This window comes from Corvus moneduloides, chromosome 15 (assembly GCF_009650955.1).
Source record: "Corvus moneduloides isolate bCorMon1 chromosome 15, bCorMon1.pri, whole genome shotgun sequence".
Taxonomy (NCBI): domain Eukaryota; kingdom Metazoa; phylum Chordata; class Aves; order Passeriformes; family Corvidae; genus Corvus; species Corvus moneduloides.
In genome coordinates, this window is record NC_045490.1 from 7,355,969 (window position 1) to 7,638,100 (window position 282,132).

Consider the following 282,132-nt stretch of genomic DNA (forward strand, 5'->3'; position numbering starts at 1 on the left):
CAGAAATGCTCGTATTTTAGTACATACATATTCAGTAGCAAGTAATGTTTGAATAATCACTTAGAGGGAAGGGGTGAAGGAGTATTTGAAACTCTCTAGGAAGAGATTCCTCTTCCATGTGGACAAGGATTTGTCTTGATTTGTTTACCAATTGTGCTCCAGCTGCATTTTCCCTTTTGCTCTTGATATAACTTATTTCATAATTGGTATAATTTACAGTCAGAGCTATGTCTTCTTGAGAGATCCTACATACATTTTAGCACTCTATATTTATATGAGAAACCCCATGATTACCATCATGATAAATTATTAATTTAACTACTGCCAGTTGACATACCTACGACATTTCTATAGAATATTTCAAGCATATTTCTAAGAGATGATGCAATTCAGAAGAATATATGGCTCTTGTTAAAATATTTAACTGGAGTCACTTTTAGAACGATGTCTGATGTCTGCTCCTTAGTTTGTGCATCTGTATTTGTGTGTACACAGCCACAGGGAAGAGAGGTTTTACAAAGGAAAGGTACAGAGATTAAAAACTGATTAGTTTTAAGAATCTCCCCCAGAATCATGCACATCAGTACATATATATTGTACAGGACATGTACTTCTTGCAAAACCTGCCAGGCACAGAATGAAATTCCTTTTATGAGGACAGCTGGAGAGTTATGCAACTTCAGGAGGATTATGCAGATGTGTATAGGCCATGAAGTTGTCTGATGGATTATGAGCCTGTGTAGGTTTGATTTAAAAAGAAAAACAACTTAATTCTCTTCCGTAGTGAATGGAATGTTTCCAGAGAGGGCCAGAAGCCTGGAATCTTCAGAACTTAGAGTCTGATGAATGCACAGGCCTATACTGGTGTCTTCAGTCTGACCAGCAATGAGAATTGACCAAGTTTAGGCAGGACCTGTGTTATTCTGTACAACCTATAATGGAAATTATGTTCTCAGTCTCTACAGAACGTGCCCAAAGCTCAGTGTAGAAAGGCTATTTGTAAATTAGTCCTGTTGAAATCCTTTTGTAATATGCCACCTAATGAAGATGGATATTTTACGCAGTTGTATTAAACTGTAAAACATTAAGCAGACATGCTCTATCAAGAATTGCATCAGTTGTAATTAGGAGGCAGATGTCATTTTACCTACTCTTTCACTGTAAGAGTTTGATCCTGTTTGTACTCAGGCATTGCCCTGGCAAAACTGAGTGCCACAATCTTCCACATTTGCAAATAGGAATGCTGGAAGCAAATATGCAGAGTGAAAGGCACAGCTATTTCTGGTGGCTGAGGGCTCTGTCCACTCAACCACAACACGCCTTTGAGCTGGAGAAAGCTGCAGGGAGTCCTGCAGGTCCATCATGCTGTTTCCACAAATGCTTTGGAGAAATGCACTCATGAACAGAGATCAGAAACTAGAGTTGTTCTTGCTTTTAAAGAATTCATCTTTGACATAGACAAGATGCACAGACCACTTTTGAAGTTCAGTAATTCATGTACAGCAGTGCCTAAAAAAGACAGAATCCAGAAGTTATTTCAGGTGGAAAAAGTTGTCAGAGAATGCAAAGCACGTTCACTTTTATCATTGATACAGTATCCCTTATGTAGTATCACATCATTATTGTGAGCATAAAAACAGATCGATAAAATACTCCACTGCAGTTGGTTAACTATTCTGAAACTAAAGCAGCCCAAAACCCCCTAAACTGGCCTATGAATGCCTGAGGAAATAAATTCTAGGGGATCATGTTTAGTAGATATACTTCATGTTTATCACCTGCTTCTGTGTTTAGGGATTCTTTGCTGCCTGGCTATGAAATGCACCTTAAATAATTGCCCAAAACTACAAGTTAGAGGCAGAGATGCTGTAAGCACAGCAGGCTGAAATGATTCAAAACCATGTTGTCAATAGGTGATCCTGATTGTATTAACATCCATTTCAGATGAGGGTCACAGCTCTTAGTTCACTGAATTCACTCTTGATTTATATGTCTATAAAGGACAGGAACAATCATAAGATACTCCCTGTGATACTCTGAAATCAATACAAAGGACCAAAGAACAAGGAAGGCTGCTAACAAGCTTTCACGTCATGGACTGAGCGCTGCAGTCTACTTGTCAACCATTGGTTGAAAGTGGAGCAAAAACCAGTTATAAATTTGCTAAACATTAGATATCCGTTTGAAAGTGATTTTATTACATTTGTGAAATAAAGAAGGTCATTAGAAACATCAAGATTTTCCCTTTGTTGCCTTGGGGCACTGAAATGCCTAATGTGTGATTTGCACTTAACTGCTCTAAGCCAGCTTTCTGCAGCTTTGAATTTTCAGGTGATAATTATTTCTTATTATGCTTTCTGAATGTGTTTCCTTAAATTTCCGTTTCTGTGAGCTTGCTCTATTATTTCCACTAAACTGGACTTTCTGAAGCTGCAACAATTCTTTTTGTGTAACATAGAGCAGGCTTACCCAAGTTAAAGCTCTTCCTATTAGGCTAGACCCTGACATGTCATTTGAAGAATAAGCTGAAGAACAGCCAGAAACATTTGGTTGTTTTACTGCATGTGTTTCAATAATAGCCCTGGGCTTACTAGAGATTTTCCATGCAATTTTCCTTTGATGCTGGTGTGACACCATTTCTAGTTCACTCTAGGAGTGGCAGCTCACACTCAAGTAAGTTCTGATTGGGGATTAAAAAGAAGGCAGTGATGGGATCCAATTTCTGCATGATAAAGGTGAATACAAATTATTCTATTCTTAGTCCTTGTCTCAAATTTTTCTTAGTGAAAAATTATGCAAGTGGCTTGCTTTTAAATGCTCCTAAAGAATTCCTGCCCTCATTTCCTCATGTGAATGAGTGAAGGATTAGGCAGAGCTTCCATGTGCAGTGCCACATCATTTGGCAGGCTTGGAGACTGGAGCTAGAGGAAATGCAAAATTCACAATCTTAACATAACTCTCTTGTAAGAAAATGCACATTCCCAAAAGTTTCCCATTTCCCAACTGTCTGAGAATTGTTTTCCTTTATCCTTCAGGCACTGTGATTGTGACCTTCCCCCTGAGCTGGCAGTTCTCCCTAAGTCAAATTCCATGAACCTTCTGAGCTTGTTTGACTTGAGGCTGCAGATATTCCATATTGGATAAGATCCCAGTAATCTGCTGTGCTTTTCCTTCTGTGTTACTTATATACTGAAACAGCAGCTACAGAAATTCTATCATTTCTGTGACTGATGAAAAACCTCTTAAAATATGGGGTCCTGGGTAGTAGTAAGTTTTCCTTATCCTAATTTGTAAGGCCTTCTCTGATGAAGCGTGGTGGAGCATATGAATTCAGTATTTCTGCCACTGCTTAAAGCTTAAACTCATCTCTGAAGATGCAATTATTTACGGTTTTCTCCCTTTCAGCTTTATGGCTCCCAGCAAGCATGATTAAGGGGAAAAAAATAAAAAGGCTAAGTTGCAAACGCACAGCATCTCTCGAGGAGATGGAGTAGGCGGTGTGAAGGGAATTAGCTTAAGACTTCTGTTGTTAAAGGATAAAATTATTCAGATAAATTGTTTGTAAATGTAAAGAATAAATACTATTTGAAAAGTGTGCCTACGTGTAATAGATAAGGACTGCAGAGATGATTTTTTAAAGTATTATCCAACCTGTTAGGATTTTGGGATGGAAATCTTTATTTTTGTACTTGTTTCACTGAACTGTTATATTGAATTTTGTACTTAGGGAGGTCACTTTCTTCAGTGTCTTACTAACTCAATAGACCTCAGTCTCAGCTGAGCCTTCTAGGCATTACTTCAATACAAATATACAAATAATGATTCTGAAACTGGAAAATCTCCCTGTCTATTTTAAATGGGTATTTGTTTTTAGTGAAGATATAAATTACTAAGATGTCCTATTATCAGAGTGCAGCTGTGAAACAGGCAACGGGAAAGTAAAATTTGTTTTATTTGAAGAGAGAATTGAATCTGGAGATCTTGGTAAGTCTTAATTTTCAAAAATTATCTGTTTTGGGAATAATCTTGCTTTTTGGTTGTACTCAGATTTATTAATAAGTGTTAAAGAGGTATTTGCCACTAGTTGTTAGGAATATTTTTGCTTTGTTTCTTAATATATACTCTTTATGTGTATATACTGACTATATATATCACTAAAACAATGCTTAAACTGAACAAATGACCGATTAATATCAGCAGTGGGTGAATCAGTGAAAATGAGTGGTGTGGTTTTTCTGGAGAGTGAAGAAATCTGCATGGCTGAAATGCTTCTGAAATGATTTCTTTCTAGCAGAACAATTTGTAAGTATGGTTGGTTGAAACTGCTCCGTCAAAAATGTTTCTCAACAATAAATTAGTATGTTGACTGGAAACATGTTTTCCCTCCAGAAATGTTTCTTCTGGAAGAAGTTGAACCTTCTCTTTTTAAAAAGTCATGATGCACAAGGCTAATATATTTCAGCCAAACTTGCTAAATGTTTTCCTGGGAAAATTATGTATGGTTAGATTTGCACTGGGAAAAAATCCCAAACCCTTTTTTGGGTCCTAAACTTCCTTTATAGGTAAAGGTGACAGGGAAAGTGATTTCCCTGAGAGTGGCAGATCTGAGTGCCATCAGACTTTTGTTATATTTCCCAGATCTTGCGCAAATCTGAACTTAGTGACTTGTCCCAGTCTGTGGCATAATAAGATGTTAAATAAGGATTGTCTTTCTGCAAGGTTGGAAGAATGTTGATAGGCAGGATGGGAGTGCTTTATTGTCACTGCCTGTGTACTTGATGTTTTTGAGATTTCTGACCTAGGAGAGTTATTTTGGTATCAGATTGACATGAGCAATATGAAGAAGGGTAGAACAGTACTGAAAAATTGTTTGGTTCATTCATTGACTCTATTCTCTCCCCTCAAAATAGGTCTCTCTTATACTGGAAAGGAACTGGTTAGTAGCAAATGAGAATTCTTCAAGAGGAAAATCAAATGTCCCAGTACTAATTAGTTGAAATTAAGATCATTCAAATATTTATATAGAGAAGGCAAGTATTCCAGGAACATGCTGGGATAAATCACATGGCTGGAATATTAATAGTGAGGCAATAAATCTGAACAGAAAGAATCAAGGTGAAAACATAGGGGAGGGATTGCACTATTTATCAAAAGACAATTACACTAGCTGGTAAATACAGACGGTTAGTGGAAGAAGTGGTAACAATGAAATTTTGCATTTTCTCTGTCAGCATAATACATAAAGGGGAATTAAGATGGGACATCTATTATGGGCCACAAAGTCAGGACAAAGTGACCGAACCAAATACTGAAGCTGCTGAAGGAAGCTTGAATCCACCCCTGCTTTTCTGTTACTTCCTTCTCTGGACCTGAGTGCAAACTTGTGTGTGCTGACAATTCAGGTGCAAGGCTGTGGTCAGGCAGGAGCTCTGGGCCAGCACAGAAGGAAACTGAACCTGTGTTATCAATGAGCACAGACCAGAGAAGGTACCCACAGCTGGTCCCTGTGTGAGCAGCACCTTGCAGATTAATCTCTTGGCCTGAGTAAATTGCAGGCAGCATGGCCTTTTAACTGTCCCAGGCTGCAGGTGTACCAGCAGGTAGGGTTGGGAAGAATGCCTGCTACTCTGTTCTGTCTTGGAAGAGTGGACACTTGAGTCTTAGACAGCCAAAATGAGAGTTAAGTCCCATCATCCAACAGTGAAAGGCTTCTGTCTGCCTAAGTTTTTCTGAGCAAAGTTCCTAAATCCTCTGAAATTCTGGGATGTGTCCCATGCTGCTCCTGGCTCAGCGGAATCACCAAGTCTCTTGAGGAGCCTGGGCACACTGAGCATGTCTGGGAAGGGCATAGGAGCTGATTCTCAGAAATCTCAGGATGAACAGGCAGAGGGGATGCCCTTCTTTTACACCTTCAGTCAGTAGTTTTCTGTTGCAGGCAGGATTTTATTAGTCAAAGATGTTAATATCTTTTGTAATATTACCTGATTTCTTACTTCAGGAACCTAAGGGACTAGCCTGGGTATTACTGCTTTAATTTAGTTAATTTTCACTTTACTTATCTTAGAATATTTCTTTGGCACTTTCTTAAAAAAGAAGTGGAAGTGAAATTATTAGCAAGAGCTGAATAATTTGATAATTTATTAATAGTTCAATTGGTCTATTTTTTGTGTGATGCATTGTTTTGTTACTGTGCTAAACTAAAGGGGGGGAAGGTAGGACTGTTCCAATTTTAATTACTGCTCTTTAGCTTGCACTGCTTCAAAATCAGCATTAAATACATGCTTTTTTTTGGAGGTAGTATGTCATAGTGCCACATAATGGCAAAAGGGTTCAAACAATATGAAGCCTGGAAATGTCAAGTGTGAAGGAAGAGAACTGGCACACTATTTTAATTTTTCTTCCTTTTTATTAAACTTTATAACATTGCATAGCCACAAAATGTGCACGGCAGTCAAGGGTGAGAGCAAAGACAATCATCTGCATGAGAAACACAGGCAACACACAGTCCTTGTGCAGACAGGTACCATCTTCCTCATCAGGAGGTCAGGAATGAGAATTCCCCTTTTGGGGAACCTCTTACCTGAGAGCTTGGACTGCTTTGGGCTATAAGCGGACTCAAAGTTACCTGCTTAGGTGATGGTGTGCCCTTTGCAGAAGGCAAAATGCTGCAGTCCAGCGTCTCCCCTCACAGCCCCACTAACATAAGCAAAAGAGTGATTTTCCCTTGGAAACAGCAAGAGATCTTAGAAATTTCAGATACAGTAAATTTCTCATTGCAATGTGCAGTTATATGTGTTTTAAACATCTTCAGAGCAGTATTGGTGATTAAGCTTAGGATCTTTTCATTTTCCTAAGCAAAATTAAATGTTGTGAGAACGTCTCCAAGGGAAGGTCTGGCTGCAGTTTATGCAGATGTACCCTAGCTGGAACAGGAACAGATAGCACAAACTTGGTGTGGATTAGAAGATCTGTCAATCCAATAAATACTCCAGTCTGTGCTGAGCTCCATATCGGTTCAGTTACAGGACTGTTCATACCTCTGCTGACTTGTTTAAAGCTACTTCAGGTATTTCAGCTGCTAGAACACCTTTCCTTCCGCCTGGGCATTCATTCAGGACAAACAGAGCATCATTTTCTCCTTTCTATATGCCTGTATCTGGTGAAGGCAAACATCTATGTGAACAGTCATGGTTGGCAGCAGCACAGCCATGCTCTCAGATCGAAGTAGCCAAGCACAGTTGCAGTATCTAGTCCTTCTCCCTTCATTCCAGTAAAATAAATATGATGTGACTTCATTCACACCAATTAATTTAGAGGTTTGTGGACTATAATTAGTGCAGCAGTCCATACATTCCACACTGAGTTTTTCTAGTTGTTCTAAAAAGTATAGAAGCATCATACTGGAGAGAGCCATGGCAATGCTCCACTAAGGAAATCCAGGCCACAACCTCATCTGTCTGTGACAAGAATCCCAGTTCAGGAAATGGAGAACTAGTTTTGAGGAGGGTATTTCCCTGAATTTCTCTGCTACAGTGCTGTAAGTGATGTAAGAACTTCTCTTCTTGAATTTCAGTCCTCTGGGCTCTGTGGTGGTTGGCATGCTTTGGGCCACCTTCTCAAACATGGATCCATTTTTCCTGTGGAAGGATAAGGGGCCATGTGGCACATCCTCAGTTGGTCTAAATCGCACTGAGAACCTATTGCAGAAAATCTTGGCTCTGCTGAAGTCAGTGGCAAAACTCTCACTGACTTCAGCGGGGATCAGGATTTATTCCAGCAAGTGCAGTGGAAGCAGAGCTTTTACCAACTGCAGCTCTGGCTCCATTGTTTGACACTTGTTCTCAGTTTGGTTTTGTTTAAAATTTTAAAGGAGTTTGTAAAACAGTCCCCCCCAAGCCCTGGAGCCCATGGAGCTTTTGTCTCCATGTGATAAGGTAACAACATGTGCACATAGAACTGGATTTCTGTATAGAAATAAACTGCATGAAGGCAGTTACTGATTCTTTTTGTTTATATCATTACTCTGCAGTACAGCTGTTATCCATATTAAAGCATATTTTCTAACCTCCAGTATTTTTAAGAGTAAAAAATCCATCTAAATTAGTATAACTATTGGCTGGGTTGTTTTGTGTTTTATAATCAATTCTGTCTCCTTTTTTCTTTTTTTTGACGAGTCATATACAAATAAGAACTTTGATTTCAAATGTAGAGGGCCAACCCCTCTCCATTTCAAGTTTTTGTGCAGAAGTTATTTCAATTTGAGCAGGATGGGATGGATGAAACATAAAAAAGCCACATCATCAGCTTAAAATACAAGTCCAATAAAAATGAAGTTGGAACTTTACCAGCTGTGTACTGATGAAAGCATATGAGATTTTAAGTAAGAGAAGCTGCTCAATATGGACTCAAAACCAAACCAAAACAAAAAAAAAATGAGCCAACAGAAACCAAAAGGAAGAACTGGGAGAGGCCTGGTGCAGACAGCAATTCCAAATAGGGGTAGTTTGAAAAGATAAGAAAAGGGAAGTTTTAATGCAATGTACAAGTTGATCTACCTCATAATTCAGGATAATCTTTCCCTTTTTATCCTTAACCTAAAAAATGTGAAAGCCAAACCAGAACATCAAACAGAAATCATATACTGCCATAACTGATCAGGGCTGGGGTCCATAAAACCTCACCGTGGGCACAGAGCAGGACTGGCTTGCTGTTATTTTTCTTCTATACCCTTCATTTATATCCATAATACAGGGGTGGAAGGTAATAGCTGGACCCTTAGTCATAAAGGAGCAAGAATAGTCAAGGATACCCAGGAAAATTCCTTGGCAGAAGACCAGCTTCCTGCAGGAAGCCATTGCCTGCAGCTTTCCAGAGAGGTCTAACACATGCAGATACAGTGAAAATCAGCCTGGGGTAGGTAAGGCCGTGGGCTGGCAGGGCCAGAGGAAGCACAAGAAGGGCTAATAAGATTCTGCAAGGTTAAAGAGTAAAGTGGTGAAAACAGCAGATGATCCCAGGAATGTAAAAGCCGAGTAAATATATACATTATCTGAAGGGAGTAAGTGGTATGGCATTAATCCTGGCCATATGGAAACAAATATAACTTGTTTTTTACCATAAAGGCCACTCTTGATTATTTAATTATTTTAAAATCCTTCTTCTATATTGTATTTATAGTATTCCTAAAGACTTCCAGGGTCCATCTCTCCAATTGCAGATATTTAATATAAGATTGCAGGAAGCAATTTCAGTCTTATTAGCAAATAGTCCAAAGAATTTTTCCTGTGAAATGGCTGCTTAGAGTAATTTACTGGATCAGATGAAGACCTCTGATAGTGATTTGCCTCTGCTGGTGGCACTTTTTCCATTTGGGTCCCTGCTGTCAGCTGGAAACCAAGACTCCAACACAGCTCATGCCGAGGTGCCTTAAGTTTCCCTCGTCTGTCTCTGGTGTTCCTTGACTACCCGTTTCCATATGGATGCACAGCCGGGACGGCGCAGCCCGCGGACCTCGGTGGCGGGACGCTGCCCCAGCGCCTGGGGGTTCCCGAGCGCGGCGCGGGGCGTTCCTTTTCGCCTCCGCACGCGTTCTGCCAACTCCCGTCCCCGCCGGCGGGCCCGTCCCGGAGCGGGGCGCGGCGCGGGGCGGGCGCTGCCGGCCGGGGCTGCCCGGAGCGCGGCGGGGGCGGCGCGGGGGCTGCCCGGCGGGGCGGGCGGTCCCGTCCCCGCTGCCCGCGGCCCGTCCCCGCTCCCCGCGGCCCGGCTGCGCCTTGTGGCAGCGCCTCTGTCAATCAGCCTGACTTCACTCCGCACGCCCTGTGCTTCCAGTACTATACCCCCGCCGCCTCCTGGTGTCTCTGCTTCGCTGCGAGCCGGGAGCGCGGCCGCCACTGCCGCTGCGGCTGCGGCTGGGCGAATGCGCGGGCGGCGGGGCGCGGGGCAGCGCTGAGCGGCGCGGAGCAGCGCGGAGCGGGGCTGCCGCCTGGCCCGCCCCGGCTGCGGGCAGCCCGGGCGCCGGCCCCCGCGTCGGGCCGGGGCCGCCGCGATGGACCCTCCCGCGGGCATCGCCTGTGTCCTGCTCTGCTGCGCGCTCGCCCTGCCCGCCGGCGCCCAGCGGCGCCCCGGGGACAGAGGTAGGTCTCCGCCGGGACGCCTTCGGGGCGGCTCGCCCTGCCCCGCCGCCGCCGGCCGGTGCCCGCAGCCCGCCCGTCCCAAGTCGAGGCTCGTCGCTCCGCGGCTTTCGGCTCCCCTTGAACTTCTTCTGCGGCTACTTTTGCCGGGTTTCCAGTTGTTTCCTGCAAGCGGCAGGCGGGGACGGGGACCGGGGCAGCCGCGCCGCCGGTGGGGAAGGGACGCGGGAGCGCCCGGCAGTGACAGCGCTGCGCCGGTGCCCGCAGCCCCGCGCCGCCCGCCGCCTGCCCCGCGGAGCGGGCGAGCCCCGGCGGGCAGGGAGCGGTGCCTGGGGTTCCCCGTGCGGGATGAAACACATGGCAGCTCCTCTGCCTCCTCCTCCTCGTCCTGCCCGGGCTATCGCCTCCGTCCAAAACTCTCGGGGTTCCCGCCCGCCGAGACCGCTCCCGATCGCTGCCCGTGGCGTCCCCATCACCGCTCGACTCAAACCCGCCGCACCGGGGGTAGTTTGAGGGACGTGCCTTTGCCTTGCAGGCTTGCCACCTGCAAACCCAGCCTCTACCCCTGCCCCTGCGAGCAGTCCCGAAGTGAATCAACACTGGCCACCCGGGAACCCCCAAAGTCCCCGAGGCGACCCGGTCACTGACTGGGTGTGCAGGCATGCGGGGTCCCGGCTGGATGGGCAAAAGGGAGCGGGACCCCGCTGCAGGGGCAGGAGTGCGGGGTCCTGATGGGGTGGGGAGGCTCACGCTGCCGTTTGGTATTCTGGGGAGGAAAAGGCAAGTTTGAGTGAACTCTGCACGCTTCATGCAGGTGAACCAAGTGCCTGCACAGAGTGCTGTGTCCATCTGCCTTATGTAAGTGTCTGCTGTGCTAATGAATAATGGAATAAAAATCCCGCGGCATCAGGATGTGTTTAGTTCTAGTATCTCTGTCCTCTCTTGCTTTCTCCCTGTATAGATTCAATTCTGAGGAATATAGAGGAGTACAGCCTTGTCATCCCCACCAGCACTGATTCAGAGGGCAGGTTCCTATCCCACTTGGTGTCTGGACCGCCAAAAGCACGCTTTAGGAGAGCTGTGGAGGACTTGCAACATGAAGCAGCAAATGAGCAAATATTTTACAATGTCACTGTTTTTGGAAGAGAGTTTCACTTCAGGTTGCGGCCAAACTCCAGGCTCGTGGCCCCTGGAGCAACAGTTGAGTGGCAGGAGGACTCTGAGGAGACTCATATTGAACCTCTCTATGGGAATTGCCTCTATGTTGGGGATATCACTGATCTGCCAAATGCTTCAGTTGCTATCAGCAATTGCGATGGACTGGTAAGTTACTTTTGTTATTATATCAAAGATAATTATATTAATTTCCTGCAGTCTTTAAATATAAAATGTGTGGACTGTCAGAAACTCACACCTCATATGGTAACTGTGAATGCAAATTAACTAATGTTCCCTTGTGTGGGAATAGCTGCGCTGCACCAGGCACTGCTTTACAGACAGTGGCACTAGAAGTTTGAGCACATGCTCTGAGGTAGCTACTCTGGAACAGAACAGCTGAAACCAGCATTTATGTTGATTTGTAGTAAAGTGACTTGAGGGGTCTGATGCTCTAAACCAGAGGGTTAAGTGGCAAATTCTCAGCATCCTCTTCCACTTCTCACTTCCAGCCTGCAAGGGTAAATGTTAGAAAGAGTTAACCCCAAATAATGGGCTGGGCTACCCTGAAAACAAATTTGATAGGTAAAATACAGTTTTGTCCTGGAAAATTTTAATTTATTTGGAGTCTGTTTTCTTGGATATTTCACTTGGTGAGTTTCATTGCCTAATCAAGTGATTGATGAAAAGTTGCAGAAGACTTTGTGTTTTATGAGCAAAACAGCCCCCTGTGTTACATTTTTCAAAGCTGTGTGTTTTAAAACTGGCTGCAGCTTTCTGTTCTGGAGTGCATGTTCAGCACCCAGATTATCTCTGTTTGTCCCTGACAACTGTTACACTGTCATTTGAGCTGTGATTACTGCACAGCAATTTGTTTAGTGAGAAAAGGGCTATATTTTTTTTTATAATGACCAGTTTATCCAGCCTGTATTTCCTTGCTATAACCTTTAGAGTTTGTAATTTTGAGATTGCTTAAATGTAATGCATTCTGCCTCTGCATAAAGAGCCAGTAGGAGTCATTTGTATTTCTATTTATTTAGTCATAGGAAGTTGTTCGTTTGCTGTGCCAAGAAGATGACATGTATGGAGATAGTATGGTTGGCTATCTGAGAATGGAAGGGAATCAAATACTTTTCCCCTTAGTCTTTCCTTTCCTGTGGTTTCTCCTAGCCATGTGCATTCCTGTTTTGAGAAGCAAGTTTTAATGTTGCAGTTGTTTGATGTGGACAGCTGGCTGAGGGTAAGAGAAGCACCAGGACTGAGCAAGAAGAGCCATTCAGACAGCAGAGTGTGAGCCTGCAGTTCTGCCTCGGGGGGGGAAGCAAAAGTTCTGTGCTCTCCCTATATCTAGCACAGATCATTTTGTGAAAGGCAAATTTACTTGCTCAAAATTTACTTGCTCTTTACTTTTAGAATGGGGGCAGAGCCAAAGCTCGTCTTCCTTGTTCGTCTGTGCTGAAAGGTGGAGGAAGATTCTGTTGATGGCTACTCCTTGCCTTGTGCTCTTCTCCTCAGCACAGGTGTTGACTGTAGGGGCAGGGTGGGAGCTTGTTCCTGCTTTCTTCCAGTGTTTGCCTGAGTGTGGCCTCCTTATATTTAGACAAAAGAGTTATAAAATAGAACAGTAGTTAAAGCCAAAGTATGGATGAGACTCTAAAGGTCCAAGGCCTCATGTTGCGTGTAAAAATGACAAAGAATGAGAATGGTTTATAAAATGAAGTGAAAATATAAATGAAAAGGCTTTATGAATTACTGCTCTTTTTGCATTTGTAACTTCTCAAATGCAAAGGAGTGAAGCCAGGCCTCAATTCAATGGCACTCTTAAATGACTGGAATCCAGAAAGCTACCAGAGGAATTGTAGTTTTCAATCTGGATGCCCAACCCATGCACCTGCCTTTTCCAGTGTTCTTGTTTTCATTAGAAGAAGCTGGAGAGTTGGTCTGGGTTGGGAGGTGCCACATTCTAATCTGGATGATTTTTACGTGGAATTACAACTTCTGTGGTTCTGCTAATACATTTGGAAATGGATTACTGCTTCCTCCAGGGTGCATCTATACGGTAGATGTTGCAAGGCAGAGACGTATTTTTTTTTGCCCAAGTCACTGAAGCCTTCCTGCAGGAAGCATTGCCTCAATACCTTTAGGCTGTAAAGATTTCCCTGAGATTGTGCAGTAAATCTGTTTTGGAACAACAAATTGAACTCCAGTCCCTTGGGTAGCATGTTCCATCTCTACCCTTTCCCTCCATTTCAGTTTCTTTCTTTCTTGCAGGGTGAGAGTATAAAACAGATTATCAATAGAATTATACAAACTCCAAGAAATTATACCAGTGTTTCTCCAAAAGCCACTGCTCCCTGGACAGAAATAATAAGCAAGTAACCACAGAAGTTAATACTGCATGTATGTCTCTCCCTTTACCTTTTTATTTCTTGTTTTTGCAAGGAGTATCGAAGAGTCCTGGGAGCAATGTGTTGCCAGCAAGACATACTTAGAGACCACTGAGCTGTATGCTTTTCTTGGGTTTATTGACATTTTGGAGGTGAATAAAGACATGGACAAGGCTATTCTCAACTGTTTTTCTATGCTCATTTTTTACTTCACACCTAGTTTTCTTCAGTGGGCCCAAGTATTTCCACCACCTTTTCTAGGTTATTCTGGAGATACAGATGGTGGGGCTCCCTTACAACTGAGATGTCAAGTGACAAGTGCTAGAATTTTATGTTACAAAATTGATTAATTTAATTCCTAGTATTTATTTTTGAAGTGCTTGCTTTTGAAGATGTTTTCACATCTGTCTATGCTTCTCGTGGTCTTCCACTTTGCAGCAGCCATCAGGGCTGAAACAATACTGGTGTTGAAATGTCCTGCTTTGATCTTTACATTGCAAACTTTTCTTGACTGAATCTGGTTTAAGTCAGCAAATGCATCTACCACCTTGCCAACTTCTGATGTTATTTCCTTTGAACATCCCTTTTGGTTTGCACTGTACTGCCAACTATGTCCTTTTTTCCAGTTATTGTCTGAGAAGAGTCTGGCCGATGGAATTGGTATTGCCAGATGAGAAGTTGTTGGAAGGGATTTGCATGAAAATAGTAGATCTGTGAAGGCACTTTTGAACTGTACTATAAATGATGATCTGCTGCCCTGACTGAGGAGATACTCATTAGTTTGGGTACTCACGGTTTTCTGTATCAGAAGTCAATGACAAAATGTGTTGAGCTAAAAATCAAATCTGAGGTAGATGAAGAGAACTTCTGAAGTATGCAATCTAGGTGTGTTGTCAGAACTGAAGTGGGTCATTAAAAATCATGATTGAAGAATCAAAGTTGAAGCTAATCAATATATTTTTTACAGCTTTCTAAATTATGAATGTGATTTTTACCATATTAAAAAAAAAGTACTGTGAAAGCTTTCCCACTCAAGATAAAAACACTCTGGACAACTTTTTATCATCTTGGTTGTCCTGATAGCATTCAAATTAATTCTCCACTGAGTGGGCAGAACAAGCATGGTCAGCTCTCCATGGCCTGCAGGCTGTGGTGGAAGGTCTCGTGCTTTGAGTATGTTCTTGGTCCTTGGCCAGATTATTACTTGTGGATGCAGTTGGAGGATGAGGGAGCTGGCTGTCCTCTCCAAGGGTTGTGAAGGAGAAGTGGTTGCAGGCTGCAAAAAATGCTATAAACCAAGAAAAAGTTAGGATTATGCTAATGCTTTCAGATTATTGCTGGAACTATGGGAACTCCCTTTCTTCACTTTAGCAGATGAACTCTATATTCATTTTTAGAATATTGTAGAAGAACTGTTTTTGAATCTGGATTTCTGATTTTTGATAGATACTTCTGCAGTGCTTGAGGCAGATATGCCAAAAATATCTTCTTCAGGTTGACAGGAAGGCACTATTTGGTTGTGGAAATTCAGAGGCATAAACTCCCTCCCAGTCTCCTCATGACATTTGTAGTTTGTGAGCTAGAATGTGTACTTAGACAGGAGAAACCCAGTATCAACACCACATCTGAAGTGGATAATGAGCACATGATTAACTTAGGCTGCAGTGCAGAGTCAGATGTACTGACAGGACTGAGAAGACTGAGAATCACAACTTCATAATGAACAATCAATGTGATCTGATTGTACCCACTGAAGCAAAGGAGGGAACATCAGTTTCAGTAACACATCATGATGTCCTAGTTTGGCTCCATTAGTATAATCCTCTTCCTTTTTAAAAGTTAGAAGATCAGCTGTTCAAAAATTTCACAGTATTGTCATTAAAATGGAAAGTTATTAGACAAACATATATAGAAACAGCTTTTGAAGACATCTATGGTTGTTTGTTTTCTTAATGAGCTGTAAGCATTCCATGGCTGGGGGTACCAAGACACAGACACCTTACAAGTGCAGTGGACTTGTTTCTTCTTGTGATGAACCCGGCAGGGTTTTCTCTACAACATTTCAGTCTTTCCTGTGCTCTGTGCTAACCCTCCCAAACTGTTTGTGAGCCGCCTGCTGGCTGGCTGGCTGCTTGCCCAGACGCTATTTCTTCTAGAAATGCTTGGGACACCAGCAGTGCTTTTTCGACTCATGCCCAATGCTACAGTATCTGTAGCCCTGGGCTGACCTGGGTGGGCTTGTGGTGATCTGTTTCCCTTTCCTAACCAGTCATGGATCCTCAGGAACTGGCTGGTGCTTTGGCTGCTGTCAAAAGAAGTGCACATCTGTCAGTTGTCCCAAGACTTTGTTATGTATTATTTATATTATGAGTATTTTCTTTCCTGTTTTAAATCAGAGAACAAAACCTTTTCCCTCAGTTTTTATTTTACAGGGTTGTATGCTATAATCTAATTTCTAAGTTGTAAATGTAGACACTCAGGTTCAGATCCAGACAATGGTGTTTCCTAAGAGCAATTCCAGATACCCATGTGAAATGCCCACCTTTCTCCCCTTCCTCCTGCCACCTTCCCTGCATTCCTAAAGACATTTAGACACCTTGTGAAGCCTAGCCTTGTTTAATATAGTTCTTCTTCCCTTTAAGCATGAGCTTGAACTCTTTAAAGTTACTGAAATTTTAAGGTTATTTTCTTATATACTGTCCTGACAGAGGTGCTTTCTTGGAACTGCCCACAGAGTTGAAGGTGAATCTAACTCACCTTAGATGGAACATGTAATTTACCTGGGTAAGAGGGTGAAGGAGCTGCTCACAATGAATATACCAGGAGAAGGCAGACATGCTTATATAACCGTGTTATTTTTCCTTTTAGATATCCATCTCCTGCTTTCATATGGATTTACAATTTAGTTGTGGTTCTTTTTGATCTGGTTTTTGGATTACACTGGTTTGTGATGTAGCAAAAAAGCAGAGCTCAAGGTAGCACAATATTATCTTCAAAGTCTGGTCAGGTCTAGTGCCTGACAGTTAAAACAGATGCCTGCTACAAATAATTCCAGTAATTCCTTTTCTGTATGCTAAATTCTTAGCATTTACATTATGGTGGGGTTGCATACATTTTAAGGAGATCAAAATTGGGCATATATAATCTTTTCATTTGGGAGCATTTTCTCATTAAATTAAACCAGAATCAAACCAAAGTCGCCATCTGTGGTTTTTTTTCTTTTCTTTCCCCATTTTTTTATGTAATGACAAAACTCACTGTGGGCTTTTTGCTTTTTTGAAAAGTAGAACTGTAATACAGTGGCAGAAGAAGTGAAAATAATTTCTGTGACACAGTATAGAACAAAATGTAAAAGGCATTCTCATTAAGGAAGCAGCAGCCCTTCCTCTGCAGATGATCAGTGGAATCACCATTAACCCTTTTTCAAGGGCATTTTGAATTCAGCTGGAGTCTCCACATGGGTAAGCCAAGCATGTATGTGAATTCTAGCACAATCAGAGCCTGACTGCACATCCCCATCTACACATATAATTTAAAAGACCTGTGTTGCCTGGCAAAGCAATGGAACTGTTTTGATGCCTAACCCTCCAGCATGTCCATGTTTTCACAGGACAGAGACTTTGCTTTGAAACCCATTCTCTGGGTTTCTGCTGTTGATTTTCCTGGCCAGCAAGAGCCTCGTTGGACAGTCCCTTCTGCTGTGTAAATTGCACAGGCTTTCCCTTTTAAAAGTTATGGTGTGAAACACAAAGAGTGTAAACATTATGATTCAGCCTCTGACTGGAGTAAATTATCCTCTGCTGTCCTTAAAAGAGACTCTGTCATCAGTAAATACTATTTTTTTTTTCTTTGCATCTTCTGTGCATGGATCATCTCACCTACATTTTATCTGAGAGCAGAGCAAGTAATTTCCTACATTATACAGGTGGACACCATCTGGACAGAGTATCCTCAGGCAGTCAAAACTGGCATCTTTGTGGTATGTTGTAGGCCTTTGGATAAAATATAAGTATTTCTTTATGTCCTATTTGACCTTGTGTTGCATGTCCTCATTGTAGTAGTGTCTCAGCTGTACTATACTCTTTGACCACACAAGAACTAATTTTCCAACCAGAATATTAAACTCTGTACATCCAAGGAAAGGTGCCTAGTGGCTCCTTCTGCTCTCCATCTTGAAAGACCCAAATATAGGAACTAATTTTGATAAGGTCATAATTAATTTCTGGGGTAAGCAGAACGTCTATTTTGAGAAGTCTGTCCCTCCTCAGCTTCCAAAGGTGTGTCCCTCAAAAAGTGCTGTTAGTTCACTTTCCTGCCAGCTCGCTGCTTCCTTGTGGTGTGGCGAGGGTGCTCCCTGAGAATTCAAGACTCCTGCAAATGGCAAGGCATTACCACATTTCAAGTTAGTTACATGTTTACTTTTTGCTACAGAAGGTTAAAAAATACATTTTTTGGATCAACCAGAATCCCAGCTGTTGCATGGAGCAGGACCTTTTCTCCAGAGATCATGCTACTGTTTTATTCGACCTACTTCTAAGTACTTTTTATTTATGGTGACTGTTGCTTTGTAAGCAGGTCATGCCATTACTTAATGGCACACTAGGACATTTCTCATACTGGGTCTGATTAAAACAGAACCAGGGAGCAGGTCTTGAGTGTCTTGTAGGGGGTTGCACAACCTTGCTCTGATGTACACACCCTCCTTTTTGGATCACTGTGTCCCTTTATTGCTTTCTTTCTTCCAAAGTTTCAGTAAGTTCTCTAACACATTACATCTGGTTCCTTTAGCCCCTTTATCTGAGTGTGTTTTAAATTCATCTTTGTTTGCAGAGTCTTGACACAGCGGCTTCCCAGTTTTAATAGTCTGCAAATGAAAGGCCCACATTTCACACGCTATTTTCAGCACTGTTCTATTAAATTGTAACATTGAAAAGAAGAGTGTCCTCTTCAAGTGCAGAAGAGCACATTGCTTCCCCCTATCTAAATCACAGCTTCTGTTATAGATCTTCTGAGTTATTCCCAGGTCTCAAAATGTCTGGTACTTTCTTCAGATCCGGAGTTCTTGGAGTTGTAGGCGTGAATCTCAGCATTGATGTTTCTGCTTTTTCTTCTAAGTAACTGTTTTCTGTTTAAAGGAAGTGTTTTAAAGTAAGAATTTCCCTCAAGGAAAAGACAGAGATGCCAGTTCTCTTTGTTGAAGTCTCAAAAATCATCACGCCAATGAAAAGTGTCCCAAGTATGTTGTTTTGAAGGTGTCATATTACAGTACAGATGAGTTTCTCTTTACACCTTGTGTGTTTTGTCTTGTGTGTACTTCTGAGAGGCTTTGAGCACTGGTGTGGGTTCCGTGGGCTGGCTGCCCTCCAAGAGGGGGAGGTTCATTTACTGAACATGGTAACTTCAGTATCATTTTATCCTCTCTAATCCCACAGAGAGAACCTGCCCTCACCACTGATTTATATCCTTGCTTCCCCCCCCCCCCCCAGGACTGTATCTGTTTGTTTTCCAATCTTTGCCTTGCTGGCATGGAAGTCCCATTTGTACAACTCGCTGTTACTTTTTGGTCCAGCATCCTAACTGTGTCCAAATTTTTCAGTGTTATCTTCATGTTTATATTTTTTTCTTCCTTTTAAATTGGTTTATGTAAAATTTAATGCTTTACCCCGTTATTGCTGCATTTGTGACCTGTATCTTCAAAACAAAGACATAATTAATTCTTCACTTATGCATCTCTCTGTGGAGAATTCAGAGGCTGGAATTGCCCAGTGTCCCTGGTACTGTCTGACTCTTCCACCTGCAAAGTACAATGTTACCACTTTTCTTTTGATGTGGTGAGCTATAAATACAGCTGCTTTAACTTCTTTCCTACTGTCATTCCCTTTAACTTTTCCTGTAGTTGCCACCTCTGTGTCTGAATTTCATTATATGGCCAGACTGCATTTTCCCAGCATTTAACCTCTAGCCTGGTGGACCTCAGGGAACAAATTACAATCTATTTTCCACTGAAATTAAGTGTGAAGCCTACTAATCCTGTAATGAGAAAGTCAGTGGACATCGTTGGTATCTGTGGATAAGAAGAGCTCCTTCTCCCTGTAACCAGATACAGCTAATTCATGCATTGAAGTTACTTCTCTTCACCAAGTGTGCTGACTATAGCTTGCTGTTATTGCCCTCTAATGAAGGTGAATGATTTCTACAGATTTTTGATGCAAGAAAACTGGTAGAAAATACCTGGCATATGGTGGCCATTTAAACTGTTTTTTGAAAAACATAAAATCAAATTATCTACCTGAGGTTTAGGGTAGCACAGAGCCACACCTTGATGTAGGCCCTGAGTCTTTAAGCCTTTATTAATGTGTTTTCTGATTTACTATCACTGTAAGAATAATGAAGTGGACGTGTGGAGAAGAACCTGCATGGCTAATGAGTAGGCTGGCTAATTAGCAGGCTGGCCAGCAGCTCTTTTCTTTTACCCCATCACTTACAATACTGACAAGAAGCAGTCCATGAAAGGGCAGGGGGGATTGAATTTTGTGAATGATACAGCAAATTTCTACAGGAGCCCTGATTGCAGCTCTCTCAGCCTGCTGCTGTACCTGCTTCCCAAGGTTGCAGGCAGTTCCTCTTTCACACCTGCCTGCTCCCTCTGTGCCCTGGGGGCTGCTGGGCTGCAGCAGCAGCTTCCAGCATGTCCGGTGGAGCTCTGGGCATGGATCAGCCCCCTCAGGCAAACCCATCCAAAGGCACTCTAACATCATGCACCCAGGATGGGCACTGCAGACTCAGGGCTACTATTGCACAGTTTGGTCTATGGGAGGGATTTCTCTTTCAAGATTTCTCTTTCTGAACATGTGCTTTTTTGGCATGATTTAATGAGTATTGTAGAGTATAGAATAGAGAAAGTCAAAATAATATGTTGAGCCCAACAGGAAAGGAACGCTTTCTGTCTTGGGAGTAAAACTATTTCAAGAGCTAAACACAGTAATAAACCATTTACATTTTAATTCAAATACAGTAAAATGATACCATTTAGAAAGGAAGAGGGGAAAGCACAGATTTTACTCCAAGCACTTGCTAAATTTTTGGGTTAGATATTAGGAAAAACTTCTTCACCAAAAGGGCTGTCACTCCTTGGAACAGGCTGCTCAGGGAAGTACAGATGTGGCACCCGGGGATGTGGTTTAGTGGTGGGCTTGACAGTGCTGTGTTAACAGTTGGACTTAAAGATCTTCCAAATCTTTTCCAACCTAAATGATTCTGTAGTTCTGCGATTCTAATTTCTCTGCTCTGTCCCCCATATGCAGAAGGCAGAACTAACATCCAGTACCTGCCCTAAGCAGCTGCATCTTGCATTTCTCCCATGGTGAAGTGTGTGACTCCCAAGGCTGGTATCAGGGCTGGTGCCCATGGCCATTACATCACCTGTAGGGCAAACCTGTTCCCAGGACAGAGCACATGATTTGGAAAAAGAGCCTGCAGAAAATGCAGAGATTAACCAAGGGTAGGTGGCAGCACAGGCTGTGGTTACTGTTTTAATAGTTGGTTTATTTGTTTTAAATCATGGCTTTTGGGTAAATCATGTTCATCCAACTCATATGCAGAAGAATATACTTCTTCATTCTTCAGAGTTAAAATTGTGAGGCTTTTCTCTTTCTCTAAGCAGAGGAGCTGTGGAAGGAATGTGAGAGATGTTGTTTGGAAAGCATTCTGCAAACCAGAATGTATTTAAGAAACAGTCTTTGAGAAATAAATCACTACCTGATGATGAAGACAGCTGAACTGGGCCAAGAGTCTTTCACGTGCCAACACTCTCTCTCTCACGTGACAGGAGTTATATTGGAAGCTGACAGGCTTTGAAGCTTGTAAGGGTGAAAATGTCTAAAAATGTTTGTAAACCTAAAGCAATAGCTGGATAAAATGGTGCCTTTCAGACTTCAAAACACTCTCCCTAGAACACCATGAACCTACATAAGGTCACAATCTTTTACCTATTGGGAACAACAACAAAAAAGCAACCCCAAAACCCAGAAGCAGAAACTTTATGCCACTTCTGTTCAATACCACTAAGGACTTCAGGGATAAAGAAATTTTAGAGATGAATTTGGATTGATTTCAGATTTATAACTAAGCTTGAAATCAGAGTTTTCTAATAGTTTTAGGTTTCATTGTAAAAATGGCAAATCCACCATTCATCAGTAAACCAAAATATTTAATTCCCAAATAAATGCTAAGAGGTATCTGTCAATATTAAATTTGTTTGCAAAGTTACAGCACATTAAGCCTGACATAAGCAGCAAGTGTAAAAATGGGATTAATCAAAGGATGATTTAGTACTCTGAAAGAAGAATATGAAACTCAGTCTGGATCAGTAATAGACAAGCAAAGAAAGACAAGACAAATTACAAGATGTTTTGTATTAATTTAAATTCCTCAGTAGGAGAATGTAATGAATTTCTGTGAAAATAAAGTGCTTAGTTCACTGCAGTCAAATTAAGGCCAACAATAATTGTACGCATCTTATAAAATAGAATAGAAATGCTGGACCTATGAAAATACAGTGTAATCTTGCATTTATCTAAACAGAAAATCACACAGGAAAAAAACCATATCTGTCAATGTTTGTGTCATGATCCAGCATCATTTTGCATAAGGGTCAGGGAGGTCCCATGGCAAGTAGCTGATTTTTGGTTCTGTTCCAAAGCTGCAGAAGTGAATGTGTTGGTTTCACTGTGTCCATTTGGCTTTGTGTGGACAGGTTGATTAGCAGAGTATTTGGGACCAAAACCAGGCCATGGAGTATTCCACATCATAACCTTGTCTTTCACCTTGTTCTCCGTCCCCTGGTGCAGTGGTGGTGGGGAGGGAGGTGAGGACGAGAGGCTCAAGTGCAGCTTTTCCCATGGCTGTTTATATCCCGTGTGCTGGATGGAACAGGACAGAACTGTGTGCCTCCAAACCTGAAATAGCTCTGCTAAACCTTCTTCCCCTTCTGCCTCACACCACATCCCCACCACAGAAGAGGTGATGCATTAAGTAAGGAGGAAGGATCAGGAGAAACCCTCCAGTCCGTGCCAGGAGGATGAGGCAATTCCAGCTGCCTTGAATTTGCAGGCTCATTCTGACAGCTTTTCTGTCTCCATCTTCCTATGAAGATGAGGCCAGAAAGGAGACAGATTTTCCTGCTTTCTGAGACTGCCCTTCTTTGCTTCTGCACTGCTGGAGGCGTGGTGGTGGGACGAGCTTTCTCTGCCTAAGATGTTAGCTTTGACCTCAATAAAACTAGCATCACTTGCAAAAAAGCCTCACCCAAATGCCAAATACAACCCCCCCAATAAAAACACCCAACTCATGAGAGAGAACAACATGAGAAAAACTCTAATTGCACATCTGTTCAACAGACTTTTGTGATAACTCAGCAACAGCTAATTGAAACTCCCGGATCTTAAATATGCTTTCAGCCAAACTGAAATTTACTTTCCCTGATGCTATCTCGTTTCAACTCCCCATTGCACTCTGAGGTTCTGGTGGTCAGGATTCCAACAATCTGTCACTAGATAGGAAAATTAGAAGTTGGGTCCATTCAACTATAATGAGCCAAACCTCTGTTAATCTGCATCATTGTGTCTCCATGGGTTTCTGGGGGTTTTGTCACTTTGCATTAGCTGAGGACCTGGCCTTATGTAATTAGATGTTTTCACACTCTTGTGGTGATATGCCCTCCTCCGACAGTCTGGATTACAGGCTTCCATGGTTTGAAAAGAGATACACTCCTTCTTGGGAGGCAGCAGGACACACAAGATCTGTGAATGTGTATATGCTTTCATGAGATTTCACTAGGTAACATATTCAGGATTTGTTTACATACTTGGAAATGGCAAAGTGCATTGGAAAGGGAGACCAGGAATCCCAGGATCTTTGAAGGGTCCTTGGTCTTGAATGGGCAGATGGGTTAAATACACAGCTCTGGGCACTGCTTCTTGTCACATAAAGCATAGCTCACTGAGGGCCTCGTGGCTCCCTGCCTCTGGATTGTCATTCTGACGTAATTTTTGTGACATTTTCATGTTATTATGCAAGCCTGTAGAAATCATGACAAGACTAGGAAAACTGTTGAATAAATGTGATGTTAGTAATGTGAAATTCATCTGTGATGGATATACTGAGGTCTTTGAAGGATTTAGCTGCTTCTGGCAATTTTGTGTTCCTTTTGGGTGATTCAAAGAGGTGTTTGCTTTGACTTGTGGGTTTAAGAAATATTTGTGCCTAGGTAATGTTTTTATAGTGCACTTCCAGAATGAACTCCATGCAGTCTTTAACCCAAGGTATAATTTTGGAGTATTGAATCACTGCTTGCAAGTTCTACAGTAGATTCTAGCCATCCCACTGTGGGACAGAATAGGTTTTTTTTCTCTTTTTATTTTATATTTGTTTATATTAAGACTGCTTTTCACTGACGTCAGAGACCTATCAGGTCAAATCTAATCCTCTATATCTCATGGTGTGCTGGCTAGATTAGCCCTAATACGTGTGTTTTCTAGTCAGTGTGGAGGCAGCTTTCACCTTGTAATGATGTCCTTCCTGAAGCTGGTTCTAGGGGATGGTTGAGCCTGTAGGTTCTCACTCCTCACCTTCACAGAGCCAGGGACCTTGTCAGCATCCCTCCTTTGCCGAGGAATGTGGAGCAAAAGGCCATGTTTGAAATTGCTGCCAAGAGGTAGTGAATTCTCTCCACCACAGTGAAGGCGTTTGAATTCCAAAGCTGCACAGATTATTTGGAAGTCTACCTCCCTCCCCACTGGCTGCTGCTGGGCTGCTGGGCAGTTCTGCTCTCCTTTTCACGATCTGGAAAGACTTTCTTCACTGGGGAAAAATGCACTGTGGTTCCTGTGGAGAAGTGTAGTGCTCAGAGCAGCAAGCTGACTATCTGTGTGGGATTTGGGGGAGAGGAAGGGATGTGTCAGAAAAAAAGCCCAAAAGAAAGAGCAGTTGGAGACATCTGAGCAGCGTCAGCAGGGCAAGATGCTGAGCACTGGTGCTGGAGTGCTGAGGTGGTGAGAATAGCTTGTGAATAACCCATACAGCAGGAAGGAGCAGAAAACACTGTATTTCCTGGCAATTCACAATAGAATCCTTGCTCGGTGAATATTCTCCTTTAATGAGTAGCTCTAGAAGGGAGAATGAAGCAAGAAGTGATGTCCCCATTTATCCTCAGTGCAGGTTTGCAGGGCAGGGCTGGAATCTGACTCCATGGGAGAGCAAGAGGACGTTCCACCTCCCAGCCCAGTGCACATGTCAGTACAAGGTGAGTCAGGGCTGCCCAGAGGCACTGGGCAGATGGGAGCAGGGGGCTGGAGACACGTGCACACATCACCAACATGTCCTGGTGTGCTGCAGGACAGTCCCCTCCAGAGCTGCTGTGATTGATTGCCTGGGAAGGGTCATGGCTCCAGCCCAGAAGGGACTGAAGCACTTCTCACACTCGCCCTGAATTTTCTTCTTTCTCTATTAACATTCTGCCAAAGTTGTTTTCAAAGAAAGTTGTCCCCCAGCCTATTGTGCTGCCAGGTTGGAGTAGTGTGAAATGAAAAAAAAACATTGAAACCAACAGCACAAGTTTGGTTTTTTGTTTGGGCTTTTGAGAATTTAAAAAATGGATTCTGTGGCTCTGCTACTGAGTCAGCACTGGTTGGATGTGATTTCTGAACGTGATTTCTGTGGTCAAACTTGACACAGAACTTTGATGTTTAATGTGCCAGTCAATTAAAACATGCTGCTGTGCGAGAAATGATGTGGTGGCTTTGTGTGGCGTGCTTGGTATTGCCAAAATGGGTCAAAAGTATCAGGAGAAGGTTTAATCTCCCTGTTTACATAGTGTCATTTTGCTTGCTTTGTGGTTCATTGCTTTCTGCAGTGACTGGGGTATAGTCTAAGAGCAGGAAGCCTCCTCTCTCCTCTGTGTGACAAAAATAGCTGGTGCTCTCTCCTGCTGATTTGATTAAAGTGGTTATGGAAGTTCAGCTGTGCTGCACTAGAACTGACTGCTCTGCTGAACAGAGCTCTCCTCAGCTGGGCCCTGGCTGTCCTGATCCCACCTGGTCAGGTGTGGGTGTCTCTGGCCTACCAGCCTTAGCTGGTGAACCACATTGGTGAAGTTTTCTGCAGAGCAGCCCAACAGACCCAGTGTTGGCACAACTGTGGGGGTGCCAGAGAAAGAACAAGTGTTTGGGGCAGGACCTTTCGAACAGTTCTGTTGCCAGGTCTGTCCTCCCACGGTGAACCCTCATGTTCTGGCGCAGCACAGGAGCCCCAGGAAAAGCTTCAGGAAGGCGTCACCCTCTGCCGTGGGAAGGTTTCTCACAGTGAAGCTCTGCATACATTTAGATGCCTTCTGACACTTTAATCCGACTGGCAAAAAAAGAGCTGTCCAGCTGTTTTTATAAGATGTTCAATAATGAGATTTACTTTAAAACGGGTAAAAACCTTAGGAAGTTTTTAAGATTGTACTCTAAAGTGTAAGATTGGTATATCTGTTCTTTTCCTAGGGGTATTTTATTTGATTCTGGTATTAAACCAGGAGTTGGTCCAAAGCCCGTTAACATAAATGAAAAGAGTTTTATTGACTTTGATGGGATTTGGATCATGCTGCACTAATTAAATAGCAAAGTATCCATTAGTAGTGAAGAAAACAGAAGAGAGGAGAGCCAAATACTGTTGTGATGAACCCTGTGAAGTTGAGTGAACTGCAGCCAAAGTCTCAGCATCTTTACAGATGAGCTTTTCCATATTTCTCTGCCTCAGTCCTTCTGACACAGATACATTGTGGATTTTTAAGAGAGCTGAATTTATAAAGATCCTTACATTTATCCTGCCTATTTACAAGTTTTCATGGACTTTATTCAATAAATATTACTTTATTCAAGGTAATAATAAGAAAAAAATGGGAAGTGAGGTGTGATGGAAGAAAAAATTATGCTTGAAACAACATTGAAATCAGGAACTAATAATTTGTACTTACTTTGCCTGAATATTCTTGTAAGACTCTTAAGGAACAAAGATTTTCTAGATTCCAAGAACAGAAAAACAGCTTTTCACTGTTACTGATGTTGTAAGTAGAAGGTAAAGGAAATGTTAATATCTTATGTGTCTAGAAGATCTGCATAAAAAGTGGGTTGCATTTTAAAAAATAAAATTTAAAAAAGCTGTTCTGGAACTGGCCAAAACCCAGTCATGTACAGACAGCTTAAAAATACAGTAATAAATGAATTTATATGGGCTGCTGGATGGATGTTAGAAGGATCTGGCATTTAAAACTCTGAAATGCTGGTCCTCCTTCCTCTTGCTGGGACCCACTTTGCCTGGGTGGCAGCAGTGGCCCTTGAATTCAGTAGCCTGCAGCCCTGCTGAGACAGGAGGTCAGCACTCACACAAAGCATTTACGGGAATTTCCCTACGACAGTGGGATGGTTGGAAAACACCCCTCATTTTAAACAAGCTGGATGTGTTGGGATTCAACTGTAACCATGTAAGCTGAGGTTTTGAGGACATGAGGAGCCCATCTGTGTTTGGCTGTCAGTTCTTCCTAGGCGTCTTTGACAACACAACCCTAAATGAGATGTTTTCTAAAAACAACTTGCTGACATTGTTTGCCTGCTGCTGCATTTACTGAAGGACAGTGCTCTCAAGCCAGTTCACAAGGTTTTTTCAATTTCAGATCTTGTCATCAGGTTTCCTAGCACCCTCTCTCTCAAACTTAACAAAAATGAGGTTTTCCCACCTTCACTGCTCAGGTATTTATGAAGAAATGAAGTCTGCAATTTGATTCAGATTTTTGCTAAAGTTATCAAGCAAAAATGTTGATCGTGCCATGATGACACCATGACCCTATCTTCTGTGTTTATAAGCATATCTTGAACTTCTACTTGCAGAAACCATGAGGTCTTGTCAGCTGCAGCTGCAGACTGGAGAATAATTTGAGTTTAATTGTAGATTAGTAGATTTGTCACTTCTGTGATGACCCAAACTCCCAAACAAATAAATGTTCTAGTAGACTGAAATTTTCTAGAATACTCAAAATAGGAAAAGATGAAAGAATCAGTCTTAGGCCCAGCAGTTCAAATGTTCTTCTGTGCTTCCAAAAATAGTGTCAGAAATAGAACCCCATGTCCCCTTTTTATAAATCTTCTCTTTCAAATCCAGTGGATAACTAATAGAAAGTTTTCAGAAGAAAAGATAAGGACTTTATGTTTTATGTAAGAAAGATTAAGTGGAGAGGGTTTTTTTTCCCTTGAGTAGATGGGTGTGTAGGAATTGTGTTTTAGAATCAGGCTTTTCATGAGGCCTGCAGAATAAAACTGTTGTTTGGGGAATTCGAAATTGTTCTTGTGCTTGTTGGGAGGGCAGGGAATGAAGCAGAAGAGATTGGCATTGAAAAATGCCACTGCACAACAATACCCCAGAAGGGCAGGTGTCACCTTGCAACGGTAACAGGTTATAAAACAGGGCTTAGGAAGCATCTGAGAGCTGCCAGACTGCCCAAGGATGCAATTCTGCTCTTTTCTGATCAGTTCTACTCCTATATTAGTTGTATTGGCCAATGTGTATACACAGTTAAGTAAGGTTATAGAAGAGTTAAAGGTTGAACCCTTCAAAGAACATAACCATTCATTAAAGTGATTTCATTAATTATAAAAAGAAAATTAGATGGAGACTCCAGTACATGGGGATATAGAGATGGATTTGCTGTATATGAGCTTCAAAAGAAAGTCTTTCAATATAAAATTACTTTTTGCTCTGAGACAAGGGAAATAATCCAAAATATAATGCAAATGCTTTCATTATTTTTCTAAACAAAAATATTTCTGTCTGAGAACAAAAGACAAACTAATTTTTCCCCATCCTAAGTCTAATTTGGCAACCAGCTAATTTGTTGGTCCAAGGTTGTTTTTTTTTTTAAATTCTTAATGTAAAATGTTGCCTTATGTTCCAGGCAATACTGCATGTGTTTCCATAGCAACCTCTTCTCATGTCTTGAACTTGTCAGCATCAACATATGACATTTTAAACTATAAAGCATTTGCATGTACTGCTGCCTCTTTGGACATGAGTGAGATTTGCCAAAACTGGGTTCTTGCAGGCAGTTGAAGTGAGGGAAAGGTAATGGAGTCAGATGTTCTTTGTACCTCCTACTTGTTTACAAAGAATAAGGAAATTCTTTGAGTTCTCACTGAATTCAGGCAACGGGACACAGATTCCTGCTCCCAGCTCCAAGTTCAACAACTAACTCAAAGTCTAGTTTTTCCCCTAGGACTGTTTGTCAGTGAGTTCTGTGTCTGATTCTCTGCACTGTGTGTTTTTGGGCTGTCTGGCTTTGCTCAGGTGCACCTGCTTCTCTGTACTGTGTTCAGCAGAGTTGTTCTTGACCCTGGACACGCACAGGCTTTGGACAGTGACGTACACCAGACCTCTCTCTGTTGCTCTGATACTTTTTGTTTTAAACCCAGGGAATGGTGAACGCTTTTCAGGTTAAGTGCAGCCTAATCCAACTGACAGTGTATTTGCAAAACATTTGTGAAATAAAAGAACTGAAGAAGGGGACCAGAAAAGCCCTAGTCAACTTGGAGGAAATAGAAGAGGTGCTGTTCCAGTGAGCAGTAAAGAGAAATTGGTTTGACTAGCCAGACATAATTGTAAAATATTCTTTAGGAGGGAGCACTAATATAATTGTATGATATGTGCTTTTACTGCTTTCCTTTTTCTGTCTGTAGCACGGGTTGGCTGTTGATTTGATCTTCTAAAATATGTATTTGCAGATAGGGACACGCTGCCAAAAATGTGACTAATAAAAATGCCTATTGATCTCTTTTTAAAGGCTGCATTAACACTGCTCTCTGCAAGATAGTAATCACTTCTCAATCTTTGTAGTATTTATACAGACACCCTCCTAAAGGATAGCTCTACTTTTCCAAACAGAGAGGGATACCTCTATCAGGTTTGCAAGGCAAGGTTTTGATACTGTGTGTGTGGGGACTACAGGGGTGGCCTCTGTGAGCAGCTTCTAAAATCTTCCCCTGTTCCCCACTGCCACTGGCTCCAAGATGGGCTCGCTGCTGGCCAAGGCTGAGCCCATCAGTGATGGTGGTTGTGGCTGTGGGATAACATATTTTAGAAGAAGGGGGAAAGAACTTGCAGCTGTGGTGAGAGGAGTGAGGATATGTGAGAGCAGCAGCTCTGCAGACCCCAAGGTCAGTGTGTAGAAGAAAGGGAGGAGGTTCTCCAGGTGCGGGAGCAGAGATTCCCCATGGTGAGGCAAGACGTCCCCATGCAGCCCATGGAGGAACACGGGGGAGCAGAGATCCACCTGCAGCCCAAGGAGGACCTCACACTGGGACTGGACAAGAGTGTGAGGAGTCCTCTCCCTGAGGAGGAAGGAGCAGCAGAGAAAATGTGTGATGAACTGACCACAACCCCCATTCCCCATCCCACTGCACCATTGTGAGGAAGGAGGCAGAGAATTCAGGAGTGAAGTTGAGCTCAGGAAGAACAGAGGGATGAGGTGGAAGGTGTTTTTAAGATTTGGTTATATTTCTCATTATTGTACTGTGATTTCATTGGTAATAAATTAAATTAATTTTCCCCAAGTCGAGTTTTGCCTGTGACAGTAATTGGGGAGTGATCTCTCCCTGTCCTTATCTCAGCCTAGAGTATTTTGTTATATTTTATCTCCTCTGTCCATCCGAGGAGGGGAGTGATGGACTGGCTTTGGTGGGCATCTGGCTTCCAGCCCATGGCCCCCCACCACAGTACCCCTCTCCTGTTTTGGCTCTCAGTGTGTATTTGGATTTATCTTTCACACGATTATGTAGGAGAGACCTGATTTATGCAGCAGGACTTGTCATGGCCTTAAACCCTCACTGCAGTGGTGCATCTCCACATAAGAACAAAAACAGGTCAATGGTTTGTTTTCCCTTGATTTATGACTTTATGACTTGGAGCAGGAGACTCCTTTTATTGATGACTCTGTGCATTCAGATGATGTGGGTGTAGATTCTTTCCTCTGTCTTCACTGAAAATAGATATCACAGTGATGTTTAACTCTTAGGAATTGTGCTGAAGCCTCCCCCCATGCACTGCTCCTTACAGGGTGTCCCTGTGCCATTCATTGGCCCAGAGACACCCATGTCCTGTGGGAGTTGTGGCCCTCTGGTACTCATTAGAGGTGATGGTTTTTCCAGGTATGGAATAAACCCTTCTCTGTGAGACCTGGGAAGGGAAGTGATGGTGGAATGAACTTTAGTGATTTGTCTAGGACTGGGCATGAAGTCTGCTCCCAAAGCAGAGCAGATACTCTTTGTGCTGAGGTAATAACTGCAACAAAAAACAGGTATAAAACTATCTGGGCACGTATCTGTCAGTATAGTGCATGAAGAGCCCATGTTTATATTCTGGGGTGATAACTTTATCAGGAGAGATGAGAGGTAGATGCTTGAATTTCTTGTGGACTTTCTTCATAACTAATCTGATACAGTATGTTCTTGGGCCAGTGCTTTGATCCAGCTGGGATATAGCCAGAGGGAAAACAATTTCATACTTTTAGTTTGCTAATCAGGAAATGAGATAATTCATATAAAAAAATCTCTTTTTGAAAAAAGAATGGAAGCGTTCTAGTCACTTTGCAGGCATTAATTTTCAGATAAAGAATTTCTATTTTGCTTCTGAACCAACCAAATCTTTAATACAAATAATATAAAGCTTGGTGTTTTCTGTGTTCCTTAAATCCAGTTTCAGAGAAGAAAGTGGCCTTTCCTTCCTTTCAAAATACAGCTGCTCCTCTTGAAATTCTCGCTGTGTAAATGCACTTGTTGCTCTCTTCTGTTAGTTTTCTGCATCTTTTGCTCACTGGAGTGTAAAACAATAAATGGCATTATCACATCCTCTTTGGAAGACTGGGAAAGTTCTGTTCTGTTGCTGCTGAGGGAATTACTGAGTTTCAGTATTGCTTTTTATTTCCCCTGGTTTGTAAGGAATGCTACCATTTTCCAGAGTTGTTCTTACATGAACAACTCTAAAGTGTTCGTCCCTTCCTTGATTCACTGTCTGATTTCATTCTCTTCTGCATGTTGAGGCCCAGACTAAATATAACATCACCCACTGAGATAAGGAAATTTGGGGCTTCAGTGTTCTAACATTAGTGTCTGTTGCTCTTTTCCCTTGCTGGAACTGTCACTCTGAGCTGCTGATGAGCTGCAGTTCCCCAGGTTCCTTCTGCCTGGCAGCTCCTTGAAAGATGCTGGTTCAGCATCCCTGCATAAGGAGAGGGTAAAGTTGGGGGTATGGGAGAGACAATTTTTGGATCATAAAGAGAAAGTGGTCCATCTGTGGCATATGCAGCCTCCTCCCTCAGTGACTGTTATCTCCCTCTTTTAATCTTCTCCAGGCAATAGACATAAGCTGTGTGAGGAAGAGGTAGTAAAGCATCCCTCTCTTTCCCATTTGTAGGAAATCAGTGGAAGTGGTAATGCTGTGGTGGCTCGAAAGAGGTCAGCTCGACTGAGTCCAGCAATAAGTGACTGTAGTGTTACTTTACCTTCAAAATCTAGTGGTTGCACTGTCATGGGTTAGCAAAGCATAGTCTCAGAAGTGATGTTCTTGCAAAGAGGTTCTTACAGCTCCTCTGTGACCTGACAGAACCTATCAGCTGGCCAGTTTGAATATGGACAATTCATTGAGCCACTTAAAATTGTGACCGCCTCTGTGGTCCACACTTAAGAATAGACAAACCCCGGGCAGAGGCTCTGTCTCGTTTCCAGCGCTGGCACAGGTGGCTGCGGGTCCCCGTGTGGGGGTCGGTGGGCCCGGCCCAGGCCCTGCTCGGGCCAGGCCGGGCCACGGCCATCCTGGAGCCAATGGGCCCTGTTCCACCCACGGAACCCCCCCATAGCCCTGCTGTGGGCAGCCAGAGCGGCCCAGCTCCCCCTCTCCAGTGCGGCCAAGATTCAGCCGAAAGCTGCACCGCTGTCCAGCAAAGATCATGTGAGCAACAGCGATAAGCAAAATTCCAGCTGCAAGGCCTGGGTGAGATTAACCCTTTTAGTGCTGTGAAGAGCTGAAAACCTGAGGGAAGAGAAAGAGGAGATGCTTAAAGCTGAAATTCTGTTGTAAAGCTATGATGTATCAGAGTACCCGTTGTAATCTCATGAAGGCATGGGGGGGGTGGAGCGTTCAACTTGTACTTGTGAGCAAAAGCACCTGCGCTGAGATAGGCAGATGCTGAAGCAGCTGTAATTTGATGAGAAGTTTGAACAGGGAGAGATGGAAACGATGAGGACTCTTAGTCCACATGGAAAGGGGAAGACCTCTGTTCCTAGAGATGCTCCCAGAGATAGTCCTAGAGACAAAGATGAGGAGGACCCTTTGCTCCCAGGGAAGGAGGAGGGCCTCTGTTCTTAGAGATGAAATGCTCCCAGAGATGGGTGAAGAGAACTTTTGTTTCCGAACGGCTCAACCTTAAAACTGTACCCCAGTAATTCAAGAGTGGACCCTCGAAAGCAGTTGTGGGAAAAACTACAAGTTGGGGGAAGGGACTCACATGCGAGCAGAGAACCAACCCGGGCGGCTGTCTCATTGTGATAATGTTTTCATAGCATGGGCAAGAGAGACTCCTCTTCCTAAATGGACTGAACAAGGTTGTTATGGAAGTGATAAACAGACTGAACATCTCAAGGGTTGTCTTTTTACATTGTCAGTGGGAGAAGGGAGGAAGGTGGGGAGAGGAGTTCTGAAGGTGTGGTATGATTTTATTTTTTTTCTTTTCCCTCTTTTAGGTCTGTTAATGAATGTCTTTATATTCTTTCAAGTTTGGTGCCTGCTTTGCATTTCTCCTAATTCTTATCTCACAGAAGGTAAACAGTAATGAGTATTTTAGACCAAACCACTACATGCACCAATTCCGAAATTGAGAATAATTCAGTTATTTGGGACAGTACAATTAAAAGCCAACAGATGAAAGTTAATTTAACAATAATTTTCTTTTTATCAGGCATCAAGGTCATGTTTTTCTTTTTATACATCCTATATTTTAATCTTCTGCATAGACCTTACCAAGTACATATTGCTCTTTCCTTTAGAAAAAAAAGTCTTTCCAGTTTCTGGGTTAAGATTTATGGAAAATACTGAAAAAGGGAGGTTTATTGGAGTAGTCTGTGCATATCATTATATTTCTCTGTGCTTGAAACATTATATTGTATGCTGGTCCAGGTACCACCTTTTGCAAAAGACAATTGATTCTTTTTGTGGAACTCACAGAAAATGAACATAAAATATTGATGAAACAAAATTTGGGCTGAATAGTTTAGACTATTGTACATTCACAATCCCTTAAATACTTATAAAATGGAATAGATTGGCAAATGATACTAGTACACCTCTAGAACATATGGGAAAAATGGGTAAAATAAGTAAATCTCTGTTACTTTCAGAACTTACAGGGAGCATAATGTCATTAAGAAAGAAAAATGCAAAACATGTGACAGCACATGCCAGACAAACCACAGTGCTCCAGCTCTCACAAGAAGCCCCCTTTTCAAGCTGTATGTGGCCCTGGCCAAAGCATTTTTTTTTTGGACTGAGAGTTTTTCATTCCTGGTTTTAAGCCAAAGGTAAGCTCTCCTCTGTGTGGAAACTTTGAATAAAACCAATTCAATAATTTTTTGGATTCTCCCTCTCATCTGGGTACCTGCCCCTTTCTCATTGCTGTGCCAATGCTGCAGCAGCTGTGAGGGCTCTGCCTTAGCTTCTTCTGGAGTGCTTTTGCACATGTTCACAAAAATATTGTTATGGTCCTTTGCCTTTTGTTTCTAATATCCACAAAAATGTTTATGATGCTGCTGATTGATCTCTTGTACAACACAAACCACAAAATCTCCTGAAGTCGTGCTGAAGCCAGCCTAAGAAAGTAGCTGAGAAATCTAGCTACCAAATCAACCCTCTCAGAAAAGTAAGAGTTTGAAACTTCCACTGATGTCAAAGGTTATGGTGGATTTTCTGAGTCTTTGTAGAGTTATGTAGGGAACTAAAAAAGATGCGTGGTACCCAGGGAAGCTTCCGCATTCACCTGAACTATGGTCTTAATTAACGATGGCAATGGGTTTAACTATCTCATTCACTGGGGCTTTGCAGATCCCACCTGCCTCTTTGGTAGGTGAATACCTTTGGATATCTTGTTATGATCCGGTTTAAACCCAGGAAAGCAAAGAAAGCTAAGTCTCTGTGTATAAACCGGAAAGAACTTAGAAGGTTCAAAATATTCCCAGAAATGAGATTAAAACCAAATGAGGTTAGATGTTGATGCCAAAAAATTGATGTATTTTATTTAATAGTAGAGAGACAGAAGGAAAGAGAAAAGAAAGAAAGAAAGAAAGAAAGAAAGAAAGAAAGAAAGAAAGAAAGAAAGTGTGCGTGGGGGGTGGGGGCACAGGGAGAAGTGACAGGGGTTAGATGGAAGCATATCACCCATCTGAGGGTCCCAATGGTGTCTCGTTGCTCCCCTCCATCTAGTCTGCTGGTGGTGAGGGTCCCCTGTCGCCATCGTGGCTGCGCCACTGCATGCCACCACATGCCACCACATGCTGCCGCACACCAGCACACGCCAAAGAGTACAGAATCCCGTGGATTAATATGCACTTTGGGCCAGGTGGGAACACCCATGTGCCTCCGCTTGCAGGGGCTAGCTTGACACACTGTCCCTTGCAGCACTGAGGGTCTGTTGCATCATCTCTGGTGCAGGGTCTGGGGACCCCTTTGAGGGGGGTCCCTGTGATGGGCCATGTCACCCCTTCTGCTGTGGATAAGCTTTCCCCTCCCTGGGTGAGGACCTCTCAGCTGGGCTCCTCTGCACAGTGGAGGATGGGCAGTCACTGCGCCTCTGACCAGAGGCCTTTCCAACACACACCCAAAGCCTCTCCTCCCTCCACCCTCTGGTGCAGGGGGTCTGTGTGAGCCTGGCAGCTGATAGCCCTGGGCCTGTGGTCTCCACCTTGGAGGTGCTAAACTTGTGCTTTGTGAATGTCCCCAGCCCTGAGTTGTTACTTTATCTTATCTTCATCACCGAGTGGTGTAAGGCCTCACTCAGGGCCCCATTCAGGGTGCAGAAGTCTTCTCTGCAGCTTTTGTAATACAGTTTTAAAAGTCCTTTAAGAAAATGTTTAAGTCATAAACTATAACATTTCAGTTTCTGACATATCTAACCCCACAAAGCTGAGTTTCTGAACAGTTGGCTTTTGTTGGATCTCCTTCATAGGCTCCTGAGGAAGTGAAGTCATGGCTGAGCTTCACTGTCCTCTTCTGAATTTGGCCCCAACTCCTTTCAAAATGGTTTGTTTAGGGGTTGTTTTAATGCTTAAAAAAAAATTACTTGTATCTGTCCTCTGCAATAGCAGTGGTGAGAATTACTGTACTAGCAAAGAAGGAAGAGTGGAACCAAGGACTTTGAAGTTGCTAGAGCTCTTCAATGAGGCAATGTGAACAGGTCAGGCAAGACAAAGAGGAGCTAAAGCACATTTCTTCTGTTATTTGAAGGTAATTTTCAGTTTCATTTGGACTGCCTGGTTGAAAGACATTCACTTGTGAACTTGCTTGATTTTAGAGACTTCAGATCTCTTTTCATTTGAATGAGTTTATACCTTGGTGTCATCATTCTGTTATATGAACCTGCCCCTGCTCACTTCTGGCTTCATGCACCTGGATTTTTCTAATCAGGCAAGAATGGTGGATGCAGAATGGGTCAGTTTGGGATCCTTGGTAGGTTTAAGTGTGTATGAAGCTGAATCTAAATAACCAATTACTTGCTGTGGCTTATTTAATTTCACTCAGTTTTTTTTCCCCTGATGGGTTATAAAGTATTCATACCACATTTTCCCTAGTTGACTTAAGTTACTTCTTCCTTTTCCAAAAGGAAATATGCCAAACTAAAAGGTTTCAAATGAAGACTGACATCACATTGTAATTTTTTCGTCATCTTGACGACAACATTTAGTAGTGGAAAAAACTGCTGATAAAATTACGTGATAGAGTGCTATCAGACACTTAAGGAAAACAAAAGTCAAATGGAACTGTTAGGAGACAAATCTGGCCACTACAGCAGTTATATCTCATGCAAGTCTCAGCTCTAATCTGGTTTTCCATTCATTGAATAGCAGATAAAGAATAATCTCTTCTTAATGTGATAATGTGGGCATTTGTGTTTTTTTGAGAATTCAGACTTATGTTCTGAAGAAACAAATGCTTTATTTCAATTTGGCAGGATATTTCAAAGCTTTTAATTAAGAAAAAAAAGAGCCTTTTAATCTAAAGAAATAAATGTTGAGTTTCTACTTGAATGCAGAGAGAGAGAAACTTACTGTTGCTTTTACTTTGTTTGTTTAGTTTAGGTTAAGGGTTTGTCTTTTTTTTTTTGAGTGCTTGTGCGTCAAAGGCTGTAATTGGCTCTGGAGAAGGCCTTTTGCTTGTGTTTCCCAGTCATGGATGTCTGCACTTATCTCATTCTTGGCATCCTCCCATTTCAAAGTAAGACGTGGCAGTAAAGTATTCTGAGGCAGTGCCAAAGAGCAGATTGTTATACGGAAAAAAGTGTTCCTTATATGTTATGCTGAACTCCAAAGCTTTTAAGGAATTGAACTTACCCATTTTCCCTATAACATTACAGGAGAGGTTAATTGCCACCCAAATGACAAGTTGCTCACTGGTGCTTTTGTGTACAGCTCATATGTTTGGGTGAGGAATAACTTTAGTCTGTTCCTCTTTACCTGTTCCACTCCTGGAACGTGGCTTGGTCGCTGTTGTTGGAAGCAGTTGCTGTGGGAAGCAGGGAGGTGTACGGCATCACCCATGTGTGGTCTGCTCTGCTTAGACTCCAAGGCAGCTGCTGGGGTGACGAAGGTGGTCACGATGTAAGAAACCCCGTGCAAGTCAGATTTGCTTTGTTTTTATTAATCTGATATTTTTGGGGTTTCTGCAAGTGATTTTTATGAGGTGGAAGTGAAAATGAATGAGGGTTAAAAAGGAGGAAAAGCTGCTGATTTTAAACATGTGGTAGGTGTAGATCAGCCTTCCTTATAGCAGGGTTTTGCAGAAAATAAATCCTCTGCTAGTTTCCTATGGGATGGATTAAGGCATTAATTAATGATTTTGGATCTAACTCTATTCCAAAGTAGTTCGTATACCTGAGAATATGGAGTGTGGTTACAGAAAGGGAGGAACTTCTCTCATTAAACCTTCTATGTTTTGATTCATAAATCCATGTGTATTAATCTGTGGGAATCTACTTTGGAAATGGAAGGGATCACACCATATTTTGGTAAAGTATTAAATCTGCGTTGGAACAGGAGAAAGTGGTGGAAAGTCTGTAGCTGGGAAGAGGAGATTTTTTTGCATCAGTGTCATGTGGACCGTCAGCAGTGCTGGGTGAAATGGTGCAAGAGGGCAAAGTGGGACCGTCTACAAAGAATTAAAACAGGAGATGAAGGAGAACAGTATTTTTAATCGTGTTTCATCTGAGGCACATGTTCATTGTCTCAAGACAGATTTTGAGATTTTGTCCATATTTGAACTGGAACAAGAGAACAGTTTTTCTCCAGTTTTGCATCTGACTTGCATCCAAAGCAGATTTGGATGCGTGCCCCACCTGAATTGTTAAGGATTTGGAAGAAATCTTTCAGTCTTGGCCTATTTCTGGTTAAAATACATTCTTCTGCAATGGAGCAAAAGTATTTTTTTAAATAAATGAAACAGACAGGAGGCGGATGTAATCTCAAAGAGATAAGGTTAAGATTTCAAAAATCTTTTAAACTGATCTATTTTTGATAGGCAGATTACTAAGACTTGACTGTTGGGCAGGTTTATTTAAACTCTCAGTGGTGTGTGGTATTGAGAAAACTGCACCATCAATGCAGGGAAATGTGAGTTTGGGCACAGCATTTGCCTTATTTACTTGAAAAACCTCACAGTGCACCCAGTACACAAAGCAGTTCTCCCGCTCATTATGTGTTTCCTGTTCTGTTAATTAGGATGTCACTGCTCTTCCATATCTCATTTCTTAAAGTAATTTCTTAATGAGTCGGTGGAAGTTTTTTGGGCATGGGAAATCTGGTGAACTGGCTAACATTTTCCTCTGATACCTGTTTTGATATCAATTATGCTTCAGCTTCCAATTAAGGAGGTCAAGGTGCGTTAGCAAGTCTCCAGTTCATGGCAAAATACTGCATAGAGAGATGGCATAAGAATAAATTCAAGATTATCCGAAGTAATTGGGACAGAAAATTATTTAGTTTGCCTTGCTGAAATTAGTCTGACTTATTGTTGAAATTCTGCCCGCCTTAGTTCAGTTCTCTCTGTAGTTCCAGGCAGAAGAAAGCCATTTGCAGCAGACTGTAATCTTTAATAAGGTTGTATTATGCAACTGAGTAAACCAGGGTGAGGAAAGACTGGAGCTGAACTCCCTGAAAAACAATGGACTGAAAAAGCAAAAGAGATGAACTTGAAATTAAAAGGCCAAAATTACACATGATCTGTTGGAAAATAGGCTCTGATATTAAAGAATGGTGACTAAGAATATAATTTGGGGGAAGAAAAATAGACGAGTCCTGTACCATTGAGTTGTTCACATTCATGTTTTTTACCTTCTTTTCTAAATATTTCTAATAGCATCATAGGCAGTGCTCATCCTTGTCATATTGACTTGCAGGACAAGTGAAAACGATATCTGCTAAGCTTTATTAGAATATGTTAATTTGGCCAGGCTGTGTAGGATGTGCTTGGAATGTAGCAATTTGTACGCTAAGGAAAATGAGAATTTTTTCAAATTAAGTGATAAAATTTGGCAGCATTTCTTAACACAAAAATGTATGTTGAGTTGTATCTAGAATGAAATAATGACTTTTAATTTGAAAAAATTGCTTTGCGGTTATCAGAGATTCTTCATACAGCTGGTCATGATCTGAAATGATCAAGGAAAAAAGTCTAAAAAGAAGTATATACTTATACTGTAAAGTTCCAGAGTCTCCACTCTTTATTTTTTTTTTTTTTACTTATTTCTTGTGATGACTAGAATTCTGCAGGATCAATCAAGTGCATTAGTATAACTCTTAATAATAGTATATATCTTTGGCTTAGGCTCTTCCAAGGTGAGAGAGCTCTTCCCCCTCCTCCCATATGAAAAATGAAATTTAGATCTATGTATCTGAAAGACTGCTCTTATGTAACGTTCCTGTTTTTCTCTCACTATAGTGCAGCTCTTCAGACCTCGATCACTGATGTTGAGTGAGGCATTCCACAGTTGTCTCCAGGCTATGGACTGGATCCAAGAATAAGACAGTGAATTTTTTAACTGCTTATATAGAAGTTTTATATGTACTGATACCTTTTTTTGTGTGTTTCTGAAGCCTGCCTTTTAAAACCTTATTATGCCTTATTATGCCCTAGGAAATCACTGGATGCTGTTCTACCAGATGTGCATGAACCAATTTCTTCTCTTTAGGATTCTGCTTTCCTGCACATCTGACAAAAAAATCTCTGGACCACAGCTGTCATTTAGCACTTTGAAATCGAACCGTCTTTCATTACAGTTGGTATTTCTGACCTTCAAGACTGAAATTCTGAACATGCCCCCTTGTTGGCATTGGGTTTTATGCTGTGCTCTAGGCAGTAATTTGCTGAACCACTCCTGTGCCTTCCAAAAGCCATTTTGTAATTAAAAAAGTCTTCAACAGAGATAGCTGCAAGGAAAGTAGAGTATACAACAGACTCGTAAGGCTTCTGGCTTTTTTCTGTATTAGGGGGAAAGGTTTTGGAAAAACTTTGATTCCTAAAGGCTTAAACAACAGCAATAAAAAGTGAGATACAATTTGATGAAAAACTGATACAACTCATGAGAGCTGAGGCGTTATCCTCAATAAAGGAAATATTTCCTATAGATAGCACAACTTGATGCTCTGTGTAAAGTGCTGGTTACGTTACATAAATGTCACAGCACTGCTTAATTTTCTTAAATGATGATGGGATAGACTCTTCCATGTATTCCTACTTAGCAGATACTCTCATGCATGGCATACTGATAACTGGTTTTGCTTGGTGTATCTTTTCTGTGTGAGATGGGGTGGTGTTATTTTACTCGGAGATAAAGTACCTAGGGTGTTCTTAACCCCTTCTTTAATTGTCTTTGAATTAGAAGTGCTGCTTCAGGTGTAACATCAGGGCTGTAGTTTCCTTGGGCTGGTGATACAGGCAGTTGCAGTCAGTATTATGGCTAATCCAGCTCCACAATTTAAATGGAAGAAAGGAAGTTGAATGTTTAAAATTAGGTCATTTTTAAGTGCTCAGATACGTATTTGAAGAGCCAAACTTACACACACAGCTCAGTGTTCCAGTTTTAGTTTAACTAGTGGTGATGGTGTTTGTTTTGTTTTGTTTTGCTCACAAGATGCAAGAGGATTTTAAATTACTGCTACTTTTGTGAAGAGAGCAAAAAGGGGTGCTCAGGACAGCAGCATGCAGGCAGAAAAGAGAGCAGGAATGTTTACAAGAGTAAAAGTTGTTGTTCTTTTCTTTAAGGATGGGCCATTCTGAACTTAAAAACTTCTTTTTATTTCTTAAGGCAAACCTTTGCTCAGATGGCAGTGTTAAATTTCTTGTGCTAATCTAAATCTTCTATGTGGTCTCCTTGCCATGGAATTTTTATGGCGCTCTAAGTAAAAAGAGAAATTAAAAAGCATCTACTTGTTTACTCTGGTCCTGTCAGCTGAAATAAATGTCCCAATTTATCCCAAGCCCTGCTTACACTAAGGAAGTTCAGTTAGCTGATGGTAAATGAACCTGGGTCATTGTTCATTAGTCTCTGTAGCTGGACAGAGTGTTCTGCGTTCTGCTCTACCTTTTCCCATCTTACTTTTATACTTAAATGCTCTTACTTGTTCAGGATGGGTGTTTTTACTCTGTCCCCTGAGGCCCCTTATGAAAATGAGATGATGCATCTTAGCCTATTCTGTTAAGCAAAACTGTCTGAATAAAATACAGATCCATGTCTTATGATAACAGCTGACTGCCATGGTGGGGAACACAGGCCCCTCAGGACTCACACGCTCCTTTACCTTCTCCTTTGAATTTGATGAAACAGATGAAAGCTTCCTTTTATTTTTAATTACCTTTCCCTTCCTCTGCTGTAGTTTGAAAGGAGATTTCAGAACGGCTTTAAATAAAGGGTATTAAAAAGACCACTGTGAGGCACTGCCAAATCCCTGTGTCCCTCCCATTGCTGGGGCCATGTGGAGCATCTGTGCCAGGAGCAGAAGGAGCTGGAGAATCCCAGCTCTGAGACCTGCATGGAGGCTCTGGCAGCAGAGCATTGCTGGAGATTGGTGCTAGAATTTCTTCTCCTCTCTCCTCTTGGCATATTTTGCTGTTTGGCTCCCAGAGGCAAGGTCTACCTCTTCTGTGAGGTAGATGGTGCTTCCTGTTATGTTAAGACTAATTTACGGCGAGGGCGAGGAGTTGTGGTAGCAGGCTTAGGCAGTGGGCTTGCTGTCCCAGCTAATGCATTTGTGCCTAGAGCTGTTTTGATATATTCCCTTGCCTCCATCATGATTACAAATTCTCCATCTCTCTTTTCACTGCTCCCAGGCTACAGTTTAAGAGAAATTCTGCCTGAAACTTAGGAGAAGATGATGAAAGAGGGAGGGATTCTTTTCTCTCCAGTTATCCATTTGTTTCTTGGCTTTGTGTGAGGTTTTTCTTCTTTCTTTCTATCTTTCCTGTTGTACTTCAATTTGCAGGCAGTTTCTCATCCCAGTCCTCCTCCTTTGATCCTCCTCCAAAACAGAAAAATAATGACCCCCCTTCCTCCCAAACACATGCTTTTTTAATGCTTATTTGTAATCCAGTCATAAGAACTTAATCTATTAGTAAGAATCATGAACTGAGATTTCACAACCTATTTTATTTATCTATTTTATTGTACCTGACAAGACTTTAATCTCAAGATACTTTCCTTTGCTCCTGAATTTTGAAATAACTACTCTCATGGCCAAATCACATATCCCAGTGCTGACATCCGCTCTGTCCAGATTACTTGCCCTGCACAGAATGTACTCTTGTGTTTGGTGTCACGCTCCAGTGTGACATTGCTCTGTGCAATGGAAGTTTCCTTGCGAACTGCAGCAGCTTTTGGAACTGGATCAACCAAAGATGAAGATGAGCCTGGCTTTTGTAGGAGAGCATCTGAAGGATAGTATTTACCACTTTCTTTAATTTGTAACTTCTCTGTGTAGCTCAGCTTTCTGCAATGGAACTTCACTGGAAGCTACTTATTTTGGGAAAGGCTTGTGAATGGGTTGGAAGTGGTGCTTGGACTAATGATAGGCTGCAGGTATAGATAGATCCATCTTGGATATGGGGTTTTATTTGTTTTTAGAAATTAAGGTACAGTTTATTTTGTATGCCATCACTTTTCCACTGCAATAGAACACATCTTTTATTGGTCTGCTTTGAATAAGATAAATTTGGATAAAGTAGTAAGAACATTGGTCAGATTATATTCTCAGTATTTCCAAAAATTGTTTCCCTGCCCTTTATGCCCCACAGGGAATTGATGCAATGTGCCCTATGAAAAGAGCCTCAATTATTTAAGGAACTCAAAGAACTTTATGTAAATTAAGGATTTTTAAGACCATGGAGTGGAAGAAACCTCCTGAGCTGCCATGGGCTTTCTGTTGCTGGTGCGGGTGCCGCACACGTGCGAGGTTGTCCCTTTCTCATCTCCATTTCACAAACCAGCAATCTGTGGCAATTACACAGATGGGTCAGTGGCAGGGCTAGCACAAAGCCAGGGTTTTGTCTTGCAGTTACACTACACTGCCCTCTAAACAGAGTATTTACCAAGTGTAGAAGTCTCCATAGCAGTTCTGCCAGTTTCTATGATCACTGTGTGTTATGACTGTGAAGATTACAAGGAATGTGGGATAATGCCAATAATTTTTCTTACTGTAGATTTCTGAAGGAAATGGAATAATTCAACTGAAGTTCATTTTGTGATACATGTATGAACCAATTTTATTCTGAAAACGGTCTTCAGCGTTTTGCGATGGAGATATTGGAAGGTACAGCTCTCTGCGGTGCACTGATGGAAACGGGCACTAACTCCGTTGTGGTCAGTGAAATTGTTACATGAATACAAAGAGCCTAAGGGCCCATTTTATGATCTAGTGTCTGTTTAGGAAGCTGGTTGAGCTGGAGGATAGAGTTCTGTCTCATAGACGTGTAGCCACAAGTCATTATGAGCTTCCTGCTAATTCAGAAACTGCAGAAACCAAATCACGCTGCTCCCAGTGCTGTGTTGATTTTGCAGCCTCTGTGCATTGCAGGAGTCTAAGAGAAAGAGAAGTTTCCCTACATGTAGCTCATTGTTAGCAAAATAGCAAGGCATAAATATCCAAAGGCAAAGGAATCATAGAAAGTTGCAGATAATGAAAGTGAACATGCAGTAGTAGTTACTGGCTGGTGGCCTTTCCAGCTAAGAGTGTACTTCTTAGTTAGGAGGCTATCTCATGGGCTGGGGATAATTAGCAAGTTTAAGTGCAGAAGAAGGAGGAGATGAGAATCTTTTGTTCATTACTAGAGCTTCGGAAAACAGCTGAAAATGGTAATAAATTTTTGCAAAGGATTTAGTAAGTAGTTTTTCTGATCAACTTCTTTTTTCACCTAGTTTACCAGCATGCAAATGCTCTTTTAACAGCAAACCAAATTATTAGAGTTCCTGAAGGGTTCTCACCCTAATTTGTGGCTTCAAGGAGATTGCTAACCTCTCAGCACAACACTTGAGTAGCACAGATCAGGCCAGAGGAATTTCCTTGGTCTCTAAAGGTATGAATGTTGACACTGGATCTGATTTTAGGAAATGTGAAGCACTCCAAAATCTCAAGGATGTTAATAGAAAAAATATGGAACAAAATTCTCTTTCTGCTAGAGGTGTGTGGAGCTGATTGGCAGTGGAACTGGGAAGCAGAGGGCAGGATTTTCAGTTCAGATCTTAAAATACCTTTGAATAAGATGGAAGTGGTACTGAGGAATGAAAATATTTGGTGTAGTCAGCAGGTTGAGAGGTACAAGGAGAATTAAAAACTCTGCAGGGTGTCTGCCCTTTTCTTTGTGGAAGGGTTATGCAGCTAATTTTACAGAGTGGTTTGAAACTGTTGTGGTTTCATTAATCTGTACTAGAGATGATATGGGGAAAAGGAGTCAAGATTGTTGGCCCTAAAAACGAGGGAAAAAATGTCTTCTCAACATAAAGATGTTTATTAATATAAAAGTGTTTGTGAAGTGCATGTGTCAGAATCATACTGTGTAGTGTAACTGTTAATGCATACATATAAATACTGTAGTGAGCAAGTGGCATTATAAATTCTAGGGCACATAACAATGAATTATCCCAGTGACCTAAATAATTTTCTGTCAGAATGTTTTTTCCTTTTTACATTTTCAAATTGTCTGTAGTAAATCTTCCATGTGTTTCACTGAGATTTATTTTTAAACCCTCACACTATTTACCCCTTAAGGTTCAAAGCTTGAACTTAAGATAAGCAGCTGTAGAAAAATGCATGTTTCCCTTCCAGACAAGCAAACTACTTCTAACACTTACCTGACTTTATGGGGAAGGATGTGGGAGACATGAGGCTTTGCCATTTAGGCTCCATTAAACATATATACTTAGTGCTATAAACAGGATATTTAATGTTGTTCTCACTGCTTGCAGTTGTTGTGACTTGGCAGGTGTATTTGTACACCTTGTCACCAAGCATGTGTGAAAAATAACTGATTGAAATTGCAACACAAATAGGTATTGTGAAATAAGCTCATTGTGGTATGCTGGAATTACTGGCCTATAATTAAATATTCTATTAAAATATGCACTTTACATGGGGTAGCAGGGGTCACAGACAGGGACAAATTTCATGTGCATAAAATATTCCATTACTCAAGCAGAGCATAAAGGAGTAAGAACTATTCTTAAACAGTCATTATTTGGTTGCAAAACAAAGGGGAATATTAAGATTTATCTACTTTTCTGGCAAGCGCGAAATTCAGTCATTGCTTTGAAGAACTCGAAAACCTGCCATATTATTGCCTTGTGAGCACAGTTTGTAGATAGCATTACTGCTAGCAGTTATTTTACAGAGAATTTGGGCAGAACCTGCTCTAGGAGAAGTCCTACATGTCAAAGTACAAATGCTTATGTGGCTTTATGATTTCTTCTATAACCTTTGATCCAGACAGCTCCTGGGCTGAACACCAAGGCTTCTGCTCTCATTTGCTGGGTTTAAATCCTCCTGGGGATGTATTGCAGTAAAGATAATTTAAAGTATTCTGTCTCAGTCCTGCTGTTCCACCCCCAAGTACAGAATAATGTAAAAAAAATAATAGAAAAGATTTTTTTTAGTTACTCACATTCTCTTTTTGTTTCTTGATGCTGAGAATACCTTTTTGGTTGCACTAAGTTGTTGTTTACAAGTTGTGACTGCTTTATTAAAATTTTTTTTAAAAGCCCACTGTGTGATAATGAACATATAAGTTTAAAGACAGGAACAGAAACTTGATCCTGTGGGGCTTTGGATAAAACCAGGACATAAAATTTACAGTTGCTTACAATTAAAAAGACAATAGATTTCAAAAACTTCAAGAATTGATTTTAGGTCTGTGAGTCTATTAGATTCCTTCTGTACCATATCCTGGTGCTGCTGGGAACTGGAGGAGCAAGCACTCTGGTTGATACTCAGTTCCTCAAAGTGCTGCTGTAATTTGAATAATCAGTAAGGGCTGTAGAAGTTCCTTCAGTGTGATCTCCAGGGTCAGCTCCCACCATGGCTCCGTGCTCGACCCTGCAGGCAGAATCCTTCCAGTGGGAGTTTTTTCCTGACACAGTGATCAGTCAAATGTCCCAGAGCTGTGTTTTTTAAGAGCCCATCGATGGATAGTGGCACTTCTCAGCCTGCTAGCAAATATTTAGGATGTGTCATGATTTTTCCCTGAGTTCTCATTTGTTTGCTGTGGATGGACAATGCACAAAACATCCCACCACCATACGTGGTTTAAATATTTAATGAGGTAGAGAAACCCATCTGCTTTTGAGTAAGTGCTTCAGTTCCCGTTGTGAGCTCAAGGTGAGAATCCAGTCTGACAGGATTTTGGTTGCCTTCAAAACCTGGAGTATGGGGATCTGTGATTCTGATCTGTCCTGTTTTAAGCCTAAGATTTCCTTGTAAAATTTTGAGAAATAGTGGTGTGTTAACCAGCAAAACCTGACTTAATAGTGGGAGAGTGGAATGGCTTCATGCTTGGATATATCCCATAAAAGACCACGAAGTTAGGCTCTGTGTCTAGGATTGTGTGGTTTTGTGAATGCACTGGAAGTGTCTTTTTCTCTCTGCAGTCCATCATCCATTGGGATCTGTGATACATTTTGAAGAGGGTCACAGTAGCACTAAACCCACCAAATCTATAAGCAGGAAGATAATTTCTGTATCATCTGAGGCCCTGTTTCCCTGGAAATTGTTAGATGTATGCATTGGAAAATGTATTGATAATAATGATGAAACAAAAATTAATAACCACCTCAGCCTTCACCAAATACTAAAATAAGTATTCTGTGCTTTCCACAGTCCTTTGCTCATTGGAATTGATTTTCTGCTGGAGCGTGCCTGCTGTGCAGCACTGGAATGAATTCCTGTAGTTTTACAAATTGGCTAGATTAGAAGGTCCGGCTTTACATGTCAGGAGTGGTTGTCAGATTCTCCAGATAAATGGGGTACTGCTTGTCTCAGGATTCTGGCTGGTTCTTAAGGCATGAGTGTATGGGAGTTTGGGACTTCTTTATTTCTTTCTTTTACTTTCAGACTTCCATGGAAATGACTAGAACCTGTCAGGGATCACAAGTCATAGCTGCCCACTCAGAGGCCTGAACTGCTTTGGCTGCAGCTTGTGCAGCTACTAAGAGCTTCCAGGTGATGAGATGGTGAGACTTTAACCAAAGCAGGAACTCATAGGAGTGTCAGTGCTGACATTTCTGGAAGATGAATGGGAGAACTCTTCCTCTTGTACCATCAGAAGGGCACATCAGAAGGTCTTCAGGAAGCAATATTCCCGTCCTTATCCTCTCCTACCCAGTAACCCCATGAATATGACATTCTCCTTCAGAAGGACCAGACAAGCTTAAAAGTCGTAAAATTGTGGAGTAGACTTCCCTTTCCAAATACCAATTTCCCCTTGGCATCCCATGGAAACACTTCCATGTGAACTCTGGGCTCTGGGAATGGATGGAGAGAGATGGTTGTAGCCTGTGGTTTCCTCATGGATTTCTGGTCAGCTGCCTGGTCATTGAGAGGGCACTGATGTGTGTTCAAACACACAATGTTTAAAGTGAAGGAGAAAATAAAGCACCTTTGTTTTCAGTGGAACATATAGAATGTAAAAGCCTGATGTGAGAATAGGAGCCAGGCAGAGTTGTCTTCTGCCAATTCAGTGTAGCTACTAAGGGGAGACAACTGAAATAAGCCATGTGGGAGCAATGTAACATGGTCTGTATTAAAAAATAAAAAGGAGAAAACAAAATAAATAATTTACCATCTCACAGCTGAAGTATTTCCTCGGAGAGCTACCTGGAAAATTCTGAGGGGATTTCCCAGTAGTGTTTGGGGATGTGTTCAGACATGGTTGGAAACCAGAGGCTTGAATGTAGGGCAGAGGGAAGCACGTTAGTGCTTGTGGAAGTATGGACAGGCTCATAGCCAAGGCCACAAAGAAATTAAGGGGGATGGGTAGGATCAGGTCCCAGAGCTGGGCACAAAATGTAGCTAGTGAGCCTCCACTGATTGTGTCTAGAACAATTGTAGAACAGTTTTACAACGTTCAATGTTTGAAGCTATCTTCAAACTCCCCATTTTTTTCATTTGCTGTAAATAGGTTTTGTACATGCCAAGATTGTCAGATAAATGCCTGCTTGTTTCAGTCAAACTTGAATTTAGCTGACTTCTAAGCCATTTTGTTCAAATGAGGGCAAATTCATGGAATGAATCATAGAAGGGTTTGGGTTGGAAAGGACCTTAAAGATCATCTAGTTCCACCCCCCTGCCATGGCAAGGACAATTGCCATTTATATTTATACTTACAAACATTGCCATTTATGTTCTCAAATTGAGAAGATGATTGTGAAATCTGACTCAAATTTAACTCAGTCCATGATTAAGTTTTCAGGACAGAGAATGTTCTTCATATTGTGTGTAAAATGATCTGTATGTTTTCAGTGTTGTATAAAAGCTGCTAATAATAATTCAGAGAAGCTTCTGAAAAGAAGTTCTGAATCAAGTGTAAACAAACTGTAAGTGAGTACCAATTTCCTGGAGCAGCTGTTACCATTTTTAGGTTCCCGTCTTACGTAAAGACTCAAAATATGCAACGATTTCATATAAACAGACATAAATACATGGAAGTTGGATACAAACTGCAACATGAATTTCGAGTATGTGAGTATTATTTTGTAACTTAGTGTGATGTGCAGAATGAAAAAGATGTTTCAGTTGTACTCTGAACTGTGGAAAGCAGCAGAGTGAAGCTATGAGCAGCTAAATCCAACCTGGAGTCCTTCTGCACTCAATTTAGGTCTATGGCCCTTAGATCAAAGGTGTGTTTGCAGCTTGTGTAGACCACTTGCAGTAGCTTTAGCTGAATTGAATATTGGTCATAGTATTGCTGAGACATCAAGAGCTTGAAGGAGAGGCTACAACCCCTCCAAAAAACCCTGTAACTGCAGCCTCCCTCATCCTGGAAAGAGTGATGAGCCTGAGCTGAACTTTGTGGTCAAATGAATACCCAAGGAACCTGCTTTAAACTTGCATGAGCTTGTAGGCATGACGCTAGGAAACAGATGGATAATCCATAGAGGGTACAGGGGGGTTCATGTGCTAAATCCAATTGCTCAGAAAATGAGATTTGGTGAAAAATCCTCAGATTTTTTGTTTAATTTCTCATCATGTTTGGGTTTATATCTGCTGCCTCCCCTGAGCTTTTAAGATTGTGTTAAAGTTCAAATGTTTCTTTGCAACCACAACAGCTCGAACTGTTTTGTTTTAAATGCAGGGAGAGAATTGCAGGGAATTATGCTCCTGCCAGAGCAGGCTTTAAAAGAAACCCCTGCTGCTATCATAACAACAGTGATAAAATTGTGAAATGAGTTCTTTCCTCTGAGCATGAATTGCTTGAACTTTACAGTGGTAGAAAACAGACTTCACTGAGATAGTAGAAGCTGTGGTTGTGTAAGGATAAACCACTAATTTTGCTGTCTGTCACTTTTCATCAACAATAGTGTTCTGTCATCTTGAATTATAACTTGCAAATCTTATATTCAGATTGGAGCTTAACCTTGAATTGAGACTGAACATTTAGATGGGATCTCTGTGGCAAGTTTGCAGGAGGTATGATGTGTAATACCAAAGTAATATAAAACGAAGCTATGGAATGTGGCACTATTACAGAACGGAGGATGTAGGGAAGAACAGCCAGTGAATTGCAGTGGTAATATGTAGCATTTCCCCAAAACTTCCTCATCTGAGTCTCTGGAAGACCAGACTGTTTGTATGGCAGTGTGGAAATGAAATGAAACTGTTCTTGGGCTCTGAGAGTGGAATGGGGACTGTGACGAACCTGTCTCCAAGGGCAGTTTAAAGAGTGCTGCAGAGGACAGAACAATTCCAGGAGAGGGGAGATGGGAAGCGATACCGAGATACCAAGAACTATAAAATCATGAGTGATCAGGAGAAGTGCCATGTCTCTTCCTATGGGACAACTAAGAGACATCAAGTAAAACTTACAGAAAGCAGTTTCAGACAAGCACAATGAAGCCAGGTCAGCACAATAAAGCCGTGGGACTACTTGCTGAGTGATACTGTGAATGGTAAAGTGCTGCAAAAGTTCAAAAAGTCATCAGAGATTCACAGAAGGAAAATTGATTAAAGGCTGGGAAGTATCCATTCACCAGCACTGCTGCCGGAAATCCCAGACTAGCGCTTTGCTGGAAGTAGGAGGTATATTCTGGAGAATATCACTGCTTTCTTGCCTTAGTCTTACATAGTTTCTTAGGAAGCAGTTACAGGACGCCTTTGGAAACAGGATATTGAACTTTTATTTGGGAGTCTCAAAGTACTGAGAATATTTGTTCTTATTGCAGCTGGGGAACCTTGGGGCTTCACAGGCAATCAGTAGGCTCACGAACTCTGCTCTCATCTCTTTCTCTATCATCCTCTATTTATTTATTTATTTATTTAGACAGAAAAACTCTGTGTCTGTCTTGGCCTGGTGAGAACAGACATTTGGTCTTATGCATCATATATTATGGAAAAAAACCCCATATTTCTCCACAATCCCGTCAGCACATCTCATTAGTGTCGTTACGAGTGGCTTGGAGCTTTGCTGTTAATGCAGTTCTCATAGCTTTCCTATATTATATTGTCCAAATATCCCATCACTCTCCATGTATTAAATTCTCAGTTTCTTATTATGATACTTCTCCCATCTTCTGTTAGTTGGCATCAAAGCTTTTCAGACACTGGAGAAAATGTTTTCTTTGTCTAACTCACCATTTTCTTTAGCAGTATGGGGTTTGTGTTCGTTGTGATATTTTAAAGATATTTTCTTGGCATAATGACTGATTTGCAAGAAGTTGCAAAGACACAAAAAAGCCCAAGATGGGAAGTTAAATTAGATTTAATTTCTTGGCAATGTGAAAATTCATTTCCCCGGTCTCTCCACTTACAGGGCAAAATTTCAGCCTATTCCCAAGCTATCAACATTCTTGGGTCTTTCAGTGGCTGAAAATGCGTTTCTCACGATCCATGTCATTGGGACAGGGCAAAAAGTGACCATGTAGGCTGCTCCATCCCATGCTTTTCTTGCTGCTCTGACTAACGGATGTTCAGAGACCCCTTGCTAATGGGATGTTTTGCTTATTCATAAAATTTCATCAATGCCAATTTCTGAAGAAATGTCGTAGTCTACATGCAGCATTGAACCCAGAGGCAGGAATTTGGCAGGCCTCATAATAAGTCTGAGTATTGAGAATTGTTATGTCTTCCTCACCAATACGTCTAAATAATGGTTCATAATTAACTGGCAATCTCTCCTGTCCAAGCAAAATTCATCATTTTGTAATTCTCTGGGGCTTCTGCCAGCTTTCCCACAAGCAGTGTCTGGACTGTGTGTGAAGAGGTTGCAAGGCCAGCTGAAACAGGCAGCAGACGATTCTTTCAATTAGCGTGGAGTGAGTGTGATGCCTGTCCTTGCTGGGAGCGTGCCTTTCCCACCCTGGCAGTGGGGCAATCATCGGTCCCTCTTTGTAGTAGATAGCACTTGGTCTCGGTGGAAAATGAAGCCATCAGACTTTGCAGATCTTGTTTTTTGTTGCATACATGAGGCTTGAAAATGCAGTGGAGGTGGATTTGAATATTTCCCTTGAGGAAGACAGATGCAATTCCCAACATGGTAAGAATTTGCTTTCCATCTTTCTTACCATCTTGTGGTCACCATGTAGACTATTTGATATCTGTAGAGGACTTTTATTCTGACCCTTGTGCTAGGAATGAAGTGGGTAAGATCACTCACCATTCTGCAGGAGATATACCAGGACACTGGCCTTAGACTGAGAACATATTAAGTGTTTCTTCGAATGGCTCACAATAGTCATGTACGTCCATCTGGTCTGCATTTTTACCAGGCTTGCCCCTGCAAAACAAAGTTACCACATGTCTTTAGAAGGATGGACTGAGAAAAAGATCTTAGAGTTTCTATCTCTGTTCCCAGAAATCACCATTACAGGAGAATGCCAGACTCAAGTGTTGACTCGGGATGGAAAATCCTATGTGTGCTTGGGCCATATGCAAAGGATTTGTGAGTCACATGGAATTTACACGTCACTTGCTGAACTCAAAGTTTGGATAAGACTAATCTTCTTTTAATTTATGTAAACAGGAAGCTGTGTTTGGCCATTCAGATGTTCTTAAGCTGCACACTTTACCCTATTTAATCACTAGATTTCCCTAGAGAATAACAATGTCCTGTCAGCATGCCAGTCCTGCTTTGTATTTCATACCTGTACATTGACTCTGCCTGCATGCCTAATTCCCCTGCCTAGGTTTGCATTATTTTATCTTTCAGTTGGAAAACTATGTACATCTGTAAAAACAGAGTGTAATATATGGCAGTGGTCTGCTACTGTATTAATTTGAATTAATGTCCCTTAAAGTGCAAAGGCTGCAGAATTCATGCACTGAGGGATGGCAGAGCTCTGTGCATTTTAAGACAACAAATTCTGTTTTTATAAAGGCAAATTTATAACTTGTTCCAGGTTCATTTAATTTTGGTTATGCAACAAGAAGAAAAGTGGTGGCAAAAACTTCGATTATCTGAATTCACATACCGTACAATCCTGGTTTTGTTGCCTCTCTGCCAATGGGAATTCTCCGTGTTCACATTCTTGATCCTTCTCTTCTTCCTTGAGGAAACACAGCTGTGGAGCAGGAGCCGTGACTGTATTGCACTTCTGAGGAGGGCAGGGGGAATTGGGTTGCACTGGATGTAAATGTGTTTGTGTTGTTTCTGCCTGTCAAGAATAAGTGTTTTATCATATCACTTACCATCTGTTTTCCCATTAATCAGGTTTTTCTGCCTTGAAAATGGCCAGAGCCAAAGGTCCCAGCTACAGGTACATGAAGATTAATAGCAGGTGTAAAGTCATCCCACTCTGAAGCTGAGTGGTTGCTTTTTTTTCCCTGAAATAGGAAGATTTATTTACTCCATGTAGTAGCCTTAAGATTTCTTTAACAATACTTGAGGATGGTTTGTTTGAAAACACAAAAAGTTGGTCAAAACTCCCTAAAACTGTGAAGTGGATGGGACATAGCTAGAGCATCTCAAGCCTCTGCCAGAATGGTCTTGTCTGGCAGTGAAGTGAGTGTAGTTGCTGAATGTTCATCTGGGTAGGATTAAGTTATGACAAATCTTTCAGATGAGCATAATACCCAGCACTTAGTGAGCTTTAATTTATGTGCATCAACTTTGTGGAACTAGTTGATTCATTTACTTCTGCTTATTCTGCTCATCCTTCTAGCTTGGGATCGTAATGCTTCTTTATCTAGTAGGAAGCATTCAAAGTTAGGATTTGTTTTCAAACTGCCTGAAGCACCTCAAACATTTCTCAAATGCAGGTCTCATCATCCAAATTTTCCCCTTTCATATATTTTGAGATCTGCTTTCCTGGCTGGTGCCCACAGCCTTGTTTCTAAATCAGTTGCAGCAACATCTACATGGTGCAGTGGAGTGTCCTCTTTCTAAATAATCTGGTTAACAAAAAATGCTGACACAGATGTGGCTGATGGCTGTGAATGGGGTCACCTTAGCCCCTCACCTCTCTCCTTGATCACAAGTGAGAGGCTCCTCTGGGTTCAAAGCCTTCCCCACCTGCTCCTTCAGGTAGTGCAGAACTCATTGCCAGAGAGGAGACCAGAACTTCATCTCTGATCTGTCAAGCTCCCCATGGAAACTCATTTTGCATTAATGATGTAAGTTGACTGCTACTTAGAGATGGTCTTTCCCTTTATCTCTACACAAACAAATAGGCCAAAGAGTGTGTTAATGTGCAGAGCAGCTGTGTGCTAGAGAGAGAACAGTGACAGTGGAGAGTATTGACACCAAGTTCTGAGTTACAGGGCTGATACCACCATGAGCAGAAGTATGTGATACACATATGGGACCCAGTACGTGGTTTCCATTTACATGGTAATTTTCTTTCTTTTAGATCTATGTTTTTCTCCCCTCCTTTTGCTTTCTATCCCTATCTTTTAAAGTTCTTGGAAGAAGGAAGAAAAACCATTTTATTTGGAGCCAACAGCAACACCATGGGGTTTTTTTTTGGTTTTGGCAGTCTGCTAGCACTTTGGATTTCGATTTCCTTTACCTACTAGATATGTTTAAATACGCAGACATTAAAAGAGCACAAAAAGAATTTTGTCTGTTTCTGCTCATCTTTAAAACAATGTGCAGCTGTTGAACTGCACATGAGTGTTCCCTTGCTGTGGGTCATTCCTGATGGATGTGTTGTATTGCAGTGCCAGGCAGCGATCTCTGAGAACAGTGAGATGGGCTTGGTCTCTCTCCTTTAAAGACATAAGAATAATAAGAAATAATTCCAGGTATGTATGTGGTGAGAAAGAAACTTTGAATTTTGTTCTTGGCATGATCACTTTTCATCACCTTATATTTCCTGTGACAAGAATTTCTCGTTTCTAAAAATTCACTGGTGGAAGCTGCGTAACAAACCACTCACGACATTTCAGTTGAAACCCTGTTCTCCTACTCACCACTCCATCCTTTTCTGTTGGACCTTTATGCCCTTTACTTCAGGTTCTGCTTTCTCTCCCATTCTACCCTTGCCATATCTTTCTCTTTTCTTTTTTCCCTTTGGTATTTTCAGTTGTGGATCATTCCGTTCCATCTTTTTTCCTGCTAACAGCAAATAGAGGATTTATCCTAAGTGGTTTTTATCTGGAGGTCATCTGACACTCCAAGGAAAATGTTTTCTGGGGTTTTAGGCTGGTACAGAGTACACATGAGAGGTCACTGTCCAGCATTTTGAGTCATCAGATTACTCCTCCTGCTCGTTAGTCATGTTTCTTGGATGCAAACAGGAGGCTGTGGCTGTGTAGGGTCAGGGTAGTGACATAGCAGACGGAACACAGCTGTGGATCCATTAGGGTTAGCTGGAAGTCTTTAGTCAGTTTTTCCTCTGAAAAGAACACTTTCCCTCACCTTCCCAAGCCCTAAATTTGCTCAGAAATATCTATGTAAGATTTAGATTTTCCTTCAAAGATGAGAAGCAGAAACTTCACTGGGATTTGCAGAGAACTCAGACACTGAAAATGAGAACAGAGAATTTGAGAACAGAGTTAGTTTATTTAATGCTGATATTTTTCTCAGGAAGGGAATGGGGGGACGCCCTTTCTAGTCTTTCAGAGATACACACTAGCTCTGCTGTCCTCTGTTTCTCTATCCTCTGTGCATAGCAGCACCAAGCACAGAGATGCCACAAGTCCCTCCTCAGTGAGCACAGGCTTCCCCCTCACGGTAACCTGGAGGGACAGAAGTTGTTCTGAGGTGCATCACTACCTGTCCTGGCCCCTCTTGTTTATTGTCCTGTAATGCAGAATTGTGTTTCTTTTCCTGCTTTTGCATACTTCCATTTTTACTTGAGCTGCCAACAAACCATTGAAAATCTGGCTAAGATTCTGGGAAAGATTGTAAATATTAGATTTGCATTGTGAGTCTCTTTCCTTCAGTGCTGCCTGGCATTTGGGATCCTGGTGTGCCCGGAGCAGCACGTGCTCAGCTTCCCAGCAGAGCAGAGGCCTCTGTAGATGCGTGGTCCTATCCTCTGATGTGGTGCTGCATTTTGTTCTCAGGGGTGGGACTACAGCAATGCTCTGTAATGTGCTGATTTGCAATTCCCTGACGTATGCTGGTTACAATGATACATCAGGTTTCAGGAAAACAGCCCTCCTAATATACATGAGAGATAACACACCAGATGACTGTTATGGGAGAGATCTGAGACATCTCATTTAACGTAATAGCAAACCAAATGGAGAAACCTTGCAGCAATGACTGCCAGATTATCCTCTGTGGACCACAGCCTGGCTATTTGGCTGATGATAAAACTGCATATTTTTGTATTTACTATTAGGAGAGAAGTGAACTCTCCATGGTGAGTAATGCAGACAGCAGCAGCTCCAGTTCCTCTTCATTCGTCACTACACTGCATTCCCCAAGCAAAAGTCAATGAGTGTGTTTAGTTTGCTGACCTCTGTTGTAGGATTTAAGTTCCTGAGTCACTAAAGGGTCTGGGATTGCATCCTGGCAGTGTGGACCAAAAGAATTGCTATTTCAGGAGTCCTGCTCTTGGACAGACCCAAGTGATGATTTAGTGCAAGGTGAAGGTCAGTATGTGGAAAGTTTACTCCCTTAGCCTGTGACTCACCTTACCTTAAGCATGTTCTTTCACATGGCAAGGGAAAAGGTCTGTGATTGAGGCTTCATCCTGAGTTTTTTGACATCCAACCACTGTCAGATGAGAGGCAACATCTTCCAAATCTGCTAGTGACTGTCTAGGAAGTAGGTCACTAGGTCATGCCCACTTATCTTTAGTTTCTTTTTAAGGATAGCACTTGTAATCCAGGTGTTGATGTGTCTTTTAAACTGCCGATAAGAGAACACATTCTGCATTTGTGTAAAACAGGAATTTCAGATGCAGAACAGTTGGTTGTAATGACCAATCCGTGTGTGCTTTCCTTCAGGGTTCAGTTCAGTTTATTTTAATGAATATGGTATTGAGCTTTTCACAGTAGGGTTTAGTGAACAGATTGGAAAATCTGAAAAAGATATTAGAACTGGGTGAATAATTCATAAAGAGTAATTTATTTTATGAATGTCACCTCTTTCTATTTTGAATTGCCTGGGAATAAAGCATGACTTACTTGAATTCAGTTGTTAATTAAAATTATACACCAAATAATTTCTGTCAGCAATCCTTACTTTGTGGCTCATTTACAGGAGATTTGTTGTGAGCAGTTGATGTTTAGAAGCTCATGTGTTACACTGGACACAGAAGTTTCAGGATTTATTTTTCTTTTTTTTTTATTAGATTATCATAACTTGCTAAGTTTTTCTTTGTTGAAAGAATTGACTAAGATTCCAGAGTATTCTGATTCATAAGTTTATGGGAATATTGTAATATTTGCCAGAATTCCATGTTTCGGCCAGCTGTTCTGCCAAAAAATTATTTCATGATAAGGCAGATGAAGCAATTGCATCATTAAAAATAGATTGTCACATTTGTTCCTGTCTTCTACATACTTTGAGACTGAACTTCTGATTTTTTGGAGTAACCAATACAAAGGACATGTCCATCATGGCAGCATTATCAGACTCTAGTGTTGACTTTTTCAGGCCTAAGCTTGAAGAAGGAAGAAGAGTTCTGACTTTTTTGTGTGTTATTCTGCTCCTAATAATGGCTCAGAACAAGTCCATGTCAGGCTGAGAAAGTATAAAATCTTCTGTAAGTAGATTGGTTTGTGAGTTGTTTTTAATTTTTTGGTTTGTTTTTATTATTATTATTATTATTATTATTTATTTTTGTTTTAAAAACATGGACTCAGTTGCACAGTAGCAAGAATTAGTTCCCTTCAACTATCTTCCCTGTAATTTTCACAAATTGTGTCAGGTAATGAAAACTATGTATCTTTACACTTTTTCTAAACTGGGAGCTAATGTAACACTGATGCGCAGAAATTGCTCCAAATTTTCTTGTGCCCATTATGATGGGCTTTATCAATGCACCAGATTGCAATATACAAAATTAAAGGCATTAGACATGTACACTGCTGCTTATTTGACAAGGTGCTGTGTGTTCCCTGTGCCAGGTTTGCTGGCTGCAGTGGCTCGGGCTGTACTTTATTGCATGGGCTGGGCTGGGCTGGGAAGCAAAGTTGACCTTGTCAAACACCCTGCTTTGCTGCCTCTCAATGCAATTCAAAATCCCGTAAGAACTTGAAGAAATGTGTGTAATTTACCCCAACTGTCTGTTGCTAGAGGAGTCCTGAAAGTGCAACTTCAGGAAAGCACAGGCTGGCAGCCCATGCTCCTGGAGTCAGCTGCTCCCCTGCCAGGTAGACACTTCTTGAAATAGTATTGCCTACAGGGATTGTTTGTTGCATTTGAATTGATAACTCTGGCAATCTGTTGTAACCTGTGTTGCTTTTTCATCATTTCTTGCATGGTTTTATGCCCTCAGCCTGACATGTGCCTCCCATATGGAGTCAGCCCCTGGCGCTCTGTGCTTTGGATCGCGCATGTTACGGTTGATGATCTTAAAGGTCTTCTCCAGCCTAGATGATTCTATGATTTCATGTGCAAACAGCAGCTCTGCACTTGGCTTGGGCAAACCCAAGCTCTCCAGCTGCTGTGTATTGGCAGATTGTAATTCTTTCTGATTACCTGGTGTTTACCCCACTCCTGGTTTGTTTTTTGTATCTAATCCTTGTGTGCAGGGCTGTAGTTTGATTATCAGCAATTTGTGGGTTGTATATTTACACAATGCCTTTTTACTCCTGAGCTGCTTCAGCTGAAATAAATGGTAATACTGCATGTTCAATATTTGTTCTCCCTTTTCCACAGAGTCAGAGCTATATAATAGTATCTGTTTAGCTTTTCTTCATTTGCTTTGCAGAATTCTTCCTTCTTTTTCTCTTGATTCTGTAGGTGTCTACTATTGCTCTTAGCTGTAGATTGTACTGCGTAGGTTTTCACAGAGTAAACATATACTCAAATCTGTACAGAAGATTCTTGGTTAATAATAGATGAGATGAACATAACCTGTTTAGATTTGACATTATACATCCCTAAAAGGGTTGTGTAGGGGAGGCACAATGTGCTGTTTGAAATGCCCACAAAGACAAACTCCCTGAATATTTATGTATCTTTTTCAGTGTGCAGTTCCTTATACTTGGTCAAAGAAAAGAGGAAAAACAAGTTCCAGTAAACTTATGTGTATCACTAATGAGCATTAACTCACTCAGGAGGACCTAGGTCTTATCTGTAGCGCTTAACTAAAAAGATGCAGAACAGACCAGTGGAGAACAAATGGGAAAAAAATCAGCCCATTAACTCACCTGTTGTCTTCTATAGAGCAGGAGAATGAGACCAGATCCCCATAGGTATGCACTGCATGGAGGGATGTGCTTTTTTAAGCACAGTGTCCAAGGTCTTTGCTACAGCCATGGATACTGATATTAAGAGTGGCAACTATTCTGAGTCAGGCCTTTCCAGGGAGAATTGAGAATATGGTTAATCCTTTCCTTGCTGAGAAGAGTTGCAGGCTTAGCATGACTAGTGAGTGGAGGGAAAGGTGACAGATGGGGGAGCTTCTTTAGAGGCTTCTCTATCCATGTTTTCCGTATGAATCCAACGCTTTTGAAGAACGTTGTAGTCACATTAGACAATGCAATCACATGGTCTGTGCTGATCTCTAGGGGTATATGCACTGCTTGGCCTGTGGTACTTACATTTAATGTAATAATTTTTTTCCCCATAGAATTCCCAGAGGCCTCCCAGTATCAGGCCCTGGCTATTGTTCTAGACATACATGTCAGGTAGCTGGCTGATCTTAGCCTGTGTACTTCACTGAAGAAAGATTAGGTTCAGGTTTGAAAAGCAAGTGACCTTTTCATGCATACAAATATTTGATTGTATTTCAGCTCTTTTTCAATGAAGTGTAGTTAAGAATACCTGCATGTTAATTTTAGCCCTCCATAAAATTTGTACAAGTACTGATCAAAAATGTACAAATGCCCAAGTTTGCCTTGGCTGAGAGCAAAAAAGGAATTTGAAAGTAAGTGGGTCTTTCAGCAATTTCTCCCCTATGAATCACTTGTAAAATAGGAAACCTCTCTGTTTGCCTACACCTTTCATGTGTGCCAAGTGTCTTGGTTGCTACAGAGTCACGTGCAAGTCTTGGAGAAGAACAGAGTTCCAAAGCCCAGTTTCTGCTACCTGAATTCTGTAGTTTTTGAAGTTTTGCTTTTATAGCCCCAGGACTGCTCAGGCACAGGAGCTGATCACAGAGAGCTTTGGCCATAGTGAGTGACTTTACTTTTTGAAAGGAGACGTTCAGGACAATTTTTAAGGTGTGATTTAGTTTACCCCATGAGACAGAAGCAATAAAAAAAGATGGTGGAGAAGTTGTATTAATGTTTGGTTTTTAATTGATTTCTTTCCAAGGAAGTTGAAAAGGAAGGAAATTTGAAGAGCTGCTGAAAGGAGAGTTCTGTTATCTACTTCTGTAACTCGAACTTTCCAAGGTTTGGCCAGTATTTATACATCTCTCTGCTGAGCTGTATTTTTGGCACTAAAATATTAGTTGTGGTTTGCATAATCACATGTTTCACTTCACTAGCTGCCTGCCAGAAAGCTAGAGTTATTCTTATTTTAAAAATGCAATTAATTTTAAAGAATTATGCTAATTTTTGAAAAATCTCTACAAGATGTGGAAAAAAGCAAACTTTTGTTCACTCTTGAGGGATACATAAATAGGCTTGGAGAGAGTCAAATAAAAAATAAGTAGTTTTCAGTTCCTCTGAGACCAAACTAAAATGACTTTTTTCTTTTCTTCCAATAAACTTTAAAAAAATCGGCATAAACTCTGTAAGAAAACCCTTGAAATCTTACAGAAAAATGTTGGCCTTTTCTGCTCTGCTCTTCTTCCTACCTCCTCTTTGCCCAAGGTAGGAGGTAGATCCCGAAGACTGTTTCTGTCAGAGCTATTGTTAAGTGTCATTACCTTTAGTGACCAGTTACAAATACAACACATTTGTGAATGAGTGTAGGTGTTACTGAGTGGATGAAAAAGTTGGTTCATGCTAAGATAATTTGGTTCCCATGAACACAGTGATGCGTTTATAACCAAGGATGTGTTAATATGTTTAAAGTTTTGTCCGTATTAATATTGGCTGATAAAGCAAAGAGATCCCAAATGTAATGTTGTGAGGATCACGAGTCCGGTGTAAATCCAGGAGGAGTCTGAGCTCTGGGAACACAAAGGTGTTTTAAAAATCCCTTTCTTCTACACAAGTTTCTTTCCCAAAGCAAGACCTCAGGGCTCATTAACCTTCCTTATACTTCCTCTCTTCCTCCTCTGGGATTATCTCCATGGGTTGAAAAATGACATCTCTTTCTCCATGTTAATTTATCATGTTTCTAATGGGTATTAGCCCAAATGGAAATCAAAAATGTGTATCTGAAAATTCCTTACTGAATTGAGGTGGCCTGAAGTATTTTCCTACAGTCACTCTGAAATGGGATGGTGAGTTTGTGGAGGAGGAAGAGGAAAGGCTCCTTCAAACACACCTCTGGTTGCTGATGTGATCAGGTGGAAGTGTGAACTCATCATCTTCTTTCTTTTGAGGCACTTGTGCCCAGAAGAAATCTGGACTGCTAACTGAGGAATAACCCAGAGTTGCCACTGTGGGCAGTCTGTGTCTGTGCTTTGTGGGCACATGAGAGCCCACCTGAGGAACTGAGTGGGTCCTGTCTATAAGCAATGATGTGACCTGGCCACAGCAGGATATTTAAAGACTGTTTCATCCATCACTAGTCACAACTTTCAGGGATGGCTTGCTCCAGGTGTCTGCCACCACAGCAGAGCTTTTGGCAGGCCAGGGGTTAATTGTCACTGCTTGTGCTCTCTTCAGAAGCTGTGTGATCCCAGTCTTCTTTCATGAGGCTATCTGGCCTCTGGCTTTCCAAGATGGAACAGGTTCCTTCCACAAACTGTAATTCTGACTGATGGGAGACTGCTTAAGAAGTTGAAATATGGCTAAAAATGACAGTACTTATCCCCAGGCTCTTCTGGGAGTGTCAGCATTCTTGTTCTTTTGTTCTTCTAGTTCTCCCTACCTTCCCTTGCACTTTATGCTTTCCCAAGGTTTGTTATTCTTGAGGACCTGGGAAGAAGATGCCTATTGGTGTTTGATCCTTGTGCTGCCACCTGGGAGATGCCATGTCTGTGCCCATTCATGCTGCCCATGGGCCAGTTTGGCTCCAGGGGATCTGGAGAGTGTCTGGTCCTGTCCCACTGCCAGCTGATGGCCACAGCATTTCTGTCCTTGGCTTGCAGAGGTACAACTCACCAAGCAGCTGTGAGCGGAGCAGAACAAAGTGATCACATTTGTCCATTTACTAAAGCAAATCTGAGCATTGTGCCATCTGTTCTGCAGTGACATGAAACCCAGAGATCTCTTTGGAAAAGGCAGAGAATACGTTCAGGATCTGTGGAAAAGATGGATGTGAAAGTAAGATGCTGAGGTTTGTTAGGAGTGTGGATAACACCAGAACAGACCAAATACAACAAAATAAACACTTGAAGTAGCAAACACAAGAAAGAAAACTGCCTTCAAGTAGGGGAAAACACAACATTCATTGAATTTTTCTCTTGCATCTTCCCCACTGCCTTTCATACATGGTGCCATTTTTTCCCAGTGATTCTACTCAGGAGAGCAGTTCTGGAGGGTATTTCACAGCTCAGAAATGCTGTGACAGTGCAGGAGCCCACAATGCCTCACCCTTCCATGCCAGTGAGGGGGACTGGACCCTCCTGGCTGATGAGAAGCCCCAGACATCTCAGGGTGACACTGGCTACCCCAGCCTAGCATTGGGCCTCCTCTACCTGCTGCCAGAAGTCACAGCTGTGATCCGAAGCACAGCTGTGTGTCGTTTTTCAAAAGCCAGGAAGGAGAATTGCAGACTGTGTGAAAAATGATAAAATCTGGAAAACTTTTTAAAACAACCTTTATAACTTTGTGAGATTCCTGCTTCCTGAGAGTTCAGATGAATCCCATGAAAGTCGAATTGTGTTAAGCTTCTTGTTGAAGTGCAATGGCTGGACAGGGCTGGTGGCCATGCTGGTGGCTGTGCTGGTGGTGAACAGTTGGCAGAGAGGGTTAACCAACTCCTTGTAGCAGAGTAGAACACGGACAGCGTGTAATGAGGTATCCCACACCTCTTCTGCTTTGTAAACTGAGAATCACTGTCTGGTTGGAAGTGACTCTCATGCTGAGAGCTGCCTGGAGCATGAGGTTTTTCTGGTAGGAGTGAAAAGGGCACCATTTGGATCATGCTCTGGACTTGGTCTCCAGGACATTTGGTTTCCCATCTCTGCCACAGAGTTCCTACATGTCCTTGGCCAAGTCATCCAGTTTACCCTCATCTCATTTCCCCAGTGAGGAATGGGGGACTGCTTTCCTCCAGCACGGCGCTGTGAGGCTCCGAGGAGCTGGCAGTTACCATAGAGATGAGAGACTTAAATAGAATTTGAAACCTGTTGAAGGAGAGCTGGAAACCTGACAGTGTTACCAAAAGAGCAGCTTGGCTTTGGCTGTGTTGCGTGGGGCAGCTACAACAGGTTGTAAAGCTGTCACAGTAGGTGTAAGTCCTGTGAAACCCAGGTCAGCTGGAAGACTGACTTGTAAAAACAAAAAGCTACTAGCACAAACTCAACCCGTAAATATGAAGCAATATCACTAGTTAAATAAATAAACTAAAAGAGATTTTCCCTTTAGGATCCTCTGGGCATTTTCATTTAATGAAGTCTTTTGGTCTGGCAGGAGTCCAAGACCAAGAAGTCCAGACCTGCTTCTGTTCTTTCTGGGGCACCCTGGAGCTTCTGAGGCTCCTCACTGTTTGTATTAAAGGTCTTTAATTTGCTGTAAGATGTCAGCTGGAGAATAAAAACTGTAGAGTTACTCTGTGATTTGTTTTAGGCAGGGGGAGGCAGGGGAAAGCATATTTAATCTAATTGATGCTCTCTTTATTGTGAAATGAAGAGATGACTTTCAGGTAGTCCTTATTACACCATTAATTGTCCTTCTCTGTCCTTCTCATTCATGTTAAAACAAATATTTAACGTTTTCAGTCTCCCTGCTGAAATGAAGATGGTTTTGAGATCCTGGTCACTCCCATTCAACTTCTTTGGAAATATTTCAGTTTGGTTGTATTTGCAGGCATCCTGCATCCAGTGTTTTCAGTGCAGCTATAGCACTGACTTGTGTAACAACAAAACAATGCCATCTGTCTTGTCTTTTTTTATCCCATATTTAAATATACTTTTAAAATTTTTTCTGTTTTGGTGCTGACTTTGTAGAGTGAGAGTGAAGGGAAATCTTTCTTGAACTTGCTGCAATAGTTGTCCATCCCTCACCTGAGTTGGAAGTAGCTAATTTAGGGCTTAGTAAGATGCATAGGTGGTTAAATGTTTCTAACAAAGCATTTCAGTTTTTTGTCAGCGTTATCTTTCATTTGACAGGTTCCTGTGCATTCCTTCCCTGATTTTTCACAGTTCTCTCTCTTGGGCTCTTGGTAGTGCTATCTCTAATCTAAATTGTGTAGCTAGCTAGCAGCAAATTCAAAGTGGAAATGGGAGGATTATGTTGACCTCCTTTGTAATTTTTCAAAAACATTTGGAAATTCATTGTGAAACTCAGTGGCTCACTGGTGGCGTGGCCGCAACTCACCGCCAGTGTGTAAGTTCACCTGTCTGTGGGATAAGCATGAGTTGGTTGGAACCTCTGTTTTCTGGATGAGGCATGTTTCCTGTCAGGCCCTGGATGCCTCCATGTCACTGCTGGTTGTCCTCAGTAGCACCCTTGGTGCCCTCAGCTGTTTTGTCCTGTGCTGGATATTTGGTCCTCCTCTAGACAGGACTTAGAGAGACGATTGGAATAACTGACTTCAGTTTGAGTGGTGGAGTAGGTACATATTATCTGATAACTTTTTTGTGAAAACTAACGATTTTTGCATTTATAGACGTAGATAACTGGCACCCTTACTAGAATATTTCCTCTGACCCAGATTCCTGGCTTTTAGTTCTTGTAACTGTACTTCGACCATTGACTTTGAAAAGTTTTTAAGCATTGTTGTTGGCTCAAGAACTACAAACGCTTTTGTTTTGTTTTGTTTTGTTTTTTTCTCTCTGCCTAGTAATCTGAGTAATATCTTTTTAGTTATAAAACAATCCCATGAGATTTTAAAGGCAACTTCAAATAAGAAATCCACATCATTTTATAGCAGACATGTAAATTATAGAAACCACGCCACCTCTTGAAGAACTTCCTTAATATCTTCTATAATAATAGTATTGTCCAAATAAACACACACCAGTTGTAAACTTACCAGAATGTGTGGTGGTGCTAACCCAGCTCTACTGGTGTGAATACATTAGCCCACTGACATATGGTGTGTAATTTGATTTCTAGTAGTTCTGAAAGATTTACAGGCTGACTTATGCTTCTTGCTTTGCCTTTATTTTCCATACTCTTTTATGCTCCTTTACAGGCTCCATTTGACTCAATGTATGTTGTGTCAAACTTCCAACTACCTGTGTGCTGCTGTGTATTAATTTCTATTTATTTTGGGAAAACAGACACTTTTCTTTAAACTTTTGCCGTAGACTATAGGTGCTTTTCCAAAATGAAACATTACTACCAGTCTACTTTCTACTGCAACACTCACGATTTTTTCAGGTTTCTACCGTTATTATCGAACTGTGGTTTTGTCCTTCAGAGTTTTGTCTGTGTAATTTAAATCCTTTTGTGCTTCTTGGAGTATGGTGAAAAGTTTATGGTTACTGGAGCCATAGTCTAAGAAACAGAGGGAACATTCTTATTCTTAAATTCACACAATATTAAATTGTTTTATTAGTAGCTGCAACCTTGGAAAGAGGAGAAAAATATCTGGAAAAACACAAACAGCAAAAACCATAAAAAAATGGAGGTGATCAAAATGAGGGAAAGAAAATCCCACGAGCCACACTGTGTTTGATTAGATGTCCATGTGAGGCCTTATCTTGTCTTCAAAACCAACCAGTAGTGAGTGATTATCTTTGTGTCTTAACCTAGCTCATGTTTGACACTGTTTTTCCAAGGACATAGATCAGCAACTACTGACGAGCTCCCTGAGCCTGTTTTGGACTCAGCTGATGTTCTGTACTTTTTCCTCTGCAGAAGTCTGCTAAAGTGTCTTTGTTATTGTACGATGCCTAAACCTTGGTCCTTGGACTGTAGGTACTAGTGCAGTGTAAACAATAAGGTTTGGTAATTTAAAGATGTTTGAGGACAAGTTTTGAGCTGGTTTTGCATAAGACTGCCTATAACATTGCTGGCTAAAATTTTTTGTCAGAGTATCTTTTTTTGTTTGTTTCCTGGTATGTCCAAGCTTTTCTCATCAGCAATTCTTACTCTTTCTATGCTTTCAGATCTTGGAGAGTTATCATATGCCTCCCTTCGTCTTTGTCATCCAGACAAATAGTGCACATTAATTCTTTGATTTAATCCTTCTTAATAAGCCTGTTCCTCCAGGGATTAATTATTTTAGTTTCTGTACTGTATCTTGCACTTTGTTGACATCTTGTACTGGGAGCCTACGACTGAGTGCAGTATAAAATTGAAAGCTCATCTCTCATTAGGTTTTCGTGCTCTCATTTGAAAAACTGTTTTCCAAGTTCATTTCTCCAGTACAGGGTAAGAGAAAGAAGGTCAAAATAAGCCTGGCTATAGGATGTGAAAAGACAAAAAGCCCCAGCTGCAGCAATCTTTTGTTACTTTTGTTTTCCTGTACTCTTACGGGCATCCTGTTAGAGTAAAGCTTGCATTTAGCAGAGAAGGACCCTGTCTGATTTCCAAGCCACGAATCCAGACCTGTGGCTGGATTTGGGTTATGAGCTGTTGCATGGAACAGTGCAAAGTGTGTGTGAGATGCTCTCGCCCAGGTGGGAGTTTTCACCTGCTGGGGGTCTTGCTTTCCCTGTGGTAGCAAATGTCAGAGGCTGCAGATCAGGGGCACTGGGTTCTGCCAAGGGCACAACTTCCTAGGGTGGGGGTTTTGGGGTGAGCTCCCTGAACCTGCCCACAGTGTGGCTGTGTGGGCACTGGGGCTGCTGTCCCAGGGTGGGGTGGCACTGGGAGGAGCAGGAGATGGGAATGGCCCCGGCCAGGGCTGGCTCCTGCTGCCCTGCAGCTTGTGCTCTGTAGTTCACACACTCCTCTGGAATGTGAAATGCTGCTGCACAACATCTTCCTAAGGGAATAATCAGGGTTTTTATAAGATAATTTGAAATTACTCTAAATGCTGAGTTTCCACTCAGATGAATTTAGTATATTAAGCTTTTTTTTAGTATAGTAAACATTTTTCTGCAGTTTTCTGTGGTCTGGATTTTTTTATCTGTTTACCATAGCAAAGACCTGGACTCTGTTTCCTACCCATTAATGGATCTGCAGAGTGTTTTTGGGAGGCTGCAATGGCGCTTTGGTAAAAAGTCTTTGGCCTGTCTTATATAGAGCATCAGACTAAACTGCTTTAGTACTTATGAATCCATTTATAAATTCTGGCCTTGAGATTTATGAATGTGACACCCATTGACTTAAGTGGGTGGTGATTTGTGCCTTAAGCAAATATATTTTTGAAAAGAAACTTGTGTAGCAACTGTCCCATTTTGTGAGAGTTTAGCTGAAGAGCTTTCCAGTTGGACTTGTTTTGTTTTCTTGCAGAATGTCAATTAAGTTTTATTGCTGAGGGTAGGGCTCAACTATGTGTTTTGTCAAAGTGTCCTCAGAAATGCTTTATTTCAAATGGTTCTGTGTGTCAAAATCGGGAAATTTAATATTTTCGGATCTTGCTGTTAGCAAATTCATGGATTTGATGTTCCTGCTTTTCCTTTGGAAAGATTAAAGTTGAGAAACTCTGTTTCAGGGCACTGCAATTACTATTCCCTGCTTGCAACAACAGCAATCAAGTTTACAATCCCCTGAGTCTGCAAGATCTGCCACATTTATCATTTTCATTCTTAACAGCTATTTAATAACTCACCTCTTTCCCACTTGGAATTACACATACCTGTGGACATTAAGCCTAGAGAATTTCCAAAATGTTCTTGCTTATGCATTATTTTAGCTAAAGGAGCTTCTTGTCTCTATTTGAAAAGCTACACAACTGTAACACTTTTGCATCTGGGCTCATTGGAGATGAAGTTCCTACTGGTGGTTGTGGAGGTGTCCCAAAGGCGGAAGCCAACCTGGCAAAGGTGCCAAGCTATTTCCTGCATAGCAGCTGCAGGCAGATCTGCTCTGAGTTTGCCTGCTTCAGAGCCTCTGCTGTACTTTTGCAGGCTGTGCTCTGCAAAAGGAGTATCTGTGTCAAATACAGAAAGTTGTGGGTTTCTATATTACCTAAACTTGTTGAAAATGAGATTTATCTCTTGGAATCTTTGAGGATTTCTAGGTGAGAGGCTGCTGGGATGAGGCAGGTTGTGGGGGACAGAGGTAGGAGATTTACTGGAAGGAATTGCTTGGGGCTACGCTCTGGTCTGCTGCTGCTGCTGGCCCTGGGCAGGCGCTGAGTGGCAGAGGTGAGAATTTGGTAATTTTCTTGTAAAGGCAGAGAAGCTGAGAGCAATGTTTTTAGCATTGCTCACTGGTGAAAGCCAGGCACTTTTGGTTGGGACCCTTGTCTTGAAATCTGTTGGCATTGCTTTATGAAATCACTTTAATTGTGTCTGTTTTCTCGATGGTTCACTGCGAATGAGACACAGTCTGTCTCACTATTGTGTCTCTTAAAAACCACAGAAAACCCTTTTGAGTTTCTAACATGAATTATGCCATACAACTGCAAGATTTGGGTCCAGATTCCCATCTGCTATAAACTAATGCAGCTCTCTTAACTTCAGGTTATATTGGCTCAGATTTGTCCCCCTGCTGTTATCAATCACACCTGCAATTGTGTAGTGACTAAGCTGGGCTCCGGGGACAAAATTTTATTTTTGGTAGCAGTGGAAATTTGTAGATGCATGAATGGATGGATGCCCATCCTCCCTTGAGCAACAAGGAGTGTGGAAAGCAGCTTGCCATGAAAGAGCTCCTAGCAGCAATAGCTCCTGTATGGTGCTATTCATTAGTAGTTCTCAAAGTGCAGTAAAAATGTGACCTTATCCCCATGCAGAGGGTAAATGGGGGCCCTGAGGAACACACAGCCTCCATAGGGTGACCCAGAAGGCTCTGCCTCTCTGTCAGTCTGGCTGTGTAACACCTATGTGTCTCCATAATTATTCACCCCCTTAATTTTTTTGAGGATATGTGTAAATAACATGACTTAACTGCAAACAAACTTGAAAAAAAAGCTGAAAAATACTAACAGTAACATAAAATATATATGATCAGTTGAAAACTTTCTTCCCCATCCAGCCTGGGCCTGAATAGATCAGTGTAGATTGAGAGCAGCAGCAGAATCCAGCACAATAAATGCCAGTATGTTCCAAATATTTGCCACAATTTCTTCAGTACCTCCTTTCACTTTAAAGGAATTTGCAGCACTGCACAATTCTTCCTCTGCAATGCTTCAGTTGTTGGAGGCATGTTCTCAAAGAATCAAATGCAAATATGACATAAGAAGGTTTTGGGGGTTTTTTTGCATTGTTGTCTACATGAATTAAGCTGAATGGAAGTAAAATTCCAAATGCATCTGTTCCTGAATCAAGGTACTGTGTGATTGAGAATGAACACATTTCAGGAGGGAAAATGTTGAGAGATCCCACTTGGGCAGGGATGAGTTTGGAAGGTCTGTGTCATGCCCTTAGCTCTGCCACAGACTTCCTGGGTAAACTTATTCCAGTCATTGGAGCTCCTGGTGCATCAGGTCCATTCCAATGTAATTGAGCAGAGAGTATTTTTGTATTTGGCTTTCGTGTTGGGAGGACACATCTGTTGTTGTTTGGATAAAGCATATTCCTGTGGCTCTAAGACCTAGAGAAGGATCATGAAAGTAACATGTGGGATTTGCTTGCAAATTCTCTGCTCTGCTGGTGTCCCTTCGGTCAAATGTAGAGCAGTTGTGTATTTAGGATACAGACATGTTGATATAGACATGGAATAAGACTTTATCCAATATCTTGTCCTAAAAATACAAATGTTTTCCCTTTCAAGTCATCTACAGAGTATTTTTGGCAGCTCTACATTTAAATGCAAGTCTCTCTCAGATTCTCTGTGAATTGGTTGTTGGGAGAATCCCATATTGCCAGTTCCCGTCTGGAGTATTCACTGGCATTGCAGGGAGTGCAAGCTCACAACCCAGACACTGAGGATAAATATCAGATAGTTTGTACCTCATGTTTCTCTCAAGAAAATAGTCTGTATTTCAACACTGTATTCAGGATTTGTTCATGCACAGGTATGTAATTTGGCTAGTTACCTCTTTCAGAATCAAATACTAAAAAAAATTAGAGCTTTCTCTCTTGACAGAAATGCTGTTTCTAAGAGTTTCTGAAATACTGTTTTTGTAGGTTACTGATTTAATTAATTAACCAGACAGTGGATTTTTTAAAATATTAATTTCAGGTCTGTCCACATTTAATTTTATCTTCCTATCTGTATCATGTGCTTGGACACTGGGACATAAATCTGCCTTTATATGGCAATGAGAAAGTTTGTAAAGCTGTACTGATGAGGAAGAGAATGAACATTAATTAAACTTGTGTTTGCAGGATGGGCTGAGGCTCTGGAGTCCTGAAGCAGCCGCTGGATGGGTTACTTCATTACAGCCCAGAACAGGGAGCTGTGATGTGAATGGCAATGAGGAGACAATTAAGTCGCTCACCAAGTGCAGAGCCAGAGAGACATTTAATTATCCACAGGAGTGAACGCTCCCAAACCTGGAGTTTTCTGTAGATCTAAATATGCCAGGCAGTTTTTCTGTCAAATTAGGCTTCTGAAGAATGTCTTTAGAAGTGCAAGAGGGGCAGCGGATGTCGAGATGGGAGAAGAAGCCTGCTGTTCAGCTGAGCTCTGTGATGTGGTGGCAAAGCGCTGGCAGATCTCCTGGACTGGAGAGGAGATCTCCATCATGTGGGATGGGATTAGTGTCACTAACCTGGGCAGAAAGCCCATGTGGCTGCGGCCATTGCCAGTCTGTGTAGATCCTGTGGTCCTTGAAAGCCTTGGGAGGTGGTCTCCAGGGATGCACAGAAGCCCTGTTACCCTCAAAAGAGATTAGTGGAATTCTAGACCCCAACTCCGTGTGATGCAATGGACTCATTTGTGGCTTATCAGCATAATTCGTGTCATAGTTGGACAGGACAGTCACTCTCAGTCTTCCTTGTGCATTTTCTTCTGTGTGGTTTTCACTTCTAAATAACCCTCTTGCTAACCTTAGCAGAGGTTTTGATTCTCTGATCTGCCGATTCCTTTTGATTAAGTGTTTTCTGCTCTAGTCTTTAATGCATATTAATGAGTGCCAAGAAGTGCTTGACTTGAGTAATTTGCAGCTGGGATCTAAAAGCCCTTGGAAGGAAGGCCTGGGGATGTCCTGCTTTGGGAAATAGTGGGATATTGTAGGCTCTTTGCTACAATTTGGTGCATTTCGAAGGCAAATACTTTTTCTATTAATTTATATTTTCATTAGTCACAGGGCACAGTTGCTGCTGCCATTATCAATATTCCCATATTCAGCTTAGTTTAAAGTTAAAAGTCCGAGAAGAAGAGGGGAAGAGATAAGAGCTTAGTGGTTTTTTCCAAAATTGGACTTCCTTTCCACGGAGATGCCCAGTTCCATTCCTGATTCTGAATTGCACAGTGTGAATGTGGCTGCAAGGTGGTAGTGCAGGGTGAGCACTTCTAATCCATAATGCCAGGGGGTACAACATTCCTGGGATGGGTGGCAAGCAGTATAGGATAGAAAAACACTGCTGCTAGCAGGTACTTTTAAGCTCTTAGTTTGTGGAAGCACCTTCTGGGATTCTGTTCAGAACTTTTGGGGAAACTGGTAGCTGAAAGACTGATAGCCTGTTTTCACATCTTGTGGAGCAAATGTCCAGATGATGACGGTCCAAGAATTTTCTGAAGCCTTTGCAGTCCAAGGGAAGGCACAGGTGTGCTCAAACAGTACAGCATTTCTGTTTGTCATCCAGAGGCATTCTCCAGGAAACTGCAGCAACTTTAATGCTCTCTGTTGTCATCACAAACTTGGTGGTTGTCTGACAGTTGTCTTGGCATGATGGGCTGGCACAGGAGTGATGGCAGCTGTGGATAAGAACAGGACTGATGAATGGTGAAGATGAAGGATGTGAACTAACCTCTGCTGCCTTGTTTGCTGCCCTATTGCTTGCTTGGCTGTGCACAACACTGGTGTTGAGTTGATGACTAAAAGCAATCTCCCTTTCATGGGGGCTTTTTGAGGGTGTTCTGAGTAGTATCAGAAAAAATGCATTAGGCAATTCATCTTGAGCTTTTCATGTTCAAAGTATTTGACCAAAAGGACCCCCAAATCTGGCCTTGTAATTATCCTGCAAGACTGTTGTTATGCTGGTTCAGAGGTGGAGAAATGGAAGTAAAGAGGTTAAATGTCTTGCTCAAAGCAGTAAGGAAATGTGTGGTGGAGACTTTCAGGAGCCCCACGTATTTCTTAATGAATCATTTATAGCTGTGGTTATATTATGAGGCAGATGACTTGAACTGTGGATTGCTGTAGGAACTCTGCCTTGCCATCTAAATGAATTTTCTTCTTAAAGTCTGAAACAGCCATTCTTTCTTATTTTATTTTATTTCATGACAATATGTTGGCTTATTCAAAGACTGTGCAGGAAATGCAATATATAAAAGTATAAAATTTTTTACGGTTCAAACATACATTCTTTCCTAATAATTCTGAACAAAAATAATTGATGTGTTTCTCAGCACTAAAGGAAAAGAGAAATTCCAGTATAGTCCAGGATTAAAATGAGAAAAGGAATATGCAGCCATGCAGGGCCAGGAGTTGGGCTTTGATGGTCCTTGGGGGCCCTTTCAGATGAGGAGATTCCATGATTCTCTGTTTGAAGGTCCAATTCCTTCCTTTCTGCACCCAACAGAATTAGGGGGGATGCTGCCATGGGGATTTACAGAGTGGTGTCATGTCCATCCAAGAAGCAGAGTGTGGAATGAGAGCACCTGATGATGTCCTGCTCTTTTGCAGCTTCCAGTGCCACATGAATTGCCCTGCACGCAAAAGGGCCAGTACCAGGCACAATGATCTACAGGAAATGTCAGTATTTAAGCACTGTTTTATGTCTTGGGATCCAGCATTCAAATATCTCTTTCAGTTGCCACCTTCATCTTCTCAGGGAGGAGAATTCACTCTGACCAACTGTTTTCATTTCCAAAAGGCCACCATGCCTTGGAAGCTAAAGTTCACCTATAACAGTTCTTCTGTCGAATCTGTTCAACTACTGATTGCAGAAGTTGCTTATCTGTTAATTTTCTTAGAACATCTAAATTCCTCCAAACTCATACTCCCTGCTGCACAAAGTGTACAGCAGCGTTTCCCCCTGTATCCTGAATTATGATCTACATTCCAAACTAAGGTCTGGCATTAGCTGCTTAGTTAATATTAGGCTTAATGAATCCAAAAATACATAGGAACATGTGCACAACCATGGCTTTTTTTTTGACTTGCAGAAGCCAAAATCACATATTTTTCACATCACAGTCAAGCTCCCAGTATATTTCTCCTGGGTGTGCATATGGCGTGTGCATTGTAACCTGTGCTGTTGAACTTGCAAATGCTTGTTCCTTCTTGATATTTAGTTGTGCACTTATCATAAAAAGATTTCCAAATTTTTTGATATAATATTTAATATCCAGAAGAAGTATGCGTGTAGTGCAATTGGAATAACATTAAAAGGAGAGCAACATCAAGTCTGAATTTTTCATGTATGCCACTTTACAGTAAAAGATCAGTTGCTGTCTCTTTGGGTTCAGCACATATTTTCTTGGTTGTCTTGGCTTCCTTGAGCTGCTGAGCCTGTCTCACCTTTTCTGTGTCTGATGTAGAATCTAAATTAGATAAGAAGAAACAGGACATGATTTCAAATTCAGTTTCCTCTACACAGGCAGGATGGCATCAGCTTAAATTGCTTCAATATAATTTTGCTTCTTTAATCCTTCCTCTTCAATCTGTTTCTGTATACATTATATATATGAATTCTGGGACTGGAAATCTTGCCTAATGTAAGTTAAGACATGACAAATGAACCTGACATTTTTCCAAGGAGGGAACCAGTGAACATACTGTATTTATAGCAGTAGGAATGTAGTTTGCTGCTTGTAGAAGAAAATTATATGTTGTATGAGAACTTTAGTGCTGGAATATGATAAGTGTGTTTAGATGTACTTGTTTCAAGAGAGGGTACTGGGTTCAAAGGAGCCAAACTGGTTCCTCTGGGAGCTTGAGGTAGGGCTTCACTGAACAGGGGATTTAGGTTCCCAGAAGTTCAGATAGCAGGATGGAGAGTGTCACAGGGCCAAGTTTGAAACTGCAGTGTCTCCAGGATCATCACTGAGCAGAGCGGGAAAGAACTGGATGAAGGAGCTTATGAAGTTGGATCTGGAACAATTTCATTTGTGTTAATAGTAAGACTTTCTGTCTGCAAGCTGAGAGTTCACTAGCTGAAGTTCTCAAACACAGATGTACCAACATGCAGAAAAAATTGATTCAAGCCAACCATCTCTGCAAGCAGCTCTTGGCTGCTGTGACCTCCTGCAGTTGGGCAGGACTGCAAGACGAGACAAGCCCAGGTGATCCAGGTGCCAAGTTGTTTCACCTGAATAAAGATGATGAAAAGTCCTTTTATTTTTTAAAGTTTTCAGTCTTTATGAGGGTTTCCCCTGAACACAATGAGAATTGCTTGGATGAGGTTCCTTTGAGGTGCTCTGTAAAAGTGCAAATTTCTTTTTTCATACCAGGGTATCTGGTCTGGTCTGAATAAGTTTGGGGTTTTTTTAGCAATGCACAACTGACACTCAAACTAGTTGTGGCTAATTCTTGAAAGATTATTTTGTTGGCTGAACACTTTGTGTCAAGGGGGAAATAATCACAAAGCTTAGGTGCCTGAATGTAAGATGTAGTGTTTTTCTATCTTGCTTCTAAACAGAAAGGCTGACTCTACATCTTTTGACTGTTGAGCTGCACATTAGGACCAGCTTATGGCATTGATCTGATCCTTGATTCAACAGAAATAGTAAACACTGGAGTGGTCTGGGCCTGATGGATAGCTAAGGTCATAGTAACTCTCACTTTAGCTGTTTTTTTAATCAAGAGGGTTATTTCCTAGACAGATTCTTAGACCTATAGTTGGCTCACGTGGCTCAAGGAGAAGTCCTTTTGGTTCAGGGTTGTACCTTTTGTCCTTTCTTGTCAAGTTGGGAAAATGATGCTTCGTTTTGCTCGAATAAAGAATTCACCTGGTTTCCTCTCTGCATCCTAATTGCTCTCTAGAGAGCACTAAAGTGTGCTTAAGCATATTGTAACTGTTTACTCCCAGCCTCTGCTGTATGTGCAGTAATGCAAAGTGTTCAATCTCTGCCCTGTCGCTGCAGGCTGGCATGATTCGCACGGACAAGGACGAGTTCTTCATCGAACCCCTGGAGAAGGGGGCCCAGGAGGAGGAAGAGGGAGGAGGCAGAACACACGTGGTCTATCGCAGAGCAGCTGCCAAGAAGCAGCTTCCTATTGAGAACGTGGATACCGTGTACAGAGGTAAGGCAGGCTGTGGGATAGTGTAGCTGAAGGCATGTAGCCAATGTGTTCTGCTACCTCTGGCTTTTTTATCCTTCAAAGTGGAAATGTGTTCTCCCTCCAAGGAGGGAAAGGTATGGAAGGGGTTGAACGTTTTGGATGGGCTAAGCAAACATCACAGCAGCCAAAACCGTCTCCGGGATGGTGGCCCTGGAGTTTCCTTGGCTCCAGAGATGGCCAACATAAAGTTGTGTGTCTCCCCGAGCCCTGGGTCAGAGCAGAGGAAGGAGAGGGTGGGTGACACAGCAGTGCAGAGGTGGCTGTGCCTGCTGGGACAGGTGGCAGTGCTGGCTTTGCAAAGGCTGTGTTGGAAGGTTGCAACAAGGATGCCAAGTACATGGTACATGGGCTTCATTGACAGTGTCTTCACTGGGCCGGATTAGTCCCAAAAGGAAAATAATGGTATCTTCAGTATGAACACAAACTTTCTTGATTTATTTATGTGTTGCCAAGTGTGGAATTTAATGTACTAAGTATGTGATAGACAGTGATGGAATAACAAGAATTAAACATAAACACCCATTCTGTGTAGTGTTTTCTATTCCTCTGATAACTGCTTGGTTATTGCACCTTTTTTTCTGAATAAATAAGGGATGCAAATCTGCTAAGTGGATGTTTTGACAGCTGATGTTAACACTGAAATTAACTGGGTCATCTGAGTGGAAACAACAAAATAGCTACATTTTTGTTCCAAATGTGTGTACCAAACTGCAGAGTTATTTGTCACTCATACCCTAGTATTATCCTATTTCAGTATAATGGGGTTTCAAATATAGGAAGGAAGGAACAGAGAGCCACAGGGGTGAGGCACTGAAATTAGGGCCACATGAACGATATAAATTTCTCAGTGTTCAGGTTGGAACAAGGATTAAAAAGAAAGCAAACAATAGCATTCAACCAACTTTTTTCCTCCACTTCAGAAATGACCCATGAATTTTGTGACTGACACAGTGCTTTGCTGGGTTCTTCTGGTTGCCTTTGTACTCACTGTGGAGCAGAGCTGCGTATTGCAGGAGTCTGAGTGTCACAATCCCAGAAGGATTGGATGATAGGTATGATGGAAGTTGCTCTATTAGTAGATGTTTATAAAATTATTGCATGTTGGGAAAATACCCTCTGCTCACTGTGTTTCCTCTTAAACAAAAGAGACTTGATGTTGTTCACACCTTATGGCAGTATTTTTGGTTTTGGATGGTAAATATTCCTCAGGAGTAGGAGTCTGGTACACAGAAAAGCACAAACTGTACATCAGCTTCAGTTACTGGCACCTGGTACCTGCTTGAGGAGGCTCAGCAGCGTCTGAGGTGCAGCCTGTCCCTGGCAGCAGAGCCACATGCCGTGTCTGATGCCACCAGACTCGGTGTCTGTCACCTCCCCTGTGTCAGGGCTGGAGTTTGTAAACTCTGGTAAAAAGGCACAAAGTAATCACAGCCACCAGCCAGCACTGTGGGATTGAAAAGCAAAAGGGAGGCTGAACTCGTGCAGGCTGGGCTGAGATGCAGCAGTGACCTTGTCTGGAGCAGCAGGTGTTAGGCATAGGTAGGAATAGTTGTGATATTTCAAACTTTTAAACTAAGGGAAAAATGCTAAGGGTAGTAATCTTCCCTTCCACCTCCTCACCTTTTGATTTGTAAACTTGATTAAAGATTAGTTTTTATTTTAAAAAAACCCCACTGTTACCAAAAATCAGTAAAAATAAAGGCAGTACTGTAAAGGGGATTTTTGCCATGAAATTGTCTTTGCCTTTAACAAAAAAATTGAACAACCACTCGAAAATGGTTTGTTCTCTACTTTTTATTAAACCTGGCTTCCCACCTCTGATTGCTGTAGGCAAAAGGCATGGGCAGGATGTGCTTTCAGAAATTGTAATTTTATTTTCCACTTGTTCTTTTTCCAGAATGCATCCAGTTTTGGTTAACAAACACCAAAATATTTGGTGATTTGGCATTCATAAGCACACTCAGCTGTGTGTTTCCATAGTGCTCTAAACTGATCGATGGGCTGAGTTAGGAAATACTTAGTAGGGCACTTTCAGCATGCTGTATCTATTAAAAAAAAAAAAGAAAAGGTTAACCAAGAACACTCCCCCTCTTTCCAACATCCCTGGAGACAACTGCATTGTTGCCAAATCCCATAAATTTACATGTGATGAATTGTAACACTTGGACTATTTTTAAAGGTCCAGCCTCCAGGAATCTTATGAATATGTGATGATTTTTTTCCCCTAGGTGAGCTTCTGGTTCTTTTAACTGCTGATAAAAATTTGTAGTTTCTGGCTGTGTAAATATTTTAAGGTAATGCGTGACACAAAGTTTATGTATTCCATACTTTTTAAAACAGCATCTTTCAAAATCCCATGATATGTTAATTTAATCCCATGATTTGGGAGGGGATTGTGAGTCATGATTTTTGAATGTTTTGGTTTGGATAGATATATACAAATTCCTTATAAATATTCCTATCTCTGGCACTCTTTTCACAAGAAATAGGACAAGCTGTTCTCTCCTCAGCAAAACAGGAGATGAAGGAATTGAAAACTCCATGAACTTGGAGTTGAGAGGGTCAGTCACCATTTCAAGGTCTTGGGCCTGCAGTGGGCAGTGGGCAGTGGCTGGACCTCACATGGGACAAGGGTTTGGGATTTATTACTAAATGCAGTTATTTTGGAGGGTGGCTTGTTGAAGAACTCGATGCCCCAAGTCAATGTGCATCCCTCATGGCTGCCCAGGCAGAGAACTCCAACATGGGGCTGCAAGAAAGGGGCACAGAGGTCCCTGAGGCTGGTGGGCAGCTGAACTCCCCAAGAGATAGCCAGGACTAATGGAAGATCCATTGACTGCTTGGGAGTGTGGATTCAAAAAAAAAAAACCAAAAAAACCAAACCAACCAAAAAACCAAAAAATTGCATTTTCTGCACCATGGAAATTCTAGATTATGTCAACAGATGTGGGGAGATGGACCTGACAGCAGGGTTTTTCTAGCATTTTCCATGCACCGTTGTCTATCTTTCATACTACAATAAGAAAAATTGAGATTTTATTCCATCTGTCTAAAAATTATAAACAAACAAACAAACCCCACAACCTCCTAAACCCTGGTGTGCACCTTGTGTTATGAAGGCTCTGCTGATGTGCTGGGTTTTGAGAAGTGGAATGCGCTGGGAGAGATCTGCCCTGCCCTGATTTCAGACTGTGCCAGGTTTGCTTCTGCATTTACGTAAAACCTTATCAGAAGATAGGGAAATGTAACTACTTGTTTTGGCAACCTGACTCATTTGTTTTGACTGGTGTGGGATTATCTGGCATTTGGGGGAATCACAGAGTATGGAGTGTAATATTTCTGCCTGATCTTCCCCTCTCAAACAATGCTATTTGTTAATGTACTGGAAAAACATAAGCATCACATTTTAGGCAAGTAATAATCTTCAGCAGAGTAGTACTGTGAAAGTCTGTGTGAGCTCAGTACAAATTAGGCTAATTGTTTCAGAAAGAGAGATATTTTCATGTAGTGGCTGAAATATTGCAGGTGTGGTGAGAATAAATCGTATTTTCTCTGGCAACTGCTTTTACTGCTTGCATACATATAATAATTTATCTTCCTCTAGATAAAAATAAGCAGCATGTTGAACATATTTTAATATTTCCAGTTGAATTCCTTCTTAAAAACAGGAGAAATGTTCCTTTATAGCAGTAAAACTACCTACATAGTAGAACTGGAATTAAATAGATAAACTAGAGTGGATTGTTTTTTCTTGAAATTGCTGGGTTTTTGCTTAAATGTTCTTTGGATGTTAACTGAAGAGATGGTAAGTATTTAATTAATGGTTACGATGAGGCCTGGAAAGCCAGCTTGATTTTTGCCTCTAAAGGCAATCTGATTATCAGGCTTGTAAGATTTAATATCACGTTTCCCCAGCTAAATTACTGTGTCTGTTATGTTGATCAGCTGAGAGGAAATGATTATATTAAAACTTCCTTAAGGTTTGCCTTTTCTCTAAAAACCATTGTTTAAATACAATGCTCTGAGTTTTATTGTATTACTTGATTGATGAGAAACAGAAACTCAGCTTTAGTGACAGTTTTATTTACTGTGCAGATGAAAGATGACCTTAGCCAAGAACAGTTTATTACTGTTGAAGACAGTAAGGTAACTCCCCAAATGTGTTTAAACCAGAAAGTTGTTGTTTCTGTGAGTGCCAATTAAATCCCTTGGAATGGCCAAATGCAGTCTGACACAAGTCCCATCATGAATAGCTCCAGGCTGACAGGGTGGACAAACCCACAGCCTCTACTGCAGACTTGTGAGCCCTTCCCATGGCAATACTTGGGATTGCTGGAGGTCAGACCTGCAGAGGGGTTGTGCCTTGGTGCTGAATGATGTGATCATTTAATGTGACCCCGTGACGTGCTTCCTGGGGCAGACCCCATACTTTTTTTTTTTTTTTTTGGTGAATTTTTCAACTGTTTCCTTTTTTTACATTCAGGGGTTCTAAAATCCGCCTGGCATAAGCACATGCCAATCAGGTAAAAAGACAGAAATAATTTGCTGCTTCTACTCAATAGTGGTAGCCAGCCTCTTCCTGACAGACCCAAACCTCATCAGAGCAGAGCTGGTCCTCAGTCCTGTCACTGGCATCCCCTGGCCCTCCACGATGCAAAAGGACAACACTCTTTGACTTTTAGGAACCCTGAAAAGTTAGGGGCCAATTCAGCAGGAGAGAAACCCATGTAAATTTAAGCTGAACAACCCCACTCTAGAAGTTTTTTGAAAAGATGAAAGTTAAAAATATGATAAAGTTGTAACAACTCGCCAGAGCTTTGCAGGTTTTGGAGATGATATTTCAGAGGAAGACTCCTCCATCATAGTCCATCAAACTGTCAATGCCATTGATTTACTAATGTATTTAAATTACTCTTTAGAAACCAACATGCATCTGGTGTATATTTTTCTGGATTGCCTGAAACGACTCAGATTGGCTGCTGGCTGGCCGGTTGCCATTCTAATTTACACAAACTTTCCTGGTTACCTTTGCAGGGGAACAGTTTCTTCAGGAAACTGAAGTTTCTCCAAATCCAATCAATATTTCCTCTGAGCCTGCACTCTTGCTGATTAATTACTGTTCCCTTATTTTGCAGTCAGTAAGACTCTGATGACAATATTTTTTGTCTCCTTCCTACATGATCTGTGCATGATAATTACATCTGTCTTTCTCTCCTGTCTTGGGTTTTCTCTGAATTCCACATTTCAGGTTCATGGGGATTTCTGGTAAGAGGAAGATTGAGAATTCAGTTGCAAATCAGTTTTTGATTCAAAAGCAAGGTTATACACTCACAGAAAAAACAAGGCTCCAGAGAGTGAGTGGTCTTAGGCCAGGGGATGTCACCCTTCCCAGCCATCTGCATTACAGCTGATGAGGCAGTTTTTTGCTAGCATAGGCAAATGAGATCCTTGCAGTAATTTTGGGGAAAATGTTAAAAGTTTCTACTTTTATAACAGTGGAGTAAATCATGTGGGATGATTAGGTGAAGGCTAATGAACAATGCTCTTAAATGTACTTGATGGGAAATGCAAGGAATAACTTATTTTTCTCCAGAGCTGATGGAGTTTTCTGCCATGGACTTCCTCAGTGGGTGGCCTTAGCTGGGCCACAGAACAGTGTCAGTCAACCTGCCCAGTGCTTCTGGGGTAGTCTGTTTCATTTTGCCTGGAAATAAAATTATTATGAAGTTAATTGAATTTCTTTTTTCTTATTATCAGTAATTTTGCTCAGTTTTTTTGATGGGGGACGTGCTCATGTAACTAAAGATGCGTGGTGAGGCATATGCATATCAGGACCACAGCAAAGCTGTGTGGGCTACCTTTGCAGTGGGCTTTTTTGAATTTCGGAGTGCTTTGGGAAGTATATTGCATCTTCAAATGATTTTTCTTTTAATTAAACATCTCCTTTTTCCAGGTGCTCTAAATCGCTTCCAGAATGATTGAACGTTCATTGAATTGTTTCACATTATTATATCTTCATGATATCAAATCTGTAGCTGCTGCAGCATCATTTTGTTTCACCAGGAACAAGAATCCTCTTGTACAGAGGTAAAAATTGGTGGGGTGGCCTGGAGCTGGAGCAAAGCTGCCACCTGATCCAGCTCCACTATGGGTTCCTGGCAGTGAGCTGTCATCTCCCTCTCCCACACACCCCACTAAACTGTAATAAACTGTTGCAAAACTATTATTATCTTCCTGGAATACAGGGACGTAATAATAGTATGTGAAGCAGCTCAGTTTCTGCATTTGTCCCTGCCTTTCTCATTAGGCAGCTTGGGATCCACGTAGACTTTGAGGAAACACTTCAGTGCAGGCACAGCTTTGAGCAGGTACTTAAATTGATTTCAGTGGGATTCAGATATGTGCCTTAGGCTAAATGGTTTTTTTATTCTGAATAAAATTTCTGATGTGTTATTGTGTTTCTGTTGTGGTTATGAGGCAAGTTACTGGAGCGAGTTACTTCCATTCAGATATGCATTGATTAAGGGTGAACTACTTAATTATTTGTACTTGTTTAAATATCACTGATTTGCCTGTATCAACAGCTAATGTAAAAATAAAATTCATTTATTTCTCAAATGATGAGTTCATTTTAGCTCCTCTGCTAAATTCAAACTCTATAAGGCTCTCCAAAATGATTGCTGTGAACAGCTTACAGCTGGAGTTGAATATTACCAAATGTTGCTAAATATAACAAAATGATAATAAAGCTGTTATTGGTCTATAAAAAAAGTTTCCAGTTCTCATATGAATAGTCCTGCAAAATTTTTGTGATCAGCTCTGATGAAAGTATGGAGAAAGCACTCATTTTACTCTTCACATCCTTCTATCAATTAATTCAGCTTTGGGGCTGTGTGAAACTTAGGTTGATTAATCACTTGTTTGTGTTTACATTTAGTCAACACTTGTTTATAAAGACAAAACAATTTCAGCAGATTTCATTAAAGTTCATTTTTATTCTTCCTTCTAATATCCATTGATCTCACAATCCTTAATGGATTTAGCCTCTCAATCTCCTGGGAGGAAAGAGAAAAGAAAATATTTGCCTTTTGGACAAGGGTAACATAAACCTTGTTTTCACTGCAAGCTGACCCTGTGTCTTGCTGGTAAGAGCCCCGTGGAAGGGCAGAGTTCACTGGAGCAGCAGTTGGGAAGTCAGACTTTGCCTCCAGAGCCCCAGCAAGAGCTTTCATGTGTGAGGGTGTGCAGCAGCCCACAGGCATGTGGGGAGGTTTGGCTTATGAAAATGTATGTGCACACCCACAAGGTTTTGCAATTTCACATTTACTGGTGTGTTTTTCTGTGAAGTGTCATCTTGCTGGGGTTTGTTTATTTACAAGCTGTGTTCGTGTTGTCCAAACTGCTGAGAAAAACAGAGGATGGCAAGGATCCAGCGGGTCCTGCCAGGCTCAAAGAGGGAGAAACTTGTTCACAGGAAGACCTTAATATTCTGTCCTGACAAATTGAAAGTGTTCTGCAACCTGTATCTCTGTTTAGGAAATGGATTCTGAAAGTGAGAATTCAAAAATATGGGTAGCATGTAGTGTTTGCCATTTTGTACCACGGGCTTCAAACTCTGTGTTTAATAACAATACACAAAATAGCATCTGGTAGGCATCACTAAAATAAGCTCTAGTAGAAAATGCCGATAAGCATTTTCAGTTTAAAATGTTTTCTAACAAAAAGTGGCATAAATTTTGTCAGCTGTCCCAGATAATGATGGTGCAGTGGTTTGATGAGGTTGAAAGACATCATCAAGTGAAAGCGATGGGCAAGCCCAAAGCTGCAAGAGAGATGGATATCCTTCAAACATCTACATTTCTATCATTTCTCACAACAGGAGAACCACATGTGAGGCCTTGTGAAGTGGTCCAAGGTTCAAAAATGTATTCCAGCTGGTTCTGACTGTTCTTAGCTGTGTGCTCCTTGTGGGCTGGCCAGAGCAGCAGTGCTGTGCGGGGCTGGTATCTTGGTGCTTGCAAAAAGGGCACTGGAAGGATCTCCGTGTTTATGGCGTGTGAGCCCAGCTGGAGAACGAGAAACAAATGGCTTGGTCTTTCTCTGCACAAATTTCCCTCTTTGCCACCAAGCACATCCCTACAGGCCTGTGTTGTTTATGAGCTCAGTGTTGGTTTAAAGGAGAACATTTCAGTGCCCCACAGCCGGTGCTGCAGTCGTCATTGGGCACCTTCAAAGAACAATCCACTGCCTGAGCTAAAGGGCTGTTTCTTTAGGTGACTGTGTATACAGTGAGTTATGCATGATACAGTGTGTTTAATCGCTGTGTTATGCAGTGTTCCCTTTAAAAGCTGTTCTTCCCCCTGCCCTAAATCCATAGCCAGGACTCCTGCTTGTCCTGCCTTCCCCTTGCAGCCACAAGTCTTGTGTGGGTCAGTGAGACACAGAAGTGCTGAGGGAGCTTAGCAGGGCAGGCACTGCTGCTCACCAGCACTGCTGCTGGGTGAACTGGCAGGATGGAGGACACAGAGCATTTCTCCTGCCTTTTGTAGAGAGGGTGAGAGGAGGATGAAGCTTTCTGGCCCAGATTCTGCCTCTGGTGTGTGTCAGTGCAGGGATGAGCAGGGAAGCTCATGCTCCTTGGATGTTTATGCTTTAGCCAAGCATGTGTTACACTCTGCAGGAGGTGGGCAGTACACCTGTGGTAACCCGGTGGTTGGTATGAAGTAGGTGCCTGGTCTGCCCAGCCTTGATTTATAGCTAAAGCCTGTAATAACTTTAATAATAATAACTGTAATAATAAGGGTAATAACTTTCCATAACCATGTTGTGACTCTTCCTTTTTTTTTTTTTTTTTTTTGGTGCTTTCTGTGTTTTGAGTTCCCTAAGCAGTGCTTGGGGCTGTTTGGACTTTTTAGGTAAAAATAACTTTCATTTGAAAACAAGCAACAGCAGTGTTAACTTTCTTTTCCACTAGCGCAAGGCTCCTTTCCCCTGTGCTTTCCTGAAATTCTAAAAGGCAAGAGTGTCTTAGCCCAGGAGAAAAACAGCAACATTTTTGATTAGAGTTGCTTTGAATCTGCAGTTTGGTAACAGTAGTGAACGAATTTCGTCTTGAAAATTTGTGCTTTTCCATAGAGCAGAAACACTGTTTTGAAACAGTGAGATAAGTGGGATAAAGCAGTAACAGAAACTGTTACTGCGAACTGTGAGTGCAAACTCTGATTTTTCTAAATGATTGTCTTACAAATGTTTTATAATTATTTTTCTAAATATTTTGTCCCAAACTGTGTAGATCACAAAGTCCCACATACATGCTTGCTGGTAATAGTTTGAATTTAAATGTCTTTGCTCCTTTGAATATAAACCTCGGGAGTTATTTTACTTAACATTTGCATATTAGATTACAAATGGTCTGTCAGCAGGACTGGCTAGGACCATGACGTGTTTTCAAGCCAAACAATGGCTATTTGTTAATATAGAAGTGTTTTCTTGATCCCTGCAACACTGCCTGCACACACCTGCACACACCTGCATCCTGATACTCCATCACTGAAACTTTACCATTGTAATACAAGCAAAGGCATGGGCTGGTAATTGGTTTAAACCAGTGTAACACCATGCTAAGGACAGACCAGTCCTCTCTCTCACTGGCCACAGTCTCTTGACAGCTGTTGCTATCTGAGCCTCATTGCTGGAAGGGATGCAGCCACCAGCTGGAAGGTGTTGGATGCTCCAACAGAGCCAAAGCAGGCAATTGAATCGCCACACTGCTTTCCTTGATGCCTATGGAGACCCTGTGCTCCACTGGCTGCATGTCTTGAAAGAGACCCTCAGAGATTGGCACCTGGTTCTGGTGTCCACTTGTCCCATCCCCATGCAGAAGGTGAAGTCTCCCGCAGACCAACAGGTTCTTAATTTTCTATGTAATATTGTTGCTCAGCTCATGGAACTGCAGTGCTTGTTACTGGGTTAAATACTGTGTATTTCATTTTTCAGCAGGTTCTTTGATTAAAAGCCTGAGATGCATCTCTGCTCTTCCTTTTATCTCTTTTTGTGCAGTCGCTTCCTTGTTCCAGCTCTCTGTGTGTGCTCGGACCATCTGGCACGGCTCGGCTGCCCGTCAATGTGTGCTGCTTTCAAGGGGAAAAATTATTAATCACAATCTGGATGGTGAGGGGGTTAGGGATAGGTTTTATTTCCACTTCAGAGCTGACAGTTCCACAGGTAGGCAGTCCTTCAGGGAAGGTTTCTCAGCAGCCTTTTGCAACGTTGCCTGATGGGTGTGTGAGGAAAGGCAGCCAGAAATCCTGCAGGACCAGGTGCAAGGGAGGAGCTGGGAGCAGCGGTCCTTGGCAGCTCAGCTCCACAGTCCCTTGCTGCTGTCCTGCTGCAGGAGCCTTGCAGTGCTGAGGATCACCTTCTTTAGTACTGCTGGGCTCCAGACAGTTGTCCTTGGAACAAAACTCATTTCCCTCGGCTCTGCTCCACTTTGCAGGGTTTGGTCATTACAGACTGTCAGTTTTAAGAGACATGGTTATTTATTTTTTCCTGGTAACACTAATATTTTAGCACTGCTTCAACAATCACAGCTTTGTAAACATTGGAGTGATTATTTACAGAACATTTGAGGAAGGATTCTTTTACCCAAAGAGCGAGTTGCACATAAGACATGCTCAGTCCTAAAAGTAACCTGAAAAGACAAGCCTAATGGTGGTTTCTATGAACTGCCACCAGTGGGAATTTTTAAAACTTGTGATCTTGTCAGGTATCTGTGCACTCTGTGACCATGTCTGTTTGCCTGTCAAGGAGATCTTTTTTCCTGTGGTACATGTGGAGGCATATTGCAGTTGTTGAAGGTGCTTGCAGATTGTGAATGGTGAGAGACACTGAGAAATGTTTTGTGCCTGAAGCAGCTGCCTCCAAAACGCCCCTCCCTGCACCTCTTTCAAAAACCACTTTGTATGGTTAGCATGGAAAGTTTACCTTGCTGCTGTAGGGCTTTTTTGTAACTTTTAAATAAACACGAACCATTTTTTTTCTTTTCTCTGTCTCTTTTCTTTTTTTTTTTAATGAAATATTTTAGGAATAAATGGGTGGTGTGGTTTTAAGTGATGCGGGTTTTTGAATGGGTCTTTGGATGTGGGAACTCATGACATTTTGGAAACGCCATTGTTCCACAGATCAGCAAGCTCAGGTCACTTCATGGGAAAGCAACTGGTGTGACTGCTAGCAACAGTACCTAAATAGTGACATGAGAAACTGCCCTTGCCTGACTATTACAATATATGAAATTATCAGACACTGAGAATTACATCTTATGAGCTGTGTTTTGTTGTTGCTGAGTGGGCAGCAATCCTGTTTGTCTAATTGAGCTTTGCTAGATCATAGTGTTCAGAGTACATTCATCTACTGGGTTTCTTTCTTTCTAGGGTTTTCCATTTTTAGAGAGACCCTGTTATATATAGTAATGAACAAATTGCAGTTGTGCATGCCTTTTTCCCTGTGGAGCAGGGCAGAAGTTCGGATCTCATTTTACAGAGCTTTCATTTACATTTTATTCACAATGAACCTGGGGATGCCAAACCCTAGATATTTGGGGCTTGTATCTATTTGTTATGCGGCTTTTAAAGCAGATTTTTTCTTCAATGCATCAAAAAATATATTTCTTGAGGTTGGGAAATCAGATCTTTCAGGGGGCTGAGCTTAAAATGATATATTGTCTAAAGCTATAGATTAAATCTCTGCTTGAGTCCTTGTTCACAGACTTGCTGGCTGTTCTTTCTGCCAGTTCAATGTAGCCTTTTCTCAGTCCCTCTTAAGAAAGTGTTGACTAAAGAACAGGCTGAAAATCATACATGTTAACTTTATATTCTGCTTGCAAGCTGAAGTATTTTTTGCTTTGTTTTTCTTTTAGCAGAGCCTCTGGAGACTTGTTAAACTATGAAATGGTTACAAAAAAGTAGCCCAAAGGTTCTAGCTAAGAGTATTAAATGTCCTAGGAAGCTCAAAAGTGCTGCTCCAACTTCAATGGAGTAAACTATAAGAAAAGGGGAAAATCTGATTTTGAGTCACTGTAAGGTGACTTGAATATAATTACAAAATTTCCAGGTATTTTTCTAGGATATCCCAATTAAATGTGTGAAGAGAAATGGATGGTATTGACATTTCCATGGCAACCTGTTGTAGAATTTAAGGTATTAACCTGCAGGTCATATATTACTGAAGCAGAATATTTTTGGAAGACTGGCAAAATCTATCAGTCTACTGCAAAATGTGCAGGCAACAGCATAGCAACAAGATGCAGATGAGAAAACACAGGCTTTGGAATAAAATCGAGGCTTGAAAGTTAAGTGGAAGTTTTGTCCAAGACTCCACTGGTGGTGAGTAACATCAAGTGCCAGCCCCAAGGGGTTAATTTCTGCTGTTTTATTGCTGTGGATCTGGTTTGTATTTGTGGCTGAGTGTGGAATAGAGGTGGGATGATTGCAAAAATGTTGTAGGAACTCTTATAATGCTTTAATTCCAGGTGCTAACAGACTCTGGGGAGCCTGAGGTGGCCCTTTGTGCTCCTGTTCCACTGGTCACTGATGATGGTGGTGGGATTTGGGTGGGAGGGGCACTCAGCCTGAATTAGTTAAGCCTAAGATCTCTGTAGAAGTCTTTACTGGTCTGTAATGATGGATTGCTCGCTGTTCCACATGGGAGCCTCTCACCAGACATCCTGAAGAGAATTAGATGTCCTTTTGTGCTGCTGAAACCCTGGAGAAAAGAGCTGACAAAGGGCAGAGCGTTCCCTGCGAGGAAACTGGTGCATCTCAGCTCTGGAGGTTTGCAGCAGATCAGATTGATTGCACTGGTAGGATTTACGGAGCTTGTGGGTCTCAGGTCAGACAGCTGGAAAGCCTGATTGTCTCTGAAGTGATGGTGGAGGCATTTCCAAGAATCTTTGGAAGAAAGAATCCTCTTAGCTAGGAGGCCACATTTCTTTCTTAAGATTATTTCAGTTTTTTAAAGTTTTTTAAAGGAGAACTTGGAGTCTTTGCAATGTGAGGTGGAATTGTGCTCCCACCAAATGAATTACAGTGTCTTTTTCAAATTCCCTGTAGGCAAGGCGTGCTATGTGATGGCTAATTCTCACAGACCTTATACAAATGCATTTTCTGGGAACTGCCTTTGTAATAATAAATTACTGGTTGGCAAGTGGATAGGGTTCAGCCAAGCCATGCACTTGATCCTGTTCACACTGATTTTAATGGAAAAATTCCCAGTGAGTTTAGTGGGGGCAGATGCAGTGCAAGGCTGTGGGAAACTGGATGTCTGAATTTGCCTGAATTGTAAAGTGTCTTTGCTTCTGTTTAGATTAATTTTGTATCTTCTGGTTTTATGATTTATTTTGAGATTTTGTAACTTGGAGTTATGTTAAGAATTGAGCATTGAGAGCATGACCTGTGTATTGCTAATGATGGAGTGTATGGATGGACAGGAGGGAATGGACCCAGATATTCCTAATGAAGCTACACTACACAGGTTCTTGCTTTCTAACATTCCTTTTATGTCTGTTGAGAGACAGCAGAATCTTTCATTGTTCATGAAAAGTTATCAGAACTGCTTTGAAAATATATTTATTTTTCCCTGGTTTCCCGCTGTAGAGCTTGCAGAGGTTGTGTGCCTTGTGCTGCTTTCCAGTTGCAGCAGATGTGCTTTCACCACTTAGGACACAGACAAAGACTTGTGACAATGTCATACACATTCATTTCATTTGCTCAGAATGCAGGCAGAGTCTTTTCCTGCCTTCAGCAGCTTGGCCACCAGGAGATGGGTTTTTTCCTCCCTGCTTATGCTTTGTCGATGCCTTCCCTTATGTCAAGAAACACATCATTAGTTTTGAGCAGTTCAGCCAATTTGTCATTAATGAACCAGATAAGAAGCTTCCAGACCATAAATGACCAAGTTATTTGTCATGGGATTTCAGTGCTGATCCTTTTTGTTTTAATGAGCACTGTCTTTCTTCTCTCACCTGGCCAGGTGCACCTTCCTCCAGCGTTTGTTAGATGCGTTCAGAAGTGGGGTCTAATTTTGTTAAACTCTGTCGGTAACAATTGCACCTCTATTCATCCTTGTGCTTTCTGATTAAATAATTTTCTGAATTTTCTTTGTACAGCTCTCTCTTTGGATATGCACTTCACTCTGCTCAATCTCATTATTCCATTCATACTTTGTTTTTAATCTAATTTGCAGGAAATACGTAGTGCCTTCTTTTCCCATACTACTTTCCAAAAATCACTGCTTTGTTGCATGTAGAAGTATCTTTTCATCCCTCTGCCCCAATTTTCTGAAAAATTCTCAGCTCATTTCGATAATTGATTGAATTCACATAGGGCTGTGCTTCTGTATGTTTCTTCGGTTCACCAAAATGATTTCAGCTCTACTGTGTAGCTGCAAGAAGTCTAAAATTTTGACTCATCAACTCTCCTTTTACTGGTTGTCCTTCCAGTTCCTCTCTTTTTGTCTTGTCCAGCTGAGTCATTTTTTGTTTGTTTTTTTTAACAATTGGTCTAATTTAGCTCTCCAGGTGATGTCTCGGTGATTCCCATGTTTCCCAGATATCCTAGTATCTTTCAGGCTTGTCATCCACATTTTCCAAGGAACCTATCATGCCCTCTCAGTATTTTGACCACTTTATGCCAAGATGTCATGTTGCATGAGGCCTTTTACTGCACTCATTTTCCTTTCTCCCAATTTATAGTGAAATTGTTGGAAGAATTTGATATTGTGTCAGCATTTAGAAGAATTTCTCATTCATGGGAAAATTTGGCTTGAAACACAAAACCTTGCTCCCCAAATCCCAAAATATCCATTAAATCCAAACGAAGCGCCTCTTAATTCTGATAAAGCTAAAAAGGATAGAAATATACTTCCCTGGGCACTAACACCAAAAACATCCTGCACAATTGACCTTTCCACATTCTTCCAGAAGTCATCGTCACATGCAAACACCTTTCTCACTTCCTTCATAATAAAGGTAAATAGTTCAAGTTTTTAAAAACAAGCTTCAAGTTCTTCAGATACCCAGGAGAAATCACTGTCTTCAGCCTTTATAGAAAGGATCTCAAGAAGATAATTTTGTTGGTTTCAGGATCTGAAGGGAGAATCAATAAGGCACCTACAGACTTTGAAGCTCCTGGTCTGACCTCTGTATTTCCATTAGCTGCTCCCCTCTTGTTTCTCCCTTTCACAGTCACTTTAATGACAGTGTAAGCCCTTGGACTTCATTTCATTTCATGTTTGACTCTTAAAAAAACCCAAAACATAAAGTGCTTAACAGGATGTTTCAGAAACACTGCCAAGAGCTCTGGGTGAATTTCCTTCCCTTGGAAGTGCTGACCTCAAGCTGGAAGAGGAGGCTGCTGTGGAAATCCAGCTGGGATCTGCTCTCCCTTTGCAGAGGGGTCCAAAGATGCACCATGGCTGCAGGTGCTTCCTTTGCTCCAGGCTCTTGCCCTTTGCAAGGAAAAAACTCCTTAGAGTTTTGCTTAGAGCGTGGCCATGTGATGCCCTGCCCCTGCCCCTGCCAGCCGAGGGGCTCCTGGTGGCTCCCAGGCGGGCTGGGTGAGGACAACAGCACAACTCACCTGATCCCTGGGGAGGAGCAGCTCTGGTGCATGCCCTGTGCAGTGCTTCCCTGCCAGCATGGTGGGCAGGCAAGGTGGAACGGCACAGAGAGGAGTGAGGAAGCAAGGCAGGAGTGCCATTTAGTGTCTGGTTGTACAGAGAACTGTATGCTTGCAATATGTTTTACCTTCTGCCGGCAGTCCGGGTGTGAAAAGCAGCATAGCTTAATTAGGCAGTGTCAAGATACTTGAATCTTCCAATCTGCCTTCCAATCTGAAGTGTTGTTCTTTGCTGATTTAGCTGTATCTTGCAAGAAGTCTATATGCTTATTGCTGAATGATTGAGTTGCATGAAAATTTTCAGTGTCACCTGATATTTGATGGATTTTTTAATAGGACTTGGACAAATCTGTCAGGCTCTGTGGATCATCATTCTGTCAGGATTTTCCAAAAAGGGATCTGTGTGTGCTTTGACCAGAGTGAATCTGCAGCATCCAAGTTGTGTGGGATTTAATATGCAAGAGTAGGATTTGGTGTGCTGCATGTCCTGCAGCACTGGTCCACCTACATGTTGTAATCCCAGTACATACCAGTTACATCCTGGTTGTTGCACGTGCTCAGGAGATTTCAGAGCATACTCTTAACATGTGAGACAATGCTGAAGGATGTCCCAAATTTACTGGTTACGTGTGTAGCTCACTTGTTCCGGTACCTTGCAGCTGCACCAGATTTACTGGGGTTCTGGAGCTGGTCACCTCATGGTCAGTTCTTTTCCTTGGAGGAGTGGTTCAAAACACCTGTAGCTTGGTCAGGCATTTGGACATCAAGAAATGTGAGGTAAACAACCAGCATTCTCTAATTCCACCTGGGCAAAATTTCTGGGAAGATAAAGAGCAGAAGCAGGAGAAAACCTGGGTGAGCAAAATAATGTCAAAACCTTAGTCTCAAGGATGAACTGTTGGCAAGGGCTTTGTTAGGACAGTGTTTGATAAGAATGAAGTTTCAGTGGGTTTTGGATTGTTGTTGAACGAGATGACGCTTTCTTTGCTAAATTCAGAATGAAGAAGACAAAAGGAAGTTGTTATTGGGTAAAGAATTTTTTTCTTACTAGAACCATCTTCCCCTGAAATATGAAAGATCCTTTCCAAATGCAAAAGTTATGCAAACATGTCTGAATATAGAAGTGAAATTGGAGAGCAGTGGGTTTCTTCTGCCAGTTTTGCAGGAGGCCACCCACAAAGGTATATCTTATTTTTTTCTCTTTCTTGTTTTGTTTCTTTCCCTTCTGGAAAAATACAGAAAAATTTTGGCCAAAATCAGAGCCTATTTTGATTTTATAGCCTTTCTTATCAAAGCAGGATTGAAATGTAACTTGAATTTTCCGAGTAATGTGTAATTAGCTGAAGGAAAAAAAAAAAAAAAAGAAGTTGAGGATTTGGTGCAAATGGTTTATCACCAAGGCTATAAGTCCTTGATTAGACAGATTCATACATAATAGCCTTTGTCTACCTGAAATGGAGAAGCATTTAGTCAGACTATTTGGTGTAAGCCATGTGCCTTGCTATTAGTTGGTGGTGACTGTATTTTTGTCCTAGCATTGAATGTCTAATAATGGTTTTCTGTATTAAAATAAAAGTCCTCTTTTGATTTGATATTTCCAATCTGTTTTTTGAATGTGTTATTCTCAAATTTTGCTTGTCTTTAAAGAGGCTGTTACTTTCTATTCTGCATATCCACTCCCTCTGACCAAATGGGCAGGAAATGTATTTAATTTCTGTGTAACCCACAGAAGTGCAGGATTCCCTGTGGAGGGACACTGCAGCACTTACAACCCACCCCACTCTCCTCACATCTGTCTCTCCCCACGCTGCTCTGCCTTTCATTGATGGATGATTTCTCAGTGCAAGCAAAACCATAGAAATGCAGTTGCAATGCAAGTTGTTTATTGTTCTTTTAGATTCAGAAGCCAGATATTCCAGATCTCTGCAGTCACTTGTATAGCAGTGTCAGTATCCTCTGTCTGCTGTGGAAATGATCTCCTTGGTCCTTTGGTGCGCCCTGAGCCCCCGTCCCACCACTCCCTCTTGTGCATTGTTCAAACTCATTTAGCAGAATTCTAGAGGAAGAAATTCAACAATTTGCACTTGGAGTCTACATTGTAGTCTAAATGATCTCACTGCTTAAAAATGTTTTCTTGGGTCTAAGTTTAATAATTTTTCACAATCTAGCCTTTGTAGCTAACCCTCCCCCACTTTTTTCTTAAAAAAAGTTCCTTCCCTTCCATGTGCCAGTGTTTTGTAGACATATAAGCTGTTATCAGGTTGTCTCAGCCATCTTTCAATCAAGATGTACTTTTTAGTTCCTGTAGATCATTATTTTTTTCTTCATCTTTATGTAAATACAGAAATCGTACTAATGTAACCTCATGTAGTTAAAATGATACAACCTCGCTGGTGTCGTTGTATAACTTAGTTCTGCGGGAAGACAAACTCTGCTTGGGATAAGGCACCCTTATCCCAGTACCCACACTGGTGCTTGTACTGGTAATTATCACCCAGAAGGTAAGTGATCTAGGACAATAAGCCAGAAGGATGCCTTTAAGTGAACAAAGATTTCCACACCCTTAAAACAAGAAAAATATAGCAATGGGTAGGCAGCTTGGCAGCAGAGTCCTCAGCTGAGTAAATGTGTGTCCTTGAGCAGAGTTCATGTTCTGCTGTGGTTTGGTGGTGTTGGATGGAGGAATGACTCTTATTCATATGTTTGTATTCCCAAATAAGTCTCAGTGATTAAAACATCCTGACTGAGCAGAGTTGTTTTTTATGGATTCAAAACTGGGACGAAGTAATGTTCAAATGTGGAGGCCGCTGTTAATCCTGCAGTGCTGTTTTGACACTGGGTGTAGTTATTTTCTGCAAGGGATGCTTTTTCCAGAGTTGTTTTGGCCATGTGTTGTTGGAATAGTATCACATCTGGACTTTGAATTAATAAGGGTTTCAGAGTTAATCAAATGTAATGATGACCAATAACAACTAATAATGTGAGTGTTGGATTCCTAGGTCTGTGTCGTATGGAGGCTTTTTAAGAGTTGGAGTCATTAACTTCCTTCAGTTACACTGGTGATGGTCCAGAACTCTTCAAGGACATTGAGTTTATTGAGATTGCACTAAATATCTACCAGCAAAACTGAGAGTTGACTCTAGTCCCACCTTTTTCTTTTTCATGTGCTAGACCATCTCAAAAAATGGGGAGATTGTGGTTCTCTGCAAAGAGAAAAGTAGCTCGTTCAATGTCTGTGCTGTGGTGTATACTAACTAAAACACAGGAACTGGTGCCAGAAAATTCCTAGCTAATATAGCCAACCTATTTCTTCAAATGGTTTGCTCATCAGTTCATTGCATTCTTTGCTATTAAATCCTAAATGTCAATAAGCTTTAAAGGATAGGTATTACCTAAAAAATGTTTTGTCCAAAATAATAAATCCTTTCTTGTTCCTAGAAATGGTGCAGTAAAAATCTGTGTTCAATGCTAATCATGTATTAAGTTTTAGGTGTTTATATATGAGAATCTTCTGGTTATCTGTGATTACCCCATAAGTGGCTCTGTTGCAGTGACACTGAGAAACAGACATCTCTCCGTAGAGTGTCTATGGCCTCAATCCGATTGATCTGAGGGTACTTTCCTGTATGAATATGTTTTGTTATTACCAATAATGAAAAGATGTAGTTCTGTTAGTGCTACATCTGCATTGCCTCCTCTTTAAACATTTGCACCAAGAAGTTTTTGCCCAAGGGCAGGGCAGGCTGGCCAGGACAGGCCCAGTGGCACTGACTTGCGCAGCTGCCATCCGTGTAATCCTGGAGAAATCTACCTAAATCATCCAAATCAGAATTTCATGCTCCCTGTATGAGGCTGGGTGTGAAATTTTAATTTGCACTTGTCAGTCTGAAGTAAGGGGAAAAGGGAAAGCAAAAAATAAAAGGCATATGATAAATTTCACACTTTCCCCCGAACAAAGCAGCGCGGTTCTTTCCTCCGGGCGCCTCAATGAATCTCCGTGTGGGCAGCTGGAAGCTGGCGGTTTATCTGGAGAGGTGGCAGAGTTGTAAGCAGAGTGGGTAGTGTCAGCTATCGCCGAGTTTACATGATGCTTCCTATTATTGAACTCGGATTTAATTTTGCTAAAAATTTGCCAAACCTTCCTGCTTTGGGCTGAAGGTTTTTGTGTCAGGTGTCTGCCAGGACTGAGTTACACTGGAGGCTTGGGCCAGATTGGCTTTTGGCAGTGCTGTTCAGGTCTTACTTGATGAACAGAGTAAAAAAGGCTCTCCAGGGAGAAGCTACTTAGGGTTTTGTTTTCCGTTTGCTCTCCAGGGTTTCCCTTCATCCCTGCTCTGATGACTGAACTTTCTCCAGGGTTTTTCTCTGATGCTCTAAGTGGATGTTTCACAGCCACTAATGCATCTACTTTTATAGCCCTCCACAAGAAGAGAGTGTTTTTTCCACATCTTACAGAGGAGAGAACCAAGTAACCAGTGGTTGGAGCTTGAACTTCCCTTGTATTCTGACTGGCCCATTTGAGGCACCCTCTTTTGAGTGCTTTAACCAAGTCAGGACACACTGAGCAACTGTAATGCCCAGCTGCAGACTGAGGAACTTGAGGCTTTTGAAAATCCAAGGAAGATGTTTCAAGCCAGATGGCTGTGGCACATACTTAGTGGTACCTGCAAAGGAAAATCTTCGTGGAACATGCGATAGAGCGGAGTTTGCTTCTCCACACTTCTTATCTTTTGCAATGTGTGATAAAATATATTCCATGAAAAATTATTTTCTGTCCTCTCCTGAATCATGTCTATGCATGTTTATTTCTTACGCAGTCAAGGGTTTGAGGGAAAAAAGAGTATGTGAAGATCTAGAAATCTGCATCATAATATGTAAGGGCTGGGGTTTGGGGTTACGGTCACACGAGCACTACTAAAGCATTTTCAGTAAGCAACCTTTAGCTGAGAAAACCTTTGACACTGATGCTGTAGAAATGCTATTTTAACATGGGATTTTTGGTTTTCGGTATTAGAGAGCTGAAAGGATCATCTGTAATTTTTGTTTCCCATTGCTATCATTCAAAGTGTTTTCTGTTGGATTGCTGGGCAGTGATTGATTCCTGAAGTACTTCCAGTGGGAGTTAATTCACAGCTCAATGAAATCATTGGTCTTCTCTAGCACCAGACTGCTGAAGAAGGCCTAAATAATCTGTATCTATGCTACGGATAAGTGGCATTGTAAATGTCATATTATAAAAGTCTGGGCTTCTTTGACTGATTTTCCTAATTTCAAAAAATGTTGCTCTTCAAAATGCAATATCAAAGGATGTGTATTAAAATATTTATTCACAGAGTTTTTCCTTCGCCCTGATAATTTTCTAGAAATTTGGGTGAAAATCGCTGCTTTCCTCTAGAAAAGGACTCAGAGCATTTTGTTGGTGTCTTTTTCTGAATGATTGTCAGGAGATGCCTTTTTATCTTGTTGACTGTTTAGAGAATCCAAGGTGAGCAGATTCCTGAACAGCCAGCTGCATCAGATGCTCCAGCTGGGCACGATGACTCACGCCATAGATAGTGACCTAGTTTGAGTTGTCTGCAGGGGAAGGTGTGTGAGAGATTCAGGGAGTGTTGTAAGGACAACAACAGCCATGGAGCTGGGTGTGTCAGGGAAATTCCACTACATCTGTGTAGCGTTTTTGTAGGACAGACCTCTCACACAGCAGATTCCAGGATGGAAAGGAGCTCATGAAAAGCTAAGCTTTGCTAAACTGTACACAACTGACCTGACCTTCCTTCTGCATGTACTGAATGGGTTGTTCTTCAGGATGTGCAAAAATACATGAACATGGAAATATATAAAAGGTTTCTCACTGGGGTGGGTGCACGAAGTTTTTGCAGGATTTCAACTCCAAGGCCAGTTTCCTGGAGCTACTGAGCAAAGGCTGCTGATGGTGTGTTACTGAAAAGACAGAGAAGTCAAGCAGAAATGATTACCCTCCTGAAAGGAATAAGGGCAAACCACCCCATCTCATTTGCTGAGTTAAAATGCTTCAGCTTCTTTCTTAATTCACAGAGCTAATATTGAGGAATTCTTAGAGCTTATATGGGCAAGAAGGTACCTTACCAAATGGTTCTTGTATTTACCTGTAAAGATGCCAGTGGCAGAAGGATGTTTGGCAGAATGGGAGGGCAGTACTGCTATACTTCCTATGGATATGGGAACACAAAATTTAATAAATAACATTTTTGTTCATTGCTGGAAATGCTATTTTATTTTAAAATCTTATATGTATTCCATCATATAAATTTACCAACCTGCTTTCATGGTCATTTTTCTACAGGTAATCTATTTTTTTCAGTTAAAAAATACTTCCTTCAAGTAAAGCAACATATGTCTAAGAAATGAAAAGACAGTTAAATTGCCTCTATATTCCACAGTTTAATTAGTAAAAATAGTGTATGTTTTATGCAGAGCAAAGAGATATGTTGTTTTTTGTGGCTATTAGTGGGATGCAAGATTTGACAGCTTGAATGTAGGTTACAGAGATTCTGTTCATTAGTGATACTAAGAAAGCAATTACAGTTTCTGGGAGAGAGGTAAAGTCTCCAGTGACAGTTTTTTGGGTTGTTGGCTTTTGTTGCTGTGGATGTGGGAAAGACTCTTTCCTGTTTGTTTGTTTGTTTGTCTGTCTGTCTATCTATCTATCTATCTATCTATCATCTTCTGGGAGAGCTGAATGTACAAATTGATGACTAGGAGAGGAAGTAAATCACTTCTTTGGTTCTCTTCATTATGGTCACTGTGACTGCTAAATTCTTAGTGTGACAGCTGCTATTCAAGGACTAAATCGGAATCCTAATTTTTTTCCACCTTCCCCACTACAGAGTACAACTGAGATTTTTTTTATTTTGTTCTGTTCTATATTACTTTGAAATGTGTTTGATGAGAATCAAAACTTTCTTATGCCTTGATATAAAAAGAGGTTTCCTTGTTGATCTTTCAGGCACTGATGAGCTGCAGGATTTCTTTTTCACGAACATGTTTTCCCTCTTTGTCTCCCCTCAGCCTCGGAAATCATGCTGAACGCCCCTTCACGGCGCTTCTTATGAAGGCCTCTGCTCTGGATGTGTTTGTGGTTGAGTCCCCTTCAGCTGTTCTTAGCACGTTGTCTTTCCTCATAGAAGCAACATCAAAACTGAGCATCTCTTAGACAGTTGACTTTGGCAATCCATAGAAGGGAAATCAAATTTCATAGCCAGTTTGGGTAGTTTGAGGAGAACAAGCATCCTGATTATTTTTCCACTGAGTTCAACAGGTGACCTACATTTTTGAAGGTAGCTGCTACATTACGGTTTTTATACTTTTGCAAAGGCCTTGTTTTCAAAAATTGTTGAGCCATGCTTTCTCAAGAAGTCAGGCTTACTGAAGATATTATAGACCAGAAAGTGCTTGTAGCCTGAGAACATCCCAATTACTGAGATTGTATTTGGATTTAGATAGACAAAACTGCCTCACCAGACAGTGTAAAACACTAGCAATGCTTTAAAAATATAATTGGTTTAAGGCTAATATAATGATGGAGTCAACTATCCTTTATTGCAAGAAAAAGAATTTTCATTTCTGTTGCGAATCACACTGAAATCAATCTTGGGTCACTGGAAGGTCATTAGGTTTTCCATTTAGATGTTTACTTAATGAGTTTTAAAGTACTGCGACTTTATACTATTCTTAACTCTCTGAATTAAAAGAAGGCATAAATCAAGCCTGAATGGGCCCTAAATACACACTAAAAATAGTCTGGGATGTGTCTGACCTTTTCACAGTGGATGGAAATCCGCCTGCTGCCAGCTGTTTATTTAAGCCAGTGATACTGGTTTTCTAGCAAAAGCTACCAGAGGTGGCAGGAAGGGAGAGCTGGCAGGAGTTCAGCCCTAAAGTATTAAACTGTCAAGTGGCAGGACATAGCCAAATAAATAGCAGCGCCTTTCAATGATGAAAATTTTGATCCCTGAAGAAAATGGCAATGTTTTCACTTGCTTTCAGTTCAGGTGCAGGTACCAAATCCAGGATGAGTTACAAAAACCACTGGATAAGCCCTTCCCCTTGCACTGAACTGAATTATCCAGGGCCAAATGGGAGAAACCTCCTGTCCCTCCACCCAGTGTTTGTAGGGGAGCTGGGATGTGATGACTTTGGGCCTTTCAGGAAACATTATTTTTTTGGCCTATATTTGAAGGTCTGACCCATTTCCCAGTGGAATCAATGGAATTTTCTGCTGGCTTTACTAAGAGCCAGATTGATTTTTAAAATGTAATAAATAAATATACTACTTTATTAACTGCATGTTCCATTTTAAAAATAGAAGTGATATTTTTTTCCCCTGTATAACAAACAATAACATTGAATGATGTTGATGAAATGATGAGGGTAAAAACTCATGTGAAAATGACGTGAACTGCCTTTGACATTTTCCATAGTTCCTTGCAGTTCTGAAATTTTATTTGCTCATGAGTAATGACATCTGAGCCTCTGACCGTATAAACTTTTAAATATAAAAGCATCATAGCAAGTTTTCTGGAACTCCATATGTGCCTGCAGATAAGGATGTTAGTGAGCACTGTGTAGTTTGAAACCATAATATGGGATGAAAACCATTTTGGGATTAAAAGTCTCGGGTGGAGAAAGTTCTGTGCTCCACAGAGCCTCACTTTAGCCTTTTTGAGGTCTTTGCTAGGGCTCGGTGTGGGTAGTTCCCATCACAAATATATACTGCATATAGTGTATGTTGGTTATTGTATCTATGTGCATTAGAGCAAACATCATGCAGACACAAGAGATATCAGTCCTGTTGTAACCAGCAGAATCCTGTACAACTACTCATGAAAAAACTTTGCAACTTCAAAAAATATGCTCATTTAATGTAATAGGCATTAATATGATACGGTTTATCACCACTCAGGTTTATATTAGCAAACTGAAATTGCTGAAATGAAGAATTAAGAATAAATCTGACTGCAGTTTGCTGGAAATGGGGCTGATCCATGGCTGTGTTTGCTGAAGTTGGGTAAACAATTTGTGTGTTAGAATTGACTTCAGAGTAAACAAAATGTTTGTTCCTTCTGGAAAACTTTGTTGGCCTAAGGTATGTTTCACCTTATTTCAACTCCAGCTCAAAATAATCCTGCATGCCTGTTGTTGTTCTTGGAAGCTAATAGGGAGGAACATATGCTAAGCATTGGTAATGTCAGTTAAGCCCTTAATTAGTGATGAACGAACCTCAGTTTTTCCCTGTGGTTCAATTCGGATACTGCTCAAGAGCTGAGCAGTTCTCCAGGTTTTAGCCAAGTTTTTTAAGCATCTCAAGTCTTGCAAAACTGGTTTTGTTACTCTGGTAAAGTTAAGACTTCTCTGGTGTTTCTAGATTGGGAACAAGCTGTAATATCCTCAACCCTTTCCTGGCAGTGTTTTGGCACTTTGGGATGAGGATGAGGAAGGTGTAAACAGCTGTTCAAAAAACAAAAACATGTTTGGATCAGGGATTAAATTATGTCCGCTCCACACACTCTTCTCAGTTCAGGAAAATCTTAAGTTTAGAGAGTGCTCCAGCAGAGCTTTGAAGGCAAGTAGATAAGGGTTTGGCTGAGCTTGTGTGTCCTCCAAGAAGGGGATTTGGGCTGTAGGATCTGCACTAGGAGCAGCTGGGTGGGTTGTACCTGCTCTGGAGCAAAGCAATAATGATGAGATTTCCAATGAGAAGACATCTGTTCGTTACTTCTCTTCTTAGTAAGCCCAGAGTAGTCATTCAGGGCAGGGTACAGTGGATATCCAGATGTCTCCAGAAGGGGAACAGAGTGCTGGGAGCAAAGGCCCATTTGGTCATTTTTGTCTCTGCTCTGTCACCTAATTAAACATGGTGCCACAAATGGCACTTATGGGCAGTGGGATTGGTTCATCTGGAAGAGGAGGAGCGAAAATGCGTTTTTGCAGAGCTGGGATGTCTGAAGAGCTACAAAACTGCAGTTGTAGGCTTGGTTTACTAAATACCCCTGAAGTATTTCAGCTTTGTTTCAGAGCTTCTCTGCGCTATGTTTTTAGCAGAATGCTTTTAAAGTGGGACAAAAGCCGTAGGTTTGGACTGAGATGAGCAGAGCTCCCAGCGCATGACTAGGCCCCTTTCCATGTTACCTTGGCTGGCCTTTGCTGCAATGTTTTCTTGACATCCTCTTATAGGCACAGAATTAAAGGTTATTTCCATTCCTGCTTCTTATCACTTTGATCTTTTGCCAGCTCTTAACATCTCCAGCAGATTTGCTCTGGATCTGTTATTCCCATACCTACCCTCTGCTTGCGACATTCTCTGACATTTCCATTTTTGCACCACCCCTTAGTTTCTTTCTCTCCCCATTTATTCTTCAAGACTTTATTTTTCTCCTCACTGGAATGGCTACATGAAATTACTGATATTTCCATGCAGTTGCTACCAAATTCCTAAGTCTCACCCCATGAATCCCAAAGCCTTCAGACTGCTCTGAAGATTTTTGCAATTTCTGGCTGTTAAGCCCCCCCCAAAAAAAAGTTTAAAAAATTGCTGTTTAATTCTTTCTGCAATACATCTTCCAGGTGGCTTTCCTCTGTGGTTTAATTGTTTATTAGCTCCGGGGTCTTTTCTGAAATCAGAGAGAGTCTGACCAAGGACTGGCAAAGATTAAGGCACAGTCATGATGGTATGACTTCTTTCTTTCTCTGGGGAAAATAAAACCCAAAAACAACAAAAAAGGATGTTTGGTGTGGTGGAGGAGGAAGAACACACAAAGGAATGGATGAAAGGGAGACATTAAAAAAAAAGGAAAGCAGAAAAAAGGAAGTTTCTCTGTTATTTTTTAATTACTGAATATCTGTTTCTCAGCTAAATCTAGTTTCCATGGATTAAACAAAAGAATGGAGCGTGTCTGAACCTGTTGTAGCATGAAACAATATCTTTTTCTAATGATCTGCAGCCATGACCAGGAGGTAGGAGTCCCCTACTATTCATTATCCTGCTGCTCCATCCTGCGTGTTCTCAGGCCAGTCATTAATGGCATTTATCACTCTTCCTCCCCTGTGTAATATTCCTCACAGTGAGCTGGGTCTGATAAATTACCTTTGAAGAAGACAGCACCCAAAGTGAACCAATTTACAGCTTTTACCCTCTGGTGTACAAAACACAACCCAATGTTGTAGCTGGGTCTTTGAAGGAGATCCACACAGACAGTGGAATCAGAAATTAGTAAAAAGAGTTTTATATTCTTTTCTGTGGGGAAAAACAGACAATAAAATTCTGATGATGTTGAGTTTTCTTATCCCTGTGGTCAGAGTATTCTTGAAAAGAAAAAGACTTGGAAGATTTGCTGTTATTAAAGGTGCAGAGTAGCTGGTGGGCATCTCCAGAGAGCAAACGGTGCAGGTTTGTTGTGGTGGCACTGGTCTGGGATGTCTGCTCTCCATCCGTCACCTCCCTTTCCAGAGCTGCATTTTCCCTCTCTGTACCATGGTGTAACAATAAAAGTCTCTTTTGTAAGTGTTTTGAGATCTGTAGATTAAAAATTTGGCTGCTGCTCCTGCTCCCAGTGCTGCTGCTGCAGATGTGGTTGTTAAATCCACCTGGAAGCTCAGGCAGAACTTTACTGACTCCTTAAAAACCCACCTGATCTGGTACCATTCACATAGCACATCTCTGTGCAGGGTGGGATGGGCTGTTCCCTGCCCTCAGGGCAGCATCCCAGGCCCTCAGAGCTCACCTTTCTGGTTTTGGGGACTGCTCCTCACCAAGACTTTTCTCTCACCCAGCATGACAACGTGGCAGGGACAGCTGAGCTGCAGCTCAGTTGATTTAGGAGTGAGATTCAAGACTTGCTGTCTAGACGTTCTCTGCAGTGGATTTTCAGCTTCAGACTTAACGTGTTCCTTTTTTCCAAAGTCATTCAAATGGACTGACCTTTGGAGTCTGCTGAAAGAAAAGCAATCCCTCATTTCGAGATGTTGTGGTGATCTTTCTTTTGTGTGTTTGTAATAAGTGGCTTTAGCCTTCTCTTCCGTCTTGTTTATGCTTATCTCAATTTAATCTCTTAAATTTATATGATCTCCTACTGTAAAGGCAGTGTTAAAGATGTTTTTGAATATTATTATGAACATAAAACCCCGTTGCTTTTGGAATGCTCTAACTGCTTCATGAGTATTCAGGTTTCAGAAGAATTTATCCCCTGCTTGTATAGCAAAATAAAGAAAAGTTTGTGGGCACACAGGTTTGGATTCAGGTATATGGCTTGGGAAATGATGCAGAACATGAATTGCTGTTGGTCTTTGGGTAAATGCAAGTTTTGTTGAAATGGCCGTTAAACAGAGACTGAGGGCTTCTGTGGCTCTGCCTGCTGATGGGTCGGTCTCGCTGCCTGGGTTTGGCAGAACGAACCTGTGGCTTTATGACACATGTTTTAATGGAAATGTCCCATAGCAGAGATTAACAAACTTTCTTGCAGACAGTTTTGCTTTATGGTGCTGGCTCTGTGTGTGCCTCTCCCAGGGCTCATTACCCTCTCTGCAGAATACAATCTCTGCTAGTGCACTTAACTGGGGGCCATTCCTACACTAAATAAAACAAAATGCTTATGTTATTACTGGTCCAATTTTTAGTTAATATGTGGGTTTGAGATAGCACAGGATATATCCCTGGTTTTAAATAGTGTCTCATTAGCCACGCAGACAGCATCTTTCTGCATTATAAGTTACATAAGTTTAACCTTTGTTTTCCTTAACACCAATTTAACTCCCTTCAGTTACTCCTAACGTTAATAGAAAAGAATCAGAGTAATTTTTGATTGGTAATATCATATTGTCAAAAATGAGTATGTATATTGAAATTACAATTGGGAATAATCTAAAAAGATGATACATTTTAGACGATGCAATTATCCCTAAATTAGGAGTAACAAAAATGAGGTGTATCCAACATTGAGATTATAGTCAGAGAAATCCTAGCAAGTGAAGACACAAAAATATAAAGGATGAATTATTTTGTTTTTTTAACTTAAAATTTTAAGTTAAAAAAAAGATTTGCGTCTATGTTCATCTATATACTCAGGGCAGGATGCTATTCTTTGTGATTTAAGTTCTGTAACTTCAGACAGGATGTACTGTATCCTTCATATGAAGATGGCTGGAGCCATCTGAAATATCCCCCAGGCTGTGCAGGTACTCACTGAACACACACAGCAAACCCCAATGCAACTAATTTCATTCTCCCTTTCCCAAGCCTAGGAAAGTTTCTTTACTCTTGGTTGTGATGGGCATAAAGCATCCATACTGTCTGAGTTTCAGAATTTTGCTGAAAATTCCTTGGAATGGGTTAAAGAAGAAAGAAACTTGACTTGTTCAATTTACCAACTTGCATTCCAGGATTCTGAATGTTCCTCCAGCTTCCAGTGATTAAATAGCAGTGCTGGTGTCTGGACAGGCCCAAGGGACCTGGCTGTGCTTTTATGGGCACAGACTTCTCTCCTACAATGTGCTCTGATTAATAGCCATTGTGTTGCCTGCTCTTTTCCCATTACCAGGAGTTCCACAAGAGCATAACTCTGTGGTGAGCTGGGATCAAGCTTTGAAATAATCTACTTAGAGAGATTTGAAATGGTATTTAAAAAATAGTGGGACAATGATTGTGAGCTCTCTGCTTCTTCCTAGCAAGTCAGAAGCAAAAACTGTGGTTGGGGTTTTGGGCTGACTTCTCTTTTGATTTTGAGACCAGTGATGCAGCACATTGGTTGAGCTAATGATATCTCCAAGTGTACTAACAAAACACTGCTCTGGTGGTCTTGAAAAGCAAAAATATGGGATAAATACCTCGCAGTCCTCTCAGCGACACGATTATCTCTGGCACAGATGATGTCTGCTTAGTAATGCTTATGTTCTTAGTTGCATTTTGGTTATCTTGCAAAGATTAGGATGAAACTGTGGTGCTCTTAGTGGGGAAATCTCTCATTATTTTCTGGAGCTGAAAATATGCTTGTACATTTTGGAGTTGAGGTTTGAACCAGCACTAAACTGTCTGCTGTGAGATAGGACCTTGATAAGGGGAAGGAAGAGAAATATGAAATGACTTATAGGAAAGACTGAGCAGTCCAATAGCATCTGTGGTGTTGCTCCTAAATGCTTTTCTACTCCAGAAAATGTATTTAATGTATGGCAGCACACACATAATCCGTTGCACCTTTCTTTTTCTCTGTTGTGCAGTTTTATCTTGCACATTAAGTATCTCACCAGACTCTCGGTCTGTTTAATGTTCAGGATACTAGAAGATGACTTAGACCTCTACATGAAGGATACCCAGCTGTTCCTGTCTGCAAGCATTTGAGTTATATCTTTATTAGCTAGTAAAATAAAAGGCTGGATAGCAGAATTGTGGAGATTTTCCACCAACGCACAGTTCGTGTGCCTGCAGCTCACACTGGAGGATGTTTGAAATGGCTTTGGCATGTTTTCCTGTCTCTCTTACTCAGTTGAGCACATACCCACTTCTCAGAACTATTGACAAGGTTACTTCAATTCACCCACATATTTGGATTAGTTTTTCACTGGTCTCCATGGTAAATAACGGAACTAAAGGCCTTGGCTGAATGGAAGCTGGAAGAACAATGCAAGAACATCTGTGCTGCTTGCACACGTTATTTGAAAATCTCTTCTGTCTACGTATCAAAAATTTGTGACAGCTGTGAAGGTCCTACAATTCCTTCAGTGCAACTAAAAGATTAAAAACCTAAAAAAGTCTGGAATTGTATTTAAAGCAGTCACATCCAAGAGACTTTCTGAAGGCAGCTGCTGGGGAATGAATTTAAACACTTTTTATGATATCTGATGGAATAGAAGTAGAAAAAAGTTAGGCTGGGGTTTTGAGAAATTAAATCCTGCTCTTGCTTCTCATGGATTGTCATCCCAACACTGGCCTGTCCCTGGAAAGATGCTGCTTGAAACACTGTGCTGGGAAGAGAAGCCAGCAAGATAGAAAAGGGCTAAAATCCACGAGGGTGTGTGGAAGTCACTGTGGAATATTGCAGTCACCCAGGCAGTTTGGAGAATTACATCTGGATCGTGAAGAGTCAAGTACCATGGAGAACAGCTGCTGAACCCTGTGCCTGTTGCCAGCTGGACAGATCCCCTCTCCTGGGGCAAGGCAGGGCAGGCTCTGGCGGGGACGTGTGGTGCCTACAGGGAGGCACAAAGGTCTGTTTGCTCTGTGCTATCTTTACCGTGGAAGAGCCTCAGGAGGGTCACTGGGCTGGATTTAGGAGGTGTCAGGTCCAATGGACACCATCTTGCTAAAGCTGATCACCTGAATCATGCCTTGTGCACTTTTCCTTGTTTCTAGTGTGGAAACCAGGCAAGAAAAACACTTACGGAATGTGACTGCTTCGGTGTGCCACTGCATCTCACCTGTTTGCAAGGTGTGTGAATGTGCCGTAGATAGAAATAGGCAATAAAAACCTGCCTAGGTTTTGTGTTTGTTTTTTTTTTTTCTTTTTTGATATGGGTAATAAGCTCACAGGAAAATGTGGTTTAAATTACCAGTAAAACCCATTAATGGAGGGAGGATGAGAAGGGTAATCCTCAAGCTTGCCTGAAGGTTGAATGAGGTAGTGGGGGTTCCTGGAATATGCTTTGAAGGGTGCTCCGTGTCCTGCTTAATTTATTGCTGCCCTAAATCTGAGCAAGGACAAGGCTGAAGACACATCCACAGGGCCCGTGGGAAGTCTGGAAAGGCTGGTTCTTCTCTTTTGGGTGCACCATGTTGCTGTCTCAAAGTAGAAGACTCTTCTGAGCCAGGCTTGGAGGCACAAAGGCTCTTAGGTGGTATCATCTCCTCCTGCTGCCATCTCCCTGTTCTGCTGAAAGGCCAGCTGATTATCGTGAATTTTGCTGTTATTTGATATATAGCATTTTCTAACAAAATCCAAAGAAAGATGTGATGAAAGGTTTATATGTAAGTAATTATAATGCTGCAGTATTCAGTGCAGGCAGAAATTAATATATGAGGTGAAAATGTCAAAATAAAAGGTCAGGAAAGTGAATTACAGAGAAAGCTGAGCATTAGCTAAGAGGCAGTGTTTGTTGGCAGAAGCTCCCTCCAGTATAAAAAAGGTTAGGAAGGAGGCTTATGAAGACCGAATATTTCACACACAATTAAAATTCTGTATCAGTTATCTTGAAGAGTCATGTAGCATAGTTAAACTAGGACAATTAATATAATGAAAAATTCATGTTTATAGCTTCTGGCTTTTGCCTGGGGATACTTCATAATCCAAAAGTGACCCTTTCCCTTAGAGGTGATTCCAAGAGCTTGACACGACATAGGTGGGGCAAGGGAAATATAGTCAAAGAAAACAGATTTCTTAAAATAATAGCCACCAACTATAAACACAACTGAGAAACATTTAATAACATTTCTTTTTCATAATAAACAGAGCTATCCCTTTATATAAGCAGGGCAGCCATGCAGCATTAAACAATGATTTACTAGGGCTCTGAGTGGTGGAATCACCGTTTCTATTTTAGCAATAAGCAATAACAATAAATTGTTTAGGAGGATGCTACAGAAAAAAGTGTTGGAGGAAATGCATGATGATTGATTTCTCAGAATTAAACTACACAGACATATTGAATCAATGAGCTCTTTGTTCTTAAAGCTTCACCTACTCTGGCTGCTGAAATTGGAGATTTATGTTGTCAAAAAAATTGTAATAACTATAAATTTCTATGCTGGTGTCTGTTAAAGTTAATCCACTTGCTTCCAATATGAAACTGATTGTTTTTTGGTTTTCCTAAGTTGCCTCACAGATTTAGTCATCGGAATAGCTGGTTTTCATTCCAGCAGAGGTTTGCTATTAAAGCTGTTGTCCTACTGAATGTAGATTTCAAGGATTATTCATTCATTTACTTAATGTATTGCCCCAAATTACTTATGCAAAGTAATGCAATTTAATGGTGGAGTTATTGATCATTTTTGCTTTTGTAAATGTACTTTAAGGAGGCAGATTAAATGAATCTTAACAAAATCTGAAGTTAAGTACTAAAAGGATCTCTACTTTGGCAAGCTTCTGTAGGCAGCGTGCTCTAGACCTTGCATAACCTGGCACGGATCGATGGCATCTGGTGATGTGCTGACTCTTGGGGATGCTGCACTAGCAAAGTACCTGTGTGTGGTGTTCTGCCTGCAAGCCTGAAAGTGACTCTTCTCCTCAGCTGCACAGAGACCTCTTGCACATAGTATTCACTTTTGTCCATCTCTATTGATAGCTGTACCCGAATCTTCATTAATTTTTAACACAGATGCACTGTATGCAATGTAGGAAACTGATGTCTCCTAGCCAGACGATCCCAGCAGGTCTGCTGGCTGCAGTGAGTCTGCATCCTGCCCCTGTACTGGAAGCACTGCCCACAAACCACGGGTGTCAATAGCAAGTCTTGTCTGTGGTTTCACACCAGTTGCACATACAAGGTCCAAATCCGAAATGGATGTACCCGTGTATTTCCTGTGGTGTAATTCATTTATCTCACATAGAGTTTCCTGTTCTCTAGACCGCTGTGAATGACTGTAACTATCCTCTTGTTAGATCCTTTGCTCCATATCCCCTGCTTTTTTACTCTATTTTAAGGAGGCAAAGTTTGCCTATGTGTGTAACTCTCCTCCTCCCATTTTTCCATCATTTGCTTCATCTTCTTTCCCAACATTCTAACCCTCTGCCTCAAATCAGTGTCCCCAGCCAGCTGACCATCAGCAGCAGGTGTAGGAGCAGGTAGTTTCTTGAGTTACTGGTTTTAATTAAAAGGTTGTTGGAGGTTCTTTTGTTTGGGATTTTTTTTACTATTCAGCTACTACTGTAAAATCCCAGCTGTGTTTTTATGTGCCCGACACAACCTGGTCTAGGTTGCAGTGGAGGAATTTTTGATGGCGTGGTGCAGCTGTGGGTGCACTTCTCTTCTGAAAGATGACTTTGCAGAGATAACATTGTGGACTTCCATATGCATTGCTGTGAAATGCTGCCAGATTTCATTGTGCTGTTGGAAATAGAGCATTTGTTTGAGTGCTGACCTATATGAAGTCAAGCCTGGGTCACAAAATCAAGGTGATTTCTCTCCTCATCCACTCATCAGCAGCAACAGAGGTTTGTACCCAGAATTTAGGTAACCTTGTTATGTCAGTCCAGATGCAACCCAGGTCATTTTTCCACATGTATCTTGATCCTGTAGTAAAACAAAATCACAATTAATTATGAAGAGAAATGGGTCAGCTACAAAATACATCTAGAAAAATTGCATGATATCTTAAAATATTTTTAAATCAGGCATGGGATAAGTGTAAATCCTAAATCTCCTTAAACTGTTTTTTTTTTCTCAATGGAATTAGTAAACCTGTGCCTAACCTTACCTTACTCACCTTCTCTGGATGTCATAAACTCTGTCACAGGCTCCTGGGACCCAGGATGCTGCTCCTGTTGTGTTATAGCCCCATTGATGTGACTGTCACCTGGAGGTTTGGAGAGTGTGGTTCGTTCTCTGTCCTTTGGCTGTTCCCTATGTTATGAAATCGCCATTTCCAGAGCAGTTCACCTCGAAGAGAATGTGTTTGCTTGGGGTGCCAAGGCTGGCTGTGCTGAGCCCTGCCTGCCCTCTGCTCTGCTGCAGAGCTGTTTGCAGTCAGTGGCCTCAGGATACTCCCGTAGATCTAATGTTGATTTGAGAGGAAGGACCAGATTGGGGAGAGCAGTGGGCTCACTGAGAGTTAAAGTTTTTAAAGCTTTTAATGGAATCTGTAACATCTGCATCTAGAACTGCAGCATAAAAATTAATTATCAAATGATAATGCCTTTGATAGGAATCTCTTGGTTAGGAAAGCTGAAGATGATTCCATGTAAATGCTTCTCCTATTTGAATTATAAGAAAAATCAGTATTTCTGGTCCTTTTTCTCTTTTAGCAATTTAGATTATCCTTCTTAAGGTAAGACCTGCTCTGAACCTGATCATGGATTTTACTCCATGTTCACCACCATGAGGTTTGAAAACTTTATACTTCAGTAGCTGTAGGGAAGTGCTCAGCATCTCAGGGTCTGTGTTCAGGAGAGCCACCCGTCTAATAACTGATTTCTAGTTAGTTATTTTTTGTGCATTATCTTTCTGCAGATACAAAACTATTCTTGTCTTTTTCATTTTGCTTATCATTATTGCTGTTTAATGATAGATGATTCAAGGGAATACACAAAATGAAGAAATCTTGGAAACCTCCCTTAGGGTGTTGTGGAGAGTATATGTGGGAATGCACAGTTTAATTAAGACTACCTGGCAGACATTCAGGCAAGGGAAGTCATGTTTAAGTAATTTGCTGGAGTTGTTTGAGGATATAACTGCCACAAGAGATAAGGGGAAGTCAGTGCTTATGGTATATTTAAATTTTGAAGGAGGTTTCTGCATCCAGAATGAGTGTCCATGCTGTAGCCTGGCAGGAGAGGTTCATGACTGGTAGGACACTGAATTCGGGACAAGGTCCATTGGGAAGCGGTATAGGAATAACAATTTTCCTGCTAATCTTCTGTGCTAAATGCCACCTGTATTGCTGTGTGCACTGGGGAAGATGTTGTGTTGGAAGTAATCCATCATGGAGTGGGACAGCTGAGGAAGTGGAGAGTCCATGGGTATCTGTGGGAGAAGAAGTTGTCAGTGGAAGCCACCATTCAGTGGAGCCTGGGGACAAGGGGACCCAGGGACTGTGGCACTTTGCCTGCTCTCTACTGGTGTCTGCTGCCTGTCCCTGCCAGGAGCTGGGTGTTTGTGTCTCCTCCTGGCCCTGCCTGTGGCTGCCAGAGCACCCTGGGGAAGGGACCTGGCAATGCCAGCCCAGCGGGGATGTGTGTCCTGGGAGAACAGAGCCTTTCTGCCTACAGCTGAATGGGGAAGGATGGATGTGTGTGGGGATTATCTCTATTGTAGGTGGAGATCCTGGCTGTGCATTCATAGGCTGCTCTGACCTGCTGTGTATAGGTGGCTGTACAGGAGCCCACCTGGGTTCCTGCGCTGAGGCCAAGGGTCATTCCCAGTGATAAACTTCCATGTGTGTCATGCATCCAGCCAGGAAAATCTCCTGTCCCCTGCAAAACAAGGAATGATGTAAACGGACAGTGCAGACACACTGTGGTATATATAAACTTTTATCCAGGTATTTGTGTTGTATATATATGGAGTAGGTTTAATCACACATAGCAGGGAATTGTGTAACTGTGCGGGAGGATTAACCTTGATTTAATCGGAACAGTTTTTTTATTGCTTTTAAACAAATTGACAGGTAAGCACTGGCTCCTTAGACATGACAGCTCTCATGCTAAGTCTGGATGACAGAAGATTTGAGTGGTTTCAGCATTAAAACATCCAGAGAGGCTTTTCACAGCCCTGGACCCAGTTGATGTGATGTTAAGAAGCCCCTAACTTCCCAAATCTCATAAGGGCTGCAAAGTTAAGCACAGTGTTCCTCAGCTTAGAGTTTAAACTTTTAAATCCCAACCTGCCAGGCAGTCAGAACGGGCCTCTTGTGAAGGTGAATTGCATTTAGCATATGGTTTTATTAGATGAGACTCTTCTCAGCCATGTCAGGCATGAAAGACTGAGTATAAATAATGTGTTTAAAGGCTGCATAGAACTGCTGTCTGTAAAACAATGTGTTGCTCTGAAATTGCCAATTAGGTCTCCTGTTTGTTTTGTTGTGGAAGAAAGACATGCACTCTGACAGTTCATACTTTTTTCTTTTGTTCAGAGTAGGAAATAGAAAATCCTGGTCTTTTCTCACATTTCCAACTGACATTCTAAAGAGGCTTATTCAGTGCTGAGATGTGCACGAGTTACTGAGTTTTATTGGGTTTTAGTTATGGCTAATAAAACCCATTTTCTGCCCAGTTATTTAATTTGCATCTATAATTGCTGCAGTTGTACATAAATTAGACATGCAATCGGAAGCCTAATTCAGCTTGTCTACTCCTTCTGCTACACCCATAATTATGGAGCTGTGGTAGCTTCATGTTAAGAGATTTACAGAAGTTTTGGAAAGCATTTGGCTCCAGGGAGGAAATGGCTTGTTGCTATCAGCTGCTTTACGTGATGGTCATACAGAACGCCCAGCCTGGGCTGGAAACACCAGCACTGATGAGGGACACCCCCTGCCCTGCAGGATTTCCAGTCAGAGCAGATCTGGCAGGAGCTGTAGCAGCAGCCACGTGCTGTGGTGCCAGTGCAGCCGTTCAGAGCCTGGTGCAAGTGCTGGCCCTGCGTTACCTGCCCTGGTACAAGTTTAGTCCCTGGATGTGTCTTTCCAGCCTCTTTCCCTTTCCTCCCAAGCTGCCAAGGGGAAGAACGGGGAAGCTCCTGGGATCTCTACTCTTGTCTTGGCCTCTTTCTTTCCCATGCATCCGTAAGTCTGGGGAAACTTCAAAAGCTGAGAGCTGGTATTACTCACATGGGCATTACTCCAAGATAACGTGTGTCAGGAAGGCAGGGGTAGGAAGAAGGCTGTGCTGGTGCCAGCTGAGCTGTGGTGGTCCCACATACATGAAATGGCTCCGTTTGGCCCTGTCAGCCTCTCTTCTTGCAGTTCTTCACCAGTGTTTCCATCAGTGGTCCAACACTTGAAAGCACATTAAAATGCCTCTTCCCAAAGCCCTCTGGCTCCATGGTCATACTCTACAAGTATCTGCCAAACAAAGTAATCTTCTTTCCAAACCTAAACAACCCTTCTTCCCTCTCACACATGCTTTTTGGCATGAACCTTTCCTTGCTCAGATAATTATCTACAGAACCTGTTGGGGTTTTGCCATGACTTGTCTTTGGGGAAGGGGGTTGGTTTTCTAGAGGTTATTCTGAGTTGCAAGGAGAGAGAAGGTGGAAACATGTCCCTGTTAAAATTAAGGTGCTGATATCAGCGGGGCAGGATGTTGCCCACAGGCCCTTGGGCATGTTTTGGCCTTGCTGAGGTTGATAGCTGTAAGTAATGTCTGGATTGAACTAGATACAGGCCTGGAAGGCTGGGAAACAAACAGACAGGAGCTGCCTTTGCAGCTGGATGAGAAGGTACTTTTTTTTTCCACTTTCTCTTTCCCCTGACTAATGGCAGCTGAGGGTTTCTGCAAGACGAGTTCGTTTCCCTGGGTGAATTTGGGACATATAGGCAAGACCACATGCTGTACTCTATAGGTTTTGGGTTTTTAAAAATCTTTTCACCAGGAAGTTCAGTCGGTTGCCTTAGTTTCTCTGTTGTGAGACTTCAAATGCATCTGAAATTTGTGATGTTAAGATATAATCCTGGCAGGTTAATGCTTCAGACATTTTGTTCTTTGCTGACTTTCCTTGTACTTTAGGTGATCCAAATACTGGTGTTCTCTTTTGTCTCCCACAGCATTGCTTGGCTTTCCAGAGGAATTTTTAAAACATAATTTTAGTGGAATTGCCAAAAAATATTTAGTTCTCCCAAACATAAAAACCTCACTGTGGAGCCCACCTTTGGTCAGAAGAGATGGCTGAAACTCATGCAATGGGCAGTGGTTGCTGCACTAATTTCATACCACAGTTCGACACTCTCGCTTTGCGAGGAAAAAAGAAGAAAAAACCTTTAAAAGGTTTTTCCCTTCACAAGCTGCTTTGCTTCCCCTCTTTTCATATTGTAATTTTTTCATTGAGGTTGGGTTTGTTTGGTGTAGGTTTCCCCCTCTCCCCTCCCTCAACAAGCTGGTTGCTCAGAATCTGTATTTTCTGATTTTTAGCCCGGCTAAGAACCATTGCTAAAGTCAGAGAACAATCTCCCATTCAACTGGTCAAGAAGTCAAGGTCAAGACTAAAATCTCAAAGCTTAAAGTGAGGCAGTCTCTGCAAAAAAATCAAGCTCTCAGGTGGGATCTCCCTCATATTCCTGGTTGTGTCAAATTCCCAGAGGTTCCAATTCTTTGGCAAGGTGCAGCCCTTTCCTTCTTTCTGTGAACTAACTGCTTTAAATCCCATTATACCTTCAAGACCTAAGGCATGGACAAACTTTGCCATGCTTGGAGTCCCACAAGACAGAGCTGGCTCCTGTCACTGGGAGATGAGCACCCCTATGCTGGCAAGGTTGAGTGTGCCCAGAGAAACAACTCAAGGCCAGTCTGGATGAGGTTTTGAACAACTTGATGATGCCTCTGCTCATTGCAGGGGGGCTGAAATAGGTGGCCTTTAAAAGTCCTTTGCATCCCAAACTATTCTATGATTCTATGTCCTCCTCTCTGCTGTAGCCTGAGCTGGTTGGGCACTTTCCTATTGCGGCATGTATGTTCACCAAAATGAAATGTGAGTCCTTATTACATTATTTAATTTTTATTACATATTTTAATTTTTAATCACTAAAAATCCCCTGTGATTTGATTTGAAAATAATTTCAAAACAATCACAACTTTGTTTTTGGTGAACCAGTTATTCAGCAAAATATAAGAGTTGCCCAGCTGCACTGCAGTATTTGAGACCAAGGCACTTTGGACTCAAACCAGAATGTAAGAAACCTTTCCGAATGCTTCAGAAATTTTAGAGAAGATAAGCCAGAAATAGATTGGAAAGAGCGAAAAAGTAATACATTAAAATTCTCTGATCCTAAGAGAAATGTAGGAAAGGTTGAATGGAAAGCTTTGCACTGAAAAGGCAGCCTGGAGCTCACTTGACTGGAGAACCAGGCAATGAGAGCACCTGGATGCCATCAACCCTCAGCTTTCTTCTGAGGCTCACTGGGACAGTAGTGCTGCTGATATCATTTTTCTAATAAAGTTGAAACCAGTGAGAAAGTGATGGGTATTGATTAGTGTCAGCTTCAATAAATACATGTCCAGCTCCCACACTGTGCTGGAGCATTCCGACTCCTGCAGGTCCAAAGTAATTGTTGAGGACTCATGGGGGCTTCCAGGGCACCACAGCAAAGAGGAGTCTTTATTGACTGTGGTACTTTCATGTCTTATTTCATAACTGAGTAGCGCTGTTGTTGGACAAGTAAATGCTCTTTTGTATGACTTTCAAAAACATTCTTTTTCAGCACGGATTTATGGTCTCAGATCTGGTTGAACAGGTACAATGGATGAACTGAAGGAGACTGAAATATTTGTGGTACTTATGTTGCTGAGGAGACAGGTAGGAAGCTGCTCTTTGGGAACAACAATCTGTTGAAGAGACAGACCCTGACACCCAACATGTGCCTTCTTCAGCTGCCAAAAAATATTACTTTTCCCTCCAGCCTTGCTTCCCCTTTGCTACAAATGTCACTTCATTCCTTTAAAGTAAGTTCAGTTACTGTTAACTTTGCTGTTTATCTTTGCAGACTTTTCTTTTTAGGATAATGGGAAAATATGAAGAATTGCTATGTCGAAACATTGAAGAAATAATACTCTTTTGCTCAGCAAGAACTGAAAGTGGATGGAGTCTGTTCTGACTTCAGATAAGGGAACCACATTACTACTTCTGTTAGCACAGGATGCATTAATAATTAATATCATCAGAGTTTGTATGATCTATTACCTAAACATTTAGGTTTTTGGAAGAATAAAGAAGATTAATATCGACAACTTTTTACCTCTTGATTCCCAAAATGGAACATAAACTCTGGTGCTGCAGCCGGTGATTTGTGGAAGGTTTTTGTACTTCTGTTTTCTCCCTGTGATTGTTGTTCAACTGATCACAGGTATTTTTAGAATCAGGTAAAGTAGGAGTGGCTTGGTTAGCCAGTTCTTAACATGTGGAAACATGATAGAATTCAACTAATCAAGTCCAGTATTTGGATAAAACTTGTAAGTCATTGCAGGAACTCAGATCTGGAGTGACTCTGTTTTTACCAGTTTTAGAGAGAATGTGTTAATTACTGGAAGCCTTTACCATGTATGTCAGCACTGCTCTCAGTTAACTTCTTGGTTACTTTAGCAACTGCTTTTTAAGGCAATTTGAAAGAGGGTTTTTTTGGTGTTGGCTTTAACATTTCCATTTGTTACTATGCAAAAGTAACAGGCTAGAGGCTAAATGGTCTTTAAATACTGTTCCAGTTCCAGAGGCAGAAACTACTTGGAGCTTTGGAACAGCTGTCTACTTTTACCCTTAACAGCATCCACTCTTTCTCTAGCATCCATTGACTTGTTTAGTCCTCTTAGCTTTCATTTGGGTTAAAACCATTTAAAGAGAATTTAATTGAGTTAAAAAAACCTTTAATATCTCAATTTTCTGTTGTTTCTGATAGTTTTCTAATGTTTGACTTAATTTAAAAACATTTCTAATAGGAAGCTATCAAGAGTGTTGTTCATCCCTCAACCCTCCAGCCACCTTTGTACCTTGTTAAAATACACAGTTCTCTTATTTTAGCAATTATTACATGTAAGTATATCTATACATATGTGTGTGTATATATATATATATATATAAAAGAGGTTTCTCAGCCCTTCTTACTGGGCATTATGCATTTGCTTTTCAAAGTCTGATTTCATTCTCTGTAGTAAGACCAGAGCAGTCATTACTATTAAAGCAATTTTATAGCATTCTGCAAAGGGAATACAAATGCAGTTGCTGACCACTTTGAGCCTTATTTGCACAAAGATGATTTCTTTAATTCAGGAGATAAATTCCTTGCTACCTAATTCTTGAAAGGCTTTTATTTTGAGGTAACTCTGATTTGTCCCTATAGAAGAGTTGTCTGTTGCCTGCCAAGGAGCACTACATCCTACCAGCTACATCTCATTTAGTAGACGAATGACCCAAGTTTGATTAGGCTACAAGCCAATTTGAAGGACAAGTCAGTCAGTGCTGAGTATACCTTCTTTATCAATAAGATGTGAACAACCCAACAAAAATACAGAGGTCCTGAAATGATGATTGTTTCTTTGGAGGAATGGGGGTACATGGTGGAAAGAGAAGAAATGGAAACTCCTTTTAGTCCTGGCACTTATAGTTGAGTTCGGTGAAATTTTTTATTGGTGATAAAAAATCCTGAATTTTTCACTGAACTTCACATGGGTAAAGAAAGAAAAATGCTGAAAATGTTGAGGGGTTTCATGGCAGTGCATTCTAAACAAACCATCTCCCTTCTTTCCCTTGAGCTATCTTATAATTTTAATTGATTCTCTGCATTGAGACTCAAAGTGCATGATTTCATATCAAATGAGTAAAGTATGATTTCAGATGAACTGAAATGTTTTGTTTGTTCCTTCAGTTTAAAAAAAAGTTCAGTATTCAAGACCATTTGACCTGAAAGGAATTAAAAATATTTTGGACCTGCCAGAAAACTAAATAAATGCATGTTGACCTGTTCTAATCCCTCTAAAGCTCACAGATATTAATGCTAAATTTATCTTGAGAAAGGAACCTGCCTGCAGGTGCTGGGGAGATGGTTTCCCTGGCAAACCTTGGCATTTGTCCCTGTTCTCCCTGAAGCTCAGGGGCTGTTCCCAGGACACAGCTTTCAGGGATGGGGAGTGGGAGGTGGGAGGAAGCCCTGGCATTTCTTTCCTATGAACTGCAGCAGGAAAACTGACGGTGATTTCTTTTCACTTTTGCATTTGTGTCCTCACAACTTCTGCCTCTAAATTTGCCTTTTCACCAGAGGGTTTTGGTATCCTTGCACCCATTCTTCTTCTTTCCTTCTTCCCTACCATCCTTCCCCCTCTCTCCAGCCCCAATCCATGTTCATGAAGAGCACTACCTGTTGAAAGCACATTTTCCCTGCTGTCATTGCCAGGACCCATCTCCCTCCCACCCATCCACCACAATAGAAGGGCAGCATTTCACAGTTTGCCTTTTGTAGGGCCTGACAGATTTAGAGCTCTTGTACAAATAACAAAAGAAGCCTTTGCCCTTGATTTTGAAATGCCTTGGGACTAAACCTCATGCGCTTTCACTGGAGCAGAGACTGATTCTCTCTTTCAGGGTTTTTTACTGTCATTTTGAAGTTTAAGAAATTCCTGCATCCTCCAAGTGAGCTTTGTCCTTCCTACAGTCTCTAATCAATTGCAGCTGGGTTTGTTAGTGCAGAAGGTCCAAGCAGATTCAGCAACAAGGATATTTTAAAAACATAGGTAAAATTGTAACTCCTTCTCCCTCAGTTTTAAATCCTGCCAGCATAAGTAGCCAAGGCATCATGTATTGCAGTGCCTTTGCTCAGCCTGTCCAGATGAGGTTTTCTTCTTCTAATACTCCAACTAACTTTTTTTTTTGTCTGTCTCTCTGACTGCTGATTTATGGCATAATATTCTGAGATGTACAAGAAGTCGGTTGAACTTACGGATATTGCAAAATACACACATTTTTTACCTTAGAATTTGGGAAAATTTCTTCCTATGCTTCTCTTCACAAGGTGAAATGAGCAGACTGTTTACTTTGTCTAATTAAAAGACCATTATGATTATGTAGGAAAGAGGAGCTGTTTGCATTGTCATTTTTGCAGTATGTTATTTACACTGATGAGTTTTATATTCTACTTGACATCGAGAACATTCAATTGTATAATTTACGACTTTGTGAGACTTTATAACTGAGAAAAGTGCTGCCCTTTTAAAAGGATGGAATAATTCCACTTTGAAATGTTTCCAAAAGACAAGACTTGAGGTTATGGCTAAAAAGCATAGGAAAGATACATATTTGCTTCAGCTGTTATTTTCAGTAATATTTCCAATGATATATTGTTATCTTTGTCTTTTCTCCCTGATCTCACCCTCCTGCCCTGGATAGGAATTTGACTTTTGTTACCTGTGTGGTTTTTAATATTATTTTGTTAAACTGTAATTAAACTTCATTTCCCCTTCTTGCAGAATACTTGGCTTATGGAAAGACAACTGCCATCCCATGTAATCTGTTGTTATTCAGGTCCTGCACCACGGCTTGGCATTTCATTCTGTTAAAAATGCAAGTGGGATTGTTAGACATGTCACCTACAAAGCCAGGGGTCAGCTTGGCAGCTTACTTAATGTGCTAATTTGCTGTAATTTAATCATGCTTGGAATATGGATTGGACATCTGAGTATCTCGGTGGCAGACTTGGACTCAAATAGCCCATAAACACTTCGTTAAAGCCTGGTCAGGAAAAGTGAGTTGCGGTCGGCTCCTTGATCCCTTGCCTTTGGGACTTCAGGTGGGATCTTTGGGGCTCGTAGAACTCCATGGAGCTGTGGCTCTGTGCCCAGTGCCTGTGTGGAGATGTGGCTGAACTCTGCAGTTTAATTAATTATGCATTAGCTGCAAATGAGATTGAGTGCGGTGAGCTCCCTTTGTAGCTCTCTGTGAGTGATACAGAGCAAAGCCTGCTTTGCCCGGGCACAATGTGCACTCCAGGGCTTGGGAGGGGTGGAGCCCTTTTCCCAGGCCAGATGTGGGCTCTTGGAGTGCGTGGGGTGTGGTAAATCAGGCACCTTGTTGTGCAAGTCACAGGCTCTGGAATACAGGCCAGCTTACAATGACTTGTCAAAATATTTGCCAGATAGCACTTCTTAGATGCAATCAATTAAGTCAGTGAAACTTAGAAGTTGGCCCCTAAATTAATTTCCTAGAGTAGTTTTTTTGCCCCTTTTTGAGCTTACTTTTAAGCACTGAATTTGGGCATCTTGCTCATGCATTATTTGGTGCTAAATTGTGAAACCTGTATTTGCATTAGTAAGGCTGATAGCTGAAAATTTTCCAAAGGATAAGTTTCGCTGTTGGACAAAAATTTGTATTCTGTTCTCAGAGAGCTCCATTTCAACCAGGTCACACAGACTGGCTGGTTTACTGGCTGGTTTGCCATTTCTTTCATTTCCCCTTTTTGACTATTATGTTGTAAGACGAAAGTTAAAATTTTAACACAGTATGTGTCACCATTTAAAAAAAAAAAGTTTTAGCCTGGGGTATTCTATTACCTCGCTCTCACTTAATCTTCTAACAGTGCAATTATCTCTCATCTTTATGTTATTCTTTGTGTGACTCTGGTCCTGATGAGATCAGTTTAGTTTTCAGCTTATCTTTTTAGTATTGTTATATCTTTTCTCTTTGTTGTAATATGCCAGAAAAGATCTCCCTGGCAGCACCTAGCTGTGGTTATTCTCAGTGCCTCTGGCCTGGCCACTTGCCACTGTGTCCACCTGGTCATTTTTACTGCACTAATTGGTTTACCCTTTGGAAAAACTTTTTTTTTTTTTTTTTTTTTTTTTTTTTTTTTTTTTTTTTTTTTTTAAATTCTCTATTTTTCAACTTTGGTAGGTTCATCTTTGTTTTCTTTATAACACTGATTCTCTGATCTAGGTTTAGATTGCATATTAAGAAAAAGATCTTCCCTGTGAGGGTGATGAGGCCCTGGCACGAGTTGCCCAGAGGAAGTGTGGCTGCCCCATCCCTGGAAATGTCCAAGGCCAGGTTGGAGGGGACTTGGAGCAACCTGGAAAATGTCCCTGCCCATGGCAGGGGGATGAAATGAAATGAGCTTTAAGGTCCCTTCCAACCCAAACCATTTTGTGATTTTATGATTTAGGCAGGCACTTGAGCATGTCCTCAGTTTCAAAGTCACTGTGCTGTTGCAAAGGTGACAAGAAGAAAAGGGAACATTGCTTGTGCCTGTGTGTTTGCAAGAATGTGCATTCACTCTGCAAATGGGGGACAATAGTTCTGCCCCAAGGAATTTACAAGAATTGCTCTCTATATGAAATACTGTTAAATTCTTTGAACTCCTGATTTCAAATGCCAGGACAAGACCATTCCAGCAGGAGCTCAGCTGCTGTTATCTGCTGGCCTTCAGGCAGCTTGAGTCTGAGACCTATTTTTGGAGAGCCCAGCCCAACTTACCCCAACAGCTGTGGCAAACTCCCCCATGTCAGATGAAAGGTGGAGAAGGCTCTGTGTTAAAATGTGATTTGACCAGAAATGGCATTACCATAACTGAGAGGCAGGAGGTTGTAATGAGATCATATGGTCAGCAAGGCATGCAGCCGAAAAGTTTCCTTTTGGCTGGCTGCTTCTTTGCAGATGAGGGCAGGACAATTCATAACGTTGGAGAGGATGCCTGGTGCATGCCCAGTCTTTGGTTTACTAGTGTGATCTTGCTTTTGGTTTATGTAAAAAAGTGTGAGGAATTTGATCATGCTCCTCAAGAGAATTCTGCTGCAGTAATTGCTCTTGGTTAACGATTTACCAAGTAGCAGTCATTGTTAACCTGTGAGTCAAGAAATCCCAAGGATCCCATGAAAATTGAGCTCCAAGTTAAAATTGCGTTGAGGCAGTGTCCTCCTGGAGATGCCTTTTAAACAGGGCTGACTTGGTATCCTGTACCCAGTGCACTCTGTGAGATTTCCTTCTCTTGTTTAGGCCGTTTTCAATTTGCTTTCACCTCACAGAAGCTCTCTCCCATTTTAATTCCCTGCTGCCTTTACCCAGTTTTCTTATGAGTGATCTATAGCAGAAGGGTCCAAATTCAGACTGTAGCATGGGAAAGGGATTTATAAATTATGAAACGCCAATGTAGCTGAGCAGGATGGTTAAGGGGGAGAAGAAAGACAAGTAGAGGACATTTGGAAAACAAAGCAGAGAGCAGAGGAAGGTGAGCAGGGCTGTAAAACCAGCAGAAATAAGTTTTTAAAGAAATGAAAAATCAGAGAAACTATTGGTTAGGAAATGAACAAAGCACAACATGATTGTGTGCAACTGGACTGAAAAACAAAACCCCAAACTGAGGAACTTAAAAATGGGAGAATGAATCACTAGGGGATAAAATCCAAGGTTTAATGACTGTTCATTGTCGACTCCAACCTCCATGGGTTGGGCTTCAATTTACCATGGAAGACAAACAAGGGTTTTGGTAGAATACATGATCAGGCTAATTGGAGGCTGATTAGGGAGTCAGTTGATCACAGAGGACTGATGCAACAGAAGCCTACAGGATCTGAGTGGCAGGGAGTGCTGCAGAAAGATGGCTCATGATTTAAGGTGCAATTCCCAAGAGAGCAGTTCTCTGTCAAGCTGTCAGTGGGGCTTGGTACTTTTCCAGAGGTGCAGATGTACTTGAGCAGTGGCAAGCTGAGAGCTAAAGCAAGTCCACCCTGTCTACTTCTGCTTCGGTACCACACAGCCTGTTCCTCCTGCATTTGCAGCACCGAGGGATGGATGGGCTCATGCCTACACTGGGATTGTAGTTCCAGGCTTGGAGCGGCACTGCCACCAGCTGTGGTGCAGCTGAGCAGGGCTGGGTGCCCAGGCCTCCTGTGCTGTCACAGATGTATTTGCCACCACAGCAGAACGGGCTCCAGCTGTGCTTCACTGGTGCTCAGTCTGAGTCACTGGGGTGAAAAACATAAAAACAACAACGCAAAAGCTAGCGGTTTGCAGCAAGGAATGGGAAGCTGGCAGTTCCTTCAACAATGTGTCCCAGGAATTGAGATGAGTGGCAAAGCAGCAGATCAGAAGTGCTGGTTCTCGTGTGGCTGCAGAGAAGGTGCTCAGCAGTCGGCTCAGGTGTTCGTCTGCTCCCACACTGACAGATGAAGTGTCCACAAAAGCAAACCAGCTGCATTTCAATGGTGGCTGGCTGGTCTGAATGCTGCACACTCAGGTTTGAAATGAAATTGCAGCTCATTGCTGTGCTGACAAGCTGCAGATGATGGCTGTGAACATGACACACAGTTCAGTCTCCCAGCTGCTCATCCTGGTCTCTGCTCAGGGCTTGCCAGAAAGTTTCCTTCTCCCTATCAGAAAGAGGAGGTAAAATATTAGAAACTGCTTTATTAGGACAATATTGCTGCTGTGAGATTGGGGAACCCTAAGGCTGGTACTGTTAAAGTGCAGTTGTTTCATAAGGACTGTAGGTGCAGCCATATTTTCCTGAAAGGGGTCATGAAAAAAACCAAAACAAGGTCATGAGCCAGCAACTGCGGATTTGGTGGATGTCCTAAAGGGAGTGACAGAAAACACAGGGAGAGGCAGTTTTCATGGCAGGCAGTGTGTTCATGCTTCAGTAACTCAGAGCAGCTGTTTGAGCTTTGCCTGCCATGATGGGTGAGGGAGAATCAGGAGATGTCATGTAATTGGGTTTCCATAAAGAACATGATATCAAACATTCATGAACAAGGCGAAAATTCCCAGAAAATAAGGTGGTGTCATCCCAAACTGTTGCAGATGGAGAATTCTTCTGAAGACCTGCAAAGGCAATACTAATTTACAACGTGGGCACTTTTTATTCCTTCTCTGGAAGATGGTCTGCAGTTGTAGGAGAAAATTACTGAAACACCACTGAGTTTTTAGCTGGCATTAGAAAAAAAGAGGGGTTGAGGGATTTTTTGGATGAACTGTTAGAGTGCTGCTGTCTTTTGATTTATTTTGAATGAGCAGCAAAAGTGAAAAATAGAAGCTTGTCTCTGAGTGGTTAATTTTCACAAATGTGAATTTTTCCTAGCAGGAGCAAGAGGGTTTCAACACAGGCTGTTGTGAGGCTCTGCAAATGCTCTCCATCTCTCTTGGGAGATGGAGAACAAAGTTGGCACCAATAATTAGTGGCTGATTTGGCAAAAGCTGCTGAAAATTGATATCTGAGGCAGAGGTCTTGGGATGATTTAGTAAAACAGTGCAGTTTGAGATTACTTTTGTGATGTTAGTGTTCAAAGTGCAGGGGTGATCAGAAGCAATGTAATGTGCAAAATGTGAAGCAGGAATATGGTGTCTTATTTAGTTCTTTGTGCTTTCTCTTGAGCTTTTCTAGCCTATTGTTAGCAGTACAATGATACAGCAAAGTTACTGATGTTAACTAAGGAAAGTTGAGATGCCAAAACACCACAAATTTCTCATTTACTACAGATGGAGCTTTGTTTCTCTTTGCTAAAATAGGGGTATTAATTTCACTTGGATGTAACTGTCATTTAGGAGCAAATCCAACATGGAAATAACATCGCATGGTCCAGAAAATCCAGCAATTCATCATTCAAGATCCTGAGAGGCAGAGCAGCACTGGAGGAGGACTCTGTGGGGTTTGTGGTCAGGCGTGTGTGGAGGCATCCCTGCCCATCTGGGGACAGCCTCCGGGAAAGAGCACTGGGTGGGAAGTTGGGATATGAACCAGAAATCTTGCAGCTACTGTTGTAAATGTTTTGAGCTGTGTTTCTGGTCTTGGGATGGTTCCAGCACCAGCTGGAGCCAGTGTGGCTTTCTTTCTGCTGGGAAACACATGGGGTTGGTGCCTCAGAGGTACCAGTGCCCACTGGATGTGTTGTCTTGAGATGGAACAGTTGAGGGGTGAAGGTAACTGTGTGTATGGGGAATTTTTATGGTCCAAAGAAAATTTAAAGTGGTTGGTTGGCACCTACTGGCAGTGAGATGACTTCCAAGGAACATCCTGGTAACTTTTCTCAGGAGTTGGCAGGACTGTAGGGACTACAGTGTGACAGTGATGAAGTGAGCAGCAAAGAGGGAGGACAGGCAGTTTTCACTGCAGGATGGTAGGATCACATTTTGCCTCTGGCTGATTTACTCACAGCAGGAATAAAGACACCGCACCAGGAGTTAGTTTGACACATAAGGGAAAGAAATGAAAGCACAAAAGCTCAGATACCTTGACAGCCAATCACCCACCCAAATAACAGCCCACTAGCCAGCAGAGCTTCCTGTCCACAGCCTCACTGCCGGGCTCAGGCTCTCCCTCTACCCAGCACTACTGTTCTGCAGTAGCACCTCTGATAGCTTTGCCTTGCTGCTGATTGCTTTAGCTTTTTATGAGCAGCAGAGAGAAGACATGACCTGCAACCCCTGCCAGTCTAGGCTTACTTTCTTACAGATCTTTTAAGATTTATGCTCAAATTTTACAGTAACTGTGATTTTTCTTGTAGATCATGAATATATGATTGCCTCATGGTCCCACAGTGAGTCCCCACTGTGATGGCTTGGTCACTACTTCTGAGCATTAGCTAGGAAATTTTAACACTGAAGTTTTCCTGATGGAGTAAACCACAAGGCAGGGCTGGAGCTGGCTGCCTGGCAGGTCTGGAGCCTGATAAAGAGCTGCCTCCATTGCTGCCAGGCCAGGCTCATTCGCCCTCCATGGTTTATGTGGGAGTGACAGCTGGGCTCTTTGTGAAGAATGAATTTTCATGCTGAATCATGGATTCTGATCAGACTAATTTTAAAAGCTTGTGGCCCCAGGAGCAGAAGCTGGAGGGAGCCTTGAGGCTGGCAATGAGAATGTGGTGGTTGTGCTTGTTAACTACATTAAACGTTGCTGTTTGGGGAGAAGGACATGGGGGCTCCATGGGGATGTAGGATCATGACGTGGGACCTTCTCTCTGTCCACTGAGCAAGGGGAGCCCTGCCAGTGCAGCGCAGAGGAGATCCCTGCAGCTGTGGATCTCAGGACAAGCGTGTCCTTGAAGCTTGCTGGAAAATGGCAAGAAGCTGCGTCTTTCAGGGGCTGTCCTTTGCCTGGAGGTCTCTTCAAAGAGGACAGAGACCAGCTTCTCACCACACAAGGCACAGCCTGGGGCCCGGGGCAGTAACGATTGCTCCGTGTGGGTTGGGGATGCCTGGTGTGTGTCCCTGCGGGCAGCCGGAGGCTGTGCAGGTCGGTGTGTTGTTCTCACCTCAGTGGGGAGCTGTGGGGCACTCTACTCGGGCTGCACATTGCCCAGCACCTGCTGACACAGCAGCCTGAGGCTGCGAAGTTCAGGCAAGAGCACAGATGTTCTTGCGATGAGCTCAGTGATCTGGTGACTCATTCCCTTCCCAAGCAGCCACTTTTGATGTGAAAACTTCAATGAATGAAAATGGAGAATCCACTTTTGTAACATTTCCAAGAGCTATTTCTCATTTCTGGTTTGAAGGTGACGGCTTGGGCTTCCTCCCTTTGCTTCCCAATATATTTCTGTGAATGAAGCATTGGGACCTTTACTCAACTCACAGCCCTCTCACCACCTTTGCTGACCTCTCCAAGCGAGTCTTTCCTGACATCTGCTAAAATCAAGAGGTTTTTAGTGGTGATTCTAGTCTCTTGTAATGCAAATGGTAATAATGATATTAATACTAATCATTGTTATTCTGTACGATGAAATGTCAAGATTCCATATTTTCAAGTTAATTTTTAGTGGGTAAGTGCCACATTAAGCATGTCCATCTTGTCAGAGAACATGCTTTTCATATCACAGGAACTGTTAGAAATTATTAGTAATGAAGGGGACAACTGTCGTGCCTGGTGGGTTGGTCTTTGACATGCAGTAATGCAAAGTGACATGGAAAATTCAGAATGAAGGGTGTAAAGCTGCTCAAAAAATTGTGGAAGTTGCTATAAATTAATTAATCTTGTATCTAAAATGTGGTACTGAGCTGTTGTGATAAATAGGATCCATGTTACTACTGTTGGATTGCATGTGTGTAACTAGGAAAGGAGCTAATGGGCGGAGGCCAGGGGGACTGGTTTGGTGGTACCTGCCTGGATAGCAAAAGGTTGTAGTGGCAACTGCACTTACCTTGAAATAGGAGTCTGTGGGCAGTAAGATCAGACTTTGAGGTATGTGTCTATCTTTAACTGTTCTAAATAGAGGCTATCCTGGGTAGCACAGGATCCCTGGACAGTGTATTTCTGTCAGAAGTACTTTTAAGCAACAAGTATTTTACTGCAAACAGCTCCATTCTTCTCATCAAGATTCTCATCATTGGTATGACTTCTCTTTTGGGCCTGTATTTATTATGCAGTATTACTTTGTAGAAAGTATTGCTTTTACTTTGCAAAATAAAAACATTTTAGGCCATATTTCTCTCTCAATTAGGTAATTTTTAATTGACATTACATGAAACTAGTATATCATTATTAGCTGTTACATAACACTTAGAACATAACAAATACTGCTACTTCAAATTTGTCTTAGCTGAAACCTGAACCTCTCCTGGCTGATAACTCATTTGTCTGTTTGATTTCAGCCTCCAACCTCACTGGTTTGGACAATCTCGACAGCGCGCTGGGCCTTGTTGAAGAGCAGGTGCAGAGATCGAGGCAGCGCCGTCGAAGGCATGCGACAGAGGATGATTACAACATTGAGGTCCTCCTGGGGGTTGATGACTCAGTTGTTCAGTTCCATGGGAAAGAACATGTTCAGAAGTACCTGCTGACCTTGATGAATATTGTGAGTACAGCCCTGCGTGCTGCCTGGCGGGAAGGCTCTGAAAGGGCTGGGAATGTAGGTTGGGTAAGCCACTTGAATAAGAAGTAAAAGATTTTTCTCGTGGTAGGAGAAAAAATAACTCTAGGAGGGAAATCCAGGCCACTTTCAGAAAATCCAATAGGGGAGAAGCAAAAAAAAAAAAAAAAAAAAGGAACCAAGACAGAAGCTGAATGTGGGACTGTTAAAATGTTCAAAGTCCTGCTTATGTACTTTGGTGGGTGGGGACACAAGGTCAGGGGCTCAGGTTTTTGGAAGTCATTATGTTTTAGCTGTATATTCACTTAATCTAAGCTTCCTGCTGAGGAACACAGTTTGAAGAACTGTCTTCAAATAAGGTTCTAACAGAAATTACAGTTGGCTTTTACATTTTTAAAACTACTCAGCTAAATTCTTTGATTTCTCAACAGCCACTTTAGGTCCCAGGGCACCTCCCCGCTCCTTGTTCACACTGCAGTAAGATGTTATGCAGTATAACACTGAGCTTTCTTAAATTGATTTAGTATTTACTCCGTGACTGACATCTTTAGGTTTCCTTAGTTAAATATTTAATCTTCAGAACCATAGTCTGTGCAACAAACTATATAGTGTAGGAGTGATGAAAGGAGACACTGCGGAATATTGTGTTTGAAAGAATCACTTTTTATTTCTAAATATCAATGCAGTCCTCTAGTACCCCAGACAGTAAGCAAGGATGCTATTTTTTAGAAAAGAACCAAGACTTGAAAAATCATCCCAGATCAAAACCAAAATAGATTTTATTCTTTTGCCCAAAAAATAGAAGTAAATGATAGCCCCCCTAAAAGGCAACTCATTTGGGGATGACTTTCTTCCTTCTCCTTCCCGTCTGGAATAGGAGTCTTTTCTCAATAAGACACAGTTCTGAAAAAGCTTTGGGCTCAGTGAATGTGTGTTCTTAGTAAAATAGTGTTGAGTAAAAATTTGTAGGTCTGCTCTGTTTTTGACAAATGGAGTCTGACTGCTGAAGTTTACAGTTGTGTCAAGAGGATGAGCCTGTAGATGACTCCTTTCACTTTACAAAACACAGAGGCAGAAATCCAGGCTATTAGGTAGATTTGCCTGGGATGTAGTTTTTCCAAGATATATTTTTTCAATTATGAAGCTTGGTTTTTTCTTTCTTTATTATGTTCTTTTAGCAATGTGCACAATATCACTGTTTTTCATTTTAAATGAGAGCTGGAATACAATTTAAGAAAATCCCCTGTGTGATATAAATTCAGTTATGACTTTTTGGAACAGCATTGTAAATAGTTAAAAACCTGCCCTAACACTGGAGTTATGGGGTACTTGGTGTCTGCTCTGATGGCTGTAAATGCATATATTCTAACAGAAATGACATAGTGAATTTCATTTATTTGTGTGGTTTGTTTCCTCTGAGGCTTAAAACAAAGTCTACAGTGAAACAGATGGTTTTATGCATCTCTAAATTAACAAGTCAAACAGGCCAAACCAGGAATGTGGCAAACAAGCCAAAATAGATTAAACAGGACTCTTTACTTATCATCTCACTTAAATCTATTTTTAAGGATTAAAATATACAGTAATGGTAAAGAAGCCATAAACGTTCCAGCTCTGGAATATACTTTTTCCTAATTTTAGTAAACCATCCAAGACACAAATTGCAAGAAATAACAACTCTTAAGCAGCCTGTCTCTGCAAGTGGTTTAGAAAGTGCAGCCTGTGTAACCATCCCCACAGGGCACAGCAGCTCTTGGCATAGGCAGCAATTGTTCTGTTGAGAGCTCTGAGGTACAAGCATGTCTTTTGGGGACTGAGGATGTGTCCCATGCCTTGTGCCCAAATTCGAGGAGCTGTTTGAAATCCCCAAGGCCTCTTGAGAGGCTCTGGATAATCACTGGCAGTCATCAGTGTTGTCCTATTCTTTCCTTCAAAACTCAGCTGGTTTCTAGACTTTGTATTTTAGCAGAGGGGTGGGTGATGGTAACCAGTGCTGTTTCCAGCTCTAGCACAGAGAGGCAAGAGGACTTTGTTACTGCAGATGGTGGTGCTGGGGACCTGTATTGTGTCAAGGGACATCACAGTGCAGAACCTCTCCTTCCCCTCGGCAAGGCAGCTCCAGCTCTTGCCCTCATTACTAGATGGGTGCAAGGTGTAATTCTGTGTAGAACATGGCTTTGGTCTTCTTTCCTGAGATTCACAGTGATTCCCCCATTGTCCTCTCTTCTACCTCTTTGAATAGTTGGGGGTTTTAATTTAGAAAATGACCCCAATATAAAAGGCTTTGGGGTCCCTGGCTGTTGGGGGTCACATGTATGCAGTGTGTTTCTGATGAGATATGTAGGTCCGAGGTCACTGAAAAAGAAGAGACAGCTACAAACAATTCCAGCTGTATTTTTAAATCTAATCAGAGATCCTCTCATTACCATCAGATTGTGTGTACCCTGCTGGTTTTAGGATGTAATCAATTAGCTTCCTGTAGTAACAAGGCATAGAATCAATTAGCTTTGTATGGTAACGAGGTAGTAAGCATATAATCAAGAATACATGGTAACAAAGTAAAATAATAGTGAAGGTGTTTACTGGAGATAAAACAGGTGATCAAATAGTTGAATTTCTGAGGTTCCAAAAATGTAATAAATCTTAGGTGAATTGCCTCTCCTGGGGCAAGACATTACTTTCCCAGAAGCAACTCTGAGCATGGTTGCTTCTCCCGCTGTGTTTGATCTCCTTGTGCGTGATGGCGTGAACAGTTGTCCTTAACTAACTTTTCCCAGGGATCTTGGGTGGAACCCTACCACCAAACCAATCAAAACAATATTTCTTTTTTTTTTTTCAAGCCCAGTGCAATGACTGCAAATTCAGTAAAATCTGTTTTGTGCAGCTTAAGTGATGTGTTACAGTCCACACCTAAAAGCCATGAAGTGAGAAAAAACAGGGGCTGGGTGTCCTGGATATCTTGAATAGCTGTACTAATATTTATCCCAAAGTTTGGAAATGAAGTCACTCCCAAACAAATGGTGATAGATGCCAGAGGATTTAACACATTGGGCTGCAGCCACGTATTGTCTGACTGTGCGCCAGCCGTTCCACTGCAGTGAGCTCGGCCTCATGCCTCCCCTTTTTCATTCTCCAGTCATTTCCTCTGGAACTCTAGTTTCTCTTGACCTCGTCTCTTTTGTCTGCTCAGCACCATGGGGACATTCAGTCACCTTTGGAAAATATGCCATGATTTTCTCTTTAGAGACCCTCGGCTGCCTCTCGCTTGCACCATTTTCATTTGTACGTCATGCTGTGTTTTTTCCTGGGAAGGATATTGGCCTGCACAGTCCTCTGCATTTCCAAGCGTGAGCCCACACATTGCACAAATTAACTTTGTATTTATAGCATGCAGGAGCATTGCTACAGAGGAGAGATATTTGGGTGGATTCTTGTAGCTCTTTACTTACTCAAGAACGTAGAAGGTAATTCAATTTCAGCAAGAAGGCATCTCAAACCCCCAGTAATTCTATCTGCTTGTATAATGGTTTGGGAAACATTAGGAAAGTGCAAGGCTAGAAGTGGCATTGGAGAATTACCTTGCTGGTTGGGAAAGAAAAGGTTTTCACTGCAGGATGCTTTGGGAGGAGGAGAAGGGTGCTGAATGGATGTCATTGAGTTGAATGGCTTGGATGGGTGCACCGATCACAGGGTGAAAAAACTGGCTGGATGATCAAGTCCAAAGGGTGGTGGTGAACGGAACCAAATCCAGTCGGCAGCCAGTCCAAAGTGGTATTCCCCAGGGCCAGCAGTGTTTAATATCAGTGATCTGGATTAGGGAATTGAGCGCATCCTCGGTACACGTGCAGGTGCACCAAGGTGGATGGGAGTGTTGATCTGCTGGAGGGCTGGGAGACTCTGCAGTGCGATCTGGACATGGCCTCAAGCTGCTCCAGGAGATGTTTAGATTGGATATTTGGAAGAATGTCTTCATGGGAAGGGTTGTCCAGCATTGGAACAGGGTGCCCAGGGAAGTGATGGAGTCACCATCCCTTGAGATGTTTAGAAGATATTTGGATGTGGTGCTTGGAGATGTGGTGTTGTGGTGGCCTTGTCAGTGCTGGGTTGATGGTTGGACTTGATGATCTTAAAGAGCTTTTCCAAGCTAAAGTGTTCATTGACTCTGAAGTGGGTGTTGTTGGTAGCCACCCCTGGTGCTGAAATTCTCTGATCATTTCATAACCCTCTTAAAAGTAGTTTCCAGGGTTAAGCAATTTTCAGGGGTAAAAAATATTTTAATTTCTTTTCCATTGTTTTACTGTAAAAGGACTGATATTACAATATTTATATATATTCATGTAATGGATATATGGCCAAAATATTTGTGATACCAAACTCCATCTCCTCAAAGTAGCTAAGTGCCTAATTGCTGGTATTTCAAAGGGAGATAGACCCTAAATAGGATTTATGCCTCACTCTGGGCTAGATTTATCTGAGTATTTAGTCATTTACTTGCTTTTGAAATCAGTGAGAATCAGAATTAAAAATTAACTCATGGGATTTTGTATCCCCCGGCCTTCAAGTGAAACTTCAACTCCAGAACAAATACATTAAACAACTTTTCATTTGAATAACTGAAATCAATGAGAGTTATGCAGCTGGGGGCTTTGGAAAGTCCCTGGAGTCTTTCACCTGCATCTTTCAGCACTACACATGTCTTTGAAATTGTGGCCCTGAGGCGCTGTTGAATGTGTTATCTGTCCTCTTTAATAGGATGTACATGATACTACTATTATAGATGAGATTTCTGCTCTCATATCTCTGGCTGATGAGGGATGAAGATTTGCAGGTACAGAACAGCAAGTCCCTAATGAGAGGAAAGGGCAGAAATGCCATCGGTTTCTAACTGACAGTTGGATAAAAACCTGAAAGCATGTCTAATTCAAGCTGTTAAAAAGAAAGTGATGATTGAATACATTGAAATAATGGTGCTCCCTATCTTCAGAATCACACTTTTTAAACTAAAAAGCATTTTTTTTAGACAGCAAGGATAGTTCAATAATGCAGAATTTGACTGGATTTTTGAAAATTAAATAATTCATAAGCTCCAATGCTCATTATTTAAAATAAGTTCATTTTAATACGGGCACTTTAAATTTGAACTAACTCTAAGAAGTTCCACAAATAACAAATGTAAGTCCAACTCTATTCATCTGAGGGACTTGAGCTGTCAGTAGCTGAATTACAGCTTGTTTGAAAGTTTAAATATATGTATGTGAGTTAACTCCACCTTTTGACTGTTCATTATAAACCAGTAGCTGTGGCTGGTGTGAACAGTGTCTGAAGAGGCCTCCATGAGGTTATTTTTGTTCATTATCTTGATTGCCACCCTACAGCGGAAGCTGTAATTGTGATTGGGCATTCAGGGGCTCCTGCAGGAGAGACCCTCTCAGAACTCTTAGAGGTTGTGCTCATTTTCACAGGGATAGTATTCCCAGTGTCAATTAGGTGAGCATTGCTCATTATTGGTAACTGGAATGTGCCTTGCTGCCCTATCACACAGGTTTTGGTACCGTCCTCAAGGTAGAGGGTAGGTACTGTTAAAAGACAGATTTTTTCCTTTACTCCAAATACCAACATGAGCTTTAGCCACAAAGCTAGTCCCTTTCAGCCAGGGACTTCTGAGTTGTGACAGTGTGGTTTGTGTGATGGAGTGTGGATAATTAGGATCAGCTTTCAAATTCTGGATGCTTTTCTTAACCAAACCACTTAGAATTCAAGAGGTCATCATATTTATTACTTTGACACCACACCCCTATCCCTTGTAGTAAAGTGATAAATCAGTCTCCTTAATTATTTTATGATGCTATAGTTGATTTTATTAACGTGATCTTGAGACAGTAATTCAGAAAAATACTGAGTCTGTTGGTGCAAAGGTAATTTACAGTGTTTAGAGAAACTTCTCACAGGAGTGGTTTATGAGCAAGAATGAAAAGTTCCAAGAGCCTGCGGGAGGAACTAAGAAAAATAAATTAGTCATGAAGTCAGAAAACAAAGTCTATGACCTTTCTAAAGCCAATGTTACAGTCGAAGATGAGATAGAGACCCGTAACATGAAGCTACCTAGTGCCTTGCCAACACATCTGCTGGGGAATGTTTTTCATTTTGATCAGAAGCAGCTAACTTGGACTTGGTAACATCTACTGACTCTGACACCAGGGAAGGTAAATCAGGACTCAGACTCATATTTGCATAGAAAATGTGAGATTCTTATCTCTGTTTTGCAATGTACATTGCCAAGCTCTTGTAAAACTGCCTGGTGTATGTGGTTTTGAGCAGAATGATAGATGTTTTCCAAATGTGAGATCACAGTTTGACCTTTAAGTTTCATGTGTGTCGTGTGCTTTCATTCTTCTTTTTTCCTTGTGATGCTCAACAAAGATTTCAGGAAAAAAAAAAGAGTTCCTCTCTGAGGAAATGAGGAAATGCCTTGTAAGGACTAGAAAGGGAGACTAGGAGCCCTTGATTTTGCCTTATGACTTTCTGTGTGACCATAGCACATCCACCAGAGGAATTGATGTAATGTTATTCCTGTGAGATTAAGATAAAGCTTTGGGAATGTCAGAAATGCTCATTTGGAATCTTCAAAAGCATAAAGGAGGTGATGAAAATCTAAGAGCATAGTGGTGTTTGAAGTGGGACCACAGAAAAATAAAGTGAGAGGGGAACGCTTTTGGGAGGGTCAGATTACAGAAGTTTATGCTCAGTATCCACCATGACATTTCTGGTTCCTATTCTGTAATTCAAAACAGACGTTTCTTACAGAAATAGACAATCACTGGATGCCCACCAGGCACCAAGGCTTTGCTGCAGACAATTATGATCTGATGAATGAGCTGCATCTTGGGCTGGGCTCTAACAATGGCTTGCCAGGAGCTCTGCCATCCCACAGGGAAGGAACTGATGCTCTCCAGCTCCTCCAGTATCACTCTGGCAGAGATCCATGCATGGTCTCAGCTCTGCCTGGGAGCACATAGCCATCAGTAATTTCTGCAACAGTAGTTGTGTAAGGATGCTGGGTGATCAAAGGGCAGGCTAATCAGCTCAGATGGATCAGCAATTTGTGGTGGCTGCAAAACCAGATGGCTCTTGGTTTGTGCCCTCTCCAAATGGTCAGATGTGCCCTCTGATTGCTGCTGTCACTGGGTCGGGGCCGTTTGACACTGATGTAGCCCGAGGTTGAAGCTGTTGAATGTCCAACAGGGGTGTGTGCTCGGTAGCCTGAGGAAGCAGTGCTTACCCGGGCGTAAGGAGCAATCCATGGAGCCGCCTCAGGATGAACCCGATGGTTTATGGTTCAGGAGCCGCGTTGTGATGAAATGATCTGCCTTTTGCATAGCAGATACTAACAAACTCTGCAAGGCTGGGAACTCCTTCAAACTGCATGAATTAGTTTGCTGATGATTTGCCAAAATATGCAGATTATTCTCCTATGGCGCATTGGTTTAATTGGGGATCCAGGGAACCACCTGACTTTCCCTAAAAATCCTGCCAGCTCTATCAGCATGTAACCTGCTCTGCACCAAGACTAGCAGAACTGCAGGCTGTTGATTACTATTTGTGTTATAGGAGCTTTCAAAATTCCCTTTTAGGGTTGGGCCCTGCTTTGCTCAGTAATCAAAACTTTCCAGTGCTTCTTTTACCAAGCATGAGACACCTCACAGGCGCTTGGCTTGCCTTTGGCTTTTTGATGTATTCTATGTGCTTACTGTGCTGACTTGAAACTTGGTCAAGGCAGAAGAATTATAAAATTAGCAGAGAGGGACAGATGAAAAAAGTAAATAAAGTCTTTGTTTTTCTTATGTAGCACCAATCTGTGCCAGCCTGATTTCTACACAGAAACTTTAAATAGAAATGCATGTTTTCCTTTGAAATATCCCAGAAAAAGAAACCAAAGATATCCCAAAATAGTTCGCGAACTACAATAGCTTGATGAAAGTCTCTTTACAGTGTTTCACTGTGCTTTGAATTCTTTGAGATTTACCCAGCCTTCTTCATCACCCTCTATAAATGCTGAATCACTGTAGGACATCTACCAAGATTTAATGCATTCACTGCCTTCAGTTCAGGAGCTGGGATTTTGGGATGGTCTCTATGTACATTTTTTTTTCCTGTGCAGCAACTTACTTTTGGACTTACTGATCTAAGAACAACAGGAGATTGACGCTGGCTTTTCTTCTGTTGGTATTAATCAGGATGTCCTGCTGAAGTACATGGAGATGCAGTGCTGGAAAAGCACTTGAACTCTTTTTCACAGCCGTGTGTATTTATTGCACAGACATCTGAACATGTATCTCCATTGTCTGATTGTCTCTGCTTTCAAAATAGGTTTCAAAGTTTAAGTTGCTCTCAAGCCTGAAGCTTTCTGATTGCACAGGCTGGTTGGTAATTTTCTGCCTGATACATTGAGCTGCATTAGCTTGACTCTGCTTTCCTGTTAGAATAAGAGGTGGAAATATGGAGAATCTGAACTAGGGATTGTGGTGGCCCTTTCAGTGTGTGCACTTTTCATGAACCTTTGAGAGCACAACATTCGCTTGGATCTTGTATCTCTAACAGCTTCCTGAAACAAATAGGTGTGATTTAGGCCGTGCTGAAGAAAGAGAAAAGCATCTATTTCAGCACATTATCTGTGTGCAGTGAGACACTCCTAGCAAACCACAGTTTAGCTCAGAGAAAGATGCTGTGTGATGAGGGCTTGGGCTCATCCTTATTAATGAAACCAAGACCCAGAGCTTTGAATTGGCCCACTGTCTTGCAGAAAATCCAGGATCCCAGGAGAATCAAGCAGCTTTTTACAGTGCTTGTGCTTTTCTGTTCATTCAGTTTGTTTGTTAGATGTCATTTGCATGAATAGTCAAACAATGTTTTAATTCTGTTCCATCAATGTTTTCAAGCCAAGTTTCCCTTTGGCACACGACAGCGATACAGTTGTTCGGTTACTCAACGATTGTTAAAAGAGGCTTAGGTTAAATACGGGAAGTTAATGAGAGAGCAGTGTGCACCAATTTGGATTATGCTTTATGAACTAATTAAATACTTATTTACATGCTGTGTTTACTGTCCTCTATACACAGCAGTTTTTGTTTAGTACTCATTTCATGTACAGGTAGTTTACAGCTTATTTCAACCTCATATTCTTGATGTGAGTGCTCTCTCCCACCACACAAAGAAGGAGCTAAATATCCCTGCCTCCCTTGACAACATTCAAGGGTCTTTTTCCTGGGTGAAAAAATTTTTGGAAAGCAAAATGTGTTTATGTCTTACCTCTTTATAACCTGTGTTCAGCAATGGTCCTCAAAGTAAAAATAAGAGAGTTTTTAAAAGTTCAGAATATAAAGTTAGTCTTCTAAAGTCTCATTTAAACATGCAAAGAGATGATCTGATTTCTAGAGGGGTTGTTTACAAAGCAGATCTGAACATAACCAGCTCCTTTTACACTGCAACAAAAACGGAAGCCCCTGAAGCCACTCATAGCCATGGGCTCCTCATCCATCATCTTAATCCAAGGATCTGCTTACACATCAACCAGTAACGAGCCTGGGTCCCAGGCATCCCCCAGAATGTTCCCCAGGTGTCCCTGGAGGGTGTGAGCCTCCTCCTGGAGCTGTGGTTCAGCAGGACACTCAGCACTGTTGAAAACCTGGATGTCTACCAGGCATAAAATAAGGCTCTTCTGTCAAAAAATACTGATGAAACGAATTAAAATTCGCTTTAAAATGTCAGTGGGGATTGCTTAGCAAAACCTACACTGATGTATTTAATTTTAATGATTTTTGAAGAGATAAAATATGGGCCATTAAAACTGGGGCTGATTGAAGTAGCAGGACATTATTTACCATGTTTCAAATGAAAGGTTCCCTGAAAGTTATTTATTAGCTTGAAGTAATGAATCTCGTTTGTAGGAATAAATGAAATCTAGGTCCAACCAGCAAAGCAGTTCAGTTTGGTGCAACCTTTACTGAGGGAAGGAGGTTTAAGAAAAGGAGCTTGCCTTGCAGGGATCTCATCTGCCTCTTCTAATTTGTAAAGCTAAACTCCTGCCATTTGGCCAAGTCTCATGCAGTCTTCATCACCGAATACTTAAATCAGCCTCTTTAACAGTTAGTATTTGCCCAGCTTGCTTGTAGCAGTGTTTCCTAAGTAATCATTATTCATCCACATTTCATTCTGTACTCTAAATATTTACAGTTCTCTTTTCAGTGTTCCTGGGGTGATTTCCCCGTGTGCGTGTTCAGTTATGTAGCTCTGGTATATATAAAAAAGAAGACAGTTTTAATTTGCTGGCATTTTGTAGCTTTTGTTCTGCTTGCAAAGTTTAACACTGATGAGTTTTGACACACAATAAAGCCAGCCCATGTGCCTGACCAGCTTTTCGGGGAGGTACATCCTCTTGGCAGAGTGTGATGTGATGTGTCCCAGATGGAAGAGTTACAGGGTGCAGCTGAGCTGATCTGGTGAATGGCTCCTGGGAGAGAGGTCCTGTCTCTCTGCTCATTCATCCCCTTCCCTATGCATGGTCCTGCTCAGCAGAAAGATATTTGGGATTTTGCGTGGATTCCCAGGCTCCAGTGGGCACACATGGGTCAGCTCAGCTGCATGATATGGGCACACCATGATAGCTCCAAGTCCAGTTAGGCTGGCACTTGTATACCTGCTAATCTGAAATCTCTGAGTATATGTTTATTTTAAATGATTCCCTAAATTATGGCCTGTTGGGAGACTACAACAGAGTTTGGAAAAAAAAACATTCCCTCTCTCATTAGTGGAATTTTTCATGTTCTAACTACGATCACAAAGTGGTGTCTGGCCTAATGATAGAGCATAAAAGGTACCGACTGTATCACTGTCTTCATAGTTACCATTGTTAAAGTGCTGAACTCTTTTGCAGGTTAATGAAATTTATCATGATGAGTCCCTGGGTGCTCACATTAACGTTGTCTTGGTGAGGATAATCCTGCTGAGCTACGGCAAGGTAAGGAAAGGTTAATTTAAATGGAGGACATCAATATCTATAGACTTCATTCTTTTATGAACAGTGCAGTTACTGGTGACATGTATTTGTTTTGTATTTTAATTCATATGTATTATCCTTACCAGTCCATGAATATAAAGAACTTTCATGATTATATATATATCTGTTTATCAATTGAACTTTACATTTCAAATAATTTCAATTTCTTCTGGGTTTTCCCTGTGTCATTTAGAGTTACTGCTTAGCTCTGACAGTCTGTCTTTTCAGATTTGTTTGGAATAGTCTATGAAACATACAGAACATTTTAGGTCCTTAAGAAAACATAGCATGCTCTGGTAGAACTGTATGTAAGTAACAGTACACACAAGGTCAGCTCTGCGTGGTGCTGATGGCTACAGCCTCTTTCTAAGAATTTGTTTATAGTTGTGCTTATAATCAGTGGAACTAAAGATGTGCTTAAAGTTAAATGGGAGTTCTGTGGTATAGGGGCCAGAAGGCAAGAGCTCTGCAGATCAAATCTGTAATTAAAAACATCAAGTGTTCTTTCTCTCAGTTTCTGTAGAAGGGGTTGCTCCACAGGCAAAACTTGGGTAAAGAGGAACAAAATGTTAAATGGGTTTCAAAAGTATTGATCTGTTCAGTACCTGTGTCCTGTTATTGCCAAGTCAACATCAGATTCCATGGAAACAGGAACAGGGCATTTCAAGTGTGTTGGTAACTGCTTTGGTTAAGGACATGTGACTTTAGTGGTCTCCAGTGCAGCATCAGGCCCAGCTGCTCAGAGCAGGGTGCTAAAGCCTAATGTACCTTCCTGTGACTGGAGTTGCTGGCATTTGCACGTTCCTGTAGTTAACCTGGATTCTGGATGACTCCATGTCTGTTCATGGAAGTTGCTGAAATGCAGTCAGCAAAGAGCCAGTGCAGGTGGTGTCAGTAGTGAAGCTCCACTGGCATTCACCAGTTTACCCTGCTCAATATCAGCTGGGAATTTTCCTCCCTGGTGCAAATGAGGGAGCTCTGAGGTTTAGTCTGGACTCTGCTGGAGACTGATTACCTGGATGTGGGTTAAATTTTTCTGTTGGAGCTTACCCATCTGAGAACTAAACACACCAATCCATCTCTGCTTTTCCTGCGGTGATGATGGTGATGAGGTAGTTATGCATTTTGGATAAGCTTAATCAGATGTATGTCCTAAAATAAAAGCTGAAAAAGGTAATATTTGCCATTCTGTGATTGAAAGTTCATGGAGTGTGTAGTTAACATTGAATTACAAAATAGCTGAAATATCTTTGTGATTGCTGTAATGGCAAAAATTTGATTGCAGATTGACTTATGCATCTCTACAAACCTGATGTTGCAATAGTGGTGGAAGCCAGCAGAATTATTACCTGGGCTAGTCACTTCTTTGCAGTGATTCACAGGGAATTGCATAATCCTTATGTGTGTCCATCTTTAGCCTTATAGATCTACACCAGTCTGAGCTCTGGTAACTTCTGCCATTTTCCTGATGGCAGACAGTGGCTACAGCAGTCATCATTCCATCTTAAGGATCTCTGTTTTCTTGTGAAGAGCAAAGCCTTGTCCATTTATAATTTGAAAGTTACCAGTTTCATATCCTTTAGAGATGAGAGTTGGGGTGGAGGACAAAAGCCATCATTTCTTGGTGGGTTTTCGGCCACATCACAGAAGCAGCATTTGCAGGTCTGTGTAATCTGCTTCTGGACATTCTGCTTCTGGATTCTACATCCATAGTCTGCAGTGGACAGTGCTTTAGCTTCTGAGTTGTCCTGCTGGTATAGAATAATTCTACTATCACAAGCTTGCCTCAAAGATAATTTTTCTTGCATTTCTGTATCTGATTATTGTTTACATGAAAGACAATCTATGGCTTTCTAAAAATAGTATAAAGAACATATAAAAGATACAATTTCAGAGCTCTTCTACTTTATGGTGTGGGGACCTACATGCCAGGTTGTTTAAGAATACATCCTTTTATGTTCATGTTTTTAAAGCTCCTGATCAGAGGACTAGTACCAGTGAGTAGAAGGTGAGGAGATTTTTCTTTAGAGGTTTGGGATAATTTAGCAGTGGAAAAGCAGAGAGAAGAAGTGTATAGTTCTTATTTTCTGAACCTGTTCTGAGGAATTAGAACAAAGCCTTGAATATTTTACTATCCCACACACCAGCACTAACAATTTTCAGGAATATATCTATTCAAAATACATAGTATTAAGTAGGGTACATGTACAAGTTAAGGCAGTGCATGAATTAAGCAGCCTGATTGGCTTCACAACATGAAAATGTTATCCCAGTCTTGTTTGAGTAAGCATTTCTTTTGAAAGCATGGAGCTGATACCTTCAGATTCATTTGCTTCACTGCAGGCAATTTATACATATTATCAAGGGTGCCATTTAAATAATCATAATAATTACATTATAGTTCTGTAATTGATGAAGAATGCACCATCAACGTCAGGTTTATGACAGCACTCTCAATTATTGCCAATTCTCCACCCCTGAGCAGTCTTCTGCTGTATTGTGGATTTTTTTAGATGATTATATTATTTTATACAATATGTCATCTGCTGATAAGAATTATATGGACAATACTTGAGTTGCATAGCAACCAACTTTTCGCTGGTTCTTGTTTGAAGGTACTCCACTCCTTCAAATGGACTTATTTTTTAATATTCTCAAACACAGGCAACTGTACATGCGGAAGTTTCAGTAATTTCAGGAATAGAATTAATTGCCCTGGTAAAATGAAAAAATTGAAGATATTCCTTGGTGATCACATGCTGAAATTACTTCAGGGATGAATTCAAAAGATGTGACATGGTTTTACTGAATTAGCACTTTGTGTGAATTATCACCTCAGGACTTTGAGGGGGTGGCAGGCTGAGCCCTGCCAAGAGCACCAGGCTTGGGCTCTGGTGCAGGCAGAGTGTGTCTGGGCTGGGGCTGGGGTAGCTTTGCAATATTTTGCAGGAGCTGCCAGCCTTTCCCTGACTCCCCACTTTTCTTGTAGTACTTTCAACAAATGATGTACCAGAGACTGATGTGAAGGCTTCAGCTGTGCCTTGCTGCTGCCCACTCATTTATCAATTCCATCATTAGGACAGAAAAATATGCTCTTAAAAGGCTGCTCCAGATCCGTGTTGGCTTTAGAAGCCACAATGCATTTCTCTGCATTTTCTTGACATCGACTTCCAAAGTTGCTGGCTTTTCTGATGTGATGGGATACTGCAAATAAGTGAACAGGGTACATGCAGTGCATTTTTCTTCAAATGGGAAAAAGATGAGCTGGCTCAATTCTGCCTTTTTGACTTCAGTAGTAGGAAGATTGGTTCCAAATTTTGGCAACTGCAGATACATTTGAGATAAATATAATTCAATGTTTGTGCGAATTATTCTACTTAGACCTATTTTGGTTGTAACAGCTCTGTAATCCAGCTAGCTCTAGAATACTCAGTGAAATAAGCAAAGCAACCACGAGCACCAAGTGCAGAGGAGGTTGCAAGAGATGAGCTGAACATGCATTTAAAAAACCTGACTGGTTATTCTAAAATGTTTGGAAACACTTAAATACTGAGCACTGCATAAAATCCTCTCATCACCTCTTTGAGGTGAATGAATAAAGATTATTATTCCCATTTTACAGCTAAAAAAACAAAGATGCTAAGTGTTATTTTCCAAGGCCACACGGAAGGCCACTGGCAGGCTGGGGATAAGACCTCATAAATTCCTGGCTCCAGCCCCACGCTCTGTCCATTGACAATGGTGACTCTGTGTGCAGATGAGCTGCCCTTGCACGGCACAGAGGAAAGCACGTTAGCTGGGACGGGTGTATTTAATACAGTGATTAATGAAAAAACACTTGGAAAGAATTTTTTAAGAACTGCAGTGTTTCAATAAATGCAACCACCTGAGGATTTGTGAGGGTTATTTCTTGGGAAATGTGAATGTGGCAGTGCAGGACACCCCTGAGCTTTCCTCTGGCACCATGCGCAGCCCAAGTGGCCTGTATTCAGCCTGGAACAGGGTGGGATGGGCTGAGGGATGCTGGATCTGTCCCATAGCATCTGGAAATGCAACCAGTAGGGAGAGAAAACCCACGTAAGCTGTAAACCACTGTTGGCACCTTAACAAGTGGTTGGACTCTGACCATGTGTTTACTTAGTTAGAGTGAAATAGGAAACTGGCTACCAATGCAAAGAGCCTTTCAAATAGCTTAGAGGAGGGAAGAAAACCCAAATGAGTTTAGGATGGCAGTTCAGGTAGAAGGTACTACGGGGTGGACACCTGCAGCCTCATAGGACAGGACTGTTCAACCCAGAAGAACTTTTCAATTTTGTATGTCTAAAATATTAGCAGACCTCCTGCTGCCTTCATTTGGGACAGGACTTTACCTTCGATCTTTTCATAAAATGATGCTCTCTTTATCTGTGCCATCTGACCTTTTCATGTCTAAGCTTGATGCAAGCAGGGGAGATGTTCTTGGTTCAGCCAGGATGGGAAGTGCTGGTTCAGTCTGAGTCAGGTTCTTCTCTCTGTTCCCAGAGGGCAGCCTTGGAAGCACAAATCAGGTTTATCCCTTAAATCTGGTGTTTGTCCTTACTAGTTTGCTGTTGACCCTGCTGTTTCCCTGGAGGGAAAGGGATGAGCACCTCCACTTACCTCAGACTCTCCAGGAAGGTGCAAAGTCTCTGGCTGAGCACACCTGTGCCTGGCAATGCAAGGAGGTTGTTAGCTGCACGTTGAGGTGTCATGGAACAGCTGTGCTTGGAATGGACCTCTGGACATCATCTAGTCCAACTGTCCTGCTCAGAGCAGAATCACCTGGAGCAGGTTGTTCAGGACCTTGTCCAGCTGGGTTTTGAATATTTCCAGAGACTCAATGACCTCTCTGGACAACCCTTCCCAATGTTTGGCCACTCTTATGGTAAAACTACAGTAATACCCCTAAAGGGTATTTTTCTTGCCCATTGCCTTGTCTCCTTTCTCTGGATACAACTGAGAAGACTGTCTCAGTCATCTTTATTCCCTGCCCAATAGGTATTTATATACATTGAGATCTTCCTGAGCCTCCTTCAGCCTCTCCTTGTACTAGGTCACAAATGTGAGCTGAGTATCTTATTTTTCCACTGACATTGGTAGATGGAGAAGACCTGAAAGAATCAGCAGGAAACAAGCCCTGACCTTACAAATGTGCATGGAGTTGTTGACCCCAGCATTTGGCCCTATCCAGTAACCAGTTCTGCACAGGCTGAGTTGCAAGGCCAGAACCTACACATGATATAGCATTTTGGCAGCTGTTCATATTTTTGCACTGTTTCAGATGTTTCATATGGGGATAAAGAGAAGAGATATTGCCTCTCCTGTTTTTTATCTGGGTGAATTTTTTAATTCCCTTATTTATGTATTAGACTTAGAGCTTATAATTTCCCAGTGTGTTTTGTTGGGACCTTGAAGAATATGGAGCTGGCTGATAGCATAAACAGTGCTTTGTATTCCTGATCTGCTTACATTTATACAGAGTTAGAGACTGAAAAATGTTTACAAACTGCTGCCATAAGAAAGCTTTACAAATCCTTTGAATGCAAAATGGCAGTTTGCTGAATGAGCTATTTTTGTTAGTTTGGTTACCATAGACATTCAATAATTGTATTTATTTATCTTTTGCTTGTCTTGTTCAGGATGAGAGAAGAATACGGAAGTTCTAATCCAATACCCAATGAACAATAGAAGTGCCAAGTAGAAGCGATGTTAACAGTGTGTTTTGCAGAGAATTTACACATTCAGGAAGGGAAAGTCATATGTTAAATTGTTTCCTGAATGTGTGCTATGGTCCAACTTTTGCTGCCATAGTTTGAAGCCTGTCATGTTAAGAATTATTTCTGCTCCTCCTGGAGCTAGCTACTGAAGAGCTGCAAAGCCTTCTCTGTTGGTACTCTTGGAGCACCACCTAATGGATGAGTTAGGAAAGGTCCCAAGCTTCTGACCAGCCTAGATTTCTTAAGTTCTTATCAAGTACCTGCTCGTCATCACTTTTGCAAAGTTGTAGCCAGTGATGCCAAATATCAGATAAATAAAAGAGTTCTTTAAGGGGAGACACCATTCCATGTGTGATACCAGTGTGTTTTTCACATGGGCTGGCAACTTGAACATTCTTGAAAAGTTTGGGTAAAATATAAATTTGCAGTTTTCTTCCAAGATAACTTTGTCATTGTTAAAGAAAAAAAAATTACATACTTCTTCCTTGCCCCACAATCTCCACAAGTATTTGAAGGACTTTCCACTCAGCTTCATGAATGACTTGTTCTTCAGTGTGTTCATATGAGAGAACTGAACATCACACTGATAACTTCCCAAAGGATAGGACAGGTAGCAAAGAAGGTTCCGAGACCTCTCTGGCTTTCAACCAATTCTTTCTGCTCTGCTTTGTGTCTTTGTATGAATGGTAGGTGCAACTCTGTTGTCTTCTATTTTTATCTAGGTTTTTTTTTTTTTGCTGCTTCCATCTAAGAAGGAAGGGAGTGGAGAAGAAATGAAGGCAGAATCAGAAAAAGGAAGGAAATTTTACAACACTGGTAGATGTTGAGTTCCCCAGAGAAAAGGCCTTGGCTAGTTCTGTAGGGCAGACTGTCCTCGTCACCCTCTGTGGTGTCCCCTTGCCTGGGGGATATTTTCCCAGCTGAGCTCTTTCCACTTCTTGGCCAACATCTCCATCTGTTTCCATCAGCAGTTCACAGATTTTTTGCTTTTCTTGCTGTGAGAAGGAAAGTTTCTCTTTCCATTGGCAGTTTTCCTGCTGATCAGCTGAGTAATGCTCTCCACAGGCCTGCTGTCCTGCTTGGAAAGAGGTCTTTCCCAGCCAGGCTGGAGCTTCCAGACAGCTGCAGGACCCGCGTGTTCCTGGCAGTGTGGGCCCTTTGCTGGCCAAGAGTAACACCTACACCTCTTCTCCATGTGCAGCCTGATGGCCCCCAAACTTCCCTGTTTGCAGTGTGACAAAGAGGGATTTTACCTTTCAGCCCTTACTGCTGTACACAGCTCATCTCTTTTCCTCTTTCTCATTTGCTTTGCACATTTGATAAAGGGTTGGGCTCTCCTGTGTCTGATGAAAGCCCACATTGACTTCCAAAAGAAAATATTATGAAGTGTTATCTGATATCTCTTCAAGAGTAATTTTTGGACAACATCCTTCTAAAACATATGACATCTGCCCTGTCTACTAACAAGCTCGGCCTGGTCCCATGATCTCCTGAGTTCCTCCCTTTCAGGACAGCACCATTTATCTGTAAAGGCAAGGCAGCTGGAAAAGCGGATAAAATTCTGTATAAAGGCATGCCTGGCTTGGGAAATCTTTGATCCAAAGACCACTGGAGCCTTGGAAGTTCTTTGGAGGGGAACACCACCTCCAATTCCCTTCCCTGGCCATACCATTGCTTACTGTGAGGAGAGGGCCGTGGTGTTCGTGGTTCTTCGGTCTCAGCCAGTGCAGTTGCACAGCACAGTGAGCTTGACTCACTGTCAGACTCGTGGTTCCCCAGCCATGCAATATTTGCTGTCAGTACTGTTGAAGCCTTTCTAATTTGAAAGTCTTTGGCAAATTGTGGAAAGTGGGTGTTCAGGTGAAACTTTACTAGGAATGAAGTGGGTTTCTCTTTTCAGGCCGCTGCATTACAGTGAGGAAAGACAAGGGATTAGTGACCAGATGAATAGAGTGCTCAGTGGACTTGGAGTACTCAGCAGGCAGACTGAGTTTTTCCTCTCACTCTTTGAAGTCCTCCTCACTGACAGGACCTTGACTTGCTGCTTACATTTGTAGCATGTGGACACTCAAAATAATTGACTTCCTACTGGATGTCTTGTTTCCCAACTTAAAGAGCAGTAAGGCTCAGTTTTATGATGTTAAAATTCTGTCATTGGCAAAGAAATTGGGTCAGCTGAAACATCTTTTATAGGACTTGTGTGTTCTTAGTTTCCCCTCCTATGCCAAAGGGTTTTCTTCATTCTCCCCATTGTGTTGGATGCAAAAACACAACAATGCTCCACATTAACTGGTTGGTCCAACTTCATTTGCTTGAAAACGAACTCTAAAATCAGTGTTTTGATAAGTAAGCATTGAGATTCTCTTGGACTGAGCCCATGGTTTCGCTCTTGGAATGGACTTCAATATACAGTGAAACAGTTGTTGTCTCATGGCAGATGCCAGTGCCGTGCCTGAACCACAGGAGCTGCTGGTTTGCTGTGCCAGACTGAACTGGCCTGCGGCAGACTCGGTGTTAATCAGAGGAGTGCTGCAACCTGCTCTCTTAGCTCATTCAGACAAATCTTTTGTGATGGACTCCACCGTCCATCACTGTTTGGTTTAGCGGGCAGGGAAGAGATTACGTATGACAGAGGAAAGCTATAAAGCAGTAGTCATTAGGAAACAACTGACGTTTTATTTTCAATGCTTTTTTGCTGACCATGCAAATTCAAGATTTCTTTGCAAATAATTGGATACCCTTAAACAAAGCATATGTTGATAGGGTGTGTGTTTTCACTGTTTTCTGATCAGTGTGTCTTAAATGATGTGATTTTCATTTGGTAGAATGTGCACAAGGAGGTCATTATGATGTCAGGAAGTACTAGCAAACAGTTCACAACTAGAGGTTTCTCAACTTCATTTTACAGCATTCTTTGCTTTTGAGTCTTGCAGTCAGATTTTTCACTGAGCTTCTTGAAGGGATTGATCTCTTTTGTGCAGTTTTGGAGAAATAAGAAGAGTGGAGGTGATGTAGATAAGTTTTGTGTTTGTTTGCTTGTTTGTTTTTGTTTTACCACTGATGGATGTTATTAAAGACCTCAGCAATAGTCAAACCCTGTTTAACTGACTAGGATTTTTGCTTGAAGAGCCAGGATTTTGCCCTGTATTAGTGACTCAAAGTTTGTTTAAGTATGTTGTTATAAACATACAAAGATTTAATAAAGGCTCCACAACTGTCCCACCATTTAAAATACAGTTATTAGTTCAATTTCCAATGGGATCATGGCTGGAAGCAGTATGATCCAGCACAGGATTATATTACAACTTTTTCATTCCACAGTAGTATCAGAATCCAAACTGTCCCTATATTTGGTTTATAAATTTGTTTTTCTGAACATTTGCAGAATTGTAATATCTTAGTTTTGCCAAAATCAGACCTCAGTTTGGCAGACACTTCTTTTATCAATTCCAGTTGTTCTTCTACAACCCTTTGAGGATTTTCTTTTTCATGTAGTTAATACTCTATGTACTCCATCATGCACTCCATTAGAGGACACATCAAATACATCTGTATTTAAACATGAATTGTATTACTTCTCTCTTATTTTTGGCCTAGGCTAAGTTTTGCTCTACATTAAGTATTTTGGAATGATGAACGCTTGCAGTACAGTACAGCATCTAAATTGTAGTGGATTTTGTTATGATTACAGTGTTGTCATGGTAATATAATTTTTGCAAATGAAAAGCCAGGGTTCACATCTGTAGCTCTTACAAATCCTGGAAGGCCTGGGACAGGTCAGTTAGTCATACATTTTATAGTATCCCACATACAGTAAGTTTTGTAAAGTCTTAGCAGTACACAGTATCAAGCAGAATTAGCTGGGAACTCTTAGGAAAGTACCACTGGAAAAAAGAAAGGGCAAATGTAATAGTTGGATTTTAAAATATCTTTCTCTTTCTTGCTCAAGAGAATTGTCCTTTGCACCTCACCTAACACGTCAGTTCACTGGAGCCAGCCAAGCCGTGTCAGTTCACCACCCATGTAATGTGTGGTTGGAGATGGCATCCCACAGTGGGAAGTTATATATTCTACCTTCTGAATGATCTTCAAATGGGTAAAGGGATAAAGAAAATGCAGTTTAAAAGACAGTCACTGAGAAAGTCCATTTCTGGAAGTAATGATTCAAGTACAGCTGAAAAAGTACCCTTAGTTTTACACTGACAGCATAGAGGGGCGTGCCAAGGTCTGACAGAACAGCCTAAACAGCTCAGTTTCATGACAAAAGCAGCTGATGAACAGGGCAGAGTGCTGGCTCTCTGCAGTTGTTGTGATTGCCTTCCCTTGGCCATTAGACATTGCTCTTCCCCACACTGGGTCAGTCTCTGCTGGTCGAGACCTGCCATGTTTCCACAAGGGACACAGGCTCCATCAGGAGCTGTATATCCAGACTGGAAGAGATGGTAAAGAGACAATAAAGTGATGTAAACTGATGCCAGGGTGGCATAGAAATAATAAGAGTGCACAACCCAGTATCAGTTTTGTCATTAAAATACCCATCTTTTTATTTCTCTTCTTTTTTTTTTCTTTTGTTATATCTTAGATCTCGTTAAGTGCAGAAATCACAGTCTAACCATGAACTTTAGCTATTTTCTTGCTTTCTTGGTCCAGTAAAATTTATTTCTGAAGTGTAAGTATCTCTTAATTAAGACCAAACTTGTAATGGAAATGGGATATTTAGTCAAGTGCCTGAAAAAGTTGGGAAAAAAATTGCCCATGCTTTCAATAAATAACTCTTGGTGTCTTTTTTTCCCTGTGTGTATGCAGTCTATGAGTCTGATAGAGATTGGGAACCCCTCACAAAGCCTGGAGAATGTGTGTCGCTGGGCCTACCTGCAACAGAAACCCGACACTGGGCACGCGGAATATCACGACCACGCCATCTTCCTCACCAGGCAGGATTTTGGTCCATCAGGCATGCAAGGTGTGTGTCTGGGTTTGTTTTGCATTTGCATTTATCACTGAGCCAGGTTAGTCATGCAAAGTTTAAGTGTGTATCTTCTGCTGAGCTGTGCTCAATGTTTTCTTTCCCCAAGAGCTCTGCGTTGGGCCATTTTCAGTTGTAACTGTTTCACTTATTATTTTATCCTTTCTTACTGATTACCTATTGGATCATTTCCATGCTCCTACTGAAGCCAAGAAAATGGGATCCATATGTAAACAGTCCTGAAAATGCCCAAACATTAAAGAGTAGATTTTGTGTTTAAAATGTTCCAAAGCTGTTGCTGTGTTACAGTCGAATTGCCAAGAAATATTGTTATGGAGAGGCCTGGAACAGCAGAGCCAAGCGCTGTCCACTTTCTTCTTTTTTTCAGGCCTCTGCCTCCTGTGAGATCAGTTTTTTCACCAGAGGGGAGAAATCTCAGAGCTTTCCCATGCATTTTGAGTTGGCCAGAGCTGCTGTCAACACAGGGCTGGGGCTTTGCTCCCTGAGGGCTGGAACAGTATTGGGCTCCTCCACAGAGCAGCATGTGGTGTCCTTTGCCTCTGTTGTCTTATGCACTTAGAAAAAGCAATTGTAGGACAGTCCAAAAGGTGACAAGAATTTTCTTGGTGAGCCAGGAAGTTTTAATTTGTTCAACAGGCTGGTTTCACTTGTTTCATAGATGGAGAAGCACATTGTTAAATGTTTGGGGGCAGAGGTGTATTGAGAGGACCACTTCAGCTATACTCATGTCACAACAAAAGACAGATGCTAGCTCTAGAGCTTCCCACAGCATTGTCTTTCTGTACTTGTTCATTTTCTGAAACACTTGGTGTTTCTCACAGGCTACGCTCCCGTCACTGGGATGTGTCATCCTGTCCGAAGCTGCACTCTCAACCATGAGGATGGCTTTTCATCTGCATTTGTGGTGGCTCATGAAACTGGACATGTGTGAGTACAACTGGACATCTGTGTTGTACCTTAATGGTTTTTGGTACAGACAAATGCTGATGACTTTGGACAGATGCACATGATGTTAAGAAACAATATTCTGGGTTAACTCTGGTTTCAGGTCTCGGCTCTCACAAAGCTTTGTTTATGATCTTAAGTAAACTTTATATTTTGGGATTTTCAAGTGGAAAAAAGAACTAATACCAAAATATCTTCCAGGGCTGCTGTGGGACTAGATTGAATGATGTATTGTAGTCTCCTGGTGGAAATGTAAAGTACTCATAATAAAGAAATATGAATTCACTTAGTCAGTGGAACACAGTATTCTTGCAAGCAATCCATACTAAATAAGCACATAATCTGTATATGTAACTGCTGATAAAGGAAACAATACTGTATAGAAACGAGGTGCCAAGCACTGCAGTTACAACTGTTCTACGTATCTCATATAAAAAATGTAATTATTTTACCTATTGATGTGATTTGAACCAATGCCTGGGCAGCAGTTGTCAGAGCTTTGGTTTCTCCCAGATCTTTTTCGTTTCCCTGTTTACAGAGAACTCCCACTGATTTCCCATTTTCTCTTTGGTAGAATAATAGTTACCAGAAGGCTTTTTCTGAACAGTTTCCATCTATTCTGTTCTCCCTAAGAAAGCCTTCAGGCCCTTTCTCTTTTTTTAAACAATAAAGTGCCAAAATTTATTGAAATCACTATAAACATATCTTAGACAGAGACATCTATTTGATACCCAGATAGTATTCGATTCCAGAATTTTTGAATTAGGATTAAAAAGAATACAGCATAAGCTTTAAAAGAGACAACACTGAAGAAAGTCTGTAATCCCTCAAGTCATATTCAGCCCCAGTCTGTTAATTTGGTTTAATTATGGACAGTTATTGCCCATATTAATCCAATAGTGCATATTAAAAATGCAGTATAAGATCCTAACAAAGGAAAGAAGCAAACATATTCATAATAAAGACAAAAAGAAATTTTAAAATATCTGTAACTTGGGGTAATTTTCTAGAAAGCACCCAGCAGTTTCCAGGCTGTTTCACATTTAAACAATGTGGGATTTCTCCTGGGCAACAGCAGCATCTTGTCTCAACTAGCTTGCTGTGTGGCACCTTCCTTTTTTTCCATGCAAAGGATTTGTCTACAGTTGCAAAATACTTTGAATTAAGCTAAGGTGTGATTTCTTTAGAAGTTATATAAATTCCTGAATAGCTCAAGATTAGAGCAAGAGTACATTTCTATTAGTATTCCTGGAGGGTGGACAGGCTCAGTAATTCAGAAATGGATTCACATTTAGCTGTGTTAATTCACGAATGTGCATGTGTACAGAAGTCCAAAAAAATTTTTTTTAGTGTTTTTGAAAGTGAATTAGGCTAATGACATGAAAGTACTTTCAAGGGTCAATCCTTCCATGTGGGAGTTAGTTCAGGCCAACTCTTTAGCTCCAGCCTCACCCTGTTTTACTTCTCATGACTTTGCTCATGTGGACAAGGGCCATGGGCCTTCAGAAGCGTGTTGGCATCAACCACTGGTGACACTGGGGAGAGGGAAGCACTCGGGCACCCAGAGCCCATCTGCAACGTCACTGTTGTGTCTCTGTCACGTGCGGGGCAGTTTAGGAATGGAGCACGACGGCCAAGGGAACCGCTGTGGGGACGAGGTCCGGCTGGGCAGCATCATGGCCCCCCTGGTGCAAGCCGCCTTCCACCGCTTCCACTGGTCCCGCTGCAGCCAGCAGGAGCTGAACCGCTATCTCCAGTGAGTACTCTTCAGTAGCTGTTCCCCTTCCAGGAGGGAATGTGTAAGAACAATTATGCATCTTGTGTTCAGTTTGACGTCGGTCCATTTAAAATTATTCTCATTTCATTTACATCTGTGCATTTTCTGGACATTAAAGGTGTGTTTACTGCCCTCTCAAGGGTGTTGGAAGGCACTGTTATGAATCTCATTGCTAAGTTTCCTCCCTCCCTACTGTAATCTGTAAGTGGAGGAGTTCCTTGGCTACCCAGCAGCATGGTGTGTGTCTTGCCATTTGTTGCTTATGATACCTGTCAGTGACAAGATAGTGCTGCCTAGAGAGGAAAAGCTGCCCTTTAAGTACTCAGGGCTTTTCTCAACTTTAGTAGATATCTAAAGAGCACACACTCTTCTAGAATTAGTTCTTCAATTGTTAATTTTACTTTCAGTACCTTAAATGCAAAAGCTGTTTAAACACCTTCATCCATGCCCCTTGCCTTCCTTTTGGACCTGACACTTCAGGCATTAGACCTGTGCTGGAGTTCCCTGGCACATTCTGTTGTTTGTGACCATTGTTTTGCTCCTTACAAAGAAAAACTTCCACTTGTTATGTGCAAGTTGTACAGAAAAATATGGGGAAACTACTATGATAACCAGAAAAACCTGAAATTGAGTAGGAAAAAGTGCAGCAAAATGCATGAAGTAAACATGAGTCAGTCTTTTTGTCAGTATTTTTATTATCGTAGCTATCTTAGGTGTGGCAATAAGGAATAAAAATATTGTGAGGGAAGTATGATTGTTTCTATTAGCAAGATCCTCCATAGCTTTAGCCATTAAATAAAAATCATCTGGCCTAGGGGGCAGCTTTACATTCTTTTAAATACAACTATTTTTAAAATGTCTTATAACAAAGCAGAATGATGGTTTGCTTTGAAGTAAATCTAACCTCAAAATTCTGCTTTCAGCTATTGATATCTTCAAGGCAACCTTAATGATTGCCAGGATAGGCTCGTGTATTGTGTCCTCATGTCTGTTAAATAACTGGGAGACATTTCAGAGAGCCTGTGGACTGTGCTGGTGCTGTGAATCAACCCATACTTACACCGTGTTAACCATTTGGTGGTACTGGCATCAGTCCTTTGTCCTGACATGGCTCGGTCAGATGTAATTCTACAGGCCATCCTCACTCCTTAGGAGCAGAGGACAAACTTTCACATTCATCACACAGAAAGGAAACTTAGTTTAAACTATGGATGGAGTTGGGGGTGATCAGGAGAAGCAGAAAGAGGGAACAAACCCAAATGGTTAATGTAGGCAGCAAAGTGCACCTCTGTAAGTCTGTAAATGAGTCACTGCTTCTCAGGGAGGACACAGGGAAACTGTAAGTTCAGTGGTATTCTGGGCTGGTTACCCTGGCCTCTGCTTTTGAAACCTCACTTGAAAGACAGCTGCAGACAGCAAGAAATTCCACAAATGGAAAATTAATTAAACTTTCTTTTCTTCTTGGTCTCATGTGGATTCTTCCTTTGATTCCTTTCACATAAGGAGCCTGGAGACTGATAGGAATTTACCTGCAAGCTAAATGAAAATTACAATGGAAGGGCTTCAAAAAAAGATGTGTAGAATCCATTGAAGGTGGATATGACATGCTAAAAGTGAATGTGAGCATAATTGCAATATTAGCTGCTCTTCAGGACCAACATCTGAGAAATAGTAGGCTCTATTTTGTTTGGAACAAAAAGGCAATGAAACCACAAACACTGTGCAAGCCTCACAGCCCCATCTGTTCCTGTAATTTTTGCCTGTTGCAGTTCCTACGATTGTCTGCGGGATGATCCCTTCGAACATGACTGGCCTTCCCTTCCACAGCTGCCAGGGATTCACTACTCCATGAACGAACAGTGCCGGTTTGACTTTGGACTGGGATACATGATGTGCACAGCTGTGAGTATTTAACTTTAGCTTCTGCTATTTCTCATCCAGGAGTGGTCTAAGTGTCTCTGAAATGTCCTTAACAGGGACAGAGTAGTGAAGCCCACAAAGAAAGATGATGTGCCCTCTTAGCTGTAAGCAAGGATTAACAACTGAATGTTGACATATATGTTATTCTAAATGTCTCTTGGTTTGGTTTTTTTTTAAACTGGAATTACAGAAGTAATTATTGTGTAGTTTCATAAATATCTGTAGTTTTCAAGCAAACAAACTTGCTGTGTTATTGAGCCTTCTCTTGCTGGAAGCTGGTTGTTTTGCTACAAAACTCCCACCCCATGTGATGGAGATGGATTTGCTGCCACATCTCGTAGTGCTAGCACAGGGCAGCATGCTTTTATGATCCAATTTTATGGAAAGTGTGATGCATTTTGATACCTAGCAAGAGAAAAAAAGCATGACAGTGAGTAAAGCAACTTGCAAGGGCTCTTGATGCCATGCTTGGCTCTTGTGTATGAGGAAAACAAGAGCCAAAGTCTAAATTTAAAGCAAAGCAAGATTAGTAAAATTCTCAGTGGACTGGCCTCAGAAAATAGAGTCTTCTGCAGCAGGGCTGTGCCTCCCACCTCCAGCTCCTCAAGTAGAACAAAATATAAAATGGAAAGAGATGTTTTCAGCTGCTGGCAGCTGCTGATACGTAACATTTCTGTTTTCATTCCCATCTGCAGGAATATATGTGCCGAGCATTGTCCCTAGATAACGGATGAGAACTTTTAGAGCATGAGCTGTAGTATTGTGTCTTGACACAATTCCCTCTGATGCTGCCTCGGAAGAATGTCCCAGCCAAAGAGAATCATTTCTTGCAGCCATCCTCCAGAGCCTGGGAGATGGAGGCTTTCTATTCTTCTTTGTTCAGAATAGCCAAAAGCACGTCCAGACATCATGATTTAGTATGTTTTGTGGTGGGTGGTTCCCATCCTCTCCTATAGAAGCCATTGCACTGTAGGTAAAATGCCGATTTATTCATGGATTGGGGACCTGATCTCAAATTTCCATCCCCCTAAGAAGGGGATTACAACAGCTGAGCTAAAGTCTGAGCAGCTCATTTCCATCTCCCATGGGTGCACAAGGATTTTTTCTTTGTTTGCCAAATGAAGCAGCCCCATTTGGAGAAGCTGTAAGAAAAGGCAACGTGCGTCTCACTGCCTGGGGAAACTGATAGCTCACTTGTGTAAAACTATTTTTGCCTGACTTTATTCCATCACATGCAAGTGGGATCTCACCTCAGAGTCATGATTCTGTATGAAAACTCAAATATTCAATCCAGAGACATCACGGTGTTCCTCAGGAATCAGTGCTAACAGCTGGCATTTTATACTTAGGAAAGGATCACCCCAAACTGCAGCTTCTGTTGCTGTTTCCAGTGGGAGCTCTCTCAAAGCATCATCCACTCTGATTTTTTTCCTGTGTTCCAGTTCCGTACATTTGATCCGTGCAAGCAGCTGTGGTGTAGCCACCCTGAGAACCCCTATTTCTGCAAAACAAAGAAAGGGCCTCCGCTGGACGGGACCATGTGTGCACCAGGAAAGGTGAGAGCTGGTGCCCTGTGTGCCCACATGCACACGTGTGTTTGCGTGTGTTTGTGCGCAAAATCAAGAGGAACAAGAGAAGAACCTGTCTGGAGCACCTGAGGTTTGCTGAGATGTGGGGCAAACTCCTGAGTGCAAGTGAAGTGTTGAGCATTAGCTCAGCTGGTTAGAGCATGGTGCTAGTAACACATGGGTTTGATCCCTGTAGGGGCTATTCACTCAAGAGTTGGACTTGATGATCCTTGTGGGTCCCATCCAACACAGAATATTCTGTGATTCTGAGCAGTGTGAGCGGGATGTAGGAACCCAGAGTGCCGAGAATATTTCTCTGCCTGTTTCTAAGGGTTCTTACCCCCCTGAACAACACTGTTTTAGCTTCAAACCTTGGAAAAAATTACCAACAGTCAGACAACAACTAGAAAATACAGTGGTGTGAATTAGGTGATAGACTACTATATAAGATTGTCACAGGGTGAAAAATTTAGAGGTTTTAGGCTTCTCTTTATAGTAAATAGATAAGAGTAAAAAATATCAAAATGGAGGATTGTTGTTGTTCTCTAGACCTTCTTCTTCTTCTACTACTCCATATTCTGCAGTAAAAGTGGTTTGGATTGATTGGATAGAAAATTCCGCAGTTCCTAGTCGTGTTACTGAATAATTGGTAAGAAAGTGAAAATAATGTACGTTTTTAGTAACTATTGATTAAAATATCTTTAAAAGGCTGTGTAAATCTTGATAATTGGTCTCACTCCTACTTTTCCTCCTTCTATGCTGTACCTGGGTCATGCTAGTGGCTGTGTTCCTCTGATAAGACTTAATAAACAACCATCTAGAAGCATTGAAACTAAAGAAGATGTCTTGCTTTATCTCTCAAACTCCTTGCAAGGACTTTCAGCAAATTCTCTCCCATCAGGAGAGACTCGATTTATGGCACGGTGAAGTGTCACGGGGAGCATGGGGTGAGGGCTGGTGTGTCCTGCATGGCCACTCTGGGACCATTAAACCCCGTCCTCAGGCAGGGCATGGCAGTGTCTGCCCCGTGCAACTCTCTGTAGCAAAGCCAAAAACGGGGAAATTTCCTCTCTCCTACGACTCTTTTGAGGTCAGGGTGTTGTGCTTGTACCAGCAATGTTGCTGTGGTGCTGACTGGCCTCCCCTGTGCGGGGGTGCAGAGAGCAGTGGGGGCTGGAGACACGGCCAAGCCACAGCTGCTGGAGCTTCCCAGAGGGAAAGGATGGATGTGGGAGTTGAGTGCCAGCTAGAGAGAACCAACATGACAGCACAAGAGGGACTGTGAGGGGAGAAGGGCAGGTTTGTGGAGGTGGATTTGCTGGTTTGGTGAGAGCCCAGGGAGGCATGAGGAGCTGTGGAGGGATGGTGTGAGGTGGCAAAGGCTCAGAGAGCTCCGGCCGCTCACCACCACGCTGGAGCTGCTCCCAGCCTCAGTCATCCTCCATGGAGATCACACTCTGCTCAGAGTGGGTCTGAACTCCAAGTCCTTTGAAGTCTGCTGAAAAAATCTGGCTTCCCTAGGCTTTGGATGCAGTGACTGAGGGGGAGAGGAAGATGTTGCTACTTGGAAAGGTTTTTTTATAACCCAGTGTATGACATCATTTATGCGATAAATGAACCATATTAGCAGCTGCTGTTATGGTTTGAAAAGTCTTTTTTATGAAAATGTTATGTTAAATTAATTCCCCAGCAATTCACACTCTATATAAACCACTCCCTTCTGGTTTTCTCTTCTTTAAACTATTCCTGTAATAACAGCTTTGTTTCTTGTTAAAAAAAAATTACATTACAATCCAAAATTTTAGACAATTTATTTGAATACACTTTTCTTTATCTTGATTTTTACATTAAAAATATTCATGACCCCCAACTGAAAAATACAGTTATATTCCATTTTGTTGCATCACTCTCTTCCCTGAGCTATTCATTCATATTAGTACTTGAACAGAAATGAGGAGAAAAAAGGAATTTGTAACCCTACAGTTAAGGATCTGTCAGTGCTTCCATTATAAACAGTTTGTCAGGATATTATGCAACTCAGCTGTAAAAATTTTCTTTGGACTGGAACTTGGGATCCAAGGCTTCAGCAAGCTGTGCAGACAGCCAGGCTTTTGAGCTCAGCAGAGATGCAAGAGAGTATGTGCACATTCTGAAGTTTCAGTAGATGATAGGACTCTGACTGTTTTATTCTCAAGGGAGCTGTCCCAGTTTTTTGATAAATAAACTTGCTGCCACCTTCCAGAAGTACCTGAGAAAATTTTGTAAAATGAAAACCATTTTATTAGATAAGGCTCAGCAGTCTGAACTAAATGGTTTGGGTTGTTTTAAATAGTGTGAGTTCTGAAGGTTATATAGCTGACTTTATGTATCTGAGCTCAGCATTTGACCAGTGTATTTATTAGATGTTGGTGTTTTTAGTACAGGTACATCAGATCAGTGCTTTTACATCTGTTCCTTTCCTTTTCATCCCTGCCCTTGATTTTGCCTTCCCCTGTTCACTCTCTTCACCAACTGGGACAGTACCAGAGCCTCTTGCCTGAATGCACAGGGCTGTAAAATGCATTTATTGCCCAAAGCTGGAACTCAGTTGCTGTGGGGCAGCTTCCTCTCAGGTACCTCTCCCATGATACCTCATCAGCATTTGAGAAAAAGGAAAATAATTTCAAACATGGTTTCCTATTTTCTTTGGAATCATGTCAGAAAAGAAAAATGCAGAAACAAGAAATAAGCAATTAAAGAGGCTGATTGAGAAAGATTCATTTGTTTCCCACTTTGGAAACTTGCAGTTTTCCTGATTTCATACCTCCAATTCCCAGGGCCTATTTTAAGCACAAACCAATCACAACACTGCTGATGTGTCACAGAAATATCCTGGCTTTGCTGCAGCTGAGGGGACCGGATGCCAGAAATGAAAGTGGTGCTGGGGAGGCGAACACGGCATGTGGTGCATGGATGTTCTCACCTAGGGCTGGTGTTCACATAACTGATAACTGATCCCAAATTTAGCAAGATGCCATTGAGGAGACTCCAGTCCAGCTGCCTCCTTCCTAACTGATGGTCAAGGGGCAAGAACAGCCATATGGGAGACATGAAATCTGTAGCATATTTTTGGCAGGCAGGATGATAAGGACCATGTCTGTGCAGACCCAGGCTGTGTCCTGGACCCAGGCACCAGCCCTTTGAAAGGGAAGATGAGGCTTTCTAATGCTGTGTATTACTCTACATGTATGCGTACAGATAAGTGTATAGTTATGTAAATGTATGTAAGCTCTTCTGTGCATCTGGTTATTTGAACTAAGTTACCAAAAGAGCAAGGTTCTGCCATTTAAAAAACTTCTTATTAAGTCTTCTTGCGCAAATGAAGATACTGAGCAACCATTATGTTAATTGGCGGCAAACTAATAATTTGCTGGGTTTAAAGATAAAAAAATAACATATTCTCCTGGAGCTTCCCAGACAGAAAAGAAAACTGCTATTTTGGCAGAATCCTCAAGGAAATAGAATAATTTCTATTGCTCCCAACTTGATTTTTTAAAATCAGATTGAGTTTTCAATAGCAAGAGGGAAGTTTCTATCAGTTTTGCGAAGCTTTGATGATGGTCCATGAAATAACTCCAGTGTGTAAAGTTAAGCACATGGAGGTTCAGAGTCACTGTGGAGTCAGAGATACTCCATAAATTGCTATAGTAAACCATGCAGACAAGACATAACTGCACAAAACTTAACTCTGCCTGGCATTCTGTAGATTGAAAGGAAACATATGTTGTCAGCTGATAATTTATTTACTTGTATACAATTCTGTCAGCTCTACTGTTAGCCTCAGGCTTCTGAATCCAGGCAAACTTCAGAAATACATCATCATTTTTTGTTATTCCATTTAAAAAAAATATTACTCTTCTGGGGAGACATTTATGTCGGCTGAAGTAGCTAACTGCTCTCCACAGGGTAGAAATAAAACCCAGAGTCAGTCATGCAGGGAGATCACATGCTTGAGTCCATCTGCTTGCTGCAGTGACTAACATCAAGGTTTGCACCACCTGAGCCTCATTTTTTTCTTTTCTTGGAGAGAGGTAAGAGCCTGGTAGCTGCCCCTGCCGACCAGGCTGATGTTGCTCTTGGATTTGGCTTCTGTGCCAACGATCCAGCACAAACCTAGCAGGTCTTCTCTTTGCTTGCACTGTCCTAATGAGATGATCTGAGTCAAACTTGGAATGATTTTTTACTCTGTCAGGAAAGGAAGGGAATGATTAAATATTGAAATAAATAGATATTTTTGAGAAGAAAAATGGACCAAGAAAAAAGGTTTCTGAAAACACTAATGTGTGCTCAAAGCCATCCAGATAATTTCCCACTGAGAAAGCTGACCTCAGCTTCTCTCGGAGACAGGAGACAGATGGGTGAGTGTGCGCTGTGTTAGTCACCACAGAAACAGGGAGAATACTTGATTCTCCACTGAAGAAACTTTTACTGGCTCAGAGTAGTCCTTAGTGTTGGAACTTTCAGTTCATCCCTTGCAACTAATTATTCTCAAACAGATGGAGCAGAGCAGGCCAGCCTGCGTGTGATGGAGAATACAAATAAATAAGGTCCTGATGGGACCTCAGAAGAGTGAGGAGAACAGAGGACCCCCAGCCATGGTGCAGTGTGAGGGGCTACTTGGTAGATGCCTGGGGTGTCAAGTGAGGAGATCAGAGCAATGCCCATCGCTGCTCAATATAAAATAGTTACAGATACCCACAGAAGATCTTCAAGTCTCTTCTTGGAAAATTGACTTGCAGATGTGTTAAGCCCACAGGAACACACTGGCTCTTTTTTTGGCATCCACAGCAGTTGTTTCAAAGAACTGCTGAAAACAGCAGTGGAATGTTTTACTGCAAGAAATTTAAGCTCCCTGTCCTGGAAATTGCACTTGTTTTGGACTGTCCTGTTTGCCAGAAAAATAGGCGAGACTGCAAGAAGTCGTCTTGTCTTCAACTAAGAAAACAATTTGCATTTACCCATTTTTTTCTCATTATAAAAAGAAATTGCTTTAAAATGCTTCATTCTTTAAGTGAAACCCCTTGTTTATGAAGGGAATAGTGCTTGAAATTGGCTCTTTCCCACCTCATTATGTAGTTAATGTAGTAGCAATAGGAAGGGTTGGCTTTAACTTCCCATATTACACTGGAGATTGTTCTCTCTCTGGTTTTACCTTCTCATGCATTTTCTTGCACGGTCTGCACAGAGTAAGATTCATTAGTGAATCATTTTGTTTTCTGTAGGCTCCTTTCTTTTAATTCCACAAAAAAAGGCAGAGCTGTGGATGACTCATTTTACATAAATGCTTGTCTCCTAATAGCTTTGCCTCAGCTTCCCAACAATCAGCATCTGACCAGCTTCTCCACTAAAAATCAGTGCTGCTCTTCCCTTTACACAGCAATGTTTGCCTTCCAGTTCAGGGACCAGTCCTAATGTCAGAGAGGGGGTTTATTACAGGTTGTTGCAAACCTACATCCCGCTGTTCCTGAATAAAACAGGGAAGAGGTTGGGAAACACAGTGTCATCACGTCTCTCCCTCTCCTCCATGAACCCAAGCACTGGATTCTGGATCATCACATAATAAACATAGGCTAAATGGCTCCTGACATGGATTTGGTGACTGCTGTCACCTTACACCTGAGAGATGCAGCACCCTGATAAAAGGATGTGTGAGCAAGCACAGATCAGGAGCTGTCACTTCACATCTGCTTCCAAGCCCAGCTGAAATATCTATTGACAAGCTGAAGCATTGCCAGCTTCCCCCACCTCTCTGAGTGGTTCCCTGGCTGTGCAGGGCCCCACGACTCAAACAGTTTGTTCAAACAAACCCCTCTAAAGCCATAAGTAAACAGCCCCTGATGGGTACAGCCCTTAGCTTCTAAACCAAAAAAAGCAAAGGACATATTAGCATTTTGCATTTCTTTCATGCTTTGCTGAATTATCTCTTGTTCAGTCAAACATCTAAGAAAAATGTGCCCATTACAGCTCTGGAGCAGGATTGGTATAATTGGCTTTGTGGTAACTCATCTATTTCATAGGTTTTGAGTTCGAATATCTGAAGTCATGGGAAAGAAAAAAATAGTTGAAACCTTATTTCTACTCTCTCTTCTACTCCTTGTCCAATCAAATCAGCCCCAAAATAAATTGCATGAATAAAGAGCCAGTCACTGAACAGATTAGTGAATCAGTAAGCTGTGCCTTGTCACCATTTTACTAATGATTCTCTCTTTAAATTCAGCATTATTAATGATTATCCATCACTTTTAAATTTGCCTTCCAGATCACTAATCGCTCTATGCTCAGGAACGCTCTCCTGTTATATATCTTCTGATTTTGTTTTTGCTGGCAGCGTGCATTTAGCCATATGCTTGTCTTGTGCAGCCTGCCAAATTCCTGCGTTCCAGGGCTTGTTAAGCTGTGTAAAATGTTGTTGTTGACTTGAATGTTAAGGAAAGTAAGTGACTGATTTCACTTGTTGTTGCAGCCATCTGTGCTCCTCAGCCAGAGCTCTCATCCCGGCAGTAACCGTTAACGCAGACAAACTATGACAGTCTCATGCAAAGTCATTTGTTTGCTGGAATATATTTTCCAGCACCCACACTTCATCAGTGGACTTTTATGAAAGCAGAAATAGTACTAAAAGGGGCCAGAATCTTGTGATCCTTGAGAAGAATTCTTTCTGACTTCAGCTGAGAAAAAATTCCTTGATTAGGGACTGGAGAAATTGGTGGAAAGGCACTGACAGGTTTCTTTAACAGGAGATGACAGTAGAGATGATCAGTACTGGAGCTATGAAGGCTCTTAAAGAAATAAAATAAATACCTTAGTGGTTTGGGAAATGTAGCAAATTCTATGCTTCAACTGCTGCAGAATAACTGTATTAAAAAACCAGGTAAAATAAAGGAGAAAATGTGGTAGGGCATGATGAACTGTGCTGCTGTAGGACTGTCCAGGGCTGTCCCTAAGGAATGCCTCCTGCTATTTTGGTCAGGTTTACTATGAGATCTCCAGGGCAACACTGCAGAAGTTTTTATTTAATAGCATTAATGTCTACAGTGCAAGCTGGCTTTGATTTTGTGACACTTTGCTGATCACATTTATTGTAGGAATATGTGTGTGGATTTGGGAGTGGCTGGGCTGTGGGAGAGGATGGTGCTGTGGCCAGAGCTCCTGACAGTGCTGCCTGAAGAGGCTGCAGGCAGTAGTGGAGCCAGGATGTTATTGTTAGCCTCCAAGATATGGGATTCTGCCATTTCCCTTAAATGATATCCCCTCTGCAGACAGGTGGTGAGGAAATATAACACTGAGAACAGTTTAACAAACTCGGTAGCCTTAAAACCTGCACGCACGCATGTGCATACTGACATGTAAATTCATAAAATCTGAGTGAGTTTGGGATCATGGGCACAATGTGACAGCAAGTCCCTCTACTTTCTGCTGGAGAGATGAGAAAAAAATCCAGACCTTGTGCCTGAAATTCCAATGTGTGGTATAACAACTTCTCATCTGATACAAGTTAATCATCTAATCATTCTGACATCCGATTTTCTCTTTCAGCATTGCTTTAAAGGTCACTGCATCTGGCTCACACCAGATGTCCTGAAGCAGGATGGACACTGGGGGGCATGGAGTAAGTTTGGCTCTTGTTCCCGCACGTGTGGCACCGGGGTGAAGTACAGGACACGGCAGTGTGACAACCCACAGTAAGTGGCACCCCAAGTGTCCCACTGATGTGCAGAGGCTGCACGGGGAGGATCCTCAGTGCATGCCCAGTGCAGCAGTGCAGTAAAGGATGTTGAGTGGTGCTTGTTAAATCTGACCTATAGCATAAGTTGTCAGAAATTCTACTTTTGGCCCTTAGCAAGTCATGAATCATCTTTATTTCTCAGTTTATCCATCCATTAAACTGGTTATGCAGTTAGAAGGATCTTGAAAGTGCTAATATTGTGCTGTGTAAAGCATAAATAAAAGTTTAGGGTACTATATATTTTTTTTTTTAAATGTGAGTATGAAATGATAGCAGTGATTTACTGGATTTTTTTTAAAAAACCTTTTAAAAAGTTTTCTTTAATCCACCTTCTAGGATATTTCAACAAGGTCTTAAAATATTTTCAAACTGTTTTCATTCCAAGTTGGAACAAAGCTCCTGAGATCAGAACCTTCCCCAAAGTTAATTTTAGGAATTTTGAATTGTCTTTCTTTAATAACTTACATATGGGTCATCCAGATAATGTAGAATGATTCCATTCCAGTAAGAGTGGAAGTAAAGTATAGTTAATAAAGATTGGTATATACAAATGATATGAAATGTGCAATTATTGCTATCTTAATGTGCTATCAAAAAAAGTCAAGATCCTAACAGTAAGAACTAAAACAATGGTCAAAATTCTATGATTTTAACAGCGAGAATATTTTTAACGTGGAATTTCTTGGTTTGTTGATAAAGCAATTGAACTTGACTAGTGTTAAAAATCATCTTATCATTGATTTTTTTTTTTTTTCTAAATTGAGTTTTATGAAGCAGCATTTTCTGATGGAAATTGTTCTGTTAAGAAAAAATTTGCCAGTTCTCTTTTCAGCTTTTATTACTTTGGCAACAGGGAATTGACCTTTCTAATTATGGGCACAGTTTTAGTTGTAGAATCTATTTACAAGTAGGAAAAGCCTAAGGTACTATTGAAAACATTTTCTGTGTTTCCTGGAAGAGGGTGCAAACCCAGCTACAGGTTCTGAGCTCTGTATTGCCAGATCTGCCAGGGATCTGGTGCACATCTGCCTGGGGCACAGCACTGAGCTGGGCTGTTCTGCCTTTGCTACTGCATTAGGGGTGAATGGGAATGAGTTCTGCTGTGCTTTCCTTTCCTGGCTATACCAAGAAAATGGCTTTCCTTGCCTTTATCAAGTGGTTTGAACCTCTAGTTGCAGAAGTTGCTTTTTAAAAGCTAAGTAGTGACAGTGGGTTTTGAAAGAGAATATATATTTTACATATCAGAAACACAGCCCTGGCTTCATCAAGTGCCTACTGGCATGACTGGGAAACAAATTGCTCCTCAGAAGATTTGATAGACAGTTGATTAATGAAATAATGGCAAAACTAACCATGGGTTTCTCTCCCTGTTGCAGTCCTGCCAATGGAGGCCGCACATGTGTGGGGCCAAGCTACGAGTTCCAGCTGTGCAACACCCAGGACTGTCCCAAGGACTTTGAGGATTTCAGAGAGGAGCAGTGCCGGCAGTGGGACCCTTACTTTGAGTACCAGAACACCAAACACCACTGGCTCCCTTATGAACATATCGATGGTGAGCAGCCCCTTTCCTGTGAAAACTAAAATCAGTTGCAAATATGAGTAAAAATTATATAGGGAGGGGTAAAACTTCTTCCTGGGAAATCAGGAACCTGTTAGGAGTTGTTTGGAGGGACCAGTGAGTATCAGTGTATGAGTGATCCAATCCATGCAATGTACTTGGATTTTCAAAAATCTTTGGATACTGTTCCCCAGTGACAGCAGTTAAATGGATTTACCATGAGATAAAAGGAAATGGTTTTGCACAGGAGCACAGCCCACTCTGAGAGCTGCAGAAGGACCTTGTGACACTAAGTGGCACAAGAAGGCAAAGGAAGTTTGGTGTTAATGAATGCCAGTAATGGCTATGGGGGTAAAAACTGGTGTGTATGTGTGTATGGATCTGTACAATGGTGGGCTCTGAAGAGAAAGGCTGGGAGTTGGGAATAGCTTTAGGAAAAGATTGATTCAGTGCCTGTGAAGGGAGAGATGGAGAACACTGCTCTGCCTCCGTGTACCTGCACGTTGTGTCTGCACTTTAAATACTCACCCAGTGCAGCTCAGGTTGTGCCCATCTCACTGCTGCCCATGCTGCTGAAAAACCCACAGCTGAACTCAGAAAGACCAGAATAAAGCAAACATAAACAATGACTTCTGGATGAGGAGAGTTTGGATAAACCAGGACTTTTCACCCTGGAAAAGCAAGGATGTAGATTAAAAAGATAGAGTTACCGAGTTGTGAGTGGCCTGAGACTGAATGTGGAATGGTTATTGAGTTTCTCATAATGCAAGCCTGGGAACATCAAATAAAATTATCAGGTGGCAGATTTAAAACAAATAAGAGGAAAGACTTAGTACAAAGCATCTAATGATCTTGAAATTCCCTGCCACAGGAAGTTGCAGATGCCAGAAAGTTTTAGAACTTACTTTGAAAAATTCTTGACAGTTCTACAATCCATTAAGAGCTATTAAACACCAAGTTCCAGCCATGATTTTGGAAGTCCCCAAGCTGCAGAGTAGGAGGAACTTGGAGAATATTCTGAGAAAGTTTCAAGTTTTTCCTGTGTCTTCCTGCAAATGCTGCTGTCACTGTTGGAGGCAGCTGTTGGGTTGGATGGGTGCTGGCTCTCAACCAGCAAGGTCAGGCTGATTTTGTGGCCTCTTGACAGAGATCACCTCCTAGAATAAAAATGTTCCTGTTCTTGTTAATGCCTCCGCTCAACTGTCAATGCAAGTGCAGCTGGTTGATTGGGACCATGTCTGCTCTTGCCAGAAAACACGCTGAGATGTTTCACCAAACAAAAAGGCAGAGGGCAATGAGTTTCAACTTGTTGAATGAGCAGTATGGGCTGTTTGCTGGTTTTGAACCCTGTCACTTCACTTGAATGACAAATTCGTGAGGGCAGGGTTGGCCTGGCAAGGGACAGATTCTGGGCACTCACCCCATCCTCAGCCCAGTGTCATCACTGGGAGGGGAAGGGTCATTTTGGGTGAATCATTTTGCATTCCAGTGAGAGGATATTCTGCCAGAAATTAATAGCAAATTCCTTTAATTAATTTGCCTTTCTTTCCAAAGAGTTCTCAGAGTTCCCTCATTCTTTTCATGCCATCTTGGTCAGTCTGGGATTTTCAAAGGCACAGACACAGCCTCACAGCTTAATTTCGTGAAATAGCATTGCTGGCACAGGGTGAGGGGATGAAGGCTGTGGCCTGCAGGACCTTTGCTTACGCTTTAGCCTTTGGAGCAGTCTGCTGCAGAGACCACTGGAACAAATCAAGTTTTTTCTATTAAATTCAATGGCTTCTGGGTCAGAAACCAGCTCACTGATGTCTGAGCACTGATCCCTGCACTGCTGGTTTCCCATATAACTATGGTTTAACTGCAGACTCCTTGAGAGTTACATTTACCTGTGCAGGGTTATTAGAGGGAACAGCTTTTGTGTGAAAACAAGGCCAGAGACAAGCTTGTGCTTGAACTAATCTATTTAAAACTCCTTTTTGTAAGGATAAGGCATATCAGTGACATACTTGTGAAGATAATGCAGTTGTGGCTCAGAAGTGACATAAATCCATACACTTCACAGGCAGCTCAGCTGGATGTGTCTGACACATTGTGCAGGGGATAGGAACAGAAAGGAGTGCCTCATGCTGTGGGCAGAGAAAAGCCACTGAGCCACACCCCAGTGTGTCCTTGAGAATCCCGATGCCCTGTTGTGCCATGGCCTGTCTCCTGTTCCAGGCCCTCTGAGCCACCATGTCCTCATCCCTGCTGTGCTCACAGACTCCTGCATTGTGCATCTGCCAGGGCAGTAGGGTGTGACTTTGGCTATGAGCTCCCAGCCTCAGTTAAACGAGAGCAGAGAGTGGACGGGCACACCGTCGCATCCGTGCTCCTGCACCTCTACTGTGCCCAGCACCAGTGAATAGGAAGAAAATAATTCCTTGCAATAACAGGGTCTAATTTAGCAGCACTTGCACATTTACTGTTCCCATGGAGCAGTGGGAACAGAACCATCTCTAAAATAAAGCCCTTGTACAGAGTTGTTGGCACCCAGTCAGACCTGCTGATATTTTCATTTAATCACACGCAGTGAATGCGTGGTATGTGTGGGGTGGGGGTGGGTGCATACCCAGGGGTGGTGTGTAGATATCTATCTTGTTCATAACTTAATGTTTCTAATATATGCAAATACAGTACGTCTATCGTTATCATGATCTTAATAGTCTCCTATTAAGAATTTGCACTGAAAAAAGTACCTGTTTTAATAGATTAGACCCTGGATTTTTAGTGTGACTTCCCTGCATCGTTTGGGAGTGGTAACAAAGGTCTCTGATGTACCAATACCCAGTGGCCTTGAGGACATCAACAGCAATAACAAGGGCTTTATAAAAAGAGGGCAGAGGCCATGGAACTGTACAGGGGAAGAATGCAAAGGGCCTGTGAAGATTTATTTCAGCTGAACTGCTATAATGGAAAGGTCGTTATTGTTTTAAATGGTGGGAAAAGCTTTCCAACTTTTAATCATGTTAAAATAGCAGAATCTCTATTTGTTTCATCTAGCAGAAAGGCCATCTGCTCTTCAGTGCCAAGGAAAGCACAGTGAATCCTATTATGGGGCTGAGGACAGCAAGAGACATGGATAGAATGAAATACACTAGTGGAATACAACTTTATTCAGCCAGTGACTAGTCATTTTCAGCTTTATTTTTTGATCTTAGCTCTTTGGAACAGATTAGAGAAAATACCACTTGTCTGGCTGTTTGTGCATGTGTTAACAGTAAAAAAATGTTTTTTTGTCTGAATCTTTTTTGACATCTCATCTTGTTTAATGGTTTAAATTATCTTAAATAAAATTACAACCATGAGGGAAAATTAACTTTGTGGTTAGGATGAAATGCTCTGGTCCAGATGTCTCTGAAGAAATTTTGGATGCCAGGTTCACTCAGTGTCAAACAGCTGCTTTTAATGGGAAAGTTACTTTGGCTTTTTTTCATTTAAGCGCCGTGCAGGAGAAACCAGCATCTCTCACAGGTAGTTGTGCAACTGAGGAAAGGTCTACCAGATTGCAGCATCTGCAGAGGATTAAATAGATCCCCCATCAAAGTCAATGATCTGTTATTTTTAAGTCTGTCTCCTAATGGTGACACATGGTTGCTTTATGATGCAGCAGTTTCCAAGAGATCACAGGATTTTTCAAAGGGGATAAGCATCAATGATTTATGGGTACCACGTTGGGCTCTGTGATGTGTGCAAGGAAGAAGGGAGAACCAACACTACTGAAAGTGCTGCTCACAAGGTCAGCAACTGAACTGTGAGAGCTGAACAAGCACAATTTGGGTCATTTTATTTTTCAGCTAAGGAGAGGTGCCACCTGTATTGCGAATCAAAGGAGACAGGGGATGTGGTGTACATGAAAAGGATGGTACACGACGGGACCCGCTGCTCCTACAAGGACGCTTACAGCATCTGTGTGAGGGGGGACTGCCTGGTGAGTGTTTGGGGGCTTTTTCAGAGCTCAGTATTGTGAAAACAATTAAAGTTGTACTCTGAGTGTTTCTCTCCAAGAATGACTAAGTATAATAACACTTTGGGCAATAAGGAGATTTCATTAGGATTATTGTCACAATATTATGTGTGATATTCACAGTTGCCATGCATGTGACTCGGTTCCAAAAGCACCTACCTACACAGGAAATATTTCATGCAGTATTTTAAGATGATCTATTACAATTAGCTTTCAAGGAAAGCTCTTCCTGCTGAGGTTTAGTGGGGGTGGAATGTGCAATGAAACAGGAACGCACAGCAGCTTTCAAGGAAAGTGGTGTTAGGATATGGCTGATGTGCATTCTCTCTGTAGTTGATCATGTTATTTTTAAAAAATCAATGACAGTTCCTCTAAGTCGGGATCTGCTGCAGGTCATCTTTCAAAGGAATTAGTCTCTGACTAGCAAAGCACTGGTGGATGTGCTTATCCCCATATAGATGCCTAGATTCTTCTGGAATTTAAGCATCTGTCTTAAGATAAGCTGAGGCTTAAGAGCTTTTCCTTAACCATTCTGCTTTCCTTCAGTAAGAGAACGACTGTGAAGCATAATATAAAAATATAATCACCCAATTGACAGCTGTTATAGGAACAGGAAGTATTAAAATCTGTTTAGGTGTTGATCTTCCAGGAGAATACTACAAGGTGTGCTGCTTTTCTGAAGCAGAAGGTGGGATTGATACACGAGGTGAAGGCTCATTTTACTTGAAGGGTGGATAAATACGAATGACTGTTTCTCTCTTTTGTGCACAGAAAGTTGGGTGTGACAGGGTCATAGGTTCCACGAAGCAGGAAGATAAGTGTGGTGTCTGTGGAGGAGATAACTCCCACTGCAAAGTGGTGAAAAGAACATTTTCAAGAGTACCAAAAAAGCAAGGTTGGTACATTCAGTGTGGTTTGTCCTGGGGAATTCCGGGTATTTTTTCTTGATCTCTTATGTTTCAGGGAAAATACCATTACTAAGTACATCATGTGCAGCATCTTTAATTCCAATAAACAATCTGGACTTACTTCCAGATGTGTTTATAATTTGAAAATAAGACTTCTGTCCAGTGATCAGTTAAAGCTGCTGCTACCAGGGCCTGTGCATGCATAGAAGAGGACTTCCCTGTTCCTTGTTGCAGAGCTGTGGATGTACTTGTGCTTCTGATGTCACCCAGCTGCTTTTTCCAAGTCACTGCAGAGCTGCAATAATATATCATCATCAGGCACTGTCAGGCAGGAGATTGTGTGGCCTCTGTGGGTGCATATGGTGCTCAAAGGCCATTTCAGTCTGAAGCAAAATCTGTTGATGATACTTCAGGCATCCTTCTTCTGACCCAAAGCCCTTTGTCCCTGTTACATTCCATCACCTGGCACAAAAATGGGGATGGGAATAATGCTGGATTCAGTTCATCTTGTTTAATACACCCTGCTTTCAGAAAATAAGATTTATTTAAAAACCTAAGACAAACCCTCCCTGTTTGTGGCGTATTAATCCATAACCATATTTTCAAATACTACAATTATAGGGTACGTTAAGATGTTTGAAATTCCTGCTGGTGCGAGACATTTACTTATACAGGAAACAGATGCCACTGCTCATAATCTCGGTAAGTAACAAGTAGGAGAATTTTCAGTCACAGTAATTTTTTCTGGTGTTTATTTTTGTCTCTGGAGGCTGACAATGTGTTTATACATTTGTTTACCCATTACCCTCCCACACCACGTGCTTTCTCTAAGTACGTTAAATTAGGAAACTTGTTTGGCAATTCTATTTCCCTCTGCTATATTCCAGGGTGTCCCAGCCAGATCTCTGTGTTGGTATGTGCATGTGTGAAAGCTGCTGGAAGAGGCACTGAGTTACTTTATGGGGTGCCATGCATTATCTTTGGGAGCTGGAACTAGACAGTCTTCAAGGTCCCTTCCAACCCAAAGCATTCTATGGTCTTTGCGTGCATCTTTCGTGCTTCCCACCCTCAGTCATTTCTCAGCTATATCCAGATCTGTTCCAGATTCTGCCCCCCTGCTAACAGTATTGACACGAGGCTGCCAAATCAATCCAGTCTAGGAGGTAATGGAAATCCTCTCCTCCCCGAGCCCTGTAATCAATGGGAAGCAGTGACTAGTGGGCTGCTATTAATTGGAAGTAGATTCACAGCTAATGGTCTGCTGATTGTAGCGTGAGTCATCCCAGCTTCTCCCCAGTGGATGCTTCCCTTGCTGCTCAGGGCACCCGGCCCTGTGGATCCGGGAGCATTTCTCCTTCAGACAGAGTTCTGTCGGGGTGGGGTGAGTGCTGTGCACATGAACAGCTCACTCGCTGTCGAGGCCACTGCTGAGGGAGCCAGATGCTCAGGTAGCTGCCAGAGAGAGAATGGAGTTAAAATCTGGTGTTACATAACAAACAGTCCCCGCTTCTTCTAACGAGGAGGGCAAATTTTCCATCTCAGGTGAAAACCTGTCCTCATACAAAGGTGGCTAAAGTGTCTCCAGGTGAAGGACAGAGCACTGGTGAGAGCTGAAGCAGAGGAGCCAGGCTCTGTGTGCAGTGGCAGGTGCCTGCAGGAGCTTAACAGGGCTGTGTTGGTGTCAGGACTGGATCTGTGCAGGAGAATTATTACTGTTTCTAGTGTCTCTCTCTCACTGAGAGGACCTGCTGGGGGTTAGCTCAGTAGCCTTTCTTTGATGGAGCAGTAACAGCCCTCTGAGCTGCCTTACAACATATGAAAGAGCTGAATAGCTCTGGGACCCCCACTGGCTCTCAAATTGGCTCGGATTTGGCCAGTGGATTCAGAAGTTGTTATAGGGGAGCAGGCAGCTGGATCCCTGTGGCGCAGCCGTGCTGGCCTCATTTCTCTGGAAAGGCAGGCTGTGAAAAAGGAAAAAAAAGGACAACTGATGTTTCTGGAGCTGAGCAGAAAAGCATTGGCAGTTCAGTGAGACACCTGAAAAAGTCTTTCCAAACCTGTGAGGAAACAGAGGGAAAATGCACACTGGCCTTTTCAGCTTCTTCCACTGGGACACAAGCAGGACAAAACTGGAGGTAAGAAGCGAACCTCTCATATTAACTTTTCTTGTGTTGTTCCCAGCTATTAAAAATCGTGAAACGGGGAAGTTCATTCTAAGTGAAGACAACTATGTGCCAGACTCTAAAGTCTTTATTGACATGGGTGTGGAGTGGGAATATCGGAACGACGATGATAGAGAAACAGTGCAGACCATGGGGCCACTGCGTAATGGAATAGTTATTTTGGTAAGTCAAATGGAAACCACCTTCCACAGAGCCATAATGGGCTAGCATATAACTCACATTCCTCATGTGAGTTACAAGAAGACATCTGCTTCAACTATAAGACAATAGAAGATGTATTTTAATTCCTTTCTCCTAATTCATTGCTCTGTATGAGACCTATTATAATTCAGGTTTATGTGTTGAGCAACCAGCTGTCCTGATTATTTCCTGTGGATGGCCTAGCAATCAGCCACTGAGTAAAGACTCTGTACTTATCCTATCTGACCTGTGAGCACTAGTCAAAAAAAGGTCAGAGTGGTTCGTATAGGCTGGATCTAATAGCTCCTTCTCCCATCCATGTTTTGAAAATGTATCCTGAAAAGGCAGATGCAGGGTTCTTGTGCTTCCTGGCTGCCTTTTTCAGGGCAAAGCCAGTTCCATAGTTCCCAAAACCAGCCAAATATACTCTTTTTTCATTGCAAACTAACAAGCAATAGACTGCAATTAGCAGGGGTGAGTTGATTTAAAATCCCTCTGAAAACAACTGTAATGTGTTGGTCTACACCAGCTGAACTTCAAAGAAAGAATAAATATTATGTTTCTGGAGGACCAATATTTTGCACTTTGTTCACATTGAGTTCCATTTTCTTGCATTTGTCTTAATGCAATGTGATAACAAAACATCTTTCTAAATAGTTTATATTTCTATCAAGATTAAGTAAAAAGCTTTGCAGAATTCCAGGATTATCATAAGAATATTTGTGTTTTATCAGAAATATAAGCAATTTCTTTGCCACTTTCAGTTACTTCTGCAGTTGAATTCGCTTTGTCTTTTAGTGGAATTATCCATTATCGTTTCAGTACAAAGTTTCCTTCCTTTGTGATGGGATATGGAAAAAACTTGGTATCATGATGTCAGCCCAATGCTGGCAAGGAAAGTAAGTCTAAATCAACAACAGTCTTTCTTAATATGCAGTTTAGAAACTCTGTGTCATAAGGATATACTTTTTCATCAGGGAAAAAATGTGTTGAGTGCAGCTAAAAGGCTGAGATCCCTGCGGGGATGTTTTTATATGTGAGCCACAATGACTATTCCATGTCATCTCACAGAGCTCCTGATATCAGTCTTTCATATCTTTTTTCCTTACATCTGTTTTTCTTACTAGGTGATTCCTCATGGTGGTGCCAAGATATCTTTGACTTACAAGTACATGATCCATGAAGATTCCTTGAATGTAGATAACAATAACGTTTTGGAAGAGGACTCAGTGTCATATGAATGGGCTTTGAAGAAATGGTCCCAGTGTTCAAAACCTTGTGGGGGAGGTAAAAACAAAACCGCAGATCATTCAAAATTCATTCATTGCCACAAGACATTAGGGAGACCAGAGTATGGGAGGAGTTTTATTTAAGTTAAGTAATAGATAAATAAATAGTGAATGGGGTTAAAATGTGACTTAAACGGTTTGGGGGCAGATCTGGGCTGGTTCATTTCTGATTTATGGTTATGAAACTGAAAAATTGCACAAGTGTGCAAGATTTGGATGAGAGTCTCCAAGCTGTGAAGGTGCCAAACCTCAAGGTGCCATGGGGCAGCCCTTTGTAAATCCTCATCCAGTGACGTGGCCTTTGCAGTGTCAGACTCTGGTTTTGGGGCAAGATGTGAACCCTGATGCTGTTCCCCAGGCTGATGGTCAGGTTGCAGCATTGGTTCGTGGCTAGGCAGGTTTATAGAATGTTTTTGAGATGCTGGAGCTGGCTGTTATTTTCATTAAAGTCGTGAAAAATAAGGGGGGTGAGCAATTACGGGTGTTAAATTCGTGTGGTAAGTGTTTATTTGGTGCAGCTTACAGCTCCTTTGGTAGCGTGTTCACCTGCAACTCCTGCTGCAACCCCTGACAGCATTTGTGCAGTTCATTTGAAACTCGAGCCCTCTGTGAGGTCTGCCAGTCCTGAGAATAAGAGGAGTGTCTTTCCGCAGGCTACCAGTTCACCAAGTACGGCTGCCGCAGGAAGACGGACCACAAGATGGTTCATCGGAGCTACTGTGAGGTGATCCAGAAGCCCAAACCCATCCGCAGGGTGTGCAACCTCCAGGAGTGCTCCCAGCCCATGTAAGCAGCCCTGCACCCAGCACTGCTCCCTGCAGGTGTGGGGCACCACACGCAGCCAGCATTGTCACCTCAAGGAAGAGGGCTTTAACTTCACCTCCATGGTCATTACAGAGACCCAGGACTGTGAGGATGTCATGCTCTATTCTGCTCATAGAAATATTCTTTCTGTGATTGCTGGTTCCTATGACTTATTTAATGAGTTGGATTGGAAAAGAATTGCTCTCTTGATCCAGACATTTGTGTTCAGGCCATCTTGAGGTATCAGTTTATACCAGTGGGTTTTACACACTGTGGGTTAACCATGTCAGAACAAATGTACAGAGTGCTACGGAAGACAACCAATATCATCCAGTCTCTCAAATCCAAATCTTCATAAAGTTCACAGCATATTTTCAGACATTTAAACACAGGGAAAATATTTGACCTGCTAGATCTCTCTGGCTGCCCTTGTACAGCACGAAACGCCTGTTGTACCTTCATTTTTGCTCTACATAGTCAAGTGTTATAAATATTATAATTCACATTTTACAGGTGATTTTTTTGACTGGCAGGAGGTTATTCCTGCCACATGTAGGACTAATATATTCTTTGTGCTTCTACTGCAACAAGAAACGAGTATGTTGATTCCAGCTTTTATCCCTGGGGACTAAATACAGGTTCCAGGAATCACAGCAAATAAATAGAACATACTACACAATATTTCCTAACTTCCTTTCAAAAAAAAGATTTTAAAGAGAGAAAAGGCAAGAAACTGTGCCCCATAAACTCAGCATGGGTCAGGGTTGAATGTTTATTTATTGGAAAACTGAAGTAATAACCTAACTGTATCTCAGGCTCTCTGGAAAGGACTGTATCCTCCTTTCAGCTGCAAATATAATTGGGCCCAGGTACCACAAAGACTCAATAGGATCCTAAATTGTGCTTGGATCCCTGAAGTTTCAGTTTGCTCTGTTTCCATAGAATGCCATCCAAGCATTTTGCTCTTGTACATAGGAGAGGCAATTATATAAGAGATTTTACAAAGCTCTGTGACACCCCCTACACTAATGTGCTGCTTCTTCACTTCTGGAAAAACTCATCTTTGTCTCAGAAGTCACCTCAGGATTCATGGTTTGACAGCTCTTGCCTTTCTCCACAGCTGTGGAAATTCTATAGGTTACAAAGAGAAACTTGGGTGAAATTGTTACTTTCTATTTAAGTGGAGTGTGTAGTGCAGTGCCTTTTGCTATTTCTTCACGATTTCCAAACCCAGGATTTTATGAGTACTTTAGGACAATTCCTTCAAGCTCAGGGTGTTTCTCCAGACTATGTATATTTTTTGGTTAAGTTTATCCCATGAATACTGTTTACACGGAACAATATTTCCATCTTGCAAATCTCTGCACTCCGTAAATATTTAGACTGCTATATATCTTCACTTAATTATAACCAAGGCTTCAGTAGTCTAGATACATTTGCTCTAAGCCTGTCTGTCCCTGTTGTTCTTCTCTAAGTTCTTTACAATTTGTAGCTATGATTAATGAGCCAGTTTGGGTGATCAGTGCAGTTTTCAACTACAGCACATTACAAAGATTAGGTTTCATTTATCAGTGGCCATACTGATTTAGACATTATGAACTTTAACCTTCTGGTTTTCACTGGAGGGTTGCCTTCCCCCAAACCAAACATTTTTGATGATGAGAACCTTGATCTGCCCCAGCTCAGTACTCACAGGGTTTTGTCAGTGCTTCAGAGATTGAGTCTGGCCAGGGATATGGCCCATGGAGTGCCCAGATACAGGCCGGGCTGGAGCTGCATTTCTAGCCCAGATGTTTTGGCTTCACTCATGTGGGAACCAGCTGTGGGCACAGCCGGTTCATGCTACATTATGAGACAAGACACATCTCATTCTCATGCACCCAGACCTCGGAAGCTCAGCAGCACCCTTGGGTGGCTGCTTTTGACATAAAAGCAACCATATTTTTATGTGCAGTCTTGGAAAGGGCAGCTTAAAATCGAAGCAAATACAGCCAAGTAAGAATAATGCTTATCTTGGAGATAATGAGAAAGTAATATTGAAGATCTGGGTCTTACTAATGATATTTCAGGGGCAGTCAAATAACCCTCACCATGTTTTTTTGCTATCTTCTCTTTTTTTCTGTATTAGAACTAGTATTAGCATCATGTTAAACTTGTGTTTAAGAATTACAGATCAACAGTTTGAATTTTACTCTGCTCACTCTCTTTTCACCAACCTAGATGGGTTACAGGAGAATGGGAGCCTTGCAGCAAATCTTGTGGGAAGACAGGGTATCAGGTACGGTCTGTGCGCTGCATCCAGCCCCTCCACGACAACACAAATCGCTCTGTCCACACCAAGTACTGCAACAACAACCGCCCGGAGGGCAGGAGGCCCTGCAACAGGGAGCTGTGTCCAGCACAGTGGAGAATAGGACCCTGGTCACAGGTCAGTCCCTTTGTGGATGTCTCAAACAACTAGTTTCTGACTGGATGGAATGAGCATGACAAGTAATGCAACCCCTGAATTTGTGAATAGATGGCTCTGGGAATAGATGACTCACATGTACAGTTGTTTGTTTAGTGCTCAGACCATAGCTCATTCTTGGAGTATTTCACAATTCCTGGTGTACCACAAGAAGCAGTGAGTGGCTCTCCCTCTTGCTTAGCTACTATAGGTACTGCGGTGGCTCAAATAATGCACCATGTCAGCTCAAATCAAGGGCAGTCTTTTAAAATTGAAAAGCTAGTTTCTGATCCGTTGTCTCCAGAGGGTGGCTGGGCTGTAACTGCTGCATGTCCTTTCAGTGCTCTGTCAGCTGTGGCAATGGCACCCAGGATCGCCCGGTCCTGTGCCGGACCAGGGACAACGCTATCGGCCTGTGCAAGGAGAATAAACCAGAGACCGTAAGGATTTGCAGACTACCTCCGTGTCCCAGTAAGGGCTTGTCTTCTACGGCTTCTATTACATGTTGGAAAAGCATTAATTTATTTATTTGCAATGCCTTCATTGTACTGATACTTGTGTGCTACATCTGCCTGGGGGGACTCTTCTCCATAGTCCTTGTTTTGAGCAGAATTCCAAATGTGGAGCTGCTGTGTGGCCGATGGGCTCCTTGGGCTCTTCTCCTGCTGGAGAGCACTGCTTGGCCCAGGACAGCCTGAGAAGCTGGGGCAGAGCTCAGCACAGTGCTGATGGCTGGATGTGGCCAGCAGCTGTCAGCTGCCCTGGGAGAGGAGCAGTGCCTGAGTCCAACCCTGCACCCCTGAGACCTGTGGTGATTGGCAAGGGTCAGCTGGGCTCTGGCTAATGAAGGGTGCCTCTTTGCTTTCCCCATCTCCACCAAGAGTTCCAGACTTGTTTTCCATTCTGTCAAACATAAATTATCTGCAGGGGTTATCTAATTCAGTTTTTAAAAGCTATAACTAATTTGTTCCTGCTTAATCCAGGCCAACAAGACCTTTATCCTTGTTAGCTTTTCAGCTGTTTGCAAATGATACTTGTGAGATGATTTCACACATTCTTATTATTAAGTAATTCATATTTTTCTTTTTTCTTGCTGTATCTCTCAGGGTAGCTTTTGATTTCTAATTAATTAGAAGCAAGCTGTCAATTATCATCTCCAATACAAAGATTTTAATGAGGCTGTGTAACTAAGCTAGGCTGCAAGTCTCTGGGGACATGTGTGACACTGCCATGAGAAGTGCTGCTGTTGAACTGGCCCTTGGGCTGTCTTCAGTGCTGGCTGTGAAGTGCTGGGCACAAGTTGTAGCAAACTCCCCAAACAGTACCCTTTGCCCAAAATCACACAGCCTGGTTGTAATCCTTCCCTGGGCTCCTTCACAACTGGAGCCCACTCCCTCTCTGAGCTTGTCCCCTTCTGACAGGGCAAGAATTTAATGCTGTCTAACATATGTTGTGTTGCATCTTTTTTTTTTCCCTCTATTCAAGGAAACGTTTCTGATCCTTCAAAGAAAACCTACATGATACAATGGCTGTCAAGACCTGATCCAGACTACCCGATCCAGAAAATATCTTCAAGTAAAAGACCCATTTATAACTCTGCCTTTGCCCTTAAATGCATGCCACATCGAATGTGGACTTTGCCTTTTGCTCTCTTCTTCTCTCTATGCGGAAAGTTCCCTTGACTTTGCCAAGTTTAAATCTTGGGCTGAATCTGTTTTTTCACACCAGGCACTTGGTGCTCGGTGTCTTTCTTCTCTGGAGCTTGCGTAGCACTGGTGGTGGAGGTCTTGAAGTGTTGGATGTGTGAAGTTGGATCTCCACAGTATGTTGCAGTCCTCTGAAAGGGAGCTGGGGTCGGTTTGCTTGTTTGCTTGGTGATGGTGAAAAAAGGCTCTTACTGGTTCCTGATGTTCAGTTTGATAGCAAAACTGAGAACTTATTGTGAATGTGATCACATCACAATAATGACACCTTGTAGTGCTAAAGTTCTCCTTTATCTAAAAACCCAAAATCTCGTAACTCTCTGGTTTCAGTTCGCTGACAGGGTAGTCTGATGAGTGGAAGAATTTTTTCATTCCATTTTCCTTTGTGGTGCTGTTGCTTTCCTCACCCTTGCTGCTCATTTTTTATTCCTGACCCTCACCTTTATGTTTGTGACCCGGGGAGGGCTCACTGGGAAGCAGAAGCTGAGTTTCTGCCGGTCCTTTCCGTGCTGCTCTGATGCCGTCTCTCTCGCCAGACTCCCAGTGGTTGGTTGGTGGGTTTTTTCTCGAGAAAAGCTGCGTTCATTTTTTCCATCGCACAATTTTTGCCAGTTTTGCATATTTTCACTTTAGAAACAATCCCAAAGCAGAACAGGCATGGTCCTTGGTGAAGGTGGCGTGGTGGTGTTTTTCTTAGCGTGGCGGAGGCAATATGATGTTTTCATTGACTACGATGTCTCCAGCTGCTCAGCATGGAGCTGTTTATACTCATTACATCTCTGGTCTTTTTTCACCATGTGCATGTCTGACTTGACTGGTACGGTTGTGTGTGTGTGTGTGTGTGCGTGTGCTCTTAGATGTGTCAACTGGCAAACATAACAGTGTGAACTACTACAGAATTACCTCAATTTTTATTGCTTTTTTTGCTTAGGAGATGAATTTTAGAAAAATGCCTTAACGTTGAAATGTAAATGGCATTAATTTACCAGATCCAGCTTTAAATATGAACAGTACACTGGTACCTTGAGTTAATCTTCATATGGAGTGTTTTTACTTGAATGATAACTATTGGAGGGCAGTAAATTTTATTGGAGGTTAATTTGCACAGTGCATATCCATATCTTCATTGAGACAGGATTGTGGCCTGACTTAATGAAATTTAACTGGCATCCGTGCTTCACCTTCTGTGTTTGTGTTGAGGATTTGGAATTCACAAATCATAAAGTTCTTTGTGACAGTCAGTACCAATAGTAGAAATGTATCAACTGTAAAACTGCAGTCTTGGAGCAAATTACTACCTTATTGCTTTGATCATATTTTTTGGAAAAGTGGCATTTTTGAATCTTTGGGTCGTCAACAGTGTAGCACTTCAAACTTGTCATTATCATGTGATCACATATTTAAATTTTGCTGTTAGTATTTCCTGAAACATGTTAACAATTTACATGACAAGGTGAAAAAGCAAAGACACGTATCTGGCACTGAATACTGTTATGTAAAATAATCGGTGTTTAACTGTATAAATATATTCATGACTGTTACCTTTAAATAGACAATGTTTAGTGATGTTTCAAGAGATGGGTGGCTATAGAGAATGGTGCAATAAGGTATCTGGGCATTGTGCACTATGTCTATATGCACTTTGGTTTATCAGGGATATTTTATTAGTGTTTTGTATGTATTTAACATAATATTAAAGATGTGCCAATTCAGTTTGCTTTTCAATATTTTTTTATGAGACTAATGTGCACCAAAGTGACTGTGAAACTGATTTATTTTTTTCTTACTGATGTTTTGAATATATACTTCCAGTCTGTCATGCATACTGCAAGTAAAAATAAATAAAAGTTCAGCAAATCTGGATATTTTTGTTTGGATAGAGGATCAAAATTTCATTCTGTCATTGAGAAGTTACAGAGTTTATTTATATAACTTATCTGATGTCACTAATCTTATTACATAATGCAGGTTTATTTCCATGTATTGTTAAGCTTGACATTGCATATTTTTGTTAGGAAAAAGGCATTTTTCTAAAGGTGCTCTTACTGATTCTTATAAAGCCAAGAACAGACCTGCCTTGTTAAAACCACATTTAAATATTATATCTGTTGGCTTTTATTATGGAAGCCATTTGGAGGAACGTGCATAAAGGTCATGCAACACAAGGCACAATGTTCAAAGGGGACTCTTACAGGGTATGTAAAAAAATATATCTATTAAGCTGTATAGGTACATGTAGGCCTTTGTGTGTAGCTGTGCATGCAGGTATGAACAGTTCCAGCTCTTAAAGGCTGGTTTGAAAGGCTCTCCAAAACCAAGGTACTATTCTTAGGTTCCTAAGGAAGGAGTCATTCCTAATCTCCAGCAGCATTTCAGTTTAGCTCTTGAAAAATATGAAAATTAACTGTCAAATTCTAATGTAGGAACTAGAATTTTGTCTTTCTGCAACAAATGCAACAATCAGGGCATAGACACCATGCATGGGAGGTGTTTTCACCTTTCTCAGCCAGCACTAGCATTTTAAAGCAGCAGCACCAGTTGTTAGTTTATTTTAGACTGATATGTTTGCCAATTAAACACTCACTAGGCCCTGTTTTGTTAACTGAGGATGAGTGAAGAGGTGGCACCTACGCTTTCTAAGTCCCCTCGGTATCTCTCAACCTGCTCTGCTTCTCTCCTTTGCTGTGAGGGTGCTGACACAAGCCAGTGCTTGTAGCAGGAGGGTGAAATGTGAGCTCCAGGATCAGGCTGACAGCACTGTCTGCCATCGGGTGCACTCTAAATAAAGGCGAGTAATTGGAGTTACTCATCCTTTACTGTAAGAGTAGGTGGAAATGTAGTAAGATCAGGGAGAGAGACACAAATGATTTCATCTCTGTCTCAGCACTCTGGTCACAGAGAAGGGTGTTTTGTTATTGATGATGCCAAGTGCTGGTCAGTCTGCTTTTCTCCTCAGCCCTCTCTCTCCTCTCCTCTCCTCCAAACCCTCTGACTCCTCTCAGCGTGGCTGCACGTTGGGATTTTTCCTTCACTGCAGTGCCTGGCTCCATTACTTCATCTTGGAGGCACAGGAGCTGAGGGATGTCTGTGTAGGACAGAGGACAGGCAGCGTTCTCTCCAAGGAGCCTGCTAGACCCTCACCGTCCATTTGCCACCAATTCATGCAGTCCTCTGCCTCCCTTGAGCAGAAATTACAACGGTTTGGGGAATCTCTGAGTAGGCTTCTGTTTATGTTTCTCGGGCAGGAACATTTTGACCACATCACCTTTAATCCCTCAGCCTACAATTTGCCAGCTGCATTTCAGCAAGATCAGGATCTGCCATAACACCTCTATTACAGTGCAGATCGTTGTAACAGCTATCGACAGCTTAAAGCTTATCGAATATTATCTAGAATTCTTTCTCTTTTATTACAGTCATTGACACAAAAATCAGGACTTGTTACTGAGTCTCCCAGTCATTAATGGACTGTCTTGGCTCCATTACTGTGGAGTTTGTTTGTCCAAAAAATATCAGCTCCCTTCTAGGAAGAGAAGAAAATCTCATGGTAAATGCACCACTTTTCTCTCAAACAAGAGACATGTTGAGAAAATGCCGCTGTTTTCAGAGTAGAGGTACCTGGCAACAATATCACTCCAATGGGAGATGGATGAATTCTGAGGGTTACATGGTACACATCGAAATAGGACTTGACTTTCCTGAGACAGTCCAGATAACTATATGTTACCCCTGACCATGGTTAGCCACTGTTTGGTTGCAGAAAAGCATTAAAATGAGCAAAGAGGGAAAAAATAGATTCCTTAATATAAACCTTGATGACTTTGTGGGAGTTCAATGTAGTTTTAGCAACAACACAGCACAATCAGTGTGTTATGAAGTTTAAATCACAACAGTAACACAATTCATTGTGGCTTCACGGTCTTCAGGGTAGTGCTTCCAGGATGTGAAGGCAAAAATTCAGGTGTTATGATCTAGAGCTTGGATGGGGCTGGTACAAACAGTTCAGATCAGCTTTTGCAGCTCTTGAAGTGAGTTGATTTTTAGGTTGAATATAAGCCTGCTTCTGCTTATAGAAGGCTCATTTGCCAGTTTCCCATCCCACTTTAAATATCAAACCCTCTGCCCACTGCCAAAGCTTCAGCTGTGTTTCTTTTTCTGATTAATGTGAAGATGCTCTTTATTTATCTGTTCCCTTTTTCTCTTGCAGAAGATCATTGTCAAGGAGACAAGTCAATGTTTTGTCGCATGGAAGTTCTCTCCCGTTACTGCTCCATTCCTGGGTACAATAAGCTGTGTTGCAAGTCCTGCAACACGTACAGCAACATAACAGAGGACGGCAATGTAACTGATGCTAATGTAAATAAGAATAATGTCATTGAGGAGGAGCTCCTGACAACCCCCAGCCTTCCCATGGGAGTCTCCACCACACAGTCTACCACCAGCCCTCCTCTGGTTTCCAAAACACGTGCACCCCCTTCCAATGCGACTGAGGAGCACCCAGAAATCAATGCAGTGGATGTTCCCTATAAAGTTGATGGGTTGGATAATGAAGTACCACAGCACAACATCATTACACGGAGGAGGCCTTATGAAAGGACAAGGAATCAAAGAATTCAGGAGCTGATTGCTGAGAAAATGAAAAAAGAGACTCTTAGGAAAATAAACTAAAATGGAAATATGGCACAAACAACATTTTTCTCTTATAGAGATGTTACCAACATCATAGTATTGGCCGTCATAGAGACTAAAAATGGGGAAAAATCAAAGTGGTGCTATGGCAGAGATAGCAAATTCTCAAGCCTACTATAAATGGAAAAGACAGATTGTTCCATAAGTGCTAATCTGAACACTTTGATGGCTAGGTTAGGTGTACAGGGTACGGCAGAGTATTAGTGCAATATCCCTACAGTGTCCCACTGAATCCAAACAAACCACATTACTTAGGTCAGGTTAGCAGATTTCTCAGTCGTGGGCTCTTTAAAGTCTTCTATGCCTGTGTAAAACTGCTTGGGAATAGTAATAGGAGTTACACTTAGTGAGGAGGAAAGCAGTCCCAAGACATAATAAATCCCTTTAACTCTGACAAGCAGGGGGTCAGCAATCCTGTGATGCTTCTGTGCATTGCACAAACCCTGGCACTAACACAGCCCGCTTCGGGAAGGTTCTTAGGACGTGCCAGACTCGGTTTGGCTGGCTCTGCCTCTGTGGTCACAGCTCGGCATGTGCTCATGTAGCTTCCTGAACCAGGACTGTGTTATAAAATACAGAGAAAATTCTGTAGCCGTATATTTATGTGTAAATTAAAAACTGACAAACAGTAGTTTACATACTTCCATAAACAATTTCAAAGGATTCTCCTAAACTTTTGGATACATGTAAGACATTTAGTAGGGTAGATCTGGCCAGCTTGGACTGACAATATCCTAGTCTTTCTGTTTACAATTATCCATATTTTTTTATAGTCTTTAAGTTCCTGTAATGCAACAGCCTCAGTGATCATTATTGGTTGGTGCTTTTTTTTATTGGTCTGATTTTTTTTCTACCCACGTTCTGTCTAACTTAAAGATGACTGGATTCTTCTTGTCTTTTCTTTGGTGCTTTGTTAAGACAAACTTTTTTTTTTCCCCTACATAGGATACAGTTATTTTTGAGGAAATAATTTTGTTTTATCTTCCTTTCCTTAGGACAGCTTTATTGGTGCAGAAGTGAACAACTGTTTGCTGTGCCCTTACATGAACATACACACACACACACACACACACACACGTGTCTTCACAGCACCAGGTCTGCTAGAAAACTTTAAGATATGTAACCTGACAACCCTTTGAGTACCTTTTTCCCCCTCAGGGTCATCATGGGTTTCATAGGTCATTTTGAATTCCCGGTTGGAGAATAGAAGATGAATTCAGTTTGGCTCTAACACTGCTGAGACAGGGAGCATGGACTGGTTCCTGCAGTGGGTGGCATCTGAGCAGGTTTTTTCCTGGCTTGGATTCTTCCATTTGTTTCTTTGCTGGTAAACCTCCTGCAGAGCCCGGGGCTTCCCTGAAATCCTCTCTTTACCACTAGTAGGTCTGGTGGCTCCAAGTTCAGATTTTCCAGTCTGAGAGGAAGATCTCACCCTCCAGCCTGAGCTGGTTTGAGGAGGCACCAGCAATAAGCCTGTATGTACAGTCACAAAATTATTGGGAATGTGCTGCATTCCCAGCAATGTGTGAGCTCTTCTCTGGCCCAGTTCCTGGCACAGAGCTTCACAGGTATTGCAAGGTGAAGCACGTGTGACTCCCTGTGACCCTACCTTCTGCCCTTCACCACCACGACTGAGTGAACTGCCCGGTCTTCTCTTCCATATGAGCCATTCCTGCTGGAAAGGAGGCAAGAGCCTGCAGGAACCTCAGGCTTTACAGCACCTGCATGTGGGACTGTTTTGGCCTGAATTGTGGCCAGAAGTCTTTGAAGCACAAGACCTGGTCTAAGAAAAATACTTCATGGAGATACTAGCCCAAGCAGAGAAGGAATGTTTTCAGCTGGTGTCATGGCACCAAGCGCCCCTTCTTGCACAGGACAGAGGTGATGCACTTCGAGCAGCTCCGGTAGTGCAGGGATGAGAGATACACTGAAGACCATGAAGAATGGGAAGCCCAACAGGCCTCCTAAGAGTCCAGAGCAGTAGAAAACATCTCCTGGGCCAAGCAGATGTGGCTGCAGATGTGGAAGCAACAGGCAGCACAAGCAAAAATCTGTTCTGGTTTGGAGAGCTAAAACTCAGGCTCTGCAGTTTGGCAGCACAGCAGGAAGAGTTCCATCGCAGGCTTTCACTCCTGGGACATGGAGTGTTTTCCTGCAGTCAAAGGGTGATTATCCTTAGTGCCCTGTCCCAGCCCTGTTCCATGGCCTGCCGGCCATCACATGGCCACAGTGAGCGGGCAAGCCCCGGGAGCCTTGTGCCAAGGGATTTGTGGCTGCCTACAGGCAGGACAAGTTTGAATAACAGTGTAGGGTCAGGTCATGTCTGTGCACAACAGCAATGTCGTAATGAGCACTGAAGGGAAAAAAAACCCCACCATTCTATTTATAAGCAAGCAAGATGTGTCTAAATCAACATCATTCCAGCTGCTGTGCCATGGGAGACATAAGCTGTAGCTGGGCTCGCAGCCTGTAGTCATAGTATTTCTTGCCTTCCACTTTTCCTTTACAGAGATGTGGTTAGTATAAAACTCATCTTTTCCCCTTCAAATTAACATCCTTCTAGCTCTGTGGACAATAAAAATAAACCACAACCCCCAGCTTTTTCATAGACTAGAAGCTCATCCAAGCATATGAAACTTAGGGAAAACCCTTACAAACCCAAAGATAGAAAGGGTTGGAGCTGGATTTACGCAGATGGGGAGGTAAAGGTTTGCTGCCTGGAGGGTACCAGTCACCCACTGGGACTTTTTTGAGACCCTTTGCTCCAACCTCCTGAGGTAGCTCATCTAATAGATTCTGTTCTGCCTTAGCTTCTGGAATAGGCTTAGTCAACCAGGCAGTGTGAAGAAATACCACAGGAGGCAGCGCCCACAGCTCAAAAAAAGCATTTTTCCACATAAAGTGGAAAAATGCTGCCTCAGGGAGCAGGAACAGCCTCCTGGAAGGCTGGTCTGGTGCTATGTTAGGTCCAGTGTTCATTAAGGACCCAATGCAATACCTGGTGGCATCTGCATTTTGGAAGGGCTTGTTCCCTTCTCAATCTCACTTTTTGGGATTTGATTTGTTTCTCAGTGGTTTAAATTCTACTGAATATTTCTTTAGCTGTTACTTGGGGAACACTGAACTACTTGAAGCAGCAGCTTCAGGCTACATTGCTCAAGACATTGAGAGGCTGATGGACCACCTCTTTAAGGAGCAGGAGCCAAGAGCTGCCTTCTCCTCACAGTCTTCCTGTATGAGAAGGGGGTAATTTAGGTCTCTTCAGACCGGGAAAGATGCCTTCTTTTCAAGCTGCCATTTGTTCACAAAACACCAAGAAGGTGGTTTTTTTCAGCAGTTCCCCATGAAGGTCATTCCCCAAGAACATGGGAATCACTTCTACTGGAAAACACAATGCAGGTCTCTACTGATAATGAAAAAGCAGTCCCAGACAAAAGGCGGGGGTTTGCTCTCCTGAGCTGATCTCATTTCTGTGTCATGCAGTGGAAAATTTGGTCTTTTTTTGTTTGGTTGGACTTTGACAACCCTTTCATCTTTTCTACAATGCTGTAATTGGGCAAGATCATCATCGCAGTGTATCTTCTGTAACCAGTTTGCTGTTGCCCAGGTGCTGCATTTTCAGACATAAGAAGCAGAAAGTGATATTTTAATGTAACCTAATCCCCAGAAGCTAAAACAGGTTTATAAACAAATAATTCCTGCAGAGACCATCTCAGAGATCTGAGAGATAAAGTAATGTGCTCCCATGAAGCAACGGATTTATGATCTAACCACGCAAGTACATAGTTTTCTCAATTGTCATTTTTCTGGTTGTCTAAACTTAAAATCCAACTCACAACCTCTCATGAAAAAAAAAAATCCCAAACAAATTCTGGTTGCTTTAGCTTCAGTCATCTGCCATTTTTTCCACCAACATTCCTTTAAAAATTTCTGTTATCTATGATGAATGCATCACTTTTTATATTCATATATCCATTCAATATTTAGAGTCTCACAACATCTCCATAGAATGCTTTCAGATATTCTGAGAATTCTAGAAACGGTGCTTTACCAGTACTCAAAGGGGTTTATGTTTTATTTTATTACATAATGCATTTAATATCTTATTTACTCACCTACAGTGCACAGTATTAGCTATGTTCATCTGAATATCTATATGCAACTTCCATTCACTTACATATGCCTTAACAGAAATTGCAATAAATAGCCATTTCTTGTATATTAAAAATGTATATACAAATTAGAATCTTTAATTTTATAATTTATTAAATTCAAATGTCTGTGTTCTTTTGCAAGAAAAGTGTTTGGCTTTTCCCTGTGCTTTTTTCATTGAGTTGATGTTATGCAGAGATGCTGGAGGATGAAGAATCAGCATCTTCAGATTCAAAACCAATTCAATTTCTACAACTGAATGAAGTGGGATTGGGATACACTTGCTGCTAAAGTCCTACATCCTTGTTACAACATCCATCATCCTAGGCTAAATATCATAAAGTCATTGGACCAAAACCTCTGCTGATAACTGCACAGAAATTAATCAAACTCACTTAAACCTGCTTGAGGCCCAAATCCATCCTGGTCCATATATCATCTCTTTAAAAAGCTCAGTTATTTGGGCTTCTATTCAGGACTGATGAGCAAATTCTGCTTTGCATGTCCTATTGATAAAGTAATTGCTCCTTTCCATAAAATTCTTTTGCACACATTTTCCTGCCGTATCCTGCACACTTGTAGCCAGGTTCCCTTTAAAGCATAATTGACTCTTTCCCATCTAATTGAAGTTTGTTGCTTGAGGATTTGAAAGATCCCTGCTTACTATGATTATTCAGGGAGCACCATGCAGTGCATCCAAGTCCAGCATTCTTTAATCAGGTAACAAGCCACCTCAACATTTTCCACCTGGAAAAGTAATTTACATACTTAAATGCCCTGATAAAACAGTGGACCAGCCCAAACCTGGGGTTCATTTACTGTGATAATTCATGCAGCATTTACAGCTGTGACAAGGGTTATATTTAATTGCCTTTTGCTTTCATAGATGTTAAGATTTTTAGGGTGGCCGTGGCAAAGGGTCTCACGTCTGCACCCCAGACACAAGAGACACCAAGGTGGGTTCAGTCATGTCCAACACCTCTCCTTCCCCCCAGCCTTGCTCTCTCTCTCTCTCTAAAATGCCAAAAGATGATGCCCACAGGAGGCCTTCTCTTCTTTTCCTGGCCTACATCAGCTTTTTAGCCCTTTTCACCATCATCTGGCTCTGAGGAAAAATGAAAAAAAGGCAGCTCAAGGAGGAGTTTCAGGCCAGGAAAGCAGTTAATCAGGTTATTCTTACACCAGGCAGAAGGCAGCTCCTTCAAAGTGTTGTGCAAATTTGACTGCTCCTTCCCACACTGAGGGGGACACAGCATGATTTCCAGCCTCCCACCCCATGTTCTGGCTCAACACTTGGTTTTGCTCACAGGGGTCAACAAACGCTGCTGAGCCTTCCTGGGAGATGAATACCTGGAAACCCCACTAGGGCTCTGTGTGGGCATGTGGATGTGTGTGTGTGTGCATTGCTCACCTTTGCTCTCCCCTTGCCCCCTTCCCACCACCCTCCCCAGTCCCTCCTCCTTTAGCAACTTCCCGAAGCCGAGCAGGGACCGAAGTGATGGAGCCTCAGAACCGCACCAAGCACAAGCAGCACTTCTGAAATCTCATTACAGGAAGGAGCAGAGCAGGATGACACATGTGGGAGAAACCTTATCCTAGTTAATGTGCGGGGGTTTATGCTTCATCAGCAGAGTGCTCTCTCCAGCATCCACCCAGCGATGAAGCTGAACCGTGGCAGCCCCAGCAGCACCACGGTTCCCAGCAGGCCTGGGATGCTTCACCTCTCAGTTGCAGTATCTGGTGGAGTCGCCACTAGATGGTGGCACGGCACAAGAAGTACGATTATGAAACGGCTGCTGGACTGTGATCCCAGCCTGAAAAATCCCTTAATCTGGTGAGATGTGCTCAGGAGGGGCCAGATGGAGTAAAACCCACTCGGCTCAGTCCCCACCGCAGTGTGGATGTAGTCGAAGATGCTGCTGTGCTGCTGTCATGCCCTGACAGTGGCTGGGGGCTGAAGAACGAGCAGGGATCCTGCAGGAGAGAAACACAGACAGCAGCAGCAGCGGAGACATAGAGTCATGAACAATCCCACCACTCAAACCACTGAAAATAGTTAAAGAATAAGTTGTTTTCTGGGGCTGTTATTTCTTAGGGCATCTAAACACATCCCAGCTACTCTGAAAAGAAGAAAGTTTAGAGGCCAGTAACATTACAGGGGGTTCCACTGATGGTTGTCATTTAATTTTTTAAAATTTCTTATTAAAGAAACACAACAGCTATGGAAAGACAAACCTGTTTTAGGTGAACTGGGCTGCTGGAAGGACAGGGGGTTTCGTGTGACCCCAGGCAGGAGAAGGCTTTCAAGTGACGGCAGTGCTGCCCTCACTGAGCCCTGCCGCAATCCACAGTGCTCAGCTCTCCAGCCTCCTCGCGTGGTGTGTCCAAAAGAGACCAATCGACACCAGTGTTCAGGCACTTTGGGATATGTATCATCTAAAATGATGTATGAAAAATGCATCCATGTAAAGATACAATATAATCATAGGCAGATCAGTAATAACAGAAATAAAATAGTTTATATTATTTTAAATAAATAGTCTCGGCCAGATTCCCAGGGGAAGTTGCCAGCGAGTTGCCACCATGGTTTGCACTTCTGAAACTTCAAAGTATTTTAAGAAAAGTCTGCACTGGCACAGAGCTCTCTCTGTCTGCTGGTCATGACCAACCACTGCCAATGGAGCCATGACACTGGCATGGCCTAGAAACTCCCAGGGAAAGTTCCCAGGAGTCATTTTCCAACTTAATTGAACTCCCAGTGAAGCAAAGTGCCTAAATCCCTCTGAGCCTTTGCAAAGGCTCCTGGCAGGACTCCACCCATGTTCCCAGTGGGATGGAGAGCTCAGTTCCTGCAAACAAGCCTTGTGCCAATGTGCTGCAGTCACCCAGCCCTCACAGCAAATGGTTCCTCACCTGCAAAAGGCAAGAAATAGCCAGGAACTTATGGAAAATCTGTGTGCATCAGTGACAGTGTTGGCACATGTAGCCACCACCAGTTGCTGTGTGAGCTGCAGTCAAGGCAACAGCTGTGGGTGCATTTCCAACCCAGCTCTAGTTAATAAGAAAACAGCTCATTAATATTTCATGGCAGTATCTTCACTGGTACCATAGTGGCTGCTTGCTGTAATGCACGGGAGGTTAATCAGCTGGGGGATGTAATTAGAGAACACAAATCCTCTGGAATCTGGCACAAAGCAGGTCAAAACATTTTCCTTTCCTAAACTTCTAATGAAAAACATAGAAACACAGAATCACAGAATGCTTGGGGATGGAAGAGACCTTAGAGATCACCTCATTCCACCCCCCTGCCATGGGCAGGGACAACTTCCACTAGATCAGGTTGCTCCAAACCAACCTGGCCTTGAACACTTCCAGGAATGTGGCACCCACAACCTCTCTGGGCAACCTGTGCCTCACCACACACACAATAAAGAATTTCTTCATTATTTAAATCTTTCCTCTATTAGTTTAAAACTGTTCCTCCTTGTCCCATTCAATATCTGCCATGTAAAAAGTCCCTCTCCCACATGCAAGAGAGGAGCAGCTCTTCCAGGTTGTTGATGCACCTTCAAGAAGGACCTGCACTGAGGTGTGGAGATGCTCAGTGTCATGTTAACCCTGTCCCCCATCCCTGGAAAGAGCCAACAAGCTTCAAAAATGCCCAGAGGAGAGTCACCTGTTACACTTACCCAGTTCTGCTAAACTGTGTGGATTTCCCAAAAACTGGAAGCATTCCAAAAAGAAAAACCTAACAGACAGAAAACCAAACCAAAAAGTAACTGTCAGCATTTATATCTCAGACACTCAACCAAGCCCTACAGAACTAGCAACTGCTGTTTTCCTCTGCAGCTCAGGCACTGCTGCTGTTGCTGTTTTCTTTTGCCATTAATCCCATTTGGTGACAGTTTTTATGCCCCCAGGAATGCTGATTCACTGCACTGTTGGGGAGTATAAGTACAGGAAACCAGGATGACTTATCCAGAACCATCTTCACAAGTGCTTGGAAGAAACCTATGGCAGTCTTGCAACAAGCATTCAAAGTTGCGCCTTATTTCTTTTAAATTAAGATTTTTTTGAGGACGCAGCTGATGACAGAGGAAACCAAATGGCTGCGGTTGAGGAAAAAAAAAAAAGAGGTATATTATATTTGTCCCTCCCACCTGGCAAGTTCTATTCATTCCATCAGACCTTCAAGAAGGAGGCAACTCCAGCAGGAAGGAAGAACTTACCAGGGCAGAGGAACCATCTTGAAGACTCTTTTTAAAGAGAGTGTATCCATGCACATCTGCACATGTGGAATTTGTTTCCAGATCAGTGCTCTTCCTCACAAAATGTTTTTTCCAAGCTCCATACTGCAGCTGCTTAGCATAGCTGGTGTCTGAGGAGTTTTTTCCTTTCGATGGTAATTACATTTCCTGCAAGCAAGAAGGAAAAATTGAAGCTCTAAGTTGCTACAGCATGATTCCAGCTGATCACTGCTGCTAGTGAATTTAAAGCATGAAGGCTATGGGTCATTTCATCTAAATTCAGCTGTTTGGCACCAGAAGTTTAGACAAACAGCTTGAGCTTACACACCTGTCATATTGAAATGCTAAGCAATGGTTATTTCCAGAAAAAAAATAATCTGCTTGGAACCATATCCTGAAGGGATGCAAAAGTGTGTTGAGCTGCTTATTTCCTTTTACTGGAGATAAAGAAAAAACCTGAATGAGGAATGTGGGCTTGGGTGACTAAATCAGCAGTTACAGCCAATTCCAGCCTGATTGCTGGTAACAGAGAATATTTGCATTTAAACTAAAGTGATTTTTAATCTAGAATTTCTGCTTTTCTCTTCATCCCTCCAGCAGGTCAGGACAGGCATTGTGGGGAGCAGCAAGGCTCAGAAATGCAGTCACGCTCCCTGGCCTGGGCACACAGGGATGTTGTGCGGGATGGCTATTCCCCCGAAAAGAGCAGCAGCTGTTGGGGCTGCCTCTGAGGAGAGTGTTGGGAAATAAATACAGAAGGAAGATTCTGCTGCAACATAACAATTCATCGCCCCACACAACATGATGCTGCAAGAGAAGCTATGAGAGAGACACTAGGGTTATTCCAGAATTGCAATCAGTTTGCAGCATGTTAATGAGCCAGGAAACAAAGACAAATCACTGCTGCCCAGGGACCTGCAAGGCTGGATGCTGCCAGTCTTCCTGGCAAAGCAATTTGCTGTAATGCACTTGTGTGGTCTCAGAGAAACATGAACAGGGATGATGCTGGCAGCAGTCGGAGAGGGTGGTTGGTGGAGAAAAGCCCTGGGAGGTGCCGTGGAAGGGCCGGCTGCTGCTGTGCTTCCACAGCAATATGGATATACACCTCGACCCAGGGATGTACAGCTTGGCCCAGGGAAGCACAGCTCAATCCAGGGATGTACAGCTTAGCCCAGGGACGTACAGCGCAGTCCAGGGGTGTACAGCTCAGCCCAGGGATGCTCGGCTCAGAGCAGAATGGGAGCAGGGACAGAGGAGAGCAGAGGGCAGCACTAACGACGCTGCAAACAACCACTGCCTCTTGGGCAAACCAGCACAAATTTGTTCACAAAATAGGGCAGAGAAGGAGCAAAAGCAGCCCAAAACCCTAAGGATTCCCCTTTCAGCAATAAAGCTTGAAAGAACTACGGCGCCTGTTTTCCCACCGCAGCTTGGAGCACAGGCAGCACTTGCCCTCCGGCACCACGGCCACGGCCCCGAGGTCCCTTCCACACGGGGAATTGTTGCCAGGCAGCTGAGCCGCAGGGATGTGTGGTGGCCAGTCCTGGAGGGGCCGGAGTGGCCCAGCCCGGCTGTTGCCCGCGGCTGCCCCGGAGCCCCGGCGCCCGCCGGCTGCGGCTCGGGCAGGGCAGGCAGCCAGCGGGATATATTTAGCAACAGCAACAAAACAGGCAGCGGGATCAGCTGACTGAGGCAGGGAGCTGGCGCATGGGTTAGTGTTAGACAGCACATCTCCTGTGCTGGGAACAGGGAGGAGGGAGCGGGGCAGAGCCGTGCAGCCAGGGGAGACGACAGCCGCCCGTGCCCGCACCCCGCAGGTAAGGGGAGGGGGTCTGGCCAAGGGATGTGTCCTGGGGGTCGCTAGGAATATCCGGGATGCTGGTAGCCAGTGATGCTCAAGGCGTGGTGGAGGGGAAGCTGCAGGGCAGGGAGTCCTGCTCCCCCGGGGCTGCAGGTGACGGGGAGGTGACCTCGGCCGTGCCAACGCGGTGGTGCCCAGGGCGAAGGGGATGGCATCCGGGCGGGACCTCATCCATCCCATCATCGGAAGAGTTTTACTGCAAATAGGTAATTTAGTTTCCTTCCGGAGGAAGGGCGTGTTGGCAGGACTTAGTTACTGATTAGCGCTATCGTGATTTAACACGACATGCCCGTGCCCCTTATCAGGGGCATCCGGCCGCTCTCACTGCCGGGCCCAGACCCTGACACTGCCGAGCTCAGGCAAGGGGTGGGAGGGAAGGAAGGCAAAGGAACAAGCCTTTTCTTTAAGGCTTAAAGACATGAGAGAAACAGAGCAGGCAGGAAAAAGGATAATAAAAAGGCCCTAAGGTTTAAAGCAAGCATCTCCTGCTCTCAGGTCAGCAAATCCCAGCTTGGCTGGCTTTACCAGTAGCGCCTGAGAAAAACCAGTAAGGGCCAGCAGCAGCCTGGGGAGGGATGGGCACCCAGCGAGCTCTACCCTGGGCTCGGCACGAGCTGCTCATTTGTGCTCCGTGTGTGATCTGCAGCTTTGCAGAGAGGTTCAACAAAGCCAGATTTATTTCCAGCAAGGCATTAAAATAGCTAGCAAAGCACTTTTGCGTTTAATCACACAACAAAGCTATATTGTGTCTGCAGATTAGTCACATAGAAATTTCATTGGGGGAAGCAGTGGAAAAAAAAAAAAATCCAGGCTATGTGGTCATTTCTGCCAGAAGGGGAGATAAGCAGAGCACAGCGGGGAGTCTTTGGAGAAAAAAAAAATCAGTACAGTTAGAAAACACTGCAGCACAAACTATACTGAAATATTTGTAATTCAGTGTGTTTAACTGAGTAGTGGGAGAAGTTTGATGGAAATCCATCCTAAAAGGAATTGAGAACAACTATGTGAATATGAAGGACATGAATTAAATCCCTTTGACTCTGTGTAAGCACTCAGGGGAGGACCTACCTCTCCATAACTACATTTGTGAACCACTGGCACAGACAAAAGTGACCCTGTACATTCTCACCTACAGCTTCTAGAAGAGACCACTGTAACGTTGCTGTACTTACGTGGTGCTCCCCACAGGGGCAGGGCAGCTCCTCTTCTGTCATGTTCAGCTCCTGCCTGCTTGGACAAGGGCGAAGTCAGAGCCCTGCCACAGTGAACAGACATGGAGCATTAAATAAGGAGAGTAATTTACGCCTTGCTGCTACAACAGGGGCAGTGAGACAAGCTCATGCCCCTGCCCCACACTTCTCCAGCTGTGCTCTCTTGCATTGCTTCAGGAGGGAGCACCACTGCTGATCTCCTTAACGAACCTTTAATTTACTGCCACATTTAGTGACTTGGCTTCTTCATACATTTATGAAGCTCTTTACAAAACCATGGATATAAAAGTACTGCCAGCAGACTTTTAAAATGCAGTTTTTGTAAACAGCCCTGTTTGCCACAAGAAGACATTGGGTGGCTCAGGCAGAAACAAGCCCAGGATTCCTTTACCACAGCAGGTTTTCACATGCTGATCATGTCTGCTCTGTTCTTTGCAGCCATGGCGCCCCGGATCAGATTGAGCCTTTCAAAGCCTCTCCCAACCATACGGGAAACCCACGAGGAAGCGATGGAGGATCCAAGCAGCAACCCAAAGCGTGCTGGAAGTGCCGCAGCCAGCCCTGACGTGTACTCCAGCGACGACTACATCCAATCCATCTGCCACCTTGCCAGACCCACCTTCCCAGCCCTTCTGGAAAGCAGACGTAAGGGTCAGGACAGAAAGACCCTGAAGACCCTTGAAGACGTGTCACATTCTCCACCCTTTGTGGGGACACAGCAGCAAAGGTCGAAATGTAAATTGACCAATTTCATCTCGAATGTGGTGCCACTGGGAAAAGTGCCATGTGCAGAAACCGGCTTTTGGTCCAGAGAGGACCCCCTGGAACAAATTTACACCAATGCAGGAAATCTTTGCTCCTCCAAGGCTTCTTCCTCTGGTGAAAGTGCCAGCACTGGTCACTCACGGGGCAACCCTTCTACCCCAAATGGTGACCTTCATCCTGCAAACCTGGAAGAAGAAAACACAGGGAAAAGCAGTTTTCCACGAGTGTTCAGTTTTCCAAGGCTTCCCTCCCCAAGACCAGTTCAGAAAGAAGCAGTATACTCAGAGCTGAGGTATCTCAGAAGGGATGAGGGAATGGTTTTAGGGAGTAACCACAGTCAGAAAGAAAATGGCCCCATGTCCATTAACACTGAAGAGCTATTGGCACCCTCAGCCAGAGGGAAGCTGGTAGGAAACCCAGCCCTGCCCTGCTCCGTAAGAAGGCAGAGTTTGTTCAATACAGCAGACATAGATGAAAAAGAAGGAAGAGAAACCTCTCACTGTGACAAAAATGTCATGGGTGATGTCCCTGCTAAGCAGAGATACTTTGAGTCTTTCCAGGTACCTAAAAAAGCCACCATCCATAACTGGATTTCAGAGCACAGATGCATCTGGAAAGAAGCAAAGATAAAAGCTTGTTTGCTCCCAGCCATTGCTGAAGTGTGAAGAAGTAGCTGCTTAGAATAATTTTATTCACAAGATATAACCACCCTGTGCTCTAGCAGCTCTCCCTGGAGTCCTCACACAGAAAATATGGCTTGAACATGCATGCGAGTCAGGCAGACTCTTGTGATCCATCATATCCCTCATCCATGGGCAAAGGGACAATTCAGAGTCTCATCTGCTAAGGAAACAGCAATCAGTTTTCATTTTAGAAAGGCAACAGTTCATAAAGCATCTCCTCCCACCTACTGCCTAGAACTGCCCTGAGCATGAAGAAAAGCTGGAGAGAGCTGAAGAGAACACAAATCCCATCTGTGCTGGAGAAGAAGTGGGAACACTGAAACACCAGTGTTTTCCAGCCAATGCCAAGCAGCCAAGCAGGTGTTGCTCACACTTGGGTACAGTCATTCAAAAAGGAACCCTTTGCCCAAGGCTCGGACAGTACGAAATGCACTCTCTCTGACACACATTTACTGGGAGACCCATCACAGATCCCTGCCTCTGCACCAGGATCCCACTGGAGAGGTCATCCATTAGAGCAGTAGCATAAAGAAGTATTTCTTGAAACTCATAAGAAGCCTTTTATGAGGATTTGCTGGAGGGCAATATGGAGAATATTACAACTCCTTGAGTGGGGATTTTCCTGGTGCTTACCCTGGCCCAACTCTGTTCCCTTTACTACTGGACTTACCCCTGGCAGGAGGAGAGCTGGGAGCCCTGGTGGGCATTGCCGTGCCAGTGCTGTGGCTGTTCTGGAGCCAGCTGTAAAGAAACAGGCATCATGTTGGGCTCTGCACTGACACAGCCAGGCTGCACACCACAGGCACCCATGGGATTTGCTGCTCAGGTTCAGGAGCCCATGAGCCCACACAGAGCTCTGCAGGCTCAGAAGAGCAGCCTTGGCTGAGGGGCAGCCTAGGGATGCTGGGCTGGTGCTCACAGAACCTGAATGTAAAATAATAACTGGTGTTTCCCTTCATATCTGTGCTTCTGTATTCTCACCTACCTGACCTTGCTGATGATGTTGACCGAGCTTTGCTTTGTGCTGCCAGACTGAAACATGGAAAAAACAAATGCGCATGTTCCAAGCATCCAGCCCATCACATAGACAAACAATTCACGTTGATATTATTTCTATCTGGGACGTCTGTAGGATGAGAAGCATTCCCACAAGGCTGGGAGGTCCTGACATGGGGCGATGGGCACATGCTCAGGCCATCCCTCGCTGCCACACACAGACTTCTCCATCCAGAGAAGCTGTCATTGGCACTTTCTCCTGCAGTCAGAGCAACTTCACCCACCTGTGTCTGGTGCCACACTCCCCATAGCCGGTCAGGAGAAGTAGCTGAGAAAACTGCAAAGCAATACCAGCCTAATTATTACTACTACTAGGAATAAATGTTTTGGCACAGCAGAGAGCAGAGGGACCAGGCTGTTTGCTCAACAGCAGCTAAGATGAGAAACAGCATCGGAAAGCTGCAATTATAAAAATGCTCACAAGTGATTTCCAAACCACCCTCAAGCAGATGAAATGAAAAAGCAACTTCTACTCAGTACCAACATGAGTGTAAATATGCTCAAGGATCAAAAGGTGAGAGTGTTTGAGCTTCTCATCCTCACATCTCTTACCTCAAATATTTTTTTCTCTTGTTGAAACTCATTAGTGCTATGGAGCTGAGCTGCTTCTCAGCTCTGTTTTTGAACTAACCACACAGCAAGAACAAAAGTGAAGGTGGCTCCCGCATTCATTATAGCTGATGGAGAAAGTTGAACCTGGAAGGTCCCAGCCTGCTGTGCCTCCTCCACACCTGTCCCTCCCTTCTCAGGTAAATGCTGGGGGTTAAGTGACGCTTGTCATTTAAATTTCTCTCCATGTGAATATTTATTACTCTAATGCCTAACAAGTCTTGTGCCAACTGCATGTATCACTGCTTTTGACAGAGGAAACAAATAAAGTCCTTCCATCCAGTTGTTGTTTCCATTCTGCATTCCACAGGGGATTATTTTTAGTGCTGGGCTGGTCCACAGCACATGGGTTGTGACTTGCCATGCAAACACCTTCTCACTCTACCAGGCCTTCACACCTCACCGCTTCAGCAGCTGCTGCCCAGGGCTGTGATTCCTTCTCAGCTGCCACATAATCCTGCAAGTCTCTACACCCCTGAAACCCACCACCTTTTCTCTCCAGAGCAAAGAGAACCAGGAGCAGATGAGATCTGCAACTCAGGACACACTGGGAAAAACTTCAAACTCCTCTGATGTAGGACTGGGAGCAGGCTGTGGGGCCTGGGGTGATAGCAGGGTTGGGCTCAGAGCTGGGGGCATTTGAAAACACAGTGTTAGTTCCAGGTTTGCTCGTCAGCAGCTGCTACATGCCCATGGAGCACCAGGAGTTTGGAGTTAGGTGCAGCCAGGTTTGGAGCAATGAAGCTTTGGAGTGAACTGGCTCTTTCTTGGAGCCATACTTTTTCTTTAGTGAAAACTGAGGTTCTACTCAAGCAACTGGGCTTTGCAAGAGGAGCCAAAGCTGCTGGGATGCAGCAAAGATGGGGGCAAAGATGCATGGGCAAATTGGGGTCATAGGAGTGGCAAGGCAGGGAAGGGAGGAGGGAAATGTGGGGCAGTGAGTGGGCAGGGCAGCTCCCAGCAGGAGGGGGATGCTGGGTGTCAGGGCTGGGAGCCCCAGGCTGAGGAATTCCAGCTGTGCAGTAAAAGCCATGACAGGTAAGAAAAGAAAACTTGGTTTAACACAGGACAGAGGCAGCAGATAGGGAGGGTTGTTTCTATTCAGATTCAGTTAAATCCTGTTTTGAAAAGCACAGTCCTCACCTTCACCATCAGCTCTGTTGGAAATGAGCATGTTGGTCCTTATGAAATCACAGCACAATTAAATATGCACCAGCTCCCTGGATAAGGCAGTTTTGCAGTTGTACAACATCATCCACCTGCTGCAGATGCACTTTGGGCTGGTTCAGGGAGGGGTGGGCATTGGGGCAGCCTTGTCACTCCCCTGTCACAGCCTCTCTGCCCCCCAGCTGCTGAGGGAGCCTGCAGTCCTACCAAAGGAAATAAAATGGGATGCTGTTGGGTGGGATAACGTGGCCTGCAGTTATACAGCACTTTTCTGCTGTTCTCCCCATGGATGCACACCTGGGCCATCAGAAAATGCTCCCCCTCTTCCCCTCTCTGCAGAACAGCCCCTGAGGAATCACTGGTCGGGATAAGCCTGCAGAAGTTGCTGCCTTTTCAGAAGAGCTTCCAGACAAGAAAGAAAACCATGTCTAGGAATTTAGGTCAAAGAGAGAGATAAAAGCTGTGCTGCTTCCATGGCCAATCTCATGGCAGGCTCTGAATTTGAAGTCACTGGTAGAAAAATCTCATTTATTGAGATCATCAGAACTGCCGAAGGGATTTGGATTAATTTGAATGGGGAATAGGTATCCAAATCCCACCGGCAGCTTTCAGTCTCAGACTTCACATCCAGTTCACAAGCAAACTGTGAGCTAACATGCAATTTTGCTTACATGATCATGCAGCCTCTCCCTGCTGCAAATAGTAAATGCATTTGAACACAGAAAATCATGACCAGAATTTACAAACCAGAGATGATGAGGCAGAAAGAAAACTGTCCCACTCTTTACTCAGGTTTTTGTCTTTTAAATGACAAAGATACCCATCAGCTGAAACCAAAGGCAAGGAAGCAACAGCTCCAGGAGCCTCTCTCTGGTGATCAGACCTGAGCAGGGCAGGAGCTGCTCAGAAACTCCTACAGCAGCCACAGCACAGAGAGCCTCACCCACCCCAGGAGAGGCTTTTCTGTGCCCACACGGACAGCCAGCAGGAGAAATGTTGATAAGAAACTAAAACGTGAGCCAGTGCAGCATGGTTACAGACAGGGATATGCCATGAATGGGGCTCTCTCAGCCAGGGATTTTAATGGGAGAGACAAGCAGGGGCAGATCAAAGGGCTGCCCACAAACAGGGAGATGCAGGTGGGGTATGAGCAAGGTTAGCAAAATCAGTTTCTAAAAAGGTCTTTAACTCTGAAGTTAAGATTAAAGCAGGTATTTTTGATTTAAGAAAAAAAAAATCCAAATCTTAAGGCTCCAAGGAAAATTTAAAGCTCCCACCTTTTAAGGAGATCAGATCCAAGCCTGAGGCAAAACCCAGGCTGCCTCAGCTGAAAGCAGGGGCTTTGTGGGTGGTGCTTCAGGCTTTCCCCCTGCCCTGAAAAGCCTGCATTTGGGCCTAATTGCTCATTGAGGGCATATTTTAATTAACTTTGAGCCTTCCTAAGTGGAGACTGATTTCATTTTTCATGGTGCAGAATGAAGTTAAACTGCATTTAGAGACTAAGCAGGAATCCCTTAGCTTTGAATGAAACCTTGACTGAACCATCAGCAATGTGATTAACGGCAAAGGGTTTTGTATTTTCCATTTGCAGCTGTAACCACGGGCAGAAGAGAGCTCTGAAATGATGGCTGAAAGCTTTTCTGCTTGTGCTTGAAGAGCCAGAGTCTTCAGGCACAGCTCTCTGCCTTGCTTATCAGAGCCCACGTGCATTTTTGTGGCTGGCACCACTTATGTGGGCCACAGTTGACAGCAGGGATGACCCCTGAAGCACCACATCATGGGCTTGTGGCCTTTCCCCATGCTCAGGGATTCTCAAGTACAATCTAATTTGCTGGACATGAGCTAGAGCTGATGCAAAATACATGTTGTGTAAATAGAGAGATATTGTTCCTGGTAATTGCAGCCTTCCTGGAATTAATGGTCCTGGAGGCAACGCTTCCTAGGACTGTTGCGAAGAGCTGTAGAAAAACTGGGCATTTTTAGAATACCAGCTTGTTGCTACATAAAGTTTGACCAAATGCCATTTAAATCAAAGGGAGCCTTTAAGTGCTTTGGAATGGGCTTGTAATGGGAACAATTTTCCGCTGCATTTAAAGCACAGATTTCTAATAGCAGCTGATGAGGAAAATCAAATTATTAGTTTATTTATTTGTGTGTATTAGCATTGTATCAACTGTTTCTTGTCTTCGCTTTTAAATTGGCCTAGATGAAAGCCCTCAGCCTGCTGTGAGCTTAGCAAGAACTGTGTGTACACCACAAGGCTTTAGCTGCCTGTGCCTTACACACCTGCAGTGGCTTTGTCCCTCGGGATCAGCAAATCCCAGCTCTGCAGAGTGGGTGGTCATGCACAGTGAGAGCAGAAGGAGACAGCAGGGACACTGCCACATCTCATCTGGCAGCACGATGTGACATTTGCAAGTCAGCTGTGCTTAGCTGAACGTTTTGTTGTTTTTTCCTGGATGGCAAGTATGTGGGAGAGAAAACGGTTCATACCAGAGGTGCTGAGCTGCTCTCTAAAACTCTCTGACAGGAGGCTGTAGCCAGGCGGGGGTTGGTCTCTCCTCCCAGGTAACAAGTGGCAGGACCAGAGGAAAAGGACTTGGGTTGTGCCAGGAGGGGTTTAGATTAGATATTGGGAAAAATTTCCGGATGGGTTGTCAAGCCTTGGAACAGGCTGCCGAGGGAAATGGTGGAATCACTGTCCCTGGAAGTGTTCAAAAATCACGTAGATGTGGCACTTGGGAACATGGCTTAGCAGTGGGTTTGGCAGTGCTGTGCTGAACTCAACGATCTTAGAGGGCTCTTCCAACCTTAATTATTCTATTTTATGTTTTTTTACCTTTCCAACACACTCAGTGAGCACTGGCTGAGCTACTAGCTCAGCTGCAGAACAGGGAGATGTCACATCTCAAGTGTCCAGGCTCCAAAGCAATTACACAAGAAACACCAAATTTGCTCCAGACGTTCTTCACATTCCCCCTCAGGTCATGCTACAGAGGCATCAAAAACTGCACAGAATAAATTGTGATGTTGGCTCACAAATGCCCTTCATGGTTTAGCAGTGCCAGCCTGTCACCAGGCCCTGTTCAGCTGGGGGCTGTGTGAATGCACAGAGTAGCCAGCCCTGACTTGCTGAGCCTACAAGCCACTCCAGCCTCATTAGTGGCATGAGCTGGGAGCTTCGGATTGGGGCTGATTTGCACAAAGAGCAAAGGAACATGCACATGGTCCTTGCTCACAGCAGAGCCAGCTGTGAAAACCAGTGAAAAATACACCTGTTTTTTAGGGGAAGCAAATACAAGCACAGGCCCATCATGCCCAGTTTTGAATCTGAAATGTGCAGGTCCTACTCCAGACCTCAGTTTAGGACAGATGGGTGTCTAACAACTGGCAGTGTTTGCAGGTAAGAAGAGTTTGGTGGTACAAATATTGCAGGTGAGTTTTCTGGTCCTGCCCAGAAGAGCTGGTAGGGATGGGCTGGAGAGGCTGCAGCTGGGACTCTGCTGCTGCTGCTCCCAGCCTGGTTCGCTCCCAGCACTTTCCAAAACATCACAACACCTGTTCCTTCAGGCACTACAGGAGGACACAAAGCACAGCCAAGCTGCGGTGACATTTGAGCTGCTTAGTCAACGTTCAGCTTTCCTTCAGGTGTGGTGGGGTGTGAGGCATCCCCAGCCCTTGAGGGATGGTGACATCCCTGCCTCAGATGCCAAATTCTGTGTTGACCCTCCATGCTCTGCTCAAACCTGGTTTGCTGGAACAAGGGCACACAGACAGAAAACAAAACAGCCTCCTTGCTGTGCAGGGTCAACTCCTGGAATTAATTGCTGCAGGATGTCAACAAGATAAAATTCAGCAGGACTCAAGAGATGATTAGACAGTCCTGTGATCAGGAACATTTGTGCAATGCTAACTGGGTCAAAGAAATACAAGAGAAATTAAGTGTTGTGCTTTCCTGAAGGGCTGAGCTGGTACCAGCTGGATTTAGAACAGATTCCTCCCCACCTCCCTTTCCCAGTCTTTTTATAGCAACAAGCAAATAGCAGGATCTATTGCAAAGTGTCTTCTCTTCCCTTAGAATAATAAAGCATTGCCTGCTCTAGGAAGTCCTCGAGACCAAAGTGACAACTGATCCATGCTACAGCACTCAGCAAAACCCTCTCCATGTCATTTTAAAGGCAGAAAATGAAAGTTTCCTTTCTCTGCTGCCTCTAAGCTTCAGACCAAAAATTTCTCAAGAAGGGAATAAAACGCACAATAAACTGGCTGCAGATGAGCTGGTTGTACCTCCACCCTGAAACCCTTTTCTAAGCATAATTAACCAAATTAATTATATAACTGTACAATAGTGTTAACCAGAAAAACATGTGGGGTAAATAGCTGAATCCAAAAGCCAATAGTGGTACTATAGGGAGGTGTTGGGGGATAATGGGAGTGATGGTTTCTACCACCAAAGAGAGCAGAAGAGATTGGGTCTTGCAATAAGGAAGAAAAGGAGCAAAATCCTCAGGATTTTGGAACAGAGTTCACTCTCCAGGTTGGCAGATACTGCACCAGGTGCTCCAAGGTGGGAACTGCCATGGAGGTAGAAGGTGGAGGCTGGGGCACCCAGTATAACCTTTTCCAGCATTTTGTTTTTCAGTAGGAAGATGCTGACAAACATCCATAATCTCTGCACATTTTTCTGACACGTAAAAGTGCTCCTGGCACAATTGGCAGAAGGCACAAGGCACTGCATGTGACAGCAAGGGCAGTGCAGCTGCTCCGAGCACATCGGTTCACTTCATTAAATTTCACTGTCTTCAACAACAGGGTTCTGAGAGAAAAGTCTTGCTGAGGCTAATGCTGGCAACAGAAAATTACCCGGTGATCTCAGCTAGGTAGAAGAACTCTTTGGATTCTGTGCCCAAAGATGAAGCCTCCTTCCTACAGTCCATTGCAAAGGATACAGGATAGAAAGGAAAACATGTCAGCATTTAAATATCACCCCATTAGGCTTGGCAAAATACAATGGTGATGCCCATTGTATTCAAAATTTTCATAGTATCTTAGAATGGTCTGGACCTTAAAGATTATTTTGTTCCAACTCCTTGCCATGGGCAGGGACACCTTCCACTATACCAGGTTGCTCCAAACCCCATGCAGCCTGAACTTGAATATTTCCAAGGATGGAGCACCCACAGCTGCCCAGCTTCTCTGGGCAACCTGTGCCAGGGCCTCACAGGGAAGAACTTCTTCCTAATACCCAATCCAACCCTGCCCTCTGTCAGTTTGAAGCCACTCATTTTTGTATTTGTTGCCAAAATTGACAAAGAAACAAATCTTCCCCAAACCACCCCACCACATTTTGTTGCATCTAATACTAATTCTAGCAATTTAATTTCAAAAGGAAATTCAAAATGTTTTTATTGTTTCTCTTTTCCCTGTTCTTCCAGGAACAGCAATGGCTAATGTGGCCTGACCCACTTTGTCAGATTCCGAGACCTGTAGGGGCTGTGAGGTCCCAGCTATCAAACCAAACACTGTAATTAGCCTTTATTAAAATTCTTTCCTTTCTCACCAAGCACCACATTTACATGGCAGTTTGTCACACACGTTTGAGTTTTTTAAGAAAAGTGTTTTTTGCTTGGAACACAATAAAACAGTTGGACTCTTAGATTTTACTGCTCCTGGTACAAGCACTCATGTCCTGACCCACAGGAGCTCCCAAGGTCTCTCAGCTCCATTGTACTTCAACAGACAACACAGACTTATGCATCTTTATGGATCAGGGCCTTTGCAGATATATTTAAGAAGTCATTGCTCTCAGAACCTTGTACAGAGTGTTCCAGACCAGCAGTACAGTACTTTTAAAATCACTGTGAAAACAAAGCACTGCACCACACGCATTCCTTTTCCTGGGGGCAGGAGGGAACCAACCCACCTGACAGACTGAAGGCACATTGCTCATCCTGCTGTGGAGAGGAACTCTAGGTAGGGCAAGGCCATAGCTCTGTACCCTCCTCAGACCATTTGATCTGCCTGAATGCAGAGTAGTTTTACCCTTTCTTAAGTCCCTCAAGCTCATGGGATGAGATTCTCACCAGCAGGACAAGAGGGAGTAGAACCAATCCCAGAGTCCGAGCTGCAGGTGTGACCTACTCCACCACCCAGACACCCAGGACCTTCAGCAAGTTGCTGGCTTTTGGAGTTATTTCTGCTTTCTGTAGAATGGAAATCATTCCCACTTAGGGGAAGAAGATTTCTAAGATTAGCCAAACGTGTAAGAAAAAAGTAATTATATAGAAACAGATTTTTCAGAGCCAGCAAAGAATCACAGAGGTAAAAGAGGAACTTGTGTTGCAGTGCCAGGTGGTTCTTTATTCATTTCACCCATTCCTACAGGACATGAGTAACACAGGGACAAATGTAAGGGAAAGGCTGGCTGACTCCTGAGGATGATGTAACAAGTTGAAACTTCAGTTTTCACACCATCAAATTGAAAGCTTCATTAAATTGTACAGCTGTGCCAGGGACTCAGCACTGGACCCAGCAAAGATGCAAACTCACTTCAGTGGAATGTGAATCCTGTGTTGGGTGCCACAGGTCAAACACTGCCCTGCTGCCTCTGCAGGGCTTTGGGGGGTTAGGACGGGTCTCATGGAAGACAGCCTGTTCCACATGTACATGTGGTAACTTCATCTTTCTGTACTCCTGATTATGTTTTCCCAGTGAAAGCCCAGTGAAGTCAATGGAAAATTTCCTGTTGGCTGTCTTGGGCCAAGACCCAAATTTCTACTTTTTGTTCATCTCCCTCTTCCCTCACTGGTATGTGGATAAATGATTCCACCTGAGGGAGAAAATGTTACACAGGGTAATCCCAACCCTTCCTGTAGCCTATTACCTCAATTTACACTAGAAATACTCCTAGTTTACTACCTGCAAGCATTAGCAGGCACAGCCCCCACTAACACAGGGGTACAGCCTCTCAGAGGGCAGCTAAGGCACTAAAAACCTTCAGCTACCTCACACACCAACTGAAGATACTGCAAAGGGCAGGAAAATACGTAAATATGTGAAGTCAGAAACTGAAAATCAAAGAGCAGTTGAAGGATAAGCATGTTTGATTTGATTTTCTCTCAATGGGCAATGCATGTAGACTTTTTACTGGGTGTAGTTGTTACTATGCACTGGAAGACTGTCCAGCCATTAACCCAGCACTGTGAAGCTCACCATGTCCCCAAGTGCTACAGCTACAGGTCTTTTAAACCCCTCCAGGGACAGCCACTCACCACTTCCTTGGGAAGCCTGTTCCAATGCTTGACAATCCTTCCCATGAAGACATTTTCTAGGGAAACCTAATATCCAGTCTACACCTTTTCTGACAGACCATTTCTTCTTCTCCTGTTACCTGAGAGAAGAGACCAATCCCCACCTGGCTACAGCCTCCTTTCAGAGAGTTGTAGAGTGGGATGAGGTTTTCCCTGGAGCTCAGATTTCAGAGGTATTAACTAAGGCAAATATTCACTGTATCTCCATTGGTTCCCTTTGCACAGTAACTCATATTTCTGAAACTGCAGCAGCTGCTCCATGGCTGGCAGCACATGCACCCCCATGACCCATGTGAGTGCACAAGTGTAGCAAGAGCTTGGTTCCCAGCATCCCACCACTACACTGGCCATGAAGCACTCTCACAAGCCACTGGAGCCTGGCACGTTGCCACAGCCCAGAAAACTGCAGAGAAAACTTAAACTAGAAGAAAAAAGGCATAGCCTCATCAAGTAACTGATCTGTTACTTAAATCTCTGTGGTCACTAAAACCTGGGAGGAGAGTATGTATGTTTGTATTTTCTGTAGTGTGTGCTTTTTTAAAATAAACATCTAGCATTTTTAAAATAAATCAGTACTGTCCACCGATATACCAGGAAGATTTAACCAAAATACACAGTCTTATATTTTAAAAACTGATAATCTGCAGGAACATTAGGCTTATTTTGGAATAAGAAAATATTCAAGTGTACCAAAGATCCCTGTAATTATCTTAATTAGATTTACCGCTTTCCGTACAGAGCAAGGGAACATTTAGAAAGCAAACAATTAGTGCCTTTGGGTTAGGAAGGGAGGATGAAAAGCAAGAAAATAACCAGAACACTCACCTTTAGTGGCTTTTCCCAAAAGAGCATTCCATGTACCTGGCATAATCTTGTCCTTTCCACTTACCTTTTTCTGTTTCTCCTCCCTTCCTCTTTCTCTTTCGGCTCAATTCCACGGGTTTTAAGGTTCTTCTGCTTCACCAGCACCAGTAGAACAGGCAAGCCACACCATCAACTGCTCTGATTTGGGAAATTCTCACCCTAGAAGGCCCAAATCCAACTTTTTTCTATCACTGACGAGCCAGTGGACAAGGGGTATGAAGGACCAGTAACCAGAGTCTGTCCAGAGACATTGTGTAGTCAATTCTATTAAGATAGTTGCAGTTATTTTACTTCAAGTTAAGGAAAGACAAGATTTCTTTGACCTGGCTGAGGACGACAGGACACAAGCTCAGCTCAGTCCTTTGCCCTTGAGGGAGAGATGCTGTTTTCTCTGTATATTCTCTGACAAGGACACTGGCCTCCCTGATAATTTTGGCAGTTTCCCTACAAACAGCACTCCCCACACTTACATGGCAGGTTTGCAGATACTATTTAAGAGCTTGTAAACTCCAATCTGGAACCACATAACAACTGTACTCATCTGAAAACATAACATCAAGTACATTAATGCAGCAAGGGAAGGCTCTAGTGAATGATTTTGTCACTGACGAACAAGTAGGTCCTTTTCATTCCCATCGTGACAGCTGGATTTATAAATCCAGTATTAATTGGCATGGATGTTACCCAACCAACAGCTGCCACTAGAAAAGGTTCATCCCTGGGCCTGAATTTCCACAAATATTCTTAAGAACAATTCTACAAGCCACACTGTGCATGGCACTGAAATAGGTTCAGGCTGTATGCAGCTGAAGCCTGTGTTTCCCACACCATCTAGTGGCAATCCTGCAAATGTGATGGGAATTAACATCTCACCCACAAGACAAAACCAAAGAGAAATCATTGCTAGGCCTGCAATGGACTCATCACAGTGCTGGGGACTTAGAGCTGCTTCAAGACAGCACATTTCAAACCTACAAACAAGCTGAACATTCTGGGGCCTGTGGTATTTACAGGAATGCTGAACTAGATCATTTATTTCATAGCAAAGCAGCACCAACGTACTGAACATGGGCTCTGAGGAGAGCAGTAGTGCCAGGAGAGGTCTTGGGTGCTTCATTGCTACACACACACACACACTCTCAAGTCTCATGTTTGCTGCTGCCAGTGATGGGAACATCACACCAGATGTGGTGAGGCTGTACCCTGACACAGACACTGAGACAGAGGCACCCGCAGAGAAGGAACATGGTATGAAAATACACCAATGGCAAGAGCTTGCTGAATCTCATTCCTGAAAAAGAAGATGCAAAAAGTCTTCACTTTGTTCCCCTCCCACAGTAAATTAATGGAGTATTTGAATCCCTTCCTGCTGTCAGACCCCAAGTCAGTAGACTTGTGCTTCTGGAGTAGCAAGAGGAAGGAAGGAGTGGGGTGTACAGGACCGAGACAAAACCACCACTGCACAACTGACCTTACAGACTGAGCTGGAAGGTCAGAGGATGGCCAGCTATGAAGACAAGGGGTTGAGCTCTGAGTAAGTTTGGACAGAGTTCTCCACAAGCTCTGGAGGCATTACTGATCATGCCCTCACTCTGCAATCCAAACCCAACTGACTCGAGCAGATTTCTGGTGCGCAGATGTAGAAAGTAACAGGAAGTACAGCAAGATCTTTCTGGGATTATCAAGTTCCTTCTGCTTCCATTATACCCTGGACACACTTCACTCACTTTGGCTGTATGTGTAACTCTTGAGGAAGAGCTTCAGGAATCAAGTTAAAATATGAATTAGACTTCAAGAAGGTTTCAAACAGATACTGGATTTATTGGTCAGCTATGAGTAGGAAAATACATTGGTAAAGAAAAAGAAGACCCTGTATATAAATATAATACTAACTAGTTAAAATTTGACCAAGAAGAAAGTTCCACTGAAGAGAACAGTAAAAGCCCTTGTTTACCATCAGACCATATTCAGTTTCCCATTTATCTTATTGAAGAGCTGCCTATAGACAAATGCAACATTCTTTGAGCTTAGTGCAGATAATGTGCTGGTTTTTGTTACATGAATGGTAAACAAGAGTTAGTCCAGTGCATTACACATTATACAGAAGTACTGTGAATAAAGACTAAGGTATTCTATTTTAGACACTACTTAAACATACCAAGACACTTAAGTGTTACAAATTTATGCAACCAAAAGAAAAGAATAGCAGTTAACATACTAAAAAATACTGTGTCCGGCTGGATGAGAAAGGCTTTGCTACTGAAGCGGTTAACTGAACTTTTCAAAGTTTTACAGTGTAATTAGTTTTCTTTTTCCCCCTCCCCCACAATGGTGTTGCAATTATTTTGTCTTTCATACAGGTTTTGCATGGTTGAAAAAGCAAAGCATAAGCTATTTTCTAAGCCTGCTCTAAAAAAAAAACCAACCTTGAGAGATTGCTGAAGTTATATCAAAGATGCACACAATGTTCTTAAAATCAGTTCAGTCAAATGCTAGCCAAATTTACCTTTAATTTAAAGCTGCTAAAAGGACAAAATAATTACAACACACACCAATTTATATGCTCTTCCCCCCTACTTGTGTTATGTTAAAAGCAGTAACTTGTGGTATTAGTCTTGTACTCTAAACAATTGTTTTAGTTAAAGGTGTAGTTCAATTTACACTTTCAAACCCAGAATTCTTGGTAAATGTAAATAAAACTAGAAAAGATACGGCAGAGTGTACTTTAAGTGGAAAAAAGCCTGGTCTTAACTAAATAAATCCTTTTAACCCCAAGGATGTTCTGTGACTTTTTGCTATATGTGCTTTTACAACAAGAACACTGAAGGTACATTATGGCAACACCCAAAACCACCTCGAATAAAAATATTGCAAATAACCATTTCATGTTAAAAACTATGAAGCAAACATTTTGATTTTGTGAAGACACGGTTTATTGCCTTATTCTATGTTATAGCTGGAAATTGAGACTTTTGAGTTAGATTTGTTTGACACAAGAATGTATTTTCTTTGAAAGATTGTTTGACAAAGTTTATCTCAGCTCTGTTTTGGTGCCATCTGGTCTTTCCCTATTTTCAAAACATTTCTCCTTCCTTCCTTCAGCCCCCGAGTCACAGCTGCAGTCCAGTTAAAACCCAGTGAAGTCAAAGGAGTGCCTTCAATGGATTCAGAGGGTTTTCAATCAGGACTGGGTGGACTACTAAAAAAGCTGGAGGAAATGGTTATTCAAATGGACCCTTAGACCATAAGGTGACTAAGCAGGAACAGTTGTGTCTCCAAAAGCACAAGGGGCCATATTTTCACATGCTGTCATAAATTCAAATATTTTTTAAGACTAAGCAATAGAGGAGAACACATACTGGATAAAGCTCAAACCTTTAGAATCTAACAAGTGCACTCAAGCTCCAGCATCTATTAAAGTAAATTATCCCCCTCTAAAAAAATACAAAATGAGTGCGTGCTTCCCTTCCCCTTCTGTAAAGTTTTCTGGACTCCTTACACAATCCAGATATCAGAAAAGAAAAATAGTTTGCTTAGTCTGACAAGCTAAATTGGCTTATCATTACTGGAAATTGTCATGATGTACATTACCAAGACATCATTAAGGAAACATGAGTAAAACACCTTTTATTCACACTTTACAAAAAAACCCCAAAAAACAAACAGAAAAAAAATAACACTACGCATTAAATCTACTACAGCAATACTACCAGCATTTCAATGTACTGATTATAAACTGGACATGTTTGGTGTTTTTACAACTAAAACCAAAACAAGATAACCCCAAGAGATCAGGTCCCAGACAAGGATTCAAGATCAAAATTCCTCATATTGAAATTTTAAAATGTACATTTTACACATCCGAACTGTTTGTAATTTTTACTTTGAGCTTAAAACAGAACGGTTTGAGCACACTTGTGTGCTGACTACTTTTCAATAAAATTTTGAATCATTATTACCAATTCACTCTCTTATATATAAAAAATTCACAATATTTAGAAAGTTTTCTCTTAATGCTCAGTGTCCTTTTGCTTCCCTGCCCGCAGCTGAAACAAAAGCTGTTTAAGACCAAGCTCTAATCTCCATTATTAATTTTTTTTTTTTTTTTTTTTTACATTTGATTATTCAAGTTGTATTAGTTTAAGGAGATGATGAATTCTCCCTTTTAGGATACAAATAGACAAGTTAAACTTGTAAGCTGTTACATACTTGGCTTCATGACACAAATGGCACTGAGGGTACACTGTAACTTCGGTCTTGCTTGACACTTTAAAATAAAACTTGGTCACTTTAAAACATGATCTGAAGAATTGTCTTTGGGACCTGTATTGAAAATGCATTTATTTTACACTGCTTCATTAATAGAAAATGTAGGGCTAGGTTTTTATCTTCAAGGAATTATACTTTCAGAAACTGAGGAACACACAAACGAAAGAGAATCCACATGATAGTAACTCTTAGTGGGAAAAACGGCACTGTGCAATGACACTGAAAGAAGCAGTGCATGGGCATTAGAAGCTAGAAACTGTGTACCCATAACCTGAACATGTTCCAAAGTGTGATATTCAATGCTTCACAAAGGAAAAAAGATGCCACAGCTTATACAAAAGTATCTTCATAAAATTTTCACAAGTGTTAACATTATTTAAAAAAATAAAAGAGGATGCACAGGATCTCTCTGCATGCACAGGCAGTGCTAGTTGAGAACAAATTTAAGCAGGCACAGTGGAGATAGGACAAATATTTAAAACAGAAATGAAGAAGCTGTACACAAGTATCCCTAGATTTTACTTCAAAAGTTAGAGATGAGAAAAATGTCTGAGTGTACACACATCAGTAATAACTTTCAATCCATACAGGTCTACTTATATTCACTGCTCAGCTTATCTGTCCTGTGAGAACTCTATGCCTCTTTTTTTTTTTTTATCAGAAATAGAATGTATTTAGTTATCTCTGTTAGATATTAAGATTTTATAGGTTTGGATTTTGAAAGCAATGTTCTCAATTGAACTTAAAAAGTAGTATAAAAGGGCTAACGAAACCCTAACAGTGCAAATCATTAGCAGAGAAAACCTGTGACAACCTCTTTTACACGCTGGCCTTTATAACACATGAAAACAGATAAAAATTTAGCCTTAGTTTACAATACAATCATTTTCCAAATCTGATTTTTCTTTTTTTTTTTAAAGTACAAAATCTCATAAATCAGGTTTTCTGTTGTTCATATACAATCAATAAAGGCTAAATTCAAATTCTATATTTTACAAACAAGTCTGAAAAAGGAGGGAGTGAAGTACGGAGAATGTTCTGTGGATGTTCCTACTGGCCTCAAAAAAGTAGTGCTACAGATAACTGTGCAAAGAGAATACACTGTATAACAATTCCCTATTTCAAGGCATGAAAATGTCACGTTGGAGAAAAGAAACAGGAAGGTTAATCGTAACGTATTAAAGAAAGGTGCAAATGCACCAATCGCTGTGGAACAGTATACAAAGTATATTGGGCTCAGAATTGTGTCTGTTGATAGCACCTGGCTTTTACTATGTCTTTAGCAAATAATTAGATTTAAGATTAAGATTATTAAGAAAAAAAATCCCTGTTGGCCATACCTCACTCCTCTATATTCAGATTTTACAATTGTACAAGTTAGATTGAGGTTGCCCTCTAAAATGTATTTGACTACCTCCTGCCAGGGAGATGGATTCCATTTACAGGAGGCAGGAAAGGCAGCAAAAGCTCCAGTTGTGCAAAAAGTGAGAAGTGGTCAGAAGGGATGAGTGGATGTGGACAACCACTTATATTGTTCTCTATTAACCAATGATGATCCAAAGGTCCAAGAATGCCAAGTATGTTTAGCTGAGGTTTAGAGTAGAAGATGTAATCAATAATACCCTAAAACAAGAGAGGAAAAAAGATTATTGTTAGTAATTTATTCTTGTCCCAAGTTATTCTTCCAAACAAGAGGTGAGCTCAGTGTTATGAGTAATGAAATATCCCATTCCTTCTCTAAAGCACATCATCAATTCAGGAGATTTCTTCTTCCTATATCCCATGGGATGCTCAGTATAGATTAGGAAAACAAAAGAAAAGGCCACCCTTTATTATTTCCCCTATGCTTCTGTGGGTTTCAATTTCCAACCTCCTACAGAGCTTCAAATCACATTTACCTGATTTTAAAGAAAAAAAAAAAAAAATCTTTGTTTTCCCTGGGCAACAAAAAACTGAGAACTTTCCAGAAGCACCATGGATTATTTCCTTGCAGTTGACACCTTAAGTGCCCCTGTCCTTTAGCTTGGAGTATTAAAACATAAACTCTTACTGTTTACAGGGAAGGTTAAGAGCACCCCAATTCTTGCAAAGCTAGTGTAAGTTACTAAAAAGAGTAAGATGGTTTCTAGGAGACTGAAGTGTTGAGCATTCTAGTTTGCTATGTTTTAAGTATAAACTTGGTGAATTTAACTACACAGATTAACTTATATAACAACTTCATAGAGATTAACTTATATAACAACTTCATAGATCAAATCATATTAGTTACACTTGAATACGGAATTTTTTTCCAAAATATAAGCAAGTCCTTACCTTGAAGTCGAATGTGTAATTTGTGTAAGGCATTAGACCATTCTCATAGGCACTCTTCAACTTGAAACCATGTGTAATTCTTCCATTTGTTGTCCCATTCTTTCCATTACAGCTGAAGTTAGTAAGACTTTCATTGTATCTCAGTTCCTTAAAATCTTTGTGGTTTGTTTCCACTCCACCAGTGCTCAAGTACTCAACAACACCTGTGAGGAGACACATTACAAACAAGAAGGTATTAACAAGCATTCAGCAAGTAAGTGTGTGTAGGTACTTGAAGTGAGGCATGTAACTTTAAGCTTTGTATAAGCAAAACCTTAACAATACACAGTACAATCAACAGTAGCTCTTATAAAATACTGCAGGGCAATGTATATGTATATCAAGAGCAAATGTCACCCAGAACAAAGAGACATGCTTTGATTAGAAAAAAAGAGAAGGTTAATAAGGAATAGATTGGGAAAGCGAAGATGAAAAAAAATCTGAAGTAAAATTCTGTCAATGCTAGTTATTGGCTGCCTCTTCTTGCTTCTATGCTCAGGTCCCGCCATTCAATGTTCTTCAGCTGAAGTGTTGCAAAAAAGCCAACTTCTGAAACACTGCTTCCAAAGAAGTTAACTTCCAAGAGGCAGCAAAGCCAAATTGATTAGATTTGTGTCATAAAACTATGATTGTGCCTCAACTTCAGAACAGCTGTGTTAAAGTTCTGGAAGGTAAAAGAAGCAGTTAGTTGTTCTGAAAACACAACCAGGCACATGAACTGGTGATTGCAATCACCACTACTGATACTGGCCTTCCTGGGATCAAAAAGAATCACATTCCCTTTACTGCTGAGCAGTAACTGCTCCTTAAAACCCTAAGAGATGTTAAGAGCTGCCAAGATGAGGCCAGAAGGAAGGGGACCAGGAATGGAGATTATTATGTTGAACAACCAGCAGTAAGAAGGAAGGATGGCTCTTGAGTACAGCACTTCAGCTGGGACCTGAGAAAGCCAAGGTGGCAGGCACTGAATGTTTTCTTTTCTTGCACTTTATAAAGTTGTCACCAAGTCAAGAAACAAAGTTCCATGTTAGTAAAGAGCTTCTGAAGGGGATGTATTGAAATTTAGAAATTCTAAAACATCACAGAAAATTATTTGTATGGTAGCAAATTTAAAGGTAAAAAATTATCTTTTCGTGCTTAAAAGTTAAGAAAACCCAATTATCAGCAACAAATTCATGTTTTCAGTTATTTTTGGAAGATATTTTAAAATACAAGAACAAAGAGGAAAAAAAGTCACAGTAGAAATGCTTCTGAAAGATCAGACACAGCTATACTAGAACACAGGCAGTAAGGTCACTCACAAACACAACAGTTCTATCTTCTCTCCCTTCTCTCCCCTTGGTACCTCTAGAGCTTATATTATCAAACAATGCATTCTCTAAGTTGAAAAACTTAAATTGTTACACACTTGAAACAGTCTAAAGAATAAGAAATAGAACTCTTACCAGAGTCTGGTAGAGAATTGAGATCTGCACACAGTACAAGTGGAATGGTTCCAAGTTCTCCCGAAACACCAGGTTTGAGACTACGAGAAGCTTTATCAATAATGTTCTTTACCTCAGACAGGAACATCATAGTCTGAACCAGCTTCACATCAGAATAATCTGGGTCCCAATGCATATGTGCATTAGCTACAAGAACTAGCTGCTTTTCCATCCCAAGATGTGGCTTTCCAGCTAAAATTTAAAATCAGTTATTTATTTAAAATCAGTCAGCAACAGAAAACACTACTACAGAAATTTAAACAAAATGTTTGAGGGGACAAAAAAATAAAATACCAGTATGACTTCAAGAGGGTTAATACCATTTGAATGAAGAGGGTCAGATAACTCCTCTTACATTTAACAAGCATTTTAGTTGATATAAAGCACTAGGAATTATATTTCACATTCAAGACCAGTAACAGACTATCTGTTACATGTAATGCTTTTGTATTCACTGAGAATTAACATAAGTAACAGATAATTCTAATTACAGGCAAACAGCGTTGTTCTAAAAAATTACAGCAGCTTTCCTCAGGCTGTGATAGCAAACAGGCTCTGTTCATATCTTATTAGGCAGCGAGCTCTGAATTCTAAGTTATCCACATTCTAAGTTACCTCTCTTGGTAGAACTGTTTCTTGAAAGGCTTGTTTGTTACAATCTGAATTAATAAAATATCATTTGGATAAATATTAACACGGGTTGAGTAGGTTCCCACTGTGATACTTACAAAGCCAATTTACATTTCCTAAATTAAGAATGACAGGGCAGAACAAACAGGTTGTATAAGCATGACAGTAAAGAAAATAAGTTAAAATGATGCAGGTACATGATCCAGAAACACACAACTAACACCACCTGATTCTTTGATACTTGTACATAATTTTAAGAAAAAAAAAAACAAAACCAAAACCAGACAACAAAATCACTCAAACTCAAGTATTTACATCTTTTCTTTCCTTAAAAAATGCAAGTGGGGAAAAAAAAAAAACCACTTCAGCATTTAAGCAATATGACTCTTCCCCAAAATCCTCTTTTGAAATAAAATTGTCTGAACATACAATCTGCAAAGCCAAATTCACCTGCAGAACCTAGTTTCTCTTGTTTACTATAACAAAAGTAATTGTTTTTTCATTTACAAAATACCATCTATTAAAAAATTAATGAAATGGGACTTACAGGACATTTCTATCAATTCCTTTCGCAGTTCTAATAGAACAGCAACTCCAATGTTATCTTTTGTCATAACTCTGTTCAGCATAGCCTCTGAACCTTCTGAGTTTGCCATTGCTAGTTGATTGAACTCAACAGTATGCTTTTGAACCAAAGTAAATCTGAAAGAAAAACATCATATACGCGTTTTTTCAGCAGCCAGATACAGTAGGAAATGTTATCGGTAATTCTTTTAATTAAAGCTCAAACACATTTATGATGTGAAAATCTCAGCCAGTTAAATAATTTCATAAAATCCTAAACTGAAACCAAGGGATATAGTTTTCCTAGTAATTTTCATGTAGTTTACAGTAGTGCCTTAGTTACAATTAAAACATTTCGTTGAGAGAGAGTGGCATTCTAGAAAAGTAAAGCGTGTTTCTAACTCTGCATCCGTTCCTAGTTCAAACATGCAGATTTAACAGAGAGGGACTAAATAATTTTCCAAGCCACTAGAGTATCAAACCTGGCACGTACATTTACTTGTGGATACACAGGAATGGAAGCAGGAAGGGACATTATTATCATCACAGCCAAAGTTGTACAAGTGCGATATGACACAACCAGTAAGTGCTGCAGCTCTTAAATGAATAGGGTTTTTTTTTACAGAAGTGTGCAGCGATATCTTGCTGTTTGCTTTACCAAAGACTAATGTATCAAAAAGTCAATGTCATCTGAGGCCTTATTTCAGCAATTTGAGGGATTAGAAATTCCTTTACTCAAAAAAAACAAAACCCCAAAACTAAAAGGCAAGAAAATCTGCTTCATTTTTCATTATTTCCTTCAATTTCTATTATTACCACCTAATGGTTGGGACACACACACTCAAGAAGGGAAGAATAATTTAGTGAACTCCCAACCAGAACTGCTAGAACAGAATGAAATCTCATTCACCTTAAACAAAACTTCAAGGTTAATTTTTTCATTGCTAGTTCCACACAGAATGATCTCTCTTGTACAAACCACTCCTTCCAGGGGTAGGAATGCTCTGTATGAAACCCTGCCTGGCTACAAAAGAGCAGTTAAAGCCAAACTGTTTGAGCTATAGACCAACCTGAGAAATTAAGTAAAAGACAGCAAGAGACATCAGAAGGTTCAGCAAACCACACCACTTACTTTTCTGTTTTGAAAAATATTGCACAACCATCAACATGTTTTCTTTCCTGTTCTGACATTGTCCTGGCTCTAGATTTTGGACTGAAGAATCCATTATAGCCACGTTCTTTCAATTCTACCAGGAAAAAACTGTAGTACTGCTCCGTTTCAACCTCCTGTAAAGTTAAGGCAGCACAGCATGAACGTACTATTAGCAAAATATAGAAGACAGATATTATTTAGACTCTTCAGAAGTGTAAATCACTTTCAAATTAGATTTAAGAGGAAAAAAACCTATGAATTAAGTGCATCAGAGAATGCAAATTCAGGAGCAATACCCCTATTTTAAGAAAATATAAATGAATTTCTGTAATCCCTGGAGTTATGATTATCTCAAGCCTCTTATTTGAAAATGTGTCAATTACAGCCCCACAAACACACACAGGCACAAAGGCACCCCCACTAACATTGCTTTGATCAGGAGCTGCTGGTTCCCATTCCAACTGCGGGGGCTGAGAGCCTTCTTTTGATGTCAAACAACAAATAATGTTCTAAACATCACTTCTTTTTTCTTTTGTTTGCAGAAGGTTTTGAAAACAGACCGTTTACTACAAATACACTTAATGTGAAGAAACCAGCACACGGGAATAGAAAAGGGAAAGAAATAATGGTGTATTTCTTACCTGCAGACTTATGATGTCAGCATTGCAGCTCAGTATTTCCTGCATAATGGCTTTTTTTCTGTATTCCCAGTTCAAGGCCCAGGATGGACAATAGCCATACAGCTGCCGGGTGGCATATTTGTCACACAGGACGTTGTAACACATGACAGAGAACAAGGCTGCAGAACAATAATTTTACTTACACACTGATAGATTAAAAAAAACCCAATTATGTTCTTGACTTTTGTCTTCTGCGAATTTATCAATGCACGCTTCATTTGTTTCAACCAAAACACAGCATGTGTATCTGTGCTAAAAAAAATTGTTAGTTCTTCTAGGGAGACAAATTACATGTTTGGACTTACGGCAGCTGTCTTCTAGCATTTAATTAGGAAAAAAACCACCCCCCCTTATAGGGTTAACACAGTGAAGAGCAGACAAATGTGTTTTATGCTAAGTGGTGCTGTACTGTGGAAAGCCCAAAACAAAGTAAATGTATTTGAACACTTGTATTTGCCAGCTACACAAAGGTCTGCAAGTCTACAATCAGATTCTTTTAAATCTATCTTAATTACTGCCACCACAAACTGTAACAGATCCATAGGCAGGGTAAGGATCCTTTCACACAAAGAAAAAGTGTAGGCAAATTAACGCCCCAAATATTTCCACCTCAAAAAGGCATTCAGGTGTAGGACAAGAAATATCTCCTCTCTGTATTAATTTGAAACAGGAGTAGTAATGAGACCGTCTGGGGCAACTTGACAGGTAATCCAGCAGCATGGATTTGGAAGGCTGTTTTGGTGGGTTTCTGAGTTTGTTTTTTTTCAAAAAGCACTTTAAGAATTTGTAGTACAACAATAAGATACCTGGAAGCTCCTCTCAAATGCAGAAAAAAGAAACAAGACCATTGTTTGAAGATATAGAAAATGGAGGAAAAGAATTTTGGGCTGACTGGGGTCAAAGTCTAGCATTTTGAAAACAAATAGGCGACAGCAAAGTAGAAGCTGCATTAACATCGTGATCTTTGAAGCAATCACCTTAATAACAGGAGAAAGTAATGTACATTCAGTCCTGAAAGAGAGGACACTGCAATAATTGAGAAATACACTAAGATTTTTTTGGTGTGCAGCTAAATAGAAAAGGCTGTATTTCAGACAATTTATGCAGGAAAAAAAATTAGTGAAGAATTAAACATGACCTGAATCCCAATAGCAACAAAAATGCTGAATCAAGGATGATACCCTGGTTACTTAAAACAATTCTACATTTTTTGGAAATCATGCTCAAATGCCTCCACTTTTCTTATTCTCCAACAAATGCTAAATTAAGCCTGTTATAATTCCACTATTTAACTAATTGTGGACAACAGTTTCAATCCCTGTGAGAGGGATGTTAATTAAAAATAAATTACTTTAGAGTAAAAGACGGGTAAATCTGGAACAGGTGTTCCAGTTGGGATAGAATGACTTCAGCTGGCTGGTCAGCATTGCAGAGATGATTGGTTAATTTAAGCATTAACTTTTTTTCCAGTAAAGATCAACAGCTTTTACTAAAAGGAAAACAGAAGAAATGAGAAATCCTTGAAGTGTTACAGTACCTGTTGGTCTTGTACGGTCTGGTTCTTGCAACATAATCCAAGATCTTGGAGGTGGCTGTTCTGTCGAAACTATGGGAACATTTCAAAATAGAGATACAACAAGTGATAATCACATTTATTTTGCACAGCAGAAATAAATGTTTTAAGAATGATCACTTACTTCTTTTTGCAGTACCTGCCAAATTATCAAGCAAATAGTTCAGTAGCCTTCGTGTCCCATCTGGTTCCTGATACAGGTTCAGAATATCCTGTGTAAGTGGGTTTCCTACAAACCAATTCACAGGAATATTGAATAAAATATACAGAACTATTACAGACTTGCATATCAGTGTTGAAAGCTGACATCTTGGAGACAAGACCTACTATGAACTACTCTGGGGTTTCAGATCTCAGGTCTTCAATCCCACAAAACCCTGGATGTGTGGACAGCCCTAGTGAAGTTTAACAACATTCCCTGCTGATTCTGCCTTGGGACTGAGCACCCCAAAAGTGGTCCTTGGACTAAGAGCGGTGAAGAACTTGTGTGGTACAACAGGCAGAGCTGATGAGCCCAAACACAGGAGTCACCTCTGCTTGGTGTGAAACATCCACCAGCAGTTGATCTGACAGCCAGATCTCAGCAGAGACTCTGTCATCTGCCAAACATAAGCAGATTGCAAAAGTTGCCATGGACAACACACACTGCAATTGCCCAGTTTTAAAGGGGAGATAAACAGACTTTTGAGACTTAACAGTGTTTAGAGGTATTATATCTCTCAGTGCTTCTGATTTTGTGACTCGAAATTCCCCAAGGTCAGCAATTTTTATAGCTAGAATCCATACAGTTCAGAGGAAAAAAAAAAAAATTGGGAAAAGACTTAAATTGCTGCTTGCATAAATAGCACAGTACCCTGCAGCTGTACAAAGCATGTTCCCTTTCTGGCTGGAGATGTACCACAGTTAACCACAGACTGTTTCTTAGTTAAAGCAGAACTGCATTCAACTCCTATGCAAGCAACAGAAAGCTTCTGCTCACTCTGCAGAAAAAAAAGCAAACCTCTTTCTATGGGCACTGCTCTGCCAAACCTGTTATTTTTCTAAATAATCCCTAAGTAACAGTATTTATAAATGTGGAGTGAGCAGCTACATCTGGGATTGCTAATCAGTAACATTTAATGAACTAGCAGACTACAGCCATTACAGCCCAGCAGCAGTATCACTAAAAAAGCAGAGATACCAAGAAAAAAGCAGCAATACCTTTCAGACCCAAAGTCTGTAACTGGAACAGTTTTCCCAGCTCAAAAGGTAAAACTCGTAACAGGTTGTTATTTAAATGTAGTTCCCTGTAGATAGAGCAAGAATCATATGGGGCTGAAAACAGAGCAACATTTATCTGCAGCAGTAAAAGAATTAAACTAAAAGAGAACCCATATAGTAGCAAACCACAATATTGAAAAATTTAGAGACTAAACAGCAATGGTTAAGGAAATTCTGCTGTACTCAGACACACACATTCAGACAAAACACCTTGTGCTGAAGTACAGAGGAAAGGAGCTGTTTGGAGAGTTTCTCTTAAATGGTGAGACATTTTGTGAACATTAACAATAATTAAACACTTTAGTATCTACAAGTGATGATGCAGTAACAGCTCAGACAAACCAGACCATGAAACAGGTCAGCTGTGATTAAGAAATAAAGGGAAATTATATCCCTGAAACCAAATTAAAAAATCCAAGATCATGGCAGTATGATTACAGCTATGGCATTACCATGCAGCAGTCATTTAGCACGGTAATTTTCTGTTGGTTTGGGTGGTTTTCTTTTCATCATTTCAGTGGCAAGACAAAGTATGTGCTTTGTAACTCACAAAACCAATATACAGACAGGAACAGAATTCATGTCCTGAATTCTGATATCCCAACAAACTGGGCAGACAAAATAGACTTGTAAGTAGCTTTTCATTTTCCAAAATGCATTCCCATTAAGCAGGGAAGACTTTCATAGAATCAATCAGTATAAAGTTGCTGCTCCAAAGTGTTTACAACTTGGTGCCTAGAGACTTGAGGAGTATTTCTGGGCAACAAAAAGAAAAAAAAAAAAGAAAAGAAAAAAAAAAGGAAACCTGTAGGGCAAGAGTTAATTTAACTCTTTTGAGTTCTACAGAACAGCACTTGAGGGTTTCAATGCCTTTCCTGTCAAGGAATAAGCAGCCCAGAACTGACCCCAGGATTTGAGGTGTGGTGTCAGCAATGCCCAGCCCAGGGGAACAGTCACTGCCCTGGTCCGGCTGCCACACTAGTGCTAATCCAGGCCAGGTGCCATCAGCTTTCTGAGCCATCTGAGCACACCTGGTTTATGTTCAGATGCTGTTGACCACCCCCACCAGGTCCTCTTCAACCAGGCAGCTTCCCAGACACTGTTCCCCCAGAGTGGAGCACTGCCGGGTTGTGACTCAAGTGCAGGACCCAGCACTCAACCTGACTGAAGCCCACACCACTGGCCTTGGCCCATGGATCCAGCCTGTCCAGATCCCTCTGCAGAGCCTTCCTGCCCTGCAGCAGATCCACCCTTCCACCCAGCTCTGTGTCATCTGCAAATGTCCTGGGGGTGCACTCAAGTTCTTTCAAGCATATCAAGAGAATCTGTTTTGCAGCTGAGCTTTCCAAGATAACATGTTACAGTGTTTATTTTTTCCTCCTTTTTCTGCAAAGATCAGAAATCCTACTGCTCTGACATCTCTTTTTTCAACTACTTGCAGTAAAAAGAGAGATGAAAGGAGTCTTGGGTGAGCTCTGCAGTACAGACCAAACCCAGAGCTCCAGATGTGGGAGCTGGGAGAGCTGTTATCAGTTCTCAGTGTTGAGAGCACAAATGATTTCTGTGGCTCAGGATACCAGCAGTGCCCAGGGTTGAATTACTGTTAGTTTGAACAACTTCCCAGAATCCAAGGGAAGTGTCTGCAGCGAGAGCCAGCCTGAAACACAAAACCCCGGCCCAGCTGGGACCTGCAATGTGCTATCACATAGGATGTGCTTATGGGTTTTTCTTCACTTTCACCACAGTGAAAAAAAACCATGGAGCAGCTGCAATTTCTGAGGAGCACAGTGGGTTCATGCACAGCTTTTCACATCTAGAGATCTGTGCTCAAGTGCTGTGTTTTGGTCATAAATAGAAAACTTCTGTGACCTTAGCTACAAATTTCACATTTACAAGATTTAGCCTTCTCTGCTCAAAAGAAACCTAGGACTTGCAAGAGCTGAAGCTTCATAGAATCAGCCAGAATAAATCAGGAGAAGTGTTGGGAAGAAGGCATAATGACTTGACATTACTGATGACTCTGCACTGCTAAGCTACCTCCATGTCACAAGTGTTACATTTACAAAAATGTTTTTAAAAGACTGACAGGAGGCTAATGAAGTACAAAGATGAATTTGAGAATATTCCGGTAAATTTAGGGTTTCTAGCTCACAATATCCAAGGAGTTGGATAAAGAAGGGAAGAAACCTGTTACTAATAACTGCTTTTAATTGAAATAGTAATGCAATGAACTAGAGCTTAGAACAGACTCCTCTCCAGCTGAAAGCAACTATACAACATGCTACAAAGCAGAGCTGCCAATTATGCTTCAAAAAGCAAAGTCCCTTTGCTCAGCCTCCAAGGTTGAGACTTGAACTGCTCTGGAATTTGAGCTTTTAGTACCAATTTAATCAGCTAGTTTAATCCTCTCCAACAGAGCAGACTTTTCTAAAGGGGAAGAAAACGCAATGACAGATATTTCTATGTGCAAACTTGCTTTGCTTCCAGTTTCATGAAAGCTGTGCTGGCAGTCCACTTCTCTATCATTGTCTTTACTTCTAGTAACATTCTCTTTACTTTCAGACTCTGTACTTTCTGGATTTGAGAAAGCTGTTCATAAGTATCTTCAAAATTAATAGCAATAAAGGCAATTACTGGCAACTGTCTAATAAACCTAAGATAAGGCTCTTCCTTTGGGTCAAGGGCAAAAGACTGTTGCGTGTAAATATTTAGTCTTATATAAATAATTTATATATTCATGTAACAGTGTTTTTACAAAGCAAAATGCTGCAGCCTTAAGTATAATCTAAATAGGCATCATTGTTCATATTTCACTTCCAAAAGGAGTTTTCATTCCGTGCTAACTTTGTACATCTTGACATTGCAAAATTGAAAGGAAAAAAAACCTCAAAAAGCTGAGATTGGATCATTTTTTTCTCCTCCCCAGTTTGCACAGTAATGCAGTTACATCACAGCAAAGATGGGGAGGAGATGATACTAGACGTTGCAATTGTTATACAATAAGCAGAAGAAGAACTATTGTTAAGAATAATTACTAAATATGAATAAAGAGGAAAACATTGTAGTTAACACCATTATAAATGTTTAATCTGACCTTTTCCCTACTGTACTATGAGTTAAAAGCATTTTTTGGGGGGGCTTCACTCACTCTGAGAAAAACACCACACAAAAGATTTGTAAAAGAATCTGGAAAGAGATGCCTGAGAGGAAACCTGACTTGGAAAAATATAAAATGGGTGACTGCCATCAAACCAAGCACTTCTGAGGCTCATTCTGTGCTGTCATACATCATAACAGGAGATCACAGAAGAGCCAGTATTCAGGGAGGCAGATAAGAAGGGAGGAAAGGGGAATTTACTTATGCTGAAATTTGAGCTGTTGCTACAAAGATAAAAAAAGAACAATTTTAACTCCTGTTAGGATTTACATACCTGAGTGACACCATGTTTCCGAGCTCTGCTGGTAAACTGCGAATTTTATTAGAGGACAAGTCCAGATATACCAGATTGTGAAGCTTGGCAATGTCTGAAGGAATACGGGATAAGGAATTGTCACTGAGATGCAAAGCTGTCAAATGGGTCAGTGTCCACAATGATGAGCTTAAGCTTCTCACTTTCCCTGTGGAAGAAAGGTACAAGAGAAAACAGAACATTTAAAATACATAGATTTGGCAATAATAGCACATTTTTCAAGTATGTGCAGGGCCGGGGAACTTGAGGGGCAGTTTTGCTTGTGGGTTTTATTATTATTAATTTATTAAATGAAAATTCCATTAATTGTTGATTCTATAGACGAAAAATTAGTCTTTGTGTGAGAGAATGCAAGATATTACCAAGCATGCTTGAGATTGTTTTTCCCAATTCATACTTAAGGCTTAAACATCTGTCTTTCTCTAGTTCCATACAAGACAAAAACATTAACCAGCTGACCATGAATTTATCATTAACAGAGGTGTAAGAAATAGATTTTTTTCAATTATAGTTTATGTTTGAAATGAAAGACAGTGCTTCGGTTCACCCCTTATTTCCGCACATATTTCAAACCAAAAATCTTTACTCTATGGCATTAATCCAGCCAAGAACAGATAGAAACACTATATTTAGGGTGACTAAGATGCTTAGTTGAGAACATGGATTTCCATCTGGCATTCAACTAAAAGCTGTATCAACTATTGCCAGATATTTAAAAAAAGGTATGATTTTTTGTATAAACTGAAGGGTGGAAACATGGATTTGTGTGACAGAATCAAGATTTTTACACTGCCGCATGCAAGGAATGTGAGATATCATCAGAGGTCTCAAAATATTTCTTCTCTCCAAGATTTTTTTTTTTCCTTTGGGGTAAATTTTTTTCATTTACATAAATCATCTCACTGTACCAAAAGCATTAGGAGTACCAACACCAGTTTCTCCAAGGCAAAAAGTTAGTTAAAACAACTTTAAAATCCCCACTGTGACCCATCAATGTTAACAACAGTCTGGTTAATATTATACCAACACACGCACTTTGTAATTCCTTTCCTTAAACGATTTTCTTCAAAATAAAAGAATTCCTATTTAGTGCCCAGGGAAGGTTACACTGAGACTCAGTCCCTGGCAGCAAGATGTTTAATACTGGTATAATTTCCAGTGAGCTACAACAAAACGAGGGGCATAAAAAAGCCTGTAGTGAAAAGATGTGATTTAAACGAGATCAGTTAAAACATTTGTGGCTTTCTGTATTATGTGACCAAGTATTTTGCAAGGGAAGGACAGTGTGAACATTAATGAAACAAAAACATTGCACATTTTATTTTGCAAGGCAAATGCATACAGTTCTTAAGGGATTGATGCTCCTCTAATGCTCATTAAGAAATCTTTTGAGAGGTTTTAAATACAAATCAATAGTTCTTTGCATTTTTAAAGCTGAATTAACACCTCTTCCCCACCCCCAACGCAAACAGGTGACTGTGATCATAGAAAGCCTTGTAGCTGAAAGGATTTCCAATCAACATCCCTGATCCAGGCTCTCCACTCCAGCACCTCCCTTGGCGGGAATCAGTCTGTAGTGAGATTACCAGGCATGAAGGGAAAGAGCCATCACTTAATGCACTTCCTATTCAGAGCAGCAGATGTCCAAGAGGATTCCAAGCCTAATGCTGATAAATAATGCTGATTCTTGAAGCAGCATTTAACTAGGTTTCTGCATCTGTAACCTTCAGTAAAGAATGCTATTCACATGGTGAGACACATGGTACTGGGAGCAAGACACAGATTCAGTGAACTGGATGGAAAGATTCTTCATGATTTGAAGAACTGTTTTAATCCTTCTTCCATAAATTTCTCTACTGAACAGTCATTTACAAATCCTACATGGCAATTTTTGCAGACGCTTAAAGAACCTCCATATTTAAACAAAATTACAGCCTAAGTTTTAAACATCACAAAATGATTTTTTAATTCTTAAAATATCTGCTTGAATTTCCTTGTAAACACACTTTTTGTAGCAAACCCCGGGTTTACTCTACCAATCAAGAGACACTGGTGGTCCACACCAGTTGAAATACATGCTTATGAAGTCTGAGCATTATCTTACTTTTCAGAAAAGATTCAGAAGTCCAACAGTATCTCAAAGCTTGCACAGATTGTGGAGGTTTTGGTGTTTGTCTTTAATCTTAAGAACAGAGTAAAATTTACAACTGCTTTTAAAAAGAAAACTTCCGCTTCGTGGACTAATACCTTCCTGCTACATTACTTACAGTAAGAACATACCCCTATAGATCAACCTCAACTTCACCCTCTTCTGTTTGACAAATTAGATCTTAAATTCATGCTCTCACTCACTTCATCTTCTTAAAACACAAGAGCTCACATCCATATCCTCACCTTAACAACTTTCCTATCCATGGAGATTTCCCACTCGGCCCACCTTACCCCTCCTACAGCTCCCTGTGTTATCCTAATCCAAGCTCTTGCCTCCACACACCACAGCTGGCAGCTCCTATCCCAGCGTTCTCACTTCAAGGTAGGTAACTCCCCTCCAGACTTGTCCAAACCCACACTACTTGCAGTGAGTTCATAATTCAGGACCATGCCTCAGTTACTTACCACTTATTTCCAACTCTGCCCAGTGTGATTTCTTTCCATTGGCTGCTTCCTCTGAGGACATAATTGTGTACATCCTCCGTGGATCAGGTGGATCGTACTTTTCCTTGGGCATTCCTATTGAAACCAAAAGGCAAGTAATTAATTGAGATACTATATACTGAGAATTCTTTAGAAGGTAACTCCCATTTCAGTTAAATTTCATATTAGACTTATATACCAAATACTTTTCAAACCTACAGATAGTGTGCCCATTTACAAATGTCGCTGGATGGGAAATACTGCTATAAAATAGAAAGAGAGAGATTCCTGAAGCTCCTAAAATGACAGACAACAGTCTAGTCCCCCACCCACCCCTGCAATAATTTACCAGAATCTGCAAAGCAATTTAAAAATTGTGTCCCACCACCTTCCGTGGCTATGCTGTGTGTCCCTCAAAACTGACACATTCCACTGCAGGCTCTTTTTTCTTCAACAATGAAACTTCAAAAAGAGATGATCCACCTCCACTGGGATCTCTCCCATACTCCTAGAGAACACATTTGCTAATAACTTTGATTCTCTATCACTTCCAGGTTACTGCCATTGTCAACTTTTCACACAAATCATCATCAAGAAAAGAATTGGTGTTTCAAAAAGATCCTCAATTTTTTAAGTTTGCAAAATGACAGGTTTTAATCCAACCTTCACCTTACTTTCTGCAATCTAAAAATATTGCGCCCAAGGTAGATATTTCTATCACTTTCTTCAGCCAAGTATTTAACACTGAAATTGAACTTCATTTTCCTCACTCTTTTTCACATCATTCCCTGTAACTTTATAAGAATAATTTTCTAGGTTCTTTTTACCAAACTCAACCATGCACCATGACAGAGAAGCAAACATTCCTCTCCAACAAGCAACAAGCTATAAATCTATTTCTATGAAACAGAGAAATTAAACAATGCTGGCTCAAGTCACACTTAAAAACACATTAGAGGCGATATTATGCGATTGTTTAGCAAAATACATTACAGCAGTATTATAACACTACCCAAACCCACTCAATGAACAAGCAGCTATACTGGTCAAATTTCTAAGGACGTCTTCCTACCAGGCCTTTTAAGGCTTTCTCATTTTTTCATTTCCTGGGACAAAGTGAAAAATGTTGTCATTATATAAAATAATCAAAGAATAAGTCCTAGTAAATAAGACTATCAACCAGACTTATAATCTGTTTACTGATTTTACTGAAAAATGTTTACTCTGCACGTTAAACAAAACAACAGAAATCCACCAAAAACTTTCTGATAACTACACAGCTTAATTAAAATAAAGCTTTTAGGTATCACATGCTTACTTTAATATAAAAGCTCTTTTACTAAGTCACACTCCTCATTCCCTTTCCCACTCCTGGGCAAAACCAGATTTCTGCAGTGAAAAGAAATTCCCCTTTAAGAAGGGAATTGTGGGTAAAAGGATCAGATTATAAATAGCAGCTGGGTGAGGCTCCTTCCAGAGTGAAGGCACTCGAGTATCTAGGGTGCTGGGATCACCAAGTATAACACTTTTTTCATCAAACTTGACTAATTAAACGAGAGGAGAGTGGATTATAATCACCAGAAAGGTAAAAGCATAACTTCTCCCTGCAATAACTATGCAACTGGTGCAAGAATATATACCAAAGCAATGTATAGAACATCTCTTCTGAAATTTCAACGTATAATTATATATAATTCACAAAGACCATGTACGAATGCTCCAGCTTGTCAGGAAACATTTACCTTCCTCAGACATTTACTGCTTTCTCTTCCTGCCGCTCCCTGAATTAATAAATATGTTCCAATTTTTTGAGAAGCAGGTATAGCAAAGACAGAAATCTCATTCAGTAAAGAAACACGAATGCTCCCCAGAGCACACTCAATCACATGCACTAATTAACAGCTTTGCTGGTACCAGCAGTGTATCACTGCTCACTACTAAAAGAGGATGACATACTTTTCCAGTGGGTTTTGTTAATGTACACTAAAACAATTAGAGATTTAAGAATTTGAGGGTTTAACACTGGATCCTGGTGAAGCTGCATTCCCGGTCCATCCGCTGCACCACCCTCCCCTCAAAAAAGTTCCTGCTCTTGATGGTTTTCCCTCTCTCACTGCTGCATTTCTCAGAGGATGAGTCCCTGCTGTTTAGGACTACCAGGTGCCAAAAAGCAGCAAATGCTTGAGAGCCTCCTGGCTGAAAGAGCTGCTGCTGCCCGAGAGCATCACAGCCATCAGCCACATCAAGGATACTGTCACACCAAGCATTAACACATCTTCATCTATCACCCAGAACCCAGAATTTCTCAAGAACTGACAGGAAGGCTAAATTTGGGTCATATTTCACAGGACAGCATAAAATACAAGTGCAACACCTTGAACTGCATTTCAAAACTTCACAGCATGGAGTAGTTCAAGAAAATCAGTCTCTTTTACTGTCTCCTTTCTCCACCTCCCCAAATCCAAATTTAGCACCTGCTCAGCTGCTACAGTAAATCATAAAAGCTGAGGTGAACATCAGATTAAGTAATAGAGTTTTGTCAGACTAAAGCAATTTTTAGTAAGACCCATAAAATAGTGTTGAACATCCTTAGAACCATTGATAACTGCAGCTTTTAACAATTATCATGGTAATTTTCAGAAGAGCTTATACCACCTGTAATTTTCACTTGCACCAACACAGATGGTGGAAGCACCATTAATGTTAGGTTGTTACAGCGTACAGTAAATCAGTTTGTAAAGGAGAACATTTTTATAACAAAGATATGATATGGATTCCTGGAACACACTCCAGACTACATAAATTTAATGAAAAGGACATTTAAGTATGTTTGAATGCAAATGAAATTGTTTACTATCTTGTACCAGGTTATTAAGATTGTCATTTTAATAGCTGTAAAAATTGAAGAGCTTGACAGTCGAAGTGAGTGTGGCTGCCCACTCCCACCCTGGGTCCCTCAGTCCTCACACAGAATTAACACCCCCCCTACCCCAAAGTAACCGAGCCAAGCAAGGTCAATGAAGTCAACAGCGCACAAGGTCTGGCACAAGGAATTAGATCTCAAGCCTCCAGTGCAGACACTGTTTTAAGCCCTTGTTTGTACAGAGGGTGCTGAGAGACAGGCATTGGGACAGGGTGACGGGAAGGAAGCAGGGACTGACAGCCCCTTCAGGGAAGGGTGACAAGGATCAGAAAAAGAAGGAAAAAACCTGAAGGTTGTTACGTCAAGGGAGGACAACCTGATGGAAGAAGAGCTGACAAAGCTCTACTACACCTACTACAGCAGGTGGGTGACGGAGCTCTGGCTCTGGCTTCACTCAGAACAGACCACTGGAGACAAAGCCAAATGTTCCCAGGTCGAGCTGCACCTGCCTCGACTGCTGCCTGTCTCTCCAGATTACAGCCATGACTGCAGCCAGGTCATGCACAGCCAGGCTGGGCACTGGGCTTGGAACTGTCCTGGAAAATGACAGTGTCATTACCAGCACCATGAGCTCCTGGGGTGTGCTCCCAGCCGCAGCACCAGGGCCATGAAGGGCACCACGTCAGGAGGAGCTGGTGGCCTAGAGAAGGACTTCCTGGAGGCCAAGCTGGTTTAGATACACTGCTCCCCGTAGAAGAATGAAGGGGGTTCAGCTCATTGCCTGACAAGACATTTGGAATGATAAGTGTCCTTGGCTATGGACATGTGCAAAGTGGAAGCTGGACTATAAGGTAGTTAATGCTCCAGGTAACTACGGAGACTACCAATAAATAATGTCTTCAAAATGAGAAATGAATCTGCTCTGAGTGGCAGGGAAGGAAAGACGATGACATTTTTTTCCTGTTCTACCCTTCTGCCATTTTTATGAAATTGGAAGATGGCGAGGAGGAAGATTTAAATAAATAGGTAGGTGAGCAGTTATTTTGAGAATAAGGTTTTGGGGTTTTTTTAAGCACCAACAGGAAATACTATGGCAATCCTTCATTTCCTGAAATGCTTTCTAAAATATCATGATAAATTAACTTGATTTCAAAACTAAACGTATTGGACAACTCCTGTAGGCCAAGTACAATCTTTTATACTATTACTATGGAGGTAGATGTCAAGTTTGCCCCTAAAACATCATCTTTAAATTAGGAAAAGAAAACTTGGATTCTAAAACTGTGTAGAAAATGATGAACAAGAACAACACAGTGTTCAGACATAATTTCAACTGATCTAATCAACTATTCTGAAATAACTATTTCAATACTTACTATGAACCATCTATAAACTCCATTTACAAACCTGGGAGCACATTTAGAAACACTGCAAGATCACAATGCTGAAGCATTATAACTCCACTTCTGAAACTTCCTAACACGTCGGTGACTCCTTTTGACTTCCCCTCCTTCCCCTTTACTTGCTTTTACTTGTCACTAACACACTAATGCAGATCAGGAGCAGAAAGTAAACAAAGTAGCACCACTCCTGATCAAGTGCAGAATTACTCAAACTTTCTGCTACTTTAATTAAAAACAATGAATAAACTATGCAAATCTAGATCTAATAAAGTAAGAAGTAACAAGACAATTGGACAATATTTTCCATTTGTTGATGCAGTGCAGTATTACTTGCCAAATAAATTACTTCTGAACCGCTGAAAAGTAGCAGGATAGAAAGCAATCTATTAAGTTGCTCAAAGATTTCATAAGAAAACAATAGCACATATGAGAGACTTTTTTTTCCCTTTCTCTCTCCAAACCCTCACAGTGGAAGCTCACCCCAGACCATTCTTTTGTAACCTTGTGCCTTTAACCCTGAAGCTCTTTTCCATGCAATCCAAAGTTTCATTTAAAAATGGGTTCTAATGACCTTCCCCACAAATATAAATGTTTCTTAAATTGACTGGTCTGTTTTGAATTCAAAGTTAATTTAGGATCCTCCACACCCTCTACCACTTGCACTGTGGTTTTACAATGCGTGAAGCAGAACTAAGCTGGTCCTCCTGCAGTTCCTCTTCCCCAGGACCCTGTACTTCCAACTTCACTCTTGCATCAGCACCAACTTTTGTCTGGTAACAAAGGAGCTGGTGAAGAGAATTAAACTAAGGAGGGAAGAGGGGAAAAAAAAATATATATTTGTGGGAGACTAGCTTCCTGTGTTATTATTCCTGTAGAGCAGGAATGTATGTGTGGATTTGCAGCTGTTGAAATCAGGGCACCGTCATAATGGCACTTCTGGCCACACTGACACACAATCTCTTCTCCCATAGCAGGAAGCAAACTCTTGCTTCCAGCTACCCTCACCCAGTTAAACAGTAACACTGAACAAAGTCTGAAATCCTAACTGAAAGCAAAGTACATTGCTTTTGAGATAACTTAAGGCTGTAGCAGTTCTAGCAATGTATAGGCTAATCAGATATGCTAAGCTGTATTTAAAGGGTTAATTTCTACTGTTGAGATTTATTAGAATTAACAGGAATTACTGCTTTCAACTCCAAAGAGTGACCCTCTTCAAAGGGAACAGAAGTACCTCTAAAAGATAACTCCTGTGCTTTGGAAAAAAATCTTTAAGGTAATTTCATAGTGCTGTATTTCAGTTTAACTATAAAACTGCAGATTTGCCCTTTCCTATTCAAAGACTCACTACCCCTTCTTTAAAAAGTGCTTTTCCAAAATGAATCAAGCTTGCTGCCTTCCCTGTCTTGTCACTGGTGGCGCTTTACTCAGCAAGTCATGAATTTCTATGAGAACTTAATTACATTTCAGCTTGAAGTACAGGCAAATAAGCAACAACACGGTCCCTGGCCAGGATTACAAGGTGCAACATCTGTCACCTCCTCACAGAGAAGCAACAGCAGCTTGAACTGGGTTTATGATAAAGGTCAGTCCCTGCAGAATTTACACACTTGACTTGATGAGTTGACTCAATGACTGGATTTATCCTCAGCCTGTTCCATGCCTGGGCAACAAACTGGAGAGTGATGTCAATACTGAAAACTGATGGAAAAATATTCATGGGCAAGATGTCATTATGAGGAAAGGAAGCAAATACCCAACGCATCCCAGATAAACCTCAAGTGCCCTGTGAAGTAAATTTAATGTATTTCAGCTAAATTCTTATTTCAAATGATTTGGCACCACCCCACCCTCCTAAGACATAAAACTTAAACTAGAGAATTGGATACTTTTTCTGTATCCTGATACTCTTCCTACAAAACCTTCTAAATTTCATGTCATCTTATTTCTATAAATGTCTTATTCAAAACATACTAAATTGAAACTTTGTTTTTTTAAAAAATAAATCTTAACATATGCCTGTAGTTTTGGATTTCCCAACTACTAGCAGGTATACACCATAATATGGAAGCATACTTGCATTCTGCTATGAAATATAACTTGCTACATAATGTATATTTTGTAGCAATACAGTATACAGTATTTATGTTACACATTTTTATACATGTATTTTATACAAAATATATTTTGCTATAATGTATTATAACATGCAACAACTACAAAATATATTTTGCTACAATACACAAGCAGATAAACCAAACTTCAGAAAAGCAGGTGTGGGCCATCACCCAAAAGAAAAAAAAAAACCTGAAAGAATCAAATCTGCCTCAAAATTGAGAAATCCATACTACCGTACATTAGAATTAAAATCACAAATATTTTGAGGCTGAATAAACAGAAATCTAAGGACTTGCTTATCTACTGAACACAACCTTACATTTAACTTTGTAGGCATGAACCAGATCCCTCTATTGAAATATATACAAAGAAAACACCAGTGTTGCAAGAAACCACATATTTATTTTCTCCCTACTAGTGTGCTGCTTCAAGGCAAATATCAAGTCTGTTGTGTAAACACCTATTATTTGTGGACTAGTACAAACACTCTTTGGCATTTTATTTGAAAGAGGCTGCTCGAATAATTTTTTTTTTTTTTACAGTATGTATTTAGTATTGAAAAAATAAGGCTAGGAAAAATCTGACTGGGAAAGCAGCTAAAGGTCAACACCTGAATTTTTCAGAAGACACGTTGTAAATTAAAAATTTCCGTTTCCCTAGTGTGGGGAGGGATGGCACGTACCAGCTGTGGGCACAGGCAGAACTGAGGCAGCACAAGGACAACTCCCAAGAGACTCAACTGTAACACGTGGGAAAGTGTCAAGATCCCTTTAACCCAATTGATAGCCTAATGTTGGAATAATCTAAATTAAAAATATAAAAAAAGCTGTTGAGTCAACACGAAGTCAATTGATTCATTCCAAGCACTTTTTCACTTGCTAAGATCACATTTTAGTGGCTGTTAGCATATTAAGATTTAATGGCTTCATCAGGGATGTAATGCTTCTCCATCCCATTTTGAGGACTTCTAAAACTAATTTTACACAACTGCCAATACAAACCCACGAGTCACCCTTCCTCTTTTTCAGACTTAAGATAATGCAGTGGGATGTGAACATGCATGTGAACATGTGTAATAATAAATACAAGATATAATAAATACAAGATACTGATTAAGTCAATATCCACTAATTCATGTAAGTATATCTGGAATATTACTAATCAGATGATTTATTTGAATTTGCATATATAAGTTCTACTAGAGAAAAATCAGAAGCTGACAAATGCTTTAATATTCTTTCAAAAATCCATAAAGCTGTTGCAAGTTCAGCAAAGCCCTTAATCTAGCCAAAGTTGACTAAAATGAAACATAACCCTCCTGAAACTCAAGCAAAGCATCCTGGTTCAGATAAACTGGGCCATAAATGTCAAAAGATTTACTTGCTGTCTTCAAATCAGGAAGGCTCCATTAGACTAGAGAGCACTGACTAGAACAGGCTTTAAATTTTGTTAAGTTCAAAACTCAGTCATTTCGTATTTTTAAGAAGATCATATTAAATTTTGACCTGCAGGTATTTCAAATTTAATTAAGGTTTCTTTGTCCTTCTAAACTACTTGTTTACAGAAATGCAAACTGGCTGGTTCCAGCCGGCAGTGGCAGGCATAGGGAAGATGTCATTTTCCAAACTTCTACTTTTTCTATCACAATTTCCCACAGATAAGCAATGTGCAGCCCAGTATTTTAATGGTGTAATCCTTTAAACCTTGCACAGTGTGAAAAACTTGCTTACCATCATTTCACTAATGCAAAGAAGCAGTTGCCACTTCCATGTTCAGTTGCTATAAAAACTAGCTTGGGTTCAAAAGAGAAGTCTAAAATGGTCAGAGTACAAAAGGCACAATTCAGCACAGAGGTCCTTGACTGCTCCATCTTCTAGACAGACTACAAGACAGATCTGTTTTATCAGACTCATGATAAAAAACCCTCAAATTCCCACCCCTTACTCTGCACAACATATAATCATTAGAAATACGATGTCCAAACGTTCTCAGTGTAGCAAACATGGTCCAGATGATTAGAATAGTTCTTAATTATCAGAAATTGTATCTAATTATGACTGTAGTAAAAGGCTGCTGTATACAAAACAAACACTAACACAAAACCAAATTGCAAAGCAAAGACTGACCTTAACTGGTATCCCTGGAACCAGATTGGCTAGTTAATGAGTACTACGCAGCATTCAGCTTTTTGCACATTCTGTTAGTGTACTCTGAAATGCCAATACATTAAAGAGATGTCAGGTTCACTAATTACTTTAAGAATTTACATAAACTGCATTGCATTACAGAATTGCATACTGTACAAGTCAGATGGAACCTAAAAGACCAGCTTTAAAAGGAAGAGTTGTGCTGTAAAACATTTAGCTTCAGGTTTTATAAATGTAGGCAGAAGGAAAAAGGCTTAAAAGCTTCACCTACAAATGTCTCTAGGAATCTGAGAATGGACTTACACTCCAAAACATTAATATAATACCAACTGCCACTCCACTGGTTGTATCCAATCATATTTGACAATTTAGTTATGATTCTTCACAATAAATGGAATACTGATTCTTGTTTAGCAGACCTAGAGCAAAATTTCTTATCTTGGTCCAACTCAGTAAGCTATTCTAAATACTGGCACATGCACCAACACGTTCCTTACCACATGTTCCTTTATGTGTCTGCAGAATGCTTACCACATTTCTGTTGTTTCACAGGGGAAAACACAAAGTCACCACACGAAACACTACTTCTTAGTCTTACAACACAACTAAGGAGTAAGAGAGAACTCAGCAACTTTAAATGAAGTTTGGATATGAGCTCATTTTCAGCATTCCTGCTACAGAACTGGAGCTTGACAAGAGGTGTCAGTATCTAAATCCAAAAATCTCTGCCTTCCCCAAACACAATTTCTAGATACCTAAATGCTTGTTAGTATTAGTGTTGCTAAACTAACTGAAGGTCAGGATGTTACAGAACTCAACATACAGCTGATGCTTTACCCATATAGCCACATCCTGACAGCAAGCAAATTATTCACAGATTCGTTTTGCTTCAAATTTAACCAACAAGCCTGCAAATGTTTTTCCACAACCACACTCTTGCACAGCAAAGCCAACTCAAGACTTCTTTCCTGTCCCCATGTCCCACTGCATCACCTCTCTCTGTTGTGTTGATGCAGCTGTTTGTGAGACAATATTGAAAACCAACAACGATACTCAGCTAAGAAAGTGGGGTTTAGAGGTTGTGGGGGGTTGGGTTTTTTTAATAACAAAGTATCACCACTCAGCCACATCACTGGTTGGTTTTGAGCATTACTCTGACAACCGTTGTACTGACACGGATTATGTGGATTTAATGAGCAACCCAAGTAGCAGCTTTCCAAATTCTGCCACTGGAGAGAAGTCCTGACCTACTAAATCAGAAGAAACCATGAGGTGACCTAGTCCACTACTCCCTATACAGAAAGCATCTATCCCATGACTGATCATTGCAAATCTCCAGAGGTGACTCTTTCATCATGTTTCTCATCAAAACATGATTCCTTACTAGTTTTAATTATTCTTCACACTTACTGCTTGTTCCTAAAAGCTCTCATTCCTGAAAGTACTCTGCAGATGAACTGTGATTGAGGCAGCACTGAAATTCCTTAGTTCCCAGGACCTTTGCTTTGTCAGACAAAGCTCCTCTGTTGGGTGAGTAACTGTTAAAACTTCTTTAAAACAGTATTTAAAAGTATTAGTGGTCAGAGTGCAGCATAAAATACCTTCAGTAGTTTTTATTTTCAGCCATTATGATGCCATTTCCTTCCTCTGACAGGTGATACACATCAGATGGTGCACAGCCAATCCTGGTGGTGTTTTAGTTTAGTTTCAAGCCTTCAGTCTTTGTAGGTGTTGGCTAAACGTGGCCTTTGTTGCAAAAATCACATGACAGATCTGCCTCTGAAGCAAGTTTTTTTCTGATCCCTGACTCTGCAAACTGATCTATGCAGAGAGATACTTTTGTGGAGCAGCATTTAAGTCCGATCAATGTGCAGGATTCACATCTCACCCATCAATATACTCCAAAATAGCTCAAGCAATAAAGCTGCACATATTATTTGTAACATGCAGGATATGACATTATTGTATATTCCTGGTCTCCTAACCATGGCAAGATGCTGGACCCTCATGACAGGAGCTGTCACTCAAATTGCTTCAGCATGTTCTAGAAAACCCCAGTCTTTCAACTGAAACTGCTGCCTTGTTAAGCAAAGGATGCTTTGGAGACACCGGTATTATAAAATGGAAAAAAACTTTAGGAAGGTCTTCAAGTAGGGAGCCCCTTCACTTGCAGAGTAAAGGCTGCACACCAGGAACATGAACTAAGATGCACAAGAGAGCCATCCAAATACCCAGGCTGTGATCACAATGTCGAGTTGGCAGCCTCCATAAAACAACTAACAGCATTTCCAGTCTAAAAAAATCTAAAGTCAAATCAATCTCTTCCTGCAGATCTCCACTGTAGCATAAATTGGAATCTTAACAGCAAGTATTTTAGTTTTGAAATAAACAACTGTATATATTTACTGCTCCTAGTCCCTCTTTGATTCATACACTAGAAAAAAAGGCCTCCAAGGCATTAACAAAAGGATTCATGTTGCAGTCTTACAAAAGGAAAAACTGAGTTGTTGCCAATCTTTTTTTTTTTAAACAAGCACCATCTTGGAAGTGCAATTAGTAGCTAAAAGTACATGTTAAGCATTTAAACAGCTTTTTCTTTGGGACCTGCCTAAGCATTTGTAAACTCTTAAAGACTTCAGCTGCAGAAATTGCTCCATGTAGAAATTGTGAGTGCAGGTCCCCAAGCTTATGCCAAGATTCCCTTGTTGAGTGGACTTGTACAACCCAATTTCAATGTAAGAACATAAATTACGTCACTTAACACAATGCTAATAATCTTGCAGGGTATTGTACAATAATCACACTTCCAAGCGTGAAGCACCAACACTTTAGAAGAAACAAAACAGATGAAACCCTGCAGTGACTCAGTTTGAGCAATTTATGCATAAAGTTTTCAAAATTACACCATGGAGAAGGATAAATTTAAACTGGAATCAGTAATGTCAGTATTTTGACATGGGAAGTAGTGTAAAACCTCAGCATATGGATTAAAAACCTCAGATACTTTGTATGTAACTGGGCATGGGTCAACCTCTACCTCATGCCACTAGAACTAAAATCTGGTGGCTGGGTCTGTTGAGAATATTCTTGTGGTGTTTTAAGGTCACTGATACCTTTTTAAAGCTCACCATACACAACTATAACCTTTCAATACTACACGTAATTTCCTGACAATAAAACCCCTATAGAAATAAGTGTCAATTCTTGTACATCCCTTCAATTCTGAAGACTGAAAGGCATCCTCATTCCTAAAGATTCTGTGTGGAATCTTTGCCTAAAGTGGCCCCATTTGAGACTGGGATATAATGGTCAGACTGCACATACACAAGCGTACAGCCAAAAGGACATGACAAAAACAGATAATAATTTAAAACTCAACAGTTTGTTAGCAAACAGAACCAGGACCTCTGCAACAGGGACTCCACAACTGGATGGAAGAATCCTGGTTCACCACATGGACTCTTGGGCATGGTGGTGAGCCAAACAGCATGGCACACTGCACTACAAACATTAATATTAAAGATTTTGGTGACAGATTAACATAAACATTTTTATTTATACAGCCATGTTTTCAAATATAACTTCTTTTGTTCATATGTAGGGAAAGAATTTTTAGTTTGCTCAGTCTTGGAACCATTTTAAGGACAGCGGTTTCCATCACGAACATTGCACTTGGTTAAAATAATGTCTTCCTAATATCTGTACCTAATAGGGTACAGCCCTATCTTAAAAAGGTACCACGCTCATTCAATTTGTGACCCTTCATAACATGTTTTCAGGTCTTCATGTATAAAATGTCAAATGTATTTACCTGCCCATGCAGTATTACAGTTTCATCTATCTTTATATTTCAGTTCTTCCTCTACAATTCAAGCACAGTAAACAGCCTGAACATGAGACTGTATTCAAAGTTCAACTTCAGAATGCAAACAGAAAAGAGATGCATGGCAGGATCCTTTTTAAACATGGGCTGATCCAAGCAATTCAGGTGAAAAGCGAACAAATAGTTAATCCAAATGCGAAGGGCTCCATTTCAGTAATAGCATGAATAAACCCCCACAGAAGGCTCCATTGCTAGCAGCAAACTCCAGAGAGTCCAGATGAACCAGCAGGAAGAACAGAGGGCGGATAATCCTGTAAAATTACCCCAGTGGAAATGTTGATAAATTCCCAATTACGAGACCTGCTCTAGAATAAAAAAAAAAATGCGAGATACAATACAATTACCAGTCAACACTTGCACATCTTTGTATTTAAGCCAGACAAATACCACAGGTATTTCTTAATCCCTTGGATTTTGAATTAGTTACCCACTGTGGTGAAATCTAGATTATAAAAATAAGCCCCAGAAATCAAATGAAAAAACAGGCAATCTGCAATTCTAGTTACAAAGCAAATACCCATCCATGAAGTTCTATTTTCGGTGACACAATTTTCTATGCGTTTGTGGAAATACAGATGGCTGTATTAAAAAACAAACAAAAAAAACCCCAAAACAAAACAAAAAAATAAACCAAAACAAAAAAAACCAACAAAACCTTTAGCTTACTGCATTTGTTTTGAATACATTTCTTATACTACACAAAGTAGCACAGAATCATGTTGGAGAAGACCTCTAAGATCATCGAGTCCAACCTAGGACTACAACCTAGTAGGTTCCATATGAATTTTTAATGTTTGTAGAAAAATTGCTGATAAAATATGTATTCACCATAGATACCAAGACAGAGACAGGTGTATTAGATATCTCCTTTCCTAAAGCTTTGTCTGATCCCAGGCTTATCACTCTCCATAAAATTCTGGAATAGGAAAGGCTGTCCTGTGGGCCCCACGGCAGACCGGGGGGTGCGGGAGCTCCCCGCCGCCCGTTCCCCCGCAGGATGCGGTTCCGCAGGCAGCCCAGGCGCTCATTCCCCGTGCCCCAGCCAAGGCAAGGGCCCCGCTCGGTTACAGAACGGCGGCCAAGCCGCTCCGATCGCAACCCCGGCCCAATTCCCTCTGTTTATCCCTGCATGCGCCTGTCCCGCGGCCTCGAGCGCCCGCCCCCCGCGTCCTCCTATTGGCCGCCGCCGCTGCCACTCACGGCCCCTACGGCCTCCCATTGGCCGCCACCGCTGCCACTCACGGCCTCCACCCGCCCCGCCGCTCCCTCCGCCGGAACGAGCGAGCGCCGCTCCGGCCCCGCCGCCAGCGCGGCCGCGGCTCCCGCTGCCGGCGGGGCGGGGAGGCACGGGAGGGCGGGCGGGCGGCTGCCGCCGCGGCTCCTTCCGGAGCAGGCGAAGCGCTCCGCTGACAGGCAGCACTGCCGCCCCTCGGTGCGCGCCCAGCCAGGCGGATCGGCCTCCGGGGAGGCAGCGGCGCGGGGCGCCGTGCGTGGAGGGTGGACGGGCAGTTCCCCCGATTGATGTCATTTCCCTCTGCCTTTTGTTTAATTATTTTAAACTCAATTCCACGGTGAGGAAAAAAAACCCAACAAAAACAACAAAACCTACCAGCACCAATAATAACAACAACAACAACACAAAAACAACTTCAGGCTTCCAGATGCCATTATACTAATTTCTCTTAATTGCCTTCCCGATGCAAACAGAGCTGGGCTCCTGCGCGGCGCCGCCCGGCCCGGCTCCCTCCCAGCCTCCTTCCCTGCCTCCCGCTCGTCGGTGGGCGCTCGCGGGGCTCGGGCCAGGGGTGCGGAGCCCCCTCCCCGCCGCCCCCGTTTCCAAGGCCGCCGTTCCCCGCCGCCTCCCCGGGCGCGGAGCCTCCCCCGAGCGTCCCCGCCGCAGCGACTGCCCAGGCCCAGCAACCCCCTCCGGAACGCCCCCACGCCCAGAGGGGCCTCGGCCCCCCCCCGACACCCCCGAACGACGCGGCGCGGGGGCTTCTCCCCGCCGAGCCCGGGGGTCCCCCCTCGCCGTGCCACCGCCGGACCCCCCCGTCAGCGCACTCCCCCCCAGCGCTGCCCCCCCGGGCAGAGCCCCCCCCCCCGGTCCGGGCCGGGCGCCGGAGCCGCCCCTACCTGTGGCTGCAGCATCCCCGTCCCCCCGCCGCCCTCGCTCCGCCGCCTGCCTGGCTCTTTGTTTCCTGCCGCGGGCCGGACGGGAGAGCGGCTCCCCCCCGCCTCCTCCTCACACTCATTGAAAGCAAACAAGCATCATGGCGGCGCTGGCGGCGGCGGCGGCTGCGGGCGGGCCGGCCCCCCTCCTCTTCCTCCTCCTCCTCCTCCTCCTCCTCCTCCTCCTTCTTCTCCTCCTCCTCCTTCTTCCTCTCCTCCTCCTCCTCCTCTCCTGTCCGCTCTCCGCCCCACCTGCCCAGGCCGCCGGCACTGCGCGCACGCTCCGCGGCCGCGGAGGGAGCCCGGCGAGGGGGCGGCAGGGCCGGGGGGGCCGCGGGGTGATGCGGAGGGAGGAGTTTGGAGCGTGTTTTGGGGTACGGCCGCAGGAACGCGGCGGGGGAAAAGCAGGTGAAAGTAATGTGTGGGCTGCGGAGTAAGGCACGCAACCCGTGCAAGCGGTGTGTGTCAGGGAAGGGGTTCCTAGCAGGAGCCCCAGAAAGGCGAATGGGAATAGTCACTTGTTTGGAAAAGAACTTTTAAATTCTCCTGCAAAAGCCCAAATGGGAAACTCAGCCTTGAAGTGGATGAGCTCAGACACGGTGCGGGTGATAGGCCGGACGCTTTTTAGGAAGGAGAACATTTCTTCTATGTTTGTGTCTTTAATGGTAAACCAGTGCCTCGGATCCTTCGCAGTGACATACTCAGGAACAATGTTTACTGTGAAATGTCCCCCAGAATCGCCAGCAGCACCTTTCTGAAACTCACGTTGCGGCTCGGCTTACATCATTTTCTCCTATGAACTGATTATTGGATGCAAACCAAGATATTTAGAAAAATAAAGTGCTTTCTCATTAAGTGTTACTATTACTGTCCCTGCACAACTAGACTTTATGATGAGAGATGCCAAGTGAAATGATGGTGGGGAAGTGCCATCCATGGTATAATATTATAATAAACTTCTAAATAATGACTTCCAAATTAAGGATTTTCTCCGTTTTTCAGAGCATTGATGATGCTGCAGCAAACGAGCGCTTGGTTCCGCTTCATCCAAAGGAATAGTGGGGACAAAGACACTGTCCCAGATACAGAACCCTGTTTCTGATCTGGGAAAGCTGAATAGGAATTTAGGCCTCAATTTTGATATAACTGGATATGTAGCTGGAAATAAATGGCACTCACACTGTTGTGCAGTGAGGCATTCTCTTTTAACATAATGTGAAAGAGGATGGTACCTAGTCCAGCTTCTGAAGAACACCATCCTCATCCATCTGAGGCCAGTACTTTGGAAAACATGACCCTGGCATGCTGCGGACCAAACCTGCTCGCTTCAAACCTGCTCAGAACGTCCTCCACTGAAAGGCTGACACTTCGTTGGACATAATCCTGCTGTACTTCAGATTTATGCTCAGCCTTATCATATCATATATCTGAAATGCTCTTGGATGATAAACTATCTCCTCTCCACATGGTGCAGTCCTGCGCTAAGATATCCTAGCCTGCTCCATTACGGATGTGCACAGGCTCCGGCAGAATGCCGTATCTGTTTCCCGGTCTTGGCTGGCTCTGGAGAGCTGACAGTCATTCAGAACTAACTCAAGTAGCTCTACATGTCATTCTCCAGCACTGCATGTCTTTTCTTTCCGATAAGCAGCTGTCCTGCACATTCTTCAGTTAATACTTTCTGGGTCAGATATGGCCTCAATAGACTATATCATTTTGCCCAGAGCTAATTCTCCAAAAGCAGTAGGAAAGTCTTTGAATACGTCGCAGGATTTTCCAGGAATTGCTGCTCAGCAAAGAAAATTCAGTTGATCATAAGTTTCTCGAAAATGCTTGCAGGGAACCTTTGTTCTTCAGGGATGGATGCTGGGGTAATAATACCTTAAACATGGAAAGGTCTACTGGCCTTCAGCACTGCAAGTGGAGAACAAATGGCAGAAAATACTGTAATTCTCAAATAACTGAGATAAGCAAATGAGAACATTAGAGAAAATAATTTAAAAGCAATTAAAAACAATTTTGTATTATTGTCCACTGTACAGACTAACAGCAGATTACAGCAATTTGGCAGATTTCAAGTTAGTGAATTTTGTGATGATGTTACAGGTTATTTATAAAAAACCAGCAATATTTGAAGTACCTAAAGTTATGGCCTTTTATGTAAACAATTTTTTTTTAACTGCCAGCTTGTGTGGTTTGAAACAGCAGAATGAAGTAAAAACAGGTATGTGGGGTTTTTTTTTTTTTAGAAACTGTTGTGTTCCACTGAATTTCCTGTTCAGAAGTGCTGTTGCTCAACTGTATGTCTGATTAACTTTTGCTCCCTGAAAGTGTTATCAGACCTGTAACCAGGCAAACAGCAGAGCAGATGGCCAGTGCCAGTATCGGTGTTTCTGGTCTGGGTGCTTAATGAGATCTGAGAGTGTAACATGAGCCTCTTTCATTTTGTCTGTCTCACATGGCAGATATACTTGGTGCAAGTGCTCTGGTTGCTCAAGGTCACAGATTCATCAATCAAAAGAGAGCCCTTCCCATTAATCTTTTACCTGCCCATGACAGTTTCATACATTTCAGGAGCTGCCATGTCACTCTGAGTGCTGTTGTCCTGAGTTTGGGACAGTAGTGCTGTGAAAGACAACGAGGTTAAGCAGAAATTAGTCACGGTTTAAAACACAACATTAGATGTACTGTACCATGAGTGTAAGTTTTCACTGATTAACCCTAAACAAAAAATGCCTTTTTATGCTGCAGAATAAACCTTCAGTTGGGCCAAATCTCCCGTCCCACACAATCACATGTCCCACACTATGAAGGTGAACATCCTACAACATTTCTGACCCTGCACTTGGAGATAGAAATATTTGCTGTGAGTGGTTTAAAAAACCTCAACACCACCCACCATCTTCCCTCTGCATGCACATGTCCGAGGCTGGAGCTGGGAGTGTGCCTGGGAGGCCTCAGGGAGGCTGCTGGGTGCATTTGACCAACATTTACAGCTGGTTCGAGGTCCTGGTGCCTCTGTGTGCTGACAGAGGGATGTGAAACTTGTGGTAGGGAGTTATCTTTGTGGCTGAGCAATGGTACTTTTTTGCTTTGTTTAAATGGCTAAATTTGGTGACAATATACTCTTGAAATACCATGTCGAGTTACACAGTAGAGGCTTGTTTGACTTCTAAGTTCTTTGTAGTAAAGGACATGTCCTTCATCCTGCATGGTTCATACATCACCCCATCCTCAGGGAGAGCAGGGACAGAGGTGTTGTGGCTTGTGCAATCTCTTGTGTCTGGGGTTACTGAAGAGGTGACCAAGGAAAAGTTCAGTCCTACCCACTCCCTCACTTTCTGTGCCCAGGAAATGTGACAAAAGCAGTGTAACTGGAGACAGGAAAGGAATCGGGGAGGAGAGCACAGTTATGGTAAAGCAGGGGAGATAATGAGGAGGAAAGAAGAAGTAACTCGGAGATGGAGAGGGATCCCAAATAGGAGGGCAGAGCCTAATTATGGTCTGCATTTTCAGTCTGCGTGGGTTTAGATACAGGGATCTGAACTGCAGGATAGCTTCCATGGCTGTTGAGATCAGTGGGATAGCTGCTCTGAACATGGCATATGCCTAAAATGACAGGTAGTCTGAAAAATGAGGACTTGGAGCACTCATATTGTGCTTCTGAAATCATTGCATTTTTAATGATTTCAGCCTTAAGTTTTATGGCCTGTTCTCCATCTACCGAGTGAATATAAGAGCATCTTCTTTCACAGCTGGATAGTAAAGATAAATCTCTGATGTTTATTGAGCATTAAAACTACAGTGAAAGCTCCATACAAAAAGCATTGAGGCAACTAATATTCCTGCTTTTCTCTGTGTGGAATGGAGTTCAGTGGTTTCCAGAAGACCTATATGTAAAAAGGTAATTGAAGTCTCCCCTTATGCATATCCACAACAGAGATGAATTCAGGAATTTTAATCCTGGCATGGCACAATTTGTAGGTAAGGTCTTTGGAGCCTTAGAATTACTTTAATATGCATTGTTAGACAAAAGTGGAATAAGTACTTTGAAAGAAACTGAATATGATCAAAAGCTTTTTTTCTAGAAATATCTGCATTTTAGTAGGAAGACTTCCACAGTGAGAGAAGGGTTTCTAACTCCTTTTTGCCAGTTATGGATACTACTGTTTAACTCTGCCACTGTCTGAGATGCTTGTGTACTATGTTTAGATGACTCATAATTGTTTAGATATTTGATAAATTGTCAGGATGGTAGCACTTTAAAATGTGCATTGAATCTTGTTCTCTACCTCAAGCATGCAGGTCTGTGGAACATTGAGTCATTAATACTTTTTAGTGTGTGCATTTGTTCTATGCTGTAGCAGTGAAGTAACAGATCTAAGAATGCCATAATTCTTACTTGTCCTAATCAAAGATTAAAATCTGAAGGCTGTTAAGAAGCTGGATTTACGAACCATGATGTTGTTTACCTCATTGTCATTTTTTAGACACAGGCTGATTCTTGCAAGTTTTTGTTTCTAGAATCACCTCTCCAACTCTTGGTCACCTCTCTCCAAGAAGACATCCATCTTTTCATCTTAGAACTAAGTTAATAATATGAAAGAAAATGTTAATGGTATGACCTGCCTGCATTCATTACATGGGCAGAGCTCTTGGTTGCATTCAGAGCTCTGCAAAAAGAGCACAAGGCTTTGCCTTTCACAGCAAAAGCTTTTATGTATGTGACTGAATAGAGCAAATTGCTATGAAATACCTGAATGCCCAGTTATGGAGTCACAACTGAGAGGTTAAATGCCAAATAATGACATTATTGATATAAGATGGAAGGATTCTCTTTAGTGGAAAGCCAGTGTTCAAACTACCCATCCAGATTTTTGGTGTTTTCTACCATATTGTTTCCCTTTGTATCCATTTTGGCATTATCCTCTGTCAGCATCTTATTTTTCATCTTTATTCATCGTTGCTTTCTATGCTTTTCTCTAGCAACAGAAACATCTTTACTTGCAAGCTGATCCCATCTGTGCTCCCGCATTGTAAAGCTTCCCCCTGCCGTGGCACTGCATGTCTGATGGAGTTTCATACAACGGGTGGGAAGCTCCAGCCTTCCGGAGTGCCAGGATTTCACACCGCGGATCAGGCAGGCAGGGCACTGCCCACTGGGCGTGGTTTTAAAAAAAAAGAGAGGGTGGGCAGTTTTTCTTGTGTAAGAAAATGCAATAATACTGTAATCATTTGTCGCCTGACCGTTCACTGAAATGGAAGAGTGCTGAACTTTTAATTTAATTGGGTCTCTCGTGCTTGCACTGCTTCCTGCTCATGAACCAGAATATATGCGGACTATAACTCAAATATACACTAAACTGTCCCTGCTGCAGTCTCATCCCTTGCAAATTAAGTAGGATCAGGACTCAAAAGAGATAACTAAGGAGTCCTATGTCCTGGAGGAAATTACCGTGAATTACAAAATGATGGTTTCTCTCTTAATAAAAAATGAACTAATGCTCCAGTGTGACACTATGGAACTTTTCAGTTTGTAAAGGTACTGTCTTTCAGGAAATATATATGTTAATCCAGCTGTCATGCATAAATTCTCATTTGGGACCTGATCTAATTCCCGTTGAAGTAGAGATGGACTCAATCTACTTAAATTTCTCCATGCAGTTTCACGGCTTTCCACTATCTTCATCTGTTGTATCACATTACTGTGTGTGGGTAGAGTTGCCACATTCCACCCATGACACAACTGTTTCAGTGGCAAGTGAAGTGCTACGTGCATATGGCACACGCAGGCTTTACACAAACCGTATGCTTTCAGACAGCTATCTGTGTAATTGAGGGACGTTAGAGAGGCTTCCTGAAGAAAAAGTCCATTTGCTACATTATTAGAAAATTTTGCAAACTTTGTTTATTATTGCCATGATCTTACTTTTGATATTTGAGGGACAGGATGAGTGATTTACTGCTTACCTTTCATAAATTAGTAAGTCAGATTGATTACTTTGAATAACAATAAAACGGTTGCATGAGGATTTTGGAATCAATCTCTTTAATTTTATTATTTACTGTGTCAAATCTTAGGCCCAAATTTTGCTTATTTAACAGTGAGCGACTTCATAAAATTACCAATTACAGTCATACATAGTCTTCTTTATGCTATGTGTTTCACATTTCCAAGATGTTGAATGTCCTCATTGCTGAATGTTTTATATAGCAGATTATTATTATTTCTATGAAGAATTTTGGCTAAGGGCAGTCTCTGTTGGGGCAAAAACCCTCCAGAGAATTTATAAAGTACACTTTAATCTTGAGGCTATTATAGGCCTACTATTCTTGGGGTTTTTTTCTTTCATGGTTGCAAAAAAAATTACAAACTGTCTGAATAAATTTAGCTGGTCGTTAAGTGTGGCTATTTCTATATTATCTGAATTGACAATATACTTTCCTTAGGACATTAGGTATGCAGAGAGAGGGGACAACATAGTATTGGGTGAAACACCAACACAGTCAGAATAATTTAATATGAAAACTCATCAGCCTCTCATGGAGCTACATATTAGATCACTTCCCTCCTGCATGGCTGGATCCATTGCTTTGGGACACACTGGAGTAGGATCACCTGGAGTAGTGTGGGCACATCTGTGTGTGTGAGCTGCTCACCGAAGGATGCCTCTGCACTCAGAGGAGGCTGCAGTACCTTGGGGCTCTAATTTCTTTTTGAAGGCTTTGAAGGCAGGCATTGGAGCTGAGGTAATGAAACTGGAAGAGGTTTGTTTCCAAGCGCTGGGAGACCTCAGTGAGCGGAAGGAAAGCAGGGCATTAACTGCTGCGACGGGCGGGGTGTGACTCTGTCTGCAGCCATGCCAGCTAAAAGGCTGCACCACAGAGCAGCTTCTGCTCAGAAGAAGGGTGAAAATCATTGCCTGCTTCCCAGGTGATCACTGCAGGTGACAGGAAGAAAATTTGTCCATCGTTCACAGCTGGTGATTGGTGTAGTACATTAAGGGCTTTTCCACTACTTCCAAAATATTAGACACTTTGAATAAATGCCCCCGGGAGGGACAAAATGCCAAGTTGAACAAGCCACTGATCTGACCTGCTGTTGTTTCCTCTGTGTCCAGAATTTCTGGTCTGCAAGATTAAAAAGGGACAAAAATTTTTCAGATAAAAAAATCAAAATGTTTGAGCCTAATGCAGCAGGCTTAGGCTAAATCACGTTTCCCAAAGTGTGGCTTTCAATATCAAGCCTACTCCTGAGGAACTGGCAAATGCTCAACGAGCTCAACACGGAGACAACTGGCAGCCTGAGTCATTTTCGCATGTGATTGTTGAATGTGACAGATTGAGAATAGCAAGGAGTACGAGTTCATGCTATGAGAGTGAAGTAACCCAGCATCCACTTGCTTGCTTGAGCCTACAGAGGGATGTGGAGTGCTGTGGCAGAGAAATGCCATCGAGGCTTTGGAAAAATGGGTTTAGCACACATGTTGTTTTCTTCCTTTGCTCATTTTTATTTCACCATAGAATGTTTCTTTCTTGTCTTCATGGCAGATGGAAAGTAAGAGAAAAACCCTTGACATGTTTGTAAAGCCTGGATTGACATTAACTTATTTGCCTTTTTATTTTTTCTCTGATTACCTTTTGCCTTTCTACTTGTAGATACTGTATTGGCCTTTTTATTCCTCAGTAGTTACTGCTCCAGAATGTTGGCTATACAGAAATGGTTTTGGATAAAACTGGGGTACAGTTGCTTATGGAAATGATCCCTTCCGAACCAACGTGGTGAGGTTTCCGTTCAGAACAAACTGCAACGTGTTGGGGAAGTCCAGAGGAGTTACCAATGAAATATCTGCTGCAAACCAACCTTCTGTTGCAGTTGATCTGAGTATTATATCCGAGTCATTTATTAATTAAATTTAGCCACACTTTATTTTCACACATGTTTTTGGAAGAGGCAACTTCTTCCCAATTTCTTACTCAGAAATGTTTGACGTGTGGTCTCTGCCAGCACAGCTGAGCACTTCGGCTGTTCGGGACATGTCTGTAATGTGTTCTACACTGAGCTGCTGTTGGAAGTTGGCTGCTCAGCTATGTAACATTGTATGTGAGAGATTAGTTCATTTAATCTTTGTAAAAAAATGTGCTTGATTAATTAGTTGTAGAGGTGTTCGAGGGTTTTGGATGAGAGACATCATGGACCAGTGACATGTTTCAAAAAGACTTTGAGATGGGTAACATTGATGCCCAGGGCCCTTGCAAAAAGAGAAGCCTCTGCACAGGTTGAGAAGGATAAAGGCAGATTTTTGATCTGTCCAGAATTTTTTTTCATATTTTTTCTCCTGTAAGAGAGAATGTGTAACCATGGGTTCAGGACATATGTGGTTCTGTTTACAACAATTAGAACCAAACCCTTTTTCTCCCTTAATTCTTTATTTGCCAAGACTTTGGGAAGATGCTTCCTGGGAGCCCTTTGGCTGCAGTGAATAGTGAGTATCTGGACTGACTCCACTGGTCTCCATCTTGTTCTACAATTAATTATAGGTAATACATTAACACAGATTGCTGCCTACTGCACCGGGCACGCTCTGTTTGCTCACCACAGCAACAGAAAAGGATTAAATGCATTCTTTGTGTTTGTGAGCTCTGAGCCGTTATTCTTGCCAGCCCGAGGTGATTTATTGCTTCAGATCCGAGTTGCCAGTCCCTGGTGGGGATGTGTGGAAGTGAAGTGACCTGTACAGAAATTGGTCTATTTAAACCCATATTTATTCGGTGAATCGTTTGCCTTAATGGCTGTTTGTGACAGCAGCTGCCTGTCAGAAATGTGCCAGTTGGTGATGAGGGACCCCAGGAGAGCACCCAGGATGTGGATTTCTGAAGCTGCCATTCCTGTCTTCTCCATCTTGGTACCTCCACGTCTGTCCATGGATCCAACACCACAAGAAACTGCACCAGCCTGGGCACCCTTCTGACATTTAACCGCATCTCCTAATTCTCTCCTTGATGCTGCTTTTTGTTCATGAGAACTCAACAAAATCCCTTCTCTCTTGGGTGACTGGTACCCCTGAGTACCAAGACTGGCCCTACATGGACTGAAGCTGCTCTCAGTGTCCTGGGGGCAGAGTGGGACTTGGGGAGAGACTGTGGGTGCCAGGCCCTGCTGGGGACCCTGCTCTTCCAAATAGTGGACAGCAGGTGGTAGCACATGTTCATTTCATCACTTTTGGGGTTTTTTAAGAATTAGGCTTTGCAAAGCTTCATGTGATTTTCTAGAAAGGGAGAGGGTGGGAAGGCTGCTTCCAAAGAGGATGAGCACCTGGCTTGCTTCCAAGTTTTTCAGTTTTTCCACAAAAGCTCAAGCCCCTGACATTTCTACAGACACTTTCCTTCCATGAGCTCCTTCGCCGTGTAACCGAAAGAGCTTGTCTTGGCTTGACTGCAATCCTTACTGGATAATTTCCCTGCGGAAGTGCACAGGTAGTGCTGAGCCAGCAGAGCACCAGGGCTGGGAACAGCAGCGAGCTGAGACAGACTCTGTGGAACTGAATTAAAGCTGAATTAAACTGGTTGCATCAGCTACCGGGGCTGCTGAAAGGAAACATGCTCTTCCAGCCCAAAATCCTCCTGAGAGGTGTGAAGGTAGCCAAGGCAGCATGTCAGACAGACAGGGCTGAGTCCACCCTCCAGCTGGCAGACAAAATATACAGATCCCTCTGCCCTGCAAGCTGAGTGGTAACAGGAGCAATGGAAGCATCTTTGGACAAATACTCCTGCAGGGTTTGTGATAAGACAGTACTTTTTGTTTGGCCTGGTGAGAGTGTCTGCATGGGCAAAGGCACAGACATGGTTTCGAAATATGCAGCCCAGTTAATCCATATGTCAATAATATATTCATTCTGAGATTTATTTAATACAGACACTTGGTTTACTGCTGGCTTTGGAAATATTTCAGCTCCAATAAAAGTGCAAACTTGTTTGTTTTTTTAATAACTGGACTTATATAATTAACTGACATGTTATGACAGTCCACTGTGGCTTGAAAAGCAGAGCTTCAATCACATGTCTTAAATGAAATTAAGACAATCTAACCTCAGGTTTCTTGTTTGACTGGGTTTATAATTGCTTTCAGACTGCTCTTAAAAACAGCCACATGTGGACGACAACACCTGCAGTTTGGCCATTGGGATAACCACTGAGTTGTTTCCTTTTCAGACCTGGGCCAGAGCCCAGCTGATGAGTGCCAGGAGGCTGAACCCTCCTACGTGGCCTGTGTTTCCAGGTGTAGCTGGTTGTGTGAAAAATATTAGATGTCTAATCTCTTGTATCTGTATATATCTATTTGTAGCAGGGAGAGCAGAAATGCCAGCATTTTATGCTCTGGGAAATGGATACTGTCACAGGAATATGTGATTTAGCGTGTCTCCAATTATTTTGAACTGTTTAGGTTTTCTCAGGACTGAACTATAAGCCTATTGTAATTAAATTGTGTTTAAGCTTTTATGTCTTGATTCTGACAATCCAGAACTTTTCTTCTGCAGCAGCAGGCTGGGATTCTGTTCCCAACTTAAATTTAGAAAAAGTAGCAATTTTCCAAGGAACTGGCCAGAATTCCAAATCTTCCAGAACTTCTGAGTAGTTTAAATTGGTTCTCAATACACTTTACTCACTGTGTCATCTGTTTTTCACTGCAAACCTGTCTCAGGCAGGTGCTTATTACCATATCTGGCAATACAACCTTTTGTTTCATTAAACTTTTACCGGTAAAACCTCATTCATTTTCATCTGGATAATCTAGAAGATGAATTACCACTGCAGTCCTCCTGCTTTCCAGAGTTGTAGTTGAGCCAAACCCCAGGTTTTCCAGAAAAGTGAATATTAATTTTGTATCCCAGTTGCTGGTAAATCACATGGTAACTGTTAATAGCAAAAATGGTTTCTCAATGACATTGCATTTTTTGTAAAGTTATTTTCTGTAATGCTTACAGAAAAAAAAATACTCTCTAGTAAACCATCCTATGAAAGACACATTTGAAGTGGAGAATAAGGGGTTTTGCTAGCCGTGACTTATTTGTTCTTAAGTGAATGTAGAAGTAGTAATTGATATGAAACTGCTGGTCAAACTTAGCCAAATTCTGACGTGTAAGTGCAAGATGCTGCTTCATAAGGGTGGTGCTTGCAGAAATATCAGTGTATGTAAGTAAAATACCCTTCAAGATGGGTTGATAGGAAAGCTCTGGGAACAAGTCCTGAAGCAGACTGGGTGTCCTGCCAGTAACCTTCACTGTGGTGACGTGGGAGGAACCACCCATTGTAGTAGCGCAGATGGCTCATGTTATTAGAGATGTCCCTGACAGGCTGGTCAGTCCTTTATTATTTAATTTCAGTACAGCAGGGAACATGCTATTAATTGGAGAAGGGATGTGGATCTGCAGGATCCTGTCCTGCTCTATAAACAGGGTCGAAAACCTCAATCTCCCTTCCATCTTCTCATACCCGGTGCTGATGGTATCAGGGGTTGGACCAGGGTCCAGGACAAATTCCTTCCTTTGTGTGGTGTCTTTTGTGCCTCCCAGCAAAAGAACCCAAGTTGTGAATAAACACTAGCATGGAGGTGGGTCTGGGACAATCTGGTTTTGCTTAGTGGTGTAAATGATTTTAACTTTGTTTCTCAGTCCTGGCTTTAAAAAAAATAAATAGAATTTCTCAGAGACAAGTCACAGACCAGAGGAACATTCAGGAACAGAGGCACTTCAGTGTGAAAGGCCAACTGAGCTGATGCAGGTTTTTCTCTGATTTGGGAAGCCCTGCCATTCGACTCCCTTGGTGGTGGTTCACATGGTGTAATACTTAAATGTGTCCCTTGACTGTCATTTAGTGCTGTTTTCTAGCCCAAGAGACAACATGGGCATGCCTAGAGAATAAAGTGATGCTTCATTTAGTTTTGGCACAGAACACAGTTCTCCTGCCATTACTGATGGGTGAGCAGGTTAAAGGCTGTGTCCTTCCCTAGTTTAGCAGAGCTGTACATCAGCTCTGGCTCCCTGGTGGGATGTCAGAGGTTCAGTTCTCTGGCTTCTGGCCAGGACAGGCAGGAACTCCCTAACACTGTCCTCCTATTACACACAGATGGGGGCTAAGGAGAGCATTAGTAATCAGAGCAACTCCACCCTATATGGTGGAGATACAGTACCCTGATGGGAGATTCTCATGGAAAACTCTGGTAAAGCTGATAAGAATCCACAACTGACCTTTGATGTCTGCAGCGTTCAGATGCAAAATGCTTAACATAAGGAAGTGGTGAATCTGACAGTGCTCCCAAGTGGATCTGAACAAGGGCAAGCCAAAAATATATTTACAGCTTTTACTATAGATGTGTGGGTTTAGTAGGGCCCAGCCAGAGGGAAAAGATTTTCCTTTCTATGAGAGGATTCTGTGGCCAATTTCCCTACAGAGCCCGGATCCTGTGAGTCTTGTTTGGTAGAAAAAAAGAGCTTCTCAGCTGGAGCTTTGCCCAAAGAGATTCAGAACATACCTGTGTTTTTCTCATCTTAAGCAGTTTTCATTTAAGTGTTTGTGCTGCTTAGGTGATGCTTGCAGAGGTCAGGATTGTTCAGGGTGTTTTATTATGTACATTTTTCTAGTGTACATCCCTGGAGGCTTGTACAGCCCTAAGGAGCACATTGGCCCTGTCACAAACTGTATCTCTCCAGCACAGAACTGAATGAAGAAAATCATAATACAGTGCAGCAGGTGAAGTAACCTTCTGGCTCATCACCATGGGAGAGCTGGAAGAGGAGGAGCAGTCCAAGCTGCAGACGTCAGAGGGGAGTGGAGGTGATCAGCATGCAGCAATGCAGAGGGGACATCTGCTCCAGACCCCAGCAGTGACAAGGCCAAGCTGCAGAAATACCCTTTTTTTTTTTTTTTTTTGGATGGGATATTTCAGGAATTCTGTCAGTTATCACTGAAAAGCAGACTGCAGCCTCAATCCTGCTTTCTCCAAGTGTGAGATGTGTGGGTTCAGATCAAAGGACCTGGTCTGTACTTACTTTGTATGGGCTCATCATGGCCCTACAAAGCATTTCAGTGCTTATGCAATGAATGTGGGTAATTTCATTGGTCTTATTGAAACTGGTGGTGTATTTAAAATTCCGTGTTGGAGTGCTTTGCATGGTTATAAAGGCTCCAGGAGAGAAAAAAAGCGATTTAATGGAAACATTCAAGCGCTTCTAAAAAAGAAAATTTTCCTTCATGCTGGACTGACTGAATTCAAATGAGGCTTCCCAGACCACCTCTTCAGGTCAGATAAAAAAAACAACCCAGATAATTCAGGGCGAAAATCTACTTTTAAAGAAAACTACCTCTGTTGGCATAGCTTCCAGTAACTTTGTAAGTGATACAGAGTTACTTGGTGCGTCACAGGGTGTGTTGGGTGTATTACACCATGGTGTATGGTGTAAAATCGTTCTCATTTGGCAGGAGAACTGTTGGGCAGTAGTTTTAAGGGCCTGTAGCTTGTCCATAAAAGACCTTTGTTTTTGAACTACTGCACTGCTACGCACAGGAAAAGTGATGTTCCATATAACCAAGTTGTAAAAACCCCAGAGATTTCTGGGTTTAGCCCTAACTGGTTACCACTGTGGGCAGATGTAAAAGGCTTGCTTTTTGTTTTTTAGTTGTTTTTTTAAAATGTACTCAAAGATAAAAATGTTGCATAAATATGTCCTAATCATCAGATTTTTAATACAAGTTCTGCCTGCTCTGTAGTGTCTGATCTGTACACAGAGGGGACTGAGTTGATGCAGATGTTTTCCTTTCTGTATCACAAGTAACAGCTGAACACACAAATTCCAGCTTTTCTCAGTCAGAAATGATCATTGCCTCATACATAGCTTAGTAATATATAAAAAGTAGATTTCAAAATGTTACAGGGAGCAGAGCAATTGCCATTTTTGCCTGCTTTGTAACCCAAACCACTGTTTTCTGTATCCACTCAGATGCTCTAGTCAAGCTACCAGCTGTGAGATAAAGATATGTGTGCTTCAGTAAGTGTAACTGGCCCCAGAATGCAGGAGGAGGGTTGGGTGCTCCCTGGAGTGGCAGAGGTCTGCTTTGAAGGAAGACCTTCACTGAAGGCCAGCTCGAAGTGATCATTGTTCTTCCTTTGCTCATTTAGATCTATTTCTTCCCTCTAATCAATAGTTGCCCTTACAGCATCTGACTGTGTTACAGATGATCCTTGTGCACTTAACAATATTAGAAAGGGGGCTGTAATGTGCTGTTTCTCTTTGGCACCCTTCCCAGAGGGAGTAATTGCAACTCCAAGGGACTACTCCTCACTTCCAAGCATTTGAAAGAAAGTATCTTGGATGCTCATCCCTGTAAGGCAGCAGAGAAGCTGAACCAGAGAAAAAGCAATTTAAAAAGAAATGGTGTAAATTATTTGCAGTTTGCTTTCTACAAACCAGGTTGCCTTTGCCATTGGTGAAATGCCCCAGGATAGTTGCCCGGTGGGGCATTTTAGCAGGGTTCTGGGAATACTGGAGTCCCATTTCCAAGAACCAGCAGCAGCAGGAGCAGGGCTGGTATGCCCTGTGGTTTGGCTGTGCCTGCAGTGAGGCACTGCAGAGCTTCCCCACACAGGACATTATGCTCCTTCAAAAGCCCAGCTCAGCTGTGCCAGCCACAAAGCAGAGCTTACACTGATCACTGGATTTTCCACAATTGTTCAGTTGCTTATAAGAAATGGGAAGGAAAAGCAACTCTGTTATCACCGCTGCCTTTGCAGGGAAAGGGAGTGGATTTTATGACGCGGTTACAAGCATTTTGTTACTTGATAGGAATTCCTAAATTACTCATTTGAAAGTAAGATGATTTGGGGACAAATACCCGTTGTCAACCAACAGTCTTTCCTTGGGTTCTTAGTACACCTTTAGAAGTGTTTTGATTCATACACATGTGAACCCAACTGCCAGGGTTTTTGTAAACCAGCAGCCCCCTCTTCTGTCACCATCCCCTTGTACCTGCTCCTGCCCTGCGCTGTCCTTTTCCAAAAGTGATACGGCTCTTTCTCCTTGATGTGGCAGCTCCTTCCTCTGCCTCTCTCCTGGCTTTAGTGTCTTGATCCCCTGTCCTACTTCACTCTGAAGACCAGGACTCCTCACCCTCAGACCCCCATCTGATTTTTTTTTTTTTGCTGCTGTATCATCTGACTGACTGGCTATGGCCAACTAGCAAAAAGCCAGAGAAGGAGTTAGTACTAATTTGGGAAAAAAACACCCCATTAATGTTACATGCTTTAAAAACATTAATATATTTTGTGCTCTCCATCCTCCTGGCTCTCATCATTTATAAATTTGCAGCTCTCGAGAAGAACACACTCCTCAGCACAGCAGGATCCTGATTTGATCCTAATTGTGACTGCTGGGCCTGAATAGGCTGTTAGTCAGCAAACTGCCCTGTGCACACAGTGGTTGTTGGGGAGCCTGAGATGTGTGACCAGATAATGTGCCAGCCATCACCTCCCTGCCCTGTGCCATGCCAGACCCTGACTTACCTGCCAAGGAAGGGCAGGGGCACACAGACACCAAACCCACGTGGGTACAAAACTTTGAGAGCTGAGTAGATCAAGTTTTGATGGGCTAAACTCAGGACTAAGGCAAGCAAAGCTCTTTTAACTTAGTGACCACATAAAATTTTTCTAGTGTAAACATAGCCAATTTTACAAATTTTGCATCTGTAAAAGATTGTAAAAGAATACACATTTACAATTTTGTTTTCCAGACCACTTAACAGCCTATATAACCTTAAATACTTGTGAGACTCTGATTGAGCTCCACAAGAAAATATTACGGGTCAGGTTGGAAGCCCCCTGATACCTTGCTGCTCTCTGTCCCAGGAGAGCAGAAAAGTTATCTCACAGACTTATGCAATTCCTGTTTTGCATCGCTGCTGAGGGCCCTAATGAGCTCAGCTGGCTGTGCCCCTGGCCGGGGCTGTGCAAACCTGTGGCTCCCCCAGTGGAAATTGCAGTGAGATAAGTCATCTTCATTTCGTATCAGCTGGACTCCCTGCGATGAGTAGTTTTATCCTGATAATATTAGCCAGTCATTTCAGATTTTGATGGTTGCTTTCCCAATGGTGCAGATGATGTAAGAGAGAGAGATTCCTTCTCACTTACCAATGTGTACAATCCTGCAGAAAAATAACCTGAAAGAGATATGAAGCTATTTATTAAAATATTTTTTAAATTGATGAGCATGCATGCTTGTAGTCTTCTTCCATTAAACAAGTCACTCATCTATAGGATGATCCCTTTTGTGCCCCATAGTACCACAGAATTCAGCAGTGCTAGTTCTTATGGAAGTTGTGCTGAATGGTGAACAAACAGAAAACTCAACCTCATCTCCTCCAGAGCCACCAGCAACAGCCTCTATCAAGCTGGCTGGATTTAAACAAGTGACAAAGTACGGGATTCTTCTCCAGCCTTTGAGCAACCTTCCTTTTTTTAATGTTTATATTTGTATCTCCAGGTGGTATCTGATCCATAAGACAAGTTAATTGAAAGCCTACTTTAATCATTAAAAAAATGTGGGAAATAGCTGGAGGGCGAAATATCAGGCTGGGATTATGAGACTAAAGCTGCATTTTACAAAGGAAAACCTTGTGCCTGGCAGTTGTCCTTGTAGTGTTGCAAGAGCCGGAGGCGTTGAATTAATTCCCAATACAGCTGAGTTCTAATTATCCAAATAGATCAGGGAACCCAGGAGCAACACATCCCCCACTAGTGCTCACAGAGCCACTCCAAAGCAGGGTTTTGGTGTTCCCTGAGATGTTGGGGTGTGTGCAGCCACCATGGGTGGTACCTCAGTCAGCATCATCTCTTACCTCAGTGATATACTGAGGGATGCTGGGGTTTGTTGGTTTTAAATAAAGATGGGACATCCCCTTATTTAGGTAATTCAAGTAGGACATAACTCACTCTGAGGTAATGGAGAGTGGGATTTGAAAGGAAACCACAAAAACGAGGCTCCTGTAGGGGAGCTTGCACTCTCTAGGCAATTTTCCTTGTATTTTGAAGGACCTATATTCCCAGAAGGACAAATCAATAGTTCATGATCACATCGACCTGAAAGTTATCACATTCATTTATTTTAAATTGACAGAATAGGGTGTGGTGTTTTGGGCCATGAGTGGAACATGGATTTTTGGGTGTTTTCCTGATTTATGATTGGAAATACTTAAAAAGCAATTTCTGTTCTGCAGAAGAATAGCTATGTCATCTTCCTGTGAATAACACAGGGTGTTCACATCTCCATAGTAATTGGATGTGATAAAATAAACAGATGTTCTGAGGTTCTGCGAGAAAAGTCCTGTAAAGGTCTGAGTTTTAGTGCTCCTAATGCACATATATCCCTTTGCCTTCAGATTTCTCATAAGTAACAAGGTCCACTGTGGGGCACGCTACAACTCATGGGAGAAGAAAACACAAATCTGAAGAGAATTATGGCTGAAAAAATTTTCATTTACTTTGTTTTAAAAATATTGGAGAAGATTTTAGGAATAAGGCATGTGACTCAACATGCCTACCCTTTAGTTCCCTCTGCCCTAATCCTGTGTTCAACTTTCATTTCATATCATAATTCCTTTCCTCTTTTAGAAATGAACAGAGGTATTTCGTAAATTCCTCAGGCTCAGTCTCTTGCTCTCCCCAGGCTGCAGCAGTACAGCAGCCCCTCAAGGAAGAAGACTGATAAACACCCTCCTGCCCAACACAAGGCTGTTAACCTTTCACCATCGTGTTTTCGTGGGCACACACACACACACGTACCCACCACACAATTTCAGGAAGCCCTAAGAGACCACAGCAGTCAAATGAATTTGAGCCTTTATTTGAACAAATGTCAGAAATTGTTGACCTTCCTGGCGCAGCTGCAGAGCCCTTCTGCCAGAGCCAGCTCCTAGGGGGTCAGAGCAGCTTGGGGGGACTTTTGGGTCTGGGGAGGTGCTGCTGAGGTTTTGGGTTGTGTTTGCTACGCATGAGCGGCGATGGAGAGGAGGGGAGTGCTGCTGTCTAAGTCAATATATTCTTGTTGATATTTCACTGATGCCTAAAAGCCCAATGTGAGAGTGTAGCTGCTTCGTGCTCCGTGCTGCCTTTGGCCTCACACACACACTGCTTTCCCGAAAGGCTTCATGCCCTAAATGGATGAAGCAAAGAGTGGGAGGGGAGTGGGGGCGGTGGGGAAAGCTCCCACCCCACCTGGCAGGTCTCTGGCTGTGCTGGAGCAGCACCAAAACCTCCTGACTCCCAGCCCAGCATCTCATCCACACCTTTTCTTATCAATTTTTTTGCATTCTTAAATACATTTGATAGACTGCAGTTGCTGGAGCACCACAGATCTGCTGAGAGGCTCTCTGATGTGCTGGAAGATTCAAGTGTAAATAGAATATTTTTGGAGAGCTAGCCATATTCCACTGATAAGCCTGAGGGAAGAATGGTTCAGAACAACCCAGTCAAAGTCACTGCTGGAACATGGGGTGTCCAGCAGTTTTGGGAGTTGTCAGATTTTCTCTCACTTCATATAAATTGTAGAGAAGACAGAGTTTTGTCCTTGAAGAAAGAGGTATTGAAAGTATATTCACCACACTTTCCATCTTTAAGGTACCCTTTAATTTCAAATGCGTTGTTCCAAGTTGTTTTTGTTGAAGTAATTATAAGGTGTTGGAGTTTATCATCCTCTTGGATGACAGCCATACCTGGAAAAAGCACTGAATAAAAGCCACGTTAACAGTTAGCCCTGGGCTGGTTCCCATTGTGAGCCAAGCCCTCTCTGGAGCTCAGCTGTTTGCAGCTGGCAGTCCATTCATTTAAAAGCTGTGAAAACACCTAAATATTTTTTTCCTAGGAATTCGATGAAATTGAGTGCAATTTATTTCCGTATTTCTAGCAAGCAGTTCAATTCTTTTTGTTCCCCATTAGCTAATAAAATCTTGAGATGGAAAGCTGCTTTCCTGCCACAATGAAGCAATATTCATATTTTGCTCTTAAAAAATCAGTGTTCTTATGAGGGTCACAAAACATTTTGCAAAGGTGGATGACTGTATGGGTTGGTATGTATACACAGACAGACATATATATATATATATGTATATATATATATATATAGGCCGTCTGTCACAGGCTTTTCTGTCACACTGTTGTCTCTAACTGCAGCCACAGCTGGTTCCGGCTGGGGTGAAAGCTGACCCTCACCAAAGAAATGTGGTAACTTCCAGATCTCCAAGTTCTTTAGAGGTGGTTTAAAAAGTTTGAAAACATCCATTCAGTCTCTTTCCCTTCCTACTTTCATAAAAGAAAAAAGACTGGGAAATTTTGACTATGCTTTTTGCTAAAAAAAAAAGCAAGCAAACAACCCCCTCAGGCCAAGCTGACTGGAAGATTTATGAGGGTGAGTTGGGGGGAGCTAATTTTCTTGGAAAGTTTCAATTTCATTTCTAGGAAAGAAGAAAATAAATATTGAAGCCTCCATTTATTTTTATTTTTTAAAAATTAAATATAATGCTGTTTTCTAGCCAATCCTAATTCTGAAAAACCCAAACAATAACTAACATGATCCGATCTTGGGTGCCAAGGAAAATCCTTTCTGGTTTGGGTAAGAGACCAGTGAGCTCTGGGCAGGCGCAGGAGCGTGGAGAAAGGTCAGGGCAGGATTTCTGGAGAGAATTTTTCCTCTCCAGGAAATCTTGATGGGAAGCCCATCAGCCCCGGATCTCTTCCCTTTATCCAACCAATAACTCAGGCTCTCAGTCCCCAGCCTGAGTCTGTCCCTTTGACAAGTCCTTTGGCCCCATCCTCAATGTCAAGCGACTGGTTCCCCTTTGGTTGTTAACAGCTAAGCCTCTTCGTGCCAGCTTTTATCCTCTCCTGCATTTATCCTCACTGTCCTCTTCCTCTCCTCTTCCTCTTGTCCCTCCTCTCCTGCTCCCTCTTGTTCTCCTTCTGCTGCTCCCTCTCCCCTCCTCTCTTCTCCCCCGACACTCGCCAAGCCTGGCTTGGCCTCTCTCTTGTCAAAGCTCTGAGATGCTCCTTCTGCTCCAGTGCAGGGGAAATGTGACCACACACATTGAAAACCGGTTTGCTGTGGCTCCTTCCTGGGGAGGCGGATTTGCCAGGGAAGCAGGCAATGAACAGACTCAGTCCAGAGCCAGCAAGCATCAGTCTTGTTTGCTGCATGACGTTTTGAGGGGAAAGTCGCATGATTCTGCCTGATGTCCAATGACAAATCATGGCACTCTAATGCAAAATTGCTTCCAGTTGCTTTCCAGAAAGGGAAATGAATCCAACCCAAAACCACCCATGCAGGAGCAGATGAAGTTGCACAATGGAACATTTAACACCGGGTGATTTCTAAAGTGAGAAGATAAGGGGATATATTTCATTTAATTAGGAAAGCAACAGAGTCAGTTCAGAGATTTAGACTTATGAGCAGCAGCGAGTTTGGAAATAAAACAGACCTCTTTCAAAATTACTGTAAGAACCTTTGCCAAACATCTATTCTTATTCACCTTTCAGTGAACACTGGCCTTTTTAATTAAAAAGGGAGCAAATTCCATTATTATGAACTGCTGACTGTCAGTAGAAGCAACATCTGTCCTGTGTTAACTAAATTTTCAGGGTTTTTTCCCCAAAATGCCTCCTTTTTATAGGCTTTACTATAAATGCAATAAATTGTATCAATTTAAATATCCACCAAAATGAGCACTACACCTGACTTTTAATAACCATGGATGTAAGCCATGGAAGAGAAATCTTTATGAAATGCAGTGAAATTTTTATGAAATGAAGTGCAGTCACTGGAAGCTTTGCCATTAACTTTGCTGGAGTCAGCTTCTCCCTTCTGTCCACTTTCAACTTTCATTTCTTTCTCCAAGCACGGGGAGAATACCTGTCCCTTGTGCCACGTGGACCTAACCCAGGCTGGCCAGGCTATCCCTTCCTCTCCATCCACAGGTTTATCAGCTTCACCAAACCTGCACCACCCCCCTCTTTCCTCCCTGTTGCTTTGCTGAAGGCAAGTAGAACCCAAAGCTGTCCGCAGGCCACCTGCCTGGGATGCAGCCAGAATAAAGTCTCAGGTCTGAGGCCACATCTGCACCCTGCAGAGATCAGCATCAGCACTTTAGTTTAAGCACCATAAATTAGGAATTTGGCAGTAACACAGCCACCAATTTCATGAAGATTTCAAGCTGTACCACAGCATCACCTGGTGCAGGATGTGTTCCCCCAACCTTGGGCAAAATTATGGTCCCCATCTCTCCCTCCCTCCTTCCCTCACTCCATCCCTCCCATCCTGTTCCCCTGCAGCCAACCGATTCCAATACAAGAGCTGACTCACTCTGAGCTGCTTGGATGCCACATAGTAAAACCTTGATGAGTATTAACTATCCTTCTTGGATTTATACATAGCTTCCAGAAATGCTGGCTTTATCAAACCGCTATAATAAATATAAATCTAAAATAATTTTTTTTCTATTAGCTAATTTCCCTCTTCAGGACTCAACAATCAACACCTTGCAGGGTATATCCTAAAATGAAGAAAAGAACATGTTCCATAACTAAGAAAGCAGGTTATAAATATTGATCAGGTTGGAAGATGAGTGGTTCTTTGGTGTTTGATGCCCATTCTTCAGTGCTGGGTACAGCGAGAGAAAATGACCCAAAAGACTCTTACCTCAGTAAAGATGCTCATTGTCTAAAATCTAGGAGACCACTCAGACTTTCTGGACAGCAGCACATGTTGCTACACATGCACAAAATGCCTGGCTTGGATATTTTATTTAGCTTGGTTTGTTTTCTCGTTTCCATTCAGGCCTTGGAACTGGCCTGTTTTTCACACCTGAGGCTCACAGAAGATCTGTAGGTCAGTGCTAGACACGAGGGAAGGGGCAGGAGATGGCTGACAGGGGAAGCGATGCTTCCAAAGGGTAATTATTTATGTAAACAGAATGTCACTTGCTGGAGCAGTGGCTGGAACAACAGGCCAGAGCACTGAGAGCTGTCTCATGCTGAGGGAATGGTGCTCCTCCAACAAGTGTTGCACTGATGGGTGGAATTTCTAAAGCAAATGCAGCCACTGCTCTGCCTCTTGTCCCAGGGCCCTGACCCAGAGCCTGCTGCAGCCAACAGGAGTCTTTCCATCAACTGGAACACACTTGGAATGGAATCTGAGCCACAGACACACTAGATCTTGTGCACAGAAAAATAATTAGAAAAATTCAGTTGGCTGCAGTTGTTACCAGCTCGCATGTTTGTGGATTTGTCTGGCTGGACACGTGGTTAGAAGAAAGAATGAGGACTGCACACAGATCCCCCTAGAGAATTAACTTCCCTTATTCCTATCTGACCAAACCACCAAAGCCAACAAACATCTTGACACCAGACTCTTTACTAAGATGTTTGCTAATCTGTAATGGAAATGAAACTCGAAGGGCCAGATTCCATTGCTGAACAGGAGAGGGAGGACTGGCAATGTATCAGGGGAAAAAAATCTGTTTGAAGAACTCTAGGTAAATCTATCTTGTCCACAAAAATCTTTTAGCTGGAGATAAGCTCAGCCATTTGGGTCTTGGGAGGCTGGGATCCTCACTCCGGCTTGGCCATGAGCCTGCTGGGTGATCTGGGCAAGTACCTTTATTCTGTGTGGCTCATTGGAGGCACTTGAATTATTCCACAATTAGATGTTCCTGGCAGTCCAGATGCTTCACAGCTATTGGAATTTTTTTTTCCCCTTCACACTTCTGGGCACTCAATAAGAAATCTTGCATAACAGAGACTCTGGAGGCACAAGTCAGAAGTAAATCCTGGTGTCAGAGTGTCTCCAAGCCCTTCCTACAAACCTGATATTTCTGCTGACAGATCTTTTGCTGATGCCCAGTTTTACATCCACTCAACCTGGTTTTGTCCATCTACTGGGAGAAATGGTTTCTTGCTGAAGAAGAAAAGAGGGTTAATGTATGATGAAATAATGAGGGTGCTGGGGAAGCAGCCCTGAGTCAGAGGGCTGTGGGAGTGTGTTACTCACTGTGAGCACAGCCTGACTTCTGTCCGTGCTCTTCCTTGCTTAGGATCAAGCTGGACATGAGCCAGCATATCTGCACTGCAGCTAATGGAGGTTCACCTACTCATGCTAGACTTGGGTTTGCCCCAGTGTTTACATGGCTGGTAAAGATCCACTTGCCTTTTTTTCTTCACTTGAACTTTGACAAATCACGGTCAGGAGAAATATTAATCTGAAATGAGTGTACTGAACCTTTGATCGCCTTGAGCCAATGAGAAGCTGTGATTAATTTTAATCCTTTAAATGCTCAAATGCAAATCCAGAAATCTGAATTAATACATTTTGCTGGCATCAGTAGAGGATTGTGAAACAGGATATTAAGAGCACAATAACTTAAACAGAAGCTTATGAAGAAATAATGGCAGTGGTATGGGTAATGAGTCAGAGCAAAGGCTGGGCTGCTCAGAGAAGCCTGTAAGAGTGGGATACCAGTTTGGTGGGATTTGGGGACCTATTGCCCCTTAAGCTTCTGGAAAATTCCAGCCTAAAGCTGTTGCCAACACTTTATTGCAGGTTTATATATTCACAGTAAAAATTCTTAATAAAATTAGCTTTCCTCTGACCTTGTGCTGAGTCCCACCAAGGGCCTTTGCCTGGGGTATTCCTGGAGTCTATTGTCTGCAGCAAGGACTGATTTGTGTTGCATGGGAGTGATGCTTTTTCTTGGTCTTAAAATCAAGAGTCAGACACAGTTAGAAGGGAAAAAGGGATTTTAACTTTGATGTCTTAAGAGGCCTCCTAGAAACAGACTAGACAGGAGTAAGGGAATAAAAGTAGGTATTTTTTTGAAGGGCCTTCAAAGGTACCCCCTGAGGAGCCAGAGGCTACTGCCAAGATGGACCCCAAGATGGACCCCAGGTCACGAGTTCTTCACACTTTTATAGGTTTGGTTCATTTGCATATCAGCGTTAATTCTCCAATTAACGCTTCAGTTATTGATGTAATTTCCCTAAGCTTGACCCCCCTTTAGAGGCTTTTGGTTTATACTTTTTGGGCCTAGGATGGTCTGGGTGTCCTTGGAGAACAGACTCAGAGAGGCTTTGTTATGTCTACCCAGCAGGAGAGAGCAGAAATTAACAGGCTACAAGAAACTTCAGAGTTACACACTAAGCAGTACAGAATTTGAAAAAGATAAAAGTTAAAACCTAAAGCATCACCTGGTATTTATTTTAAGGATCCTTAGGTGCACTATGTCTAGGTCGAATGCACCGAAATGCACACCACAATGCACATCCCAAAAGATCTGGTATATCATTAGAGGTCTTACTAATTAGCATATCTATCAAAAATTCTCCAATGAGAGGCTTGAATGAGACCCCCTCCCCAAGGAACCTTCCGCTGGATGGTTCTATCTTAGTTTACAGAATGTGTTCTGGAGAGGACCTTGGGGTCTGGGGCACACTGATCCCTACCTACGAAGCTTCTAAAATGTTTGTTCTCTTAGCTGAACAAACAAGTCCAAGAATGTAGGCAAAAAGCACTAAGAATACAGGAGTAGTAAAAAAGGTATAACAGGGGTATGAAAGAAAAGGCAAAAAATCATTGTGGCATCAGGAGGAGTGGAGGAGGTCTCCATCATCACACCAAGAGATGCTGCAGTTTAATTGCTTCTTGTTTCTGATACTCAGCAGCAGCCTCACAAAACACAAGACGTAAAATGTATGTGGTGGTTTTGATCCTATAAACTTGGGTTATGCATTGTCAATTTATCTCCAGTGTCATTCATCATATTAAAAAGTGACATAAGTATTATTTATACATGATGGTTACCCTACTGAATTACTTGCAAAGATTTAATAGGTGATAGATGTTTCCATGAGGAACAGGTGTCACGAGTGAGTACAGTCATATGAGCAATAAATAACGAGTCATAAAAGACTAACTCGGTAACAACAGATTAATCATCATTAGCCCTCTCGGGAATATTTATAATTGGAATCAGTTCATTAATTTTCTGCCTACAAGCACCAACAGGTTAACCAGCCACTTGTATTACTGAGCTACACCTCTGGAGGCCTGATCCTGATGCCATTTGCAATCCCATAGGGCTGGGAATGACCTTGCTCCAAACTCTGTGCACTGGTGCTCCTGGTGCTCTGTGCTGGGCTCCTCCGTGGCTACCACAGGCAAGGGACGTCATCCCACTAACACAATCCTAAAAATACCCAAAATATTGACTGGTTTGTGTGCTAGTCAGGTCCAGGGGGAATGAGTTTGGGAGTCTGTAATGTCTCTGTTTCTCATGCTGCCGGTCTCCGTTGTCTGTAGGAGTCTGGGATTATGACTGAGCCTGTGGAGCTGAGGAACTGTGTGTGTGTGTGTGTGTCTGTGTCTGTGTGTGTGTGAGCCACTGCCGGAAATTCAGCATCTGGAATCCATTGTGCCACAGTCATCCTGAGCTGAGCTGGAAGCCAGAAGAGTTTCAGACTGCATGGGCGCATTTTTTTTCCCTCCATGCTTGTGGGATTTTTAAAGCACGGAAAAAAACTCAAAAGAAATCCAAGTCCCAGCATCTCTAATCCTCACAAGTTGACTTCACATTCTTTGGTTTTAAGGGTCAAATTGTGACCCTTGCACAGGAGCCAGAGAAATCTCCTTCCTCCTGCCCTGTCAAACAGCACCCACCATTCCCAGGCACACCATGCTCACAAAATCCAGCCTTGGAGAGCACTGGCCACAGCTCCACACTGCCTGGGAAGGATGTGCAGCTTGATTTCACCTCTTTACGCCACTCAAATGGTGGTTAACAGACCACAGAGGAGGAGGAAAATGACCCTTCCAGAATCCCATGTCTACCTCTGTGCTAGGCATCATCCCTGTGCTGTCTGCCCCTCGTTCCCTTGGGGAATGCACACCAGAAGGAAGGATGGAGAGCAGAGGGAGGAAGGTGGTAGAAAGGGTGGGTGTGGGCTGCATTGTGCCAATCCTCATGAAGGGCCCTAGGGACCCTCAGTTCATCCCAGTGACCATGCCAGCTCTCCTCTGCCCCCAGAATGCCAGGAACATGAGGATTTTTACGCCTTTCGCATTGCTGAGCTAAGTTTTGCTCTATTTTAGAGAGAAGTTTCTCTCTGAGGTTTTCAGAGGCTGGAACTTGACACCTCCGTGCTGCAGGAGACAGGAGCCAGAGCCTGGATTCAGCAGCCATGCCCAGAGGCTGGAGCAAACAACAGGACACTGGGACAGGAGCTGGAGCATCACCTGCTGTGACTCAGTCTGTGATACCTGTACAGCTAAAGAACAGCTGCCACCTCCATGGCACATACTGCAGGGGTTTGCAGTGGCATAAATCTGGGAATAAATAATTCACCCTTTAGCACAGGCTCCTCCTGGGGAATGCCACAATTTGTGGTGCACTTAGTTGGATTCTTTGCCTGTTGGAGGCTGTTCCAGAGCCACACTGCTCAGATGGTGCCTGATTCCGAGCCTGGACTGGTCTGTGGTCACTTAACCTCATCTGCTGCCCTGCCAAAATTGCTCTTAAGTAGCTCTTCTCTCTCACAGGCATTATCTTTCGAAGTATTTATAGAAAGCAGTCAATGTCCATTCTCACTTGTGTAGACTGACGATGTCACTTCTCAAAATCTGTCTTTGAGGGGCTCCCCAAGTGATGTGGGCAGTCAATAGTTCCTTTTTGTGCTGCTGATTTGGAATTTCCCTTTTCCACGCAAAATCAATGTTTAAATCAATTTTATCAACAGTTCCTTATCCCCTTTCCCCCAGTTTCTTTGATTTTCCTGGTGATACCTAAGCAAAGCCTTTACTGAAATCTTGGTGAGATCTACCACATTCCTGTTCTTTAGGAAATGAGGTATCAAGGAAATATTCTGAGAGCGTAATTGGTGTTACCTTTGATAACTTGCAATAGAGGTTCATCCTGTTTTTCTACATCTGAATGTGGAATGAGACTTCAGGCACATTCAGGTGCTATATTGGTTATTCCATGTATGGAATGCAGTGACTAAAGGTAGAGATTTGAAGGAGATAGATGTGGGCATCTTTTAGAAGATAGATAAAGCATCAGGAAATGAGGTTTGAAGCAAAATGAAAATGCTTTGGTTGTTAAATTTAAGAAAATCCTCCATTCTGTTGGGTTGTAAGCAAAAGAAAAAAACCAAACTGTGTTTCTTCTTTTGGTTTTTCTTTTGGTGCAGGACACACACCAAGACATGTGAGTCTTGACAGGGTGTATGAAATTGTAGATCAGATAAAGGAGACCCTCCCCTAAAATCCATTATTTCTGCCTTTTTCATACTTTCTGGTCATGTTTCCTTCCCCTCTCTCACGAACTGCCAAGCTGGGAGGTTTGGTGCCGGCTGGTGGAGAGCAAAGAGGACTGCTGCAATGGAAAACATGAATGCTCTCCCTTCAGAACAGTAAAATAAGCAGCAGGAGCCTCTGCCCATGTCTGATGAGCCTCTGGGGGTGGAAGGGATGTGATCTGCCCATCACTGATCAGAGCTGCCTTGTGCCAAAGAGATGGGAGAGATTCAGATTCAAAACCCCAGGAACCATGTTGGGTTCAATGTGGGGCTTGGAGAGCTCAGCCCAGTTTTGCCAGCCTGGTGTAAATGACACGGGAACGTCTTTCGTGTCTCTCGCACTCTGCTCTCCGTGCTGGTCACTGTGGACATCCTCTGAAGCAGATCACTGGTGTGAAACATGACAGCCCCACACAGCCCAAACAGCTCTTTCTCTTGGCACAAACCAAGGTTTGCTCCTGTGTCCTCTTGTAAACATTTTAAGTGTCATAAGAAACCAAAGAGTGTCCTATTACAATCCTGTACTTTATAGTCTTGAAACCCCACAGCTGCAGGAGTAAAAGTCCCCCTCGCCACCCTCAGTACCCCAAACTGACCTAGTGATTCAAATACTCCTGATCTATCAGCTCCCTTGATCCTGCCACACAATTTATGCCAAACTCCAGCCAGCAAGTGATCACTGAGGGAGGCTTGAACTGAGAAAACAAATAAACCCTGGTGCATTCTGAAGCGATGCAGATTTTCACTGTGTATGAGCCTTGACAACATACATTATGTCTGCATTCAGCAACAAATCTGTTATCTCCTGGCCTCAAAAATATGCCACAGATGCAAGTTACAGAAAAACAGCTGCTACAAAAAAGGGGATGTGTAAGTAGTTACCATCAAAAAAATCCACAAACCTAAACAAATGTGAACTACTATAATGTCTCACTGCTTACCACAACAGAGAAAGCAAGTCTGGTTTAGAGGGGAAATGATGCAAAGCACCGATCTCCGAATCAGAAACATCCCAACAAGACCTCCCATAGCAACAAAAGGATTAAAAATAACAGAGAGAAAAGAGGACATGGCAGCCAGCATTACCTGGGCTGCATATTCAATTTAGAATCCCTCACTCTTAAGCCGAAAACATTCACTGTTATGCTGAAAACATTTACTGATTAAACCATCTCCACCCAGGAGATGCCACTGTCAGGAGTGACATTGCAGTTGTGGTGCCTCCAGCATCACTGCTGTGCTTATCATGGGCTGATTACATGACATTAAGTGAGGTCTCCTAGATATGGTCTTCAGTGCACAACCCTAATTACTGAAAACCCCAAATTCTAATCAAACATATGGTTATGGTTTGGGAGAAGGAGCTAGATCAGAAAATGAGAAGCTGTGGATTTTAATTTGGCCCCTAGGATTATTGCCTGCTGCAGGGTCAGGCAGGGGTTACTGTGTTACATGAACTGCCGTGTGACTATGGGACTAGAAATTAAGTGGGCCCTCAAGCACACAGGAATTGGCCATTTCTCAATTACAGGCTCACTCTTTGAGCAGTTTCAATGGACGTGGTCAGCTCTTGGCCATGAAATGTTGATGGAAAACAAATGCAGTGGATGAGCTCTTTGACTCTACCTGGTAAATGACAGATCTTCAAAGTGGGATAAGAACTGGACTTTACAGAAATTAATTAAGAATCAACATACAACAGATGGTGTATTCTGAGTTCTGGGTCTTGAAATCTTAAAATGTAGCCAGCTACTTGTACTCTTGGCTTTTATATTTTCTTTAATTACTTCAAACCTTGTCTCTTAATAGACACTTCTTTTACAAGCTACTACAGGGACTTCCCATCTCCATTCCTAGTGTGGCAGTAAGGTCTCAGACTATATTTGGATATTGGAATTTCAGGGTTGAAACAATCCACTAATTATTATTTTGGACGCTGCAGTGGCATATCAGGCTCCAACATCTTGGCTTCTTCCACTTCAGAAATCAGAGTGTCTCTGCCTCCCAGCCATGTAATGGTTATGTGCCAAGGAGCTTTCTGCCCAAGACTTTGTGGGCACATGAAGTTTACAAAATGTAAAGAAAAAAATTCCATTTAGCATTTTCTCCTGCCATTTTCGCCTACCACACTGTGACTCTGTAGTTGGTGAGCTCTTTGCCATATAAAAAGAAGAGCTTATGAAAATTCAGAGGAAAATCTCCCCAATTCCCTAAAGAACCAAAAGTGGGAACAACATAGTCTGAAAGTTCATCCTCAGCAGCCAAACTCTGATCCAACACAGATGTAGTTGAATATTGTACATGGAGAAGATTATAATTTTTATATATCGTTTCTCTTGCTTTATCATTCTCTACATTTTTATGGGCTGCCCACATCTTGCTTCATGCACTAATATAAACACACATGTGAATGAACACTGTTGTGCAAAGTCTTTTTCGGATACCAGTAATGGGAAGTTTTCATCCCAGGGTTAGCTTACAGCACACTCACCTGCACGCTTTTGATTCCTGGGCATTATACTATTTCCTGATAATAAAAGTATGCAGCCCCAGTTTATTGCTCTCCATTTAACAAAGGAAATCAATGTTTATTTTGTATGTCTGAAAAGTACAAACTCAATTAAAGGAATGTCCGATGAAATACTGACTCAGGAGCTTGTACACACATTTAATCACACGTGTGGGAGAAACACCCCCTGGAAAACTGATTGTGCTCCCCATCAAGAATGATGTCAAAATCCATTACCTTCAACAGGAACAAGAACTGGCCAAATCTCCAAGTGCTCCAAGGCCTCTCCAGACTTGCAGTTGGCAAAAAAATTCCAGCATCTGCTGCAGGATCCTGACTTCTGCTGTGCATGCAGAAATGCTCTGTCCAGAAGAGCCCACATCTACAAGGACCCCCTGCTGCAAAGGGCAGCCAGCTGGATCCAGGCAGCCAGCAGAGAGTATCTCGGATCCCACAAAGAATTCATCCATCCTTGTGGTATTAATTTTACTGTCCTTGAGCAATGCACAAGTGTGGGCAAAGATCACAACTGAAAATGGCCAGTCATGTTGTAATGCTGAAGGATGATGGCAGTTTGGTTGTGTATTTCCCATGCATAAATATGGCAAGTTACAAAACTCCCTAATGCCAGTTATTTAAAATATTACTGACAAATTTTAACCGTTTTATGGTTAAATTTAATGTGCCTCACTCTAGCAGCTCTTTGTCTGATTTTTAATATATGGAAAATAGAAGTTTTTTTGCTGGAACAGTCTGCATCTTCAACATCATCACTGGTAAAGCTGAAGTCACTGACAAAATTTTTCAGTTGTGTCATTTTCAGTGTGATTTGGGCACAGCCACTTTCAGATGAAAAAGACTTTAGAAAGGAAAAAAAACCCACTGGGCGTTGTAACCATAAGAGTGACCTGTTCACTTCCCTACTACGAATGACTTGCGTAATTTGATGGTCAAGCCTCTTGAAACTACACAACATACTCTGTTTTTCAATTTCATGGACAGTGATGTAACTCCAAAACAAGCAATGATTAATGAAATATCATTCGTCCCACCCAAAGCAAGAAATGTCACACTGCTCCAAGCTTTGCAATTACACTGAAAATGTCTAATAAAATGTCTCTAGAAGAGCTTCAGCAGTGCTGTTTCTGTCCCAGGCATGGCAGCTGGTCTTCTCTGCCACAGAAAATTCCGTGTGACATGGTAGGGATGCACTAGGTGCATCTGGAGAATCATTCAAGTGGTTACAATTGGGTAATGGTTCCTTGCTCAATATCTTCAGTCATTATATCTGCTAGCTTTTGTGTTTTCTTTAAAAACAAACATTATTGGGTTATCTCATGCAAGGCCACAGCTGAAAAGGAAATATCAGAAGAGAAAATATATGAATTTGGAAATGTCTCCTTGTGGAAATGTGACTCTGTTGTGTCTCATGCATCAAAGGCTTCCTCATGCCTGAGTGCTCTGGGAGGGGTGCATGAACCCCACACCAGGAATTCACACAGAAACCTCAGAATTTCAGATAGACTTGTTCGCTGCTCAGCTTCATCTTCTCTCATCCTCATTAAAATATCATATAAACCAGGAAATCACTCAGTAAAGCTTCCTCTACATTAAACCACACTTACGGAGTGAGAGATGAAAAAGTAAAAGACAAGACTAAAGCAAGGCACACTAAATGCAGAGGCAAAGCTGCCGTGTGAGATGTGTCTGCCTCCAGGGTCACGAAAATCAACAGCAGATGTTTGAGATAACCTCTTGTGGCTGGAACTTGACATGTCAAAGAGCAGTTCTGCCCTACAGACCTTCAGTTCGTCTCCCCTTAGGAGGGTAACAGGAGATCTTTCTGTCATCCAGTGGAATTTCTCTTCTACCACGATGCTAACTCTGATAATTCGATACATATCAGCCTCTGAAACTGATATATATCAAGGGGCTGCAGAGGTAGGAATCCCTCCAAGCTCTGATACTATTTTGGGGATTTATTGGGACACTTCCATGGGGCAAAAAACTGTGCTGAAATGTTCACAGCAACCCACATTCCCTGGGGTCTGCAGCAAGTGGTGTTCTGTGGATGGGCTGCTGTTGTGCCAAGCACTAGTGGGATTTGGGGTGAATGGAGCTCACGTGCACAAGATTGATCTCTCTGTTGGTGTCACAGCTCTCCTTGCAGGTAATATAACTAAAAAAATGTTTTTTTAAGGAGGCAGTTGGGCTCTAATCCCTCACAGAAGAGCAACTGTGACATGAATGGAGCTGGCAAAAAAGCTTTGCAAAAAAAACTCAGTCATTCAGCAAGTTACTGGGATGAATACTTTGTCACCAAAAAGAGGCAATTAATTCTTCACCCAGGGGATCTCTGTCCTCTCCTCTTCCAGGCAAAAAAGTTTATATTCTGATATTCCTGCAAAGTGCATTGTAGAGACATGACAGAAACAAGAGAGGTATCTTGGATTTGATTAACCATCATATAATGAAGGCATGGAAAAAATAATGCCCAAATAAAGGCGAAACTGAAGAGGAATTTCTTCAACATCTTCATCTTTCTAGAAATAGTTTATAATTTTCACTCAGCTGCAAGGGCCAGCCCCGGGTTGGTGGGCTGGCAAGCAGGAATGTTCCTTTGGTAAGGTCACCACTGAAAGAAACCCAATTGAATCAATTCACCTGAACCGCAGCAATAACCTGGGCAGACCAAAGATCCAAACTGAGTCTTGAAGTCTGCTCTTAACTAATCCTTATTTTATCACATTGCTGCACTGTAGACAAAGGATAAGGCTTCCCTCACCCTCCATCATCACATCTTTAACACCACTACACACATATGAGTCTAAAATACCTTTATCCTCCCCAATAATTTTAATCACTTTTTTCCTTCAGAGGCTGAGTTCCTAGTTATTCTCCTCCCTGCATAACAAAAAGTACTCTAGTAAAGAAGAAAATGCTCCTGGTTATAATGAAAACCACATTATGGCAGAGCTCTGGGGACTGGGGGAGGTGGAGGCAAGGGGGCTCCCTGGCTCTGCTCAAAAGTATGATCCAATAAGTCATTTCCAGGGTAAACACATAAATCTGTCCATCTTGAACAGAATCCAAACAATCAGAAGTATTCCCCTTGCCCTATTCAAAACATCTCTGCTGCTGCTGAGGAAATAAAAGGAGTGGATAAAAACAAACACCCTTTGGTGGAAGCTGAAAAAGAAAACATTCAGTGTAAATATTCAGATGGCCACTGACTAACTTTGCTCAGAGGTAAAGTTCTGGCTGCTGCTGCTGTTCCCTGCCTCACTGGTGGTGTCATGCATGCCCTGATGTTGTTCAGAGTGCTAGGATGAGCTGTTAGGATGGATGCCTCAGAGAAAAGAAGAAGTGGGATGGGAAAGAAAAAAAATCTACATTTCTTCCCCTGCAGCAAATATGGTTTAGCTAATGTGCAAGTCAGGATTTGTACAGAAAGCAGAACCTACAATAGCAGCCTGTTTTCATCAGCGTGCCCTGCTGGGGAAGTGTAAGACTGGCTCAGTTGAATGGTAAAGATCAAGGAGAAAATTCTTTTCATGAGGGTCAAAACTGCTTGTAATCTGCAGTGTCAAATTAAAAACCCAAATCTGATAGACTTTGCAGTGCAAATGAAAGCTATTGAGCTGTCATAATCCAAGATCTCCCACCCCCAAAATCTAGCTCTGTGTGTAATGTCATTGAAGAAGTCACGATCTGCTACAATTAGTGTCAGGTATGGCTTGCCCTGCTGTAAACCAGTGTCTCTCTGAGGAGATTTTAGACCTAGTGCTATTGTCTGGTGTCTTGTTTAAAGCATTGTCCGGGTTGTTATCTTAAACACCTTTTCTGCAAAGGCAGTGATGTTCTTAGAGAGCTGGGGTTGAAACACCAGGTGTTACAGAAGTGTTTTCATCTAGGTAGTGATTCCAACTGAGAGTTTAAAAATGGTGATACTTGAAATCACCTCTCTAGCTATCTTCTAGGATTCATTTCTGCTGCAGAATCCTAAAACTTCCCAGTTTCCTACTGAGGTGATACAAACAATTCTAAGTTTTCTACTTTAGGTCTTCATTAGGAACACCGGAAACAAAACACAATGTTCAGCTTTAGCTCTTTCCCAAATTGTGCTATTCAGTTATTTTCCTTGGAGACCCTGTCTTTAACCTCTGCTGTTAGTTTAGCCCAGCTACACTTCAAGTTTGTTTGTTTAGACAGGTTTATAACCCAGTAAAAGGTGAGCCAGGTTCCCTGAATTATGGCTGTAGATAGCACAAAGGCAAATAAGTCATGGCCAGTAGAAGTCAGGAAGATGCCACCAGTCAGTTCATCCTTTCTGTGTAACCAGCTGGATCCTGCCCTGAGGATCTACAGGCAACTCAGCAATACAACTACAGGTAATTTTCCAGCAAACACACACAGGAGACCAAATATCTTTGTGGGTCTTTTACAACTCTTTGGTAGCTGCATGCTTGTATTTCCATCTGGTCAATTCTGCTCATCAGTCCAAATCTGCCAATGTTAATGTAAATTGGCTAGCTAGAAGATGGTTTGGACTTTCTCTAGGTTGTATTTTCCCTGCCTCTTGCTCAGCTGACACCAGTCTTGAGCTTATATTTCTTGCAGGAGGTTATGAAATGTGGTTCCCGAAAGTGCAAGATCTGACGCTACAACTCCAACAGGTCATTTCTGTCCTGGTCCTGCCTTCCTGCGTTAGCTCAGCTGGATGTGTCACTGAGACGCACACCATCCCGTCACTCAGCTGTTTCTACACACAGGGCAGACAGCAGAGTGAGTAGTAAGGAAGGAATTAAAATTTTTATGTCACTCCCTTCACTGGAGAGAACGTTTAGAGACATTATTGGCATTATAGTCAAGTGGAGTGTTTTCCAGAGTAGATTTCACCAAAAGGCTTCAAAACAGTTTAAGGACATAGCTTTAATATTTAGATGATTTTGCAAGGAATAGATTAATTCAGCCTTGCATTAGAGCTGAAGAAACTCCTAGCAAGAGCAAAATAAAGCCCAACACATTTTGTGCAGATGAATCCTCATTATCTGAACTCATATGGCTCCTGCAGGAGGTGTCAGGGAAACGGTCACTGGTGGGGACCAGAAAGTGGAATCTGTTCTTGTACATCGAGAAGGAAAGCAATAGAGCACCCACACAAAGAAGAGCTGGAGGGCAACTGGGGCACTTGAGAAAGGTGTGGGATGGGTTTGGCTGGTAGGGGATGGATATGTTACATACACACATCTGGGAGAGGGTTCACAGCTATTCTGGCAGAGAGAACTCTTCCTTGTCTCAGATACACATATCAGGTCAGAGAGATATATTGGGCATTTGTTTTATCATCTGATCATCTTTCATATCAGGTCAGTCGTGGGTAGATTTGATGTTTCAGCGCGGTTTATTTCCCAAAGGACATCTTTTCCTCCTTAACTGTGCTCTTCCCATGTGTAACTTAAAAGTGGCTACTGAGGGCTGAAAGTGCTGCTGAGGCTCAGGACTTAAATTCCCAAGTTGCCTAAGCACAAGGCATTATAAAACCAAGGAAACTGGTACTCAAGTATTTTTAATGATCTGTACTTTAGTGACTTCCCTACATTTCTATTAAAAAAATCAATGATGGAGCAGGAGATTTAAATAGGGTCTGCTAAAGCTCATTTAACCTTTCAACCCTTTAACCTTTCCCCTGGCCTAACCGGTGCTTTAGAGCTAAAGGAGAATGCCACAAGCTTATTTCTAGGGTTCACCTTGGAGACACCCCTAAGTAGAAAGCAGATTCGACAGGTATTTCATGTCTCTGAAGGGGTACATTGTGCTTTCACAGCACTTTGTGAAGGTCAGGAAATCAGCTGCTCAGAGCCTGTTCTGAACAGTTCACAGACTGGGAACTCCAGCATCTGGGCTAGAGGGATTGTGCTTCAAAGGAAAGTCATGAGGAGTGGGGGGTCCCTTGTAAAATGGGGCTCCTACTCTGCATCCATTGATACTTCTTGTCTCGGTGAAAATTGCTGTTCCATTTCTGTGAGATGACTGCTGAAACTCTGCGTGCAGCTGCGAACAGTGGGGTGCTGGGGGATATAATGCATGTGCTAAGCCATTTTCTTGGAAGCTTTTTAGATATCTAAATTCAGTCTGGAGAAGGAAATGATTTCCCCTGAAGATACCTTCCTTTTGATGGCTTGCTCTCCCAACGTCATTCTTCTGATGCCTCACTTTGTGCTAGGAAGCAGAAAGGCTGGTTGCAAACAGTGAAGATACTGTTTTACCACAAAAGACCTGGCAAAACGTCTGTGGGTTTAGTTTCATTTTGAGCAAGATTAAAACCCAACTTCTTTCTCTTCCTGAATCAAAACATGGAAAGCAGAGGAACCACAAATACTGGAAATAAACATTTTCATAAAATCAGAGGCTGAACTTTTCCTTATAGTGTTATTACTCTAACAATTATGCCCAAATGAAACACAACCAACTGGCAAACAATACATCAATCTAAAAGAGAAAATGAAACTAATATTGGTTGATAGTTTATTTTGCATCTAACTGTTCTACCAGAACCATTAAATTTTGGTTAGCTTAGGATGGCTAATTTGATTTTGAAAGAAATCTCCATCTGTGTAATATGTTTTGTTAAATCTAAGCCAAATTCGGTAGAAAGGAATTGTAATTTTGCCTACCAGAAAAGGATATATTTCCTGCTAATTTTGCAGACCTGCCTTTTAATTTTCTGACCAGTGCACAGATCCATTAAAAGATGGACCATGTCAGTCATTACTGAAACCTCCTCTAAGTTGTCAGTAAATGCTATTTATGAAACGTGGTCCTTTAATAAAAAGGGAACAACAACTGGATGTAGCTTACCCAGGGAACACTTCTTCGTTCTTTCTGTTGCCAAGAGGCCAAAGCTTTTATTGCATTTTGACAGCTTCACTAGCAATGCACATGACAGGACAGTAGGAACAGGTAAAGAAGAGATGGGTACTGCAATTGCTCCTTTATTTTTGTTGGCCGCAAAAAACGCATTCAGTCTCCTCTTGGATGTGTTTTCTCAAGTGTAGAATAACACATCAGCAAGAATTGCAAGGTAAGAAGAGTCTTCAAAAGCAAAATTTGTAAAGGGCAGGTCCTACCTGACTAGATCATCTGAGAGACTTCTTGTATGGAAAAATGAAATATTTCACTACCTTTGGTTTTCAAGTGTGATCTGAGAGGTGAAAGAAGGACTGTTGTGATTGGGACAGAGACACTACAGGTGCTCCATCCTCAGCATCACACACTGCCTCTGGCTTTCTTTGGGACCTTTGGTAAGTCCTTTATCCCATGAGAAGGAATATCTATTTATCACTATATTTATCTCCCCAGCAGATGTTTTGTCCTTTTAAAACCAAATGCAAATGTTGACTTGTAGGTGCCGTGAATAATCTGTCTTACATACAGCTCTGTTCATTAAAAGCCACAGGCACAGATCTGAGATTGCAGCTATAACAGGCAGCCCTTACCCCAGCCCCAAAGTGCATTTACTGCCCCCAGCACTATTCTTCTGTGCGTGGGAGCTTCTAGCAATAAAGACTTGCTTTCTTAGGAATTTTCCTAGCAGCTGGTTGCTTTTCTAAGGAAAAGTGACAGATACGAGCATAAGCAGACACACAGGTACCGGATGCAAATTAGCAGTGGGAGAAGATTCCCTGCGGCCAAGTCAGCCTTGGATATAGCCAGTGACCACCTGGCCTGGAGCTGATAAGAAGCAATTAAACCCAAGAATCCACCAGTCTGAATAAGAAAGGAAGAAATAGGCTTCATCTATTCATCCTCACCTATTTTGATGCACGGGATAATGCAGAGGGTAGCTCTGGGGCCAGGCTCAGGACCTGCAAAGCCACACCCAGGTGGTTGGGCAGCAGGTAGAGCACATGTACCACTGCTGCTCTTGAGCACTCCCATGTGGGCTGCTCCGTTCTGAGCCAGTTTACAGAAAGGCCTGAGGGATGCAACATTCATAAATGTAGTTTGTGCTTCCAAAAGCTCAGATTTCATCCCAAGTCCTCAAACCACCTCAATGGAAAATAGAACTAGGGTTCCTGAAGCAGCTGTGTAGTTGGGATCTTTCTTTGAAAAGCTGGTAGTCTCCACCTGTGAATTAACTCAGCTGCTGTAGATCGGGTAAATCACTCTGTTGTGTGGCTGAACTTCTCTTATTCCTGGGTGACCCTTGGCTATATTTTATTTATTTATGTAGTCATCACCAATTTTACCTGACAGGTTATGCCTATGAAGGAGAAGTGTTTCTTTTATTGTTTAGTCTTTGTTTTGTGGTTTGGGTTTGTTTTTTTTTTTTTTTTATATTTTAAATCCATCAATTTAAAGGATAAGAAAGAAGTTTAAGTTGGTTAAGTATTAGCAGGTTCAAGGCAGTGAGTAAGCTGTGGTTTACACCATTAACAGAGTACAGAGCAGAAGATTTAGTATTGGGTTTTGTATTTTGCTAGTCAGAAAAATAACCAAAATAATATTTATTTCTGTTCATGGAAATTTATAGGAGCTCTGTCCCTAGGAGGAAAGATGTGCTCTATTCAAAGTTGTGCTTTTTCCCAGCCTATCTGGAAAAAATATCTTCATGTAGGCTGTAACAATTGAAGCACAAGCTATTTATGCACTGATGGGTATTTCTGACTTGAAATATTTGACAGGCTCTATGTTAAATATCTGGTTTCAGTTTCTAAATGTCTATCTCAAAGAGTCTTTTCCCCCTGTGCCTTATTAAAAGAAAGGCTGTAAGAAAGGAAATGAAGAAATTTGGAAATTAAAAACATTCTAGGAACATATAGGAAGCCTTCCATTGTATCAACTCTCCTCGCCCTCTTATTAGGGCATTGAATTTGCTATATTAATTCTATTGATCAATTAGTTTGTGTTTCTTTAAAAATTGTAAATGCATCTAGGACTTTTTAAGGAAGAAGTTGGCATTAAGGATGGAGCTCCCAAAGACGTCAGAATCAGACTTTGCTAAAACTTTATTTACTTCACAATATTTGCCTCTGCAGTTGATGAGGATGTGTTTAATGGGCTGAAGGTAAGAAGCAATTGCTTCAGCTGTGTCTATCTGAAGAAAATTTTGTTAGAAATCACCTTACAAAGGCAAAAAATAAACCCCTGACCTATTCAAGAGGAGCACCAGGCTGCCTGTTGTGGTTTGTGGTGGGAACCTGTCTTTTACAGGCAGGGCCTGGCTCAGGTTGGTGCCTTTGCTGTCGAGTCTCACTGATGATGCCAAATGTGTGAGCAGGAACCTTGTGCTTCTGGAGCTGGTGTCTGCAGGAGGGCATAGAAAAGTGGGTCTGAACCTCTCAGAGTCACTGAAGATCCCGTAGTATCTTTCAAAAGAGGACAGGGCTTAGTGCTAAGGCTTTAATCAGGTTCTTCCCATCAAATGGCACAATGGGGGGATGAGGCTGATGGCTGCTGATTTTGCAGAGGATACTCCAGGTGCCAGCAGCACATTCAGGGAGCACTCCAAGCTATGCCCTTGCTATGAGCAGGCTTGGATGTCCCTGATGGCCACAGAGCTGGACAAAATTTGTCTTGTTTGCAGTGTTAATGCAATGATTTGGTTTGAGAGACACTATAAGCTCAATGGACCTTCTAGTTCATACACTTACTGTCTCCTTGGAGCTGCTGGGCTGCCTGGACAACAGCAGCTAACAACAGAGCTATTTAACATCAGTAACGTGCAGCATTCCAACTCCTGCCTCCCAGGATGGGTGGTAAAAGCCCTGGTAGTGTGCTTTGCCATCCACTGGCTCCTTATTGTAAGAATTTTCAAAACCAGTGGAAATGGTTCACCTATGTAATCTTGTCTGCTTAACATGATCAGCATAAAGCTGCTGATTTTCACAAAGTTAAAGGTAAAGATAAAGCCTTGCATTGGACCTGGTGGGTTTCTCTGCTATTCTTCAATAACCCTGCAAATCTGAGGGTCTAGAAACACAAGCAACTGCAATATTTTGTTACCCTTCATACAGCTGTGCTTCGTTGTTGACAACATGATTGGGAGAAAGCAGATGGTTTTGCAGTCCAGAAGTCTGGAATTCATTAGTGGAAATTTTCAGACGTGGGTTGGGTTTTTTTTTGATTTTTTTTTTTAATTATTTTTTGGCTTAGCTACAAAAAGTCAAAACAAACAGAGCTGAAAATTCATCGTGAGGGGTGTTAAAGACTTTCTTTGCTCTCTTTCACCAAAGAAGTGACTGGACAGGAAAATCACTTGAAAGTTACTTTTTCCTGGTTTGCTTTATTTGTGACAGCAAACCCTTTCCTGAGAAGAGGAGCTGTTAAGACGTTCTCTGGAATTCAGGTTTATTTGGAGAACACGAACTAAAGCC

At 42.0% G+C, this 282,132-nt stretch overlaps 3 protein-coding genes across 6 annotated transcripts; 2 read left to right on the plus strand and 1 right to left on the minus strand.

The window, feature by feature from the left end:
- The first annotated feature begins 10,007 nt into the window (after positions 1-10,007).
- ADAMTS2 (ADAM metallopeptidase with thrombospondin type 1 motif 2) lies at positions 10,008-187,588 on the plus strand. Its single transcript, XM_032124871.1, has 22 exons — positions 10,008-10,133; positions 11,092-11,453; positions 75,748-75,907; positions 127,558-127,760; positions 138,706-138,789; positions 149,370-149,526; positions 150,372-150,477; positions 152,108-152,251; positions 154,042-154,174; positions 155,635-155,748; positions 163,336-163,481; positions 164,902-165,077; positions 168,917-169,050; positions 169,858-169,981; positions 170,616-170,696; positions 172,176-172,339; positions 173,485-173,644; positions 174,300-174,432; positions 176,671-176,878; positions 177,238-177,367; positions 178,382-178,471; positions 182,807-187,588. The coding sequence occupies exons 1-22, from the start codon at positions 10,046-10,048 to the stop codon at positions 183,265-183,267; spliced, it is 3,558 nt and encodes a 1,185-aa protein (XP_031980762.1). The 5' UTR covers positions 10,008-10,045; the 3' UTR covers positions 183,268-187,588.
- Positions 187,589-193,367: 5,779 nt separating this feature from the next.
- On the plus strand, positions 193,368-198,154 carry LOC116451599. 2 transcript variants are annotated; one of them, XM_032125228.1, is made up of 2 exons: positions 193,368-193,504; positions 195,198-198,154. In XM_032125228.1, the coding sequence occupies exon 2, from the start codon at positions 195,200-195,202 to the stop codon at positions 196,187-196,189; it is 990 nt and encodes a 329-aa protein (XP_031981119.1). In that variant the 5' UTR covers positions 193,368-193,504; positions 195,198-195,199; the 3' UTR covers positions 196,190-198,154. The 2 variants fall into 2 exon arrangements, with proteins under 2 accessions (XP_031981119.1, XP_031981118.1); XM_032125227.1 differs by lacking the exon at positions 193,368-193,504 and adding an exon at positions 193,606-193,754.
- A 10,855-nt stretch (positions 198,155-209,009) lies between these two features.
- CNOT6 (CCR4-NOT transcription complex subunit 6) lies at positions 209,010-242,001 on the minus strand. 3 transcript variants are annotated; one of them, XM_032124676.1, is made up of 12 exons: positions 241,827-242,001; positions 227,265-227,378; positions 224,610-224,796; positions 221,119-221,204; positions 220,058-220,147; positions 219,883-219,951; positions 218,307-218,464; positions 217,645-217,799; positions 216,496-216,650; positions 215,280-215,510; positions 213,796-213,998; positions 209,010-213,105 (listed from the first exon to the last, which is right to left on the minus strand). In XM_032124676.1, exons 2-12 carry the CDS (start codon positions 227,374-227,376, stop codon positions 212,893-212,895), a joined length of 1,659 nt encoding a protein of 552 aa, XP_031980567.1. In that variant the 5' UTR covers positions 227,377-227,378; positions 241,827-242,001; the 3' UTR covers positions 209,010-212,892. The 3 variants fall into 3 exon arrangements, with proteins under 3 accessions (XP_031980567.1, XP_031980565.1, XP_031980566.1); XM_032124674.1 differs by having other exon boundaries at positions 220,043-220,147; XM_032124675.1 differs by lacking the exon at positions 241,827-242,001 and adding an exon at positions 239,622-239,998 and having other exon boundaries at positions 220,043-220,147.
- Between the last annotated feature and the right edge of the window lie 40,131 nt (positions 242,002-282,132).

What these genes read in the sequence shown, in the direction of transcription:
- LOC116451599 (XM_032125227.1), top strand. Translation starts at nt 193,697, where the DNA reads ATGGCATCCGGGCGGGACCTCATCCATCCCATCATCGGAAGAGTTTTA. An exon ending in AAGAGTTTTACTGCAAATAG is followed by an intron (nt 193,755 to 195,197) that starts GTAATTTAGTTT and finishes TGTTCTTTGCAG; the next exon opens with CCATGGCGCCCCGGATCAGA.
- CNOT6 (XM_032124674.1), bottom strand. Translation starts at nt 227,376, where the DNA reads ATGCCCAAGGAAAAGTACGATCCACCTGATCCACGGAGGATGTACACA. An exon ending in AGACCGTACAAGACCAACAG is followed by an intron (nt 218,465 to 219,882) that starts GTACTGTAACAC and finishes ATTGTTCTGCAG; the next exon opens with CCTTGTTCTCTGTCATGTGT. An exon ending in CTGACATCATAAGTCTGCAG is followed by an intron (nt 217,800 to 218,306) that starts GTAAGAAATACA and finishes TTAACTTTACAG; the next exon opens with GAGGTTGAAACGGAGCAGTA.
- ADAMTS2 (XM_032124871.1), top strand. Translation starts at nt 10,046, where the DNA reads ATGGACCCTCCCGCGGGCATCGCCTGTGTCCTGCTCTGCTGCGCGCTC. An exon ending in TGGTCCATCAGGCATGCAAG is followed by an intron (nt 149,527 to 150,371) that starts GTGTGTGTCTGG and finishes TGTTTCTCACAG; the next exon opens with GCTACGCTCCCGTCACTGGG. An exon ending in CCATGTGTGCACCAGGAAAG is followed by an intron (nt 155,749 to 163,335) that starts GTGAGAGCTGGT and finishes TTTCTCTTTCAG; the next exon opens with CATTGCTTTAAAGGTCACTG.